The following is a 288,358-nucleotide window of genomic DNA, read 5'->3' as shown; positions in this document are numbered from 1 at the left end:
CGAAAGCTGTGAAACACAAACGGGCCGCACAGTTTGAGTAGAGCTGCAGCACTGTTACAGTATGATTAAACCTTTTCAGGTGTAAGATTGCAAATATGTGATTATAATGTTCTTAACTGAACATCTAACGCTGATGTGACAATCACTACAGGCAATTGGAATTCTGAAGAGAAAAAAAAATAAGAAAAAATTCCAGAAAATCTACTCTTCAAGGGGTTAAAAGCAGAACTTAACATGCATTGTTTCAGTACATATCGAAACAGTGTAAATAACTCTGAATCAGGGAATCGACTGAACTAATCAATAATATTCTGTAGCCCTGTTCAATTATAGTAGATCTAAAGAACTAAAGATAAATCTTTATTATTTAATATTCCATCCCCTCTTCCAGCTGAGTTGATACAATTTTGTTCTGGCTTGAAGAGACACCAGAAATGACAGTATTACCACCCTGCATGTAATTCCTGTATGCTCTACCAGTAAATGACTGGAATATCCCACACTGGAAGTTGACGAAATGTTCAGATCTTGCATTAGGTTAAAGACACAAGGGTTGTAATCTCCACCCCTGGATGAACTTTCGAAACGCTTTCTTTATTATTTTTTTTCTTAGTGGGGGGTGGAGACAGAGTGAAAGAGAGAGAGATGTTCTTCTGACCCTGTTGTTCTCTGTCGGACAACAAAGAAAACAAGCTGTATTTTTTCTTAATTAGTGAGGCTGGGTTCCCTTGTGTCACACGTTTGGGTTTAGTTTGCTTTTGTTTGCTTTTAGGCTACGTGCCTGAGGTGTCAGCCACCAGGGAACCAGACCTTCGTCATCACTCGCCACGACGGGCCAGAGTTCTGTGAACAAACAGGGTGCCGGATCACAGCAAACTAGTGCAGGGAAAAGGTTCTGAGGGACAATTATGGACTCCTAGAAGTTATGGAAAGCTGAGCATTTGAAAATCAGATTAACGTAAAAACAACAGACTTTTAGGACACGAAAGGCAAAGTCAAACTTTTAAAAACGAGTGAAACAGTTGACTTCCTCTTCTCCAGATCGTGTGAATGAACTTCTTCCTTGAGTTTAATTGAATCCTATTTAAATAGTTAGAAATATTAGGGAAATAATATCTTACCTTACTGCATGCCAGACAAGTTGCTAATGCTCTCAGATAATTTATATTCACTGTTGAACAATGTGTATTTGGGTTTTAAAAACTAAATAATATGTTCTTTTAATGCATGCCCACACTGATAATATTACTTTTATTAGCATGGAACTTCATACTCAATTTATTGGCCAAATTACACTGTCATTAGCTCATTTGTAAAATTCTTAACTTGCAACAAGATAATAAACAAATCATTTAGTATTTTTAGTAAGAAACTCACTGCTTAAAAACAACTCAATTTTAATTTATACTGACCACTTATTTATGCTTTTTAAGACAAATCTAAGAATGTTTAATTGTTTTTAGCCAATATAATTTATACAAAGCAGAGATGGAAAAAAATGTTGCTTAAATATGATAAATATACAGCATTAAAAAAGAATGTTCTTTTTGTATACAACATTGAATACATGATGAAATCAAATTTGATATTGGCTAACACCGTATCTAGCTTGGCACAAACACCTTGCTGGAACCACTTATTAAAATTGCTCTTGAATTTCTTGGTCTAGCCTGAAATTTCTGTTGCAGCTGACATCACCTCCAGCTTTCATGTAATGTTTATTTTACAAGCAGGCCAACTGACACGTGTGGAAACACCTAAAACTGACGCAAAGGCTCCGGCTAATTTCCTAAGATGCCAAAAAAAGGACTCTTGCGGACTGAGCCCCACACCCACCCTGGCCCCCCCTCCCTCCTCATGGTCATGAACTGTGTAAGTTGTATCGCACTGTATCTCAGCTCTGAGGGTTGAACCCTAACTTGGAGAGTTTGAAAGTAAGGGGGAGACTGATCCAAATCATAGTAAACAGGATGACAAGGACCAGCTGGTGGTCAGAGAGAACATCTGTTGCCCTTCCAGCATGGTAGGCCCAATCAACAGGTTCAAAAGCTCACTTAGCATAATAATCCTTCCACCTAAAGGAAAATCTTATTTTCTCTGGGTGTGTGTGTGTATGTCATTTGTTTTTTACACGATAAACAATGTTTCTCTGTTGGGGGTGAAAACGCCAGTTTGCAGAGCAACAGATGAGGTGAAAACTCAAGGCAAAGCAATAGGGTGCGTAGCAGAGTCATTCTGACAGACTGCATGACAAGAAAAAATTACCATCACATGGCTCTGGGTGGCAAAACTATCACACGATTCACGTTTCAGAATTCTACAAATTATAGCAATTTGAGTGTGTCATTTCCCATGTAGATTTAAAAACGACCTTCCTTGAAATGCGCTTTGCATACAATATGTTAAGTGCTTTTTAAAATATTTATCCATCAAACAACTGGCCATTTGTCCTCTAAAAGAGATTCTTACAGAAGATGTCTGGGCCGACCCAAAAAGATAACACTCGCTTATCAGTCTCTGCTCATTGTATTATATAGCCATGCATTTGGCCAGATTGTAAAAGTTGCTATTGTGAAGTGATTCATTATATGTTCACACACAGCCATCTCCTGCAGATATATCAGTTTAAATGGGCTATCTGCTTGAATATCAGTTCAGTGTCTACACTTAAACGCAATATTTTACGGTCTCAGTCGCCGGCCAAGTTTATGTTACCAATTGACCAATTCGATTGGATTAGAAGCTCGTAGTGACATACGGGTATCTCCGTTTCCTGTCTGGAGGCCCTCAGCCTTTGAGAAGACGGCAGTCAGGACGTTGGCGAGAAGGCCACAGCCTTCTCCTCCCGCCTGCAAGGATGTAATTTAGATCACGTGCTCATTTCCGCGATCGGAGGAAAGCAAAGTGCTGCAAGCGGACCGAAACAAAGCAGAGCACTGTGAGAAATCACAGGGAATTTAATGTAAAATAAATGGCTGAAAACCAAAATGGCAATATGAGATCTTGTATTTTCAAATGTGGAAACTGTAACAGCCACTTCAGACATGGTATCTGAGTCAACGAAATACTTATTTTTGTATGGGGGGAAAAAGAAAAGTGGGATGGAGGAAACTGTTGACATATCGTACTTAAATTAAGTGCAGTTAAGTCATTACAGATGTGATCACATAGCAGAATAAAATGATTTAAAATGACGTGTTGAAATGCATTAATGCATCTGGGACGCATGTGATAAGAGACACATCCACATCCAACATTTCAGTCTAACAGATAACATTTGAAAAGTAATGACAGTGGGTCTGTACATATATTTTATTGTCATTCAGGGATGGTGAACAGCATGTATTGATCACACATATACACAAAACTTGTAACTGACTGGTAGTTACCAAATAATTTAGGTAAATTGCTGAATTTAGAATACATTTCCCCTCCTAATACACGCACAAATGCATACCATTTAAACTAAAATGACAATCTGTAACAAATGTACAAATTTCTCAATATTATAAATGAATTATAAAAAGGCAGCTGAATTGGCTAACAGGATATAAAATGTGGTAGATCCTATAAATATGACAAAGTACGACGAGCATCCTCTAAAAAGTGGGTAAGGGGAAGAATTAAGGAATTGCTGAACATTTTTCTGTACAGAAGCGTTCGGAGACACTTGTGGCACGTAAAACATTCTGAAACACAAAATGTTGGAGTCAAAATGTTACATTGGCAAGAAGTTACTCAAAACATTATGAAATGCAATCAAAATGTTACATTGGCAAGAACTTACTCAAAACATTATGAAATGCAATCAAAATGTTACATTTGCAGGACGTTACGCAAAATATTCTAAAACAGTCAAAATGTTACATTTGTAGGATGTTACGCGAAACATTCTGAAACACAGTCAAAATGTTACATTTGCAGGAAGTTACGCAAAACATTCTGAAACACAGAGTCAAAATGAAGTGGCAACAGTTGAATTTTCGCCAGCAGTGCGGGCAAAGGGAGCTGGGTGGCGGTGGGCAGAGGTGTCAGACAGGGAGGGGACCTCTCCGACAGTTGGAAAGCATGATAGCGTCAGATGGGGACTTGTCAGGGACAGCTGTCGTGGCCACTGATTGATAGTGTTTGTCTTCCACCCAGTAGTGAAATGCCTCAGACTGTGGTGCGTTTGAGGGCGTTTCAAATTCAAAAGCAGCAACACCAACAACCATGACAGCAAAAAAGGATCTCAATCAAATTCTGGACATGACAAAAGGTCACATTCTGAGCAACTGTGCCAAAATTCTTCACAATGCTGTGCGCTTGCAGTTATATATTTAATGAGAAAATTCCTTATTTTTTTGTGGATATACAGCCTCAAGTTAATGTAAGGCATTTATTTGGACTTCATTATTTTTTATTTGTTCTATTCACAGTAAGACACTTAACAGCTATACCGAGCTTCCCCTACCTCGTTTCATGAAAAAACTATTCAATCACACAGCAGACTATCGACAGACAGTTCCAGCTAATTCCATTCAATGCCCAGAAGAACATGGGGATGATATTATCGGTTTTAAAAAAAAACAATCATAATTTTTAAAATCCATTTTTATTATCGACTGTTTTCAGGAATTCATTTTTAGATGTGAATAGCTTTATCATTCGTGCTCTGCAGCAACATGCACTTTGATGACCTGTCTTGCCTAAATATTGCTCCACTGGTGTTCTTTTACGATCCCCGCCCTCACACCCAAGCATGTACTGTAATGCTAGGTGCTTTTTGGTGCATGTGTTTCTTCTTTGTATAGTAGTTCAGAGCAAGACCATCGGCATTTGTAACAACATTTTTCAATACTCTTTTTCTTCATGTTTGTAAATGACATAAGGCTTAACACTACGTACTTGTAACACTAAAACATTCCCCCAAAATTACTGACACTCAACAGCCATGCTTTCCATTCAACTCACAGTATGCACCAATATTATATGCTTTGATATACAATGTTATGTACTCAGTAGCACTGTGCAATAGACTTACAAACTGCATACCTACAGTATTTATCAACATAACAAAGAGCCCATGAACGTCTCACATTTTAGTTCAGCCACGTTGTTTCACTAAAATGGCACAAGGGAAAACAAAACGTGTTTTTATGAGTGCAGAAGTTCGCAGAAGTTACATAACACTTAACACTTTTTTAGGAATGTCATTCATTTGGTTCTAGATGAAGTCGTGAGCTGCACTTGATATTTGCTTGTCCATAGAGAAGCAGCTTTTGCCGTTCTGTTTTTCTTGTTTGGTGAAGATGGCTTTAAGACAAAAATGCCCTCATCCATATAAATGCAACCAACGAAGAGAGCCAGCATTTATTTAATTGTAATTAGTCCAGACAGGGGGTGGGAGCGGGGGGTCAATGTTCTTTATTGTCCTTCAGGAGAATCACCTCATATCCGTCCCGGATCTGTCTCCTTCTCCTCTAGAAGGCCGATCAGCTGGCTGAAACTCTCCTTTACGGCGTCCATGTTGTCCACAGTGCTGCCTGCAAGAAGCCATATTTTACCCCGGGCCAGTGGCTCCAGCTCAAAATACTTTTTTATCTAGAAGACAAGAGAGAGAAAAAGCCCTGTAACAAATTCTGAATTTTATCTGCTCTTCCATCCTGGGGACCACAGACCTGTAAGGGTGGCAGTGTAGTATAATGCTTATCGAACTGACATATTGTGTTTTTGATTCTCAACTGTGGCACTACCATTGTACCCATATGCAAGGTTCTTAATTTCAATTGCTTCTGAACAATGTTCAGTTGTAGAAATTGATTGAATGTAAACATGTATTATGCATAAGTCACTGTGGATAAGAGCTTCTGCTAAATGCTGAAATATGACTTAAGTTTATATTTAATATGTGAATATATTTGCTTGCTCTAGGTCAGGGCTCCCTTGAATAAGAGAGGTCTCTTTGTATGGTAATCTACTCACATGGTTACACAAAATAAACACGGAGGCAGTAAGGTGTTGCGTTGTTTGGTGACCCAAATGAGGGACCTTTCTTGTTTTGGGGCTTTAGTAATGAGTGTCTTTAATGGGAAACTGAGTGAGATGGACAGCCCCCAGAGATTCAGGCTGCCTGTTGGAAAACTCAGCGCGCAGCAATCCGAGCAGCTGCTCAAAGCCACCAGACGCAAAATGCCAAAGCTAACAGGCCCAAGCAAAGACAAATGACAGAAGCCTCTGTGGCCGCAATGATGAAGAGATGACGGGGAAAAAAAATCTAACAGTTCAAATGCAGTTACAGTAATGAGAAAACGTGTTGCAGGAACTCCCGGCTTCGGGGACACTGTGGCGGAACAGCTGATTACAAGCTTCGCATTCCGACTTCATATTCCATGGCTCATTTATTTTAACGTGTTGGTGACGAGAGGGGAATAAAACCAGCTGTTAGGAAACATGTCTGACGACAAACACATTTCTGTCTGCTTGGGTTTGCAACACAAATGTTGCAGTTTACGACTATAAGATCCAAAATACAGCCATATGAGTGGCCGCACATTCGTAGTCTCACTTCCCTTCTGCAAAACAAACCATCCAAGGGATTCATACTATTATATCTTTAACCAACAACACCCCCCATTTCCAGTTTGTTACTGTGTACTCTGAGATAATGTCTGTGTGAAATGGCAGTTTGATCTTTCGGAAGGTATATGAATAGTTTTTATGACATCACAGACAGGGAGGCGTGGCTAATTGTCATGTGGCCTCTGAGGTCGCTGCCAAAGGCCACAAGGAGTCTCAAGACAACCTTGACATTGATATTACTTCATGTCTGTCTGACAACTGCACAGTGTTAAGGTCAACTGGACTACTGACAAGGCCCCTTTTCGTTTTCACGTCCTAAACGTTTGTTTTTTAAGAAAGCCCTTTATTTATCCATTATGTAATAATCTTTTTTTTATTATGGCATGTAATTGCAGCAGAAATATCCGTTTTCATTACTGATTTGCTTCCGATTTGTCAGATTGTGCAAACATACATGCCAAGTTGTGAACCCAGAACAGAAGTTCACAGTTTGGAGAAGGACCCAGCCATGCCCTAGCCAGTTCAAGGCGTCCACCTTTAAAATTCAGGAAGGGGTGTATTTATATCTGATTTATCTGGGATGAGCTACCGAATGGAGGGAGGGGAACCCACCAAATGGTGTATGTGTGGAGTGGGGGGTGGAGGGGGGAGCCTGATTTCTCCTCTCCTCCTCAGGAGCCAGAGTTATAGGAGTCTAATGACAGATTAAGCCACCTCGGCGGCGTTAGCCTGGAGGCCCGCGGAAAGCCGAGCGGACCCAAACAACGCTAACAAATCCGTCTGGGTAACACGAGCTGCCCCCCCCGGGCCCGCGCTCGCCTGTCTGTCCCCCCGGACCTCTTCTGGAGGACGAGGGCCCGCGCCGGCCACCAGTCAAAACAGGGAAACCACGACAACCGCCCACCCCCCGCCCCCTTGTCACCCTGGCGACCCCTCCCGCCCTCCCTCCCTCCCTCCGACTAGACGATCTGCTCATCCGGACACACAAATCACTCTGCCCTCTGGCACCTTTACAAACTGTGCAAGTACAATTTTAGAGGTGATACAGGAAACATGAGAGGGGGTCCGGGCAGGGGGGTGGGGGGGTGCAGGGACCCCCTTCCCCGCCCATCCCGTGGACACTCATAATGGTGAGCATGTGTGTTCTGCGATATTATTATCTGTTGCTTAGGTTCTGGGTATACATAACAATCATTCAGCCACACCCTTCTCTTCTTCATCGTGTAAAAGACACATCCCACACTAATAATAATCTATTCCAGGTTTCTAAATGTCACCAATTTCCCCTTAATGTTAATTGTCTCCTAATGTGTTTCAATTGCACTTTAACCCATTCATAATCATTGTCATCAAAAATAATATTTGTACATTAGAGTAATATTTTTCAACACTGTACAGAGCAAAGTCACACACACACACACACACATGCACACACACACACAATCCAGAAGAGACCAGTTTCTCTGGGATTAACTCTTAAGCGCAGTTCCACTGGCGTAAGGGCTGAGTGCGACAGTGGTACTGGTAAGCCCCACAGGGACTCTGCCAGATGGCTTCTCGGATGACCACTAGGTCAGCCAGTCTAGCCTTTTCTAGGTCATTTCGACCCCACGCCTGGATCTGTTTAGCCGAGAAAGCTGATTATGTCTGTGAAAGGTGTGTCTGTGTCAAAAAGTTACTCTCTCACCCACAACACGTTGGCTTCTGCCTAGCAACAGCTGTCCGACAAAGATCTCCGCTAACCCCCTTCAAGGGGTCTCCAGAGCCGGTGGCCAGACACAAAAAAAAGACAGACACCGCTATTGTTTCTCGCGTAGCCCGAGCCGCGCTGCGTTGGGGCCGAGGCTCCGCCCGGCGGGTGCGCGCTTGAATCCGGCCTTCGAAGGCGCGGAGACGCCGCTTGGTCTCTTTTCAGGAGAGGCCGCGTCACACCGAGAGCTGGCGCAAACAATGGCGCCTCCGGTTTGTGATGTAATAGCCATGACAGAGGGCCCATTGCGCTGGGGCCAGTAATCCTTATGGGAAAACGCGCGGGGGCCGTGGCCAGATGGACACCTGACTGGGCGCGGACTTGCCACCTACGCGGTGCCGGGCCACCATTGCAGTATTCATGCTTGTTCAAACATCCCCCCCCCCCCCAAAGCGCAGAGGAGGATTCTGGGACGGCTGTGCTTAAGCACAACCAATCAGGGGCACTTAAACTCAACATTCCCCCTGTGTCGCTTGTCAAGGCAAATTTTAGCCGCTGATGTCCTCAAAATAAATAAATAATTAAAACGATAACATAATAAGAAGAAATTGAACCAAGCGCACCCCCAAAATATTGTTGAAAAAAAAACAAAAAAACATTTGAATCCATAAATACGTAATCCCCAAATTTTCTTTGAGGGGCAGGGGGCCTTTTTTCCCCCCACAATTTTTAATTTTGAAAAAAAAAGAAATTTGTAGTCACCCTTAAATTGCACCATAAACATGTTCTGGAAATACCAATTAGTTCAGGAATCCCGCAAGTTAAACCCGAAAAAAGCAGCCATGTGAGGGCAGGGGCATAGAGAGAGGCCTGGCTTTACAAAGAAGCCCTGTTGAGGGCCGGTAGGGTGGTGGTGGTGGTGGTGGTGGTGGTGGTGGTGGTGGGGGGGGTTGGGTGATTACTGACGGCACAGACATGACTCGCTCCCTTCAGACGTCTCCCCAGCTGATGCAACAAAGCGCGGATCTGCCGGCCGTCTCGCGACGACGCTAATCTAAAGCCAGCCTGTGTGAGGCAGGGAGCGGGGAGCGGGGTCTGACTGCGTCCAGCTGCTCTTTGGCCTCCCAGATTACTATTACATCTGATGGTTTAGAGAGCAAGGCTCAAGGGGGTGGGGGGGTCAGCCGGGGTCAATTGGATGTATTTCAGACCCCCGCAAAGATAAATCTGATTCGGGAAGATTTGCCCCCTTCGTCTCTTTGAAATCTCGTAAAATTAGCCCGGGCTAATCTACGACAAGAGCGGCCCCGCCGCGCGCTCTCGGCCCTCGGATTACACGTGCCGAAAAAAAACGGATCGGTTTCACGAACGGCGACGGAGTTTCGCCCCCCCCAAACTCAGAATGCGGAAGCCCGCTCTTGTGGAGAGGTTTTGATAGCTTATTTGTCTTGGAAAAGCATGCAAATTATCTCTATAATTATCTCTATAACTATACACCAACACAGTCAAGGGTCATGCTAATCTATTGAATCATATTTGTTGAGGGGAGTTAAAGATTTGTTTACTTAAGTTTGGGGACGGATTCTCCCTATTCCAGTGAGGCTTTTAATAGCTCCTTAGGAGATTTAGAGATAACAGTGATGAACGGGTGAGTCCAATTAGGGTCCAAAAATGGTTAACTAGAATTGGACCTTTAAGCTTTTAAGTGTCAAAAATAAATAATATAGGATAGTATGGATATGTCAAGGAACACATGGCAATCACAAAAAATAACATTTGTATCACAGACACAGACAGACTTTCATTTTGGTAAACCTTAGATTAGCCCTCAGAACAGGATGGGGATTATTTAATAAAAATTATAATTCAAATATCTTTACCCGACAGTTTTTCAGATTATAAAATGGAAGAGGTAGACCAGCCAAAATCCTCAGTCTTGTCAGACTTGAGACTGTGAATCATCGGGTCTGACCAGGGCTAGATTTACTATTACAACTGATGATGTCCACAGGGTAAAGCCATGGATAAGACAACAACAACAACACAAAAAAGAAACCGTTTCTTTTTTTTTTTGTTGGTGTCATTGAGCGTAGACATAACATTTTAATGGACAACAGACTGCTTGAGCAAGAGTGATAGGCATGTGAGCCTCAGACAGACAGATAGGCAGACAGACAGGCCCTTGTCAAAGGAGTCTTCTCGGTATTCAGACTGAAGCAGACGTGTCGCATTAGCTGACCGAAACGCCAGCATGTCGTGCGTCCGTCTAACAAGGTCTACATAACATAAATTACATGAAATGTATTCCCGTTCAGACTCTTTCTATCTAATGAATTCCACCAAACTACGTCCAAAATGAGGTATGCCGTCTGATAGGCTGATTGTCTCCTCAGCAGACAGACCCAGTGTGTGTGCATCCTTCGGTGAAGAAGCAGCAGCACAGCCGTACCACTGCAGGTTTCCACCAAGGACTCGAACCTGCAGCTCCAGATTTCCTCAGAGCAGCTTTCAAGGTGCCCAATGCATCACATGACACATTTATGTTCACTCTCTCTCTCTCAATTGAGCCTGATCCCCCCTTTCCTGAAAACATCCTGGTCTGCCATCCTGTACACGCTATGCAGGGAATTTCCTGGGCTGTGGGACATTAATAAATGAATTGAATTAGAGGGAATTGAATTGGGCTCAATTGAATCTACGGGGCCATGTCTGCGAGTCTACGTTCCCAGCAAGCAAGCGGCACCCGGGTCAGCGAAAGAGCGGGGAGAACCTCGCTTTGGTATCCCAGACGACCAATTATCCCGTCTGACATCGGTCACATGAATCATGTTCCGATTCCCATCACAGTAAAAAGAACACGAACCCGAGTTTCAACAATGTGTAACGTTACACAGACGCCGTTTAAACATTAATTTTTCCTATTCCCAGTGCACGTGATGGACAGCAAAGCACTCTGGGTCTGCACTCCAAGCATTGTGATTGGCTGGAGATGGCACTCAGAATGGCACATATCAGCGCTGTTTCTCCAGCTTGACACTTTGTCATTGGCTGTTTTTCCCATTATTCTGTGGTTAAGCCCTTGCTCTTTAAGCTCTGGAAACATGCACATTACGTATCTCACTGTGGTGGCCTATCGTAAGTCTCCTGTGGATAAGGCCATCAGCGAAATGAATAAAAAACACCAATAATAACATTGCATAACAGCAATGAGTTACTTGGAAGTATAACAAGGATGTAGACACCTTTACAATGCATTTACAATCTCCAGCAATGTAGAATGTCCTGTTAATGCCACATGTACCTGCAGAATGTGAGCATTAAAAGCAAACTGCTTGTTGACAAACATACTTTATATGCACATCCAGGCATAGCGAGTGTAACTGTTTACATGCACGAATTGCACTGCATCACACTGAATTAAGCAGGCGACATCATGCACATTTTACACAGTTTCACTTCAAGCTGCATAATATCTGCAGAAATATAAAGCCAGGTTCAGCTGCTGAACAGCAAAGGAAAGGAACGGCAGGTTCAAGATTAAAGACCTGGACTCCTCTCCCCGGCTCCGCCCCACCGCTGCCAAAACGGTACGTTTGTTCCGAGCGCTCGCCGAGCGTCTGTCTGGACGCCCCTCTGCGTGGCCCCCGGGGCCCGGCGGTATTGAGCTTCCATAGCAGGTGGCCCCGTTCAGAAGAGAGCAGGTCTAGACGGGTCCTGAGGGGGGACCCACCGCGCTGCTAGGAAACCAAACAGCCCCAGCCAAGATCAATAACAGCAAAGCTGCCCTGGACCCCTGCCAGACCCCGGCCGGGGCTGCAAAATAAGACTTAAACCGATACTCCGCCGGCGGCTTAGATTTACTGTCCCGCGTTTTCGGTTGGGGAGAGGATCACCCCCCCCCACCCCACCCCACCCCACCCGCTACCCCCCACCCAGACCGCGGACCCCGGCAAGTTCAAAGCGACTCGGCGCGCTCTCTCTCTTTCTCTCTTTCTCTCTCTCTCCCCGAAGGCGGGGGCCCCGGGTCCCGAGGCCGGGTGCCGATTCCACATCAGAGCGGGCCCCCGAGGGTTCCATAAACCGGGCCCGGGACGCACAGGAGCACCGCGCGAACGCCGGGGACGCCGCGGCGGCACTTAAGGCCCTGCTGCGATAATGCACATTCCATACACCGGGAAACTTCAAATGGGCCCTGAAAAGGCCGAATATTCCCTGCTGGATGATGAGGAGGTTGACCTTTATTTCTTAACTTTTACGGCCTGCTGTTTTCGTTTCCCGAGCCGGGATGAGCAACGCAAACACGGGCCGCAGTCTGCCTTCGGCAAAACGGACGAGACCGCTCGCTCTGCGAACGGAACTGCAGCTGCAGACGCAGGCGAACGCAAACAAAAGCGTGTTAAAGAGTAAGTGTTGCTCCTTAGCGCTCATAATGCCCATTCAGGCTAAACCCTTTCAAGACTCTGACCCACTGCTACAGACACAGTGTACGTACATTCAGTAAATGCAAATACTGTACATACACACACATACATAAGAATGTATACACACACCCACATACACATACACATACCCAGACATAAAAGGTCACAGTGTCATGAAATTTTTAATTTCTTAATTTCTGTGTCATCCCAACTGAAAAGTCTTGACTCCAGACTTGAGGGCAGAGGCCCCCGTTCTTCTCAAATAGAAAAAAGGCAGCCACTGTCTTGACATTGGAGATGAAGAACAAACCCGCTGCAGATTTACAGTAGCCCGATTCATAAAGGGGAGTGGACGTTTAGCCTGGGGGACTACAGCGGACGGACGAGGAAGGTCTGGGGTCAGCGTTTCCCTCCAAAAACGGGCCTCAGTGAAGTCCCCCGTCCCCCCCTCCCCCCTCTGGGCTGACAGGTGACCCGCTGGCAGGCCCTCAGATCCCCACCCCAGAGCACGCAGCGCAGCGCTAACAAAGAGCCCATCTGAAAGAGATTTAGACCCGGCGCACGGCGTCTGTGTGCCCCCTCCTGGGACGCCCGCCTCAGTCTCAAGGTTCCTCATGTTTTCCCACTTGCTACCTTTCAATGGCTTTTCCTTCTTGCCAATTTGGCCATGTTTTCATATCGCTGGGGGTGGGGGGGGCGGGTTTGGGGATAACTGCCCAGGTTCTCTTCTGCAAACAGAACACAGGCACTAATGAGTAAATGTTATCATTATACCCCCCCCCCCACACACACACACACACGGTCCTATTTACTCAATTGCCTCTGCTACGCACATGCACGCATGCACACACACACTTCATAATATTCTGGTATTATCCAAATGTATGTGCCAGATTTTATAAAGTGTTATTCGTTCACAGAAGCGTGGGATAATGTTTTTTGACGACTACCAGGAAGGTTCCCAGCCATATCTGTATCCAGGCCTGAGGGGCACTCACGAACCCAGGTGCTTGAATCACCCCATTCCCAGGATTAAACCTGTCCGCCATGCCCGTCTGTTTTACTGCGGTCATGCATGAGCATGGCATGCACCGTACAGTACGTAGGTCACAGTCCAAAAGCACTGTCAAAACACCTGCTCTCCTGCATTTTTATGAACTTACTTGATGCAGTACAGTAGAGCCAGGATTCTCGCGATCACGGACAGAGTGCTCGGCAAAACAGAACTTTGCTGTCATTGTCTGCATTCATAAAATGGATTTACGGGTGAAGTTCGGGTTTTTTCCTCAGACTAATATGTAAGGATTTTTTGGTCTTTATTTTCTTTGGGTTCTCCCAAGAGTAAATCATTTGGAGAGAGACAGCTATTTTGTAATGCATGTCATACAATACCTTCCTTCGACTGTAAAGCATTCCAGTAAGCCATCCCTCTGTCTTACATCAACCGTAGCTGTACACATCTCCGCTACTGGTTTCTACCGTCACTGAAGGCGCTAAAATGTCACTAAATCACTGCTCTTCCCTATGAAATTACATCCTGAATAGCTTACACTGTTTCAGTGTAATGCACATTTCCAAATTTTACCCCTACATTACATCATTAAGTAAAATTTGATAGATTTGATTAATGGAGTTTAAAAAAATAACAGTGGCTTTGATTTCTGAAATGAAGATTCTGTTGATAGAACACACCCAAATGTTTGATCCTTCAAAACAGAACAAAATAACACTCTGCTAGAACATGAACACTGACCTGTGTCCCTGACAAGTCGTCCCCGCCCTCCCCCCCCCCAGCCAGCCGTCTAGCCACAGTCAATTTGTGCAGGTGGGCAGGGGGTCCCGACCCTGGGTCAGGCCTTTGTTCAGTGAGGTCACCCTGCTGCAGAAGTCTGGACTCTGCAGAGCCAGAAATGGAGCTGCCTTGGTAGAGACATGTGGGGAAGCTTGGCGTGATGCCCATACGGCTTCCCCCCCCCCCCACCCCCAAAAAACAAAAAAGCTTGCAAGTGTGTTAACAAGTTGTGCCTGACAGCCTACCGCATGTCTCTAGAGGATGGTCGGTTGTTTAACTGGATCTGCGCCCATTCACCTGTTTTTACTGCATTTTGTTTTGTTGAGGGATTATGCAAATCTAACCTGCGCCAAAAATGATGTATTTTCAATTAATTCATTTAAATACATTTTATTTATTTTTATTTAAATCTTGTATGACAAAAGCAGTTTATTTTGCTAAAATGTCTGATGTCATATTGGGTTATGGATACTGGACCAACAGATATCTGGAACGCAATTCACCCGGGAGGAAATGTGAGAAAATAGAAGTCAAGTATCACACTGGCACACGTACTCAAGCAAAAAGTGTCTGGGTTCTCATTCAAAGGGGAATGCAATCTCAATGCTGGCCTGTATTACACGAGTGGAGGTATGCTAGTGGCGTGCCCCTCTCATTTTACAGCGGTACTTTAAGTGCCCCTCTGCACCAGGGGCAGGTGGTACGCCTCTTAAAAAACACAGCTCCCTCCAATCAAGCACCTTTTATATGAAAGTTCACACTTTCAAATGTGCTACATCTCTCATAAACTGCAGGGGTATGCACTATCTGCAAATGAAAGCTCGTAAGTTTTTTCCATGCTTTTCGCACACATTTCCAAGTGTTTGCGATATTTCACTTGACTCGACTGTCTTTACGTGACGAATCAGTCATACCTACGGGCATTTAGAAACTCCAATTAACCTAACCTGCATGCCTTTGGACCGTGGGAGGAAACCAAAGTGTCCGGAGGACACGGTGAGAACTGTGAGGCAACAGTGCTCCACCGTGCCACCCCAGCAAGTTCCTCCTCCCAATCCATCATGTGCTGCCGTATCTCATGTGCGAGAGACTGCCGTTCGGGACCCTGACGCAGCGGCATGTCTGCTGATGTGACATCATTCTGGCCGTGCGGACCCTCGCGGATACGTCCAGCATAAATCAGGCTTTAAAAACCACTAATCAAAATGCTACATCAAAAGATTGCCAGCCATGCCGCCGTGTGGGCGGCTACCCTTGTACGAGCTCTTCTAGAGCACGCCGTATTTTTAAAAGGGGAAAGCCCTAGTACATAGCCTACTGCTGCAGCACTTCAGGGCACTGTTAAAGGGTTGCACAGATGCAACCAGGAGCAGACATTCGGTTGTGTGCTGAATTATGAACAGTAAACATGGTTTCAAGTAGCACCGCGCTTTGCACATTCTCTCCTCGGTCGGATCACTACAGAAACGACGTCTGCCTAAAATCGGACTTGCTTCCATTTCTCTAAGCCTCTGGCACCTGCCCAAAGTTATCCACAATGGGCTATTCATCATCATAAGTGAGACCATATCACTTTTGCATATAATTATTAATAAGAAAGAACAGGAAGAAGGGCGAAATTGTTTAAGTAACCGCAAAGCAATATTCAATGTAGGCTATCAAGTAGCTAAACGGTGAATAAAGAATATCTGACACCTCTACCGTTTCACCCTCTACTACTTGGAGGGGAGTGAGATATCCTTCAGCACAGTTGGACATACTTTAGAATTTCCATGGTAGATTAATAAAAAATGAACAGACAGAAAAATAAAATGAAATGTTTGATCCCTCAACGGAATGAATTATGAATTCATAAAATTATTATGCTGCATCACAAAACAAATCCGCAAATATACGAGCAGCATACATTTGAGCCAACAGTTACTGGCCTCATGTGAACTTGGGGAAACCTGGCCAAATAGACTGCGGAGCGTGAGCCAAACGAACTCTGCTATCACGGCGACACTGTCAATTTATTTACGTAATGGGGTTATTGAGCCGTCTTACTCCCCAAGTTCAATCGTGTCACCTTCTCCGTTTTCCATTGCAGCTCACGCTAATAGGGGCTCGTCTCAGTCTAGACAGTTCAATACGACGTTGTCTGTTAAATCTGGGTGTCTGGAAAAAAGCAGACATGAGGTAAATGCCTATCACCGTGCGTAGCGCGTAGCCGATGCAGGGTGTCACCGACGGTCTCAACAAAGCTGCTGCTGCTGCTGCATGTTGCCTGCTGTCAAAACTCACTAAGCCAAGGGACATGACGTGGGGGCTGGGTCGGCCTGGCTTTCACCACCACCTATTCCACCTGCTAGCCCCCTCATCTGTGCATTATGAACCCAAAAATAATAAGCATCACATTCTCAAGGTAGGGGAGAACCCAGAGTGGAGCTGATGTCATTGTCCCAAGCCAGAACCATATCAGCCCACTTTGAAATGTATCTGATTGCGTAGGAATAGTGTGCATTCTGCATTGTAAAGGATCACGCTGGCTGACCACTTACATAGTCTGCAGCATAATTAACTGTTTAAGGTGCAAGATCACAAATTTGTGATTAGATAGTCAATAATGGAACATTATAATGCTGATGTTACAATCACTACTGGTGACTGTAAACAATAGAGTTCCGGAACACTGACTTAGAATTTTGCAAAAAGAAAAAAAAAAGTAAAACATCCCAAAAAAATCTACTCTTCAAAAGGTTAAGGTTGGCTGGCTGGCTGGCTGGTTGGCTGGCTGGCTGAGCAACAGCCTTACATGACACCAGTGTTTTCACAGAACTAAATACACACAAGGTGACTGCAGAATGGGATTTAATGAGAACTTTCCCAGGAAAAGAGTTTTTGCCCTTCCAGCTATTGAAATAAACGAATACTGTGCCAAGATCTTAATGTGAAGGTGACTTTCCCCACTTGTCCTCACGGTAATGACAAGCATTCATTTAAAATGAAGAGAACATAATTGAAAATGCAGTGAGAAGGCAATCCTGATTAAACATGCAAAATGATTTGTGAAAACAGTGAAACAGTGAAAACAAATAAATGAAGAAAATAAATCTTGCTCTAGACTGGAAGGAACACCTTGTTTTATTTGGACAAAGAGTAAAGTTGTTTTGGCACAAAGGACTGTTTGATGATGACATCAGTAAAGTCTTCCTATAAATCAACATCACTTTATTTCATTAGGTGCATCTGCCTAAATGATAAGGAGTTTATACGTGAAAATGATCTCATTTTCCGAAACACCGCAGCGTCAATATTTCATTATGAAAACAAGTTAAAAAAGGACTAACTTTTAAAGCTGTGAAATTGTATCCGTAGCAACAATTCCCCCCATTACTCCAACACCCCCACCGCCACCCCACCTGACATCTTTCCTTGAAAACACACCAAAAAAACAATGCAGCAAAGACAGAATGGACCCAGTGCAGCCCACCCTGTGCCGCCGTTCCACGGTCAGTAAAAGAATGTGATGTCACGCTCAGCACACAGCCATTTCCCCTTCACCCGTCTCCTGGTTCGCTGGCTCCGCCCCCTTGCGATACCTCTCCATTCACCAGGAGATCGCGTGCTACCTGTAGACTGCATTTCCCTCGTGTTTTCAATTCTGGACCATTAATGTAAGAATCTCTGGTTTCCTTTACATCGGGTATTTGTGGCCAGACCAGTGACCCTCTTCAGTTTGACTTTGGAAGCTTTATTTTCCTCTGCAGATGTTTGTTTAGACTGTGGTTGGGGCAGAACGTTTCGTATTTATAATAACATTTAATTAGGTTTGTTTTGGACATGCGCTTTCCCATCGAATCCAACATGCAATACACAAAGCGGAAGTGCACCATCAAGTGTACAGCCAGGTTTTGTGATTAATTTGAACACTATTGCTCTCAGGTGAACATTTCACCCTACACAGCCTACCAAACAGCTTAGAACAATAACCTCAAAAAATAAGACACAGAAAATAAGACCAATTGCACGGCAACAGTATCCTGTTATTCTGCTACTATTGGGCTGGTCCTCGAGACTGATAAAGCACTGCTTGTAAACTGAGCAGACAGTCAACGTCATTTAGAATTAAGCTATTGCACATTTAAACCCAGTAATACAAATATATGGCTACACTGTCATTATATCAACTGAAGTCACGATAAACCATATATGTGTGGTTAACTTTTGCTTAACAAAATAGGAGGAAAGAACATTCTCAATTTCCACGTTATTAGAAACAATAATAAAATTACCTCCCCTTGCAGACAGGAAATCTACTTAAGACTTTGTGATGCATACCTTTTTAAGCTGTTGCATGGACAAGACCCAAAAAAAAAAAAAACGAGGACATTTTGGAGACTTTTGAAGAGTCAAAGCTCTAAAAGACTAATGTATGCTTCAACAAAAGTAGCCATTTGACATGCCTGTAGCAATTAAAATATATGGAGGTTTTTTTTTTTTTTTACTGGCTAATGATCATTAAAAAGGAATAATCTCAAACATGTTTAATGGCACATTTACCTACTTTATCACCAAACTTTATACTTTGTTTTTGACTAAAATAACATGACTAAATGCTGTGGGGTCTGATGTTTTACAGTCCAGTTAGACTCTAAAGTCCTGATCTCAGTGTGAATCCAGCCCCTCTGTAATTGCAGTCTCTCTCCTGTACCACTGCAAGTTCCTATCAGCAATGACAGCAGCAGAGACTGGCTACATAAATATCACAGTACTTATTCTACCAATGAGATACCCCCACCGCAAAAACAAAGTTCTCAAGTGTTGTTTTTGCTATATTAAGGATGAGAAAGGTATAGGCACTTTTCACCTTATCGAAAACATTTGCCATAACAGCATCTCTAAGTTTTCAAATGTATTTATTCCATGAAGAAACTTGTCAATAGAGGCAACTGAATTGTCTGCCCAAAGAACAAAGGAACACATAATAATTAAGAACATACTTTGTGGTCTGGGGTTGAAGGAAAGTAACATAAGTACACAGAGAGGGTGTGATTAAATAATTTTTTTTTTTTAAACATACCAGAAAATGTAAACAAAACAAGAAGTTATATACAACTCCAAGTCTAATGCACTGCCCACAAAATCAGTGGTATAAATATGATCCTTCCTCTAAAATGACCGACTGGCCTAAAAGTAATGGTAGAGGGTGTGGTCAATAAAATGACGGACAAAATCAAAGAAATATGCTGTAAACAAAAACATGTTTAATTTTGGCAAGCTGGGTTTCTGGATTTCAGGATTTCAAAGAACAAGAAAAACCAAAACAACAAAACTATCCTCAATACCTGTAAGGGGATTTCCCTCTCTCAACAGGCCAATAAAGCTGGCTGCCAGTGCAGGTGACCAAAATCATAAAGCAAAGGCAAAGACTCTCAAATGCAGATTCAAGTCACACAAGCCTGCCGTTCAAAACTGTTTGCTGCTCTCTCCACACTAACATTCCTCACAAAGATACTTTGCACAAGCTGAAGGGGATGGGCGTCTTAAGTACTCTTTCTAATTGCTGATGGCGTGCTTCAATTAGGGCTAGATAAAAACTGTGGACTGGCTCTCAACTTCCAGGGAATGGAGTCATCTGGAAGGAATACAATGCCCTTCCACCAGCACTCCTGTGGTTAGTCCAGGGGTCAGCAAAAGCCATGCCATGATTTTAACTCAGCCAGCTGATTTCACTAATTAGTTCTATCACCTGGCTGAAGAATTGTGTTAATGAGCAAATCCAGGTGATCAGAGCAAAATACTGGGGAGGACTTTTATTTTCTGAACCAGGATTTTCCAGCCGTGCCTGTGGTCCAATTGCAATGATGTCCTGTTTTATGACTGCTTGTTATTAACGATAATTTAACACCCAACTCACACTGCACACATAATAATATAAAAACATCCCCAGGCAAGCCAAAATCTTTTTCTTGAACACCTCTTTTATATGCATACAATTGTTGATATAATGTGCGTGTATGTATGATAATTGCAACTTAATAAGGGACAATATGGTGCAGAGGGGAAAAGATTTGAAGGCTGGGTGCGCGTCTCTGAAAATGTTCCCCTGCTGGGTGCATAAGAATGTCCCCGAATCTGGGAACAGGGACCTAAATGGGATTTAAACCCCCTCATGCAAATATTTCCAGCTTTAAGATTGTTTCGGGGGTTTTAATGGCCCTGGCATTCATCCTTTCAGTGACGAAATTTATTTTCATTGTCATCTTTCTCCTTTCTTTTCCACCCCCCCCCCCCTCCCCCACCGAAGTGGACTGTAACAACATGTTAATTTACCCTATGTAATATGTTATTTCCTCTCTTTCTGCCTTGGCTTGTTTCCTGAAATATGATTGGTGGTTTCACGTGTCATTTACCATGGCTACCATAACTGGGGCTTGTAAACTATTTTAAACAAGGAAATTCAATTAGGTGTACCCAGCACAAGCCGGCAGTCATTTTCTCATAAACTCACACAATGTGATATTTTATTCACAAATGACACTGTTCACATTTTCTATTTTTTTTGTTCAGGCCAAACGCACCTTTTTAGGCCAGTTCTTTTGCTTTGATATGACAAGTTATATACAGAGATGGATCAGTTACCTTAACATTTGAGCTGGATTCTTTTCTTCTGCTCTTAATTCTTAGTCAGACCCAAGTGGTGCTTAGTCACTTACAACACATAATAATTCTGAGAAGCTAACTATGAACGGCTTCCACATTTATCAGAACAAGGCTACTGCACCTCTTTCAGATTTCGCTAGGGAAGAAAGTTACCACGGACACCTGCGTATGAAACTAGATCCCGGCAATTGACCTAACTGTGCCAAACAAAGAACTGCAGTGTTGAGTTATTATTTCCAACAACAAGAGAACTGTTACACGTCAATGCCCATATCTGTGTGATTTCGCTTCTTTGAAGGTATTGTTACACAGGATATAATACAATATTTGTTGTGTTGCTTGAGGTGGAAAAAATGCACCTGAAGCATTAATTTATTAATATTTAGATAATGCTAACAGTGTAAGGTGACCATTTTTATTGAGATATATGAACATGTAGTGCCTTTAGGGTGAAACAGATTATAGTACTATCAATTACCACATAAAAGCCAGACCCCGTGACACTACTAGTTTGTGTTTTTCCATTCAAAACAATAAGAAAGACCAACAGATTAGAGTTCATTGACACACAAAAAAAAAAAATCAAAGTCTGAAGGACTTTCTTCAATATCTTTAAACACAATCAGGACAGATTAGGCCCCTGATATAACCTGCGTCTCAATAGCTGATTAATCGCAAGTCATTTCGCAGCTGACTTTCATAAAGCACAAACGGTCCGCACGCCTTGTGGGAGGAGGAAACGATCGTCCTGGAGAAACCTTACACGTATGAGAAAGGGATCGCGGTCGTGCGAGCGCGGCGCAGAACGGGCGATCCGAGGAGAGCGACGGGGCGCATTGTTGTCGAAGATTACCGCCCCGGCTCTGAGTGACGGGGGAGGCCGTGGGCAGGAAAGTGGAGCACCTGGCAGCGCATCAAAAGAGCGCATAAAGCGAAGAATCAAAATCGAATTAAGAAAAGACGATAAGAGGAGGATTTTGGGGTTTTTTGTTTCATTTTTTTTTTGCTTCATTTTTGGACAGAGCATCACCCCTTCCGTGTGGCGGCCGTCCCAAACGGAGACTTGGCATGCACGGTCGCTCGCTTGGTTCGGAGCCCAATTCCGGGGGCTCTCTCCACCTCCCCCTCCACATACACTCTCCCTCTCTCTCTCACTCCCTCTCTCTCTCTCTCTCTCTCTCCCACCCTCTCTCTCTCTGCCTCTCTCTCTCTCTCTCGCTCTGTCTGGGTTCCCGTGGCGGGCCGACGTGTTCAGACTCTTCTAATTGCAGAAGAGGATTAAATGCATTCGGATGTTCAGCTTTGACAATTGCGACAGGGGCGGGGGTGGGGGTGCATATTACATGCTACCTTTTTATCACGGAACCTGCTTAATTACCAAAGCCCCCCCCCCCATGAGTTCCCAACCATGACAGGACCATCCCCTGATGTGACAGGATAATACAATAAAGGCCATCAACACTCTTCCAAGAGGCCTACATTACAAGTCATTCATTATAAATGTTTCCACTCAAGCCTGTATCAGTGCCTATCACATTAAACTGTATAACACTTGCAACTGACAGGTACTCTTTAAACCCTTAAAGCCCAGTGGCCATGAAATTAGATGCCAACATCTTAAAGTATTGCTTTTACCTGTCACTGATTCAAAGTGCAACCCTATAACCTACATACTACTGAAAAACGTATACTCTTTGCATTTTGAAGCAAAAAACCACTAGATTAGGAAATTGGTAAAACAAACAAAAAAAGAAATAAGGCAAGCCCCAAAAGGAGGGCTGAAACTGACACCCCAGGTTGATAATTATAGTATTTCATATTCCAATAACTATGCGCAACAAGTCTAAAAACTGCAGTTTGACTACAGTGATGGTACTAACATCATCAAACTCGTATTGTAGAGAGCACTGCCTGTTCACATACATGTGTTTGATTTGGTCATTTGAACCATATATGTACTGTATATAGTTTTGAAGATAATGGGGTTTATTTAAGACAGGGGGGTTTCTAACAAAAAGCCCTGGGTTTAAAGTGGGTTTTAAGGGGTTAAGAACATATTTTTCTGTGCATTTCACACCAAAGATTAGCAAACAAATATGAGTATAAAATGGGGACTTGCCGACAGATTTATGCTAGACTTGTTAAAACTGGCAACAATAACGGATATATCAGTTTCTGAGAATTTTAACCAAGTGACACTCATTAATGGGCCAGCAAGTGTGAAATAGACACCATAGATTCTCCCGGAAAGTTCTCGCCAGCTCCACTACAGCAATCAAGTAAGTATTTCCCCATGTTGCCTAGGGATGAAATTTGGTAATATAAGAAAGAACTGTTCACCTTTGCCATAATCGGTTTTCTCACGATCGCCTGTTAGCCTGAATGTCCTTGAAGGACACTGAACAACCCCTAGGTAAAATGAAAAAGTATGTCCACAACGTAAAAAAAAAAGTGGTAAATATTAGTACTGCAAACGCAGAACATATATATGCAATTCATGACTACATATAACGTATAACATATAAACAAACTGTTCTGAGAGATGCCAGTGGTCTGCCAGGAAGGGTATCAGAGTATGACGAGTCCTGGAGATTAGCTACACTCACTGTTACGCAAGTTTAATCGTGAATCAGCAAAGCAGGGCCTAGCCTTGTCAAATCACATCACACAAGTCCTTTAATACATCTCTTTACCCTCATGGAGACTTTAAGGCTTCCTGCAAATCTTGCATATGTCCTTTCAGCCCAGAATATGATTTAAATTGTGACAGAAGGGATCACAAAAATGAGTATTTTGAGCTGTTTGGGCTACGTGTTTAATGAGACCTAAGGAAGATTTCTATGCATCCTTTCCACAATGTGGCAAATATACAAGCAACAAAATGAAAGAGAATAATAGGGGTGGGTATCATTTAGATTTTGCCAAAAAATACTTGGTAAAAGTGGTACTGATGGCTAAAAGGTGCCTAAACTGATCACTTCTTTTTATGGCAAAGGCTAATGAATTTAACAATTTAATAGTTTTATTTAATTGTTTAAACTCTATACTTACAATTTATACCATTTCACTTTTGGCATTTTGAACAAGTTTAACGATAAGTAGCTTGCTAAAAATAGTCGACAAAGCAAGTGCAACCTTAGCTCATGATGGCATGCAGCGGGGTCATGGGTGAGTATTGCTTCTATAGCCTGTAACTTCCATTTTGGATCACCAGAGGGAAATGGAAAACTAGATATTTCAATCAGCAGCTTAGGCATTGTATTTTAAAGTGGCACCAATTCTTTTGCGATTGCAATTCGGTCCAGTAGGTACCAGTCGTCCGGGAACTCGTGCCATAGTGGTAATGGGTTTCGGTACCCAACCCTAGTGAATAAGCAGGAACCAATCTATGGAACGACTTTGCCTAAATTGTCTTGCCAGTCTAGGAAAAAAAATCAGTATATCTACTTTTACTCTGTGATTGTTTGAGTAAATGCTTTCCTGGTGTCACATCATTTCACTTATGATACATATTCCTTTCAATTAAAATGGTATATAGGTATATAATATTTCACCATATTCAATTCCAATAAATTGTCAAATAACCTCTTTTCAATATTCAGCATGCGTATATGCAAGGACTGGTATACAAATAAATAACCACGTAGGGTATAAATGCATGAAAAAACATATGAGTGCTAAGAAACAAGCCAGTCTGGTGCAGCCATAGGAAGCTCCACTAACTTGCCAACCAAGGGCCTGATTTACGTAGACCTTTAGCACGTTAGCATGTGCAAAACTTTTTAGCACACACAGAAAAGTGATTGGTCACGGTATTTGTTTTGCACCAATCATTGGTTGTGTTATTAGTTTTGCATGTGCTAAAAGGTTCTGCACGTGCTAAAGGTCTTAGTAAATCAGGCCCCGAAAACACGAGGAACAGCTCAGAGTTGTATTCCTTCTACAAACCATCTCCTGTCTACGAGACCACCCATCCTGCACGTATCTGTACCCGCTGTAATATGACACAGCAGATTGCCTTTTATCACACAGGCACAGTGCACTGGAAACTGATCACAAGTCACGGACATGAAAGGAGAAGAAAAATGTGTAATAAAAGCATTATGGGAAAAATGCCTGTGGTGTGGAAACAATTACTTGCTCTGCCCACACTTTCATTTATGGGAAAATTGATAGAAATGATTAAACCTTTGGGGGGGGGGGGTGGCGGCTGATTTCATCTTATCCCCTTTTATGGAGAACAGCACGGGCTGTCTTAAGTTCTTCGGCGAGCGTCATGATGAAATGGCGTGCCGAGCAAAACAAAACCGCATGCCGCTGACCCCGTCGCACGGTCGGGAGGCGCAGAGAGAACGGCCCGGCCGCCGAGGAGCCCCCGCTCGAAACGGCAGGGTGACTTCACAGGGACCCCCGACTGCATCTGCGACATAGCTTTAGCTTTAGCCGCCGACCAGCAGACATTCTCCTCCAGAGAGACCCACTTACTTACACAGCTTACTTTATATTCAACGTGCATTCTGTTTACCCAGCTGGAGAGTCGCTTAGCGATTTTTTCGTTTCAAGGGTAGAACAGCGGCAAGCGGCCTGGGAATCAAACCCAGAACCTTGGAGTCGCAGTCCCAGTTCTCTAACCATTACGCAACGCTGCCTTGTGGGTATGTCAAAACTACAGGACCGCACACCATCTTCTGTCTGCAGATGAAAGAAAAACACCCTTTCAGCTGCTCAGCCTGCCTCCCTGTCTTTAGGCTAGCTCCTCAAGTCAATCAATTTAATTTACAAATACAATATAAAGCATGTGTAGCAACTCAAGGTATTGTCAGTCACCATGAGCATGGTGATATGAAGTAAGCCAACGTTCAAATATGGACTTTGGTGTAGTAACAATGCTGCAAAATAATGTGGATCTATGCGTCAGGCTCAATGCGCACTTCAGTGTTATTTTTTTTGAACAACGTTCATCTTGCAGCATCTTGAGTGTCAGACGTGACCCTTACTCAAATGGACAGGACACTGCAAAGAAAGCAACAATATGAACAGAAGGGAATTCACTGCCATGACACTATTCACTTGACAAAAGACAAGAATATGAATTAATATTGATTTTACAGGTGTTCATGTGTTCATATAAGCAGACAGTCCTACTGTATATAGGGCAGCTTCAGTGCAGGCAAAAAAAATTTGTGAACAATGGAGCAGATGCAGGGTTGTGTGTGTGTGCGCATGTGTGTGTGCAGCATCTCTGCAGTATGTGTTTGAGAAAGGGCTGCTTCAATTCTTGTCAAAGCTGGTCTAGCATATTTCCCTCATGCCACAGGGATGTTTGTGTTCACAAACTCTCTCTATATTCATTCAGGTGTAAGCCCTCCAGGCATTTTATTTTATTTATTTATACACAGTGGAGAGCTTGGTTCATTCAATTATGCAATTGTGTATTTGCCAGGAGACTAGTTCATAATTAATGGATGTTTACAGTTATGACTGCCATGAATTTGTGGCATGGTGAGATCATCACAGATTTACTGTGGTGCAGGTGGAGAAAGGCAATACTTGGCTCACATAGACAAGCCCTTTGAGATAACACCGCTGACTTCCCTCAGAGGGGGTGGCATTACAGCCCCCCCCTTCCCCCTCCTCCCCACAAATCCCAGTTGCTAATGATATTTTCATCATTGATAATTTTAACACTTTTAGCAGCCACACCTAGTTTGGCAAACACCATTTGTTCAGTGGCCAGAGGTATTTTGAGCGTTAAGACATACTGTGTTACACTGCTGTCCTTATCACATCCAGCATCTGGCACAGGGGCGAGTCAAACAACTTTGACTGAAGGCATCATTCACAAAATAGCTGGAAATTAGAGCTTAAGGGACAGGTCTTGTCAAATGGCAGGAGGCTGGCCCTCTCTTAAGTCACTGTTCAAATGCGAAGTTAAAAAAAATCAATGTGTGCTGTTGGTTCATTTGCTTCTCCAAATGTTTTTATATTAATACTATTGCATCGTCTAAGCTTTGTTTTATTTTACAATATGATCCCACACAACACTTGAAACACTCACATTTTAATGCTGATCTAACGTATACCACCAACCTAGCATAAAAACACACACCAACTGCACGCTGCACGCACACGTTCACTCATCAACTCATACACACACACACACACAGACAGGCTGCTCATAGACTTCATACACATAATCTTCCTAATTAAATCTACCCACGCTCTATATCAGAAAATATTCTCAACGTGCTCTGGCACACAGCGAATCAGCACAGCCATCACACAACATTAACGCTGAGGCATCCATCCTTTGTTCCCCCAATTAGACAAAATACCACAGATAGATAAACAGACTGAAGTCAGGCTTTACAGTGCATTTTTTTAGAGGATTGTCTGGATGCATTTATAGCACACCGCTTATCTTGCACGCTCACGAACCTGTTTCATCACGAAACGGAGACTCCTATTTCAAGTTTGGTCTTATCTTATTATTATTATTCATCAGCTCTCAGACCGATAGATTAAATCCATTTGCACTTGTCCACGCACGGCATGTTGTATTGTCATAGGTACTTCTTCACCCACAGAGTACATTTTGCACTTGTCTAGCACTTTCACTGACACTAAGCAGTGATTTCACGTACCGTTGATTGATGCTGTGTGTCTTACAATAGTACACATCAGTCCTCTGTCTGTTATCAAACACGTCTTGGAAGTTTTCTGTATTGTGTACAAAGAAAAGATGCTAACAATGGCGTTTACTGCTAAATATATAGCTTCTCCCAGCAATGCCTTTAGGCAGGAGGACATTGTGGAATTAAATGACATCCCCCCCGCCCCCACCCCGTCACCCACCCAAGCCCTCTTTCCAAAAAATAAATAAAAAGAAAAAGGATCATTACAAGATTATTTGCAATAATGTATATTACAAAACACAGGGGTTCCCCCAACCCCTGGATGTCCAAATATCCAGGCTCTGGCTATTTTTTGATTGAAAATGAAATAAAGTTTTACAGCCTGTAATTCATACTTTCAAGAGCTCACAAACAACAAAGTGTTTGTTTAGACACACATACAGGGAGATTGTAACTATGGCCAACTTTGCTATTTGTAGACAGCAAGCTCTTGCCTCCCTGGTGATAGAAGCAGACTTGTAATAAATATATTTAGCTGCTTTTTACGAATGCACTGGGGTAGCACACAAAACATGATTTCATATGATTTCTTCCAAAAAATGTTCAATAATAAAAGTACATGTATATCCTAGCAATTTCATGAATTTTAGCTTTATGAACATTTGATCTATCTTAAATAGTTCTTTACCATGTAATTAGAAAGTAAGAAATGGTCACTTGGGGTCTGAAGAGTTTCAATGGAAAGCTATCTCAAATATTTGTTTGGCTGGGTTATTTTATTTATTTGTCTTTAGAACCTTGAGCCAACCTTAATTTAAGAACACTTCTGAAAAAACAAGTTACAAACTAACATTTCAAGCAATATCAGGTTATTAAGACCATAAAGATTGTAAATCATATTTATATAGAACTATGACAACACCCACATAAAGCAACCCCTGTAATCTCACCTCCTGCTATGATTGGAAGTTCACTTAGTAACTGTCGTTAAGAATATAACCAGAATGGAATGAGAATTATTTCTTGGAAGAGGACTGTTTCCTTTCTTGAATTTCCACTGGACACAAAAACGATCCCTGTGGTCACGTAGGGGGTGGGGGGCAAGTCTGAACGTGTCCCACCCGCCCTGCCCTGCCCTGCCCTGCCCTGCCCACCCCTCGATGCGGAGCTGTCACATTCTAAAAGCGGGGAGGGAGTGCTTGGATCAAATGGCTGGTCCACCTCAACGTTCGAGGCCACAAAAAAGGAACTGTTCGGGTTAGTGAAAAGGTGATGCCCCGGGTTTGGTCTGACACCTCCATAAGCTTCAGACAACCAATAGGCCTCCGTCTAAGAGAACATTGACCCTCTGAAGAGTAGGATTTTTGGAACGTTTTTTTTTTTTGTCAAAATTCCAAGTATTTTAGAACTCCATTGCATTCAAATACCAGTAGTGATTGTTACATCAGCATTATGGTTCAGCTCAGTTAATTACATTATAATCACACATCCCTGGTCTTAAAGGGTTAATGGAGCCGATTCATATCAAGTACAGAGTGATCCTCAGGGTTTAAACTTCCAATTACCCACTTAAGCCAACACAACTAAACAAGTCCAGAACACAGCGAATTTGCCCAAGTTATGACAGAGGCATTTTTTCTGAGAACAAATTGAACTGTCAAGCAAACACTTTTCGTGTTTATGGGTCCTCTCCTCCGCCAGTTTTTTTTTTTTCTTTCTGTTGGTGAAGGAGGAAAGGAAACCACATTGATCATTAAAAATAAACAAGTTATACGGGGTAAGGAAGGGGAACTGCACTTGACTGCCTGTATAGTTATTCGATTAAGAGCTCTGTGTCACGAGAGGTGATACAAATCTGGTGGATATGGCTTCTACTATTTTCATTTCCTTTAACTTTTGTTTCTTTAATTTTTTTTGCATGTCAGCCCTGAAATATTGAGACCAGACTGAGTCACACTCTATCAGGAATAATCATAATCATCATTTTTTGAAATTCCTTCTTTTTGCCAAGTGTCGATCTTTCATAACACGCCACTCCACTGTTCTATATTGAGTTTCACATTCTTCAACTGCAACATACATCACTAAGCTAAAACCGATTCCTTTGGGACAAAAAAACATTTCTTACATAAAACTTCGCATCCGTTTTTTTTTTTTTTTTCATAATCACAAAAAAATTTACAGAATTAAACGGCACAATTGCCAACCTCCTCTGACAGAAAGAGACACTGATGACAGCCTTGGATCCTTTGACACCAAGGTTCTTTGTGAACTGAGTGCGCTTGCTTCCTCCTCAAAAAGACAAAAAAAAAAAAAAAAAACATGAAACGATGAAATGCAAGGTGCGGAAGGAGCAGGACGTTTCGCTGTGCGAGCGACTGACCGTACCGGCCTTTTGTGTCCAGGGTTCAGAGAGCATCCTCTATGAGCCTCCACACTCCCAGAGGTCTCATTCACGGGTAATGTACCACACAGAGCAGATTACTTACTTTTTAATGCTTTCTGGTCGTCAAAGAATGCATAGCTCCACCCCACCCCACCAACCCACCCCGCCCCCCTTCCCCTCTCCCAGTTACCATGAGTCTGTTTTTCAAGATTAAGGCAACCTCCTTTTGATGTCTTGTACCGTCCCCATCGACAAACAAGGGACGAGAATTTCCCTGCTGTCGGTATGGGAACCGGCCTGGTCAGCTCATCTGAGCTAGCGGCAGGCTTTCCTCAGGGAAAGACCAACTACTCTCTCTCTCTCTCTCTCTCTCTCTCTCTTAATAACTGTTCCATTCTCCTTCTACTTCACCAGGAGAAAACGACTCTTTCATCTCACATCTTTAATGTGCGGCTGTACGAAGCGATGGAGTAGCCTGGATTCAATCAACACTTTTCCCTCAACTTCGACTTCCCAAATATATCCAAGTGCCTTTTTTTTTCTTCGCATGCACAGTTTGGCAAGATCATCGAGTTCAAAACCTGTTTATGAAGGGGGGGGGGAAAGCAACACTTGTTTTTAACCTCAAAGTTAAAGACAAATGATTGAATCCAGACCTACTTTCCTTTCTCTGCTGACGTGAACTCAGCGATATCATTTTAGACCTTTATTAGACGCACAGGAACACCCAGCTTGAGGAACCCCCCTTCCTCTGCATGCATGGAGTTTGAGAGAATAGATTAGTAACACTCTTTTGATCGGGCAGTCTGGGGCTCAATCGCCTACTCAGGCACACTGTTGAGGGGTGCACTGAGACGTCTTGGGTCTGCCCGGTGAACACAGTCAGGGAGTATTTACATACAGTCCCTGTTCCGTCACGCCAAGACCAAAACAAGCCAATGATCTGTGGACAACCAGTCCATGGGCTATCTGCTTCTAATGAGCAGAGGCTACTTATATGCAAATATTTCTCTAAATATATCCGCTACATGCTGACGTGCTGAATCCACGCAAAGCAAGAAAAACAAAAAATCTTATTAGAGAGTCACATGGGTGCTATTTCAGCATCTCATGCGAACATCTTGAGGGCTTAAATGCTTGAAGGTTAAATTATGTGAATCACTACTTTGATCTACAGCAAACTGATTATTTTTGATGGTCACTGTACCCTAAAAATAGTCCCTGTATTACAAATGCCAAGGCAGACTGGTAGGCCCGTGTAGAAGTATGAATGAAAATATTGCAGAATTTCATTTTTTGAATAAAACCAGAGGATATTTTATGAGTGTCTTAGGGGGTAATAAAAGTAAAAACACTAACACATGAATGGGATATGGTCCTCAGTTCTGAGCTGGCTTCATTCAGGGCAGTCTTCTTTGAGAAAGCATCCGCTTCTCAATGATGACTGTGGGAAAGCAAGTAAAAAAAAAAATTAAAAAAAAGAAATCCACAAGGCTGCAAGGAGAGCTTTTTCATGACGTACATTTGCATATACATTCATGTCTGTTGAACTGGGGGGTCGGGGGGTGGGAGTTAAGTAACAATAATAAGCAGGGGTTAATTATTTTAAATAATTATCATGCAAAGGTTTTTTATAAATTTTACTGAAACAGAACCTGCAATCATGTAAGAATCAGAAAGGAAAATTAGCCTAACTGAACCCATTACGCAACGTTAAAGACAAAGCCACACAGTGATTAGATTGAAACCACTCTTTTTGAGTTGTTGACAAGCCTTTCCACACAACCAAACGTGAACAAAGCCTTAAACCAAAAACAGGAATGTGAGAAGATAAAAACCCAGATGAGAGAAACTACCCCATATTAGTGAACGCCTTCCACCATTTCCTTGCCTTCAAAACATATAAAGGTGCCTTTACTTGAATTAAGCGCTCAACAGAAGCAAAAAAGACAAGCATATGGGTGAGCTGCTGTTTGACATAAGCTTTTCCTTCTCTTCGGTTACAAGTACCTCTTTTAAAATGATTCTGGGACACATGACTCAAATCCCCAACATCTGACTTTATCAGTCATAACTCCATTGGAGGCAGATGTTCAAATTTTTGACCGCTTGTTTGGTGAAATATTAATGCAATTAACATGCATTACGACACAAAACGTGCATTCCCAAATTAAAACAGTGCTTCAATCAAAGAATAAAAGGTGGAGCCACTTGATGAGATGGCACCGGATTTGGGAGAAATGAGACATTCGCCCCCGCCATACCTCTGTGGGAGGCCCGGGGACCACCGGCAGGGACAATAAATTACTGATGGCACCGGATAGGATTTCAGCTGCAACAGTGTTTTCAGTTATGAGGAACTGTAAGGAATTACAAAGAGCACAAGGCCAGTGTATCACGCAAGTCCATTTCACAACAGAGTGAACAGGATTTTTAGGCATACACATGGCTTCTATGGTCTCTGTAAATGCACGTGAACAACCAAAAATAGGAAAAAAGAGAAGAAAAGCCGTGACGCCATTTTGTGAAATAAATGTCAGGACTGCGTTCATTCTGCCATCGCAGGGCCGTTTCGTAAACGCGGCTGCCGTACGGTCGCAGGTAGGCACGTTCCTGGCAGAAGGGGGCAGACGACCCCGGGGCCGTGCCAGGACACTGCGCGTCCCCGGAGGTTCCTGCTTTGGCTGGCACTGCGAGTGCCACGGGCTTGGCGCCGCTCCGAAGGGGTCCGGCTGCCAACGTCGGCTGAGCGAGCTCCCATGGCCCCGGCGAACAAACGGGCTTGTTTGGGTTCCCGAGCGCCCCCGGTTTGAGGAGAAGAGGGGACGTGCTGTCGGGGAACAGGGGGGGGCGCGTAAGGACACGGGAGTACAGGACGTACTCTGGGCTTCGCCGCGGCAGGCCGGGCTGAGTCGTGATTAGCAGCGCAATGAAAATTCAAGAATTAAAGCGGCGCAGTGAAATGTAAGAACACCGTCTAAACATAGCCAAAAGCTAAAATGAAGAGCTTGCTGTGACACAGCTTTTAGGCACAGAAGTGCTAAAGTAGTAGAGAAAGTGCTTTGCCGTCAATGCAATTGTACAATTGCAATATTATTATTATTATTATTATTATTATTATTATTTATTAATAATTTCTCACAAGGCATGAAAATGAACTCACTCTATTTTGCTTATTTTTGCACATACACTGAAAACTGTTCAGACTCCATTACATTCCTTCCATTTTCTCCTATCACAAATGTGGAAAAGAAATGAATGTTACTTAAAAACCATACAGTCATTATAGTTAAAACCACACAGGTATTCATCAGTTGAAATTTCACTGATTAATGTCTGATGTTATCAGTTGGTATGTGCCTCTTGAGGACAGAAAAATTACGCCTGTATCATGGATGAAGCTGATATATGTTAATATATAAAATGTGGTGGTAACGCTTTACTAGAACCCTTCAACATAAGGCTGACATAACACTATCATATGCATGACATAACAGTTGTCACAAGATGACATAACATGTCAGTTTATGCCAAATGACATAAAATTGTCATACTTTTATGGGTAAATGTTATGACAGATGTTACCGATGTGTCAAATGGTGAATTTACCAAATTATTAACAACACATTTTGCCATTAAAAAGTTGCATGCCCACGATGCATGCTCCCGTTGCCAAAAGTCAATTTTCCCATCATGAATGAACAAAGTCTGATTCACAGATCTGAAATTTCATATCCACAAGCAGCCTCCTATAAGCAGTTTAAGTGTCAGCTCGTTTCCCATAACCAGCTGTACCTTTCAGCTACTCGTATAAGACGAGCCCGCTAAACGTTGGTCTCCTGGGAAACAGTAACAGTAGCAGCACAGAGTAACGGGTGCAGCAGCCTCTCACAGCCCAGAGTGGCCTCGCCTTTCCGAGCGGCGGAAAGATCCGCCGCCGCCGCCGCGGGGAGGCGGCTTTCAAAGCCGTCAGGGCAGCTCGAGGGGCTAGTCTGTCATCACGCGCAATTAAAACCAAGTGTGCCGCAGTGACTACGAAACATCCCCGTGTAACACGGTCTGCAGACGGCAAATTCAAGCCACACTTCAAGGCGCTGGATTGGGCTCCGGGACTAGGCCCTTGGGACTCAAGGATTAATGGGGAAAAATGACAAATGACCACTGATATAAAGTGGGATATTCAGCTTAAGCAGATATCCATGCCACCCCGCCCAGTTCCAATGTAAGTGCACAGTTCTGTACAACAGTAGGCAGTTTAATTAATAAAGTGTACTCATGAAAAAGATGGTTGAAGGTGATTGGAAAGTAATAATGTCATTACTAAGCTGTAATACAAATCCAGACAAACAAAACAAAAAGTACGTAGTCCCAAAAAACAGGAATTCAAAAACTCTCTGTTCTCTACCTGTCTGAAAAAAGTTTAAAAAAAAACATTAAATGAGGGTGGACTGCCTGCTCTTCTTACAAAAAGGGAATATTTATATCAGAATTTTGCTCGTCCCATGCAGACAATCAAATTTTTCCAAGGTTCTTCACAGAAAGCCTATTGCTTCCTTTTTTACAGAAAGAGGGATAGCTTGGGCGACTGCCTTCTGAAAGATGACTGACAAATGCAAAAACAGGTCTCGGATATAGGTCAACCGTGTTACCATGAGAATCTGTGCCTTCACTCTTCAAATCTTAAGAAGGTGATGAAAACAGGTCAATATCAGCCAGGAACCCGCCCACTCGTGGAGAGACGCGCGTACCGTAACACAGTGTTCCTGTTTGTTTGTTTGGCCAGGAGTGTAATTGCGAAACCCGCTGGCCGCAGCCTCGTCCAAGAGTCGTCACGTACGTTCGAGGATCCGTCGAGCATGAAGTAGAGGCGGCGGAGGGTGTGATGAATGGAGAAACGTACAGGAATAAAAGTATCGAAACAAACGACAGGCAGCCTCCGCTCCACCACCACCACCGCAGCCACCCCAGCCTCCAACCCCACAACATACAGTTTTATTTTGGATAGAACACTGAACTCTAGATTCAATAGTGCTGAGTTAAGATTTCTGGTGTACCTTCAGCAAAGCTCTATGTCCAGCAGGCTACCGTCTTGTAGGTTTCACTCCAACCCTAACAAAGCACGCCAGTTGTTAGAGATCTTGTTGAGCTGCTAATTAATGGAATCAGGTATGCCAAATTAGGGTTGGAATGAAAACCTAAAGATTGGTAGATCGCCAGGAATAAGGTTGCAGAGCCCCTTATTCTATAAAAGATGAGTTCTAGAAATGCAACAGCATTTCACTGTACTGAGACTGTGTGAAGCCTCGTGTCTACTGTAGTCTACGCGTGATTAAGCTTGAATGGGTGAATCATTGTGGTTGTCCACATCCGAAACCTTGGCCACTAGAAGGTCGTTTTTCGGGAGACGGGATGGGGAGGGAGGGGGGAGGAAAAGTCACACTGAGACTGAGGGAATGCTTATAGATCATTCAAAATTTATGAGCCTCCACGCCTTTGCCGGAAATCTCTGGAGCTTCAGAAGTCTGCTGTGCACTTTCAGCTCAATCTGAGAGGATAGAAGATGCTCCCTTGTAGATCACACATTGCACATATTGCCATAATTATTTCCACCAGTAGGACTTACTGAGATATAGTACCTAGAGACCTTAAAATTTGGGCAAGAATTTCCTCGTTTGTAGCCTTGAAGGAATACAGCACACCTTTAATGTTAAATCTTTTGACAACCAATTGCCATGACAACACCACATGATGAGATGTGGACTTAAGCGAGCTGGACTCATGAAGCTATCGTGGAACTTTTAAAAATCTGTAATATTGCTTACAGGTAGGTGCGTGGTTAATCTCAAGCTTCACCACGATAAGATACGATTTTGATTCTTGAAGCAACAGTTCGATATTTGGAAATATCACAAATTTTGCCATGATACGAACCAAAACGATCCAATATAGTAACTATCAATGTTCCAGCTGACATGATCCTGTTATAATGCACACATACAACCAAACTGAGAGTGCTAAAATATATTGACATCACGTTTAAGAGAAGGAAAACTGGCACGTGATGGTCAAGTCAGAAACATAAATGATGTTGGCAGTGTTGCTAGAGAGCAAACCACAGTAAGATTATAGACATATTTCAATAAATATTTTCCCATGATTCATAAAGATACAGATCAATTTTTGCATGTTGCAAAATGTTATATCGATTGGATTGGATACATGGATTCGAATCGATGTGTCATTACTCCCCTACTTACAGGTAAGCCCTTTTTCTTTGACAGTTAATGAACGGCACTGTGGGAAAGCTAGACAAGGGGTCACCGGACGAGACCTGGACACTAGATTTGGCCGGGCTATTTTTACTCCCGTCAGACAGTGGGTTAAGATAACGCACCATCTGCTTGAGGTGATCTCCCTATACTAGTAGCTGCTCCAGTAAAACCGTCGGGTCACAGCATTACTGCCGTTACACAACTATATCAGATATAGTTTTCAAAAGCCTGCCCCTTGGGTTCACCGTTACATCACCTCTCCCAGTGGATCTCCCAAGTTTTCTAAGGTTTTAACGATAGAGCTATACTTCCATGCAGAATCAATGGGAAATAAAACAGATTAATATATGAATTTCATGATGAGATTTAAGTTTTTTTGTTCCCTTCAATAGCCAAATAATGTCTTTACTTTAATGGATATAGGCAAATGTGATGTAATTAACTACACCATTCAGTAGCTGAGATATAGCGCATGCATCCCACTACTGCATAATCTACAGAGAGAGGGAGAGAGAGAGGGAGAGAGATGCAAATCTCTGTCAGTACATATCAAACAGCATTGATTCCATATTGTGTTATTAAACAGTAGACCTTTATCGAATTATGACAGTAGTTTGATTTTCACATTTTTTATGTGTATGGCACATATACTATGCACTCGCATGCACTCATATTCATATAGACCTTTGTTCGTTAGATTCCAAAGCAACAAAGTCTTTTTACAAACAAAGAAATGGGATCATTTCAGGTAAACTACCAACAAGCACATAAGAAGGACAGTAATAAAAACTCCTGGATCAAAAGCTGTGTAATAAATTATATTGATATAACATCCAGCTGTTAAAGGCAGCCCCCCTTCTCTATAAAGTACACATTGTCCTTAATCACACACACGCATGCACGCACACATCACACACACACACACACACACGCACACGTACAAACATTCCTACACCCACACACAAGCACACAGAAACAACGCTCCCAGCCACTGTTTTTTTTTTTTTTTTAACCAGGTGATTTTTCCATTCCTCTCTCACCCAGAATCACAATTTCTACCTGGACGGCCTTCAAATATGTGACAAAAGGAAGTCTTAACAGGTCCATATCCTCTGCATGACAGTGTAATTCCTTAAGCCCTCAAGCCATGTCTGCAAAACTCAGACTTCACTTGTTCGTGTAGCCACATTTTACCACAAGCTCCAAGGCTGCCAAGTATTCTTACAGCTAGCTTATTAATGGCACTGCTACACTGCGGAATTAACCCCTTCAGAATCACATTGCTCTAGCCGTGACAATGGAATGTTTTACCATCCCAAGAAGCTTGTGAAATGATGGTAAAAAGTAGGAGACAGAAACGACCATTTACTGCGTGCTACTGCCTCAACAATGAACCCAACTTCTGAAGAAGATCACCTAGCGACAGAAGCAACGTGCGAGGAGGGAAAGTTAGATTCCAAGGGCCCTGACTGACCCTCAAAAAATATTAGGACATTTTTTACAGATCTCCTGGAGTGGATGGTGGGGCCCAATGTGAGATCATTTTCATGGGGCCCAAAATCCCTGGTGATGCCCCTGCCTAGCAATGACAACTGTCTAAATCACATTCATCTTTGCCACATTTTCTTCAAAGACAGTGGAGCTGTGAGCTCAGAGATGGAGGACATCCTCCTGCTAGTCTGGCTGCTGGTGTGGTAGAGATCTGAGCTGAGAGAAAGGGTGTGCATGGTTGCACCAACACCACTATAACATGCTGTCTGGGGAAGGGAATAGGCAAGTGTGTGTGCATGGCTAAGCTCATACGAGTTTGTGTGTGTGAATGTGTGTGTGTGTGCATGCGTGCATGCGGGACATGACCGTGCCTTTTGGGAGTCGAGTCTGGGAGAACAGGAACAGCCCTAACCTTAATCTACTATCAGATCATCTGCTACCTGATGGCTGAGTGGATACCAGCGTGCGACATTTCCATATCGCCCCCATGTATCGGTTACAAACAAAAGCAGTTCCATTTTCTCCCCTTCTTTATATTTCATATCTGACGTTATCTCGCATTTCCTTCCCATATGGCCCCGATTGCTTCGACTGACAGTCCTTCCATAGATTTCAAATTATGATTAAGCAGGGCGACATAACTTAATGGGTATATTCAAAGCAGGCACGATCTTTGAGATGTCCAGCTAATATTCCTTGATGGAAACACTGACAGCATGCTCCCCGGGACAAGAAACTGATCAAATGTTTCTGATAGTCAACTCATATGGTGACAGTTTGTATTCATGGCCAACATTAAATATGAACCATTTCAATAAATACTACAAGGCTCTGAATAAACAATCATTGCTAAGTGAATAGCATGGCATCGAGAATAGAAATGCTTAAAACAAAAAGTATATAATAATAAAAAATATGCATGCCTGCTTAATATGTTACATTACATTACATTACAGGCATTTGGCAGATACTCTTATCCAGAGCGACGTACAACAAAGTGTGTCACTCATGCTATGCTTAGTATGATTATGCTTAATATGGAGAGTATTATACGATTCCTTCACTGGCTTCGCAAATGGTCATATCCAGAGAAGCTTACAGGTAATTGCTTTAAAACCCATTAAGGTGTAAGATCACAAATGTGTGATTAGAATGTTCTTAACTTAACATTGCTAATGCTGATGTAACAATCACTGCTGGAAATTGAACACAATGGTTCTAGAGCACTGACATTCCAAGAAACCAACTTTTCAAAGGGTAAAAATTGTTTTTATATTGTGCATTTATACAGATGAATACCTTGTCTGAGGGTACAATGTCAGTGCTAACCCAGGGATTTGAATCTCTGGGCTGCAAGCCCAGTTTCTTACTCAACACTGCTGCCAATAATCCACCATAAATTGCAAGGGACCTAGGTGCGGATCAACTGCAGCACATGACCATATTTCTGCTCTGCTCTTTTTATGACCGGCCTCTTATTTTCTGGACTTTTTTTTGCATCACATTTTCATTCAGAATTTATACTTTTACTCAATTTATAATTTTATTCTCTGGGGCACAGTGATCTTTGGTCACACTTTGGACACCGGCCTGTGTCACATGGTCTCAGGCACCTGGACACTAACAGGCACACCATTCCGTGGCCGTCTGGCCTGCCTCTCCCTTCGGGGGTGGGGTAAGAGACGGTGGAGGTCGCCGCCTGGCACCGCCCCAGACGGGTTTTAACGCCCTCCCGGAAAACGTGACTGATGTGCGCCACCGCCGCGCCGCGCTGAGAGACGAGCTTACGCCTCCCACGCGCCTTTCCGGAACCGCCCGCTGAAGTGCGTGCGTCGACGGGGGCCGAGACAATTCCTGCATTATGCCCTCGATTGCGTCAGATCCCCCCCGGATTACGGGGAGGGTAAAAGAAAGGGAGGCGCCTTCATGGTGATGTCGATAAAGTTTGTCGAGGGATTTGAAGGAATGTCGCTAATGCTGCATATTAAAGGATTTTCGAGAATCTGCGGTCGTGGTGCACAGCAAGCTTGAAAAGGACTACGTTCGACCCCGGGGGCAAAGCGAGGCATATGTTCTGGTTCTCTAAACCGCATTTACATCCACAGCCGATACAAAGAGGACTCTTCAGTCTTTAAGCTAAAGCTATCAGGCTAATGCTATGACAGCAAAAACGCTTTGGGAGAAGCCAAAGCCCTCGTAAGTGTTCCTGTCTGGTGGCGCACGCTCCCAGCCTTCAAGCCGACGAGTAGAACTCGTCCTGACAACACGAAACACTGTTTTTTTCCCTCCTGTTACAGGTTAATAAAAATGTGCAGATCATTCACCGAGGATAAAGGAGCACTTGAGGGGAGAGGCAAAGCTGGTGTTGAAGGCAAAGTGTGGTATGAGACAAACATAGCTAATGAAGGTAATAATTTTGGGCATGAATCACATAGAAATGCATGGGTAAACAAATGCACATTAGCGCCCCCTTTCAGGAGCCCTGGGATGTCTTTAAATTCTTCGCTATGCAAAAAAAGTTAAGCAGAAAAAAAGTTGACTGTAGAATCGTTTAAAAAGTGGGTGCAGTGAGGTCATAACTGCCTCTGTAAAACATAAATGACTTCACGTCAGTAGAATGGATCTACAGACAGGACACGTGTGTCTGAAAACGCGTCGGTGGCCCAGGCCGGTCTGTGAACGGCCGCGTCGCAGATGGGGCCCTCAGCGTCCAAGGTCAGCCGGCTCGCCGATTACCCACGAGACCTTGTCAAAGAGCAAAGCCGGCCCCTCTCATCTGCGCCTGTGTCTTCCCTCAAAGCCTCGTTATAGGATTCACGCTCACCAATTAGCGCAGATCAGACTCGATTAGCTTATGGCAAGCTGGCCGATGCTTCACATGGCATCCGCTTTGCATCAATAATTGCCATGGTGCGGCTGCAGAGAGACCACTGTCCCTGTCAGCACCCTTCAGAAACAAGGCATGGACGGGTGCAGGGCAAGCCCTCCCAAAATGATGCTTCAAAACAGGTCCTCTTAAATGGACACTTAAGCCAGTTCTCTGAAAATGATTAGCAGTTTTCTATAAAATGATGATTTCGCATTGATTAGTTCACTAGTCAGCTTGAAACACATTTAATAAAGTTATTGGTCACACATAGGCAGAATTTGGCAGGATCAAGTGCCCTGTGTTAATTCAGCCAATGGGGATGCTCAGCCAAGTCTGAAAAAGCTATTCATTGGCCCTTTCCAAAGATCAGGAGTGAATGAAGAATACCACGAAAGACATTTTTTTCAGAGTACATATTCAACATCATTTAAGACCTTCTGAAGATGGCAACAAGTATGACATTTTTAAATCGGAAGTTTGTGGTTATCAGACTCGGATTTACCAATTTCCTTTGAGTCTTAGATTATTAGAAAGCAAATGGCAGCAAACTTCTCAACTATTACAATTGTTTGGACAATTAATCCTGAAACATAATTTGTTGAGAAAGATGTTAACTCAGATGAAACAAAAAGGCAATTATGAATAATTCCTTTTCGTACGACAGCAATCAGTAAAACCAGATATGGATAGTAAGGCATTGCGTAAGGAAAAAATTAAGGAATATGAGCAAAATCCAAGAACTGACAGAGCTGTTTTATTTCAAATCTTCAATTTATGTCGAGGAACATCTGCGACAGTTTGCCACCTGGCTGCTCGTCAAAAAACTATTTTGCGGCTAGCAACTTTTTAACACGCGGGGGATGGAATAATAAAAAAGATTGTTTGTATTATAATGTTTTATGCAGAAACTACTGACAGGAGCACAGTGCGTAAAACACATTTTAAACACTGGCAAATAAAGGCGTTTTTATTGAGGAAAACGCAACTCGAGCGTAGCTCCACTGGTTTCCTAGAAAAAGAACATATACTGTGGAAGCGACGTCAACATCTGGAGGGTGTTCTGGCATGAGGGAATCCAGAGACGCCGGACAGGCGAGGAGAAGATCCTTGCTTGGGGGATCCTGAAAATATTTGGGTAAAACAGGGTAACGGGGAGGCGAAGAGATAAACAAGCGTGACGCCGATGCCAGCACACGGTCCCCATAGCGTTTACAATGCTGCCAGGACACTCTCTCCCATGAGGCAATGCTCAAGATATAAAAATATGTTTTTGAAGACACATAAATTTTCCTTTTTCCACATGACCATGTGTCAGCAAGATTCGGGATAAGCAGGACTGTTTGCGTGTAACTTTCCTCGCAGTCAACAGGCACCATAACTCCATGTTGTTCCAGAACAGAACTTCTCCACCTCTGGAGGACTGTAATGCAGTTGCCTTTCACCCTTTAAGGTGTAAGATCACAACTACGTGATTAGAATGTTCTTAGCTTGACATTCTAATGCTGATGTAACAATCACTACTGGTAATAGAAAGTAATGGAGTTCTAGAACACTGACTTAGAATTTAGAATTCAAAAAATAAAATAAACAAATCTACTATTCAAAGGGATAAATATCTAGCATTCTCCAAATGGAAAAACGTGGCTCAATCCCAGAGATGGGCGTTAACACTTGTTAAGCCTTCCAATGCATAGTTACTTGAACCCAGTCCAAGTCTTAAACTGCTATGCATTGCAAGTGCGGCTTCCAGCATTGGTTCATGCCCTTGTATCAGACCCAATGCCCCCCCGCCCCTCACACCCAGATACTGCAACCCCACCAGAGGGCTTTCTGAATTACCCTTAATATACAGTACGCCTAATACAGCGCATCCACAAACGCAGAGGTCTGAAAACACACTCCTGGCCAGGCCTCCGAGAGACGAGAGGAGACTCAGGTACAGAGCTCAGTTTCCTGGGGCCCAGGTACAGCTGTGTGACGGCTTATTTTGCATAACAAAGCAAGAATAACAGTGGTGAAAGCGCAGTGTCCTCATAATCCCCACACCTGCGAACGGACAAGCTTTGACAATGCCGGATACCAATCAGGAAGTCTGGATCAGCCAACAAGAGACCGGGAAGCGTTCCGCCTGTCGTTATCGGAACTCGCCTCAAACGTCGCGGTTTTCCTGCTCACGTCAAACGCCTGCTTTATGGTTCTCTCCATTGTCTTTACATAAGCAGGCTTAAAAAAAATAATAATAATACGATTAAATAAATAAATTAAATAAATAACCACTCCAGCTCAGGGTTGTAAAGACCATGCAAAGGCCCCCAGTGAAAGAGAGAGAGAGGAACGTAGCCAATGCGTGGGAGAGCTCCTGGGGGCGAACGAAGCTCCGTCTGAAATGTAACTGCTTGGGTGAACAGCTATTGTTTGATGGCTTTGTTGATACAAAACACTCGGCTGTTTAGATGCTAGGCACAGACACAGCTGCATGTACAGACACCAGCAAATGAAGCAAGCACATCTGGATGGGCCTTAAAGACTGGAGACAGGTAGGAGAGATTTCACTATCAATCACAAACGATAATAGTCCACTTGGACGAAACGCTCATTCTCCTTCTCTTTATTTAGACCTGTAGCAGCCTCTTAGGCTTGTGGAAATCCACACAATGTAAACACGGTTTTCATTTTGTTTTTTGTTTCCCTTGACAGGAAAGAACCCAAAAGAAATACACACTGAAATATCCTATCACCACCTGGTTAATTGTTGCAGAAAAGCTATTGCTAAGAACTTTATAAAAAATGTGAAGCCTTTTATTCGGATCACCACTGTATCACAGAAGACCATTCAGTCCATGGGCTCAGGCCAAGTATCAGTCACATAGAATAAGCTAAAATGGATGCATATATTCTTAATTGATCACAGGGTGAAACATTAATAACACTTGACTACATGTATGTACATTACTTGGACTACAGTAAGCTTGCCCATAAATTGTATCCCCTAAACTCATAATGCCAGGATTCAGCCATCATCCTGTACTGGTGCAGACTGATATAAGTCCTCTCCAGAGAGTGACAGTTGTGTAGAAAGCCAATGTTCATACCTGTTACTGGCAGTACAGATATTAAGACGGTTTACAAGTTGAGTCATTCTTGCCATATCATCTCCGCTTTAAAAACTGTGAGTTATTCCCTCAGCTTAAATGCTTATGCCTCACATTTATCAACCGGATGACTTGGAAGCCGCAGTCCTGCTTGTTCACCTGAACGAGCTCTTTCATGAACGCACGAGAAGTGACCTGTGTCCAACCGCTTTCAGAGATGCAGTTCAAATGAAAACAAATTGCGCACCGGATCTCATATATCTCCAGCGAGCATCTCCCTGGCCCGTAAGACTGCATGAAGAATGACTCGCTTCGTCCAACACGACACGGGACATAAACAACGAGGACCCCAGAGGAGATGCGGGACGTTAATCCATCGCCACCTGCCCAAATTACTGCCAAATCAAGGTACGGCAGGTCCACAGGCTCGACCAGGGAATGTTCGCTCATTCGAGAGAAAGACCAAAAGCTCAGAGCGCTAAGCTAAAACATCAGTGCGGTGTAGTCTGCGCGGCGGCTGACTCTGAAGCTATACTGGGCGGCAGTGTAATATAATGACTAGGGAACTGAGTTAGTAGCCTTAAGTTCACAGGTTCGATTCCCAAGTAGGACATTGTCGTACCCTAGAACAAGGTACTTTACCTGAATTGCTTCAGTATATATCCAGCTTTATAAATGGATACTATGGAAAAATGCTAAATTTGTGTAAGTCGCTCTGAAATGCCTATATAAAAATTCCCCTGCATGGACAAAAGGTCAATCCCCGCCATGCAAAACAAATCCTATTATATGTTGGGAGGCCAAAAGGAATCATTAAATGAAATGCAAGCAAATACAATTCTGAACATATGCACACAGGAATATAGTCCCGAAACCAAAGGGCATATTCAATGTCACATTTGCCATAGGATACTATCCAGTACACATTCCTTTAAGATCTTGACTTCATTCCTTTGAAAAATTGTCTTCATTGTTATCTGATTGCGTGTAATTTATGTGGCTTAATCCACAACTGTCTTGTCAAAATTCATGTAAAATGAGAGGGTGTTCTGTCAACACTTAAATGTCGCTTTAAAATAATAACCTCCACTTGAATTTGGATCAGAAATACCTCTCCAGCTGAGCAAAAGATTAGATATTTTATACCATTACATTACATTTATTTGGCAGACGCTTTTATCCAAAGCGACATACAATAAGTGCATACCGAAAGTCATTGGAACAGCTACAGAACACAGGTCCGATGAGGGACAATACTCATTTCAGTTAAACGTGTTAGTTTGGCCAGAAATATGTACTCTTTAACAATATTATTAAGGCTCAGGTTTGAGGCCTAGCAACAAGCCAAACATCACTTTTTTTAAATTTTTTTTTTTAAGTCTGAGCAATTTCATTAGCCAACTATGTCTGGGAGTCACAGAGGTAGATCACAATGGTGTCCTTGCAGTTGGTGAAACTGTATGAGTTCTAAGAGTCTCTATGGACCCAAAGGGGGAAAAAAAGGCTGTGAAGTTCACCTGATCTCTGGATCAGAAGAATGGACAAGTATGATCTAAAGGTTCCGCTAAAAGAATTTCAGAGGTTTTGAAGAAACAGGTTGGACTTACGTATGTTAATTGGATGTACTATAAATCGAAGTGGATGAAGTGTTACAACAGAAGAATTCCATAATATTTACATTATCTGTTTGCATGTTTTCAACCAACCAAGTGAACCCTGAATCGAGGAACATAATAGTTTAATGGTGTTTTGAGGTGCTGCGATATGTTCTTTCAAAGATTGTTTGTCCTGAAAACAACAGGCCTGTGAAGCTAAACCACAAAGCAAAAACAACCTTACAAGAAACACATTAACACGACTGATGTCAAAAAACACATAGTGGTTGCTGCACTGGCTAACCACATGTCGACGGCTTGCCGCGGAAAGTCAGCAGCGATTAGCATGCCGTGAACGCTGTGGAAAGTTACCAGCAGGATGTGTCTGTGCTAACAGGCAGGCCTCTATCCTGCGGGACGAGCGGTGGGTAAATTTGGCGGTACGTCTGGCGCTCCTCCAGGGTGGGCTTGCTCCTACCTCTTCCCTGTGCCCCCTTTCTTCATGCCCGTTCACCCTCATCCCCGCATTACAACTCGTTACACCCTCTCTACTCAAGCGGAACAAGCACGGAACCCCCCCCCCCCCACCACCCGCCCCCAACCCCAACCCACCAGGAGGGTCCCACTTCCAAAATCTGTCTAGGTCAACTGAGATTTTTTTTTTTTTTTTAAAAGCTCACAAGGGGTCATTGGGGATCAGTGATCAAAAGAAAAAGCACTAGAAAGAGCTGGAGTTCCCTTCTCTTCATTCCAGGATACATGATAATGGAGACAAAGAACCAAAAGAGGAGGTTCTTGAGTGGCGGCATTGTCCGGCTGCCATTTTAAAGTCTAGTGGATGTAAAACGCTTAAATTAGAGTCAGACATGAATTGACATGAAGGGACTCTGATGTCAGCGGTAATGAAGATGCAGACAAGAAAAACAGTTCAAACGTACCAAAAGCGCAAGTTGTATTTTCCTGTACTTTCTCATCCCATGTGCACATACTTGAACATAAAAACTAAACTGCTATCAAGTCCAGCCTGCTGAAGACTGACATGAAGTTTATTGCTGTGACACCAAGGCCACTACAGGAAATTGCTTGTTGGCTTTAAAAGAATATCAAACTTTTGTCCCTGTAACATACACTGCTCAGACCAGGGTTTTACTGACAAGACAAAGAAAACATGTTTTTCCAATGGGAAATACTTGTGGTTGCCCCTCTTAATGAAAAGCAGCTGAATGCCAGCGTACAACAGATCAGCGCAACTGTGTCAGTGGTGCAATTTGCGAAGGATTTTCTCAGAACGGTCCACATTTCTGTCAGGGTGAAGCCACGGTACCTTTGTGGAGCCAGTTCAAGATGAGTCACCAATTGTGAGCAGGCCCATACTCAAAGGAGGCCTCTGATGAGACACATGGTCTAAAGCCCTGGAAGTGGTTCAACATTTTTTTCGAGGACTGAAACCCTTCGAAAAACACCTTTGGACATGAGAGGGTTGCTAAGGAAAATACAGGAAACCACTGCATGATTGGTAAACGCAGGCCAGCTCTATCAAAACTCTGTAATGACTGCACTTCCCAAGCTGCAGCTGCAAGGACTCAAGGCTCATACACGTTTCTTTTTGCCCAACCGCAGTCATCGTATTCGTATCACCTCTGTTTCGACAGTCTAATCTTGTCCAGTTCTTAAATTAGTCTGAAAATGGTCCTCATTAGCAACTGGAGAAGCGTTGGGGAAATAAATCAGTCTCTTACAGGGAACATGTGAAACAGTGGAGATGTTGGGGAGGAAATGGTTGAGTAAGTAATGTCAAGGACTAAGTACCGACACTTGAACTGCTGGCAATGCTGTTCCTCGCATTAATTTCAAATCTGGGTATGATTCAGGGCTGCATCGGCCAGGTGCAACTCCCTGTTAATCATACAACAAAATAAGTGCTTTATTCCATATTCTGCTCTAGCATATCCTACTATGCAACCCTGGTACCCATAATGCACAAGTTAAAATCACCATAAACAGATTTACAGGCTTTTAAAGAAAACAGCCTGATAGAGAACATCACGAACATTACCCATATTGCATTAAGCAGACCAGTACATACATTTAAATAAGCTGTTAACTCGGAAGAAATGGATTCTGATCAAAGCTCAGAACGAAGCATCAAGTACGCTGAAAGGATAAGAGGAATCCTTCAAGGACTCAACCAGCTCAACGTCTGATGCCCTCCCCCCCCGCCACTGCACCCTAGAGCCGAGCGCTTCACCTGCATCGCTTCGGCAAAACGTCCAGCTGCACGTTCGGATATTGCACAACACGCACGGTAAGTTACACATAATGCCTGGATAACGGCGTCCGCCAAGCACATAAATAAGCTTATAATGAATCAGAGTTGAGAGAAACATGGACGAAACGCAAAGGGTATTCGAAAGAAGGAAAATCCTCGGAAAAGATTGAACTTATAGCGCTCGCAGCCAAAGGTGACTTCATCCCTCGTTTGTTACGCGTGCAGAGATTCGCTACATAAATTTGTTGCTCGCTTTAGCGGAGAGGTCAGCCACAAAATAGATATACTGTACTGTACCACGGCTAGTACAGATAGTAGAAACCAACCATAACATTATGGCTGTTATGTGAGTTTTGTGGTAAATTGAAGTACTTATGTACAGTTTTCTTGTCTGTCACTGACTTATTTCCAGACGGGATCTTCCTTCCCCAAATGCAACAGCCTTAAAGATCAGAACACGGCCTAATTATTTTCAGCCGACAGAGGGCTCATGGTTTACCGTGGCAGGAAGAAAACGATGCATCAACGATGTCAAACGAAGCTAAGTGTTTATCTGCATTTTAACAACACATGAAGGGACGAGCTCTTTTCGGAATGTGATTGTGTCAACACTCGTCTGTGATTCCCTGTAGAAAAATAAAGAAATCTTTGTGGAAGAGAAACATCTCTGCCACAGATTTTCCACGACGGTCTACCAGGATTAGGCTAAGCACCTCTGAGTAAAAGGAAACAAACAGAAGAAAGAAACTTGGGTTTAATTCAGATGGGGGGAAAATAGTTAAAAGTCATTTTGCAGGAGATTAAAGTATTATTATTTTTTCTGGGTGAAAGGTTAAGCAGAATTACTCTTGTGTTTATGGAATAACATGGTGTTGTATATTACAGTAAATCTAGATTAAATTAGAAAAAAAAGCCTTATTTTCTTGAGGTGAAAAGATTCCATTAGGTAGGCTGTTCAAATGTTTTGTTGCCTGTGTGGCAAAGTGTCTCCACAAGAGATGCCAACATAAGTTTCAGCTTTGTCAATACAGAAAACAGATGCATAGCACCAACTCATAACAGGCTGCGTTCTCTTCTAATTGATCTGAAGCATAAAGCACTGCTAAAACACTTTCTGGAGGGGAGTGGGGTGGGGTGGGGGGGGGGGTGCATCCTTGCAGCAGTCTCCCCATCCCATCATCAGCAAGCTTTTAAGCGATGTCAACAAAGCCTTCCCCCGCCTTGTCGCTCGACCCGACGACGGCGGTTGGTCACGGTTCTGAGGCGAAAGGTTCGTCCTCTGTCCGAAACTGTCAGTTTCCCTTTTTGTCCCCCCCCCCCTTTTTGTTCACGGTCCCGTTCTGAGATAGCGGAGCGAGGCTGGACCCCGGGCCCCTGCTAAAGGAGGCGAGAAAAGCTAATGAAAGGAAAAACATCCTGGGAGTGGTCCATTAGACCACCGCCCAAACAGACCCGCTTTGTTGAGGTGTTATATCAACACGCGATTCCCCCTCTCTGCTCCGGCTTCCTTGGGCCCCAGTGGCGGAAGATGGATGTCAACAAGGAATTCCGTCCCGCGTTTCCCCCGAAAAACAAGTAACACGGAGGGGGCCAGTGAGGGATTTATTGCCCCGTTGTGCCATATTAAACCCACTCCACTGATGCCCAAACACCGAAAAAAGTGGCTGATATTATGCAATAAAAAAGTGCTAAACCACGCCAATAAATACTCAACCTGCTGGAGAGTTTGCGGAGAACGAGCGGGCGAGCGAGCCCGTTCTTCCGTCAACAAGCAGGACCAGCTGAGGGAGCGCAAAGCGACTAATTTGTCAAGGAAGGCCGCCAACAGCGGTAACAAAATCCGCTACGTGTCGACATCATATTAGAGGTTGTCACTTTGAGGTCTCGCAACGTGAATATTCATGAGCGCATGAGGAATCATATTTTAAAGGAGCTTTGAAAGGCAAAAAATAAAATAGGGACTTCAAACTTCAAGGATATAAATGTGGCAGGAAAGGACTCCACATTGACCACACGTGGTAAAAAAAAAAAACAAACTCAATACCGCTCCATTATAGAACACAGCATGCTCCTCACCATAACGCATTTTCATGCATATGTTAATCAAAGCCGTGTTTCTTTACAGCCCCATTCAAAAGGCTCTCAGGCACTGTGAGCTTGCAATTTCAGACGGAAAGCAAACCCAATGTAAATATTTGCTGTGGCCATTGGCCATCTGTGATAATTAGCCATCGGAGTGCTAATATTGCAACCCTATCCCAGCATGCTCCACCTGCGGTGCCCTTGTAGAGAGGCAAGTCTCCATGGCTTCCTCTGGCTGCACACACAGTACCTCCTTAGGTGAATTTTTGGGCTTTCCAACAGGGCAGTGTGGACCCGGGGGGGGGGGGGGGGGGTTTCCTCACAATCTCTGATTTCCCAGAGGAGGGGGGTTGAGTGAGTCAGGGCAGGGGCTCATCAGCGCTGCCCACTCTACCAGCATCCGAAATCTCTCCTCTGAGCATGTCCTGCTGGCTTGAAGCCTGGTCACCACGGCAATATGCTGAGCCACTCACTTGTCACACAGAACCTGCTCCCGCTGGTGCAGGAACGATTCCCTGTTCTGTCTTCAGGGCCAGTGTCACTCATCTGTGTTTGACTCCGTGGGAAACCCCCCCAACCCCCCCACCATGCACCCCTCAGGGCAATGGGGGCACCTGCCAGAGGCACCATGCCCCTGAGGGGGGGAGAGAGATTCAACTTCACAGCGCTGCATTGGGGTATCCTAATTTTTATTGCCATGAGTACTGAGTTACTGTAAAAGCCAGCCACAATAAGTTCTAACACCATTCATCACTGAGTTTTCACCCACAAAAAGAGGCTTCCTGGAATCATTTTCATTTCATTAGTCCACATTGAAATATTTCCAAGATGTAAATTATACACAAGAAAAAAAAACTTTTTACAGAAGGATAATCCTAGTTTTTTTAAGGTGGGGCTAAGGAGGTCATTAACCTCACTGCATATTTGCTAAATAAGGATTTATTGTGACAAATTACTGTAAAAAATGCCTGTTTTATTACTCTGCGATGTCTGGAGCTAACTGAAGCTAGCAGAAAGCAGAGGAAGGCAGAAGCGCGAGGGTGAGAGCGTTCAAAAGTTCACCGGCCTGGGTCTACTTTCAGGAGGGTTGAGAGGGTGCGAGTATGGAGGGAGACAGTCAGTTTTTCCCTACCGGAGATCAACACCGCTAATGTATAAATTCTTACATTCACCTTTGAACCCATAATGATATTCCACATCTGGTCTGCTGAGTCACACCTTCAAGCTATACGCATTTCAGAATCTCGCATACGCGGATGGTTACAGAACACACGTGCACACACACACACACACACATACAGAACACGGCCAAGCAGGAACTTTCCCTGTTAACCCTGTCTGGGAGGTTTTCGGGATCCGCGGCGCTATCGCACACATGCACACATGACTCACGCATGGCTCTGATTAGTCATGTGCCTCTCGTTCCCTCCTTCAAAAAAAGGAAACTAATGGGGAGAAGGGAATATTGGCCTCCCCCGGATGACTAAAAGGCTGAAGGCATTCCAGCTCTATGGCCATGTGTGTGAGGAAGAACAGTGAAACAGTCAGGCGTATGCCTTGGGTGGTAAACAAAGAGCACGCTCAAGTTTACGATTAAAAACGGGCTTTTGCTTATATAAATAACGGCCTGTGGCAAAATGTCTCACCCTCTTAAAGTTGACCTCACTTATCATCGTGTTTACAAATATATAAAATGAGTCAAAGCAAGATATGCATATAGTGTGTGTTTGTGTGTGTGTGTGTGTGTGTGTATATATATATATATATATATATATATAGAGAGAGAGAGAGAGAGAGAATGAGGACATACATACAGTAAGATATAAATAGATACACACAAACAGGCACATGTTCACAATGCATACCCAAACAATAATGAACTCAAGCTGGCACATGCACAGATAGACACCAACACATGCAGAAGCACATGTCCTTGCCCCGATGCCCTCAGACAGCAAAAGTCCAGCTTACCACAGGTGCCCTTTTTCATTTTGAGTACATGCCCTCCAAAAAGTCTGTGCTCGGTCATCAAGGGTCCACTTAACACACTCAATCAGCTGTGCAAATGAGGTTGTCAAAAGGTTAGTGTAGGGGGTTTGCGCCGGATGGGTGGAACTAACTGCAAATGAGCAGGGTATCCAGGACACCAACAGCAATCATGTGCTAACAGTTATGAACGGAAAACCATCAATCTAATTAGCACAATCCTTCAGCCAGGAGGTGGAACTAATTAGTGAAATCAGCTGGCTAAGTTCATAGTTGGAAGACACGCATGGCAAGACTTTTACTTTCTGAACCCTAGACTTCCCACCTCAGCACTGTACATGCCTCATATAAATCTTGTAAGGACCGCAGATTATAGGCATTCTCACAAAAAATAAAAACAATTTTGAATGTGCACACGCCTTCATATTAGTGGTTGGGAGGTCACTGAACAGCATCTGAGGATGGTTAACTCTCATGAATTATGATTATGTCTTACTAGAAATGGAATACATATTTCCTTTTATTGAGCGCATGCTTTTCTAAATTATGTTTCTTGTTTGTTCCCAGTTCAGTTATTAATAACTAACCACAGTACCTCCCGATCTAAGTTACACTAAATTTTCTATTTGAAACACAAGACTGTAATGGAAGGATGTAGCCAAAGCATCCGTTCATTCATACCAGATTGTAACCTTGGCAGGTGCCGCTCATGGAACCTCAGCGGTTTTCAGTTTTCTGTCACCGCCCGCGATTAATTCATATACGGCTGATACAGCGGTCCTCACTGCCAGAGGACGTCAGCGGCATCCGTTTCCCATGCGGAGGTGCGGTCAGCGCCTCCTACGGCGATTACTGAAGACATCAGTCTGTGGTTACCAGGGCGATAAGCGAAAACGTGCCCTCTGTCCTTATCTTCAGCATTCAGTGAGGCAGGCACAGGCCAGAATCCAACTTGGTTCCACAAACCACCCAAGAGGAATGTCAGCCCCTTGCAGAATCTAACGATGACCCTTCCTGAGGTTTTAAAAAAAGAGGACTATTTCCCTCAAAAGTCATATGTAAAGTTCATTTTGACACCTCACAATTTTCCAGAGAAATAATACAAGACTGTGGTCTATATTTTCTTGCTTTGTCAATAGCAGAGAGGATTAGTGTGGGCAAAACCTGCTTAGTGCAACCTAAGGTCTACAGGCCATACGCAAGCACTGGTTCACAAGCTGGGTTTCCTGTCAAGAGCAGGCAACAGCTAGCAACCCGGATAACAAGTGTGAAAAACAAAATATGACAAGTAAGGTACAACAGAATACAGTATACAAAAGTACAACAAGCAACAGAGGTCAAGGGGCAAGACGAATGGGTTTACAGCATTGTAATGCAGTGCACCTATCGTCTGATAAATACACAAAGTATCACACGCAGAGCTTCAGAATGTCAGCAGTACATGAGAGGTGAAGCCATTCGCACAAATACCCAAGCTTCTGTGCACCGTATCGTCTGCTATGGCTTACGCTGAATTTACGGTGAGGAGGCTCACACTTTGACCCTCCCTGAAACCCGCACAGAAACACTTTTACCCAGAACCGAAAAAAAAACCAAATGAACTCAGCTGCACAAACCACACAATGACTGCTGCAGGAAAAGTGAGGATCTAAAAGCAAGCCCAAATGCTTCACACATATACATCTGTTCTGACGGTACATAGTCAGAAACAGTTATAGTTTTAGCGTTGCGACATTTAAAAACAAATATTCTTCCAACATAATCAAATGGCACAGGTTGCCACCATGGTAACTATTCCAATAACTACCTTCCAAACTTCTCTGATACCTCTCCATATACCAAAATACACAGAAACATACATACATACATACAGTACATACATATACACTGTATGCCTTTACACGTACTTACGGACATGTCATTACAATCAGAGAGGCGAGCGATGCTCAAGAGCGCCCGTGTTTGACACGGTGCTTACACTCAGCCGCGGGGCACGCGGCCCTGTCCCCTCTCAGCGGCGACTCGCTCGTCCTGGGTTTCCTCAGCGCGCGGAAAGCGGCCATTACTCAAGCCCGCATTGCAGGGATGTTTACTCTTCCCCCCCGGCTCTCCTCGGCGGATCTCCCCAGCCACCGGTCGCCCCTTTGATGGAGAGCGACGCAGCCGAGACGCAGGCCAGAGGCGAGCGTAGCCCCGCTATCCGTGGGAACGTCGACGGCGACTGACAAAGGCTGCCACCCGTCACCCCCGCACGCTTTCCGCTCTCCGCACAAACACTCGACGGCGTGTGTACACGAGGCCAGTGACCTTGCGGGAGATCTTAAGCAGTCGATATCTATATTTGGTGTGGAAAGTTGACTCCTGAACGGAGAACGCTGTCAGCTACCAATGTAGGGAGGTGGTGCAAAGCTAAAGGTTTTTAGTTCCAGAGAGATTTTACAGTGCTCCACAGAAAAATACTAAGACTCCGCGATGGCCTCCATCACACCCAAATACATGAAAATGTAATGAAGCTAGGAGGCTTAGTTAATGACTGCAAGAAGAAAACACGCAATTTGAGTTTTTGCCTTTCACCACTGCCGAAATCTAATGTGCAAAGACATGAACAGCTTGCCGTGGGACGGTACCTCCTGGACCGAGCGTGCAGCCGGCTTGTCCTGGTGGTTGGCCAGTATTAGGAAGGGGAGCGTGCAGAGCTGGGGGTGCTGCAGGGCCGAGTGGAGTTCTGCACGGGCCACTTCTAGGTCCTCTTCCGAAGATGCACTGTCCAGGACGAAAACCACGCCCTGGGACCCCTGGTAGTAGCGGCTCCAGTATTTCTTGATGCTGTCGGCCCCTTGGAGAGAGAACCAAGGAGCGGGTCACGTTCCTCACCTATGATCTAATCCAATCAACATTAACTTCAAAGTCAGTGTACATTTTGACGCCATGGTTACCATGGCACTAGAAAAAAAACAAAGGTTTCTCATCAAAGCAATTCAAACAGTTGAAGAGTTTAAATTAACTGAACATGGCAGAGATGATATCAGTGGTTTACACATAGCTGAGACATTAGAAAGTTTTACATTTTTTTCCCCTAAATTAATTTATCTTACATTCACTCATGTAAGTTCTCTCCTTCAAACATCTGTTGTGCCTGAATACATATCAAGCTACACCTTCAGTTCCTTCTGAACATATGAGCTGGAACTGGCCAATAGCTGGCAGCCCAGAGTTCTGACCAATCTAAAGGTTTTCGACCTTTGTTTCGACATGGTTTGAATGATGTCACCCAGGCAAGGACATGACTCAAGTGATGACTGACATGGTTTCTCCACCCCCTCCCCCAAATAAATAAATAAATGCTGTCACATTAACACACAGACAGAATTGCAGATCCATCCCAAAACAGAAACCACACATTTAAAGTTACCAAAGATATAAAGCAAGCACAACGGTTTATAATTCTATTTATTTTTTATTACCAATATGCCAATCACTGGAAATACCATATGTTTTTGCCTTTGAATCAGTATTTTATTCCCGTGCACAGCCCTTCTAAAAAGATCAAAATGTCCAAACAGTCTCAGATTATTTATTTGGGAATTCAGGATTGTGGCATTTTTGCCAACAAAAACAGAACAACAAGCGGTTGTGCATTTCAAATGCAGTAACAAATTATTCATATTCCAGTGTAAAAAGTCTCTACCCTGATGTGAATATTTCACCATGAACACTAAAAGTTTTACCTCCTCCACAAACAATCCAACAGCTCAGCTCATTTTGGAACCCACATTATTTCCAGTTCCATCACCCAAAATGACCTCATGTAATCAATGGTTTCAAAACTAGCTTTCAAAAGTAGCTGGAAACATGAAAGCTATGACCACTTCAGGATTATATTTCTGCCACCTATTTGTCACTTAGGAATCTATTCTAAAATCTATTTTACCGCTAAATCTATTGAGCTGTGAAATACATTTTTACAGAATACATTTAAACATTTAAAATGTTGGTTTTAGAAAATGAAAAAAAAAAACCACCAAGCTGTGCTAACAATATTCACTCACAGTGTAAACTTTTTTCTTTTTTTACATAAACTCATAAAAGATGAAGCGTTACATATTTTATAAACATTTTGTTGCCAGCTTTCTTGTCCTGTTCAGCAAGACCACAGAGAAAAAAAGTGCAAGTTTACTACACGCAACAGAAGTATTTTCTTCTTCAAAGTTCACATTGGTACCTTGTGTGTTATTAAATCACCGGTTATTTTCAAGAGCGGATTCCACTGGTAACTCTACATCACAGCTCAAATGCCTCAGTTTATGGCAAACACATGGTTCCCGTTCTGCACAGTAATTTGGGTGCACAGATCCACTCACCAAGGTTCACTGCATCACGACTTTATTTGTTAGTGCAAATAATTTGAGGAAGAGACCTACATGCTCAAGAAAAAAAAAAAAAAAAAATGACTCACTCCCCGATGACTCCCCGACATTAATTTGACTGTCAGGGCAGTCCATGCCCACAGGCATGCATGTGTGTGGGGCTCAGGGAAGCAGTCACTCCCGTTAAGTGCATCCAGCAAAGCTAGGCTCATCACTTGATTCGCCCTGCACCGCATTAGCATCGCTCATCAGAGAGCATTTCCTGTGCATAGCGACGAACATCAAAATCCACGCGATGCCTCCAAAGTCCGACCCCCTCATTTAACGAGGATCTGCCATGTGCGAAGTTCTGCTCCATCACCCGAAATGACCTCATCTAATAAATACTTTCAAAACTAGCTTTCAGAAGTAGGTGGACAGATGAAAGTTATGACCACTTCAAGATCATACGTCTGCCATCTATTGGTCAGAGAGGAAGATTAGAGAGGAACAATTAAAAAATACCATGCAAACGCAATACTTTTTCTACATAAACAAAATTTCCTTGGTACGCATTGTGCCTATAAATTATGCCTATTTTGTGTGCAAGTTAACTGCTATGAGGTGAAGCTACAGAGAAATACTCCTACGAAAGGTCAGGTTATCGAAATGGATGCTGGGCATGACCCAGCTGGCGAGGTGTTAGCTGGTCTTGCAGCTTCACCTTTAGGGACCACGCGTTCCACCTATGCATGGTGGGCTTGGACACTTTTCTGCTGCGGGGGCGGAGCATACCTTATCCGCATACCTGTGGAGTCAGCTGGGCCAATGTCTGTGCACTTTATGGGACTTATCACGTATTCCACTCAGCGACGTCCTCTGGAGTCAAATCAGGGCCACACAAGAACATCAGCCTTGAAATCACATCACTATCAGCGAGGCTTCAGATACAGATCCATTCAATGCGGTTCACCAACGATCGGTGGCTAAAGAAGCGAGTAAGCAGCACACCATGAAATCTGTCCAGCAGCTGCGCTAAATGCTAAAACTGAAATTATTCCGTATAGGAACCAGGAATCCTCCCAGCCAATTAATGCTTCAGAGCTAGTTTCCCTGGGCACATCGTTTGATGCCTTTACCCCTACTCCCTTTTCAACCCTTTTTACTTCTTAAAATAAAAAATAACAATAAGTACAAACACCTGACTGTTCAGACACATGAAGCCATAAGAAAATGAAATTAATAATAATTTCAGTGTGGTTGTGCAGCTACACAAACACAGCTGTAGCTTGGTTTCTGTTAAAAATTACGATCTTTTACACATCTACAATACAGCTATATCAAATGTCATTTTTTCATGTTAGTCATACTTTCTACTATGACCGTGTTTATCACATTTTAATTGTTGTACATGCTGATCGAAGAGGACATTTCTGCCCTTATCCAAAGAAAGAGTGGTCACTATAAAGTCTCAATGCATCCCAGACAGGCATAGCCACTTTAAGAAGCACAGAATGGGCCATGACGCTATTTCAAAACCATACATATCAATGTGACCATAGGACAGATCTTGCAAAAGGTTCATTTCCATCACAATGCTTTTTGCAGTATATATTTCATACGTATATACTGCATACATTTTACCCAAAAGACCCTTGTAGTATTGCCTACTACTGATTGCAGTCCTCTGTATTATTTTTATTCATTTTCTTTTTTTTTTGAGCCTGCCACAGTAGTGAACATGCTTAGGAAACATGCTCTGATCTTCATGATCTTCTTCCTGCCATTAAAAGTCAGTTTACTTGCTGATTCGGGTTATAAATCAGTAGAACATCTGCAGTAAGTTTCACCACATGAGCTTTAAATAAAATTGGAATCCCAAACTGACTGGTGAACCCCCAGTGTTGATACTGGGAAAATGAATGCTGAAGGATGCAGTGAAAACTCCCTACGCCTGGACGGGAGAAGGACAGCCAGCTGAGCAAACCATGGCATATTTATGCAGTGAATTGGTTTGCCAGAGCGACTGAGTGGAACTGAAGGGGTGTTCTCTCTCTTACTGGAACTTAGAATTCAGTCTTTTCATCTATTAGGTTCAGATGTCTACCACTATTATCCTTCACAGCTATTGCCTTCTCTTTACCTTTCAAGTCCTGAAAGCCTTTTTATGGAATGACATGTTATCTTCAGATATAGGTTTTTTTCATTTTGTGGTGGGTTTTCACCACATGATAAAAACCTTTGATACCAATGACATCAATGCATTAGCATTCCATCCCACTTCAATTATTACAGTGGAACATTTAAACAAGACGTCCACTTCCTTCTTCCTCGATTTAATTTCCTGTGCTTCTATCTGGTATTAGACGACGCAAGCCATTCCTTCAGCGAAACACAAACACGTTGCTGATCCTAGTTTTACTTTCATTGTTGAACTCCAATCAGAGGAACCATCTTTGAAGTGCATTTAACAGAAAACAGACCTTTTCGGGCAGGGAACCAAACTGTAGCACTGGCTTCAAATGTACCCTCTCTTCACTACAGGAGAGGGGGGGTACCTGAATGCCAAGCCAAATGTTGACACATTTATCAGATCGCAGAGTCAACGATGTCCCCCTTAACCAAACACATCCTGGTTTGCCATGCACCACATGCTTTTACACGCTCCCAACCAGCACTCCAATGCATTCTGAACTGCTGACATCTGTAAAGTACAGAGCAGAGTGTCTATCATATACAGTAGCTGATGCAATTTTACTGTAAAAGGAATTGTTTGCCTAGACATCAACAAGACATTCTACAGTATTTTGCCACACGTATGATTTCAGCCAGAGACATTGTGACAAAATGAAAAAAAAAATAGCATATAGTTATTGATGTTATTGAAACTCTTATCGTAATGATTGTGTTGCTAAAAATGATTTGATGGCTTAGATTTACATTTGTTGTTATTATTATTATCATTATTATTACCACTATTTCTATTATTACAACTATTATTCCCTTGAAATATACAGAATTGAAAAATTGTTGCAAACTATACCCATCAGGTACACAGCACAGATTCTGGACTTAGGAAGCTGTGATTTCTGTGAAGTTATTGTTCCAGACTTGTCCACTACTTGAGTGGAGCCCCATGCATTGCTATCCCCACAAACAAATAAATAATAGCAAGCTGGCACATCTGAATTTCCAAATAAAGAAAATGAACAATAGGAAGTCCACTTAATTCTGGCAATGACAGCTAAGAGATGGACAGATTAGTTCTTTATATTTATTTAAACCCCATGTGTAGTCTGGACTCAATTGCTTAAACAATTAAAATCAACCACCCAAGGAGGAGGTTTTGTTATCATAACAAAATTACATGGTGTTCCTTTAAAAATTATAACAGGAACAATATTTCTTGGAGGAATACTGACATCATTTAATAATATATTCATAAGGCAAGTCTTCAAAGGATTAATCACTAGAATGACTGGCCGGATAACTGCTGTTTTCTTTTTTCTTTCATCATAAATTCAGTTTTCTGGAGTCATCATGAGTTAAGTATTCTGTGAATCTCAGACAACATATTGCCAACATTCCATCTCTTGAAACTGTGAGCTGTGTTCATTGGGTCAGCAGTGTTAAAATGAACAGTGAAGCCAAAGATGTTTAAAATTCTTTTTCAAAATCAAAGTCAAATTGACCTTGAAAAGCTGTTTATTTGTCCCTTGGTGCTATCAGAAAAAAGGACTCAAAGCACCAAGCTGCTAACATTTTTGGCCACGTTTATTACCACAGCTATGATTGCAACAACTATAGTGAAATTCTAATTACGATAATGAGGCTGTGCATTGAAACTTGGCACGACGTCACCGACTTGGCACAATAGCACACATTCACAGACACACTGTACTGTCTGTATCTCTATTGACACCAAGGATTCCTGCTGCCAACGAATGTTCAAATTCGTCACCTAACACAAATACCTGGCACTGACACAGCCAGGTTGGCAACGAAGGCTGTGTCAACATATCCTGGCAGTAGATCAGCCCTGGCATGTTGATGCCAAGCGGTTTATCACTGTAAATACTACAACAACAGGCTATGAACGCATAACTGAGGCACTACACCACTCTTGTCCATGTCTGCCACTGCCAGTGGGGCCTATTGTCAGTCAACCAGAATCAAAACTAAGCGTTCCAAATTTCCCTCAATACCTCATCGTGCTATTATTATTACTGACCAGGGAGCTATGGGTGGAAGCTTACAGCCCCTAATGGAGACATGAAGCTAGCTATTTATTTTCAATATTAATGAATAATGTCCCTTCATAAACCTTCAGCCAAGACCGTCCGCCCAAAATGGCCGACACCAACCGCTGCACACGGACTCATTCTTACTCTGGAGATCAGGCTCTACAAAAAAAATTATTCGCTCTAATAAAACTTTCAGCACAAATACTTCCTAACCTAATAATAAATTTCACTCTCAATGCTGCGAGATCAAACCTAATATGCACCACCGTGAACAATGCCTACGCACCAGAGACACTTAACGACAGAGATTTTAGAATATTTGAACATATCCAGGGGATTTTTTTAACCTTTTAAAAGTTGGGATTTATACACTTCCTCTTAGAACACATACCCCACACGGGAATGAGTGCGACAAAGGAGGTTTAAAGTTCACACAGTAGGAAATGAGGAGTCATCCCAATGAGTCAGTACCCTGAAGGAGGAAATTTGCCTTCCGATGTTAAACAGGCAATGTGTGATTTTCAGGGCGGGATGAAGACTTCCTGTTTGGCTCAAAGGAATATGTTAATAGCGAAAGCATTTGCAATCGTTTACTTATTTAACAGAAATGAAGTTGTTAAATATTGCCTTAGACATTTAACCAGAATGAGGGAGGAAGTGATGTTTTTTCCCCGAGTCTTTTAAGAGCTACTTAGTTAGCAAAAATAAAAATAAAAATAACTCATTAGTAAAATGAGATGCAACTTAAGGCCGAAACTGTTGCTATTAGGAGTCTTCCATGTGGCAAAAATCTAGAGCAGCCGCATATATATATATCTTATATTCACTTTTCTATGCAACGGCACAAAATAAATAGCCTTTGTGGATTTGGCATGTACTGAGAAATAAACAGTAATGCTGTCTGGCAGTTTGAGTTGCTTGCACAACTATACCTGCGCAACTATAAATTTAAACAGGGGATACACTATGTACGACTTTTGAAAGACAGGCATTTGATTACACATACAATAATTTATGTAGCAGACATGGCAGATGCCACAAATGCTGCAGGACTGAAGGTAACACAAGAATATCTGAAGGTTAGGAACTACAAATCCCATATCCCCACAATTACATTTATTACCGATTCACAATTAGCAAATACAGTACAGTCCTATCTATTGGTGTATAGAAACTGCAGACATAATTTGTGGAAAAAAAATTTAAGCAGGGAAAATGTCAGACTAGAGTGGTTATCCCATGCTTCCTGCATATTTCCTGATATCAAATCAGCATCTGTTTTCACCCAGAAAGAGCATTACAACATTCCTAGACCAGCAAATAAAGATGCATCATCACTAAAAAACTCAAGAAAGTTCAGTTCAGCTCAGATAACCAAAAACCAAAGTTCAAATTCAAAACACTTATAGACCACATAACAAGCCAAAAGATGAGAAACAACCAAACCATATGAATATAACATAAAACCATAAAGATACCATAACCCGAATCAGTACAAAAGATGGGTACAGTGGAGTAAAGATGAGGAATATGGTACCCCTCCCCTTGGACCTCATGTACCCCTTGTTCTTTCGAGGCCACTTGTCAGGCCGGGCAGTGCACCTGTCACGCTCCTGGTCCCTCATGGTGGACATAAATTATTATGCACTCCCCTTCTTCCTTCCCAAAACTCAGAAGCAGAGATGAGTGACCGTAGATGATTTATTTCAACCCCAAACCCCTGAATTGAACACCTCTGTATGTTCTCCCTGTCCGTTATTATTTTTTCAGCACTGTTTTTCCTTGTCATCATTGTAACCTCCGATGGTCATCCTCAAGGATAGTGACATAACCACACGGGGCTTCCAGGCAGAGGAGTGTCTGTTCTGTTTGAGATGCAGTATTCATTAAGACTTTTTTTTCAATTTAACTCCCCCCCCCTTCCCTCCCAAAAAAATGTTGATGGCTCAGACTACACCATCACCTCACAAAGTCAGAAAGACACTATCAACTTCTTCACTGACTTTGAAAGAGACCAAACTTGTGTGGCAAGACGGTGGTGCAAATCACTTTAAACCTTTGTGGATTTTGGTATTTAAAAAATAAAAATAAAATGTTGCAGCAGACAAAAGGTGAATCACCCAGACTGGCATCCATCAGGCTAAGGCAGCTCATGGGCAACGTGAGCGGCCGTTCCTTTCTGAAGCAGATGATCCCGTCTCAACAATCTGTTGTTTCTGGGCCTTCATAATTCTTCCATTGCCAAAGGAGAAGCACATGGCCAAAAATGACATGTTATTCTACCTCAAACCTTATCCAGGACGACTTAATGTACTCACTATTTTCCATTTTTTCATGACAAATTCAATCCTTTTTTTTTTTTTTTGGAGCAACTGAGATAAATCCGACGCCTGAACCAACATCCGATAACTCTCAGAGGAAAAGCTGGTGCACACTCCTACGCCAATGCAGGAAGCAGGCCCACAGTCTCAACTGGGCATTCCAAATTAATGATAAAAATCACAAAAAATAAATAAATAAAAATCACCATTTATCTTTTAACAGATTCTATTGTCTCTGTTCACTGCAAGGCTCCATTCGGTACTAACAGACACAATCCACACCATCCTCCACATTGAGTAACACTCAAAATTAGTGTGGTTAGACTGAGCAGAGGCATGCAGTTAAAACTTAAAAATTAAAAGCAAGTTCGTGTGTGGTCTGTATTCGAGCACTAATGTCTGCCGCACATCTCCCAGGTGGGTGCTAACTTTATTAGCGATTGAGGTGTGGTTGTTTACTCCTCTGCACTGTAAAGTGCTTTGAGATCCAAAATGGTGGTTCATAAATGCAACCCATCATCATAATCATCCGCATAAGTAAAGCTTTAACAGTGTTTGAACAGATTATTATAAGAAAGGGAAATAGAATGCTTAAAAAAATTATCTAAGGGTTAAAGAAAATGTACCTCCAAGTTCCTTTACATTCAGGATGGCATTCTGGAATGGTACAGCTTTGATGCTAAAACCTGAAAAATAAAAGAGATCAGTTTTAGCTTTAGCATTCACCATTAGCTTGTGCACAGGGTCGGCCACGTAAATGAGCTTGCACCTCTGTTGACGACTGTACAAATTAATTTGCATTTTGACATCCATTTCTGTTACAGTGAATTCACCCAAACAGGACACTAGAATTCTTTAGCATGCCTAAAGCGTAACTGTGGAGGGCTACAAATAACGTTCCGGAACATCAGGACGTCTCTGACCTCTGACCTCTGATTGTAGCCATTCCTGGCAGACACAGTGCCTTGCTCCATTACCCCATTCACAACGGTAACCCGCTTTAAAAGCTTTGTGGTTTCCCTTAATTATTTCCATCCTTAGCAACAACAACATCTAGCGCATAGCTTTGCAATGTGCTACGTGAAGTTGTCTCAAGCCATTACCGTTTCCATCTACCCCCTGAGTGCAGGCCTGTTATTTTTGCTGTTAACATTTATTCTACCTGCCATCGAGTTATTTACATTAACACATGCAGGTGTCAGTGGCTCCTTTGACTGTGTTTTCAGATGCTTTCTCATCATCACAGTTCAAACGCTACAGAGTGCTAAGAACCGTCTTTGCCCGTCCAAATGTGACAGACTGTGGTCTGCTTTATGCAAGCTGTGAAAGGAGAGATATTTTGGTCTCGTGCTTTTTCGTTGTTTTCAATTAGTGTCCTGCCTTTTGTGAGAAATTGTAGGCGAGGTATGGTTCGTCCGTGTTTGTAATAATACCAAAAATTCTATAAAGTATACCTTATCAAAACAAAGTGTACACCGGATCCATATGATTTGGTATTCGCATGCCATGTCATAAAATAAAATGTTTTAGCGTTGCTTAAATAAATTGTCGCGCATTGATTCTGCTATGAAAGAAACAATCGTCCCCCTATCAAATAGCCTTGATGAGCTGTTCATGTCTGTATCACACGTACATAGTTAAAGAAAATATTCACCCCCTTTTGCATATATAATTGCATATATTCTTATGTTCATTGTGGTGTTAATACATAAAAATATAGGTTGATTGATTAATAAGCTTTAAACTAAATTAAAAGTTAGTGGAACAAGTCTTTGAAATTTCAAAGATAATGACAAGTCACTGAGAGCATGAATTACCATTGCATTTAATATAAAGGCATGAATGCACATAAACTTCAATATGATGATTCAATACACTTCCTGGTTTGGTTATACATGCAGAGTTTTTGCCCAATACATTTGTAATTGATTAAAAAACACTAAAAACACGATTTCACATCTAAAGCTTCGTGATTGCAAATGCAGCTTTGTAAGTGTCCCAGCAGGTCAGCAAGAATGTGGGACACAATTCCAGATCATTCCGTCACACAGCCATTAGTGGAGAGCACCGGTGTTGACAAATTGATTTCATCCTATTTTCAGAAGGGGTGCCAGAACAGCTCTTTGGTGAGGTTGAAAATATTTATATTTAAATGTAATGGGGCATTGCACAGCACGAGACAGGTGTTCAGCCCTTAGACAAGGAGTGAAAGGTCTCATATTTCTTTTTTTATTTTTGTATTTGGAAGAGAAATGTGCCAAAACATAAATTAAGACCCACAATGGGACGTCTGGTAATGTGCAATACTGCAGGTTGCAAACAGGAAAGAGGTATGTTTTGTCTCTAGCGAGGAGGGGTTGGGAAGGATTTAAGTCCGTGATAAAGGTTTAATTACTGTGAAATAAAAGTATAAACCTTTCCATGCATTCACATTTTCACTCATAGAGGGAAGAGTAATTGTCTTCCCATCTTTCCCTTGGCAAACGTTAATGACAGCACAGGTTCCCTGCCAGAAACATTCTTCTCCTCAAATGCGTCCGCAAACATTGCCGTATAGGAGTGTCAGATCAGTGAGCCATCACCTTCCGTCAGGACTTTTTGGCTGCTTTTAATGGGGGGTAAGGGGGGGGGGACTTACAAAAAGTCCTGGGAACAGTGGGATCATGTTGTGGCTGTGCAGGTATCAGGGCATCCAGGAATCCAAACTGAACTAATGAGCTTCGAACCAGACAGATTGGCCCCCAGACTTGTCAACGGGGGCCAATCTTCTGCATCTGGATTTGTTGGGTTGGGGGGGTTGGGATTTGGGTTGGGTAATGCACAATCAATGTCATGTTTCATATATATATATATATGTATAATATATATATACATATATCTGAGATTTCCTGGGGTGGGGGGCGGCAGTATCAGAGCAGGGGACGGGGTGCGTACGGGCCCTACCTGTGGTGGGTATGACGCAGTTCGTGACTTCGCTGCACAGGCGGGAGAGGAGGCTGGTCTTGCCGGCGCCCGTCAGTCCGATGCACACCACGTCGTACTCCGGCCTCGGCGGGGGCGGTCCTTTGCAGCACAGCGTTCGGAAACACTGGGGGGGGGGCGGGGGGGCGGTCGTGGGGAAAGGGGGGAGAGGGCAACCATGAATATGCTACTTATATGCATTCCTTCTATCATAAGCTCTGAATCCATTCACACGTCCTCTACCGTTACTTCTGTGCCTGGTGACCCAGTTTGGTTGTGTTCACGTAACGGGCACAGGCAGGGAACTGTAAAGAACCACAATGTTCACTTAATGAACGGTTTGGAAGAAAGTGCTGCTGAGAGATTTTTTACCAGTGTAATGGCCTGTTGGGCTGTGGAGCATGGATTAGATATTTAGGCCTGGTGTGGTCAGAGCAATATGCAATGTGATCAGTTCCATGTTCTGAATCATAGTTAACTGTGGGTGAATATTTGTCTTTATCAGACTCCCTGACTAAAGTCACATACAGCTGTGACTGTATCCACTTCTAAAACAGACCCCCCTGTTAGCCTGGCTGAATTGGATGCCTCATAAGTTAGTAGTTTATGACCAAAAGCAGTGGTATAAAATCTAATGCAGATTGGAGGGCACTGGAAATGCAGAAAATCCTCCAACACTTCTCTCAAACAGAGATTACAACACCACCCCCTACTCCCCATGAAACCCCCAATTCCCCAACAACCACCCCCCCCCCCACACACACACACAACCACCAACCCCGCCCTCCCCTTGCCTGAAGGACCAATCAATAAAGTTCTCACTGCTAAGGAAACGGATAACAGAGAGCACAGCCACGCAATCTGAGGTACAAACCCCACTGATTGTGTTAACATTTAAACCACAACAGCTTCATCAAAGCCCTATCTCCATGAGCGTTATTTATTTTAATGATAGCTGGCTGGCACGATCGGAACATTGCAATGTAATGAATTAGGCCTTCAATAAAAGGAAAAAGAAAACAGCTGTTGGATTTCTTTCTTGTTCAGAAAATTTCGTTAAGCGACCAGTTTTGTTTCAAATCTCTCTTCCTTCAACTTTATTGTGACAAATAGGCCTAGTTTTCTGGTTCCTATCAAGACTGCAAAGCATAATACTTTATTACTAAATTCAATATTGACGTTTTACCCTGTTCTGGTCAAATGGTAGCGAGGTCCTTAAGGGGAGAAGTCAAACTGGAAGGTCTGCGGTTGGCAAACAGCGCACGTGCCACTGCTCTGACATCAGTGAAGCTCGGCCGAAGTGACCTGGACATATTTCTCCCTCTTCCTCATCCTCTCTCCCTCCCTCATCTCTCTCTCTCTCCTCCTCTCCTTCTCCCTCTACCCCTCTTCCTCTCTCTATCTCCCTCTCCCTCCCTCTCTCCCTCTCTCAGCAGCAGAAAGGCATTCTGAAGGGTTCCTGCCACCCGAGGTGCAATCGTTCCCATGATACCCCAGCCCCTCCAGCTTACGGTGCAAAAAAATAGGGACGCAAATTTCACAACGGCTGCCGAAGAGGCGACCAGACCATGACCCCGTGGCCCCCGGCACACAGGGTCCCCTGTGAGACCAGACGGCCCCGCCCCCGGGCCCTTGACAAGGTGATTGACGAGGACGCTCGGTCAAAAGGATCTAAGGGGAAAAATAAATATTTCCAAAGGCACACCCCCTCACCTCTTCCCATCCCGACGCTTTCAAGAAGCTCAGAGTCACCGTGTCCATGTCCCTCTGACGGGGGGAGGTTACCACAGACAAGCCGCACACAGTTACACTTCCTTTAAGTGCTTTTCCAGACACATAGATGCCGAATCTTTGTAGAAGCAGAAAAAAACACAGCCTTCTGTTTTGCAAAATGCTATTCATGGCTTTAGAAAGCTCAGTATCTCAGGAACCTCGTTTCATGCAATAATGCTGAAATATATACATTATGAATATAAAATCACTCAATAAATGCCGTGCTTTGGGTCAGAAATACAACTTTGAGGTAAGTTTTGCACCAATATCACCCCGTCCTCCAATACACTGCCTCAAAAATAAGTTCCTTTAAAGTTCCTTTAGAGCCATATACACACACCGCATCTGCATTATAAAGTCAGTTTTCCAAATCATAATTGAATCATTGTTTGTTATGAGACTGGATGTGTATTAATTGAGTTACCATAAAAGGCCTCAAGGCGAAGCTTGGATATTGGCGTTGTTGAGCGGCATTGTGGATGAAACGTTTCATAAAAAGGTGCGCTGTGTGTCCCACACCTCCGCGTTTAAAAAAAACAGCAAGACATCAAACGGCAGACGTAATTAAGGACCCTGGCGACTTGCCAGGCCTGGGCCCGGAACAAAAAGTTTGATGGCGGTACAGCCTGCTGCCGTGACAACAAGGCTTATCTGGGCCAGATCCACTCCGCGGTGCCACCAGATTGCATCTCCACGCGAGCTCCACCTAAGCTCCGCCCACTCGCGTGCAACCTTGCCCTTTCCCCTGATTTTCGGGAGCCCCTCCCCCCCCCCGCTCTCCAGCGTGGGGACTCGGCACCCAAACAGCCCCAAGACTTTCTGACTTTTCACCGATCGTCGAAACCTTTCTCCCCCTAATCCGTTTATTTCGATGCAATGCTATTTCAGATAGCCCTGTTTCATACGGCCCTGCTTCTAGCGGCACGCGTTTTCAAAGGAGGTTTTGATCTGGGCTCGTGCCCCGGCTCAAAGAGACCGAGCGGACGTCTTGCTGCGAGCTAAAAAGCGTCCGCCCAAAGGCCTAGTCCACCCGGCATCACCGACGGCAAACCCAACTCATCCGTCGATAACCAGGTCTGTTTTAAAGGCTGCCGCGTGCGTTCAGAATCAATGACGGTCGCAAGAGGAAACCTCCACACAACTTTTCGCTCTTGTCTTGGATATGAGTAAAGAGGACGATGGAGGACATTACAGCATGCCGGTCTGACAGTACTAGTGCTGAACGTTTCCATCATTTTCACACCAGGTTTCTGTGGTAGCCTCCGATATGCTAGCAATCTTCAGAATAGATTTCCATTGCAACTACACTGTTGAGTAGCTGTTTCATTTTCATATAGGTTACTGATTATGTTCTTAACAAGGAAAAGTAAACAATTTGCGAATTAACTCTTAAATGAGTTCCTCTGGAGGTGTGCGTCTCTCGCTGTTGCAGCCCATATGCAAACACTAACAATTCTGAACATCTTAGAAAGCTGACCAGACTAATACGGCCCGCGACATTCAAGTCTGCTGTTACACAGATGTGTGGAATACGAACGTTTCGAGAACCCGACGCGGGACCTGACACCGAGCAGCCAGGCCATTCCCTTCCCATCCCATCCACCCGTAATCAGAACCACTCGTGGCCGGTCGCTAATACGGCTGGACACGCGAAGCCAGCGGAGGCAGCGCAGAAAGGGGCTGCGATCGCCTCAGGTGCCTGCGGCGAGCTTCGCTTCGCATGCGAGCGAGCGAGGGAGGGCGGCTCGGAGAGACTCCGGCTTCGGAACACAGGGATACAGTGCCCACAGCGAAGAAAAGATGGCGAGATAATATTTGGAAACAATAACAGGTACGGGGGGAGATCAAAGCTGTCTGGGATACTGGAGCTGGGGCGGCCTCCTTCCAGCGGTGCCACGCTAAGCGACTGCAAACCCGACGGCACCTGACGTGAGAGGGAAGGGGGAGGTGCCAACGCACCCCGTCAGCTCCCCGAGAATTTGGCAGCGGGGACGGGACGATGTGGGGCTCTGGCCCTGGAGATGCAGAAGGACTGGAATCCCTCCACCTCACGCACGCACACAAGCACGCACACACACACATGCACGCACGCATGCACACACACACACACACATGCACACATACTCACACAACCCTCAGCCCGGCTTCTCTGCAGCACTCAACCCTGGACCTTTAAATAATACCGTAACGTGGGTCTCCAGTGGATGAAGGACTACGGACTACGAACAGATGTGTGCTCTAAATTTATAACACAGGACCTCCACACCCTACCCTTACCCGCCAGCTTCCCTTGAAGGTGAAGGGGGCATTTGTTCTCATCCCCCCAGAGTTTGTTGTCAGATTTACAGCATATTTACATTTAGGCATTTAGCAGACACCCTCGCACAGCTTTAATTCCGTTTACATACAGTCTGTTCACACAGCTGTGTACTTACTGAAGACATTCAGGTGAAATACCTCCCTAAATGACGCAACAGAACTCCCCCACCAGAGAGCTGATCCTCGTTCCTTGACCATTATACTGCATAGCTGCCCAGTTGTTGGCTTTTAATCTGTTGCAGCCTGGCTCTGACTTTCCCGGTGGCGGTGAGGGGTGGGGGGGTGGGGGGTGCAGACAGGGTGTGAGACAGCAGTACAGAGCAGCTTGACCCAGGTTAGCGAGAGGGTGCAGGAGGAACCCAGTCAACCGGATGACATCCAGCGCGAGGTTCAACACTCAAGGATCCACCGAAAGTCAAACAGCGCAAATTCCAGTCGCTGCATTACACTGTTTACGTTTTCCCGCTGTTATAATTATACCCCAAAACATTTCCTCTGTCTTCTGTGGGAAAAAAAAGAAAATAAATAATGAGGTTTTGAACGGAATGCCTGTTGTGACTGCTCACGGTGCCTGGCACCGACAGTCCGTAACTGCGTGACTAAGCGAGCGAAACGTTTGGCGGTTTGGAAGCAGCTGCGGACTCGGTGCTTCTCATACGCTCCGTGGGAGAAGAAATACGGTGGATTTGCCACACCTTGAAAATGACAGACACCTGAGGACACCCAGCTGGTGAAAATGAGCGCACGGAGATCACCTCTGGCCATGAATCAGAGCCACAGAGACTGAAGAACAGCAGGCATTGTCATTATTATAACAGTAACAGTAGTAGTGGCAACAGCAGCAGCATCAGCAGTTACTATGGTAGCAGCAAATGCATTTTTTATGCAACTGTTTATAGGCTGTTTGAAAAGAATGCTTGTTCTTAGCGCCTTCCATACAGGCAATTAACAAAATGAGGCATATATAATGCATACAGGTATGAGTAAACACAAACTGCTAACCAGCGCCATTCTGGAAAACAAACTTCACGACCCTCCTAAACTCCTAGTCTGGGCCCTCCAGACCTCTAGCCTACAACCCTCTTGTGGCTGACAGAGTCCAAGTGGGGAAACTACAGCACACAGCTTGTTCTCACTGGATCTCAGCTTGTTCTCACTGGATCTTCAGTGGAGACAGGAACACAGAAACACCGGCTGGGGAGCCCATACAGAACAAGAGTGTGACATTACACGTTTAAGGGCATCAGGGTTTACAGGAATGAAATAGGTAGAACCGCCATTTTCAATCCCACACTGGCAGTAAAACCAGTTTCGCTTTTCCTCCGGCTTCTGAACATCGGTCCCACAGGATGTTCGCATGGACTTTAACGGTTTTTTCCATTTTTAAAAAATATTTCTCAAATCTGCCATGTCAGCACCCATCTATGTTTTGCCCAGTAGCCTTACTGGAGTAAATATCACATCATTCAATTCACACCGATGTCATCGCAGATCAACCCTGGACAATAAAACTCGAAAAGAATAAACGCCCTCAAAAATCATTAGCTTCAAGCCACGCTGGAAAGCTTTGGTTTTTTCCCTCAGCATGAGGTCCGGTGTGTCAAAGCCACCATAATTCATGGTCTCTTTCAGCCTTTAACTGGGCCAGGGAGAGCAGCTGAAAGAGAGCATGAATTATTGATAGGCGGAGGAAGTTAACATTGCGCATTTACTGTTCATCCTAAATCACATCCAGGACTCATGTCCTCATGAAGGGGGGTTGCTGAGTGAAGCACGGTACTCGACATCTTCAAAAGGGAACTCGGCTGAATTTTACGACCAGTGTCAAGTAAGGGGGTCGCAGACAGAAGCCGTATGATTTGCTCGGTTTTAAGCCGTCTGTGGAACTCTCTCATATCCCGCCAGTTAAAACCTCCGCATCTCCCTTTCCGTCTCTGTAGCCTTTTTGTCCACTGTATGAAGAAAAATCCACATGGAACAGACAATCTCACAGAGACCCAGCTGCAGGTGATGGTGAAGGGTTGAGTTGATTTGCCCATTACCCAGAGGGGGAAAGTCCAGGGGTCAGAAAGCAAAATCCTGCCAGGTGTTTCTTCCACCCATGATCCATGAGCCAGCTGACTGCACTAATTAGTTTTACCTCCTGGCTGAGGAACTGTGCTAATTAGCAAATCTAGGAGCAAATTCTGGGGAGGACTTTTACTTTCTGAACCTGGACTTTCCACCAGTCCCTTTACCCATATTTGTGGCTGAATACCAAAAAGACAAGCCTACAGTCAACATCTGAGACTGTGAGGAACATGGGACGCATTTCTCCTCATACATTCCACATTCTCATGAATCACAACCATGACCGAATCCTACCACCAACCAAGCGTCTCAAAGTGCAGTTGGCCAGCCTCTCTCAGCTGAAAAATAACTTGAGTTTGACTTCAGCTGGTTTTCCAGGGCTTTCTGGTAAAGCATTCCCCAAAGGGCCTGCTTTTGATTAAGACATAATCCGCCAAACTGCGTCTGTCAACAGATCGCCGCATTCTCACACAGATGCTTGCAGCGAGGTTAGCATTTGTCGTGAAAAGCCAACATGATACGCTCTACTCGAAGTAACAGGTTAAATTCATACTACATCCTTTTTTTCTGTCACATCCAAAGTGCTATGATCAAAAATATTGTGCTAGTAGAGACTTCTGACTTCAAACGCACATGAGGGGCAAGTGAGAAATTCAGCTTCCGCTCTGTTTTCCATCTCATGAATGAGAAAGAAAGGAAAGGAAAAAAAGCCAAGGGTTCGGCGCTCTACCTTCCACGGCAACCAGAGATACCGGAAACAACCTGCCCACAGTGTGCCAAGCCACTGAGCATGCTCACTACCCTGGGACAGCTGGAAACAAGTCCAAAGCAAACTAACAAATGCTAAACAATGCCTTTCTCGCATGCCCGTTTTCAGGTGGGACGAGGTTGGGCAAAGGGCAGGGCGAGCCTCTTTCCCATTTTATGAGAAGCAGGGGGAAGAGGGGGCGAAAGGGAAGGCCTCAGACAGATTGGTTATCTAATAACTTTCCTTCTCTTTCACCTTGGAACAGTTACCAGTGCCAGCCTCCAGCCTAACATGGTAGCTGTGACCCCTGTGTCCGACAGACAGGGAGATCAAAGGCAGGGAACAGCCTTGGAAAAACATTCGGAATGGGAACGAGGGGGGGAGGCCCGGGGAAAGGCGATTCCCACCGAGAGGCGCGGCGGATCGGGTTACCGTCCGATCGCCCCCCCCCCCCCTCCCCCACCCAGACCGGGACGACGGAAAAGGACAACAGACGACACACATGGAACCGCGCTGTCCCCAACTGCCATTGCAACAGCCACACAGCCCTCTCCCTGCCCCAAACGCTTTCAATACAGAACATTACCAAAACACCAGTATTCCCCCCCTTTCTGAAGTACTGTGTGCCAGTCCGGCTGCCCGTTCGCCCGTTTTTCCTCTGTTCCTTTCGACGGGTGCCGCTTTTTCCCACTTGGCTAGACGCGGGAGTGAGGCAGAGTGAAGTGGGGAGAAGTGAAGAGGGTATGGGGTTGTGGGGGCTGTGGGGGCTGTGGGGGGCGGGTGGTCCCATAAATCATGATGTCACTGACAGGAAGGCTGTTGTGAACCATTACCATAAATGTGACAAACGCTCATTTGATGAGAGGCTGGATTTGTCTGGTCCCGGGCCAGTCTAGACGGCCTGTTGAGAAATCCTATGGTGGGGCCTGCTTGTTCCCTCCTAGCACCATCTGGATATGGCAATAAGAGGCAACTGGTTCACGCACCGATCAAAACGAGCGAATCCTATTGGCCGTGCAGATCACATGCACAACGGCCCCTCCCTCACATACACTCATCAAAACACGTCAGTGGTTAAACTTACAGGAAGCCTCACCAGTAAAGCAGCATGCCGTAATGCAATTGCGTGCGCTAGTGGAAATGCACCAGAAACCACTGAGACAAGCGTGCCAACTTTATTTCGGATATAAACAAGGGAAGGAACGCTGTTATCGGGGAGGGGGGGGGTTGTTGGGGGGCGGGGGGGGCGGGGGGTGTGCCGTCCCACAGAGCTCTCTCTGAGCTCAAAGCGCAGACTGGGCCGGATACAGCGCCGCTAAACGAGTTTAATTGGTCTTGAAATGAAGTGGAACTGGAGGGGGACCCGCACAAAAGGCCGGGCCCCAGAGAGTTCAGGCGAGGGGAGCCGGGGACGCGTCCAAAGGACACTGGCATCCGCGGCGGCCAGACGCGCCGCTCCTCCTCGCCGGCTCTATTCTTCCGCTCTGGATTTCTGTGGGGGGGGGGGGGACGGGGGGAGATGGGGGGGACGGGGGGTGGTTCCCGGATTCACAGCTCCAGCCACTTTCAAAAGAAGCCTCGCGCGAGTGGCGAATTCAGTCTGCCGCACTTCACACACTTTTACATGCACACACACACACACGCACACGCACACACACACACACGCAGAAAACCACTGAGCGCTTTTCCCTGTCAAACAAAGCTGACATAATAATTGCGAGAACGGCGCTCGCTAGGCTTCAGTTTTTGAGGTATCAGGGCACGCAACAGCTAGGAAACAAAAGAATGTTGTTGGTGGTAGCTTTCAAACAAAAGTCAATAAAGTTTTTTTTTGTGTGCATAATTTCCCGACAAAACCAAAGTGGGGGGGGGGGGGGGTGACACAGAAGGCAGAAGAAATATTATCTAAACAGCGGGCACTACTGACTCTAGCGTCTCCACATGGCTCACGGAAAGAGACGGGTTCTCTATAGCCTCCCCACCCACACACAATGAGTAAACAATTTATCTGTCTGTAGTCCACCCTGGAACCAATTAGAATGTCATGTGGATTATTAAAAATGGACCTCATTTACAAGGGGGGGGGGGGAGGAGTGGAAGGCGGTGGAAGCTTCTCTACGGGGCCCACCCACGGGAATGTTTTCATGTTTTTCGGGGTCTCTCCTCCCGCATTTGGAGGAACGGAGGCCCGTCGCATTCACACACACAGACAAGGAGGGTACCCCCACTTTACCATTCCCGGACGCAGGGGGGAGTTCTGGGGCAGAATGAGGGGGCCGCCGGGGCGGAAAGGAGGGCAGGTGGCACCAGGCAATTGTGAGGCATTTAGGAATATAAATCTGGTAATTGGGAAAAGGGTGATTAGTCTGAGCGCATTAGCATAACGCGGCAAGGAAAAAAAAAAGAAGAAGAATAAAACCTTCGGTTTCTCGAGCACAATGTAGCCGAGAAGATGTTTTCCGCACCGAGATAGAGGATCAAAGCTGGAGGGGCCCCCTTTTGAAGCCCCCGACCAATACAAATGTCTGAGGGCCGAGGGAGGGGGTGGGGGCACCTCGGAAACGCGGGGGGGCTTACATCAGTACATCAGTTATAACACGTTTTCACACAGCATCTATGTATCAGAGATGGGCTTAATTTTTAATAAAAACAAATCTTCGGGCCCCCTTTCTCTTCTCAAGTGTGGGAAAGTTTCTAAGACAAACACATTTCCATTGACCCCCCACTCCCCCCCACCACCACCACCACCAGTCATTTACAGACCTGATGTTACCAGAAAGAGGGGGACTGACTTTTTTTTTAAACGCCATGTGGGAACTGAGATGAATATATTTCATCTCTTCAATAGCTTTTCACATCCATGAGTCCACGGTTCCCCATTGGAGCTGGGAGCACGAAATTTCCCCATCTACATGTTAACAGGTTACAGTAACACCATTAGTCACTGCAAAACGTGCATTAATGTGGGAGAATAACCCCGCCACTAAACAAAATCGTCTGGTGAACAATGACAAGCGAAGTTAAATGACTTGAATGAAAAAGAAACATCGCCCTATAACGGTCTCTCAAACGAACAGCGCAGCATTCGTCTAGACAAAATCAATGCCTTATCGGGCTTATGAAAAGGACATTGTTAATAAGGACAGCTGACACTACAGTTGACCTCTCTGGGAAAATTTCAGGGGGGCATGGCTGCCCTTAAAACAGCTTCAAATACTAATCTATATTATTTATACTTCTCCAGGCTTTGATTTTGTGCTGCATCAGACATCTACAGCAACATGTCTGTCTGGGGGCCCGGGCAGCTGCCAGTTTATGACTGCTACAGTAAATACAATGTTAATTCCAGTACATCTAATAGGCCTTGCTGCTTTCGAGTAATAATTATCTGGCTTCAATGAAACACAGTACAGTGATTTGTTCCGAAATTACACAGGAAACCCTGCAATATGTTCTTTCTCAAAAGTTAAGCACTGTGAGTGTAAAGGAAATTTCCTCCCTTTCATTGAATTTCAGCCATAGGGATCAAAGATAATCTCATTTTGTATCCTTTCTACATGCTATTATTAAACACTTAGCTATTAACCTGTGAGATAGTGAGGGGTTGACCTCGTAGGACCCATCACTGCCTGCTCCTCGTTTTTCATAAAAATATGCAGAACGGGAAAATAATTTCATCTGTATTTCCTGAAAAGAAAAAAAAAAAAACATCAAGCCAACAAGACTGGCTAGAACATGAAAATCTGCGTACTGACTTCACAGTCCGTGCTGAGCATGCACGAGGGTCAAAGGCTAATTCCAATCAGACGAAGCACGTCACACACAGCACAGAGTGCTCTCAATGCGATTTCCCTGATGAGGTATGGGAGCACATATAAAGTCTACACTTAGACACAGTGTAGTTTAACCGTTTGAAAAGTAGGCTTTAAGGATTTCCTTTTTCAAAATTCTAAGTCAGTGTTCTAGAACTTCATTGCTTTCGGTTACCAGCAGTGATTGTTAATAGCATTAGAATGTTCAGTCAAAAACATTCTAAAAATATATTTATGATCTTATGCTTTAAAGGATTAATGATAGTAGTCTTTATAGAGATGGGGAAAGTTTGTATGACATTCCCGGTTACCCAGTCACTGGTCCGGAATTCTGCAATTGGATATTCCCACTGACCCAGTCACTTGTATGGAATTCCGCAACTGCACAGTAATGACATGGACGTACAATGAGAAAATCATGGCTATCATAACCTCAAGAAACACATGGTTTTGCGAGCAGTATCAGTTGTGTAATGTTCCCATTTGTTTGAAGACAGTCTCTCTGGAAACTCTATTGTTTGTAGTGTGTTTTTTTCTCCCTATCCTCACATGACCTCCTAAAAAAGTTTTTTTATACAAACTGAGCAAGCAAATATTTGTGCCTGTTGGAGGGAAGGTAATCTCTGGGACAACTCAGGCGAAGCAGATATTATCCTGATGCAAGCTCAATTCAATATTTATCTTCAACAGCCAAGTCTACTTTCCAAGTAATCTTCGACCGTGCTGTTGCCATTAGTGGAATATTCATCTAGTATATATATGCAGATGTGATTGGAATGGTGAAGATGTTTAGCTCCTTCCTAGAGTTCATTTTCAACACCGAACTGGCTTCAATATTGTCATATTTAACATGAATATTTTTGTAACAGCATAAATATATATGCAACTGACACTGTCTGACTTTCTTTTGACTCTCCGATGGATTTTTGATTTTATCCATTGACTATAATAGAGGCCTTTAACAGGCCTCCCTCAAGCTGGGCTAATGCTACCAGTTAATTATGCTAATGAGCATATCCCATTTATGGGGGAAAGTTCTGGGAATTCCCCTTCATCCTACAGCGCTGCTTCAAAAAATCTGCCACACAGAAGCTACAATCGGGATATTTAGCATATTTCAGCGTGTACAATTCCACAAAAAAAAAAACCGGGTCCATTTCCTGTCCTCTCCCCCCTTTTGGGGGTACCAGGGGGCGGGGGGCATAATGGAGACTATTGTGGGCTCCATCCCTCTCTTGCTTTGGCATCAAAGGGCGGCAGTGGTTCTCTCCGGCTGCCGCTGAATGTATGACCGAGGCACCTCCGGCGGTGGGCTGGGCCACTTTGCGTCTCTGCGCCAGTTACTTAAGCAAAAATGCATGACAAAGAACAAAAAACCTCCCCCCGTCTGTGCAACGATCATGTCCCCGTCCCCCCTCCGCCCGCCACCAGCCTCGCCCCCGTCGGCGCGGGCCCCGTCCGCAGCCCTGGGGTGGCGGGTGACAGGAGCGGGGAGCCGAGCGCGGCGCGGCGCTCCCCCGGTGTTGTTTACCCACCGCGTTTGTTTTTGGAGCCCTTCTGTTTGTTATTCTGTGTCCCCCCCCCCCCCCCCCCCCCCCCCCCAGTTCTGCTGGGGCCGACGTTCAAGGAACAACAACGTCTAAACACTTATGTAATTGCGAATTCGGAACAGATTGAGGGCTCCGACGGCCAAGCCCACCCATCTTAAGCAGGAACACCCCCCCCCCCCACCCCCTCCCCCAATCTGCCTCCGCTACAATGTCATTCATGTCAAAATGAGCTCCTTCTGAACGTGCAGATTTACACTGCAGAGTAAAATTCTTAAGAATTAGCCTGATGATGCACATGCTTGTTTGTGTCGGGGCCTCCGGGTGAAATTCCCATGCCCGGGACAAAACCTGTTCTGTGTGTATCATTCAATAACACTTACGACCAGTTTACAGACCCCTGGGCCCCTTCCCCCCCCCCCCCCCTTCTCCAGGGTCTGGGACAATGTGCCCAGTTGCCCACCTCTCCGATGGCGACCCTGGCTAATGCATCACCAAAGCTCTTTGAGACTTTATAAATATAAAGAGAGAGAAAATTTAAATGGAAAAAGTCTTAGGAACTTACATGAGAGGTCTTAGAAGAACCGCTGGACACCATTCCAGCAGGAGTTTATTTCCTTTATTACTTGAAAGTTGAATGACTTTCAAACACCCAGAAGGGTAGTGGGTGGATACAGTCAGTAATCGCTACTTCGCATTAATACAGCAGAAGGTCATTTTCCTCAGGTGCGTTTGTACTTCATATAAAGTTGAAGTTTCCCAATGCATCAGAGTAGAAAAATGCTTAAACATTTACCCTGCTGTGCGAGCATGAACCAAAACAACAACATCACTAAAAGACCGATCAGCAGCATGCTTCAATTACCAGCTTTGAAGCTGGGTACCTGTACAGTTTCCAAGGAAGAACGCAACAAGTTGAGCGCTTATGCAGAAATGTGTACGGTACACGGTTATACGTCATATCAAACAGGGTAAACAACAACAAACTTCTCTTTTTTCAAAACAGTAGTACCCAGTGTGTGTCCAGGCTAAATGCATTAAACTGAAATGTATTTTAAAAGGAACATACTGAGGAAGGGAAAGCACTGCAACCGTTTGGGTGACGGCAATTCACGTTAGTCCTGCTGTTTTTAATGGTGTAACACTGCCACTTGCTGGACGCAATCAAACATCACAACACATTTTCTCCCCGATCCGTATGGCCAGTATTGGTATTTTACTATTTACAGGATAAGAATCCGATCTCTGATTTGAATTCACTCTCACACCCTGCAAGATTGTGTAAGAACTGCAAGATTGTGTAAGAAGCAGCCAGTCTGTACTGAAACTGGAGTAGATAATCTGTTGAAAAGGCTACAGTACATGAAAAATGCTGTACATTTCTGGACGTGTTGGCAGGCTTAGGATTTGGAGTGGCATGGAATGATATCGATATAATTCTGCATGCCTCCGTGAAATCTTGACTAGCACAGCAAAGTGTCTAAGCTGAACTCAACATATAAACAGTTAAACCATGAACTGATGTAGATTTATTTTTTAAAAGACTTGAACACATTCCACATAGTGAGACAGAAATGTGTCGAACAGGCCCGGCCATAGTCCAAATAGGAAATGAAAAAGCGACCCCAAGTACTTGCCGGGAATGGGGAACCGAAAACAGAAGGGAGACGGGCCAAAGCCGAGGAGAAGAAGCGGAGAGGGGCGCAGGGAAACAGATGGGCAGCTTATGTTACCGTGAGGTTTCACAAGGGGGTTTTCAGGGTCAAACTCAAACGGACACATGCGCTCACTCAGACGCAGGAAGGGACTGTCACGGTTTTGGCAAAACAAACTTCTCAGTAACACATAAGTTACACATAACCACTTTATTTTTTCATTTTATTTTATTTTTTGTTTTAACAGGGGTGTTTTGTTATATCTCAAGTCAAAAGTGAGAAACAGACTTTTATGGAGGACTTCATCAATTCGGAGATGACTCATAATGATGACTTCATTTGTGGGAGGACCCACACGGGTGACTGGTAAATATTTTTGATGCATGCTCATCTTACAAATCTTGAAAAATCTGGCAGCAGCTGTTAGTGGTAACAACTTGAATTAGTCAGTGTGCTAATTTGAAAACTAATGCTTTAAATTCCTTGACCATCTATTACATATTTTTAATGGCATGCTCAATGGTACTAACCCTCTGATGAGCAATAGCCACCTCTAAACAGCCTTTACTAATAATTGCACTGACTTCAGTTCCCAAGTGGTTTAAATTTCCCATCTCTCTGATTTCACAACCGTATTTTCCCCTGGATTTCTCCTTAATATGTTATCCAATATTACAACCTCCTACACCTGTTTGAACATTAACATTTTACCCGTAAGCGTTCCTTTGGCCAAGAAATTATATCAATGACTTTCTTCAATGACACACACCATTCACACATATAATATTTCACCAGAAAGTTAACTATGCGGAAATGTTTCTCTGACTGTATATACGCCTTGCTTTTCGGATCAAACTAAAATAACCTTGGACAGTCAAGCCAATTTTTGATTTTGAAAATCCAGAATACCGTTCTGTACGGCAAATTATCCAAAGATCTTGGCAACCATAGAATTCTATCATTAACGTTATAATAATAGAAGCACAAACTCATTCTTCAGTCACAGCCAAACAGCCTACAGTTCAATCACAGTGGTGTTTGTACCAACAAGAGCAAATCAAGATAAAATCAATGCCACCACACCATGTTTCTGATGTATATATTTACAATATCAAGCATTAAAATATTGTTATCTTGATATATCTTGATCACATATTTCCTTTCAATACATTTTTGGTATATACCATGCCCATGACCGTAATCACTCACACACAGGATATACAGTTACGTACTCAACTGTACGTAACAGACTACAAGAACGTTCACAGGCCGCTGGTGTTCCTTATGCAGAGGGGGGGGGCAACACAGGCTATTCCTGGCTTTAAAAATATCCTCCTACTCAGACTGGAGGATATCCCTGTTTGTTAGATTGCTTCCCTTCCCGACCAGGTCAGAGCACACAAAATGTGCTAAAGAAAGGCTAATTTTACCTCACAGCGATCTGGGTTTCTGATAAATATGTCTCTCACGGTCCTGACGGTGTTGCTACCAATAACTGCCATAGTTTACCGATAATGATGCAAATGTCCAATTCAGCCACTCCAAACTGGAATAATCTGGAGTAAACAATGCTTCCTCTTGTTTTCCTGAACCACAAAAGAAATATTGGTAATTTTAATGATTTTGATATGTATTAGTAAATACATATGGTAAATATGTATTTAGTTTACATTTTTTAATTTTAGCATGTCACCTGGTATTTAATTTTCAGTTCCAGATTTAGAACAGACATAGACAGAGGTTTTTTATTCAGTCTTGTGAGGAAACAAAGGTAACATCTGGATTCACACTCCCGACTTGTTCAAAAGGTAAGGACAAAGGCTTAATGTCTCATCTGAAGGACGCCACCTTCTCCAGCACAGCACACTCTCTGTCAATGTGATGGATATCACCTGGATTCCTACCGGCCCACCAAAACCACTCTCAGCAATAACCTGGTTTTCCTAGGGTCTCTGAAATCCAAGTACTAATCAAGCCCAATCCTGCTAGGTTTCCATTGTTTCATAAGAGAAGCCTGCAGTGTTGTGTGTTAGCTAGCATGGGAAAATAGTGTGAAATTCCAAGTTGCCAACCATTGAATTCTACATGGAATGAGAAATGCAAAAATGCCCCAACATTTAGTTGGTATTTTCATCCACCTAAATAACGTTAATTGTTTTACTGCCGGAAAAGTAATGACCATTGCTGATAATTCGCAAATGAGATGTAGCCCTCTATCTTTACAATGGACACTCTTAAACAAGTGGACCACATGACTCAAAGACAGTGGTGCAGGGAGGGGCTATCCTTGGTAATGCACATATTCATAGTGTGCCCTCCACAAGCCCGGTCGCCAAGACGATACCCATCCCTGGCGCAGGCAGTGCACCCAGTTAATGGATGAGCAGGGAGAAGAATGGGAAACAGATGTGTTGTGATTGACGGCATATGGCAGGAATTTCAATGAGAAATGACAAATGAGGATGAGGGCAATGAAAGACAGGCAGTGGATTACACAGACATAATAACTCCCCGGAGAAAGAGGATTGGTTGCCTAAACCAAGTGCCTCTGAATCAATATAAACAGGACGGGAAGCCTCTGATTGACTCCACCTACACTCTAATCCACTGTGAATGCCTGCATAGAATGAAACATTCATTTGAGTGATTCATTGTGCGGGGTATTTGGTTGTGCCAGGACGGGTGACTTACCCTGTGAAAGATTCAATGGAACTAACACTGAGGTGTGAGATTCATGCTCTTATTCTGCAAAGGCAATCATAATGACCCTTTTCACATTTACAAATTAAGGAATGATATCCTACAATATGCTATAAAAGGCAGATGTGTGAAATTATTTTGTAATTAGCATGGGATTCCTTCATGTCTCTTGTCTCTCCTTTATGAACAGCTGAAACAAATCCTCATGGGAGACTAGAAGGAAACTCCCAAAAAACAAACTTAGATCACATAGACTGCAGTACATCATTCATTAGCAAGGTCAGCAGTTTACTAGAGTCACTGCCAGGAAAAACAATGACCCTGATCAGGGAGACTCCAGGGAAAGTGCTTTGCTAAACCAATGGTGGTGAGTTAACTATTCAGAATCTTCTAAACTCAGACACTCTAAACTCAAGACTGGCAGTTTACCATCTCAATGTGCTACAACATAGCAACAGTGGACACTGCTGTGAGTATTCTTAGGAACCCTGCTTGTTCTTTCTTGGTAATGCTGTGAATTTGAGTGGATAGCAACAGTGCTACAAACCAACAGCTGGCAGCTGAGCTGACTCTACTGATTTCATCCTTATTTCAGGGTTTCTTTTTCAGGTCACTGGATGTTTAGGCGCATGCTGTCGTGAATAGTGCTGGAAGTATTGCTTCCGTCGCTAGTGTTTAGGAACCGTATGCTAGAAAGGCACTGGTGGCCTCAGCTGGATTGTTGTGTAATCCTTTGGAGTCAGCCCAGAATTAATGAAAACAATCAGCTTATGCTCCACAATGTGGCTTGAATTCATTATAGAGGCATAAACTCAGTCTAGTAGCAATGAAAATATTGTCAGATTTAGCACATTTGTGACAGCATCCAACAGAAAACTGTCCATTCGGGAACACTGAGATACTAAAATTTGTCTAGACACCTCAGATATTTGGGAAACTGACAAAGAGCGAAGAACCCTGAAAGTTCAGGAGTGTTTACAGGGTTTTTCCTGCACACAGAAATCTTTGGTGTGCACCAAAGCAAAATTTGCAAGCAACAAATAAAGAAAGAAAACCAGAAAAAAAGGGAAAATGGGAAATGGTTCAATGCGAGCAATGTGGGATGACCCTCCATGTGACCAAACGCGCTAGCTCAATGATGGGGAGCACCAAAAACCCATTTCATGCCAGGCGAAAGCCCAGTTTAGACAACTGGCCCATGATTTCTAACAACACGCTGGGGTGGGTTTACCGCATCACGTGTCTGTGTGTCAAAAATGGCCATTGCTGATCCATTCCTTCAACAGACCTCAGGGAATAACACAGCACAGTAATGAGGCATTCATAACTCAAGACATGGGGGTCCCAAATTTACTATACCTGTGATCTTATCTTCACTACTCTACTACTCTAAGAGGTAACCTTGTGCATTAGTGTATCTGTCAGTAAGGGCAGATACCAGTGCAACTGATACTACTGATCCTATTGGGTCAGGGCAGCTGGGTGAAATGCAGAGGCCCAGGACAAAATATAATTAGGCTATATTATTCCTGGGAATGGGACAATAATATTTCCCACAAGTTCACAGGCCATTGCCCCACCAACATCCCCCCTCCTCCCGGCCCGAGACAAGGGCCCTGCTTTCGATGACAGTGGCTCCACCCCTAAGCTTACTGAACAGCACACAACACGGCAGTAATCTGATTACAGATCAACGGCCCCGCCTCTCAGCCACCACTACAGGAAGGCCGTGATTGGGCAGGACGTACGTATGATGGTACGCACGGCGCGGCTGGCGACAGGAAATGAGGACACCCACGCACAACCTGACCCCTCCCTGCTGCGACACTAAGGAGTAAACAACCGCCGCACATGTACACAACCGTGCTCCACATTTTACAGTCCGTGTCGGAACGCATAGCGCGAATCCAACGGCTGATCATACTTTTACAGCATAATACGCACACACACACACACACACACAGTATATATACATACATTTTAGGCCTTGATGCCATACCAAGATCATTTAAATTAATATTTTAATGTTATACATTCACTTTGCAGACATTCTTAGCCAGAGGGGTTACATGGGTGACCTAGAGCAACTGTTGATTGTGGTATTTCCTTTTTGAAGGAGCACTTGGGGATTTGGCAGATCGCACATTATTAGAGTTTATTAACCTGAGGATAAATAGAGTAAGAGCAGCCACTGCTAATCTGACCACAATGACTGAGTTCTCGGCAGAAGAGTTACTCTTTACGGTAAAGTAATTGCATGTGTCTTCCCTCTTTCATGCAACGCACTGACACAAAAGCCTCAAATAACAGTACTCTGATTCTTTATCACAGATAAATGTTTTTAGGCATGCAGGATACAGAAACAAATCCATTACCTAACTATTTGTACATTCCATTTATGATATAAAGCAAAAATGTGTCTTGGGATTCAAATGACAAATTAAGATTAAGTTAAACAGTGTATGTTCAGCCATCTCTGGCCCCATTGCTCATATTAATCAGGTAAATGCACTTATATTTCTCCTGTATCGTGAGTGGTTCTGGATTAGAGTGTCTGCTAAATTAATGTACATTAACTTAAATGTGTGGTGTGCATCCATAATCCAAACAAGCTGTTGATCATGTGGCCCACCGGTCTGTCTGCATTTCATCTCCATTTCCATCATAAATGAGAGACCTTGCATTGCAGAAATGCCCTCCGACAATTTGTGAAGGGGTCCACTAACACACGGCCAAATTCCTAATGTTAAATCAGCTCTAACAATGTTGAATGAACTCCAACAGACTTTATGCGTGTCTGATTGGAACAATATGTACTCAGAAGTACACGCTCAAGAGTTGATTTTGCACTGAATGTTCGGCTGTGCGTGTGTGCCCTCTGAAAAGCCTGCGGTAAATTCTTTTCGATCTACGGCACTAACTGGAAGCCCCACGGTTCTGCCTTCTTGATGAGGCTGCCCTGGTCTGAGAGAGACATTCGGACATTACATACATCATATCCATCTATCCCAGACTGCAGAAGGGCTAAGTGGGGAGTATCAGGGTAATAAGGGTTCAGTAAATGGAATCTTACAGGTTCAAATCACTCTCCTCCCCGTTAACAACTTCTCATCTCCTCTAGAGGGGGCAAAGAGACATATGCGAAGCAAAGGACGAGAATGAATTGTGTGTGTTGTGTGGTTACTAAAACCAGTGAGCAGTTCCTTTATGTAGTTTTCAAAATAATCTAAAAGAATATGCTGGATCATTAAAACATCCTGTACATGGGCTACTATTAATTTGCGTGGCTGTTCAAAATGTGATCCAAGTTCCAGAAAAACCCAACGGCAAGATGAAAGCACCTCACCAAAAGTTCACAAATACACACTTTACTTATCGGAAGCTGTGTCTTGCTTTGTGGGACTGATCTTGGACTCCCATACAAGCAGGAAAAAGACAGTTGTTTTGAATGACCCTTCTTCTAGGGCTGCTAAGGTTCAGGCCATGGGAAAATCTGCAAGCAAGCAGGGCATTTGCAAAATGTGGGGTAGTATGATGGAGGCAGCGTCCATTATGTCATTCAGTGGAAGTAAAGCGCAACATACAGGCTGTACCTCAGCACCCAGGTCCACTACATCTTTCAGCCATTCAAGAGGAGGTCATCTGTGTGTAGACCACACTGGCTCCAGAATGTTCCATGACACACTGGACAACTTTGGCCAACATCAGTTCTGGGTATGACAGTAATAATAGTTTCCACAAACTTGTGCAAACGAAAATGTAAAAGAAAAGGAGCTGAAGTCCTGTTCAAGATTTCCCCACCCGATCTAGAATGATTCTGTACTTGCACACGGCTGTGTTAAGTATTATTTTACACTTGTTTCATGATCACAGTATATGTATAATGCCATTCAAGGAAATCTTAATTTTAAATGCATCCCAGTGCTTTGGGCAGTGCTGAATGCCACTTACTGTAAACACATGCCCTTTAACTTAGTAACAAAGGCATGCAGTCGGACGATTTCCTGTATTTTATTAAACTGGTCGCTGTTAATGTTCACACACAAGGAACACCCAGCAAAGATATGCAGAGGGGCCGTTCCAGTCTAACAGATGAATAACACTGAAAAGCTCTACAAGTGGAAAACTGTAAACTCATATTTAACAGCCATTTTTAATGTCACATCACTTTAACCCTTGAAGGTGTAAAATCACACATGTGGTTAGAATGTATAACCACCCAAGAATGAATAACATTGGAATGCTGATGTAACAATCACTAATGGCAACTGAAAGCAATGTTATAAAACACTGACTTCCAAAAAAAACCTACTCTTCAAAGGGTTAAACAGGCATAATTAAGTTAAGCTTGGAAATAAAGTACAATAAAGCAACGATATAGTTGGATTAGTATTCCAAAACAGTGCCTTCCAGAAGATTCCACCTAAAGTGCTCTGGACACCCACAAAGCGCTGCTTGGCAGAGTGAAGCGGCTCCTCGCCATGGCTCGCAGTTCAGTGAAAAGGAGATATTTTTCCAGTGGCCCCAGCTTTTGAGCTGCTTTGCATCTCTCCTGGCGCCGGCTCGTTCGCCAAGGCACGTTCCGTACACCGCGCGTGTGAGGGCAGGCGCCATGTGCTGCGCTCAGCAGATCGCAGCTGTCACATTCTACCTGGTCCCCTGGAATTACCCAGCATGCACTGCAGCTCAAGAGTTAGTGAGACAGAAGCCATGTCCACACGAACAGGAACCGCAAACTACTCAGAATCCACTGGACTCTTAAATAGGTTTGTACACCATCAAGTAAAAAATAATAGTTATTCACATTTGGGGGGGGATAATTTTGTAATTTTGTAAATTTTTGGGAGCATTAAAAAAAATCATATTTTAAGTGGCATCATAATTTAATTTAATTGTTGTGGATTCCTATATTTAGGCAATTATAAAATAGCACAAAATAGTACAGCCCACTAAACATTCCAAATCGTCCTTACGTATTAATTTCAAACACAATTTGAGGCATTGTGTACACAAACACTTGCAAGCATCGGATTTAAAGGGTCGAACAAGTGAATGTTGAAGGCTCATAAGTGTAAACAAAAGGATAAGATAACATTTCCTACCAGGTCCAGGTCATGTTTAGGTGACTTTAGACCAGGTGAAAGAAAGACACACAGACTAGGTTGGGCATGCAGTCTTGAACTCAAGACAGCCTCTAGCCCAACCGCCCATACTTCAATATTTACGATGCATTAAATACATTTAGCATTTTGAAGGCAATGTTTGTTTGTTTTTCACATTCTCATTTCTAAAGGTCTGAAAAAGCAAAATGAGAAATCTAATTTCACAAGCCAAACAAAATTACACTGTATCAAGCAAGACAGAGAGATATTGTCGAGAGAGGCAGAGAATGAGATCATTTCAGCCGACAATCAAATACTGTTTGCGATCGCAGTGATCATCTAATAATAAATATGAAGGGCCATCCACTGGGCTATCCTATTCTCAAGGGTAGTACAGCTGAATTTAAAGCAGGGCTCTACCCGCCACTGAATATATACTATAACACAACTCATGTCCTCTGCATCTGACACCATGAAAAATCAAGGAAGCCAATACGAGAGGCTAATTTGACAGACAGACCATTTCCGCAAATGTCAGAGAGGAGAGGAGGAGGCGGAGCCTGCTGTGAGCACAGTGAGAGGCGTCACCTGTCTGTCAGGCAGTGGGACAGACAACTAACTCTCAGCCACAGGGACCATGGCCATAGAAGGAATGAGAAAGCTCCGTGGAGAACAATGACAAACAGCATCTTCCATTGTACAGCCATGTGCTGTAAAAAAAAAAAAAGTAAACTGTATAGTAAAATACTACCATCTGGGTTGACAGAACTTTACCGTATAATACCGTATGAATAATTATAACAATATGTTAAGCATTCAGTAGCAGGCTGTATATCTAAAAAATGTTAAATGCATAATATAATTTGTTATGTCAGCTGTTTACAGTTTTGTACGTTTGCTGTTTTACAGATTTTTTTAAAATTCACAGACATTTTTTAGTGTACCTCTGCTATCTTTTCTGCCAGCTCAATGCAGTAGCACAACAAACACAGTGTTCCATCTCTCAGTTAAACATGCTTAAAGCAGCTTTAAATATAATTAGAACAGTCACGCCATTTCATGTGCAAAGCCTGAATTTCTTCTATCTGCACAGATGTGATTTCCACAGGACCAAATGCAGCGGGTCAACAATTCCTTGGTCTAATACTTCCTATTCTAATCACACTGATGGCTAACGCTAATAAGCTGAACATCAACACAGAATAGCATTCAACAATATTTCAACTTTGCCTTTCAACACAAGTTTTTATGTAGATAATGACCAACATTTTTTGACCAACAACTTAACAACAGACTGCAGATTTGAAACATGCATAAGTCATAAGAACATTTTAAAAAATTACTGTTACAGTGTTAACATAAAATACACATCCTGAGGCACTGAATGAGATATTACTGCGAGGCTCTTCAATACAGATAAGTGTCAGCCAAAAAAAAAAAAGATACGACATCCGAGCAAAGCTTCTGGCCAGGAAATTGATGGAAACCCTGGGCAGCAATGTTACACCCCATTGATTCTACAATTAAGTGACCTCCTCAAGTCTAATGGTAGAGAACACAATGTCCTCACATCAACAGTCAAGATGTGTAACACCAAGCAGCAGCCAAAATGCAGAGAACTTAAAGAACCGTCCTGGTGCCCTCACGCTTGTTGCTTCCAGCATTAAGAACAAAAAACAGACCATATAACCCTATGTAATAATTACATACATAACATATCAGTGTTGTCATATATGAGCCATCTCACACGCAAGCTTCAAACCTACTGTACCTACCCAAAACCTGTGAAGCTCACCCTTAAGTCCAAACATATCCACACCTGACGGCATTGCTTTGGTGTGAAGCCGTAATGTAACTTTGGACTGGGGAGTGGGGGACTGGTTTACACTCTGACCTCCCTTTGCCTTTTCCAGGAAGTGCCATTCTTGCTGAAAACATAAAGGAGGGTGTGGATGTTCCCTATCCGATGTAAACACTGCAGTCATTACAGGCGGCACTGAAAAAACACCCTGAGAAATGTGGTGGCTTTCCTGTATTCCATGTAAAAGAGCGCCCAGAATTATTGAGTTTTCCAATGAAATGATCGAAGACAACTCTAGTTACTCTGTGATAATAATCACGCATAACTGATCAGTTTAATGCGATATGAATGAATGATATTTAGATTTACAACACTATAGAAAACTGAAGACCCATTACATTATTGGGAAGAAACAGAAATGAAAGAGCCGGGATATGCCTTTAAAGAACTACACAAGATGGCCCGGAACAGTCAGGTGGCAGTCGTACATGGATGACCTATGCCCCACAGGACACAGCAAGGGTAAGTTCAGTTATGTACAGGCACAGATCAACATTCAAAATGTGAATAGAGGAGCTAGTTTTCATCTGTAATATATCTCAGCCATAAAAAAAAATAATTTCCACTTATCAGTAGCTTTCAACAAAGATATGCAGCTGAGTCTAAGTCATCGTGGTTCATAAACAGAATTATATTTGCCATGTAAAATTGGCTACTGAAATATCACACAGAGAGGCACAAGTAGGTGATAGCAGCCTGCTAAGTAATCATTGATTGACCTATAGATTTTATGAATGCCACTGTGCTGCAAAACATGTTCAGGGAGGGTGGCAAGCAGGATGTTTACCTCTGCAACAGAAGGATGCAGCCCTTGAAACAGCAGCCTGTGTGGCTCCCAGTTCAACAAACAAAGTAACGGGAGAGAAAAACAATATGAACTCTAAAATGGTGGAGCTACTCTACCATGTGCATTCAGTGGCTGATTGAATCTGACCAATCACAGTGTTTTGTGGTGAAGAAAAGGTTCTCGGTCATACAAGTCTGACTTGTCGTGTATAGAAACCCCACCTATATAGTGTCCATTAAGCCTCAGTCTCCCCTCTCCCACCACTCCCAATTAATACACCTGCTGTAAGGCATCCTCCACAGGAAGAAAACTCACATTATGGTAAATTACGAATTGATTCTCCTCTCAAAATGGCTTTCTTTCCAGCCATCTGCACTGAAAATGTGTATGTTACAGGGCCTTTTTAATGGTGCAATGCATCATGGGATTGCTGGGATAGTTTCCCTTTCTGAAAAGGATGTGGACTGTTCAGTGTCCAGGGGTATGATATCAGTTCAGTTCAGTATCCATGCATTCAGCTGAATGGAACTACACAAATGGAAATTAATCCCCATTAAAATCACAAATCCTGGATATGTCTCCCTGATAAAAGAGAAGATTTTGAAGCCAGAGGACCAGCAGTCCTGTAGTGCGGTTTTCCACTGTTTGTAAACAAAGGCCTCAGGCTCTTAAAATGTGGATCACAAAGAAAATCAAGCCATTTTGGAATGGCACCAAGTGACAGACATTCATAATTTATCATTGACTGCATTTAGAGTATTTTTTTCCAATGGAGGTTCCCTTTAATGATGGGTTCTTGGGTGTTCAAAAGACAAGGACAGATGCCTTGCCCTCGCAGGACCTGTTCAGCGACAGAGACACTGCCTGAATTAGGTCTGTTTCCTTTCCATTCTGTCAACCATCATATTAACTGCCGTAAAAAGGTATCTAGGAAAGATTAACACCGTTTATTACATTGTAAATCAGATTAAATCCTGGGTTGTGCCAAGTCTTGCTCTGCTGGTTGCCAAACAGTAGCCTCAGTTAGGCCATTCCCTGCTGTTGTCCTGTTCTAAATATGACATCAATGATAAAAAGGTTTTTCCTTTCACGGGGGAACCTTATTTCATACCCTTATTAGACAGGGCATCGTTTTTGAGAAGAAAAGCCACTCCTCTAAAAAAATGCCTCTGTTCAGATATGATGTACATAAGCACAAACACCATGGTTAAGAATGCTGCTATGTGAATGTCTTCATTAATTCCCTTTACCTTTTACAATCACTATCCATCCATCCATTGACTATACCCGCTGATTCCTAGCGAGGGTCGTGGAGAGCTGGAGCCCATCCCAGTGTGCTTTGGACAAGAAGCAGGAATACACCCTGGACAGGGCACCAATCTATCACAGTCTAACCATTCACTCACACACACATACCTATGGGCAATTTAGAGTCTCGAATTAGCCTGCCTGAATGTCTTTGGACTGTGGGAGGAAACCCAATAACTAAAAAACATCAAATTTAATTGAGCTTTGCAAGACAATTTGTGGACACAATATACTAGAACCAGGCGGTGATTGCTGTAGAAAGCCATATTTTGATGGGTTAAAAAAATTAACGCACAAGCATGCAAATGGTACTTTTCTCTTGCAGGCCATGAATCCTACTTTAATTTGTATACTAAGGGTGTGACACTATATTCTGTGTAATGCACAGAGGGTGACTATCAGAGTAAAACACTTCTTCATTTTTGCTTTTGTCCCTTAAAATAAAAACAAGTTCCTGTCAGGACTGTGGGAAAGGAAAAAGTGTACCCACAGAACCTAAAGTTAAATTCTTTTCCTATTCTGTTGCTGTGATTTTTTTCCACCTGCATTTGAATTAAACGGAGTAAAGTAACTTAAGGCAACAACAGGCTGATGTTGTTTCTGTCTTAAGTTACATTTTAAATGTAATGACAAACTGATGCAACGGTTCAGACCTCCTTGAGTCATATGAGAACCGTGTGTTTAATGCAACACCGCTCCTGTCTAAAGTATCCAGCAGTATCCTACCGCTTAAGAATCTTACTAACCCTTATTAAAACATGCTGTCAGCCAACAGTGTCAACAGACAAATATTTGGCTTGCTGCAAAAGGTATCATGAAATGCACTAAATAAGCTCAACATTACTGTTTTTGATATACCTATATTGTTTAAATGGTGTTATACTGTTACCATGGTAAGGATAAAGCATTCGAACACACACCTATACACAAACTGCAGGCTGCCTATAGCATAAGGACAGTAATCGTGTCACCGATACTGTGTAGCTACTGTCAAATACACCTGCCAGCAGATTAAATGTTACTCCACCACCAGAAACCTAAACCTGAACCTGAAAACAAATACAGACTAGCCTTCAGAGGCGACATTGTACATTGATGTAGTTTCACAGCAGCAAAAAAAAAAACTGGGAATGAGTCGTTCTAAATGATTCCACCCTTTGTGCATTTCCAGTAGTCTGGCTAATAGATACTGACAGCATCTGACATAATCCTTTTTTTCAAACATAAAAAATGAAAAAATGAAGGTAAACTCCCCCCATCCCAGGTCCCCCCCCCCCCCCCAACTCTCCCAAACTCTCGTGGATATTTATCTCAGATTAAAGAAATCAGCTTTATTTATCCAATTGCAACCAGTCTCCCACACAGAAAAATGTTCAGTGTTAAATGAACCCGAACGGAGTACTGAGTAGTAACTTCAAGGTCTCCACACAAAAAATAAAAAGAAAATAATAATAATATTTGGTGCTTTGGTTCAAACATTTTAAAGTAATATTATTCCACATTATTCTGAAGCATAAATACAATTGTCAGCAAACCAAAGGAAAATAAACTAACAGACAATACCTTTAATAATATAGCCATCGCAACAGTCATTACACTGACAAATTTCCATTTTTAAGGATGTTTTCGGTGCAGGCTCCGAGATTCAAGCTACGGTAGTGATGTACCCAGCACAGTTCCACCTTAATAACATGTAAACATTTGCACTAGGTGAAGGAAGCCCGCTCCATTCACGCAAAGCGGATGCTATAGCAAAACTGTTATGCAATTTAAATGTATCTGTCATATGGTATCTAAATCACAATGACACATCCACCAGCTTTTTGGTATGCTAGCCGTTTCACACTTACCGTATAGAAGCCAATCCTACAGAGGGCTAGAGAGAGCTGCAAGCATTCGGCCATCGTCCTCGGCGAGAGTGTTACCCCCGACAACAAACAAGCCAGCCAAAGTAATCGAATGAGACAAGGAAAGGAAGTGGGAAGTGCGGATGGAAAAACGCACTCTAGCAGAGGGGAGACCCGGCGCGGCACGAGACGCACAGCAGCCCTACTCCAACTTCAGATAGGCGGCGGGGACAAGGAGAGAGAAATCTGTTCCCCGTTCATTGAGAGAGAGAGAGACAAAAACACTAGAGAGAACATCAAGTAGCAGAGCTTTCAGATTAGCGCCGGGATATCTCCATGGAGCTTATGGGATCAGTGACAGTCACGTTCCAAAATAAAACTGAATTGGATTAGACTCCAACACGATTGAACGGTACATGAAAACACTGCCGAGCACACGATAGAAAATAAAAGGCAAGTTCTCCAACTGATAGCTGCAATTTGCTGTCGGTGTACAGTAGATTCTGCAGGTAGAGGATTTGCAATGGCGAAACGGTTGCATAAAACCATCAACAATATGATTGATCCTCAACAATATGAATGAGAATTCGTTCACATATCCATTTATCATCTCTGTTTTCCATTATCCGGGCTGTCAGTTGCTAAATTGAGGGAACCAAACGAAAAAGAGCCATTTGTACTTCTATGGGTAATAACGATAGATATAGCCAGCACCCTGTCCCCACACAACGTTTTAATTTATGGAAGAGTTTTTTGCATCCCTTAATAAGGTAGGCCCATCACCACAATACTTTATCAACTATTAACAATAAGCTCAAATTTATATTTACCTTTTATATAGAGTAGTTGCTATAAAATAAAAACAGATTCAAGTGCTGCACACAGAAGTTTATCAAGGTTTTCAGTCAGGCTATAGTTTCTATGGTTGCACTTGACTGTATTAACAGAAAAAGAAATTACCTCATCTAAAGTACTCAGTGATATTTAAGTGTTTCTGAAGATACTAATTTTCTTAGAAGTTACAGGTTGAAGTAAACCTCCTGCACACTCTTTTCCAAAAAAAAACAAAAAACAAAAAAAAAATACCCATAACAGATCACACAGAGTTTTAATTCTGGTGAAAGATATTATCCACAATATAAATGCCACATTCACTCAAAATCCACAAAAGGCTCACAGTTGTTGCAGTAAAATGTAAATCTGGGTACTAATTCAATTTTTATCTTCAATGTACTAATTTATCAGAATTTATCTAATTTGAATTGTATACAAATACACAAATCTCTTAACTACAGGTGTCTGAAAAGGAATGGGCAATACTTTTAGGTTTACTTCCTTCAAGGTCAACTCAGGTGGCACTTAAACCTTATCACTACAGGACAGGACACATTCTCTGCCAGTAAACTACCATGGTGGGGGTGGGGGGTTTGGGGGGAGGACTTCCTTTCACCTCCCGCCAACACCATAAACTGTCTCACCTCAGAGGTGCAGGTGACAACCCTCAGGTATCATCATGTAAGAAAGTCTTGTCTATGACTTCATTCCTAGAACTCCACCCCTGCCATTTCTGTCAGGTGAAGAAAGTTTGCTAAGCCATGCAAACCTGTTAAGTGAATTTCCACCCAATCCATTTCCATACTTCCTGCTTTGTATAAGCTGTCGCGAGCCAGGCAGCCTTAAAGCTGGGATTACTGCTGGCTTCTTGTTAAAGAAAATCTGAACACAAAACAAGTGTTGTTTAGAACTGGTTTAGTCAAATCATTAGTTCATAAGTAACATTATAAGATGGACATGATCTATACAACTTGGTTTCATACATTTTAATTAGTGCTGTATAATGTCATTCATAAGCATCTCAGAATGAAGATGGAGAATTCAGTTCAAGAAAAGGAAAAAGTTCAAGCCCTCTTGGAGCAAGAGTGTTTGACACTTTAAGATTGAATCTCTGTTTCTCTACTGCATGGGGAATTCCAGTCCCAGTTATGTAGTCTATATAATAGGCAACTTATTTTATGAGAAATTATCTAGTTTTGTATGGTTGGCCAAGCATTTTCCATGTTCACCTGAGTACTGTGGATATAGTAGGAGAACTGACTGTCTCACATTCTATTCCAAGCAACTTGTGTTTCGTCCTGTTCGGCATAGTCTACCAATGATGCCTTTCCTGTTGGCTTTTCAAGTTTCAAAGCAAGAAACGTTGCCACAAGGGATGTCGTGCAGAATCAAAGCCACCATCCCAGATCAGCCAGGAAAACCACGGGCTTCCAGCCATTCTTCAGCTGGGCACAATAACAGACACCATTTCTGCTGACAGATACTGACAGCCTACCACTGCACACACTTACCAGCCTAACAGCCAGACAACTGACCACAAGTTTAAAATTCAAACCTCATCCCATCCCAGTAAGTCTAGAATGGATGTTGTAAAAAAAAAAAACTTCAAAAAACAGCAAACCAATCAAGCTTTGAAATTCTGAGAAAATATGTACACTATACCAAGGAAGAAGGGCCTCCAATATCTTGTTTGTCACAGGTAGTTCTAAATTCATTAGGCTGACATGCAATTGTTGGTTTCTTTCATTTATGCCAAGCATTTATGTAACCATTTGTTATTTACTTATGAGACACATAAAATTGAGAAGATCATAAAATAAATGGAATATGTAACTTTGCACTCTCAGGTATTCTTCTTGTGCGGAACACAACTGTGAGCGAGAAATCTTATTAACGCTGATATTACTCTCTCCCAGTGCAAGGCCAATGTCACATCTCTGAACACTTTCAGAGAATAAACCCAGTATGAGTCTTAATTAAAGCAAGTCATAACCTTCACACCTTTTAAATTATTCACACGTGTCAGTTTCCTCCATGTAATATGAATACTTACTGATTTCTTCCCAAAGTTCCCTGGCTGAAAACGTAAATATAGCCTAATTACACTACGTTTTAGCAAGCAATCTCATCCAGAGAAACTTACGTAAATGCCATTCCTTGCATACAGTCCATTTACACACATGGACATTAGACAACGCATCTTAAGCTGAAGGTAGAACAGCAGTGCCCCAGCCGGGAATCAAACATACAACCTTCAAGTTACAAACCCTTAGCCGTCACACTAAACTTCCATCTGCAGTTTGTTTTAGATAATGCCATTAAGTAGCCTACTTCTTCTAAATTGGAACTGTGTGCTGAAACATCCCTGTTTATCACTGAACTTCTTAAAAGGACCTCATTATCTTGGATGGTTAGTAAAACTAAAACAAACAAATACACCAGAACTTCTTGTGTGCAGGTTAAGTTGCCACTGTACAGTAAAACTAACACAAATATGTACAGCACCTAAAATTATAGATACACTGCAGTAGTGTGTCTGCAGAGCAAAACGTTCATGTCAGTAGCAGCTTGTGATACTTGTTACATACATTCAGCAACCCGTTACAGCTGGATCTACCACTGAAGCAATAGGCACCTTTCCCCAAATAGCATAACTAAGAGCATTTAAACATGCAATTTATAAACATGTGGTCCTTAGTCCAAAGCTGGAATGCACAGATAAATGATGCCATAATTTTCCAATGTTTAAAATGTGCTGTCAGGTGCTGTTTCACTGCTAGACATTATACAGTCTAGTCGAGGAGCCTCAACAGAATGTTATACAATTGATGCATGCTTCACATACTTGTGAATTTCTCATACAGCATCCTGCCTTTTCATTGGCTGATGCACACGGAATAACTCCTTGAACTGTGCAACCTCGCAGTCTCTGCAAAAAAGTCTGTTTCAGATTAGGGTCCACTACACCCTCTGTACCACGCTGTGTACTAAATATTTTGAAACGCCTCGCCATGGCAACTGCTAGCACGAAATGCCTACAAACCGAAGAGCACTCGTTTTAATGGTATGTCGGACACCTCTGTTCAAACGGTTTAAAACGAAACACGTTGTGCAATTGTGCCCGCTTCAGGTCTACTGTGGGCAGAGAATTAGCGTTAACAAAATCAATGGAGTAAGAGGTCTTGTTCGTTTCTTTCACAGAGAAAAATATTGATTGTTGCCAAGGGAGCAGATCCAAGGAAACAGGCCGTTCTGTGCTGCAGGGCCACGGTTTGACGCAGAGAAGCAGAACGCACCTCTGATTGAGTGACTGACCTTTCAATAAAAGACCAGCGCTCGGCTTCAGTAGGCCTCCACGTTGCCGATGCACTTTTCGCACGCGAGCAGAAAGTGTAGTTTCAAAGCCTTGCATCGCGTGTGACCGAGGCCACTTAAAAATTGATAGAATCGATATTTCCTTTAACTTGAGTTCCTCTTTAGTTACAATTTAGCAAAGGGGAACATTCCGAGCATTTCAGTTCAATATCCAAAGCAAGACTTCCACGTGCTCAACAATTTTCAGTGCTAAAATACTGAGTCAGAATCTGGATATTTCCTGCAGTTCAGCCAAAAGAAAAGTTCAAATTAAATTGTTCAAAAAATATTGCAGAACAGCAATAATTAATTTCCATGAGCACAGTCACAGTTATTTAAACAAGGAGTCAGGTCCACCGTGGGATAGACCTATGTTAGAAAGAAAAAAACATCAAGTCGCTAAAAAGCCCTCATGGAATTTGGCTTTATAACCCAGGAATTTATAACCCAGCGAGCAAGCTCATTCTCTCACACCACAGGCAATGACATGATTGAGTCACTGGCTCCCTACAACAGTCATTCAAACAAACATATCGCAAGCTCTGATTTACGCCAAAAAAGAAACACCCTGTGAAAACCCCATTATATATGATGACAGTCTCCTTAATGTAAAACCAGAGATGGTTCATCATGTTTTCCCTTGTGCTCAAGGGTACTGCAATGCAGCTTGCAATTGGGCTTTTCATATTGGAGCAAGAATAAGTTTTGGTGATAGTAACATCCGAATTATTGAGTTATTGGGCCTCATTCACAAAACGTACAACTTGCATAAATCCCAAAGTAGGCTACATCAAGTACAATAATGGGCTATTCCAATGCCTTTCTTGAGTTGGCCTTCAGTAAGCCCTGCTCTAGCACTGCCATTTCAGACTATGTATCTATTCTGTCACAGATCAACAGACATTAAGTATGGACATAAAACCACTTCACACAAATAAGCACTGCAATAGAGTATTTTCCAAAAGACCATCATCAAAATTCTGCAACAAATAATCTCCAATGGACTGTTATCTGAAGTTTAGGCCATGAGTGCTTGGTTATTTCAAGATTAAATTATATTAATTTTTAGACTAATCAAAGCTACTTCCTGTCCTTGACAGTGGGAACATTATAGTAATAACACGTTAATTATAACTGTTTTTTACGTGTTTATAGTAATAAAACATGTAGCCTAATAATAATAACAATGATTATGATAATAATAAATATCATTATAACTGTTAGTAGTAGTTAGTAGTAGTAGTAGTAGTAGTACACAGTAAAATGACCATTATCTCATCTGTAACAGAGTACATACGAGTCCAATTGAGACCATACGTACTCTGCAGGAGTTCATTTACCCTAACTAAATATTTTACTGTTAGTAATAGTAGCAGTCATATATTTGTCGTTCCGTTACAGTAGCGCTGCGTGCAGTTGCAGAAGCGAAGTATCCCCAGCAAATGAAAGCAAACCCCATTCTTTATTCTTATGTACCATGCAGCTGATGCACATTAATTTGGCTCCTGAAGAACCTTGTAAAAACAGGCTAGATTGTAGCATGCAGCATCATGACACTGTGCATGCGTCGTGTGTAACACGGGGCACTTACTAGCTAGTAAATGTTCACCTCAGCAGTAAATTCAAGCTAGCTGACTCTAGCTTCTTAGCCAAAGTGACATTAAATCAACTGACAATTAGTTTGTCAATATTGCAAGATAACAGAAGTCTACAATGGTTAGCTATAACAGAATGCTAACGTAGCTGTCATATTTAAATTGGGATGGCATATGCCATCCTCCAAGTTACGCCTTAGAGGGACATGTAAAGACCTACAAGAAGAGCATGGCTATTGCTACATGTACCAATGTATACCTACGCTAGCAAAAAGATTAAAATATAAACTGCAAAAATATACAGATTCATTCCATACCATATAATCCATGTATTGGGGTAGCCAATGTCCGTGTTCTTCCAAAGAAAAAAAATATTTACGGTAAAGTTGGCTTTTGCTTTTAAATGTAGCATATAACATGCTCAAAACAATGCAGCCAGATGTGACATGGTACTTTGCGTTGCATTCCCCGTCTCTCTATTGTAGACTACAAAACAGAATAAAGCTTGCCAGCTAAGTTCACTCAGATGCTTGCTTGGCACATAAGAATTTCCAAAATGCTTTGTAGCGCCGGGGAGTCTGCACGCTTGATTTGCCATTTCACATTTCCTTGACCCTGCCTGTTCACCAGTCTTTTAATTCTGCACACTCCACTTTCCACCGGCACCCTACTTCTACCACTTAAAACATCTGTGCTTTATTGGTGACCATAGTAACAAGCTATTAGTCTCAATGCAAACGTTAAGTTCATCAAACCAATGAACTGCTGATCAGACATACTATTTCCATTCTGCAAAGGAAAAACCTCTCGCAGAGTGAGGCGCGGATACGCCCCTGCCATGTGATAACGGTATTGGCAAGATAACGACGTTGAGTGAACCTAGTAAAGAGCCGAATGAACAAGCTTGCATTCATCTAAATGTCATGTTGTAGTTGTAAATTATCAGCGGTGAAGTCGACGTCTTACTTCATGTTCTTCGGTGAAGTGAAACTGCCCTGACACCTGTTGCTTGTGAAAATCTGGCAGCCGAAAACAGAAATGTGGGCTGGCAAAACCAGGTAGGCCTACACCCTGCAGACCTTTTTCTTTCTGTCTAGGTGCATGAAACACCATGATCATTCTAAAAACTTGTAAATTCCAAACAATATATGGGGTAATCCACTGATATAAGATTGCCTGATTTATTTGATCTAAAATTGATTAGCCAAGTTATAACAAATAAAGTGCCAGAACATAAAATGTACAATTTGATAGATGCTTGATATACAGCCTGGTATGGCTATCACGTGCAAGGAACCCTGGAGCTGGCATTAAATTATGGCATATATTAAGGTTTGTAGCCAGCTAGGGAGCACACTTAAATCACACGCTGTATCTCCAGAAGTCCCACTATGACACTTGCCATACTCCCCTGTATAATCAACACACTGGCACACAGCACAGCATCAATTTTTTATTTCCTTCCTGAATGTTTCCTTTTGTGGTTTGTATTTGGATAGGATGTTACGCAGATCCCCTTTATAGAGAATAATATTTATTCATAATTACTCATGTATAGTATTAATGTTACACAGATTTCTGTACATTATGATCCAGGTCAACTGTGCCCAATCATTGGCAATGTGTTAATTAATGTGACTTAGTTCTGTTCAATTAATGATGCTGGCACAGGGAGTGGAGCCTGTCTCTTCCTGCTTTTTCTGTCAGTAGCTCATAGAGAAACATGGATCCTGGCAGCATTGTTTTGAACAGAATAAAACATGCAGGTCCAGTTATTTATGATCTTCTTTCTAGATCCCTGTGCGCAGCGTAATGCAGAAAGAATTCAATCGTCCATTAACCCAACAGTTTAAATGTGTTAAATGTTTAAATCGGGTCTTTGCGACATTGGTTGAGTGTCAGCCGTCAGGGAAAATGTGCTGTACGTGTGAGGTCAGCTCGTCCTGAGCGCAGTTCTACTGTTGTCTGTGTTCCGTTTTCCGGTACCCTGTTATGTGACCTTTCTACTGCATTTCAACCTCAAGATATGTTTGAATTGGTTAATCCACTACTAAGCCCTGCACTGCTCTCAGGTTAACCACTGACAAGGATTTCCTCATTCAGAAAGATTGCTTCATGTGGAGACGGATAGTGTTTTTTGCGCAGTTAATTGCATTAGCTTCTCTGTAGTCACATAGCAGAGCTCTGCAAGTGGCATCAATTATTAAAATATGCCATTACAATAGCTTCCATTCTGGAAATATGTAATGGAAAATATACTGTGTTGCAAATGTAAATTACGTTTTATTAAATTACCACAAGATGGCAACATTGGCCAATAATTAATAACCTACTCAAATTTCTCACTTTCCAAATGCACTACACTCACATAATGCTGGTTTTGTCTGACTTATTTTCATTGTCTTACTTTTTTCAAGAGATTTGATATGGAGCCCAAAATATGGAAATTCCATAATTTTAGTCAAAATATTGGCGGTATTCATGAAATATGGCATTACTTAATTGTGCAATAATGTTCATATTTATTATAATTATTTTTTATACTTAAAATAATTCTGTATGGTGGTTTGATCTTTAATTTCAGGCTACAGTTTACCTAGGTAAATCAAGACTCAATACCAGAAACATTTTGTGAATTCATGGTGAGGCCTATGAACTCATGAAGTTCTATAGGTGAGGTGGGGGTCAGCATACACCATAAGTTAGCAATCCTGCTGAACGTGTTTGTTTCTTGTAGAGTTTGGATTTAGATAACACTGTTAACAATATCACTGGAAAAAGAACTATGACCGGGGAATACCTCCCAGCCGGCCCGAGTTTCATTCACAGACGCAAAAGGATCATGTGACAGAGTTCCAAGATGAACTCGCCACACCTCTGGCCTAGTAAACGTGCCTTTTATTTGCTTGGCTTTCTGACCCCAAGGGCATTTCCTTCAGATTCTTCGACAAAGCGGTTTATATCCCAAATGTAATCGCATTTTTGGTGAGTTAATATGCATAAGGATATTAATTTTGGGGCAGTAACTGTAAGAGTACCCAGGGACTCCCCGCACATAGTCTGCATGTCATGGTCTGAGCTCACACTTGCCAGGTCTAAAAAAGGATCCCCCCCCCCTCCCCCAACCCAACACACGCACACACATACACACGCACACACATGCCCTGGAAAAGAAACACTATCACAGGCTGACCTGTTTATAGACCTCGCTGATTTCATCGAGCTCTTTCCAGCGTCACGCCAGCAGAGACTCGGAAGCCTGACCAGGACAATGGCGGGAGTGACCATCACACACTGGGTGAAGTGCCCAGTGCGCTACCAGTCCCATTTCGAAGAGGGGCGCCTGGACGACTGCGCGGAGGACCACCGGCTGTTCGCTCTCCCCGGCTCCGCTAACCTGTGGGCGAGCGCTGAAACCGGAGAACCAGCGGCGGCGGCGTCTCAGAGTGACGGGCAGGGGAAGCGGACGGAGCCTGTCTTCCAGGTGCTGCTGGACGTCACCCAGTTCCGGCCCGAGGACATTTTAATCCAAGTGTTTGAGGGCTGGTTGCTGGTCAAGGCCCAGCACCCGTCCAGGATGGACGAGCATGGGTTTGTGTCACGGAGCTTCACTCGAAAGTACAAGCTACCGGAGAAGATCCAGGCAGGGGGTTTGAGGGCCATGCTGTGTCATGATGGGATATTAGTGGTGGAGGCTAATGAGCACATCCCTGGAGACCAGTAAACAGCAGCGGATTAAACTCCTTCATCAAGAACCAACAATAATGAATAGCAGGAAACCGGATAACAGATTCTGCGTGTGTAGTGCTTGCTGTACTTTTTTTGTCTTCATTGATTTATGGTAAAAACTTTTGTGTATGGCACCGAATCATGTTGTAATTAAATTTGAATGTTTTGACAGAAGTGATTTATTGAATACAAGGATGTCCACATTAATTTCATGCTTTACAGTTTTTTTAAAAAGTATATCACACCCAAAATATGAAATAAAAGTGCAATAAAGTTATGGAATTGTTCCAATTAAAGGCACATCTTAACATGTTTCAATTAGAATTTATGATTTGCTAAAAAAAAATTTATATATAATAATAATAATAATAATAATAATAATAATAATAATAATAATAATGAAATCTGGCATGAATTTGTATGTTTAAATGAGAAGTAGAATTTTCTGGAACACTATTATAGGCCTTACTATCCCCCCACTTACAGCAGTAGTTCTTATCAAAAATGTAAATACTGATAAACCTTAAACATTGCAACTGAAGAACGTTTGCATTGTCTGGGCCCAGGGAGTCTGACTTCAAGTCTATGAATAGCTATGGAATGTTGTGCAGAGGACACGTGGCGGTAGAATGCCTTTTGTCTGATACATCCTGGACATCATGTCTCACATAGGCTACTATTCTCTCATCAATATACCAGTGCAACAAGCGGTTAAGCATTAAGGAAATTAAATACTGGAGTTAATAATTCATAAGAGGGGACTAATGACGATATATTTCTCATAGGTTTGATAGGCAGAAACGGAAGCAGTACTGTATTTTGGAGAGTTAAGGCTGTCTGTCACGTCTGCAATCTGCGTGAAGCCGGTCTAACGTCCCGTTGTTTTAAGTAAGAGGTAGAAAATAAAACAAAAAACAGCAACAGAACGTTATGGAACAACGCAAGCAAAACCATTTGAATATATTGTAATCTATATTTTGTATTTTAAAACACAATTTTGAATATTAAATATATAAACATAATAAGGCTCATCGGGAGGTCACTGTGGTCGATTCATATTGTCTGATTGATTGTGCGGCCTTGCTTGGCTCCTCCTTCGATTATCCAGACTGATTACGTGTGGCGCTGTTGCCGTTCAGGAGGAGAGCGAGTATGAAGCTGCGTGACACAGAAGTCCGACTGGAACTTCAACTTTAAACGGTGGAACTACTGGATGCGTATAGAAATAAACTTTTACGGAAGCAAAGGACTTGATGCTTTTGAAAAGCTGTCGTCCTGACAACAGTGGGCAGTCTTGCAGACAGAGAATCACGGATCCGGAGTAAACATCAAAGAGGCGCTTTGCAAAGTCCACCATACAGTTTGCGTGAGTTTGGTTCGCTCTCTGGCTAAACCTGTCTACTGGAGGGAGTTAACTGTTATTCTGCTTGTGCTGCGCGCTCTCGTTGTTCCGAATTATGGCGCTGAGAGCGAAGGCGTTGTATGACTTTAATTCCGAAAATCCTGGGGAGATTTCAGTCAAGGAAAACGAAATCGTGAATTTATATAGCGAACAAGATATAGAGGGCTGGTTGGAGGGCGTGAATAGCAAAGGAGAGAGGGGGCTCTTCCCTGCTTCTTATGTTGAGATTCTCAGGAACGACCCAACCCCTCCGTACAGCAACAGCACATCTGGGGATGGGTACCAAGTACAAGGAACAAGGTATGCCAACATTCCCACTGGTGGCTTCGATGGTTCGTACAAAAGCCAGACTCAGGTCGATAACTTAACTAAAACGCCAGCTTCCAATTTTGCTACGTTTAATGCTCCGGCTCAGCAGCAGCAGAATTATCCAATCAGCCAAGGGAGTGACGACGATTGGGACGACGACTGGGATGACAGTTCAACAGTTGCGGACGAACCGGGGGTTGTTGGGGGAAGTTTACAAGACTATGATGGCAATGGACCATCCACTTACAGGGTTTCAACTTCTTCAATGGCGCGTGGTGGGAACGCGCAACATGCAAAAAGTTCGGCAACTGTCGGCAGAAACCTCAATAGGTTCTCTACTTTTGTGAAGTCTGGCGGGGAAGCGTTTGTTCTTGGGGAAGCGTCGGGCTTTGTGAAGGACGGGGACAAAATTTGCGTCGTAATGGGACTGTATGGGCCAGAGTGGCAGGAGAACCCCTACCCATTTTCGTGCACCATTGACGACCCCACCAAACAAACCAAATTCAAAGGAATGAAAAGTTACATTTCGTACAAGCTCACACCCACCCACACACAGAACCAAGTGAACAGGCGATACAAGCATTTTGACTGGCTATATGCTAGGCTGGTGGAGAAATTTCCCGTTATTTCGGTCCCGCACATCCCAGAGAAGCAGGCCACTGGAAGATTTGAAGAAGATTTCATTTCCAAGAGAAGAAAGGGTTTAATATGGTGGATGAACCATATGACAAGCCACCCGGTCTTGGCCAGGTGCGATGTATTCCAGCACTTCCTCTCGTGCTCGGACGAAAAGGCCTGGAAACAGGGGAAGAGAAAGGCGGAGAAGGACGAGATGGTCGGAGCGAATTTCTTCCTCACCATCAGCACCCCGGCTGCCCCACTTGACTTACAAGAAGTGGAGAGCAAAATCGACGGGTTCAAAGCTTTCACGAAAAAGATGGACGACAGTGTGCTGCATGTCAATGCCACCATCAACGAATTTGCCAGGAAACAGATAACGGGATTTAAGAAAGAGTACCAGAAAGTTGGACAGTCTTTTAAGGCTCTCGGTCAGGCTTTTGAGCTTGACCAGCAGGCATACTCTGTCGGTTTGAACCAGGCGATCGCATACACTGCTGAAGCTTATGATGCCATTGGAGACTATTTTGCAGAACAGCCAAGACAGGACCTGGATCCCGTGATGGATCTGTTAGCGCTTTACCAAGGGCATCTGGCTAACTATCCAGATATAATTCATGTTCAGAAAGGTAATTTCTTGTTCTTGCCCGACGTTGTACATTTAAGTGATTCAATACATTTTCAACTGCATGTTACTTTTCTGCATATAGGATCTATAATTCATGTTTTTGTTGCAATATTGCCCAGTTTTAAATGTTTGTGTCTTCATTGTTTAGAGAAGTAGCCTAGGCGACACTTTGGCCTCTTTGATGTGCGTGTGGAATCGGGTGCGTGGAAAGGATACACAATTGCCTAAAAACAGTGTATGCAACGGGCTATTGGATTTTTATTCAAAAGTTGTTGTTCTATTTACATATTAGGTTCCGTAAACATAATGGAGACTGCTTTATAAGTTACGAATATTAATGTAACCGTTACTTTTATTATCCCAGAATATGGAATTTTGCTACACGATATTTGAAATGGAGCAAGTTATACTGTTTTCCAAAAACGTTTCATAATGAAGTTCGTCTGGTTTTCAAGTAATTTAGCGCAGTAATTCCCATTGAGAGCAGACGTGATTTACAAGGAGTGCATGCAGCGTTATACAAGTGGGTGTAGCCTATTTGGTAGCAGATGTCTTACCACATGTGGCTTAATTGCTATACAGTACTTCGTTTCGATCTGTGCTGCAATGGAACATCTTAAGAAACACTTGTTGCATTGTGTGCTATGGATGAATGTTAAGAAGTTGTCGTAGTTTTTCCCCTTGGCATTTCAATTCGAATCACCATTTGGTTTGGGGTGGTGTCAGGATGAAACATTACTTTTTAAATTATTTTTTAAATCGAGGTAGGCCTACTATAAAGCATCATCAACGTTATTATTAATGGCAGAACAGGAATGAAAACATTTTTGTGGCCTTTGGCAGGCTAATATATGAATTGCACAATCTGCTTTTCTTTTGATTTGATATCCTGTCAGAACAGTTTTTTAGTGCATTGTAGTACCTTTTATAAACGTTAAAGTGCATTGAACAAGTAAATGTAAATATGCATGCCAATAGGCTGATTGTATTGCCTTCATCCATTAACAATGTAAGGTTAATACTGTTTCCAAACAAAGGGCAAACTTGTGTTGTGTTGTCCCGTTTACCTTTTTACCGTGTTGCGCAAGGCAAAATTGTACATTGCTGCTACAGGTAGGATACGGGTCAAACAGTTCTCATTTGAGGTTGGCATCAGTTACGAGTAAACAAATGATAGCCTAACGTAGCCTATCCTAATTTGGGGACTGTAAATGTAGCCTATGCCTATACTGCCGTTGATTGTTCTTGAGAAAAAGTGCCCAGCAGGAACGGCTAAGACGTATTCTCACAAATTAAACTGATTAGATTTCCCCCAAGTTCAGTTTGTGTCGCAGTCTTCATTGTGTTTGTATGACCTTTGCCGGTATGAACGCGTCAGCAGTCTCCAGCATTATCGCAGTGAGCTTTTTTGCATGCCAAACCGAAATGTTTGCATTGTAAAGTCGGGACACGGCGAGCTAACGCCACTGTTACAACACGGCCGCTGAGTCACGTGGGCCAAATCCGTTCTGCTGACGCGGTGTGTGTTTTTCCATTGCTGGTGACCCATTGCATTGTCAGGACGGTGGTAACAGAACGGTGTGTGTTTCTGCGGTGTGCACCATTTACCCCCTTCTTTCCAACAAGGAAGTAAAGTCTTGTTAAATTAAAACCTTGTGTAGAGATTTGGGAGTTTTCCACGTGTGCAATTAATGTAGAAACAGTGAAGTATGTTGCTAAGACAGACATGGGCAGCGTTTCTAGTGGGTGGATGACAGGTGACATTGCTGTCACTGATACATAGCTGACAGCTTTGTTTTGTGGGTATTGTTTTTTTTTTGTCAGAGAGCAGCTTTTTATTAAGGCAATCATTGCTGTGTGTGGATTAGCGTACATGTGCTCGTTGTAAAAGCCTTCATCAAAACGTTCTCCATACAGGACCATCCTGGAATGTCTACTTGAAAGATAAGACTTTCATGGCATCCTGCATTGTTTTAAGACTTTCTTTGGCTGCAATCTTGGTGTATTCATGTTATGTCAGGTGAGCTAATTCCAGTCAGGGGTCAGGCAGTTATTGAAATAAGCCAACAAAAAAACTACATTTTGTTATTGTTCAGATGAGATGTAGGAATTGAGGTATCATGTAGCTTTAAGGGACATATGCAAGTAATGCACTTATAGAAATATTTTTCCACCTGTTTGAATTAAAGTTGCCCCCTCAGCATGTCTCATGTGCAAACATACACAAAGCTCCCCTCCAGTGATTGACTGTGATTGTGGAATTAAGTTCCATGGCCAACAAAGAACAAAACTCGACATCCTCTGTCTCTATGTTTTAGGAGGGCTTTGCTGATGCATCATTGCCTTTTTTGTTGACGATCAAGCATTGCGCACTGTCCATAGTTCAGTACGACGAGACAAACATCCTTCAGCGCTTGTTTGTGGGAAGGCTGAATGAAACCAGTCATTGCGAAACAACTCTCTTCAAAAATGAGGCGCATGTGTTTGTCTCCAGCAGTCTGCATGAGCTTGCGAAGCTTTGTAGTGATTGCGTTGCTGATGCTGATCATGCCGCAACGGCCTGGAGCCACACCTCTTGCTAAATCTCACAGGATGTAGAAGCGTCCGCTAAGCCGTCCAGATCATAACGCGGCAAGATCCACGCGTTCCTCCAGCAGGGCGTCAGAAAAACTGCGAGGTTGTAATGATGAACTTATTTTATGTGCTGCAGTTTCACATATTTTAATCTGAGGCTGCACTACAGCAGGTACATGGGCCTTGACTTTTCATTGAGTCATAACCCAATTGCATTATCATTTAAAATACAGAATTATCAACTGAAGATGGGGTTTTGGCACCAAGTTTCCCTGGTACAAGGGAAAATAATGAAGTTTAACTGTAAGAATCTGAGAAACAAGTTCTGCATTTAAGAAGACATAGCCTATACCACAGTTAATCTCCCGGATCAGGATGGTTACAGAACAAAGTGGATCTGGTCTTTTTTTAACCATTGTTATATTTTGAGAAAGACAAACCTTGTGCATCTGTATTATTTCTGGCTTGCGTCTTGACAGAGTTTATTAGAAAACCACGGTATATGGGACTCATTAAGTTGCTTTTAATGATTAAAAATTCCTGGAATTCGGACATGTGCTGAGTCCAATTTGCCTGTATGATTCAGCTGTGCCACAGACCAGGGTAATCACAAAGACCCCAAATCAAGCGGATGTTTCAAAGCAAGCGTTTACTTCTGCCTCTGCCATAAAGGAACCAAGTGACTGGCAGTAAAGCAATTAATGAAGGTCTTGTTAATTGAATTTGTCAGCACACAATTTGAGCTGTTGTGTCAGTTACAGCTCAAAGGCCAGCGCCTCCCAGTGCCATTTTGAGTTCCCGTTTAACCCTTTTTTCCAAAGGGTGATTTTTAAAGAAAACACAAGCTTCTTCATAAGACGTTTTTTCGCCAATGCTATGAATGTATAAGGAAATACTGCTGCTTTTCAGGACCTTAGAAAACAGCCAATGAGTGGCCATTCACAGGCGTTTGCAGTAAAAACACAAAATGCTCGCTGTTGGTGGAACACACGTGCAGTCCCCGCAGCAAAATAATTAATAATGTGTGCTCTCAGCAGACTGTCAAGTAACGCAAACAGAGTTTCTATTTATCCCTTTGAAAAGAGAGCTTATTCATCGTGTGTCCAGCCAATTGCGCGCTACCAAGACAATTTGCAATGATATCGTCTTGATAATTACGATTAGGAACACCACACTTAAATGCCTATCAGTGTATATAACTACCCATGAATGAATGACATTGATATTTATATAGTGCTAAAAACACAAAACGCAAAGCTACCCTCCCCCCCACCCTGCCCGGTTTGCTGGGAAAGTGCCAACACAGCAACTGTAACTTGCCCTGTGTGGGAAAGAACCCTGTGCCATATCGCCCCTTTAAAATGTACAGGTTTAGCTTACATTTTTGCAGAATAGCCAAGTGTTTACATTCAGCTTGTTTTTACAATTTATGCAGTCTTTTCAACCTGAATGTTTTATTCTCCTTAGAGTTTCCTGTCATGTCCTAATCTGGTTTAATGGACAAAGTGGGCTCTTAGTGTTTAGGGCTTTATTGAATGTTGTTTGACATGGCATATAATTCAGGGATAAAAAAAAGCATGGACAAGGTTGTGTTACAGTAACACAGTAAAATACAAAAGTCTCTCTCTCTCTCTCACCTCTGCCTTTACACAGTAGATGTTTTAGCACAGCTGTGTTGATGCTGGTCCTAAATTCACCCTGTAAGCACCTACCAGTTTCATCAGTAAAGAATGTCCATTTGCTCCATTTTTGTCCATTGTTCCAGGTATTCTCATCTTTGACAAAACAGTGTTCTCCAAGGAATGATAGGCTATTTCTTGTCACCTGGCATTAAGCCCAACTAGTGTAATCCATGACCTCACCAATGTGGGCGGGCCTACATCATGCAGCCTAGAGACGGGAGAGCTTTGGCTCCACTTTCATGAGGCGGGGGTTGCCTTCGCTGGGCAAGATGTGAGAGGGTTTGGCTCACATGTAAGGTCATAAAATTGGGCTGCCGAGGAGAGATGACTGTACGGTTATTGTGTGAAGACAAAGATATGCTCTTGTGAACTGAAATGCTCGTGCTGAGCTTGCAAAGAGCTGACCGGAGAACAACGATCCCACGCCAAACTTAGTGTGCCAGACCCTCGGTTTTCTCTCTTCTTGCTGTTTCCTCACCCAAAACTGCATGCCATCTCAAACTATCTTCCTGTTTAAACAAGTAAATAAAGTATTTACTTTGCTTGGCAAACGCTGGTATCCTGGACAAGTTGCGTAACTCTTTAGACATTGTTCCTGGATATTTGGATAGTATTTAAGACCCTATCTCAAGGCAATTCCCAGATACAGGATTTGAACCTGTAACCTTTTCACCACATCTTAAGCCACTGGCCTTAAGCCAATATCCTGCTTAAGTTTGCCTGTCTGCTGTTTTCAGTCATATGTAGTAGACTGGTTGGATGTGTTTTGGTAATGTCAGCAGTCTTAGTTCCTGTAATTTATCAGTAATTCAATATTTGCCTTTGTTCCACTGCCCAATTTAGCCCGGAATTTATTTGTCACAAGCACTTTCTGTTTGAGTCATGGAAGCAAATAGTTCCGACTGGATTTGGCTGTCTGTGCTGATGAGCAGTGAAGTGTAAAGCCTGTTTTTCTTTAGCCATAGCATGTTGGTGCTTACTCCAAGACGGTTGTGGCCAGGGATTGGTCGAGAGGCTAAATTCTTTCACCCCTCGTCTTGTGATGTCACTGCTTCAGTGGAATGTGGCACCGCAGGGCTACTGTGCCAGATTCCAACCTTGTTCCTGGAATACCGCCCTCCTGGACCGAGTGAGACATTTTTTACATTACATTACAGGCATTTAGCAGACGCTCTTATCCAGAGCGACTTACACAACTTTTTACATAGCATTTACATTGTATCCATTTATACAGCTGGATATATATACTGAAGCAATGCAGGTTAAGTACCTTGCTCAAGGGTACAACGGCAGTGTCCTTACCCGGGAATCGAACCGGCGACCTTTCGGTTACAAGCCCAGTTCCTTACCCACTGTGCCACACTCCATCCCTTTAAGAACATTTTCCTTGCAAATGAAGCCTGGAAATTGGCATATTTAACTAATGACATATTTTAGGGCCAGTATTACAAAAATAAGTACTAGTACCTCAAGTCTGTTTTATGATTCCACACAAAATCATTCAATTATGGCTTTTAGATTGATTTACTCTTTTCTCCAGTAGTTATAAACAGGATTTAAAATGGCTGAATGTTTTGCTTCTAAATCCACATTAAAACAAGTAGTCATATTTCATATATGGTATGTCATATGCTCCATAGCCTGATATTAGCTCATATGCATGCTTATGTATTCAGCAGTCATGCATACCTCCATTTTGAACTTTTATACTTGTAAAGGTGTGAGAAGTTGCACACACATACCGGTCAGGGTAATGAGGCAAACGCATTCACACGGCTGACTCCAGCTCGGCCATGTTGTCATGACAGCAACCTATATGGACTCTTCTCCTTTTAACTGGAGATTTTTTTTCCACAGCTCTGGAAGAATGCAGAGTCTTTCTCTCTGTTTGCCCAAATTCCTGGGTGTTTTTCCAGGTTCATAGTTGCTAATACAGGAACATTGGGTTAAAATGTAGAGGCTGGAATCTTGGCTACGACTCATGCAGTATCTTTACTGCCAGTGTCACTCTCCCTCATGTCTTCTGCTCTTGGTTGGATAAGGCTGTGTTTTTCCATACTCTATCTCTCGGAAATTGGACGTATCCTTAAACTAACACCCCGTTTCAGATTACTTAATGTTTGAGTGAAATTAGATATGGTGTTACAGTGTGTTGGCCCTTACAGAATATTGCTTGGAACAGAGTGTGTTTTTGGTGCAATGCAAGATAAACTTTTACTTTTGGCACCATGTGAACCCCACAACGGCATAATTTAGGGCTCTGTGAATATATTTTTGACGAGAGCTTTAATCTGTAATCTGAATCAGTGTTTCCCACAGGTCTGAAATTTATTTGTGGCGGTAGTCTGTGGGGAGGGGCGGAGGGGTTTTAGAATTGGTAACCTTACCGGTGTGCTGCATTACTTCCAACACTGCACAGTTACAGATTTAATTAATAGAATTCCAAAGTCCAAAGAGAATAATTACACAATAAGCAGAAAAGGAGAACTGTTTACCCTGCTCGTTCTTGTAGAACAGTTGAGTTTTGCAATTGCAGACCGGCGAGGGGGTGATGGGTGGGGTCTCCAAGTGTATTTGGGTGACCTTCTCAAGTAAAACTGATGTGTGGGAAACACTGAGATTCCGCATAGCAAGCAATTACAGTTGACACACAAACCGTATTAGCTCATTTTTGGTAGCATTATATTGAATAAACTATTTAAGGTTAACCAGTAGCAATGTTTAGTATATTTTAGCATGGGGAAATATATTTTTGCATTCTGTAGCTAGGCCATGGGAAACACTTTAACTCTTGAAACTAATGGTACTTGGTAAATCACAAATCTCCATGCCAAAACCTAACCAGCTAGGATTCACCTTGTTAAAAAAAACCTACTCTTCAAAGAGTTAAGGAAGCCATGGAGAAGCTTTTGAAACTGTAGTGCTCTTGTGGCCCCCTTGTATGTTACCGCTCATGCATTCCTCTCACTCACAGTGTTGTGTTAAATTTCTCATTACACGGAAACTTTTTAACTTCTCATTATCGTCTACGTGAAGTCTTTACAACACAATGGGGAAAATGCAAATGAGAAAATGCAAATGAGGCATGACTGTACCGTGTATTCTGTTGTGCCACTGGTGTCATTATGTGCCTCAATCAAACGGTGTTATTTTCATACCTCCTCTGTTGTTTTCCTGTTCCTGTTGCTCCTGTGGTGTCTGTGACAGACAGCCCAACGGCACGAGGAAGGGGATTATTCCCACCGAAATCCGCGGGATGGCGGAAGGCCTGTCAGCTCTAAACGAGGCCACCGCTTCAAAGCGGCGTGGGACTAGCGCTAGCTGCGGTACCGTCAGGCTGTGGCACTGCGACATTCTGAGGAAGTAAAAGTCTCATTGGCCTGGAGAACGGAAAGATATCGAAGATGTACTCAGTCACTTTGATCCTGTGATGGACAGTGATCTTGAGTTAGCATATTATGGGTCTGTTTTATGTTAGCAGAAATATCTTTTATAATTTGGTATCACTTGTAATTGTGTATTATTTTTTATCAATTGATATTCTGGTTTAAAGTACAGCAAAGAACAGTGTAATGTAAGTCTAAAACAAGAGTAGCGATTGCTAGCCCCACAGAGAGGATCAGTGTAATACAAGACACCTCTTAAGAGGCTGATCTCAACAAAGTACTTTCTCCTTTGTGTGTTTCCAGACTGCAGGGATAGGATTTCCGTGGGTTTTGAGCAAGGGGCTGTAGGTATGCGGAGGCTGTAAGGGACCGCGTTTTTGTTCGCAGATGTTGATGTAGCGGGGCTTTTTACGTCAATGTCTGGAAAAAAAAGAAGAGAGAGAGAACACCAGTGTCTGGGTTTTCTTTGAAATGATGTAGGTCGTGGTTTCTTTGGTGGAGAGCTGAGAGCAACCTCCCCTGAATATTAGCCGCCCAGCTAACAAACTAAATCACTTTGCCTGACTTCTGTTGGATATAGGCTATAGTCTGCTAATAAGAAATGGTAGCCTCCACGTTAGCTCAAGCTACTGTATGTAGGCTTATGATATGAAAACAACCAGAAAAAAGGTAGTTGTATGTTGCTCACATTTATTTTATTGTTGAACCTGCTAACAACTGCCAACATTCCATGCACCAGGAGTAAGTCTGTTGCAAGAAAGCTGATGGGAATTCCTGAATTGAGATCCATATTGGCAGCTGAACAACTTGAAAATGAGCCTTACTTCCAGATCACTTGACTACACCAGCCAATCATAATATATATGTTTGCTTTTTTTTTCTTTTTTTGTGGCCACAAAAGTCCATTTTATTCACAAAATGCTGGTCAAGTATTGGGTTTTGTGCCACAAGATGCAAAGTGATACCTACATGAAATGCAAAGCACATTTTACTTTTTGTGCATGAAATGCAGTAAGTTGTTTTTTTTTCATTTTGTGGTACAAAAGACTTTTAGTAGCACAAAAATTTAACGTTAGCTACATTTGGCGCCTCACTGTGCGAGAGAGACTGAAGCTGTCCTTGAGACGTAGGTGGAAAATTGCGTGACTCATAAACCGTCTTCACCACACAAAAAGATGTTTTTATCAATGTTAACCAGCGACTGTGGGGGGCAAGTCTTCGAGCCTTTCCAACGCGAGGCGACCACGCGTTGGAAAGGAGCCTAGTTTCTACCCCGGCTCGTGGTCGCCCGCGTGGTCGCTGTGCTTAGTTGGGGGCTCTGAGCTGTACATCCCCGAATGACAGGGCGTGGTGGATTAGCAGCCAGGGGTGCGAAATTGGAAAGAATTTGTTTCCTTTAGTTCCTTCTTCCGGATCACATTATACACGTTCATGCATCAGACAGAGGCTCATTTTATAACCTCCCGGCACAAGAAAATACGGCACAAGAAATTTGAGCCTCGTGTCTCACGGTCACAGATTTAAAAAAAACTCCCTAATCGATCACGATCGCTGAGCCTTTTGGGTTTTAGCAGAAGGCTAGGGGCCTCCTGAATGGGTCAGGCTGTTGACGCACTTAGAGCAGTAGTCATGCCCTTAATTTCCTGGATCAGTCATGGGCTATGTCAGGGGTTACTGAGTGAGGCGTCCTGCGCACTGCAGCATGATTGGCGGCTGCGTTCATTTCGCACCAGCTGTGCTACTTGTTCAGTCTTCCGTCGTGGTAACCTCAGCAACCCGGCTTGCGGGTTTCTCCATGAAAGGAAGTGGTGTCGCTGACTGCTCAAAATGGAGTGGACAATGAGCGCTGATTACAGTGACCTATACTGCAACTGATTTGACCTACAAGCTTTCATTTTCAGTCTGGGCTGTGTTTCTTTAGTTCAAGTTTATTCTTTGTGTGTGTATTAATGCTGGTTGGTGTATTAATGCTAGACATGTAGGACTGGTACTGAAAAGGGATTCAATGGTTGATGTGCAGGAAACAAAGTGGTTATTTTCAGCGTGGCTGACTCAATATCCAGAGGATGTGTAAATTGCTTACGTTCTGTCCACCGAAGTACATCTGCTTTTGAGGCATACTTTAAAAATAAAACTGTCCTGAGAATATTATCTTTAGCATCACAATACCTGACCAGTTCCTATTGATGGCATATTTGAGGGCCGGTATGTTGTATCAAAGCAGAACTGGTGAGTTTTCTGCAGGGAAAAACCAGGGAAAGTTTGAACTTGTTGAATATTTTCAGAGAAGCTTGGAATTTAATTTATGCTTGCTTTTTCACTTCCATCATCAGTTGATGTGCAGGAAAAAAAGTGGTTATTTTCAGCGTGGCTGACTCAATATCCAGAGGATGTGTACATTGCTTACGTTCTGTCCACCGAAGTACATGTGCTTTTGAGGCATACTTTAAAAATATGTTGTATCAAAGCAGAACTGGTGAGTTTTCTGCAGGGAAAAACCAGGGAAAGTTTGAACTTGTTGAATATTTTCAGAGAAGCTTGGAATTTAATTTGTGCTTGCTTTTTCACTTCCATCATCAGTTTTTTTTTTCTGGAATTTCCAGCACACGCTCGACAGTTGAGATGAGATGATGTATGAAGTATGGAATTCATTAGAATGATTGAATGCTTTATCACTTGCAAATGCTCCACTCTGTTGGTTATACAGTAGGTTCGCTGCATCTCCTGCCGATACTGGCTTTGAAACACAATTACGTGGCATTACCAGATCAGCACTTTTTGACTGTAGGCTTTACTTGCCTTGAACGGAATGTTTGCAACTGGCTGGAAAATCTGTCCAGCTGTAGGTTATCTGAGAGTTCCCTCTTCACCTGTTGAACTAAGAATGGGTTCTGTCAGCCATCTTGAAATTGGCCCACTTCAACAGCAAAACCAGGGTGGGCTTCATGTATCTATGCTGGCGCAGTAGAATTTGGCTATGCCACTGGCCTGCTGGCTAGTTGTATACTGTTTAAAGAAGACCCTGTACAACAAGCGTGAGATTCATCAGGCTAATTGTCTCATTTTAAAGCGCACTATGGTTCTTACGCTCCAGGTTTGGTTAGCCTAATTATCACGGTATTACGTGTCACCGAGTTAATTGGTTGAACGCGTCTAAACTATTAGGCTGTTCCTTAATCTGACAATGTGTCACAAAGAGCTTGGCGAGACAGCAAGCGACGAGTCACATGGCAGCTGGGGAGCAGCGTTGCGTAATCCGAATTACGAAACCGATAAGGCAGCTATGAGGTCGCCGTTTCTCAGGCGCAAGTCTCCATGACTGAACAAGGCAACTTTTCCTCCGTCGTTGCCTGCGGAACCTCTTCAGTACTCCTGCTCTGGCTCTGCCAGCTTTGTACGGCACCTCAGGCAAATGCTGCTGGAGCTCTGACTGAATTAAAAACATGCTAACTATAAATTTGCATATTCTGCGAGTGCCTTGTATTTTATTTCCCCTTTACCTATATTACTGCCTTAGGCTGGTTCTTGTCTTTGCTGGGACTTGTTTTGACCATTTTGGATGGGACAGAATAGGGGCGCTGCTGATTCTGAAATCTTCCTGATATCACACTTTGTTCTTTGCATCACAGCGCAGCTTGTGAAATCATTTTGTGGGGTCCTGTCCTGTCCCATTCAAAAAGGATGTGAGACCGTTTAGCCTAGCTTTGACGCAAGCCAGCCTTTAAGGTGTGAGATCACATAGCCTATGTGATTAGAGTGTTCTTGACTGAACATTCTAATGCTGATGTAACAATAACTACTGGTAACTGAAAGCAATGGAGTTCTGGAATTCTAACAGAATAAAAACACATTCCAAAGGAACTGCTCTTCAAATGGTTCAAGGTGGGGGGGGGGGGGGCATATGACCAAACTTTCGCTGTGTAGACGCATCAGAGCTTCTGCATTATTAACAGCATCCCGAATGCACCTCGTTTATGTTTCTATGGGAACAGCATGTTCCTCCCTGTCTGTCAGGGCGTGACAGGGCTGCCAGCTGAGCATTCTGGGACGCGGATGGCTGCAGAGCAAGGTTACGGGTTGTTGGAGCTGATGTAGTGACTTCTCTTTTTCCATCTGTGAAGCAGGGCTTGGGCATATGCAGCTATACTAATGCATTTATTTAGTGTTACATACTGGCTTTAAAGACATCAAAGAAATATTAGGGTACCAGGTACAGCCTGCCAATCAGTTCACACTAGTGGCTACACCTTATCAGTGGGAGGTGCTCAATGAGATGAGATCTGTTTTAATTCCCATGGGGAAATTAGTTTACATACAACTGTTAACGCAACCAAAAATCTCAAACAAACAAGCAGTATAATAATATGATAGCAATAAGATGTATCAGCCATAAACAGACTTTTCCATTTATTCTTCTTGTTTATGATGCCGTCGACCTTTAAGACAGTCCAGGCGTGTGTACTGCGATATTAAATTTTCATTGTACAAATTTCCTTTGATGTCCTGAACTGAACTGCAAATGTGAGAAATTAATTGCAGCCAGATGAGAGTGCTTGGGTCCCAGGGTGCGATGTAATCGTTCATCTCTTATCAGCAGAAACTAAGCGTGAATGCAGTTTGAATGACGGCAGAACTGGCAGAGATTGTTGGTCCCCGGTGAGTGGGTGAGCCAATGAAAGTGCTTTCCTGAGCCGCGTCTGTGCGTGCACCAGCCTGAGCTCCGTCTTTGGCGGACTGTGACTGGCGGTCTGCGGCGTAGGGCGGGCGCCTTTTATCCCGCCTAGGTAAGGTGTGGTTCTGACAGCCTGCGGGTCCACAGGTTACCACGGCAACAGCTTCCCCAGGTGTTTACAGGTTAGCAGATGCCGCCACTGAAAGCAGCACTTTTCCAATCAGCGCTACACCCAAGACATGCAGTGTTAAATAAACTTTTACTGAGTGCATGTCATCCCCTATTGGACTCCTGTGTACTCCGTTAGAGTTGAATTAACACTGGACATTTTACTGTGTAGCTCTGTCTTCCTAGGGGTTGCAAATTACAATATATGGGAAAACTGACCCAGAGTTATATGTTGAAATATGAAAAGCATAATTAGAAAGCCTCATGAAATTTGAAAATGACAACTGTTCAGAACTAAGTTGAAGTCTCCAATTGTGTTTTCTCTCATGATGAGGATCAATATCAGAGTAAACCTGGGCACTGTGTAAAAAAGTAGGCCTATGTCATTCTCGATAGAGAATGTATGTAGTGCCGTATATCCTCCTCGTTTCCTGTCTGAGCTCCACGGTGCTCTTCCTGTCAGGAACTGTGTAAGGGGGCTCGGCTGAGTGTTTTTCACGGTGACTGCTGAAGCACTTGAAGAATTCCAGACCGTAGCGATTCAGGAAGCTGGGCTTAGAGCCCGAAGGGCGTGCGGGCGGGCACCGCCTTTAAAAGCAAACATGCCTGAGCTCATTAGGCCTCAGTGAAAACGCATACCTTAGAGCCTCTCACCGTCTGAAAAGGACTCTCCCCGTGAGGGAGTCCCACCGGTGCAAGAGGATCCGATGGGCTCACTTCATTATTACGGGAGGGGAATGTGACAGCGTCTGTCCAGGGGTTTGCTTCACAAACGCTTTGCTTTGCACTGTCACATCTAATCAGGACCTAAACTACATCATAGCTTTGATGTTCTCCTTCATCTTTTTTATTATTGTGAATATTGTTGCTATATTAGATACATTTTTTGTAATAAAATCTTAGTGCTTGCATATGCATGCAGACAAGTTCTCACACATTATAAAGGAACTGGCATAGAGGGAGAAGTTCTTTGCCTTGTGAAACCTAGGATGGTTAAAAAAGACTGTAGAGTTGAGCATTACTACAAAAGGTGGGGAATTTGGTCATTGTGTGGATGTCAGGGAAGTTTTATAATTTCAGGGAAATTAAATAGCAAAGAGAACAATGTTTTAATAGGATGACACTTACCAAACTGTATTCCTGTACAATGTAATTAAAGCTTGCAGTGTATTTCCTCTTTAACGGTCATTGTGTTCTTGTTCCTCATTCTTAAGAATGTATATTAGTGCAGCCAATAATTCCTAGGAAGGAAATTACGGGCAGCAGTTAAAAAAAGATGAGTGCAAATTGTTCTAATTTGATTGGGTATTGATGGCAATGATGTGACTTGGTTTAGTGCTATAATGTCATCCTGGAAACATCCCTCCCCCCAAACACGCACACACACACTCATGGCCTCCTGCTAACAAGCACCAAGCACATGATGTCTATACCGGCAAAGAAGCCCCGCCCCTTGCTTCTGAACTCAGTCGACCTGTAACTCATCATACGACGAGACATTGCCGGAGTGAGCTGGGATCAGTCCAACTGGCTTTGTTTGATGCAATGAGAATAGCTGGCACAATCAGAGTTCCTGTTTGGCTGTCGCAGGCTGTGTTTTATTGTTCTGCCGTACAGATGAAAGGCCTCAGCCGAGATTCGAGACATAACAATAAAGACTCTCTGTGCACAAGGCGGCGTCCAGGCCTGCTTGGGCCTCTTTGATAAGGGTCACTCTGAAGTGGACGTGACGGACGACCTTTGAAATTGCATCCGTTACCGTTTAGTATCCCGGTCTTGATCTCTCTTTAAAGCTGTGGGCATTGTATTTGCTGAAACTGGAGCTTCTCACTGTAACTGCACAAAACGATTCGCCGCGCTTAATTAACGCGGCGGCCAAGTTTGATCCAGCTGTTACAATTGGTCACACATTTTGTTTATTTACACAGCATGCCCGGTTAAGCGAAGAAGAGGCTGAAAATAGTGCTTCTTCGGAAACATGGATTATTTTAAATCTTTTATTTTCTTCTCCTATATAGATAGATAGCTATTTATAACACTTAGTCATCCAGTAATTTCCAGTGAGCAGTAGGGCATTCAAAAAGAGAACCTGGGCTAAATCATTTTTAAACTTTGTTTGCTGTTTTAGTGCTGTTGTACATGTTTACAGTAGTTCTAGTGTCATTAGAACGCTTTGTCTCCAGAGTTCCTAAAAATTACCTTTAAAGCCAAGTGCATTGTGATTTTGAAGCTGACTGTGATTGTTAGATGTTTTTTTTTGTTATGCTGTGTTGTACAGTAATTTGGGGTTGGAGGAGAGCACCCCTTAGCCAGTTGAAGTGAGATGCATCTGTGAATCCACCAGCAATGTTTCCTCTGGTTTTTCAAAAGTTGACATTCTTCACTAACCTACCATCCCTCTTGGCCCCACAGGAGCTCTGACGAAGGTCAAGGAAAGCCAGAAGCACGTGGAAGAGGGCAAGATGGAGGGGCCCCAGGCGGACGGCGTCCACGAGCGCTGCAACATCATCTCCTTCGCCACGCTGGCCGAGATCCAGCACTTCCACCAGACCCGCGTGCGCGACTTCAAGGCCCAGATGCAGCACTACCTGCAGCAGCAGATCGGATTCTTCCAGAAGATCACCGGCAAGCTTGAGGAAGCCCTGCACAAGTACGACGACGCTTAGGCCCCGCCCACCTCCCGCCCAGCCCACGCGAGCTCTTCCCAGACGTAAGAAAACGCAGGCGGATTTAGCGAGCACAGCTTCAGCGATGTAATCCAGAGGGAAGGGGAGGAAGTGCTTCCCTTACCCACCACGTTCATGGGAGTTCTCCTCCGGGAAACTTCAACTCCAGTTTTTTTTTTTCAGCCTCATTTTTAACCACTGATGTTCCGAAAGGCCAGCGAGTTCTTGAGACACACAATAAAACGGTGCCACATGAACCCTTTCCAAAAATGGGACAGAATACTTCTCTAGGGCAGGAGGGGGTCTTGGCCTTACTGGGGATTAACTTTCAGCTGCAGAGTCTGCAAAATATTCATTTTAAAGGGTGGGGTTAAAAAAAAAAAAAAAAACACCACCATATTTGGTAGGTGTAGACGAGGCAAGAGGGTGGGTATTAGGGTTTTTTTTATACAAAATCCTCTTTTATTGTGCAAGCAAATCATACCATTGCTTAGACTACCAATGTAATTAAGGACTGTATGTTTTAATCCTTTTGTGAAAAATGTTTTTAATATTGAGTACTACTCAAGCCTCCAGCGGGGTGCTGTTCTTTTCATTGCCTTTAACCTGAGTACAACCTGAGCCCTCAACGGCTGTACAAATCTAAGGCAGTATGTTTACAGTTTCCTAGCCAAGCAGCTATAGCCACTTCCTTGTGCCTTTACACCCTGTATGTATGGTATATTCTCCAACTAAAATAAGGTCAGTGATAGTTGATTCGTTTTCCAAAGTGAGGAATTCACTCCACTAATATCGCAGGAGAGTGACTTGACCGTGCGAGTTGTGCCGGTTTGGAATGGCGCTTGGCGGTCGGCGCTTGGCGGCCCGTGCTGTTCTTTGTGCTTGTCCGGTTACATTTCTTTCAGCCCTCTCGTCCCCGTGGAGACGAAGATAGAAGGTGTTCCCCGAAGGATCGCGTGTTCATTCCTCGGAATTCTGGAAAACTTGGACCGGAGCGACAAAAAAAGGAAAGAAATACGGGAGGAGGACAGGAAATCATCAGTGACATCAGTGGGGGAAGTGTCAACACTACGGCGTGCATTTCGTTCCCCACGGTGAACCTGCGATCACACTGGCCGTTGGATGCACGCGATACTGAATTTGCGCAAAGACGTCGATCGGGATTTTTTTAACGCAACGTAACGCCGAGGAACGGTACGGGCAGGGATCCGCGCTCGGGATCCAGGACAGGATCCGGTTCCCTTTGAGTGGTTCGTTCACATTTGGACATTGCAGCTCCTTGCTCAAGTGTTACCTTAGCCTGTTGTGCAGGGGACTTCAAGCCTGATCTAGTGTAGAGATGGGTAATTGATGGCCAAATAAACTCCTCCTTCACAAACTGGTTTTCCGATGTTTCTTCTGCAGCACTGCTGGTCTTTTTATCTGATGTCTGGTCTTCATAATTTCTTATTCATTATGCTGTGGCATTCCTGTGGTGATGGTTTTCTTCTTCAGACCTGGAGCCTGGAGCATATCCTAGATCCCGTAGATGGTGGATACTCAGTGGTTTACAGCTGTGACTCCTTCCAGTTTTTGACTCCACCCAACACTGCCTATTCATAAACCTCTGGCAGATTCATATATATATATTTTGTGTTCTTCGTAATCGGTAATTACAATGAAAAGGTATTTTGCATGATTTCTGTAGCTTTGCGAAAACCATTGACTGGCTTTTTTTTTTTTCTTTTCTTACAGCCGGTCATGTAGTTCCTCAATTGGCGAGCCAATTTAAGAATGTCTGAGAACCAGTGTGCATATATGTCTGTGTGCATCAGAAACTGCTGATTTCACAGTCCGTTTACACAACTCACAAAGGGGAGGGCCGGCATGGGGAAATGCCAAGTCTCTGACTGTGAGACTTGACGTTGCTTTTAGGAAATTGAGTCACATTCACTAGCTGTGGAGAGGCAGGAGGAGGAAGTGTCTTCATTGCAGCGCAAGGCAATTGGTGCATGACGAATGTGTGGGGTGAAGGGGTGGGGGCACGCTTGGCACTGGATCGCACAGTGGGGGGGTGGGGGGGAGCGAGCGGGCGGGCTTAGAGGATTCTGGTCCTGAATGGTGTCGCCATGGTAACTCCTGACGTGTCAGGAAAGCGGTGTTATTGCCACCCCATAACTGCCACCAGAGGATCCTGACACTTCATATGTCACTAGCCACTGGCTACAGCTGGCCTTCTCCCATTTTAAAAGTGCTGTTTGCAATGGTGCACGCCTGTAAGCTGGGATTGTCTCCCAACTGAAATTCATTTCCTTGGCTGGACTGTTAAATAAACACTGATCTCCCTTTAACAGCCTCTTGATGGTTAATTAGGTTTACCTTTGTGAATTTATGACTCTCCTTAGTAATATAAATGTCTTGTTATGCTTTTGTATTGCTTGATTTAATGCAGATGGTTATTGAATTCTTATTATTAGAGGATAAGACGGTGACTTGTTAAGCCCTTGCTGGGCTAGAATTCAAAAATGCTTGACACCTTTGCCATTCACTAATCTCAAATTGTAAGTATGTACATCCCAAGGAGAGTTGCAACTGTGGGTTGTGATTTTTGTTGATTAACATGATGGTCGTATTCTATTTCATTCTAGCAACAGTTGGTTATTTGTCCCATGAAAACTGGATCACTTCACATTTTCCCTGTCATCACAGGAAGCCAAATTTCCACATTTAAACACATTGAGAGCACAGCTGCCAAAATAAAAGTTGCCAAATTAATTCTGCAATTGGAGTAGGAGGGAACGTGGTATCAATTTGGCTTTCAAAATGATGAGCACCTGTTCAGGAAGATTTGATTTTAATTTAATTGTGCACATTCACACTGACAACAGAAGATTAACCTGACTTCCCTTTGCACACGCACCCCAGGTTTGCTTAGTGTTTATACCTGGTTTAGAACTGAACACTTTGTCACTCAAGGAGGAATGTCACTCCAGCTAAAAGGCTCGAGTGACTGTAAGGCTAACACAACACGTTAGGCTAACATACTCCATTTTCTTTGAGGTGACTATAGCCTTTTTGAGGATATTGAGCTTCTTATTTCTCATTTCTTCCTAATCAAGAGGAAAACTGTGTCCAGGAGTGATGACAGATGCTTTTTCTTTTACGTAATGCATTCTGGGAGCGTGGGAACTGGGCCCGCTCAGCAGACGGCGAGCTCTGCTTTTGGCAGCCCATCCCCCCGGTCCCTGCCTGCATTTTAGGCACAGAGACGCTGCCTACTGGGAGATGTAGTTCAGTACTCCCCTCCAGGACTGGCTTTGCCTTAAGAAATAGGCGCTCTCATTTTAGAATGTTTTTTTTTTCATAAAATGTGCCTGATAATTACCAACTGAATGGCTTTAGAATGAAGAGGACCAATGGTCAATAGCTCCATAGTGGTAAGTTGGATGTAAGTTGATAAGTTTTATGCAAGTAGTGCTTATTAGGTGAACTTATTGAAGGGACTTAGCCAGTGGGGTAGGTTTTGTTTGAACATTGGGGGGGGAACATTAAGCGGGTGGGTCTGGGAAATTTTGAGCGTCAACCACTTCATTTCCTACATTCTGGTGAATTTTATGCACCAATTTGTGCCTTATCGGCATCAATTTATGGTGGAAATGCTTCTTTCATGTTTTTTATTGGGGGGGAGGGGGGGGGCAAATGCACATGTTCTAAATATTGAGGGGGATGTATCCCCTGCTTCCCCCCCGAAAGCTATGCCTATGGACTTAGCCATGAAAGCCTTACATAGTACAATGAGAATTAGGCCTGACATTTCATGTTTAAAAAGAACTGGGAGGGGGTGGGGAATATTTCTATACCGGAAAAGGAATCAAGCATACATTCTGCTATTTTTGTTATGGCATAAGCCTGACCCTCCAGCCTTGAGTGACAGTTTTGTCTTATTAATGTAAATAGTTTGTAATATCCACTTATGTTTCTCCCTGTACTGTCCTGAATTTCCTTGGACTGCTTTCTGTTTACATTTGCGCATGCCACTTGGGGGAAGAATCTCCCCCAACCAGACCATCTGCTCAGCAGATAACTGAATGCATAAATAAACAGATCTCCCATATTCCCCTCCTGTACGTCTTACAATCAAACAGTGATTCTTGGTCAAAATGATTAACTAATTACTTAAGTTCATATTTTCCGTCCCAGCTTGGGGAGGGAAAATTATGTTGTATTTGTGTTACAGTTAATTATAGTTCAGAAAATACCAAAAAATGTACAAAGAGTAGACATTTATAAAAGCTAGGACTTTTAGACAGTTTGAATCCTTTTTGGATAGAATGTTCATTTTCTAGCACTGAAGGCTTACAAAACTGATTAAGAAATGTTTTTTGGATTGATTATATTTCAGAGAAAATAATCAGTCAATGGTACAAATATTTGTTAATATTACCAGCAACCTAACATTACAAACAATGGTGTACCATTTTCCTCATGATAATGAAATCACATTTTGAATGCATATTCTGATTCACTGGAAATGTGAGAATAAAGATGAAACATTACATCATCATGATAGTAGTAATTAGTAATGCAGTATTATCTGATATATAGTAATTTCAGAAAATGTTTCTTATTTTTAATAACAGAAAATTCCAATTTTGATGCGTAAGTCTTAGTACTGGAAAAACAAAATGTATGTTCCTAAGTAAATCATCTGAACTATGTTTAAATCTTTGCAGAGACTGGGCACACACCAGAGGTGGAAAATCCAGCGGTCAGAAAGTCCTGCCATGTGTTTCTTCCACTCATGAACTCAGCCAGCTGATTTCACTAATTGGTTCTACCTCCTGACTGAAGAATTGTGCCAACGAGTAAATCCAGGTGATTGGAACAAAATACTGGGGAGGACTTTTACTTTCTGAACCTGGATTTTCCTCCTCTGGCACACACCTTTACTGCTGCATGTGAGGCCAGAAAGCCTTCCAGCGGCAGGCCGCAGAACAGACAAATCCGACGGTCCTGTAGACAGGGGAAGTGGAGCTAACGTGGGTAAAAATGTTGGCCTAAACCGAATGCAGGAAATGCCTTCCAGATGCTGTGAAACAGCAGGAAAACAATTGCTTACAATGCTGTTTGAGTCTGGGAGGAGACTGCTTGGCTTCGAGAGACTGGTCAGGCAGAGGGATAAGAATGATTCATTGTCTTCAGAAATCCGACAACAAAAACGCACAGCGCCAGTGACAAGCAGTACTTTTGGTTTTAATGGACTGTGATATTCACGTTTGAGAAGAGCTCCAGGAAAACATGATCCTAGTTTCGAGGAAATTAGAACAAATCAACATTTTTGTATATTTCTTTAAATAATACATTTGGCATAAGAGGGAACCGACGACCTTTTGTAATTCTCCCTACTGCCTGCGTTTTGAAACGCGCATGACAGGCTTCCCCAGGACTTTGCCTAATGTTTTCCAGACTTCTTATTTTTTCACTGCCAATGTGCAGATGCCTCAAAATGTGACGCCCTACAGTTTTTTTTTTCTTTCGTTGAACCAATTTTTTCCAAATACCTAACCAAGTGAGAATGTGTTCTCGGAGGTCTACGATGCCTGAATTTTACTAACACCATGAACGTCTGAACCACAAAAAACAGACTCAGAAAGCAGCTGGGCATTTGATCCTGCAATAATATCAAGAATGGAATTAGTATGACACTGGTGACCACTGTCCAAAAGTATTCTGTCAACAGTATGTTCTGTCTTAATCTGCTCTGTTGCTACATCGCTGATTTCTTTGCACAGCACGTTCAGCATTAGCAGACATTAATGCAGCTCATGGAATGAAAACAGATAACAGTTGCCTTATTTTTGATATCCAGGCTTCAAAACAGTTCATAGTAGTAAACAGTTCTCAGAATTGCTGTTTTTTTTTTCTCACTGAAGAGAAAATATAGATAGTGAGTAGAGGAAATGATGAGGTTTGAAATTTAGCCACTTTTGTTATAAACTGATCTGGTACCAGAATTCCATTGCACATTGTCCAACCTTTTATTACTAATTTCAAGCTTGTTGTTGCTTGTTTGGAAAAAAAATATTTTGAAGGGAAAAGTTTTAAAACAAAACAGATTGTTACTGTGGGCTGATGAGTTTGGAATAACTCCAATGCCAAAGTTATGGTTTATAACCCTTATCTATGTTGTAATATCTAAAACAAGCATACACCCTCTGATCAGTTTTTCTTTAATGTATGATGAAATTTTTTTTTTTGATAAGTGTATCAAGGGCTTCGCCTTCTTGGCCTAGATTTGTCCCACAATGTTTGTACCCACAGGTCACCCGGTAACATCTGTATTTCTGAGCTCATGCCATGGTAATATCCTCCTTCTTGAACAATGTTCCCCTCAACACGTCATTCTGATGTCTTCCTCGTGTCCTGAGATTTCACTCATGACCAGGAATATATACAGTCTCCGGTATTTCATTCCATTCATGCCAGCGATTTCCTGTCACAAAGGGCAACTCCAGAACCAGGAAGTGTACAATGGAAGAGAATTAACATTTCATTCCACATATTTTCAGTTTTTTTTTTCTCAGATGGAAAGAGCAGGCTCCAGGCCAAGCAGACTTTTTCTTTAAAAGGAAATCTAGTGCCTTTTATAGACTGTGCACATTTTCACTGAGGTAGTCATCGTAGTCAATAATACCATATGGATGATTTGTTTTTGCTTCACAATGTACTCTCTACACTTTAAGACTGAAGTGAAAATAAAACCGTGGACACTGTTAGGATTCCACCAGCTGAGCTTTCCCATAAATCTTTGTCCAGATGCAGAAATCTACCTCAAGGATAGGCATCATTATTTCTCTATTAAATGACGAGTAATAGTATATCATAATAATGGAAGCACTACTGTTAAACGTAACAGAACTGGTATCATTCCACACAGTACTGTTCCAATAGACTGAAACAAGATATTAGTCTTGTCCCTGAAACATATATTTCATAATATATGCATCTAGCTTCAAATGCAGTGCTGGCTTCTGGCTTCACTATTCAAAAGAAGATTCAAGAGTTGTGTCGTGGTACCAGAGGAATGCTTACATTAATCTAATTGCATCATTTATTTAGTATAAATGGCTGTTATAGACATGAGAAGTCAAATGTAGTCAGGAATGTGCTGTGCTTTGTCATTATATATGGGCCAAAAATTAAAATTATTGCTTTTCCTGCACAACATTACAAGTTTCGGGTTCACAGAAACAAACAAGAACAGTCTGTGAGAAAGCAAAACACTGACACGACCGAAAGTGTTTTCCTTGAAATGAAGTCGAAGGAACATTCAGATAAGATTTTGAAATCGGACCCAGGTTTATGCAAAGCTCAGCCATAAATTCTTATATCTTGGACAACAAGTGGCGTCTGTACTCTGTAAGGTTTTTCTCCCCCTTGCTTATTTTCTCCAAATTCCTAAGGAGGATTTTCCTGCCTGGCCACCCCAAAAATCTCTGTTCTCTTATCAGTCCCATGATAGCCTTTGATCCGTGCCTTGTCTTTTCATGGAGAGCCCTGCAGCATCGCTCGGGGAATCTCACCAGCTGAGGCCTGAATTTTAGGGAGAATCTCTGAAGAATCCCAGGTCCTGCCTTCTTCTTAGATCAGGTTACAGGCACACAGCCTCTCCACAAGGGATTCTCCTTTCCCATTCACTGCCACACAGCAACATAATCATTGGGGGCTGCAGTGTAGTATGATGGGTGAGGAACTGGGCATGTAACCTAAAGGTCACGGGTTCAATTCCTGGGTAGGACGCTGCCGTTGTACCCTTGAGCAAGGTACTTAACCTGAATTGCTTTCGTATATATATCCAGCCATATAAATGGAGGTGACATAAAAAATTTTAAAAAAGTTGAGTAAATGGCTTTGGTCAAGAGCATATGCTAAATTCCTGTAATGTGATAAGCATGTGGGTCACATGTACACAATGTTCTTTGTCACACTTTCAGATCATTTCTGACCAAAAACGTTTGTTCTCTTTTTTTGTGTCAAATGTTTGGTCTTGTCACTCAGTAAGTGGGTGTAGCACAAATCACAAAAGTTCATTCATTTTTCAGTATCCAAAGAAAAGGACAAGAATCTTTGTATTCTTTGTGCAACTCAGTATAGACTGAACGTCAAATGTCAGAACTGATTGTACTTTAGAAATATATAAACATACATAAATCCATGTGTTATGAATTTAGTAAAATAAAGTATATTGGTGATTTGATCTACTGTCACTTCCATAGAGAACACCTCTTCATGTCAACACACCTCCTCACTTCAGAGCACCTCACTAAGATGGAGATATCATTATGTTCCATTTCTTGTGATTGCATTCACACTGCCAACAGTCCAGTCCCAATCAATGTTGCAGCACATGATCAGATATCCTCCCTGAGTGACGGGTGGTTATCTGTTGCAGACAGTGAGTAAACATTCCCACCTTAACCACCATTCTTTGAGTTCCCCATAGATTATCATTCCTGATCCAGGCAGAACACAGGGACTGCTAGTTTTTGTAGTTACTTAGTACTTAATTTATCAATTACAGTTATCTCACCTCACCTGGTTTCTTGGGTCTGAATTGGTTCCTGGCCTTAATGCAAAAACAAAACACAGCAGAACCTGCGGCCAGCCTGGACCAGGAATGAAGACAACAGCCCAAAGATTAGACTGTTGTAAACAACAACTAGTATCACACCACACTAGTGCCTGGGAGGGGGGCCTACACCAAATGTTTTAGTCATCATTAATGACCTGGCTCCATTGTTGATGAGCCCTCCATCCTGCCTGTAGCATAGTTGCTGGTGTGCTGGTGAGCACTAAGCATTGGCATGGTCGTCTGGTCTGCGAATGACCACCACGTAGCCATCTCCTTACAGCCAAATTCCTGGGGTGTGTAGTGCTGTGAGTCACCATTTACAGACTTTAATGTAATTTTCACTTGCCAGGCTAGAGGTTTCTGGCCATAAGCACCTCAGGCTGCTAGTAACAATACCCTGAATTTTGCTACCAGCTTATCACAAAGATTATTTTTTCTTGATAGGTGGAGCCTATAGGTACTTTTCTGTGGTTTATTTACATGTCTATAGCCAGGCTAGATTTGAACCACAGGCTACATAACCTTGCCATCTGTACCCATTTACCTGTGTGAACAAGGATCCCATATAGAACATCAGCAACAGTCAAAGAGACTGATGCAGTCAAACAGGCATCATTAAAAAGATGGGCAGCAGAATACACACGATCATATTGTTATACCTCTCCTGAAAACATACATCATTCAAACATGTAATTATGTAAAAGATAATATTTTGACTGGGAGTGCATTTTATTTATGTTCACACACTCTATCTTAGCCTTCATTTTGAACCATCAGAGTCACAGTCACAGAAGCACAGCTCATGTGAGGTTATTGTATGTCATTAAAAAGGGAACCAAACAGATTGTTTACAGCTGATATTTCCCGATCATCTGAAAGTCAAATGGGGACCAATACGCTTGTCGGCTGATGTTTATCACTGTGCAGTGACTTGCATTTGTCGTAAATGGCCTATTGTCTTGTTTCCAGTTAATCCTCAGCAGAAAAAAACTGGTCTGTAATCTTGCCTAAATGCAGATATCAGCAACCGATTCAAACCAAAGAAACCAGTTGAGGTGAGTTGACTGTGTGATCTTGCTTTAATAAATGCTTCAATTGATTAAATTACAAATAGTTCAACCAAAATTAGCAGACCCTGTGGCCTGCCAGGACTAGGAATGAAGATCACTGTTCCAGGGAGTAATGTGTAGAATAAAGATCTTAAAAAATAAGGTTTCATTCTGAATATTGAGGGTTCGGTTATTAAATGGATAAACTGAAATATCTGTCACTGGAACTCTTTTGATTCAATATTCCAAATCATTACCAGAAATCCTCTGCCAAACCGACCAGGGTGCATAGTTTTCCCTGTGATAAATGGTCTGTATCACTTTAATAGTTATTGCCTGGATTGTCAGTGCATTACATCAGACATGCCTTGTTGAATTGTAATACAAAGCCTGTTGAAAAGTTCACTTTCTGTCCAAAGTTGTCCAGGGAAACAGAGTTTTCGCTCTCAGTGAAGTAAAGTAATTTTCTTGTTTTTGTGTCAGACTTTCTGGAAATAAAGACCCACTGGTCATACAATTCCTTTACACTTGGTTGTTAATTATGTAACCGAAAGGCCAGGATTCAGGCCAGAGTGAAAGTTTACAAACTTGTATGGTTTGACAGAAGTACTACTTGAAATTTCTATTCTTAGAAATATAAACAGATTGTTCTAAAGATTTTGGTAATGAGGCAATAATGGTAATAAAGATAACATAAACCCTTTTATATTGTAACAGGGCGTAGGTTTCATGAAGCAGGAAGTTAGGAGAGCATTCAATTTCATGCACTGGAATCGCCAACACGCACAACAGGCTGTGTGAAAAACGATGAGGTCATACTTTCAGTCTGGGGGAGTGGCACCAGGCTTGGGGTGACCCAACCTACTCCCTGATGAATTAGATTATCTCAGATATGGTTCCAGCACCAAATTAACAATGTTAAATCACAGCATGTTCTAGCTGAAAATAACCAGACTTAAATAGTTCCGAAATAACAAATCCTTATATAACAAATCCTTATATAAAATATTATGGACTAATTATATTCATTTTAGTAGAGTACAACACAGGGAAAGCGGGAATTTATATACAACACACATAGTGACCAACAGCTATAAAAAATATGGTCTTCTGCACCATTATGACTGTTATGATCAGACTATATGAGTCTGTTTTTTGACTACGACATTGACATAACATTTTTTCGACAACGCCCAGCTGTTTTACCTCAGTTAATAACCATGTGACTTATTTTCAACACTGGGCGAAACTGAAAATAAATAATATGTTCTATTTTGTCAGCTTGATAAAAAAAAAAAAAAACTTCCACCTCACAAAAGGCCTTACTGGTGGTTTCATTATGAAATTACATCAGATTCAATTCAAGTCTTTCATCGAGTGGACAATATTGTTTTGAATAAACTTTATAAGTCACAAAGCCATGAAACAGCAACATCACATGATTGATGCTGGCTTTCTATTTACACGTCAAGCTCAAAAATGGAAAAATTGATATACAAGGATTCATATGGTGCTGACAATATACTTAAAAAAAAAATTCATTTGACTTCAATCCCAAACCTTTAAAACGTTCCTGCCGAATGCTCTCCAAGAAAACTCATGACTGACGCCAGTGAATTCCTGTGCCACTTTTAATTTGAGAAGAAGACAAACACTCCGCTTTACCTGACGGAAGGATCGGAATACATAATCAGTACTCCTCCAGTAGCAGCTTTGTTTATGCGCTCTGTGAACAGGAAGAACACCCAACCCCCTACACCCCCCCTCTACCACCACCACCCCCCACCCCTTCCCCTCTCCCTACCTCCCCTGAAGCCCTAATTCATGTTGTCTGAAAAATGCTGACTGCTTCCCTCTCCCTGGCTGTGCTCCAAGGGCCTAGTTTCACACACTCATTTTCTCCTCTTCTGCCGAAGTCTGTAAAACTCCTCCTGTAGAACTCCCTCCTTAAAATACTTTGTTTCTATCATTGATCACAAGTTAGTAAGTAAACTAATCAAGTAAAAAGGTAAACTGATAAATGGGTGAGGACAAGATCATTTTGTACAGTTTGTGCTAATACTTAATGTCATTAACAGTGCTCAAACTCTGTCTTTTTCCTTTCCTCTTCATTTATTTTCATTTTTTTGGTCATTTACAAGGCAGAAATTCAGTGCTCCATGTTTGCAAATTGGACCAATCACTGTTGTCCTGTTCACAAAGTTACACTGATGGGTGTGACTTCACACCATGAGGCAGATGGCCATTTTAAGCAATTTCCCAGCTTGAAAACAATATAGTTGTAAATTATCACCTCACGAGACATTTATTGAACTGAATATTATAAATGGTTCTGTAACCTTCCTGTATAGAATAATTTGAAACCCCCTGATGCAGGTCCTGCTTGACATGAAGAATGACATGCCCCTGTACAAGTGCTAAAGGTCATGTTTTTTCATTGGCTATTATTGTCTCCCAGCTAGACTGATTACACTCTCTCTCTTTTTAGCTGAGCTCAGCATGTACGTAGCCTCCAGCATGACTTTTCACTGAGCTGCTTTGGAACTTATGAAAAGAAAATGTGCCACTTAGCTACTTTATTTTTAATTACTGGGTTCGCAAATGTATGGACCTCTGTAACAGAAAGGTTTTGAGTGTCTTCCTGGGGATGGGATGAGATTGTGTGGACCTGGGGCAGTGGAGGGGGAGGGTCGGTTGGGGTGGGGTGGGGTAATGACTACCATGGACATGCTTTTTCTCTTCCACCTTCATTTGGTGCACATCCAGGTGGCGAGCATCCTAGGTAATCTTTTATGTTGTATATCCCAAGAACCGGCCCTGCTTAAATGTATGGTCAAGTGTTTTGGCTCATTCTGGCTTCTGATTTTCTCAACGGTATTCTGTTCAAAAACAGTCCAGCTGGAATTTACTGTGTACCCATTTCTTTAGTTAATTTCCTGATATTTACTGCTATAACAAAATCAACCTACAATGCTCATAAACCCATATCCAAAGACACTATTCTTCCTCACTTTTACCCTGCGCCTTAATACACTTGCACCTAAAAAAAACCTATTTACTGGAGCTTAGCTGGAACAAAAACTACCATACACATGTCCCCTGGTCTATAGTAGAGGTATACCGCTTTAGTGAACTTATCATTTTACGAAATGCCTTTGTAATAGGATAGAGGACAAAGGACTGTGAAAACTGCCGACTGTGCACGGTTTAAATTTCCACACCAGGGTACGGAAATGACACCCGGAGGTATTGCACATTAGCGATATTTGAAAGCGCCCACACGTGTCTGTCAGGACATTGCGATGGCGCTCAGCTTTGAACCGTGAAGAGCCGCCTCGATGCGTTCAGTCTTCTTGCTCCGTGAGTCACGTGACCAGCCATTGACCTCCAGCGTCTGGTACCTGATACAGCGAAACCTCTACACATTAACAGCACTTTGCTCTCCTCTGGGTTTCGTATTGTAACTTGTTTGGCAAAGGTAAAATTCTGCTGCTGAGCTGAGTCAGCTAAAGACATGAGAAATGCCCTGTCTTTGATCGTATGTGCATATAGATTCAGAAAGACGTTGGACAGAAGGCCAGGAAGATAAGGGAAAGAGTAGATGGATCTGAACATCCTGAATGATGTCTCCTCATGATGCAGCTGTGGCTTAATGGGATATTGCCTTGTTTGAGGTTGTGAGTCAAACTTGATTCCTAATGTATACTTATTGAACAGTGGACAGTTCTCCCTTTGATTCATACTGACTTGTCTGTGTCATGGAATCCCCCAAATACACAAATACTACAGGAGCTATTTTTTAATTGCTTTCTATAAAAACTCCAAAGGAACAGCAAAATGAATGTGAGAACATTGAACCTTCCACTTCTTATACAAAAATGGACCTAAAAAAAACCCAATTTGAACAAAACTGCAGCCATAAGGAAGATGACCTTTTCATTATTTGTTTACCTTTTCCATTGCTTATAAATATGTGAGAGTTTTAAATTTGGTTACAGTTCTGTTTTTCTCTGACAAAAATACATTTCAGCACTAAACTATTTTATTCACTTCGATACTCAAAACAATGGTGCAATGTCTCTCTGCTTAGTCTAGTTGTGATGTTCATCATCAATAGGTCAAAGATGAAAATCTTCAATGAATTTTATTTATTGGCTGTTGTAAGTATGTATGTATGTATGTATGTATGTATTTGTCTGACTGAAATATATTTGCAATGACAGATTGTATCCATTGTTTACTCAAGTTATCAGAAAATCTGCTAAGTGTAATAAAGCAAATACACTTATCATTTACTGCAGTAAAATTAAATAGAGGAGGTTTCCATATCTGAAGGGAGGATTCTGTATTTGGTGATTGACTGGTTAGTTCACACCATGAGAAATGTACACAGTTTCACCACTTAATTGTGAATCGGCTGACACAATTATGAACATTTTAAACCTTTTATTTCCTCTTTGGTTCAGAAGTTACTATTGTCAGACTTGTTTAGAAACGTTCTATTTTTCTGCCACCTTCCTCTGGACTGAACACTGTTATCAGATTCTGTCACGGTTGCGTGACATTCTGAAACAGGCGGGGGTGTTTCACAAATGCCCGCCTTCCTTTTTAGCTAGATCACACACTCGGACAATAACATTTGTAAAAGCCTTAATAAGTCCGGGAGACATGCCAAGATTTGTACTTTTGGATAATCACCAGTCACTTGTGTACTTAAATCCTGATACTGCCAAAAATTTCAAATGAAGTAGTAGCACTTGAGATTGTGTAAACTAGCTCTACTTTGATTAATTGATTTGTTTTTGTTTTTTTTTTTAATGTAATTGGGTGCGGTTATTTGTTTGATTGAAATCTGATTCATTGTACTTGGTTCCATAAAAAGCTGGATTAAGAGTGCGTGCTTGTCAACAAAGTTCCCTAAAACAGTTGCTGCGGGCATTTTATTGAAACCTGTTCTCACGGTATGTAAGGGATATCACTTTCTTTTCAGGCACTCTGATTTCTCAGTGTTTAAACAACATTTTTAAGGTTGCTGCACGACAGCAGTTTTACGCTGAGAATAACTTGCTTTAGGTTCCATTTTTCTTTTATTCTGCTTTCATGACCAGGCCCGAAAGGCTACAAATGACATTAGAAGCATTGCAACCTGGACATGACCCACTGCTGTGCAAACGTCATGTAAAAGTCCACCTTCTGCTACGACATAATGCGTGAGCTTACTGATTGGCATGGGTGTGAATGGGAGCAGTGGATGAGAATCAGTAAATCGTTATGAAGAAAAATGATGGTGGCGTTATTCAATTAGCCATCTGATGCCTGTGTGGAACCTCACTTAGCCAATTGATCTGGTTGTTTTTTTGTGTCAACTCATTCATCTCATGGGTTTAAACCTAATAACAGGGTAAGCACAGAAAGCTCTTATCACCCCTCCTCCTCTCTCTGTTTCTATCCATCTATGCCTTCCTTCCTCTTTAGCTCTTTCCCCCCCACTATGTTGGCAAAAACATAAGGTTATATGTTTTCCTCCCTTTAAAATCAATTAGTCAGTACTGTTATCAAAAGCTGTCCATTTTCCCTTTCCCACAGACCTCTGGGTAAAATAAGCATTGTACCAGCAGGCCGAGCACAAAGGCTGGATGCGTAGGTTAACGGAACTCAAGTGCCACATTCCAGACCCAAAACGTCATGACGTTATTGGGCAGACAGAACAGGGCAGGGAGTGGGACAAATCCAGCCAAAAAACAGCCAAATTTGGGAACTCATTCGGTGCCCTCCTCAGATTCTCTCTTCTCTCTCTCTCTCCCCCCCACATCCTCTTCTCGGTATGAAGACATGTTAAACATTCCGTTATATTGGTAGGTGCTATTTTTATGTTTTTTCCCATACCTTTCTATGAGCACAGGCACCTGTTTAAATACACGTTGTCTATACATTAATAGGGGTACACCATCCGTGTTGTGCAAAAACCTTGCTATTATAGATTGTGTGCATGCATGCATTTGAGCATGCATGCCTGCATGTGTGCGTGTATGTGGGTGTGTGTGTGTATGTGTGAAGGGCCTCTCAATGAGGCAGAAGCAGGAGAGCAAGGCACTGCAACGCTGGTCCGCAACACAGGAAACAAGAAGCACAATGTGAGAAGTGACATGAAGAGGCGCTTTCCTGAAAAAACTGTAGAAAGTACAAACATCTCAAATTCAAAGACAGTGTATATCAGCCTTCACGTTGTGAGCAAAGCATGCGCCTAACCATGTAATCATTCACAAAATAACAACTAGTGAGATCATTTGCAATTTGGGATTCAGCTGGGGCTTCCATTCAAATTGTGACAAACACACAAAGAGCAAAATTACACACAAACTGTGTCAGATCATGGTGTACTATAATTGTGACCTCATAGGCGGAGGAACTAAACCATTTAATACTCTTGCAACCATGGCATTTGGAAAATAAAGTATTTTTTCTGAACAAAGTATTATGACATACTTTCGAATCCAGTTTATGTAAACTGTTAGTTAGCACAATAAATAAAACACACAGGAAGTTGGGCAACTTAGTTTTTGGCTGTTCAGTAGTTGACTAATTACAATTCATTGAGACATAAATAAAGCGATGCCTGGGGCTTTCATTAAACCATCAACTGGCCTACTTAAGTATTCAAACAGTGGCTTTAGAGGTCATTGAACAAAACAGCAGAGCAACAGGGAGAGTCTACGCTCCGGTGCCAACACTCAACTGCACTAGGAACACAAACTTTAATTACGAGCTGGAATCTGCAAACATTAACAGGTTCTTTTAATGAACTCCTAAGTTAAGTCCACTACAGAACTGAAGCATATCACTATCATCACACAGTAATTGAATCAGAAATGCTATGGGTAGATTTTCTGAGATATGTTGTCCAATATTTTCTAATAAAATATGCTGTAAATAAAGATGATATGGGGATATTTTATTTCCACGAGAAAGCAATTGTTAACCCTTGGTGAGGGATTAGTGAACATTTGCACGTTTGGCCAAAGGCTTGGTGGAAATACAGATCTGTACAAACTTCTTGTTTGTTTGGAGTACTTCATCAAAGCCTATTTTAAGGCTTCTTGAAATATAAAATCAAATTAGGATCATGGAACGTAAAATAGAGATCTCCCTGTTTGCCCACAGGACTGCTCTTATTACATTACGTGTTCCCTCATGATAATCTGCATGGAGCAGAAAGAGGAATCCATTTGCGCGAGCCAAGGGTGATTTTTCTGTCACAAAACGTGCTACTATGAATTGTGCTCTGGAATATTCCGGAATGGAAGGATGTTGACTGAATTCCCGGTGTGTCTCTGTGACACTGGAATGTTCCTACGCCTCCCTTGTTTCCCGTGTTCCTTGCATTCAGCGAAAGAAACCCAATAAATCTGATGAGACGGGCACAAAACAAACCTTGAGCAATTGAGCAACTGCATTGTTCAGCATCTAAAGAATTCCTGCGGCTCTTTTAATAAAGAATCTACAGTTAAGTGCCTGAATTCCAGATTGCAGTTCCAGAAGCTCTTTTAATAAATAATCTACGGTTAAGTGTCTGAATTCCAGATCGCACAGTTTCTGTTATAGTTTTTAATATCAACCATTGCAGTCCTTTAAGAATGGCATGGTATGACCTTCTGTTCTGCTAACAGAATGATCTGAAATTAAAGTGAAGTTCTCCCAAATGAGAACAGCTATCTGATGTAATATTCAACAGATCTCTCATTTTCAAAGGGTGGCATATTGCAGTTGGGACCACGTCGCTGTTGTTTCATAAGCTTATGATAATGGCTCCTGCTCCTGAACCATTCTGAGGGGTACCAGCGGGATTACAATCATCTGCCATTGACTGCTGGATTTCAGGAAGCAGTCTTTTCCCTACTACAGTACTGGCATTTCCTCCACACAGAACAATTTTCAGTGTTAAATTGACTCTTACACACTACATGCGGTCCCTTTTGGACTCATATGTACTCTGTTAGAGCTGAATTAACACTGGACATTTTACTGCACATACTCACCGCTACACAACAGGGTAGCAACCTACACAAATAACGCACATGTGACTGCATGCACTGCAGTTGTCTTTTCAGAGTTCCTCCCTCAGGAACAGGCTCACATTGTGCTTAAAGATGTACTTATGTTCGCGACAAAAATAGACCACATGATAAAGCACTCATGTATAATGAATAACTTCCTTTTTCTTTTAAACAAGAGTGGCCATATCATATGCATATCATACTAGTATGATGCTGTTGTTAAGGCTTTCACAATACTTAATGTGTCAGGTCTTTATACATACTCCTTTGAGCTGAGAACTACTTGATAACATCTTGGAGAAGACGTTAATGAATATGTATTATAAAGGAAGGCTTCTGCACAAAAAAGTTTACAATATTATGGAGATACTGTACCCTGGGAATATCTTAAGAAACTACACGTCTCTCTAGTGGAAAGACAGGGCCCTGCATCAACCTTTGCCATGTTGTGAAAACAACATTTTTGTCACATTCTAAAAGGTTCAGTGGCAACCACAGTGATGCCAGGAGGTAGTCCTAGGAAATGTCAACGTGCAGTCTTGCAGCATTTCAGTAAACCATACAGAAATGAAGAAATGAAGAAGCTCATTTTCAAAGCAACACAGGAAGCTGCAGTCGCATCACGGACATGAGTGTGAGGCTTTTGTGAAACAAGAAGCCACAGGATGATCATTGACTTGACAAATTGGATGACATGTTAGCCTTGCAACATAAGTAACTATTTTATTGGTTCCACTAAATAATTGCAGCAGTAGGTATGTTCCTAGATACCTGTGATCCAGGCTGTCCCATTCTCTTTGTGACCACAAATTTATTTATTTTGAATGCAAATTTAAATTGCTCACTAAGGACAATGGTCTGGAGAAACTGGCTGAATGGTCTCACCATTCAGTACTGAATGGTGAGACGCCATTGCGAGAATTTGGATCGAAGCTCCACCCTCATGGGAACCAAAATGCTAACATGGGACAAAAATGCTATATTTAAACATTGATCTTGTCATTCCATAATAGATCGAAAAACACACAATGCAGCAGTATATTGTTTCTAAGACAGAGAAAGACTTTCCTACTCATAAAATCATTAAATCATTAAAAGAATCACATTATAAATTAATCTTACAATACACAGGCTGTGTGAAGCCAACATTTACTTCAAAATTACAACATAAAAACAGCTTTAAGTTCAGAGAATCAAGTTTTTAGCAAAGCAGGGTCCAAGTGTAGCACTTTACTGTAATGTTTATTCATTAGGAGTGTCTAATATTTACACTTGTACACATCCTGATTAAACAACATCCATTGTCACTTGGTGCGCTTCTGAATTTCCTCAGAGAATGCAGAAATGATTTTACAGCAAAAACAATTGGGTGGGGAAGCTCATGCTGAGCTTTTCCAATGAGGACGTCATGCTAAAGCACAGGCCTTGTTACAGATAGAGCTGCTCAGCTGTAAAAACAGCGCCCCCTGCTGCAGCATTGCATCATCAGTAGCCAGCAGATATATTATGTAACAAATGTTGATTGACAGAAACAAGCCAACCAAATTTCCCCCAAGAGACAATTTCTGGGAAATCTACATGCATAGATTATGATGCAGGCTGTGGATTACAGGTATACAGGTAGTGGATTACAGTGTAATGTATTCGTAGTGCTGTGTCCTGTATTAGAGATTATTTTCACCAACGTGTCGGCAAAAATATTTTTATTCAAATAACAAAATAGCACATTTATAAAAAAATGATTCTATGGCCCATGAAAAAACCTATGAATACCTATACAAGTAAATCATTCTTGCATGTATGCAATCTCAGTCAACTAAAACACAGTGGCTCCATGCACTGTGGTTTACTGCCTCTATTCCCACTGCTGCAGATGTCCTGGAAGAGCACGTGCTCTCTCACATCCAATTAATATCTAAAATCACAGTAATTAAAAGCCAGTAGAAGGGGAATCATGGTAATTAGTCCCATGGAGGGAAAAGCAGAGCAGGGCCCATTCTCCGACTGTCGTCTTTTTGGATGCAGAGCATCCATTTTGGTGTTACTTAAAAAGATGTGGATGCAGGTGAAAAGCACAGACACTTCCAACAGAACCTGCTCAAAGCTTGCCAGTAGGCTCTGGAAAGAGTCAAAATTTGTACGCACTTGCTACACTCAGCATTAGCATGCAAAACCACTATAGTGAGAAGGAATACAGAATGTGAAATGCAGAATTAAAAAATGGACACTTAAATAAAACGTGGAGACTTTTTTTTCATGCTGCACTCAGTTTTTAATACAAAAGCAAACATATTTGAGTAAAGTTAAATGAATTAATAAATACATGCACACATAACACTTTGAGCAACTCAGGAAGATGATGTACAGTAACTTTAGGCAAGTGTAACTCCCAGTCATGCTGACACTGGCATGAATATAATATTTAATGTAAGGACTTATGCTAGAATGCAGGCAGACACACTGAGGATTACATGGGTTTTGAAGAGGGTTCTGAGTCCCTGTCTGATCACTTTTACAAACACAACAGACAGGGATCTTCAAATATTGACACATATATTTCAGTATGATACTTCTACAAGAAAAACCATCTACAAGAATACTGGCTCATGACCAAAAAGCACTACTTTCCTATTTCTAAAGGGGGGCATATTTTGGATGCTATTCAGTAATCAGTGCATTAAAATACACAAATATACCTCATACATTTAATTGCGGCATATGTCCCATTTGTGCAACAGAGAAATAAGATCTTTCAGCAAAGCACAGCTATGAATTGTGTTATATTGTATACCTGTGCGAGTCTTTTACAAAAGTTTTATATGGGAAAATTCTGTTGCGTGAACAATTCTTTCAAATTATGAAAGCATCAAACCAGAGCAGACTGGTATATTTCATAATTCAAATAGAGTTTCATGAGAAAAATGAAAATGGATTAGAAAATTCATTTTTAGTTATATTCTCTTTCCTGAGTTTATAGTATGAACAAATACAAAAACTGTAGGTATAAAGAAGGCCCAATGTATACCCAATCTTAGCTTTCTCATTTACATTTTTGTCTCTAAAACTACTACCATTATAAATGCTAGTAAATATAAAATACATCAAATTAAATAATTCTAGGACCCACTAGATTTAATAAGCATCATTAATGCTTAATGCTCGGTTTTAGTGCTCAGTAAAATTAGGAGGATGTTATAAAAATATTTTGTTCAATGTCCAGTAATAATGACATACATATTCTATTATCTCACAACAATATTATAAATAGTTGGCATTATTAGGCTTTTTAAAATGCTACAATTGAACCTGAGCAAGCAAATGTTTCAAAAAACAAAATGAAGCAAAACAACACTCCAGTGGCCAGATAAGGTAAAGAGCCTAGGTTGAGCCAATGACAGCCAGCACAGCTTGTGTTGTAGGGTGAAACTGGCAGCCAATCAGAACCAGCACTGCTTGTGTTGTAGGGTGGAGCTGGCAGCCAATCACAGCTAGCACTACTTGTGTTGTAGGGCAAAGCTGGGTTGAGCCAATGAGAGCCAGTACTGCTTGTGTTGCAGGGTGGAGCTAGATTGAGCCAATCAGAGCCAGAACTGCTTGTGTTATAGGGTGGAGCTTGCAGCCAATCAGAGCCAGTACTGCTTGAGTTGCCGGGCAGAGCTGGCGGCCAGGCAGAGCTGGGCAGATTCATGGTCCAAGCCGCAGAGCAGCAGGGAGGGGTCCTTCAGATCAGCAATGGGATCCAGAGTGCCCCCACCTGGTCGGCCTAGAATGGGGCTGTCGGGGGAGCTGAGGGTCAGCGTAGGGCAGATGACGGAGGGGGGACCCACACTTGTCTCCGGCTGGCCTGGGTCAGAGCCACCAGGGCTCACATTGTTGGAGTGGTTTTGGCTAATGGCCGTCTGCTTCTTACTGTGGTAGCAGGAGACAAGGGTGAGCACCACCAGGGTGATCGTGAGGAGCAGGAAGGCCAGCACTGGCAGAACAATGATGAGGGTGTTGGAGGACTGTCTGGGAAAAGACTCTGCCCTTAGGGTGGTGTTGCTCTGGGTGACGTTCCGCATGCTCCAGGTGGCTCTCGGGATGTTGCGTAATAAGGCTACACTCCGATTATGACTGCCCCAGCGGTTTCGCTCATTCAGCCCATGAAATCTCTTAGGGGGTCTCCGTGGGTCTGATGTGTTGTGCAAGAGGCCCCCTTTGGTGTAATTGAGAACAGGGGACCTAAGAATCTGGACGGGGACGACCGTGGCCGCGGTTTTTGCTCTTGCAGAGTCATTTGGCACAACGGTGAACAGAAGCTCACCCCTAGCAGGTTGAACATTATCTGCTTTCAGGATGAATGGAATGGAGCCATTCAGTTCCTGGACCCCGGCCAAGTTTGTGGTCACTGTGATGGTGAGCCTTCCTTGCTCCACGTCCTTGAAAGAGAAAGACGTGATGGACCGAGACGCCCCATTCTTGGCGATCAAAGCGTGGACCACTTTGCTGCGCTTGGGAGGTGGGAGAATTTCAAATTGAGGATCGCTGCCACTTAACACTGCTAAAACAGTGGCATCGAGAAAGTCCTTCCCCAACTTCACAGCAATGCCATTTGGGATCCTCAGTCCTGCTCCTAGTCGGATTAGAGGTTTCACTTTGATGTTGACTGACTGCTCAGTCACGTTTTGCCCGGACATAAAGGCAGTGAACTCAAAGCTATCGTGGGGTGATGAGAGATCCACCATGTGATAGGACAACTTTCCCAACCACAGATCTTCTTGATCAAACAGGGTAGCTACTTTGTTGTCCATGAGAAGCTTGCCATAGCGTGGAGGCCTTGTCACCTGATAATGGATGTTTGCATCTTTCTCATTGGTCACTGCAGCCAGGAGCTCCCGGGTCAGAATCACAGAGGACTGCCCCTGCTCCAGTATCAACCCACGGTTGCTCACAGGAGAGCCACCCTCAGCCACCTGCAGATGCAGCAGAGTGTAGACTGGTAGGTGTTTGCCATCTGATACACTCAAGGAGGTCAGCCCGGAGAAAGGACTTCCATCTTGGACAAAGTACACCTTCCCACTGTTGATGCTGGCCTGGGTGAAGGCGAGTATGGGCTCGTCCAAGCGTCCCTCCAGGGCCAGGAACCCATTGCTGGGTTCCTGGACCACAGTGTATTTGATATCCTCTGGAGGGTTGTCCAGGTCCACCACGTTCAGGTTGTCTGGCCCCAAAGCTACCACATCTCCTCGAGGCACCCACAGACTAGGGGCCACAGTTTTGAGCAGCGGCGGCTGGTCGTTCACAGGTGTCACGGTGATGTAGAAGGAGGCCTCCACTTCCTCGCTGCCTTCCCGCCACCATTGCTCCAGTCCACCTTTCCGTTCCAGCCACACGCTGAAGGCAAAAGTGTCTTGTGCCACTTCAGAGTCGTCATGCAAGTAAGCGATCCCTTCCTCATTCAGGATAGACTGGGAGAAAGTTGGATTCTGATTTGTCAAGTTTTCCCAGCCCACCATAATGACACCATGTTTGGGCAGAGATGTGACCCGATACCAGATTTCATAGGCATGCTGCCATGCTTCAGGTAGTCTGTCCAGGAGGTTTGAAGCATCCAGCTTTGACTTGTCAATGACAACTCTTCCACCTTCAGTCACAACAGCACCTAATCAGCACAAAAGTAAGGGTTTTTTCCAGTCCTGTTTTGTCAGGATTCACAACTGAGAAGTTACCTCATTATCTCTAAGCTCACCAAATTACCATTACATTACAGTAAATATTGATGGAATTTACTATCTTAGGCCGACAGTTGAAACAGATCAAACTGAGTCTTGTTTGTTCACTCAAAGAGATCTGGAGAATACTGAGCTGACTATGTTAATGATTGATTAGTAAATTAGGTGTATCTAAGTATAAATGCTTATCTGTTAATTAAAAATTCTTCCCGTTGAAGGAAACATAGTCCTAGAGTGTAGGGCTGAAGGTACAGCCACCCCCCCCCCCCCAAAAAAAAAAAAATTATCTGATGCCTATTTCAATGATAAAATGGTATTAGCTAGAGGAAAGGAAGTGGCTACAATGACATATATCTGTGACAAATGATTGTGTTTAGTACCTTTACTAATCCATTACAGCATTACGTTGCTCACACTCATGGACACAGACCTGCTTTGGAAAGCCTTTTTCTGCCTGCCATTGTTACGCATTGCATTGAGTTGTTGCGATGAGTCTCACCGGTGTTGAGGTGGAGGAGGCCTTTTCCTTCAGGGCCAGTACTGGGGCTGATGTGGATGTGGAATACCAGAGCTTCGAGGGAGGCGGGTGGTGAAAAAAGGGCGAAAGTGAAGGCATCTGAAGCGGACCCTTCCACGTGCCTTTGGCGTTTGTGTTTATACGCGACCATGCCCTCGTTCACCTGAAACACACCACACGTTGCTGCCACATGGGATCGGTTTCAAGCCAAAATTCCCATGCAGTACTACCTGCGTCTCCTTACTGGAAGCAGTAGTCCAACCCTATTGTGGACCCCTTTAAGCATAACCTCTTTAATATCAGCCGTAACAAACTCCCCTTGCTATACTGTTGTGATTTAGCCACCACATTCCTAGTCAGGATATTTAACCCTTTCAAGAGTAGGTTTATTGGAATGAAAGTCAGTGTTAGAACTCCATTGCTTTCAATTACCAATGGTGATTATTTAGAACATCCTAATAACATATTTGTGATCTTACCCTCATGATCACTTTTCATCCAAAGAAAATCTTGTCTCGAGATGGTGTTTCAGAAAAAAGTAATACCCATAATTCTGTGCCTTGATGCCACCTGGTGAGGAGCAACATTAACACAACCGAACGCAGATTTGCCGCTCACCATTTTTTGAGTGAAGGAGGATATTTCTGCAGTGCTGTCGGAGCCCACATTCACAAGCTCTCCTAGCTTTGGTGGACTGGTCACATTGAAGAGAATAGTGCGGTTCTCTTTGGTGTCATTGTCATTGGTTACCGCCAGCAGGTCCTCCCTGTCTATGGGCGTTGTGGAGCCTTAGGTGACACAAACACAGAAGAGCGCGCAATAAGTTTTTCATTACCATAAAATCAAACCAATGAAAAATAGACCCTTCCTATGAATGCAGCTGCCTAACTTAACTATTATTGCATATTAAAAAAGTGGTCTGGCAGCCTTTCATCGCTTCAACTCAAACTATGTGGCTTAAAAACACATAGGAGAACTTGGTAGTGGGAACTGGTGAAACAAACCAGCTGCATTCCAGCTGTTTTATACTGAAATAAAAATGAATTCCAAAAATAATATTATGCTTTTTTACTCTGACTGTACACCCCCATTCTGTAGAACATAGTTAGACTGCAAAAACAGATATTGTGTTCATGAATGAAGGAAATCAAATGTGTGACTGTTCACTGAGAATCAGAATATAGCAGCGAAACACTTGGCAATGTCCAGGACATGATAACTATACAGTATTTCATGGTAGAAATGGACCTTGTATCCCAGTTGGTTTGCATGTTCAAGTGTGTGGGCTCGGAGTCTTTAATTAAGCGATGAATGTGCCGGAAATGATTTATGGCTTCTTCCCCTGTGAATGAGTCTTTCCACCACTATGCTAAAGCTGATCTATCATTTATGAGCACACATGAAAAATTCACTCATTGGTCCATCTTAGATTATTTTCTTAGTGCTTCTGTAATGTTCAGTGGGAGTTTCTATCCAAAGATGAACATCTTTCAAGCCTACTTCAACAGACAGCAGATACTGAAATGTTCATTTCTTCACTGTCCAACTGAAGTATGGCAGTAAAAACTGAGTTAATAAGAAACTGAATCATAGAGTCCATCAATTTCACCTCCTCTAAACTACTGGTTCTTAAACTTTTTATTATGGAGACCCAAATTAGAAATACTTTATACTATCAGGACCCAAATTATAAATGTAGTACCTTTCAGGGACCCATCAAATACACATACTAGCATAGCCCATTGGACTACAGACTCATTCTGGGACCCACCTCATGCACTCCCACAACCCATTTGGGTTCTGACCCATAGTTCAAGAAACACTGCTCTAAACCCATGGGAAAAAATACAAAAAAACCAAGCTCAAGGCACTAAAAAAAGATTAGAGAACAGTCCCACATACACTTTAAGGAAACAATATCCCTCCTGCTAGTGTGTCATATAGTTCACGAGGCACCAGGCTTTCAGCAAACATGCAACCTTTTACCAATAACCTTGAAGTGAAATAAACAGATTAAAATAAAACTCACAACTCACTGAACTCAAATAGAAACCACAGCAACGGTGTGGTTTGTACAACTCAGTGATAAAGATCAGTGATAACTGAAATGTGATAAATTCAAGACCTTAATGTATTTTCAACATCGCTTGCACTATAGAGACATGTTTTTATTGTTTGTGTCTATGAAGCATGTTGACTAGTTGCAGCGGTGGAAATTTTGAAGAGCTTGGGCCAGGACTTCAAGATAGTTGTGTTGATGTACCTAAACCTGGGGAATGCCCCGCTACCATATGAGGGTTAGTACTGGTCTGCTGGAGAGCGCAAGGTCCGGCAAACCCGTCTGCAGCTGAGAAAAAGGAAGGAACAAGGGCTAGTGATCCCTGTCTGGACCCGGCCTGAGAAAACTGCTGCTAGTGGAGAAAACTTTCACAGAGCCATCAAAGGCCATCAGACAGGCTTCACGCCAGACTGCCCACCAAAAAGCCTCTGCCCTGAGTACATGAGTACAAACCCTGGCCTTCTGGGAAACCTCCCCCTCACCACCTTCAAACAGAGCAGGACTAGTCCACACTATTCTTAGACTAAATGAATTATGACTCAGTCATGAGCTGTTCAAAAAAAAATAACTACAGCTATTATTGACTCCATAATCTAACAGTGTTTGAATGTACTGCTTACAGCTTCACATTGTAACTCTGAAGCCACTTGATATATTATGTTGCCTTCAGGACTACGTTGATTACGACAATAATTAAACCATGCTACTCGGCTGATTGGATTAGGGTCGGCTCGACTGAAAGCCACTCACAGGTACTGTTCTGGAGCTCAGCTGGACCTCTTGGAATTGCCATAGGCTGACACGCAGTAAAATATCATGCATGTCCTGTAAATTTACCCACTGTACAAACTCCTGGTGTTCACCTCAAGCTGCGATTGGTGGAATGCAGGACAAGGGGCGGGGACAGCGGTGAAGTAGCCTCCCAAGGCACTGCATTCACAGTTTGCACTATAAATACATGGCTGCACTTCTCATTAACTTGGGAACAGAAAGTACTACACAGGGCTTACAAAAAAGGGGTTTTAGGCCCGGGTGTGATCACAGTTAAAAGGCTAAATTAAGAGAGAGGACTGCAAACTCCTGGTACAGACTGTGCCACTAACTGCCTGCCTACTAAGGACAGAATATCAGAGCAAACCACCAACTTACTATTTGTATTATTTTTACATTCACATACAGTGCTTGTGCCTTAGAAAGTGTATAAAAAGTATAGAAAGTATATATTGTAAAGTATATATTGAATCTACTGTTAATACAGGTACAACAGTGACTGGGCCTGATTTACTAAGACCCTTAGCACATACAAAAGTTTAGCACAAGCAAAAAAAGCAAAAAAAAAAAACCCAATGATTGGTCCTGGAACTTGTTTTGTACCAATCCTTGGTTGTGTTATCAGTTTTCTGTGTGCTAAAAGATTTTTGACTTGCTAAATTCCTTCATGAACTAGGCCCACTAGTTTAAAAAATCCCTGAAAATACCTGTATATCATATTTTACAGTAAATTATATTTCCTCAGTTTAACTAATACATTCCTATTATTCCTATCACTAAACTCTCCCCTATAGAGGTGCTTTTTCATGAGGAAATAAACTACAGTATATTTTGCCAAAATGGTTCAAGGGGAATTGGCATTCAACAAATTTGAGCAATGCACACAGAATTCTGACTGGGTGACCTTTGGTGACAGGCCGACCCATGAGGACAGTACCTGGGATCACCCGGAGGGGCCGGTTCCTCTCCAACCTGACGACCAAAGGTGTGGCCACGACACTGAAGGTCTGCGGGGGGGCAAAGTTCACCCCGTCATTCACCTGAAAGTTAAACCCCCCTGCCATGACACCTGAGAAACAATAAAGATCATAGATGAAGTTGTTACCCTAGAACGACATGTCCTCATTATCGTGATTGCCATAGAGCACAGCAGACTCACTACACACTGAAAGGGATTTATGAGATTCATTCACAATGTAAATATAATTGTGTTTGTATATGAATTTATATTAAATTCTACGTGAAATTATAAAGCAGTCCATATGGCAGGAAATGGATACTCCAATGACCCAGAAAAAACAAAACAAAAATAGAAATATCTAAAAAAAAAAAAAAACTTGACGGCAATGTTACTCAGCCAGTCTATATTTTACATTTTACTGACATCACATACTTCTGCACACCACTTCTGTCTGAAGAAAACAAAAGCTATCACAATATCTAATATGTGGAATGTCTTGAAACCGTTTCTTTCTCTCTTCTTCACTTAAGCTCAAGTATTCAGGAATGTTCTATGAAAAAATTAAAAATGCAATAAAACACCCACAGCTTATGATCATGGGTGACTTCAGCATTGCAAAAACAGCATTTGATCGAACAGCCCACTGAAAATCGCTTCTGATCTATTGACTTGGAAAGTTAAAATAAGTTCACAAACCGTTGTGAACGAAGAGCAGCTGGCCCTGGTCAATGAGAGCCTGGGTGAAGTTGAAGATTTGCCTGGCGGGGGCGCTCTTGAGGGCCAGGTGGCCATTGGTGGGTGGGGTGATGGTGTAATACAGACCCTCAGGGGGCGTGTCTTTGTCCCAGGCGCAGAGATCACGGGGGCCAATCTCCCTGACAGAGCCCTCCCACACCTGGGTGACATCACACAGGCGTCATCTCCCAAACACAACATGGAGCCACATCTTTCCATTTCACCCAAGAAGACAGCAGCGGTTCATTTTGGCATTTTAGTAGATGCTCTTATTCAGAATGATATTTTATATTTTCTTGACCTTTTGATTTATCTGCTTCCCCTGTTTGATTGCGGCACCTCATGCTACCTGAAATCTATTCAAATTTAGTTTGTACATTTCAGTGGGACTAGTGTGGACTTCATGAGGAACACTGACGACCATGATCATTGGCTGTTCAACACACGGAGCACAGCCTAGGTGCTGTTCCACATCTTCATCCTCCACCCACTCTCTTATGCACCCCGCTCTCATTTTGCTGGTGATGAGTCATTGCACTTGCAGAATAAGGCTTTGTTTTCCCTGAGGGAGAGGTGGAGGGGGGGGGGTTTACAGACATTCCACACAGAGGCAGTGCACACTCTCTACGCGCACAGGCAATGCACAAGCACAATGCAGCCTTAAGGCCCTCTTCAGAAAAGTTGTGCAGACGTGTGAGTGAAACTGCGGTTAACCATGCAAGAAAACCCAAAACGACATCCTGCCTGCACCCTCTTCAGTGGGGGGAGGAAGGGGGCAGGGTTGAGTCATTTCGGGGGGTGGTTTAGTCATTGCGGCCCACGTGAGTCATTGTCAATTAACACCTAGAACAAGTTCATTAAATTTACCCCCTCCCAGCCCCCCAGACACCTCAAGAGCAGACTCCACAAGCTTCACAGGGTGTCACAGGAAGATGCCAGCGTGCAGTCTAAGAGACGTCTGAGTCATTATGTGGAGGCTCAAATCTACTTCTCTGCCACATTAAGATTTCCTTCCTCAATAAAGCATACTGCACCAGCACTTAAAACAGTATCCGTACAGTATCAGATGCTTTTATGCATGATGGCAATCGAAAAACTGCCTGACTTTCAGTTTCAAGTGCATGTCTTTTTGAGGGCTTTTTACAACCCCTGAGAAAGATTAAAAACTTTTTTTTTTTTTCAGGAAACTATAACATCCTGTTTGACCACAGACTCATTGTATGTAGATGATTCAATATTTTGGTATGTCAGTATGGGTCTGAAAATATTTAATGTCCGGCTGCAGTTGACACAAGCGAAATAATGAGCACAAGTTCTTCCATTCCCTTTTTTCAGTTCACTGCAAGGTCCATTCTTCCTGGACGGTTTTAAAATTCTTTGAGATTTCATTTCACAATTTATTGAAAACGCAGACTGTTTCAATTTCTGCAATTGTAAGTACAGTGTGCCACCTAGTGAAATAACAAGGTATTTATTTTGGGTGAGTGAGAGAACAGGAGTTATAATTTACCATCCAATTGTAAAATATCTCGCAAATTTCAAATATGACATGCACATATGTTGAAATGTACAAATGTTATAAGCATTTCGGCTAGGCATTTATTCCAAGGAAATGACTAACTATGAAACACTAAAAAATATGACCTCTGAATTTGATAATATATTTGTAATGAGCATTGCGCATGCAGTTTTATTGACTGAAATGTATTCCTTATTGCTGAATTAATATTCAGGACAAAACTTCTAAAATACTTGACAGGTTATAAACAATTTATAGTACAGCTGAAGGCTGTACATTTTTCTCCCTTAAACTACAGCTACAGTACCCAAGAGAGCAGGGCTTAATCTTTTTTGGAGAACTGATACATGCTGTTCCAAATGTTCCTGCACAAGAAGAATGTATAATTTTACCAGGGTTGGTCATGGAAGCAATTCAACACTTTGAAACTAGTTGTAAATAAACTTGACATAGAATGAGTAGCCTAATAGCCTGGTGGCATGATTACCCACCAAGAAATTTACATTCCTCTTATAAATCCCCAAAGGCATGGAACTATCACAGTTCATCAAAAAATTGTCATAAGTGTAGTAGAGATTTTCCAAATTTTTAAAATCATTAACTAATGAGTTAATATTTGGATGCACAGAATTACAGGGTTAATGCAGTAATATTGCACTGCTCCTCTGTGTCGATCCTCATAAGTAACTTGGCATTTCTGAATTAAGAATGACCCACATCAGATAATTAGTCAAAACTGTATTATATACTGTAGTTAAACAATATGAATGTAGATTTGTTTATTTGTATATATGGTTCTGATGGAACCATATTAAACATCGTATTAACACCCAATACAACCACAGAACAATGCAGACATATTTCTCATCCTGGAACAACATACCATATAGACTTTAACCTATCAGATCAGGTTGTCCAAAAGGCCTAACCTTACCGGACAATTCTGGAAGCTGGCTGCCTATAAAATACGCCTGACACTGCAGTTTGAAGCAACATTTCCTGCCACACCCTATTAAAGAAAGAACGGACTGAAACACAGAGAAGTCACCCGTAGGATCCTGTTGGCCGTGATGACCGGAGCATTACTCTTGCCAGCTGCCACCCAAACATGCACTGTCTGGGGCAGGCTCTCTTTTCGGAGCTCAACGTCACTGGCTATCACAGTGAAGCTGTCTTCAAGGGCGCCACTGCCCTCATGAACATAGCGTATTAACTCCTGCTCAACCTAAAGAAGTAAAAGAGGTTAGGGTCAATATCGAATACTGTACAACAGGATGACTCCACTGCAGTTACAGGTATAAATAGAAATCCTGCATACCATATGACTCTTTTGGACTCTTTTTTGACAAAAGAGAAAAGACAAATATTCTCTAGCTGATATGTTAATACACCTGGCATGTGAGAGAGTCTGATGCCACTGCTTCCCTCCAAGACTGGAGATAATTGGCCCTGACAGTCCACAGGGTGTGATAATAAAAGATGACAATTAACTGTCATCCCATTCTTCCCTCCTAATAAAGATCTAAAAATCAGGAAACGACATTCGCAATACCTGCTTCCTGGTGAAAGTGATAATGGGGATGCCGGGGAAGTAAGAGTGCTCGATGCGTCCCTGCTGAGGGGGACTGCTGACAGTGAAGAGTAGGTTGGGAGCAGAGAAGCGCCGGTCGGGGACTTTAATTACTTCCTCACTCAGAGTCTTCGAAGCCCCCTCCTGCACAGTTACACTGGAGACCCAAAGAGGGATGTAGCGAGGAACGATATCCACAAACATGTGTATGTCGCTGACTTGTGTGACCCCATTGGTGGCGTCCAGCTCGAACGCGTCCCACGCCTGCCCAGGCTCCATCTGCACGTACCGGATGATCCCAGAATTTACGTCGGTCTGGGAGAAGGACCTCACGGCAGTTTTCTCCGTGCCCGAGTCGCCTGACCCACCTTTGGCAAACCTCCAGAGATAGCCGTGAGCTGGGGGGTTCTTCACCGTGTACACAATCTCTAATGACAAACTGTCCTCATGGGCAACCTGAAAACAGATCTCTTTTCACTATGTGATACAGGGCAGGTTACTGGGAAAAATTGGAGATGCATCAACTGCCACTCAATTTTTTAATTCTACACATGCACAGAACGGTATTTGGCATGTCCAGGCATGGCTGGAAGTCATAATGTTCAGTGCACAGCCTCAATGTTACCCTCCCGCACCTCCCCTGCTATGGCTGCATGGTTTCGAATGCAGCACAGGCAGCAAATTTGCCATAAATTTGTGGAGGTAGGGATGTTAACCTAACACAAATGCAGAGATATGGGAACACATTTAATGCAATTCCAGGTTAAATTATGTTATCCCTCTAACTCTACAATTTCCCTGGAGAGGGGGAAAATTTTTTATTTGATACCTAAAGCAATGCATGTGCACCATAAAAACGTGAGTCGTTTTCAAAGTGGGGATGTGACTGAAAATCATTTTAATGGCATTGACTTTTAAAGTATTCTGCACTCTCAGTAACATGCACAGAATAGTGAACAGCATAATGTATATGTACCTTTCTTAATCCTGATGTTAATCACTTTCCTAGAAACCGCTTTGGTGGGGATTTATGTGAAGTGTGGAAGCTTAGCTGTAAGCACTGTACAATACAAAATGGGGCAGTATTCTTTACTTGTGGATGTCACTACACAGAAACATAAAGCAAAAGAACTGCTGAAGAACACTGAACTAACCTCCAGAGTTGTTTTATTGATCGTCACAGACTTGCCCTCCTCCACCAGTAAAGTTTCATTACGCATGACTTTGAGAGGTCCCTGCTGGCTCCTCAAGTACACTCTCACATTAACTCCTGCATTGAGGCGAATTTCTTTAACTCTTACAGTGAAACTGAAAGAGTCCTCCAGGTTGCTGCTACCGTCATGACGATAGAACAGATGGCCCATCTTCAGGTCCTGCTGAGTGAAGGAGTCCACTATCGTATTGCCACGGTAAAGACCACCGTGCTGTGGAGGGACAACCATCTTGTAAGACATCTCCCCGTCATCTCTGACGTCCATGTTGGTGTCTACGCTGAATTTGGACGAACTGAAGACGCTCGCCTGCCCCTTTTGGACCAGCAGGTCCGTCCTGTTGTCAATGTTAAGATAGGGGTCATGCGCTCTGACATCCAGCAGCGTGGAGGAATGGTGTTTCCCATCTGAGACAAAGAGCACGAAACGCCCAGAGCTTACCCCTCTATGGACAAAAAGGACCTGCTTCTGCTTCAGGTCTTTCTGCAGGAACATATACAGCTTGCGTGAGGTGTCGTTCACCATGACCAGTTCCCCCATTGGCACAACGCGGCGGGTGTAGACCAGTTGCTCATCATTGAAGTCTGAGTCTGGGTCATGGAAACACAGGTCGTCCAGCGTCAACAGCCTCTGTCCTTCTCGGACCACATGGAACACTTTATTGACCACTCGGACAGGTTTCTCATCATTGACCGGCTGGACAGAGATATTGAATGCACCCTCCACTGCTCTGCTGCTCCAGTTCAAAATGGGCTCTGATATCTGATTGACTGAGGTGACAAATGTAAACCGATCATGCATGGTTTCACTGCCATCATGGATATATATGATCCGCTCCTCTAGAATATCCTGGTTGGTGAAGGCTATGACACTGCTTTTGCCTAATGTAGAGTTAGAGAATACTAGTTTCCCATGTCTGGGACCATCCTTGATAGTGTAGTACACAGCTTTTGTTCCCAGAGTTTCTGAATAAAGAGCATCCTTAGTGACCCGTTTACTTCCCCCTTCTATTACGGACAGTCCATTATTATCTAAGAAAATGGTGTCCATGTCTACCTTAATGGCAATTCTGAAGTCATAATTCCCTGAACGTGCATGCTTAGAAAACACTTGGAAGGTGAACACATCCTGTGTGTCAATGCGTGGTTGATCTACCAGCTCATATTGAACCTTCAGATCAGTAACATTTCTTTGGCTGAATGATGAGTTTTTCTTCAGGATCATGTTGTTGAGTAGAAGGTTTCCTTTCTTTGGTGATGTCTTCAGCCTAAAGTGAATCTCACTCTCAGACAGCTGCACACCTTGGGTAATGACGTGAAGGTGCTGGGAGTCCAGTATGACTCTCCTCATTTTGTTGACTTCCAATATTTCCTTCCTTATTAGCTTGTACTGTATCCACCTAACTACGACTGGGAACACAAGCTCTTCAGTATCTCTTGGGCCCACCTTGACCTTACACTTGAAGTGATCTGTAATGTTGCCAGTCTGGATTTCATGAAAAGTGCTGAGATACTTGAGGCGTTCCTTCTCCAACAGTCTCTGGGAGAACGTACTGACAGGCTTCCATTCACCACTGCTGTGTAGTCTCTGGAGCTCCCCGTACTGGGGGGGCTCAATGACATCATAGCGGATTTCCACTGTCTGATTTATGGCATTTGTCTGCACTGCCAGGTGCCGTGAGCCTATCAGAGCCATAGAGCCCTGCGTGACTTCCAGGCCTGTGTTGTTGGCAATTTTGTACTCCAGTCGAATGGCCATTATCCTCAGGACCACAGTGTTGCTTTCTTTGTCTCCGTCACTGACCCTAAATGCCACCTTTGAGTTCCTGACCCCAGTGTGGACATATCTGACCTTCCCATCTTCCAAGTCAGAATGAGAGAATGCAGTTACCGCTTTGCCAGGGTTAACGTCAACCTCCAAAAACCCTGAATCAGCATCTGGGCGACCAACCACAGAAAAGACCAGGTCTGCAGAGTTGCTGTCTATGTCAGTAGCTTTTAACACATCAGGGGTCAGGAGCTTTTTGGAGTTCTCCAGCAGCACAAAGAGGTTCCCATCAGGGAGGCTCAATTCAGGAGCATCATTAGTTGGGGTGACAGTGATATTGTATCTGTATGTAATATTTTCATTCAGGTAATTGTAGACTTCCCTTTCACTGTTAGCAAAGACAGAGAACATAAAGAAGTCTAGTGGATCTTCAGAACCCCCGTGGATGTACAGAACCCTCTTTTGCTGCAAATCCAACAAGCTAAAGGTATTCTCTTCTTGATCTTGGTCTACATCTAGAATCAACCGACCATGAACTGGTTGCTCCTTGATTCTGAACTTTACCTGGCTAGCCTCTATATCCAGATAATCCAGGTTCACCTTGAAGTGCTTTAGTTCCAGGATCGCATAGCCACCCTCTGTAACCACAAGATCCGTGAGAATTAGGTTCTGTACATAACGCTTCTGAAGATCTTCGATGAGGATGGACGTGTGGACTGGTTGTGCCGGGCTGACAGAGGGAGTCAGAGCACCCTTTACAGTTCTTTGGGTCCTTGCAATATTAGTTTCTGTTTCTTTCTCAAGCTCACAGCCCGCAAAGATGTCTTTTGTCACCATAGCACTGGGAAGACCCATCCTAACAGCATTGACAGTGATGTTCTTCAAACAACCTTTGAAAGAGTCTCCTCTGGCATGTCTACTGGACCCAGAAACCAGCCCCATCTTTCTGACATCCATGTGGATGACATCATCAACTCCACCCACATAAAGGGGGCCACTTAAGTGAAGAGGTTGGGAGGAGGAGTCAATGCTGGCTTGTACAGTCTCCGTGTCCACCTTCAGGTTAATGCTCCTGGTGGTAAAGTGGAGCCTGACAGAATGCCATTGTCTGTCATTAAGTAAAGAAAGGGAGCGTAACTGGTTCTGGGTCTGGCCTTTGCCCACAATAGCGACCAACATACCCTCATGCATCTCCAAGGCCACAAAGCCCCCTTGATAGGCTGAGCTGTACAGGATGATACCCTCCTGTGTTGAAGTGTGCACCAGGCACTCAAACCGACCCTCTGGCTGAGTGTTCCAGGGTGGGAGGGCCATGTAAGCTCTGGAGCTCAAGAAGCCCACTGGATCTTCTGTGGCTGCAGAGAACTGCGTACTGCAGCCCGGGTGAACCTCATGGACATCTCTGAAGCCAGGGCATGGCCTCAGTGACGACAGGAGGCTGTGCTCGTTGAACAGCGCCTCGTCGATGCAGCCACGGAAGCCAGTCAGGTTGCGGAGGAGGTAGGGCTTCACCAGGCTGCCAGGTCCACCAAGGAAAAGCCCGTCCTCCACAATGAGCTCCTTCTCTGACCCTGGCATCGTCAGGCTGCTCTGAGACCGATTGTCCACAATCAGTGTGACATCATGGTGCTCATGGTGAAGTGTCACTGAATGCCAGGCCATGTCGTTCAGGGGCCCTCCTCTTTCTGAATGAAGCACCTGCTTTCCAGAGCCCAGTTCCAATGTCACCTGCAAAAAGTTGCAATGAAAGCCCTGTTAAAATGTTTCAGGGACTTTTAATGATACTTTGCTCCCCAATCTGAATAAGTTTAATTATTTATTCTAAAAACTTCCAAAGCCCAGCCATTATTGGCCAGGTCGTTATCAACACAGCAGACCAAATTAACTGAATTTTACCTTTTATTTTGAAGTTTATGCCCTGGTGCCTATCATACCAAGGCCTGATCTCAAGTAAGCCACAAATATAAAGGACACGCGTGGGCTTGGTTTGGAGCACTGACCTGCAGAAGGCCACAGAGCAGCTCCACCAGGAGGTAGTCAGTCTGTCCTGCAGCGAGGAACAGAAGTCCTTTGGAGCTGGGGGTGCGAAACTGGATGTGCAGGGATGTGTGGGTGGAAGATGTCATTGTCTTCAGGTGCACAAAACCATCACCATAGAAGGAGGCTACGATACAAAACAGGAATGGTTTTTAATGTTTCAATTCAGTCCTCTAATTTAATAAAAGAAGAAAAAAAACTCTTTGTAAAATATAACTTGAGATATGGCTCTGTATTTCTGTATGAAACAAAACAAAACTCATCATAAAGTATAACTTCAGATATGGTTCTGTATTGCTGTATGAAAGAAAAAAAAAGCATTGTATACCCAAATATGGACACAGATGAGAGGTGAGGCAGGTTAGATTCATAGATTAAAGTATAGTCAGTTGGTTATCAAATAAAATAAATGAATTAATAATAACTATGAATTCTGTTTTTCCCAACCCACGCATTAATCACTGTAAAGTGCAGAAGAGCAATGTGCTCACTTGGTTTTAATTGTGTGTTTAGTGTCATCTTATTATTTAGAGCCATTATGTAATTCAAATGTATCTGACAGTTCAACTATTTATACATTACAAGAATGGTCATTAGATTACCTTTTGTGACTGAATGCTAAATCAGCCATTATAAGGACAAATGTATGTATGATTATAATGCCATGCAAATGTATGCGTCATATAATCGAAGACAAGCCTCAGAGCACATTGAGTTTCACTCTCCAATAACACATATGGTGAAGAAGAGTCTGAATGATATGATTATATTCATTTTTAAATTTGCCCATAAGCTGTGTAGAACAGAACAGCATCCAACTGTAAAATGTTAAAGCCACCAAGCCATTGCCCAGCACAGTTACCACTATCTCCCCGACGAGCCAGTAAATAAAAATATCTCAATTTCAAAATAGGCTGAGAAACCCTGCTGCAGGATAGAAATGCATCGGAAAAGGGTATGTACTACAAAACAAATTCCTCCATGCACTTCTGACAAAATGAGAGAACAATTGATTGTCCAACATCCGCAGCAGACACACAAATGCCCCTATTTTCGTGCTGCCCCCCCGGGATCTGGATGAGTGACCCTGCTTTGTTTCGTATTTACTGTGTTCATTTTCTGCTGAACACCAACCATTTTGCGGTTGTTACAAATATAATGCAGAAATACATTGAATGTACTCCGCAATAAAACAAACCACAAGGTACTGTTCAGTTCTGTGCATTGTAGTTAAATAGACTTAATTGCCCACGGCAAGTTCTGAAGCATTAACCACATACTGTTGCGATTCGCCAGTCGCAGTGCTTTATCTGAATTCAATTAATGCATGCTAATGGATTTGGTTATTTTTAAAATCATTAACTGGCAGCTTGTTCATTTGTTCCAATGTAGTGCTGTCCAGAAAATTAAAGGCAGAACTGTGATCCAGAGGGTTACACGCTCAACTGTACAAATAAATGCACTCACAGCTACTGAACCTTCTACTGCAGAAACTGCTTAATGACTTTGGAAAGCAGAAGAGTTAAAAGAAAAGAAGAAAAAATGCTGCTGATTCCAAGATGCTTCCTTTAAAATGTAACGTTTAACATAAAATAGCATGTCACTGAACAGAAAAGATGATCATTTTCATTATCTGATTCATTTTTCTGTAAAAATACTGATGCGCAGGAAATATACTGGAAGCAAAGGGGAGTACAAGACTTCACTATGATTTAAAAATGATAAACTCCACGAGCCTATCAAAACAATTTTGAAACATACAGGTGGTGGTGGTGGGGGGTGATACTAGGATTTGATCCAAAATGGTTCCATTGTTCTTAACAAGAGCAGTAGATGTAAAATCACCTAATAGCATTAATGATCCACCACCATATATATATAAAGTCAGTATAAATGCCAGATTTTTTAAAAATTTGTGATTGGAGGTGCTCAAGGACCTAACTTACTATATTTATCCATCTTATTTCCATAAACAGAAGGGTGACCAATGTCATCAGGTATACTTAGATTCATATTTACGTATGCCAGCCTTCAGAAAAGAAAAGTATAATCAATAATTCAGTAACACCTTGACACCATTAAACCAGTTAATCCTGGATTTAATTATTAATTAGCATTTTTATAAGATTATGAATTCCATTTATCTAGGGGCACCAAACTCTTTTTATAACAGACACCAGCATTAACCTTTAATCACTGCAATTAAAAGCATCTTACATGCAGTTTCTTGTGAATTTCAGCAGCTTTACTTTTAAGCACAATTAGACAGCCACCAATTTCCTGAATGCTAAGTCAAACATGCATTTGCAACATGGAGCATGCAGCATTCTGCTGATCCCTAAAAATTGTGAGAGAACGGTGTTGTGCTCTGTTCATCCATCGAGTCATGTCAGGATTATCAAGGCAAATAAGTGCTGGTTGAAGACACTAGTGACAGACTCTGAAAAATTCAACCTTGTCCATAGGCTCTGAGATATGATATCCATCTAGCCGGTCTCCACAGATTTAGTTAGGGATAGGGTTAGGGATGTCACATCCATGGACACAACTTCATGCACATGATAGCCTTTTTTGGATGTCCTCCTTTCTGCAGCCAGAATGCTACCATCAGCGGCACGATTAATGTCCCATATAGTGTAATACACCTACAAATTACACTCACATTGCTGTATGCAAGACAATTGCTCGCTGGGCAAATCCATCACTGCTCAGGCATATGATGTATGTGCGAGCAAAGCACAGTTGACATATAAATGATTTCGGTCCTTAGCAAGCATCAATTTTTAAGTCTTTCTCTGCCATTTTTCAGGAATAATATTGTTTTAAAAAACGGACTGAATTTTATAGTTGTGTGATTAAAATAATGCATATGGTGTACTTTTCTGCTTTCAATCACAGTAGAAATACTTAAAAATAAAATAAAACGAATTAAAAGCTTGATCAAAGACGGGAAGTTACCACAAATGTTAATAGGTTGCCGTGCGTCTGGATAATTGCGGGAAATTCAAGAGGCATTCGGAAAAATAGTCACAAAATGTTTGCCCTGAGTAGATGCAATTGCATCTGGATGTGCAATGTGATTTAAAATAGGTTAGATATACTTAGCATGTGATTTTAATGGTTTTTACGTGTTATTCTGCAATGTTACGGAAATTAGAAATAACTAAAAACATACATATAATATGGTTCATATAAAGGCTACAGAAAGCCAAATTCAGCTAGATTTTCTGCAGTAAAATGTGCAGTGTTAAATCCCTAATTGGATTCTGTTAAATTAACGCTGGAAATTTTACTGTGTATCATTCGTCTCTTTGATCGTATGATCAGATGCGACAAATATTATAAACCGAACTAATTCATCTGTGACAAATAAAGAGGAACAATGCTTCCAAAATTTTAAAAATATATTTATATATAATGTTCGTCGGGACAGGTGATATTCCGCGCATCGTGCAATCGTTTTTGTTATATATATATATCTTACCTCCGAGTGTCAATCTGCTCAGGAGCAGCAGTGCCAGCCCGTTCCAAAATATCCATCGGATTCTTTTTAAGTACATCTCCATGTTTCCGTAACAGTGCAAGTATTTTTGCTTTTTGATAAAGTATTCACGATGCAATCAAATATATAAATACCATGGTTACCCTTTGGATGTGCAGTGTCTCCGCGCTCGATGACACTGTTCGCAAGTTTCCCAAACGCGCGACATCCTCAGAGACAAAACTCCGCCTTTGTGCACCCCTCCTCTCGTTACTGAATAAATAAATAAATAAATAAATAAATCGTATACCAGCCAGACTAAGAATAATACCTATAATGACTTCAAAGAAATGTATTTTTATCCGGTAATCATGACGGCTACATCAATCCCATACTCTTTCCCGTGTGCCACATGACATACATACGGAATACACGATCTTGTAGAAAATTAAAGCATTCTTTGCCACTGTAGTTATCTCTTATCATAAGATGTATGCCGGACTCTACATTAGAATGTCCAACCATGTGGGGGGAAAAAAAAACAAAAAAGAAAACACGGGAAACAGGTTCAGTTTTCTGTGCGTAAACTTTACTCAGTGACAACAATTACTGTACAGGGCGTGTGTTGCGCAATGGGCATTTTCCTGCATCGCATAGGGGCTTACTACCATGGAAACACACCTGAAACCTGTTTCGCAGCTGTCAGCCCCTAGGTGAAGCTAGTTTTCGCCTCACTTCTCAATAATCGATGGGGAACGCAGTCCCAACCATCGGTCACAACAAAGTACAAAGTGTCACCAAAAAAGCGTTCTAATTGGTCACCGAATAGCCATTGGTCGTTAGACCCCGGTGTCGAGCTGCGACGTTTTACCAATTATTTAATCAATACAAATAGGGTTTACGGAATGTTTCAGCAACTGCAAGTAAAGTGTGTTTTCTGTAGCCTATTTAAATGCAATATTTCACAATTTATTTGCATATGTTTGTAAACTCTGTGTAGCCTGACACCGATCCATGTAGGTTTAACAAAATAATTTATTAAAACCTATTTGACCGAACATGCGTGTGCCAGCATGATGGACAAAAAAAATGAGGTATATGTTATGTGTCTTTCTGAATTTTGGAAGACGGGAATTGAGTAATTTATGCAAATATCATCACTTTGTCCCTAATTCGACAGTGCATTGATGATTGGTCATTCCTGCTGTGGTCCAATCAAAACGCAACACAAGTCCGCTGAAAGTACCTATCAAAACCGGGTTTCCAAGGAGGTTCTTCGTGTGCGAATTGTGTCAAAGCACAAAATGCAATACCGGCTCTGTGTGGATCTCTGTAGTCTTTCTTTCTTTGAACAAAGAAGAATCTGAATTCCGTTTTCATTTCACAAACGCGGATGAAAGTACTTTTTTGAAAACAATATTATTCATTTAAGGAATGTAGCCTATTCCCTGGCGTTTCGTGACATTTGCTCATAAAAATCTGGAGGGAGACACTTACTGCATTGACTCCAATCCATAGCCTACGGATTTCAGCGAGGTTAATTTCCGATATTCTGCAATCTTTGATCTTGTACCAACTATAAACCGTATTGCGGACAGGGCATTTTACTCTTCTCCAATGCTGGTAAGCATTGCAAAGTTTATTCCGGAAGATGAAGAGTCGTAAGTTATGCAATGTTTTATTATAAACTGAGAGCATATAAACTAACAACACCGACAACTGGCTATACAGACGACAGAATGTAATATATTGGGCTACATAAGACATACTAGGCTATCAATCGCAAACCTGTAAGCTATTTTTTTTTCAAGTTTACTCGTAGATTTATCACTATCATTCTAAGCATAAAATGAGCGAAACTATCCGATGCAGTTTGTCTAAATAGTGGTTATATAAACTGCGACGTCCAGAGTCCCAGTTGTGAAGTAGTCATTGCAAAAATGGAGGAGGCAAACTTTTGTAGGATTTCAGAACACGTTATGAGCTATCTATCACCGAAGGTAGTTATGAACTCACATCGCGCGTTAGACGGTATAATTGCTGAGTGTTCCTCAATCATTCTTCCCTGCAGTTAAATTGGTCACGTTGGGCTGGTGCCTCAAATCCCTGGTCACGAAAATGTATGTAGGGCTCACCCTTAACTAATAAGCTTGCAGTAGGTCAAATTAAATCGTATAAACCACAATATATTTGACAGTACCTGTAGGGTCTCATGAAACTCATGTTATATTTCCAGGATGAGCTTAAAGGAACATGTTTCGTTGCCAGTGGCTACAGGAGTGCTGCTGTTTGGCATTCCGTACAGTATCTCCCTCTTAGTCCAGTGGATGTACGGCTGGCCAAATAAACCAAGTTACGAGAAGTATATAGAAGCTATAAGGCCCAGGTAAATAAATTCTCAAATATTTTCAAATATATCCACACACATACACCTACACGCACACGTGTACTTACCAGGTTGGTGGGACCTTTTTTGGTTGCTACTGTACTTGTGTCCAAAATGATTTTGAAATATGCACCACCTCTCTCTCCAGGCGGATATACCGTTTAACCAGAGCTGTGCTGGGAATGCTTAAATGTGTCCAGTACGGTAAACTGTATTTTCAGTGGAGATTATGGTACAAAAATGCTGATAACCATAAACATTTTAAAAAGGTAAGCTTATACAGTCGGTTTTAAAATGTACTTCAAACTAATGAGCTTAACAACATTTCTGTTAATGTATATATGTATAGAAAAACTCATATGATTAGTAATGCTTATTACAGCTTATAATGTATCAGTGACATTTGAAACTAATAAGGCAAATGACACAGTATTGGCTGATTATAATGTTTATTACTCACAAGTGATATTGTAATCTATTCTGAAACTTCTCATGTGTTCATACAGGGTATCTCTTTTGGTCGCCGTTCCAACAAACTGGACCTGTACTACTGTCCAAATATGGACCAATCACGTGCTGAACCTACACCTGTAGTTGTATTTGTGTATGGAGGTGCATGGGGATCAGGGGATAGAGGCATGTACTGCTTGCTGGCATCTCAGATGGCGAAGGAGCTCAATGCAATGGTGGTCTGCCCTGACTATTCAACCTATCCAAAGGTGCCATCTACTCATCTTAATTAATCACCAAAACTGAATATAAAAAAGAGAGCAGGTGTTATTGTAATGAAAGGGAATCAAAATCAATTTACTTTAAATATTATTACTTCAATTCCAGGGCAATGTTCTGGATATGGTTCAAGATATTGCTGACAGTCTGTTGTGGGTGAAAGAAAATGGTGACATGTTTAACATTGATAATGTAAGTGATGCATTCCTATCTGACACTGGCATAATTATCAGAATTTGCTGTATGTCTAAGCTCTTATTTTTCTGTCACTGTAAGGTGTTAGCATGACAACTAAAACTGGGATTCATTTACCTTACTGTGTCTCCAGCACTGGATGAAAAATGATCAGTGTATACTCTGCATTAATGCATAACACTGGTATAATGGTACTTTTTTGTTGTTTAGGTCAGCCTTGCATTGATTGGCCACTCAGCTGGTGCACACTTGTGTGCCCTGACTACACTCTTTCTGGTCAACGGTGCTAAGGAACTGGGAATAGAGGCTACCAAACAGAGAGAAATCACCGCTTTGATCAAAGGGGTAGCAGGTGAACACACAACATGCAAGCTAATATGTTGTAGAGAACATGCATCTGTCAGATCACAGTCTTGGCAATTATCTGTGATTTTAGAGGTAGCAATTTTAGTTTAAGAGATTAAGTCTATGAGCATGACTGTTTAAGCAGCTACTTCTTCAACTGCAACAATGTAGAGTAGTACGACCCTTGCAATGCCGGAGATTGCGTTGCTCGGGGGCATGGAAGAGTTTAAATTGGCTGGGATGAGAGCATCTAATTCACACCAGCGACCAGCACCCCTGCTGGTCAATTAGGCAACTGCAAGTTGAAGATTCTTCCTCCGGTTCTGTGCAATACCTGTGCGAGCCCAACCCACAAACTGCTTTGTGATGAGCAGCGCACGCTGGCGTCACGTGCTTCAGCACATGCTAATCTGTGCTCTCCTGAACTGCAATGTGCATAATTGGCCATTCCAAACTGGGGAGAAAATGAGGAAAAATACTTAAAGCAGCAAGAATACAAGTTTAAACCATGGAGTATTTACTTTATGTCATTATTTTGCTTTGTAGGGCTGAGCGGGGTTTACAATATCTTGGATCATTATCGGCACGAGAAAACTCGGGGTGTGGAATATGTTTCTCCAATGCACAAAGCAATGGGGGGAATTGAGAACTTTGATTACTATTCACCTACTTCCACGCTGAAGACACTCACAGATGACCAACTGAAGACGTAAGCCAGAGTTCTTGCATATTGCATACATTTTTATGTCTAGTATCTGCATTTTACTAGGTAGCTGTAGTATTGTCCCATGTTTTTGGTGCAGGCGTAGGTTTACGTAGGCCAAGGCAGTGTCATATGTTCTTATCCAAATGTGCATTAAAATATTTAAAGACAAAATGAAAAGCCACCTTTATAAAGCAAATCAGATATCCTCTCAAACAGTAATCCCAGCACAATCCCCCCCCCACCCAATTTCACTCAACAAGAAATAAGTCTGACTATGCATACAGCACATTTGCTGCAACAAGAGCACTCGAGCTGATTTGTGAAAGCCCTTGCCGTTTCTCGTGTTTCATTGTGTTCATTCTGCAGAGTGCCTCCGTTCTGTTTGATCCACGGAACTGGCGATGGAACCGTTCCCGTGGTATCATCCCTGAAGTTCTCAGACGCTCTCGCCGACCTCTCTGTGAAGGTGTCCCTCTACCTCCTGCCCCAAGTGGGCCACACAGAGATGGTCACGGACTTAATGGCCCCCGACAGCAATTGCTACCACACTGTCTACGGCTGCATTAAACAGGTATTCAATAAATACACAGGAAATTGTTGACCACAGCCATGCCTGTATATAATGTTCAGACATAGGACCACACCACACAGCAAATGAATGTAACTTCTTGGTGCGGTTTTCTGATTAAAAAAAAAAAATTTTTACTGTGAAAAATGTATGCAAAATTAAAATAAAAAATATTTTACCACTTCACTCTAATGTTTAAGGGTACTTTTCATTTCCAATATTTTATTTCACATTGTCATTGTTATTATTATTCATATTCAAAAGTGTTTGTTTCAGTAATATTACAAGTACATATTCATATAATTACAGTTAGCCATTCTAGTTTGGGAAGGGGAGAAAACTCTAGGCCTAGGCGCTGGAGTGGCTCAGTAAGGCTGTTTTCCATGAGGCCAGGCTGTACCCTATAACTTTGACTCAGGAAAATCAGAGTCCTGCGTGAGTGCCCAGCATCATAAACATGCTGAGTAGAAGCACTTCAGCTCAGGTGTGCATGCTCTAAAAGCATGTGTCAAAGCATGGGGTTGATGAGGGCAAATTGAACTGCTCAGGCTGTTTTCATTTAGCAGTGCTTTTACGTCCAGTCATGTTTATGAAGATGAGATGGTACACCTATTACATTAGAGAGTACTTATTAAAAAAAAAAAAAAAAAATCTGGTCATTGATTTAACCAAATCCGAAACATTTACTTTCGATGACTCATTAAAAATATTTGGCAAGCATGCTTGCAGTGTAACAGAACTAGAAGCTGAGTGTCTAGGGCAGAACAATAGGAGGTCAAAATGACAGCAAAATGACAGTTGCCCAGCATAGAACTGAGTGGTTTGATTGGTCGGGCCCATATGATAGCAGAAAGCCCTAGATGTATGTTTGTGGAGCCATGCTAATGACAATGATTGACTACCGCTATTTTTGAATCAACGGGAGTTTTTAAAATTTGTATTCATGCACATCTGAAAAGTATTTGTTTTCAAAATGTTTTTTTCTTTATTCTACCTACTATCCAATTCCTGTTTAAGAACCAAATATTTTAATCTTTCATGTTTCATTTTCAGCGTGGAGAAAATTTGCTTTCCTGCTTTTCCATAGTAATGTGATAACATGTTTGTTCCAGTTCATGTTAATACACTAACCATGCATGTCCAACTTCCACATATATGGAGATAATGTATGACTCATGCAGTTACAGCTGTGTGTGTTGAATGTTTTTCTTTGATAGGTATTACAGTTTTTAGGATAATTTTCATTCATTTTCTTCAGTTTATCAATGTCTAAATACTATGCCAAAAATAAATTTTAAAAATGTTAAAAGCATGTATTAAAGCATGCAATGTGGTTCCAAATCTGCTGGACCTTCATTGGTATGCCTGAAATATTTCATATGCAGATTCAAAACATTTTTTCTGAAAATTCACAAAGATTGGAGTTTGTAATTCTTTAGTCCAAGCATTTCCTCTCTTCTGTTAAGGTACTGTCATCTGTTTTACAACAATCTTTATAGTACTATTTATAAATAAACAGATGTTGATTAAACTTTCAATAAAATATTTCTGTTTGTGGATATTTTGTTTATAAGCATGTTTGTCTTCTCTGAGCAAAGCATTTGGGAATGGGCAGTCCTACAGTATACTTCAGATTTAGAGAGAGAGAGAGATAGAGAGCTCTGATATCAGACACCCAGACCCCTGATTGCTCTGTATGAACATACATTTACCATGTTCTTGAGTGTCCAGGTCAACGCCTGATAGTCTGTCTTTCTATCAAAACAAATGCAATTACGCAATTAAGATCTAACGCCTAACACAAACTAGAAAACACTGTCACTCTTCGGATAAAGCCAACTATTGCCCATTCCTCTCCAATTTCGAGGCTTTCGTCTGATTTTAGTCTTCGTCTACAATAGATGGCAGTATGTTCCACACATACAGTGTTCTGTTACACTACCCACAATTCAGTTTAGGAGCAGCGCTGGACCTCGAGGCTCGAACATCTCTGTGCTGTTTGGATGTTGAGGATTAAAGATGGCCACCAGCAGGAGGAGCAGGGATCGTAACCACTTTTGGATTACAGCATAATGTATCGTATATGGATAAAACTAGACGAAAGATACGTCATTAATACATGACAATTATATCGTCTTCACCTTGGATTTGGTCTTTTACGACATAAACAGTGATATACCGGTGAGTTGTCTAGTCTACTAGAATTACAGTACAGTGCGGCCACATAGGTTGCTGTGCAACTCGTATAACTAGCTAACGCTAGCTTGGTAGCTAGCCATCAGTGCAGAATATGTCAATATGACAGACACAGGAAGGGACGCCGAAATCCCAGTATCATCTCTCATTTCAAGAAGAAAATAGGAACAGGAAAACAGACAACACAGTGTCCGTTTAATTAAGGCTTTTGTATAATTAGTAATTATCCGTTTGTGCTAGTTAGTTATCATAACTTGACAACTAATGTATTTTGATGGGTGTAAACGTTATGTCATGTTGGTTAGCTAGTGGCAAAGATCATGAGTATCAGACACTGTAGCTGTCCAGCAGCCCAACATCATTCGGTTTATTCTGCAAAAAGGCCCACACTACAGTTTGGAATTGTTTTAAGAAAAAAGACTAAGACCAGCCCATTGTGACTAGCGATATTGTAGATTCTGTTGATTTGCTGACCAAGTCATTAATGTAATGGCTAATGTTCGTTGGTTGAAATTGTCACCTTTCTGCGGACGTCTCGTTAAAGTGGCCCGTTTACATTAGAATATGGCTAGGGCTAGTACAATGTCAGATGTGCGTAGATGATAATATAGATAGCACCACTACTGTATTTTGCTAGCTACTGTATGTATGTAGATCGACTAGCGTTAGCCAATCATATCACTATTAGAAGGCTAACAAATATAACGCGTTAATCTTGATTTTTGGATACTGAGTGATGCACACCCAGTCTTCCTGCTGATTGTTTTTGGTTTTTATTTATTTATTTATTTACTGTCCATCGACGCTGCAATACGCTATCGACAAATGCTTTGCAATCGTGCCATACATACAGTTCTTTCATTTTCAAGATAGTAACGTTAACATGCTAATTAATGCTTTGTGCTTCGGTTCGAGCTATACTATAGCCATGCCTATTTGATAGCGTTAATGTTCGCTGGATCAGAAAGTTCGTTCGCTACGGTAACCTGAACTGTTGCTAACGTTTTTTTTTTTTGTTACAGTTAACGTTACAGATTTTCTCCTTAAATCCCATGTCATAAACAGCTAATTAGCTATAGATACTCAGTCGATACGTTTCTAACGATCAGAACATGTAATCAGTTATTTATGTAAAAACAGTCTTCATTAGAGTTTCTTATGCCTTTGTGGGATCTTGCGTGAATTCTTAGACATGTCCCAACCATAGGCATTAAAATGTGGCAGATACCTGTATTAGTTGCGCATGTATTACATTTTAAACCAGTCAAAGTGGCGAACTGGTTACAGTGTTAATCCCTAACGTCACGCTTAATTGGCATGAAAACTGTTTTCCGCAAATCCCATTAAGTTACGTATCTATTTCCCCAAATATGTAATGTTAGGCCTATATGTAAGCATTGTACAGTCCTTGTTCATTGTTCAAAGTTGAGGTTCTATGTATAGTCAAGTGCCGTTTGATTGAACTGACATTTGTGAAAACCGTACTCTGATCACAATATTACCCCTCTCCCTTGACCAATTTCATCCACCTTAACAGTGCGTAAATGGATGGCCAACAATTATAAATGAATACAAAAAATGTCAGCATGTGGTTCGTTCCAATGAACTGTGCAATGGAATACACACTACGAATTCATATGTCATATGGCGTTGCATCTTGCGTGATACTGTAGGCGCTATCGTCTCCAGCGGTACAGCCTGTTGGGTTTAGGAAGCAAATAGGCTTCTCCACAGACCTGGAGCCCGTTGCAGTCTGTTAATTTCCGCAAGATTATCATAAAAAAGCGCACACCATTTAAATCTGGAATTCCTGTTTAATTTCGGGTCCTCATGCTTAAGGTGCACTTAAAGTATTAGGCCGAACGATAAGCTGCGTTTCAATTCCTGCTTTGTTTTTACTGCTTTGACGTAAGCGTAATTACAGTGTGTACAATCGGTAATTTTGTCTTGTGATTTTTAGACCAAAACAATCCTAACCGGGAATGCTAATTGACCTTATAGCCCTGACAGCCTAATGCGGCTAACCGGTGTTTTCGTTTGCCACCCTGCTTTTACGCTGTCATTTTCTTGGCAGCATCCAGGCTGTGGTAACATGTCTCCGGTACCTTTTGTCTTTCTGTATGTCTCTTCAAAGGCCAGTTCCTTCGCGATATCCTGTTTGTTTAACAAAGCAATGATGCTGCGAAAGAATGATGAATGTAATTGTAATATTATTTACTCTTATCCACGTGATTATGTATCAGAGAAATGCAACGTTGTCCTGTGAAACATAAAAATAATATCAACGGCCTTTGAAAAGGTAGCGTCTGGATAAAAAAAACCAAGAAAATGAAAAAAAAAAAAAAAAATGTCCCAGTTGCTAACATTCCTCAATCAGATGGTGGTGGGGACTTTTGCTGCAAGCGGAATAAATAACATGGAAAATGACAGGTACCTGTATTTTGAAGGCTGGCATGCATTTTTTATGTTTAAAAACTGGAGTTCAATAGATCGCTAATATGGTACTGGGAGATTTGTTCATACTTCACAAAATTAAAGGAGCCTGATAGCACTGCACCTACAAACCCTGACAATGTGAAATAATTAAAAATGGATGTAGGGCCTACATACACTTGCGTTCATTTTGACCGCATTACCGGAAGAAAGAATCACAGAGCTAAGTGAGACACAGGCTGAACCTTATATGGTAACATGGCGGTATTGAAATGTGGGTGGTTTTTGAAATGTGTTGCCAGTGCCACGCTCGGAGTCTGATGCTGGTGGACATAATGAATGCAAAACAGATTAGAAATGCTTTAGTGGAGCTGGCTCTAGTTTCCTGTCGACTAGAGCGGTCTTCTGTTTACACAGTGAGTTAATGCAAGGTCAGGTTTTAATCATACAATTGGCCATTTTTGGGAGATTCACATTACTTTAGAATTATCTGGACCATTCAGTCTGTTAAAGGTTACATTTGGTGCCTTGATGCTCATTGGATCATTAATGTTTATTTATTTCTAAAAACTGCTTGAACGCTTTTCCGATTTTGCACAGTCGGCTTCTTTTTAATGTGGCCTTATCACACAAAGATAAGACTTGAACTTTAAGTGTGATAATCTTGTTTGCCAGCTGTTGATTCATTTGGCTCAGCAATCAAGAGGTAGTTGAAAACACAGACACAAGCATTCTGCGGTCATCAAAGACCAGTTGTCAGTTTACTTAATTGTACTAATTAGGTTTCTTAGTAAATGGATGAGTCTTTTCCAGATGTTCTGCATACATGAAACAAGATGGATTGTTGATTTGGGAGGGGGGATGTGATTTTGGTGACACAGTAGCAGTGTTGCCAAATGCCAAAGTTCAAAGTTGCATCATATGTCTTCAGTTGACTCCCATACTGTTTCATGATGTTTGTTATAACCATTCCCCATAATGGTTTTAAAAGCCCAGTTTAGAACTCTCCTCATGCAATTAGACAAGTTGAATCGCCTGCAAACGGCAAGCTCTGGCATCAGACGTTTCTGAGACGGGTAGTTCACACCGCTGCGACTCATCTCTGCGACATTCTAAAAACAGTTCCATCGCATCGCAGACGTTTGGTCTGAACTGAGCTTCACATCCTTGTTCAGCCACTGGCTCTCACGCAGTTTCCTCTCTTAAGTCTGCTCGATAGATCATGCAGCCCCGCTTTTCGTCTAAGTTCCCTCTCTGTGGCAGCCCTGTGTAGAAAGGTTTTTGCTGTGGTGTTCTGCAGGGTTTGTGGGGAAGGGAAGTGTAGGAAAGTGAGTCCTTGCTCAAGGTTCTCTTCCTCTAGATGCTCGCCTGAAAAATTACCCACAATAATCTGTTACTCTAATAAACTTCAGTGCTGAAATGTCGCATGACAAACGCATAGCTAAACATTTGGGGATTCTCCTTCGTTGTGAATCAAGCTTACTGAGAATTTATAGCTCTTATAATTGGAGCGTTTATTTAATTCTGTAGAATAAAAATAATGAAATATGTAGCCTACATCTGTGTCAGTGCCTCAGGGGTAATTTTATAGAAACAGATGCACAGCTTTACTGCATTGCTGTTGTTTCATTGTTGTTTTTTCCCCCCCCTGCTTTGATTTTTTGTTCTCCTTTTTAGTGGGCACTTGTAAGAGGTTTTATGCAATCCTCATTGTTTCTAATGAATCCGATCTGTTTTTCCTCTGGCTTGTTGGACGGCATTTGCATTTGAACATGATATTAGATTTGTTTGCGCAATTACCTTTCCAGAAGTGTGAGCAAAAGCCCCTGGGGACATTTCAGTAGGATATAAATGCAAATGCGAAATGTTCAGGGAAGAAGACTACGTGTTCTTATTAGGTGATAGACAAACACAAATTAGGTATGGGCATTTCAAACAAAATGTCCACACGGTTAATATATTAAGGGACCTGGTCAGGAAACCTCTGTTTTTCCAGTGAGGCTCGAGCGCTTTTTGAGCTGTACTTGCGTAGGCTGCATCAAACACACATTCATTTACACTTCATTTTTCCAGGGTTCACTGTAGAGCACAGGCATGCTTATGTCTTTTGACTCCAACCTTATATTCCCAGGATTTTGATTTATCTGCAATTCATATTTGTACTATTATTTGATCTGTTGAGTATGTCCCAGTGGACAAGTCATACTGTAGCTCATGACTAGAATTAAATCAGTCGAGTCTGCCAAAACCATTTCATGCAGGGATAGTCTACATTAGCCTGTCCTTCAGTCTTTAAGCTTAATCTGGAAAGTGCATGGTAATAGCTTTTGTCCATCAGTCCTGTATTTGTAATAGACTTCGGATTGTGATAGCAGAAAGCAGCCATTGGGGTTCTTGCATTTTAAGTTCATTGTTTATTACAGTCACAAATAGATGTCAGAATTATGGGGGCGCTGTAAAACCTGGAGAGGCATGTTCTCTTACGTAATTGCTTTTCAGTTTACAAAACATAACCGGTTGTTCTATTTAGGATCGATGTTGACGTCACTTGGGGGGCTAGTGAATGAACTTGGCAACAGCCAGATTTTTGCGTGGACTAACTGAGTGGCATGGCTCGCCCCCTCCTCTTCAACCCAGATGGTATCTCCCACTCCCCGTGTGTGTGTGTGCGTGTGTGTGGAGCTGGTGACAGGCAGATCAGCTGTACCAGTCCCCACAGGCTCGCTCAGTACGCTGGCACAGTGGTCGCCTGGCACTCTCAGCAAAGAGCCGTGCTCGTCCGTACTCGCTCCGTGGCCTGGATGCCGCTTTAAACGCATCCCGCGTCTCCGAAACACTCCCGCGATCGAATTAACCGGTGCGAGCGGGCTGGTGGAAGGCGTAATTTTTCTGTTTTTTTTTTGTGACATCATCGAGATGCTGGCAGGGCAGCGGGAGAACGGCAGGTAGGCTACTGTATGCGATCGAAGCGGTTGGTTGCCGCGGTGATCTGGCTTTTGTTTACGACTTGAGCTGTGTGTGGCCGTTTTATTTGCTGCGATGCCTGTGTGAAATGGCCTCCCGTTATCTGAGAACGGAGGGATTGTGGAAGGAATAAAGTTAATTGGAGATTAAGATTAATGTATTATTTCTTTTGAAAACTATATGCTTAATGTCACGTTGTTAGTTCCCTTTCTAATCTGACATCTCACTGTATAAGCCTACTTTACTGTAAATCGAGTAGCACTGTGTTGGTGATGGACATGACTAATGGTTAAAGAGCAATGCAAACAAAACCATCGTTTTGTGTCTTTTGTCGCCCCGGAAATAGTCTGAAGTATTTTCTTTTTCATTCTTCAAAAATGTGCTTATGTGGTCTTTCTGCTTTCTGCATGTGGTTTGTGTGTTAGCTCAGGTGAAGGGAAGTGTAGGTAAACATTAAGCATTGTCATCTGATGTGGTGCATAATTAGTTTACAGCCTGTTGTAAGTAGTAGGGATGGAGGGAAGGCTGAATTTCAGTTAACTCAATTTTAAATGAACTCAAATTTATATTTAATTTCAATGAAACATCAGAGTCATACAGAAGGCAACAGGAGGATGCTGCTCTCATTGTAATCTGTTGATCAAATGACTGGAGGTGCAACGATACATTGATCTGGATGGATATATCGGTTCAAAGGGCAATGGTCCGATCCAGTCGATACAGCATGCAAAAATCTATTCATATTGTTATGAATTACAGCTAAATACTTCTATTAATGTCCACAATCTTACAGCCGTTTTCACTCTAGCAACACTGCCAAAATCACTGTTTACGTTTCCAACCCTGCTTCATCAGCACTCTTGCTAGTGTTGTTTTTCCTTCTGTTAAACGTGATGTCAGTAAGTTTTTGCACTCTCAACCTCATTTTGGTTGTATGTGTACGTTGTAACAGAATTGTGTTTGCTGGATCCATATAGCCTATATATAATTGCTTATATCGGATCATTTTGGATTGTATCCTAGCAAAATGTTTGATATTGGCAAAAATTAATATTGCCTCTAGAATCGACATCACATCCTATTGTACAAACCTACTGTATCTGAGGTTTAAACCCCTACAAATGACAGATTTCAGCAAGTGCGTTGAGGTGTACTGAACTTCGACCTACTTTCAGGTGTGGAAACTGATCACAGCTTTTGTGTGGGGTTGACAGGCTCAGATGCTACAGAAGTAGGCCCTGTTTGATTAAAGTTTGATTTTCACTGATGTCAGACTGTGTGAATCACTGCACTAAGAAATGTTGATTCAGTTGGAATTTAAAAGGGGAAGTTGTTTTTCTTTCGAATTTCTGACCAGATTGTGTTAGCTGATTTCCTGTTCAGGCCGTAAAAAGATGCCTTGTAAATGCAAAATATCTCACCGTCATCAGCTTTTTTGTTAACCTCGCGTCTAAGGGCAAAATGTTCCAGGTTAAAAACTGAAAAGCCACTTGATTTGCAGCTGTTTCAGCTTGATTTGCTGGCCTAATTCTTATATACTGAATAATCACTGTCTAGCCTATCCAGAGAAGGTATGTCAAGACTAACATCATTAGCTGATTGCAGCAGGAGGTGAGGAGGTGTGCTAATTGGAAAAATAATCTGCTAATTGGGATGCATTAGCATGCTCCTAAATTTTTCAATTTAGGAGCCTATGTGCCCTTTGGAAAAAATGCAGAGCCCTGTCATAATGTCTTTTTTATAGTATTGTATATTTTAATTCAATTATGTTCCATTTTCCCCCTCCGATAGTCATTGTACAGAACATGTTTATGTAATGTGAATTGCAGAAGTTTTTCTCATGTGCCATTGTGTACAGTGTTTCTCCCAGCTTCGGTTAGCCAACGTTGTCAGTGAAGAGACTTGTTCAAGCGAATAACATCATACAAAATCTCCAAAGGAATTTCCCGTCTTTGAACGGTTATATTTTTTTTCAAGCCCAGGCCTTGAATCTCTTTGAGTACTCCACCAGACATTTATTGGAGCTGACACCTGCTACCAAGAATGACCCTAATAGACCAAAGTGCAAAACTTTGCTTCCCAGCTAGCTACAACTTTGTGAACATTCCAACAGTTCTTTGTAGGATTTTACATTTGAACCTCCCATTATCAATGTACTGTTGTGTGGGAAATCAATATGGAAAATATGAGCTATTTCCTGGTGTTTCTGTGGCTGACAAAATACATTAATCCATGTACAGAGTGGATAAGTGGATATTCTTTTGTGCGAGTACAAGTAAATGCAGGGTAATGTTTTCTAGCTTTTCAGAACAATTTACAGTTATTTGCAGTCTAGGAGTATGGATGGCCCATATTTGCCATTAGTTGGAGTAGTTAATCTATTTTGGAAGTAGGCTTATTCAGATCAGCCAATTAGAGCTAAGGTACAAGGGTACAGCAGGAGGCTTATACATAAAGTTTACTGAGATGGTAAACTTTGCTGGATACAGGTAACGTTTGGAAATGCACAAACCCATGTACCTAGGCCTTTCTGCTTTAGCATTAGCTGGCCAAAGCGCTCGTATTCAGTTAGCATTTTAATAAAGTGCTTCATTAAACGACACTGCCAGTGTCACCAATAACGTTAAACACCTGGCCGTGTCTATTTGTCAGACATATTACTAGGTTGGACTCAAATTCAGAGAGAACTTGAGATGCCAGGTAAGTTAAAGAAAAGAAAAAAAAACTTCTACTTCAAAATTAAAGTAACAAACAGATTTGAAGCTCTGGAACATAGCACAGTAGAGTAGCACAAACTAACCCCCTAAACACAAAGACCAATCAAGGAATGACACAAACTCAGGAACTTAAATATCTAGACTAACAGGTGCAGACACTCAACTAAACGAGGACACACCTGAGAATGAAAACGAGAGCCAATAATGCAATAATGACACTAAGGGTCAACACAGGCCAAAATGGGGCAAAAACTAAGAACTACAGAGTCACGTTTGGTGGGACAACGAGGATTATAAATTTTCAATTGATTGAAAATTACTCTTGACTCCTGTTGGCTGGGAATTTTTGAGAGTTCACATGAAAAGTGAATTAATTTAGTCTGACTGGAACGGTCATCATGTTTTGTCTCTTCTCTTATCATCACGCGAGACTTTATTGTGAGACATTAACAGGTACAAACCAGCGGATTGTTCTGTTGTTAATAGGCTCCCATTAGGAATATCCCCAGACTCTTCTGAAATATGCATGATGTAGGCCTAGGTGGTGTGCTTGCCAGTCAGCCTCATTTATCCTCTTATCCAGATGAATGAATGTGGGTTTTATTGCAAGCTGAATGTTTCTGTTGACATGCTAGCCATGACAACGTGTTTAAGTCTTGGCTGTTGCAATTAACAGACAGAACATTAGCTAGAAAGGTTAATTTACCTCCGATTGTATCCGTGACAAAATGAGTTATTCCTACAAATATATGTTTTTTTGTATGGCATCCATTTCCTTGGGTTAGTCTTTGACTGGATAAATACAAGATTGACTATTGTGAGTTTGTGACTGTAGGCCTACCTTTTATCCCCCGAAAATGGGGGATAAAAAATGTTATTCTAACCTGTCCAACCTAAAAAAAGTGCCTTTTACATACATAAATGTAAAATGGTGAATAATGTTTTTTTTTTCTATTTATGGCAGTCTGCGATAGTTTATGAACACACGAGGAATGCATTACCCTTTTTTATTTCAGTCAGACAGCCTGTTCTGTGGCCCACATTTGCCTTTTGTGCGTTGGGGTTTATTTCAGGGAACACGACTCTTCTCTGACACTCACAGAAAAGGTCCTATTTTACACAGAAAAGGTGCCATTTTACACAGAAAAGGTGCCATTTTACACAGAAAAGGCTCCATTTAAGAGGCCCGGCCCTGTGGTGTGCTGGGTCAGACCCTGTTCCTCAGGCATATGGTCCACACAGCGGACACCGCACCTCACTGTGGCAAAGAGAGACTGGGGGGCTACCTCAGTGTCCATCCAATAGTGCTGCTTGCTTCTGTTTTTTTTTCACTTCATTTTTTAAACCCTTCAGTTACTCTTTTTTCTATTACAGAATAGTAAACTGAATGAGATGTTTTAGCACGGTCTGTGCAGACAAGGTCAGCTAATAGCTCATTCTGTCACGCTCCTAACATAGTTTCGTTTTTTCGTCAGTACAGTTGAACAGTGACGATGTTTTAGCCACACAAATGTATTTGTTCATTTTTGGAAGTTCTGTATCCTCTCAGAAATGCCCAGCTCTGTGTGGAGTTACGAGATTCCCATCCCAGATGTCGGCACACGCAAGGCCTTTGGTGAATCTGCGATGGTGGAAAATGGAGACTTTATGGAAAGGAACAGTTTATGCCTTTGCAGGGTTCAAAGAACTTAAGAGCTGTGTTAACCCTGCTCCCAGAGGACCGTAACCGCCTTTGACTTTTGTTTCTGGCCGTTTCCTGTCTGCGTTCGTGATCTTATCGATGAATCTTGTTTAAAATGTCAGATCTCGTAGGCTGAACGATTGGGCTCATGAAATTATAAAGAGAAGAAGTTTGCACGAAGATCCCGAAACTGATATGGCCCCCTAGGGACGGGTTCCCCGGGGTTAGAAGGAAAAGACTAAACCTGAACCCTGGTTCCAGAGACCCTCGTGGTCTGCTGCTTTACATGTTACACTGCACTTTGCTTATTCATTAAAGCAGTGTGATTACACACTTAAGTCACCTACCTTTGATCCTCGAGTCTTTGTTTAAATCGGTTGCTGATTTGAAAACCAGCAGGCCATGTGGATGTCAGGGCCTGGGGTTGAAGACGACCAGCGGATCGATTCAGACGGAGAGGCGCTGCCTCAAGGCGCGTTATTGTCTTCTTTTGTGCGTCCTTTTATTTTTCGAAGAAGGGGACGGCGTAGCCTAATCGCCTGGAAGAGGCGTAAGCCGATTGGCCGCGTCCCAGCATTATGCAAATCCGGCCGCCCGTTTGTTTTTCCGTTCGCTCTCATTAACTGGGCCCCTCCCACACACAGGCCGGCTTTAGGAAGTGAGATTTACTGAACCCGCCGGGGCTGAGCGAGCGGCTCACGCTCGTTCCCGGAGCTGCCCTCTGAGGCTGAACGGGAGAGCCAGTAAAATTACTCAGGATCCTCGCAAGGGGGGTGGGGATATTTTTAGTCAGCCAAATGCTGGTACCGGGCTTCACATTTTCCATCCCCAAAGTGCACTTGGGCTCCGCATCCTTTGGGGCCGGCAGCCTGTGATTCACGCTTGCGTAACTTCCTGCCCGAAGACGTCAGGCTTTCTGATGAGAGCGTTTATTCTGCGGTGCCGGCTTTTCTCCAGATATGTTCGATTTTTGTCACCTGTTGATTTGCGGCTCGCTCGTGGTAACGTTCCGGCTCGTCCTTGTTGATTTCATTTTCCCCCCACTGTTTTCCTGAGTCGTTATGTGACCTTTTGTGGTTCAGATGCCAAAGATGATAGCGTAATAGGAAAATTGTAGGCAAAGGAACACAGAGCCTTTTCAGTGGATGCTTCTGGGAAGACCTGTTGCTTAGCCTTTGTGATGACAGACCTACTATAACATTGCTTGAGAGCACAGTGAACTGACCATAGCTTTAGGATGGAAAATCACAAGGGTCCTGTTTTCAGAACTGTCTGACCACCATAGTTCCTCCTTAGGGCATTTGTGTAACCCTAACCTTAACCTAATCCTAACTTATTCCTAACCCTAACCCCTTGATTGAACCCTGAAAGGGAATGATCTTGAATATTAGCCTAGATTTTTCTATGAAAATTTTAAAACCAAAGCTATGCCACCGTAGTTCCTCTTTAGGGCATTAGTGTATTCGGGGTCCTGACCCCAAATTTAGCTTGCCACAGGGGTTGTGAAATTTCGATTCATGGCCCCGTTGACCATATCGATGTGCCTGCGATTGTTTGAGTTTTTCTCCCGTTTCCCAAATTACTATTCCTTTGTTTTTTCAGAGATAATTAGTATACATTGGTGTGTCAGTAAATAGTCAATGGTTTGCGTCTCAGACCCTGTTGGTTCTTGAGTGTACGTGGCCATGTGCGAGAGACCAATAAGATCAGAATAATTGATTACGGGCAGGAGTGGGCAGCATAGGCATGAGTGTGTGAGTGAATGGTGTGTGTGCCCTGCCGTAGATTGGCGGCCTGTCCAGTGTGTATTCCCGCCTCTCGCCCAATGCACACTGGGGTAGGCTCCAGCACTCCCCATGACCCTATCCAGGATAAGCGGATATGGATAATGGGTGGATGGATGGATGGATTATTGATTACAGGACTGGACCTCAAATAAACTTAGTCTCCTGTGAATAGCATCCTTTTTAAAAGGTAGTAGCTGCTGGAGACACAGAAAAGATTTCTTGATTGCCCCGAACTCAACTCTTGAAGGCAAGATCAATAAAGCTAGCCCATAATCTACCCCCCTACGTGTCAGAAAAGGCCCATTTATTTGGTTTGAAGGATGGTTTCTGGCTAAAGTCAGTTTGAGTTTCAGATTTAGGGTCTGGATGTGCATTTGCATACTGGAGAGGAATTCAAAATGAAATCTTTATTGCATTCCAGTGTCTTGTCTAGTGTATGTCCATAAGCCATGAAATATTAAAGACTTTGGCTGTTAGAGCCATTGTCTTTTCTCGTCATCTAATTCTTTTCCAGTCTCTTCCTCCTCAATAGTTTTTTTTTCTTTTTCATTTGTATGAATTGTCTTCCAAAATGATGCACAGCATTCTTGCTGTTCTGGTGTCCATCACCATAATCTGTGGCATGTATTTTTTTGGCATTGAAAATCCTGTTTTAGTCTGCATGAAAGCCCTCTGTTTTCCTTTTAAAAACACATCATTGTTATTCATCATCATATTATAAATCAAATAAAGTTATCTTCCTTGTGTTGTGGAGACAGATTTTGTGTGTGCGTGTGTGTGTGTGTGAGTGTATGTGTTTGAGAAGGACTGCTGCGCACAGACTGTTCTTCCTGCACCCACCATATGTGTGTGTTTTCTTCGCCTGGATTGAAATTTGTTTTCTTTGTAATTAGGACCATCTTTAATCGTTTATGTAATTTCTTTCTCTCCCATTCAAACCCTCACACACCCTCACATTAACACCTTCTGTCAGTACCTACTTGCACAGCTGGAGCAAGCTGACAAAATGTCTCTTAACGACTCCGTTCAGTCACTATTTTTAAATTGAAATGTTCATCGAGCCACAATAGCAAGATGTAGGCCTATTTAGTTATTCAAGTTTATAAATGGGAAAATATTAGCGAAACATACTAATGTCAAGTGTTTTGCATCTAAACATGAGCACTGGAGGTTCATTCTTTGTGGTTAGTCACTTCAAGTTCTCTTCTGATTGGCCGCCAAATCAAACCGCCTCACTGTTCATTGGTTAAAATGTAAGTGTTAATTATGCAATAAACCTCCAGATGTGCTTCAGATGTTCATCCCGAGATGAGAATAGTCTGACCCCAAAAAGCAGTCGCATTCCTGGAGGCTGTAGGCAAGAGTTAGCCTAAATTTAAAGTGGGTTCTTCTGAGGTAACCGTCTCCACAGTGAAATGCAGAATGTAGCTATGTCAATCAGAGCAGCAGTGAACCTGGGAAAGTTCACAGAGCCACAGAGCGCTTTATCTCCCTAGTTCAAGTTACTTATTTCATTTCAGGTGCGGTGTCCTTAAAGGGCATGCCTGTTTAATTTGTTTGTCACGTAGAGGGAACATTTATACCCACCTCAGAATGCCCTTTTAACATTTAATCAGCTACAGCACAGAACTGTGATGGGGTTTATCTGGGCTAAATGTGATGAACTATGGCAAACGGCACTCGGTTTCAAAATAATATGTTTATCCATCGTATAATTATTGAACACGGGGATCGAGTGTTTAGCGTCGTCTCCATCGGCGTGGCATTTTCAAAACGATGATCAAACACCTGCTATGAAAATTAATTATGTCGGATTACACTCCTAGCGGTAATTATGAATGGGGGATAAGCAATGGGAATTAATAACGCTGCTTTTTGTGGGCTAAGTAAAACTGAAATGAAAGTGGAGAACTTTAGCATTTGCATGATGCTAGCCATGCCGGGTAGAATATCTGTTACTTTAGCAGTTGTGTGGTGCTAGCCATGTCGGTTCCTCATTTCCAATGAATATCACTTCCCAGTCAACACTGTCAATGATCTCAGCTCACGAGACACCTGAAACACACTCCTTGGGTTCGTCGAGAGGGCAAGTTCACTATATTGAGAAAAAAAAGTCTTATGACTTAACCCAGTAGTTCCCAACCCTGTTCCTGGAGATCTACTATCCTGTTGGTTTTTATTTCAACTAATTTGTAGAATTATGCCTGATCTCTAGCTTTTGAATGAGGTGTGCTTTGCTAGGGTTGGACTGAAAACCTACAGGACGGTAGATCTCCAGGAATAGGGTTGGGAACCACTGACTTAAACTATAGTTTAATGTAGTTTGTACTATTTAGGTTGCGAACCAAGGCACTGCTGTTACTAGACTACATGTCCATTTTTATTTATTTTAAATGTCATCCAAACATGCTTGTAAAGGTGAACGAGCTGAATGAAATTTAATCGAAACGTTACCTAAGATTTATTTCACTCTCTTGTGGGATGATAATTCCACCTTTTGGATAATTTGTTTCAAGGCGTCAGTAAAAAGAAATTGTTTTGAGGGCATTGTAAAATGGTCATTCAAGTGCGCAGTGATGGAAAGCTAACACGTTCCCCCGCGCTTAAAATGCGCACTTTCTAATCCTGTCAAGTGGGAATAATTTGTTCTAAGGAGGCTACCCCCCCAGGGGAGAATGGTTTTGTAAGCTGCATGGTAGAGTGTCAGAACCTTTTACCATCACGGTGTGTTCCACGAGTGAATTCGACTACAAACTTTCCATGACACTCTCTTGACTTCCTGAAGCTCCCATCAGCCACTGCATTATTGCTTGCAGGGTCTAGGGTTCTAATGCCTTTAAAGAGTTTGGGCTAATGGATGTATCTGGCTTGCATTGACAACATACTTAATCCTGACTTGATTTGAGAACATTCTGAGTCTTGATTCTGTTCCATGTTGGAACTCTTTGGCTTGCGATGGGATGGGTTGGGATGGGTTACACCCTGAAAAGGAAACATTGTCATTGTGTTCTCCGTTTGCTTATGTTATGATGCAGTCAGTTTATAATCTTTGTCTGAGTAGTCCAGATAATACTATGCAATCGCATGACTCTTATTCAAAAGAAAACGTCTCATGAAAAACTGGGAGCTTAACCTTACCAAGCTATCTTTTTTTCCTACAACAGAGGCCAAGGTGTTTACATTTTCTAGTGACAGAAAATCCCCAAAGAACCCGGGCAGTTGAATCTTTCTAAATTACGGCTGAATGCTGGCTGTTTTTTTGAAAATATTAAAGATACTAATTGGAGAAAACAAGCATTTTTTCTTTTATTGTGTCCTTTTATTTAACAGACAAAGAGACTGTGGTTCTTCATCTTGGATTCTGGTTGCGTGGCCTTGTTAAGAAAGTGGAACGGGGAGAACACAGGCACAGTGTACAGAGGAAAACAGAAGCTGACAAATGCACAGCACCTGTGAGGGATAGCCTTCTGCCTCTCCAGACCAACATATCAGCTGGTGCAGAGAGCCTTTTGTTTAACTGACCGGTTTCTCTGATTTACTGATTTTCGGAGGTGGAAAGTCCAGGGCTCAGAAAGTAATGCATTTTTTCCATCCATTAACTCAGCAAGCTGATTTCACTAATTCGTTTTACCTCTTGGCTGAAGATTTATGCACATTAGTGAATCCAGGTGATTGGAACAAAATACTGAAGGGGACTTTTACTTTCTGAACCTGGAATTTCACTGATCTTTTGAGTCTGCTCTCTCCTTCCCCCTATCTTTTCTTTCCTTAAATCCCACCCCCTCATTCTGATTGGCTGCTCACTCATTTAATGTCTTGGTCTTGACTCCCTCTGTCTCCTTCATTGATTGTCATTTCATTCTTTGTTCTCTGTGTGTCCTTTTCTCTGTCCCCCAGGGCCGGCTTTGCCCGGAAGAAGCCGCTCAAGATGAACATGGTGAAGAGGATCATGGGAAGGCCCCGGGAGGAGGAGTGCAGCCCCCAGGACAACGCGCTGGGCCTCATGCACCTGCGGCGCCTCTTCTCCGAGCTGTGCCACCCGCCGCGTCACATGACCCAGAAGGAGCAGGAGGAGAAGCTCTACATGATGCTGCCCGTCTTCAACCGGGTGAGGGGCCGGGTGGGGAGGGGGGGTGATGGGGGCTACCGCATGTCAGTCTGTCAGCCCCAACAAACTGTATTGGGAAAACACAGCTGTTCTTAAGAAACACTCTGTCGCAAGATGTTCCTTTCCCCTTCTGAGCGGCAGTGTTAACAGGCGTGTGATGTTCAACAGGAAACAAGCTGTCGGTTCGATGATACCGTGTTCCTGTCGATCATTAGCAAATAAGACCAGACAAGCCGGGCTTGCCCTTTGGCCCTTAGCTTTCCCGTCCTGTGGAAGTGTGAATAATTTGTACCGAGTCCAGACTGGCTGTGTTTTGCATCAGGGTGTTCTATCGTGGTTAATGGAGTTACAGTTGCAAACGACCCAGAAATAATTACAGTAGGAAGCAGGCATAACTGGAGAGTCACTGTCTCAAATGTGTTTGCTGAATGTAAATACAAATAGGCATTAGCAAATCACCCTCAAGCTACTTCTCACAAATTTAGCAACTGAGTCACTCATACTTGTAGCTAGACACTGGATTTAGACGCATGCTTGGAACTGTTCTGGATAATTGTTCTTGCGATTTTTAATTGTTTTTGTGTGTGAAGTATTTGTGTTGTACTTGAAAAGAATGTTCATCTGGGTTATTATTTTAAGGTTTTATAAAAGTTGAAACCTGGTGTGAAGAAACCCAGAATTGTTTACTACATTTCTCAAACCAATGCAGTTCCTAAGACATTAAATTCAATTCAATTTTAGTTGTATGGCAGTTGTTACAGAGACACCCACACAAAGATACTACAGTGAGAGTACCATAAAGCGGGTCATGGTGACCCTTTTGAAGTTTTGCAATGCCATTCCTTTGATAGATTCTTTTCAAGCTAAAATGGTGGAACGAAGGCAGTGCGTGAGTCACCGCCGCTGTTCTTTTTCATATGGAAAACAGAGAGCTGCCTGTGCTTGCCTGAGCACCACTGGAGCTGGAGAGCCCTCAGTCGAGTGCCATGGCTTCCACAGGGACCCTCCATCAGATCATTAATCACTCAACACTCGCCATCTACTCGCGGTCTAGTGTCGGTTCAGACGCTGGACGAGAGCTTCTGCCGTTCCTACGTCTTCCCGTTTTTTCATCCGTCTGCAGATTTTCAGCCCAGCGGCTTAATAGCCCAGATTCGACGCCCGTGGTTGTCGAAGCCAAGCAGGGACATCTATTCCTGGGTGCTCACTGTAATTTGTGCCTGGCTTTGGGAGCGTTAGCAACTTTTTGAAATAGTCCCTGCAAGCTTAGCCAACTTGCAAAGAGCGTGGTCGGCTTAAAAAACAAATTAACCGGCATGTTTGCTCGTTTGCAAGATGTGATTTGGTTGTCAGTAGAAGGGTCAGCTCCGCAGTCCTCTCCTCGAATAACTCTGAAGCTGCTTTTGTACGTTTGGTTCTGTGCTGCACGGTTCGGCTGCATCAGCGAAGTGCTGTCTCAGCTCAATTTAAGACAGGTCTCCCAAGCTGAGCTTGTCCCGCTGTGATAACATTGTGTCCAGACGCTGTACCAGGATCTGAAAGCGTGCGCGAATTTTGAGGCAGGATGGGCTTTGAGGAAGTGATGGATTCCCTCTCTGTTACGCTATAAATCCCCTAGCGACATGCCAGAAATGGAAACAAGCTGGGTTGTTTGAAGGGAAGCCATTATAAGTCAATGGTAGGAGAGGTTTGGAAACTAGACAATAATGGGCTGAAGGATTATTTGGCATTTTAAACCCAGTGAATAATGTTTACTTGATGACACTAATATGTCCCCCCCCCCCCATCTGGCTCTCAGGTGTTTGGAAACGCCCCGTCCGGAACTATGACTGAGAAATTCTCCGACCTGCTGCAATTCACCACTCAGGTGTCCAGACTGATGGTCACAGAGATCAGAAGGAGAGCTTCTAATAAGTCCACAGGTAAGGCTCGGGGAGAGAGAGAGCACTGTTTGCAATATTAAACGTGACTCTTACACTTTCCTTCACTGTTTTCATCTGTCCAAAGCCTTAAATCAGCCCTGAAGTGATTTAGATGGTGGATTCTGATCTGTGGCCCTCCCTGTTAAAAGCTTTTTCAAAGGTGCTCTAGGGTCTGGTGAAAATCAGTTCTAATTTAGGTTCTCCAAGTACGTTTCACGTTGGTCCACTGACTGCTTCGCCACGTCCTCCCACCCGCAGAATCGAGCAGGCGTCTGAGCAGGGCAATTTATTTGTAGCTTTGAGGCTAAAATGTCAATTCGGTTTGTTCCCGTTTCCCCCCCCCCCCCCGATTCCTCTGAGAACAAAACCTAATCTCGTTTAGATGGAAATTTCCGAAGACCTTTGGCTGTGGACGAACGACCGAACGAATAAACGAACGAATAGGCTAGATATTCTTAAACGAAAAGAGGCCTGCTGCTTTAATATGTGGCGCTAGCTTGACGGAACAGTGCCTGTCTTTCGTTCGTTTTTTGGTGGTCCGTGCCGTCCACCTGAAAGAGTTAAAGACTGAAAGCAGGGCCTCTGGAGTATCTGCCCTGTAAGCCCGGTGTTCCCTCTGCGGGAAGGTCAGACCTTTTCCATCTGTGACGCATCGCTCCCCGGTTCCTTCTTAATTTTACTTAGTGTCAGCCTACCTCCACCTCTCCTTTATCATTCGGTTCCAGTACACAGCTTTAACCTGCAACGCATGCTTACATAAGACTGCAGTCCACTTCCTGCGTGGATTTGTCACCGCGAGTCAAGAGACAAGTTAAACTTAAATAAAATGGGGTCACCGATAGGTCGTTCTCCTCTAATTACCAACATATGTGGTGATGCTTCAGAGTAATGCACATCAGGATTACGAACGGAATAAATCCATTTCACTGATCAAAGCATGGTAATCTTTTAGCCTCTTTTTCATTTTTTAAAATGTCAAGTGTGATTTTATTTGTTAAATTCCTCCAGAGCTTAGACTGCTGCTGATTATTTTAGCGCAGACAAACCAACATAATAGGCTCTGAATTAATTCAGCCGCATTGACTATGAGCTTGATGTTCTTTATGAGAGATCATTTTTGGTTCCAGATTCTGCATATTTCTCATGTGCGCACTAGCCTGTTCTGCTTCGCTGGGTACTCGCTTAATTAAATTGGCAAATGAACCAAAATGTCTACCGAGGTGCACAGTCGGAGCCATTCTGGCTCTGTGTGCTGACGTCTTTTCTCCACAGGTGTCATGTGACTTGTTTTTGCAGAGAATCAGGCATTGATTTACTGATCAAATCTCAGGTCCTGTGCAGCAAAACCCTCGTCCATATGTGCTCCAGAGCTTTTGAACATCTGCTATAAGCTGTGAAAGATATCCACCCTTTCATGTCTTTGAATGCCACAAGGCATACACTTGCTATATAGACCTGGTGCACATTTTTCCCCTGACATTGTCAAGTTTAACGGCTCATTGAAATTGGATAGATTGCGAATTGTTACTCTGTGTAAGACAGAAATTGCTCTCCTGGATTCTACAATTTTGTTCTGCACCATTTCTAAAGATGAAAACTATGCCACAGTAACACATCATGTTACCGCAACATATATTTTATGTGTGTGAAGGGTATTTGGCATTCAGTGCATTGAGTACCTCATGTCATGTTGCCTGCTATGCCAAAGATCTAGGTGACAGAGAGACAGTGTGATTTCAGGATCTGTATTTTGCTCATTTCAAACTCAGGGGCTGGCGTCTTAAATTAATCCATCCCAGCATGCACCGCTGTACGGGTGCATTTCTGCCTTTGGTTTCTAGTGTAACTGAAATGTACTGGGTGTAATTTCTCTGCAGAGGCAGCCAGCAGAGCCATTGTCCAGTTCCTGGAGGTCAATCAGAGCGAAGAGGCCAGTCGGGGATGGATGCTGCTCACCACCATCAACCTCCTGGCTTCATCTGGACAGGTGTGTGAGGGTCACTACCTTCAGCTGGGGTCAAGGTTCAAGAGCAAATGGCTTACTGTCTTCGGCTGGGGTGAAGTGTCAAGGGTCAAGTGTGAATGGCTTACTGTCTTCAGCTGGGGTCAAGGGTCAAGTGCGAATGGCTTACTGTCTTCAGCTGGGGTCAAGGGTCAAGCGCGAATGGCTTACTCCAAGGTTGTCCAACCCTGTTCCTGTAGTTATACCGTCCTGTATGTTTTCATTTCAAGGCTAATTTGGCACACCTGATTCTACTAATTACCAGCTTGATGAGCTTTCTAGCTGTTGAATAAGGTGTGCTTTGATAGGTTTGGAATGAAAACCTGCAGGACGATAGAGTTCCAGGAACAGGGTTGGGCAGTCCTGGTTTATTGCCTTTGGCTGGGGCCAAGGGTAAAGTGTAAATGGCTTAGCATGCTGTGAACAATATGTATGGCTCTTATTCTTCCTTTATGTCTGGATTGCACTCACTGCCATTACAATTCATTCATTCATAATTTGGTTATTTACTCTGTTATGGGAGGATTTGCATTTGCATTGGCTCTGGCACATTGAAGCTGCAAATGTTTTTCTGAAGTGTTTTTATATCTGATTTATATTTTCCTCAGAGGGGCTGCTACTATTGCTTTCAAATGGAATTTCTTATTTCTGTTTTTGGGATGATAGACTGGGGTGGGACTTTGAGGGGTCTGATAACAACCATTTTTTGGAGCTGGTTTCTACAGCGTGACTTCAGGTTGGTGAGTCACCCTCATCTCCCCTGGCCCCTTGAGCCACTTTGTTGGCTGACTCCTTTCTCTCTTATTTGTGGGGGTGGAGCCTCCCAAAGGGGTGTGACCTCATTTCTTAAAGAAACATCTCAGGCTGTTTACCGCTCTCTTATGCTTCCTGTGTGAAGTGATGCTGACTCAACAGCAGATCTAGTGCAACAGCACTGCTTCAAGGCAGTCTTTCCTAAGTCCAGTTCCCTTTGTATGCGACGGAGGGGGGGCTGTGTATTTTGTATTATGGGCCCCGGTATGCAGACAAAAGGCCGCTCTGGATGCACCCCCCCCCCCCCTCCCGATAGCGTGGGCGGGACAAGAGCCGAGCGTACGCCCCAAAAAAAGGCTGGCCCTTTCAGCATCCGCCCTCGCTTCGTTACCTCGGACGATTTCTCTCTCTTTTTTATCTCCCCTCGCCTCGGAAAATGAAGACGCTCCCCCTCTCCCCCCCCGGCATGTCAGGTGTAATTTCTCCGCGGCTGACACCGTAATTGGGCGGCCCCGCCGCGGAGGGGAGAAGTAACCTTGACCCGCCGCTCCCCGGTTTGTTTAGCCGCGGCGTTGTTATTCCGTCTCTCCCCGGCAGTTAACCCCCTCCTGTCGGCCCGTCTCCTCCCGTAAGCGCGGATTTACCGCCAAACCCCCCCCGCGGCTCGTAACCTTGAGGGGAAAACTGGAACACGCTCGAGATGTGCGGTTTTGTATCAGCGTAGAGATCCATCGTTAAGCGAGTAGAAGATGAGCAAAACATGTGGTGCATTTTAGATTCATTCAGAAATCAAACTGTGCGTGACAGGATGATTTTGGCTTATTGATAATTAAAATTATATTATCTGACATAAAGCCTAATGTATACGGCAGGTGTTTTCACATTCCGTAAGTCTGTCCTGGCACACGTCCAGATAATCACCATTTACAGTGCTTTACGTTCTTTCACTGACAAGCAGAAAGAGCATTTTTGTGTTCCTCTGTGTTTACTGATCTGTGTGTCGAGAGCTACGATTGCGCCTTGTTATTTTTCTCAGCCGGGACCCGGTTCCGGATTAGATGCGCCGATGCGCTAGCTGCGTCGGTTTGGTAAGCTTCGAGAGATTCAGAAATGGCGATCAATCTTAAGGCTTTTTGTGTAAGAGGTGTGAGAGAACGGCGTCGCCGAGCCGTGAAGAAAAGCGAAAAAGCGCGACTCGTCTTCACGGATGAGCTCTTAAGCCGACGGCGCTGCGCTTTTCCCCCGGATCGGCAAACGGAGGCGAGCGGACGCCGCGCCGTGGGTTACCCGGGCTACGGCCGCGCCTCGCGTCTCGTTAGGATGACAGACGCCTCTGGGGAAGACGACATTTTGCCTCACGGTCAAGCTCGCGCGACTAGGAGTTGTGACATCTGTTCAATCTTCCCTAAGTGCACGGCTTAATATAATGATACTAATTAAATAAGCGGGATAGCAGGAACACTCTAATTTCCACAATGGTGTGCATTTTTAAGGGAGCCGTCTGAAACACTGGATGAGACGTTCTGAACTTAGAATCAGCGTAACACCAAGTAACAGGCCATTGGTAAGACATTACAAAACCAGATATAGTGGAAGTAACTTCACACACACATAAACGCATTACACACAACCACAGATAAAAGTGTAAGCAGTTTACATGCTACTCTATACTGCTCTGTATTAGGCTATGACCTAACAGACTGTGTATAGTGTCATATAATTCTGACCCACTCGTGGCCTGTGTTTCTGTGCAGAAAACGGTGGACTGTATGACCACCATGTCAGTGCCCTCCACGCTGGTGAAGTGTCTGTACCTCTTCTTCGACTTGCCGCACACGCCCGAGGCGGCGAGCGCCTCGCCCACCGAGCTGCCCCTGGCCGACCGCCGCGCCCTGCTGCAGAAGGTCTTCGTGCAGGTAAGACTGCGGTCGCGCCGACCGCGTGCCACGGTTAGGGCTCGACCCAGAGCTGAGGGGGAGAACTGGACCTCATTATGGGCATCATCTTAAACTGCAGGTCCCTGTTCCTTTGCGCTCACGATGGGTTATCTGGGATATCTGATACAGTTAACTCCATAATGTTTGGGACAAATGCATATTTTTAATTAATTTGTCTCTACTTTCATTTAGGTAATAATAATATTTTACAAACATTATCGTGCCCTGAAATGGTGGCGCTATGTTTAAAAACTGTTTGCTGTAATTTCTACATGGTGAAGCCAAAGTGTATAAAAATACCCTTAAATAGAAGCTGAGCATGTGTTCCTTTAAACCCGGTGTGAATTTGTTGAGATGTGTGTAGAACACAAGCTTCAGTAACACTTCAGACCCTGGGGGGGAGGTTGTTGAGTTGAGGAGTGGGCCATGTGAGACGTGACCCCGCCCCTCTCCCCATGTCAGATCCTGGTGAAGCTGTGCAGCTTCGTGTCCCCCGCGGAGGAGCTGGCCCAGAAGGACGACCTGCAGCTGCTGTTCAGCGCCATCACCTCCTGGTGCCCCCCCCACAACCTGCCCTGGAGGAGGAGCGCCGGGGAGGTGCTCATGACCATCTCCCGCCACGGCCTGAGCGTCAACGTGGTCAAGTACATCCACGGTGCGCTTCTGCGTTGGCGGTCATACTCGCCAAATTAAACACTGCGCCTGTTACACCCGCTGCAGCCAGTCGATCTGACATACTTTTTAAAGTTAATTTCATATTTTAACATATGTCAGGCTATGCTTTAGTAAGCAGTGTGTCAGCAGTAAATGCATTCATTAATTTGCGTAGACTCAGAACGTCTGGTACTCACTGCCATATGGTATTTTTTTTATGTACCTATGATTACAATTCAAACAGTTTCCTTTTGGATTCTGCATTGGAGACCGTGTTTGTTAGTGTAGTTAGACGATTCAGTTGGATAGGTGATTATCTGGAAAACACCTGCAGGTGTTGGATTGCGTTTAGCTGTGACAGTAATCTGCACGGGCAGCCAGTGTATCATGGTATCAATTCTAGTGGCTGTTACACACTGGGAAGGGAAAGAAAATTCCGGAAAAATGGATGTGCTCTCACAGAGGACAAAATGCAAGATTAAAATGACACTAGAGTTATGGACTTGGTGGATTACACTTGGGGCAGACACTCAAACATATATGGTTGTGTCGTTGCTCATTTGTTTCCCATTGTAAGAAATCAACTCTTTATAATACTGTGTGATGTCTCTAGGGAGCTCTTTCAACATGAAATAGTTCTGCAGTACATGCAGTCGATTATTGCCGGCACCTCAGGCTGTTACGTTTTCAAAGTAATATGCTACAGTACATTTCATCTCAACCGTTTTGCTATTACGCCATTTTGTTTTTTGTGTTACGACTGCATGAAAAATGTAACGCGGAGCGTTGTTTCCGCAGAGAAAGAGTGCCTGTCCACGTGCGTCCAGAACATGCAGCAGTCGGACGACCTCTCGCCCCTGGAGATCGTGGAGATGTTCGCCGGCCTCTCCTGCTTCCTGAAGGACTCCAGCGACGTGTCCCAGACCCTGCTGGACGATTTCCGCGTGTGCCAGGGATACGCCTTCCTCTGCGACCTGATGCTCAGGTGCGAGGGGGGCACTAAAGCGAAAAGGCTTCTGGAGTTGAACTTGTTCATTTACAAGCTTTTGTTTGTGTTCAGCCGTTCATATCCTGTTTCACTTCTCTAACTGTTATTTTTATTGGGGTCAGAGAATCCCCTATAAAAGGTGTCTCCACCTTCTTCGAGATGGAAAGTCCCTCTGAACTACATTCTAACTGTTTAGAGGGAGCTTTGTGTGAATGCAATTTTAGAAATTGACCATGGTCATGGTGAATATTTTTCTTTTGTGGAACAAACAGAATTGTGCTTTGGTTAGAGGTTAGAGTCAAGAAGAAGGACATGGATGTTTTAATTGTAGTGGTCGAGCCACAAAGGCTAAAGATATTCAGATCTTCCGTGTTGTACTTTCATGTATTTTTTTAGAAGAGGCAATGTCAGTGTGAACAGATGGCGGTTAGCGGGGTGGTGTTTTGCGGCCCTTGTGTGCCAGTGCGCGCGCTAATCCCACGCGTGGTCTCTGCAGGCTGGAGCAGGCCAAAGAGGACGACGCCAAAGACGCGCTGAAGGACCTGGTGAACCTGGTGACGGCCCTCACCACGTACGGCGTGAGCGACCTCAAACCGGGGGGCCTCACCACGGGGGCGCCCTTCCTCCTGCCCGGGTTCGTGGTCCCGCAGCCCTCCGGGAACGGTCAGTACCGGCCTTCAGAACCCACCGTGTGCCAACACACAGACCTTTGGTAGACAGAACCCACTGGGGTGTCAAAAGGTCTCATCGAATGTTGGCCTTGTTCAAAAATCCAGGACCTGAATTATGTAAGATGTCAATTTAGAATTTTATTCTGAATTCCAACCTGTTTGGTATTGAAAACAAGCCAATCTATTTTTCTGAAGAGTAGCGAGTTTCTAATAAGTACAGATTAACTGCAGAAGTTCAATTTTATATAGAATTTTATACGAGTGGAGGGTAAAGCTGTATCCCTTGTATACATGGCCATGTACCACATTTATTTAACTGCTGTTCTGAGAAGCAAGGATGCCTTTTGTTGTGTGTGTGTGTGTCTGTGTGTGTCTTTTTTGGGAAGCTAAACAAAGGTTTTATTTTTAACTTAAATTAACATTTATTTGATTCCCAATTCCAAAATTGTTGTTGTGCCTTGTCGTCTGTGGAATCGAGACAATTTTGGTGGAACGGAGCCCAGTCAGAAAAATAACATAATATATATATAATAACACATGTTGTAGCACTAGTGCTAGATATTTTATAAATAATCACGTTTGGTGATTCCACGCAGTAAACGGTCCTGCAGCCATTTTTTCTGAGCCATTTTCCAGCACGTGGGCGGTGGTGTGAAGTTTTAAAGAAGTGCATTTATCCAGGATTAACTCTGTGCCAGTAGCTGTTTAGGGTGTGGTGAACATTCCTTATTCTCTTGGTGTTTTTAGCCTTGGGGCACTCTGTAGAGTTACCCTCTATGTGTGTGACCTATTAGCTGCTATTTTGTTATCTAATAGTCTTTTTTGAACGACTTTAAGCCATCATTTAACAAGGTAGTTGAACCAGGTCCACCTTGGCTTCTGTGAATTGATTACTTTTCTTATCAGGAAGTGCTTGGAATCCCCAGGAGAAATAAAGAGGACAGGAGCTTAATTAAGAGGAAGGGACTTATTGGGTCTGATAAGGCGCAGGTGGCTTTGCGCGTCGGGCCAGAAGCACGAGCTCTCCGCTCTCCGCAGCGTTCAGGAGGGAGACGTGCCGCGGCGTTTCCGTGGGAGATTCGCACACCCACAAGCGGCGGATTAGTCTGTTTACACGCCCTGTCACTTCAGGTTCCCCTGGCACGGACTCCTTTGATGAAGACCTCAAAATGAACCACAGAGTGTGTCCACGCTCGTGTGCAGCGAAGCACATTAGAGCCTGAATGGCTCCTTTGCATGAGCGATGAATGACGGATTAATTTGCCTGTGGAAATGGCCGTTGGGAAGGATATCGGTAGATCAGCAAATTCAATGCTGCAGGGACTGATTGAGGACTTGCGGGTTTCTGACATAAGGTTTCTTTGTCCTTAAAGCTTTCATTTCTTTTATGATCCTTTTACAGTGTGGATGTTGGTTCAGATCTCAAAAGACACTTGACTGTAGTGCAGTAGTCCATATTACTGTGCTGTAGCATGTTTGTGAAGATTTTTGTTCTTGAACGGAGAGCATGTCTGATATTTTGACCCTTTTCTTGCCATGCGGAACCTCCAGGGCACGCGGTGAGGAACGTCCCGGCCTTCTCCGTGCTCCACAACGCCTTCCTGAAGGCCAAGAGCAGCCGGCTCACCCGCTCCATCCTGGAGGCCATCGGCAACATCTACATGGCCGACCGGGCCAACTACTTCATCCTGGAGGCCCAGCACACGCTGTCCCAGTTCGCCGACAAGATCTCCCGGCTCCCCGAGGCCCAGGCCAAGTACTTCGAGCTGCTGGAGTTCGTGGTCTTCAGCCTGAACTACGTCCCCTGCAAGGAGCTGTTCAGCGTTAGCGTGCTGCTCAAGTCCAGCACCTCGTACCAGTGCAGCATCACGGCCACGCGCACCCTGCTCAAGCTCACCCGCCACGACCCCGTCTTCAGCGAGGTCTTCCGCGAGGTGGGCCTCCTGGAGGTCCTGGTCAACCTGCTGCACAAGTACGCCGCCCTGATGAAGGACCCCGCCCAGGCCCACGTCGAGCAGGGTGAGGAGGAGCTTCCGGAAGGTTCCGCACTTCCATCTTGAGACAGGCTGACGTTGAAAAAACTCGATCTATTTAATGATACGAAAACCGAGAGTTATTTTTCTGGCAGTGGATTGACTGAGCTGTCAGTTACTTTTGCTGTTTTGTTTTCTTGCTGTAAATCACTAGGCGAGCGTTTGGGAATGAATGCAAATTTAGCTGTGTATTTTTGTGCACAGATGTGGAACAATTCTCCCAGGTCGTAGTGAAAGATGCTTGAGCGGGTTGTGGAAGTCATTGTGATTCAGGCCAGTAGTAACAGACTCACAGATGGTCCAGGGCAGTGGAGGGCTGTGCTGTCCATCACACGCTTGTGACTCTTTCCCTCCAGCCTCTGGCGGCACCAAGAACAGCAACCAGGCGGAGGAGCAGAAGCAGCTGGCCTGGCTGGTGATGGAGACGCTCACCGTCCTGCTCCAGGGCTCCAACACCAACGCAGGTGCGCTCTTCACCCCCCCCCCCACCAAATCCTCAGCCGCCAGGCTTCCTCAAAAACCGCCTCTTTGTGGCGCCTTGCGCGGATCCGCACCCCGGGATTAACGCGGGCCTTAATCCTGACGGAATCCCCTGATACCCCGCGGATGCGCCAGCCGCGTAATCCCCGAAGCCCGCCGGTGTCATCCGCGGGGCTCTTTGTCTGGCCGATAAAGGCGGAAAGTCGGGAGGGGGGAATGACAAAGGACTCGTCGGGCGGAGGTTACACCAATGGTGGCTTCCGCCGTTGAGCACCGCCGTCGATGCCTGCAGACAGCCCCGAGATATCGGCGTGACGCTCTCCCCTCCTCGCCCTCGTTTCCCGCCCTTTTCCTCGAGCTGAAGCCAGGGGCTAGCCGGCCTGTTCTGTTCTTCCAGGGAGAAAAAAACAGCATCCATCCCCCGGGGACCAGGCTCACACAGCGCTTTCCTTTGTGCTGTCACTCAACCCCCCCCACTCCCCCCTTCCCACAAACCCAAACGGGCTGCTTGGCGGTCAGACTGCAAACAAATGTTCCCACACAACCCCCACCCCTCTCCCCCCCCCCCCACAGTGGTGTTAAGATTCACTGCGGTATCGGGTTCAGCCAGTGGCCTGTCACTGCAGGTTAATCTCTCTTTCTTAGCTACTGCCTCTGAATCTGGCTGTAAACTGTGGCACATTAAATACTGCTGTGTCACATCGCCTGTTGTCCTTAAACTGGCAACCGTTAGCTTCTGCAGAGGTTCTAGCCGGCACCACATTTTGAACGCGGTGTAATCTCTAGATGAAACCCGAACACACCTGTAATTAGCGCTGTAATAAGTCTATTTTAACAGGAAGGCGAGCCCTCATTTACACCTACGCTGAATAACCGTCACACCTAAGCCTATGTATTTACATAATGACTGTGCTGATTATTTCAAAGTAGTCTTTCGCGTGCCGTACGCGGAGAAAGAATGTCTGCACTTCTGATATAACGAAATGAAAGAAATCGTTCTTTGAATCGTTCTTTGAAAAAGCTGTCCTTGCCTTTTGAAAGAAGGCATTTGTGTATTTTTGTTTTCACCAGACGGGATATCGAACACGTTTTCTACACCTAGGGCTCGGTTGTTGCGCGTGGAGCTTCTAGAATATTCCGGTTCATACTTTATCACGAGGCCTCTCTGTCTTCAGCTATGCGCTGACGTACTCCGTACCTGTCTGCGCAGGTGACAAAGTGGTTTTTCTGAAGCTGGCATACATATTTTAGGTCTAGTGTTGAGTAGCTCAGTAAAAACGCAGAGTGAACGCCCTCATACGCAGTTGCAATCTCCTGTGCCCAGACACCCACAGAATACATTAAAGATGCATAAATTAAACTTCTTCCAGGGCTAATTATTTTTGCTTTTTGGTTGTATGGAATAGAGTATCTTAGTAGAATTTTTTGTGAGAGTAATGCTTGTGTGTGCTGTTCTTGTGCCAGCTCTTATACTCGTCTGCATGAATGCATGTTCTTTTCTGAAATAATGCTGTCGTTGGCCTTTTCTTGTCTTTTCTTTTGTTTGCCTCCACTGTAATTTCATTTTGTAGTGGAGGCAAAAATGACTTTTTATTATCGTTATTTTTTTTATTTGGAAAACACAGTACAAGAAAAACTGTTGAATAAAATAACATCTTGTTCTTGTTCTTGCTCTTCTCCTTTCTGTGGCTTGTGTAATAGCATAGTGGCAGAATTAATGGGTTTCATCAGCACCTATTATATAGAAGCACTAATACTGAAGTAGCAGTGTGTGCTCCGTCCAGGTGTGTTGCATAGATTACCGCCATTTTCTTTGAAAACTGTGCGTTTTTTACATTTTATTTGCATTTTTTTGTGTGTGTTTGCTCGGCGTGCCGTGTCAGGCTGTGGAGAGCGCACCTCTGATTTTCTCTCTTCTGCTTCGTGCTGTCACGAATGCCTCCATTTCGAGAGTGAGATTTACGCTACCGAATTTAGCCTCCGGTTTGCCTCACGTCAGCTGACGGGGTTTTCTAAGAATCAAAATTACCCCTTTTTCACCTGAGTGATTTTACTGTTTTCTATTTTCCCACTTTCTCTCGATCTCCCTTTCCATAATAGCTTTTTTTCCCTCTCTTTAATATTTCTCTTCTGTGTATTGCCCTTTCGATCGCTCTTCCCCTAATTGCTTGTTTGTCTCTTTTCCTGTGTCGCTGTTTCTGTCTCTCTCTGGCAGGTCTGTTTCGGGAGTTTGGCGGCGCGCGGTGTGTCCATAACATTCTGAAGTACCGGCAGTGCCGCGAGCACGCTCTGATGATCATCCAGCAGCTGGTGCTGTCGCCGAGCGGCGACGACGACATGGGCACCCTGCTGGGCCTCATGCACTCTGCCCCGCCCACCGAACTGCAGCTCAAAACCGACATCCTGAGGGTGAGAGGCTGACCCGCCCCTGGCCCCGCCCCTGCACCTTGCCACACCCCCCTCTGTGCACACCCCTGACCCGTATGAGCACCTGTCCCGTGTAATCACTTGTCCAGTGTAAGCACCTGTCCCGTGTGGACACGATGTCTGTTTTCTTTAACCACTTGTCCTCTCTAGACAGATTTTGTATAGCCACCTGTCCCCTGTAGACACCTGTCCTGTTTCACACCTGTCTCTTTGTGAAAATATATTGAAAATCTATATTTTTTGTTTGATGATTACTGTTAATTGTGCTGCCAAAATCGTCTTCAGAAGACTTCTCACTCAAATGGAATTCATTAGCCTGAGAAAATGGAAATTTTCAAAAGCTACTGGCATAAAAAGATCCCTTGATGTGTGGCATTCTCCTGTAAATTCAGTTTTATTGTGCTATTCTACGCTTGTAAGGTCTCCTGAAACTGGAAAATAACGTGCAGACATACAGACACACACACACGTACACGCATGTTTATGCTGTAATGTTTCAGTAATTAAATAATGATTGTGAAAGGTAAAATGCTTCATTCTGTGACTACAGTGTGGGTCTTCTCTACTCAGTGTGAAGCTGCTTCTTTCAGGTGCAGCTCAGAGCGATTAAGCCTGTAATCACTCTGCTTTTCCTGCCATGAATCATCAAGGGAAAAGAATCAGTCTGCTACCTTCCTTCCAATTATTATTTATCACGTATGGGAGATTTTCCGGTAGCAGTCAATAACTGCCATTTTGTTTTTTTGTTTTTTTATATGAGAAAAGGTAGCCTGGCTGTTTCGCTCAAACGTCGCTTGTTCAGATCACAAGGGAGCAGCTTTAATATATAAAAAGGCTAACCGTGCTGGGAGCCAGGCTTGTGTGGAGGACGCAGGTGTCAATGCTGAGTCATGCTGCGGTCGACTGCGGTCGTGTTTGAGTATAGCAAACCCAACGGACCAAGCCATCTCATCCCTTAATCTTCACCCTCTCCCTCCTCCTCCTCCTCCTCCTCCTCCCCCCCCCCCCCCCGCCCCCCCCCCCCCCGCCGCTCCAGGCCCTCCTGGCGGTCCTGAGGGAGAGCCACCGTACTCGCACCGTCTTCCGCAAGGTGGGCGGCTTCGTCTACCTCACCTCCCTGCTGGTGGCCATGGAGACGTCGCTGTGCTCGCCGCCGCGCAACGGCTGGGAGAGGGCCAATCAGAACCAGGTGTTCGAGCTGCTGCACGCCGTCTTCCGCACGCTGACGGCCGCCATGCGCTACGAGCCGGCCAACTCGCACTTCTTCCGCACCGAGGTGCAGTACGACAAGCTGGCCGACGCCGTGCGGCTCCTGGGCTGCTTCTCGGACGGGCGGAAGGTGGCGGGCTCGGCCGGGGCGCTGCCCTCCAACGCCCGGCCCTTCCAGAGGCTCCTGGAGGACGAGCCGCTCCCCGCCGATGGGGTCTGCCCGCGCCTGCGCCACTGCAGCCGGCTCTTCGTCTACCTGTACAAGATGGCCACCGACTCCTTCGACAGGTAGGACCCCTCCAGAGAGCCTGCAGGCCAGTCAACGCTAGGTTTCCTTTTCTTAGTTTCGGTGGTGTTTTCTCAATTATATATTCATTAGGATTTCACAAGGTTACAGTAAGATCGCTGTGCACTAGTTCAGTGTGTAGCAGTTAAGGTCAGTCCCTCAGTACATACAGGAACGGGGCAAGGCAAGTTGGAGGAGAATAAAAAAATAAATAAATAAATAGAGTAAGTAAAAAAGAATTAAATTGGGACTGTATAAGATCTTTAAACCACACAATACATTAGGTTTACAGATAGCAATGACAGAAGGAAGGCAATATTTAAGGTATTCCATAGCACATATTACATGGTTCAAGAGCCTTTTCCAGATATAACCATAGATGTGAACAGAGCTTCCAAAATTGTGTGGATTTTCGGAGATCATATGTTAATGTCTCCAAGGGTAGCAGATTAGATACTTGCGTGAGTCACATCTGGGTGGAGGGTACATCTGGTTTGTATTCGGTCACGTTTTCATTCAGAATTTTATTTTGCTTATTTATTCGACAGGGACAGTGCACAATGTCAACAAACGGGCTGCTTTTCAGCTTTGAGCCTTGTTTTTGTACAAAAAGTCCAGGAAGTTTGGGATTTTGTTTGTACAAGAGTATTTGTGTCTAGTCTGTTTGGATAAGCTTTTAGATAGGATATAGCAGGGTTTTTTCTTCAGGAATTCTGTTTCACTTGTTAGACTGGTGTGTGGCTGCTGTGTTGATAAAGTTTTTGTTGACACACCCGTATTTCCTATCTTGTACTGATTGCACTTTTACACCTTTTGCTTTTCAAATGTGTTCGATAGTGAAACTGAATGTTTCACAAGGATTTTTTTTTTAGTTCCCCTTCGGTGAAACAACAAGCAGTATTTGCGTTTGATTTTGGTTGATTTGTGTATTTATTTGACAGGGACAATTTTTCCTTTTCTCTCTGGACTTCAGTGCGTCCTGTCTGTTGCACCACAGGTAGCTCTGAGGCAACTTTTCTTTTTAGTCCCTGTGGAGATTAGAAAAATACAGTAGACACCTTTAAAGATAAACGGGAGAAGTACTAGACACAAACTAGCACATGAGCACAAATTAATTAAGTTCTAGTTAAGTTTACTCAACCGAGCTTGTCTTGCGATTAAAGTCTCTTAAATAGAGATAGGCTCTCTCAACAACATCTCACACCTGAAGTGGGAAGTTAGAGGTTCTCCATCGATCGAAGGAAGTTCTTAATGAGGGCACCTGTGCTTGCCGCAGGTTCCTCTCTGAAAATGCAATCTCTGGGATATATTTAGTTTTACCCTCCGCTTCCTGTAAACCTCGTCGTTTTCGTGCCGTAACAGACAGAGGAGGTGAGGGTTAGTCACGGGAAGTCTTATCAGAGCCAGGGCTGGCGTAGGAACGCGGACAGAGAAGAAAGGGCTTCGCTCGCGGCTCGGCTGGCAAAATGGCGCGGTGACTCATGAAAAGGCCGCGCTGTATCGTCAGCCGAAAACCCGGCTCCTCTTCCTCCTCGCCCTTCGGGACTTTGTTGTGTCGCACGAAGCGTACGCCTGTCAGATAATTTCACTTTGTCCATGCAAATAAACTTGCGCTTTCGTTGTGGCAGCTTTTTCAATGGTGCTCAGTAATTCTGTTTCACTGGCCTTGGATTGAATGCGTTTGTCAATGTTTGTGGGTGAAACTGAATGTCTTCGCACCATTGTTTTATCTCCCTCTCGAAAGTAACGAGCAATAAAATGAAAAGTGTCTACATCTCAAGCTGGGGCAGTAAAATAATAATCGTAAAGAATGAATATTTGATGGATCTAGGTAATTCGTACTAAATGTAAGCTCTTCCATGGTCTGGTTAGAAATCCTGTGATGGTTTTAATGGGTGACATTAACATTGGCATTGTCTTAACCTATAAAGTGTTACATTTACAGATTACATTTGGAGTGTTTATTTCAATGGCATTTTGTGTCTCAAACAGAAGGTGCTCGGCTGAAGGCGGTATAGGTAGTATAAAAGCTCTTATAGAACCCTGTGACTCTCTGTCAGGTTTTCTAAATGATTATCGACTTCCTCTTTGGTTGCCTGGTTTGATTTCCTGTGCTCGGCTGGTTGCGGCTCTGCTGGAAGTGAAGATATTTCACCTGCAAGCACAAGTTCCCTGCAGAGCTCCCGGAGCCTCAGGCATTAAAGGAGAAAAATCAATTAGCCCTCGCATTTATTTCCGAGACACTGCCTGTGTTCGATAGGAAAAGAAAAACACAGACACACACACACACACACACACACACTGACGGTTATTCAGGTCCTGTGATTCCAGAACCGGTTGTTCTCTTGTTTAATGCGTGCCGTTGCGACGCCTGTCGGATTGTAAATCGTTTTCTGCGCCCTCCTTTGCGCTGTTGGGACCGGAGCAGGTCGCGGTTCCTCCATCATTAAGCAGGCTGGTGATGCATTGGTACGGCCTGCGCCACTTCCTGCATTTCTGGGTCAGGGGCCAGCCCCCTCCTGACTCTGGTGGTTGCCAGAGTCAGAGGGAAATCACCTCTTGTGAGGATTAATTGAAAGTCACTCTTGATTGATATGGAGGAACAAGCATCCGTTTTCATGTGTTATCTATGGAGTCTGTGCGGTAAAGACTTTGACTTGCACGTTGATTTTTTGGCTACGTGTGTGCCAATGTGTGTGTGCGTGAGGGTGTCTGTGTGTGTGAGAGACAGATGGACAGACAGACAGACAGACTTATGCATGTGCTTCTGCTGCAGTTCTCCTCTCTGCTTTGAGCTCTGGTTTCAACTGCGACTAACTGCCTCCCTCCCTCTTCTCTCTCTCCCTCCCTCTAACCTCCGCCACTGCCTGGCTGGCCTCTGCTGTGCGTGTGTGTGTGTGTGTGTGTGTGTGTGTGTGCGCGTGTGTGCGCATGTGTGTGCGCATGTGTGTGTGGTGTGTGTGTGGTGCATGCGTGTGTGTGCGGTGTGTGTGTGTGTGTGTGTGGTGCATGCGTGTCTGTCGTGTGCGTTTGTGGTGTGTGTGAGTAGCCGCGCTGAGCAGTTGCCCCCCTGCCTGACGCTGGAGACCTCTCTGCCCTCCCCCTGGGGCACACCAGCGCTCTCCAGGAAGAGGTACTGCGCTCTGCACTCACTTCCCTCCTTTCCACTTCTCTTTCTCTCTCTCCTCTGCCTTATCTCTCCTCCCTCTTCTCCCCACCTCTCTCCTTCCCTCTTTTCCCCTTCTCTTTGTCCTCTACCTTCTTCTCTGCTTCCCTCCCTCCTCTCCTCTCCTCTCCTTTCCCTGCCTCTCCCCTCCTCTCCTCTCCTCCCTCTGGCTGGGATCAGTGAGTTTAGTCTGATCGAGCTGCTTTCCATGCTGACGCCTGCCAGAACTCTTCCTCAGGAGCTTTAGCCGCTAACGCACATGGTATCCAAACCTCCCTTCTGCCCGTGAGAGTGCGCACCCCACAAAGCCCTGCACGCATCCACACGCCGCGTTAGCATCAGGCCGCATTAGCATCGGGCGCGGCCGGCTCGCTAGCTCAGAGGCGAGAGAGACGATCAGCGAAATTTCGCAGCGCGTGACGGGTTCGCATAGAGCCCACAGCGGGCGAAACCGCAGGAGTCCCGCTCCGTCCAATCAGGCGGCTCCTGCGGCCGCGTCGTCCGGCCCCCTTCCCCCGTTTCCGCGCCAAGAGAGGGGGCGACGCAAACCGGTTTTTCTGTGGAGCGTGGACTAATTTCACACCGTCGCTTTTCTCCGAAAAGTGCGTCTTCAAATAATTTCACAGTAATTTAAAATGTCTTCACTCTGTTTATTTCAGCCAAGTTATTTTTCTCAATTAGAAATGGCTGGTTGAAGTGGCATTTAAATCCAGAAAGGTAATGTAGGAGACTGAAAGGCTGAGTGTGTATGCTGTGTGAGCGTATTGCATTGCGTCTGAGGTCACTTCCTGTAAACGCTGAACCCTACGGCGTTTCCCCGCAGACACGGCTATCACGGATCGTCCGCCCCCCTGCCGTCGCTGCCCACCAAAGCCGCGGCGGAGGCGAAGGTCCACGCGGCGAACCCTTCCCAGCATGCCCCGGATTCCGTGGTCATCCACCCCGGGGCGGGGCTGGCCATGCTGGACCTGCTGGCCTCGGTCAGCTCCGAAACCCAGCCCGAGGTACGTCCTGCCACCCCCCCCCCCCCACCCCCACCTCTCATGTCCCGCGTTTGAAGCAAAGATCCGGCGCAGATGGCGAGCATTGTTTCCAGGACAACCTCCCGCCTAGTTTTTCCACAGCGTACAGCTTCAGACCTTAGGTCTATCCACAGTTAAACCTCAGTTCTGACATCCACCGACTGACCAACCCCCTACTCTAGTTAACACAGAATTCTACTAGAATAGTTATTTTTTTACTCAGTCTTGATGTTATGCTACACGAAGTGTACCGGCACTATAGTTAGTGGTCATTACTGATCACAACACATTGACAACAAACACATTGGGCCTGATTTATTAAGAACTTGAGCTTGTGCAAAAGCATTTAGCATTATTGTTTGTGTGTATAGTGTGTGTATTGTAATGGCCTCTAACACGGGTAAAGGATATTGCGCTGTGGTGGTGGTGGATGTTGTGGCTGTGAGATATTTGTTAGTGGCTGTGAGACTGACCACGCCTCCTGGCCACACTTTTCCCAGCATGCCCTAGACCTGCAGCTGGCGGTGGCCAACATCCTGCAGCTGCTGGTGCACTCGGAGCGGAACCAGCAGGTCCTGTGTGAGGCAGGCCTTCACTCCCGCCTCCTCCAGCGCTGTAGCTCCGCCCTCGGCGACGAGGACCACCCCCTGCACCCGCCCCTGCAGAGGACCTTCGAGAGGCTGGCCTCCCAGGCCCTGCAGCCAATGGTGCTCAGGTAAACCTCAGGCTCCGCCCCCTCCCCTGGCTAACCTGTGTAGGCCTTTTTTTTGGTGTTGTCATTTTTGTTGTTATGCTATTGCTCAGTTGTGTGTATTGTATTTTTATTACCTTTTATTTTGTTTTTAAATGTACAGTGTGTTGAGACCTTTGTGGAATGCACTTTAAATAAAGGGTGACTTGACTTGACTTGTCATAAAGTCAGACTTTGGCACCGACTGACTTCACCTTTCGCTTTCGCTCGGAGGTGGAAAATCCAGGTTCAGAAAGTTAATCTTCCCCAGGATTCGCTAATTAGCGCAGCGCTTCAGCCAGGAGGCAGACCCAATTAGCGATATTAGCTGGCCGAGTTCACGGGCGGAAGAAACCACACACCTCTGCTTTCACTTCTCGGGGATCCTCGGATTACTTTCTGGGGGGGGGGGTGGGTGGGAACTGACACCCCGCCAGGTCTCCTCCCTCTCTCCTGGAGGACGGTGAATTAGCGTTAGCGTCGCCTAAGACAGCATTGGAGGCTCTCCAGGCCGCAGACGTGAAGCAGGGCCCGGAGAAGCAGAACTGCCTCGTTCTCATTAAACTTTATGTGCCTGCGCCACGCAGCGCCGAGCTTCCCCTCAGCGCCGCGGTTGTGTAATTACCACCTGTCTGCTGAGATACTTCCTCTGTTCTCGACGTCGGGCCTTGTTACCGGTCTGAGGCAAACTCTCCTCCTGCGGCTAAATGGAAATCAATCACATTTTGATTTCAAATTCAGTTTCGCTCAAGTTCCCTTTGTGTGAGAGAACTGCTGAGGCTGACTCATCCGAGCGTCCGCGTTAGCCGGTTCCTTTTCCACGCGGCCAGTCGGACAGGGTGTTTGCTTTTTCCTGAAAGCCGTTTATTTTAATGGGAAACTAATCTCTCGGCGCACGCGTCGATGTTTCCTCGGTGGATTCCCTGCGGAACGGCGATATTTCAGTAGAACAGCCATAATTCCCTGTCCTCAGGTTACTGTGTAAGCTGATTGTCTTTTTCTCAGTGTTAAAAAAATTTTTACTCTAATGAATGTGTTACATTTTGTTGCTGCGCAGTTTTTGTTAAATGTGGTTATTGGATTCTTATTGATGTTTCACAGACACGGAGGGAAATGTATTCGATTGCTCAAAGCCCTACCTTCGAAAAAAATCAATAACAGACAACAATCATTTTACATCCCTTGCCAAATAAATAATAATCAGGTTTTTTTTTTTTTTTTTTTTTAAAGAGGTTGAGAAACCAGGAGTACACGTCGGGAACCAAGTCCAAATGCCTTTCAGGGATTTTAAAACCTGAAACCTGAAAATAAAATGCAAGCAGTCCGGTTTTCAGGGATATGTAAGATTGTGAGGGGAAAGAGGGTGATACTTCTTTTTTCCCCTCATGTAGAAAAATCCCTGTTAACGACTGAAATACATCCACACACTAAGCGGAGTTCCTGTAGTCGTACCGTTTAATAGCACTGGGGTTATATAGCGCCTTTTCCCTCCTCTTTCTCAGGGAGTTTCTGCGGCTGGGGAACCCCCTGAACTGCGGCGCCTGGGACAAGAAGCTCCTGAAGCAGTACCGCGTGCACAAGCCCAGCTCCCTCAGCTTCGACGCCGAGGCCCGGAGTGAGTGCGCTCGCTCCCCCGCCATTTCCTGTGTGTCCCGTCGCCACGGCAACCTTTCGCTCTCGCGGCCTGGTTTCGAAAGGGCGTCCTGCCCTCGGCCGATTTTACTTCCCGTTGTAGCTTCACTCTGTCTGTACGGTTTACGTAATGCACTGTTTTGTTGCTGGTTTGTGTTGCGAAATTGAATCTGATTGGTCAACTTATTGTCAGATTGGTGAGCTTACTCGGTTACTGCATTGGTTACTGCATTTTCTTTGTATTAATTTCCAGGAAAATGATGTTGACTAGGAAAAGAAATTGCCTGTAATGGCTCTGAAACCTTATTTAGCGATGCTGGTTTGGAAGTATACGGTTCTGTTACACGCATGCTAAGAGCCAGTCCGTTGAGCGAGGCCCAGTGGTTTTTTCTGAAACCGTTCTATTCGTTTGTTGCCTTAGGTTAATCATTTTTTTCAAGTGGCGTTGGGAAAGCAGGATAATGGTAAACAGACAAATTGCGTTTGGACAAAAGGCAGCTGAAAGGAAAGGCAGACATCTCTCTGTGGGGGGGGGTGGCGGGGGCAGGTCTAATCTGCCCCCAATTTCACAGTCCGAGGCGGCAGCCGGAACACGGCAGGAAGTCGCGATCGCGGCGCGGACAAAGGGCTGGATTGCCCCTGCGCGAAAGTGAGGGAGGCCTCGTTTGAACCCCGATTGAGTTCAGGGGTGGTTTTTTAACCTCTGCCACTGTCCCCCCCCCCCCCCCTGCAGACAGCATGACCATGTCCATGGAGGGCTTCGGGCCGGACAGCGCCTTCGCGGGCGAGGACAGCGGCCAGTACCGCATCAGCAGGAGCCTGGTCCGCTCGCCCGAGGGCAGCACCGTGCCCCTCACCCGCGTCAAGTGCCTGGTCTCCATGACGACGCCGCACGACATCAGGCCGCACGGCTCCTCGGTCGCCCCGGCCTTCGTGGAATTCGACACCTCGCTGGAGGGGTTCGGGTGAGACCCCGCCGTCCCCTGCGCCGCCCCCCCTTCCCCCTCCCCCTCCCACTTCTCTGTTCCCGGAACAGCCTAATCCCTCCCCCCCCTTCACCCTGTTTAAAAAAGCCTCTTCATGACTGTTCTTTGTCCCAAATGCCTGTTGGACTGGAAGGCTTCAGGCTCACTTGCACCCACACAAAACCTGTGCATTTAAGAAGCGCAAGCCTAGATAGGCCGGTGAGTCAGTCATAAGACTGGGGAGAGCTCTCTGCATTCACACGCACTGTGAAATTAACCCTGCATTATTTAAATGTGTTATTTAATATTCAGACACTTTCGTATATGTACAAGGCTTATGGCCTATAATGTGTGTTGATATATAAAATGCACAAACACAGTATAAATACACAGACTTGTGTGTGTGTGTGTGCGTGTGCGTGTGTGTGCACATGTGCGTGTGTGTGCATGTGCAAGTATGTGCGTGTGCATGCATGTGTGTATGTGTGCGCGCGTTGTGTGTGTGCATGTTTGTGTGTGTGTGCATGCTTGTGTGTGCGTGCGTGTGTGTATGCGGTGTGCCTGTGTGCGTGTGCACGAGTGTGTGTGCATGCTGTGTGTGGGTAATGCGCATATGTCTGCGTCTGTGTGTATATAATTTTAAGTGGTGTTTAGAAAGCCTGTCATTGTCTCTGAGAGGAGGATTATGGCTCTGCTGGGGAGGGAAGCGGCTCTGGAATGTGTTTGCATGTCATTATCCCCGCTGGCTGACGGCCGCGTGAAGGCTGCGCTCGGCCCGTAATGCAGCTTCCCCCGGCCACCGCCGCCGCCACCGCCGCCACCGCCGCCGCCACCGCACGTGTGATGTGAAAGATAATGCGGCCCATGGGGATCTGTGACACGCGCGCGCACGCACACACACACACACACACAAAAAGGGCCCCTCCCTGCGTGCTAAGTGTCCCAGCGCCGTCTCCGCGCCGCGTAAAGGGAAAACAATAACTCCCCGTCTGGAAGCGTGAAATATTAATGCGCCGCGCGGTCGTCCGATAGGTGGCTAACGGAGGGAGCCGTCTCAGTCAGCCGCAGCCGGTCTGAGCAGGAAACGCAGAGCACCAAGGGACCCCGTGTTTATTAACACGTCTGGGCCAGGGGGGGTTGGGGACACTGACGTGTGTCGGAGGGAGGGGTGGATGGGGGATGCGGGGCTTATCGGAGCAGGGAGGGGCTGCTGGTCCTGGACGCTGCGCAGGCTCAAGGTCGCGGCTGCTCCCGTACACCGCATCCCCCTGGTGGCCAGTAGAGGTGTGACGCCTGGGTGGCACAGGGAGCGTTTAACCCTTTAAGGTGTAAGATCAGGAATATGTGATTAGAATGTTCTCTGAACTGAACATCCTAATGCTGATGACACACTCACTACTAGTAACTGAAAGCGATGGACTTTGAGAACACTGGCTTAGAATAAATAAATAAAAACATTCCAACATTCTACTTTTCAAAGTGTAAACACCTCCCACTGCCATTGTTGCAACCGATGACCTTTCCCCAGTCTGTGGTGGCTGGAATTCACTGGCTAACTGTTTTTACTGTACATGCTCAGATTGTAATTTGACGCGAGTAATTTTTCCTGCTGGAGTTTAGATTTTGCAAAGGGAGAAAATACAATCTTTGGCAAAGGGTTTTGATGCCCCCATTATTTCAGTGTAATTACAGCAGCACCACTATTTGGGCTGTGTTTAGAAGCTTCTGTAAATATGGCTTTGTAAATAAACTGCTTCTTCTCTTCCCACAGCTGCCTGTTTCTGCCCAGCCTGGCTCCTCACAACGCTCCGTCCAACAACGTCAACGCGTCCGGGGTCAGCGACGGGGCGGTGGCCAGCGGCATGGGAAACGGTCAGTGCCGCGGCCCCTCCGCCGCGGTGGGGGCGGCGTCCGTCCGTCTCTGTCTCCCGAGCCTCGGCTTCCCGACGCGAGTGTTCGTTCAGCGCGGCCTTTCAGCACTAAAATAAACACGCTTTGTTACTGCAGCCTCCTCTCTCTCTCAGGCTCAGCTCCTCCTTAAAGAGAAGGAGGAGGAGGAGGAGGAGGAGGAGAGCAGCTGGCGGTGGCATCTTGTTGCCTAGCGCGGCGGCGGCGGCGGAACTCTCCGGAGCCGCCATGTAGTATTAATGGAGCCGCGCCGGTCTCTCTCTGCCTCTCTGGGCGGGCGAGGTAGCGCCGGAGATTCTGCGCTGCCGCGGCGCGCGTGGAGACGGGGGTATATATATATATAGACCGACGCCCACGTCCCCTGGCCTATATTTTATATTTAAACGTGACATCAGCAGCCCTGCTCGCACGCGCTCATTCACATTCCTGCCGCATTACCTGACAGAATCCTGTCCCGATTTCACGCCGTAACTCGGCTGGTTTTGGGGTGTACTGTTCAGGCAAGAAATATCTTTTAGCAGGATTTAACCTGGGAATAGCGCAGTTTATTTTTATCTGCTGTGTTTGTCTGTTTGCTTCCGCCGATTTTTTTATCATCGGTCTGTTTTGTACTTTATTGCTGCAGCTAGGTGTCGGTAGATATCAGAAATGAGGTTTCCATCCTGTTTTTATGCGAATTTTGAATTTTCATTTTAGTAAACCTGAGTGGAAACGCCTCCAATTTGAAAAGACGCAGAAATATTGCAAAAAAGAGACCTAAGTCACATGCATCCACTCACTCAGAAAGCCCAAAAAATGTATATTAAATATACCATTGCATTCCCTCTTTGACATGTATAACCATGATAGGGCTGTTATGATCACTCTTCTAAGAGCAAGTGTGTCTTATAGCTGGCACTCTTTTGATTACATAATCAGGTGTTGCCCTCTTCAGAATATTCGCATAACAGTAGTTGTTGGAAACACACGAAATTCGCTTAACGTTCACTTGGAGGGACACTTACCTAGAGTCTGTTTCCGGCGAGGCCCATTGTGAAGGATGCAGCTTTGATTTCCGCTGCTCTTTGTGCTGCAGTGCTTTTCAAATGGCCGCTCCACTCCTGAGACAAGAGCTCACATTTGATCTCGTCTCAGTTAACAAAGCTCACTCTGCCATGTTAGCTGCAGACGGTCTGCTGGAGAAGGTGGACGAATCCATTAGGGATTCTAATTCAATGGGAATCAATTACCTGGAAATCAGCATGCAGACATACTGGAACAAAAGCTTCATCAGCATCAGTATTCATGGTGAATTTGCTGCTTCATAATGATGAGTGTGACTGAATCAGGGCTTCGATGAAGCAAGGCTAAATCAGGAGTGCCTTCCCTCAAATCTTCGGACGGGACAAATGTTTTTTTTTTGTCTTTTCCTCCTCCAGGGGAGCGTCTGTTCCCCCCTCCCTCGGGCCTGAGCTACTCCTGCTGGTTCTGCGTGGAGCGCTTCGGGACGCCATCCCAGCACCACCCGGTGCGCCTGCTGACGGTGGTGCGGCGGGCCACCTCCTCGGAGCAGCACTACGTGTGCCTGGCCCTCGTCCTGTCCCCCAAGGACCGCTCGCTCACCGTCTCCACCAAGGAGGAGCTGCTGCAAAGCTACGGTGAGCGCCGGGACACGCCCTCACGGGCACGCCGACCAATCGGGATTCAGGAGTAACGGCAGGGGGCGGGGTCGCTTACATTTCAGGTGCAGAGCTGAAATTTCTGTTTTTTGACTGAAAATGGCACATAATGAGGATGAGGATTTCTCGGTGGTATTGGGCTTTCTCAATTAATGAAATGAATTCCAATGCATTGTGTGAACATGGAATTTTTCTCAAACCTGTTATCACCCAAGGCTGCATTTCCCCCACCCCCTCTCTCTCAGCTTTAAATAGCACCTGTTCTCTGTTCTGTAGCTTGTAATTATTAAGTGATCTATCAGCTTAGGAAGATACACAATACTCATTTTACTATTTGACCTTTAACCCCAACTCTTACCAATCCCTAAGGGAATTCTTTTGTTTGTGTTTTCCCATAAAACAGCCCTAGTTGTTAGCCCCTTGTGTAACTCTTACTGCTGGATATAGTGGCCTAATGGTAGCAAGGTCAGTTACACTTAATGGAAAATGTAACTGACGAGAAAAGGTCTGTGCTGAATTGGCGACCGCAGCGGTCGGCCCCCAGAACCGTGACCGCTCTCTCTCTCCCGCTCCCCGTCCCCGCAGTGGACGACTTCAGCGAGGAGTCCTCCTTCTACGAGATCCTGCCCTGCTGCGCCCGCTTCCGCTGCGGTGACATCATCAGCGAGGGACAGTGGCACCACCTGGTGTTGGTGATGAGCAAGGGCATGCTGAAGAACAGCACGGCCACGGTCTACATTGACGGCCAGCTGGTCAATACCGTCAAGGTATTTATCTTCTCCTGGGCGCTGACGCCTCTGTGTGTTGGTTTACTGTGTATCCACAAGCAGAAATGTCTGTGTAGACTCCTATGTGACTGATATCTTGAAGTGCACAATCTTTGATGTGGTGGGAAATACTTGGTGCGAACTATTAAACATGCTGATGCAAGAGCTGCTGATTTTTTCAACATTTGAATGACTGCTGATTGAATACTCACTTAATACACACTGATAAAACCATATGGAAGCAGGCAGAATTTGAGCCTGTGAGTGTGTGTGTGTGTGTGTATGTCTGTATGTGTTGAAGTACAAGCAATTACACCAGTAACCCCAGGGCAAGACTGTGTCCAATAAAGATTGACTGAATGACTCTAGTAAAAGTAATAGATAAGGAAAAGAGGGTAGCCTCGTATAGCAGCTCGCTCTAGCCCTTGTAAAAATGTGCTCTTGTCAGAGCTATTGTGTTGGCCTACAGCCCTGCCAGGTGGCGGGACACCTGTGCCCAATGAGCCCTGGGGCCTGGCAGAGGGCGGCGAGTGTGGGGTGGGGTGGGGGTGGGGGATTGACGATCCTTGACAGGATGTCCCATTGGGACAGCTGGGTCATCCTCTGACAGGGCCTGGCGGTTAGCATGTACAGTATATTCAGGCAGGCATCAGACTACAGCGGAAGACTCCAGGGGAGGCTCGCGTTTTCGGATCCTTTGATGTGGTTTCCGTTTGATCGCAGATAAACCTGGGGTGTGCTGACATCCGAATCAGCCACAACTGCAGCGGTGGAGCTGTGTTCGTCGCCATCTTAGCTGGATGTGAATGATTTAGCCGTGTTATCCACGCTGCAGTGATGAGCTGTGACTCACGTTGGCTAGGCCACTCAGTCTCATTGTGTCATAATAGTACAATTATCCCCATGAAGGGTGAGATCACAAATATGCGATTAGAATGTTCTTAACTGAGCATTCTAATGCTGATGTCACAATCACTACTGGTAATTGAAAGTAAAGGAGTTTTGGAACACTGACTTAGAATTTTAAAAAAAACATTAAAAAAAAAAAACTACTCTTCAAAAAGGGCTAATTTGATTTGATTGTGTGTAATTAAAGGTTATAATGATATTAATGAGCTGGCGCCTCTCTTGTCCCGCACGCAGCTTCACTACGTTCACAGCTCGCCGGGGGGGTCTGGCTCCACCAACCCCCCGGTGGTGAGCACAGTCTACAGCTACGTCGGCACGCCCCCCGCCCAGCGGCAGGTGTCCTCGCTGGCGTGGCGCCTGGGCCCCACCCACTTCCTGGAGGAAGTGCTGCCGGCCGCCAGCGTCTCTGCCATCTACGAGCTGGGTCCCAACTACGTGGGCAGCTTTCAGGCTGTTTACCTGCCCTGTGAGTACTGTGTGTGTGCATGTGTGTGTATGTGTGTGTGCGTGCATGCATGTATGCGCGCGTGTGTGTGTGTGCATGCATGTGTGTCTCCCTCTGTTTTATTAACATTTGTGTATTGTATGTGTATATGTGTGCATATGTATATGTGTGTGTGCCCACTTATGTCTGCGTTTGTCTGCTTCTCTCTTTTATCTGTATATGTGTATTGTGTTTGCTAGTGCTAGCGTTTATGTTTATACGTGTATGCATGTGATTTTCCATTTCTCTTGCTGTTCGTCCAGTAGATAGTTCCTCTCTGAATGGGGGGCTTTGTTCCTAATCTGGTTGGAGGCAGATACTTGAAAAACATATTGCCCTGCAGTTCAGGCAATTTGTTTTCTTCTGAATAAAGCAAAGGGCAGGAAATGACTCAGAATGACTCTTCCTGTGTGACTCTTCAAGCTATTGCTGTTTGAATCTATTCATGGGTCCCAGCGATTTCCTTCCAATACCTCAAACCAAACTACTGTACCGCCCTCTCACATTCAGGGCATTTACTGTACCATGTAAAGGGTAGTGTGCTTTAAACTGACCTCACCTGTCTCTCAGGTAAGGACTCGAAGGCGGAGGCCGTACCCCCGGCCCCTGTGGCCCTGGTGCCGGAGGAGAAGGTGTCCTTCAGCCTCTATGCCCTCTCCGTCTCCACCCTCACCGTGGCCAAGATCAGGAAGGTCTACAACAAGCTGGACAGCAAGGCTATCGCCAAACAGGTGAGCGCCGCCCTGCTGGAGGGAGGTGGTACCGTCATCCCCAGCGCACTGTGGCCTGGAGGAAGGAGAGTGAAGTCCTGACCCTGCTCTGACTGCTGTGTCCCTTTTGTCACCTGTGCACCAGTTGACCTTGTCCTCCCACGAAAATGCCACGCCGATCAAGCTGATCCACAACGCGGCGGGGCACCTCAACGGCCCGGCTCGCACGCTGGGCGCCGCGGTCGTCGGCTACCTGGGTAAGACCTGCGGTCGGGCCAACCGCAACGCTGACCGTCCCTGACCATCAGGACCTGCTTAAAACGGAGCTCCATTTCAGGGTGGTCAGGGGAACGTAATGTGACTGAGTGCGGAGATTGAGGAAACTTCCCCAACACGTTCCACACCCCGTCTCTTCCTCTAGCATGAGAACTTCTGTTGCCTCCTGCTCACTGATTCTCACAGTATGCATGTTAGCATTGGTGCCTTGTTCCAAGCCTTCTGACTGTATGAAAGATCTTTAAAAAATGCTGTTTCACTTGCGAAAATAAAAGGGTTGTATTTGTCCACAGTCAGATGTGTGCTGAACGTGTGTGGTGTTTATGGTTGGTTTTAAGAGTTGAAGAATGTTCCTCGTGCCCTCTCCAGGTGTGCATGCGTTCGTGCCCAGGCCAGTGGCCACAAACCTGCAGTACGTCGGAGGCGCCGCCGCCATTCTGGGCCTGGTCGCCATGGCGTCAGACGTGGAGGGGCTGTACGCAGCAGTGAAAGCTCTGGTGTGCGTCGTCAAGAGCAACGCGCTGGCCAGCAAGGAGATGGAGCGGATCAAAGGCTACCAAGTCAGTCCATGGCAAAGGGCTTGGGACAAATCATGGGAAATGTAGTTTTGGTTGCAAAGCCTGCTGTTCAAGGAAGCTGTTGCAGTGACTGTACACGGGACTGGTTCTCACCAGAACCATAGATTGATAGCGCTCTATCCTCTGGCACTGGTTATTACTGTACGAAGCCCCATGCTCATCACTGATGGTACATATTGTAAATGTTGTGGGTGTGAAGATTGCTCTGTAATGAACACTGGTATATGAAAAGAGTGAATGTACTGGTTGTGGTTCTGTAGCACAGTGGTAAGGGTTAATGTTCTAGTTCTGGTTCTGTAGCACAGCGATAAGGGAGCTGGTTCTGGTTCTGTAGGACAGACCTAAGGGTAAATGTTATATCTCCCAGTTGCTGGCCATGTTGCTGAAGAAGAAGCGCTCTCTGCTGAACAGTCACATCCTCCACCTCACCTTCTCCCTGGTGGGGACGGTGGACAGCGGCCACGAGACCTCCATCATCCCCAACTCCACCGCCTTCCAGGACCTGCTGTGCGACTTTGAGGTGAGGGCCACACCCGCCCTACCGTCCAGTGAGAGGGAGAGCTGAACTGAGTGGGCGGAGCAATCGGTGCTTCATACCATCTTCCTATAAATGTGAAAAATGTATTGTGAAGTTTCAGAGTGCAAAATGTCACAAACCCCTGTCACGCTGTGTGAAAAAGTCTATTTATCCACTTTGCCCTGTTATCCGAGGTGCCCTCAGTTAAGTGTGAAAGATGTCCTCCCTCAACCCTCTATACTGTCCTTATGAACCCTGCTTACCTGGCAATACTTTCTTTAAGCTGTGGAGTAGATTTTCTAGAATGTTTTTTCAAAATTCAGTGTTCTAGAACTCCATTGCTTTCAGTTACCAGCAGTGATTGTTACATCAGCATTAGAATGTTCAGTTCAGAACATTCTAATCACGTATTTGTGATCTCACACCTTAAAGGGTTGAATTTGTTTCTTCGGCGTGCAACACTGCGGGTACAGATCTGTTTGTTTCTTAAATGTGACTGTAAGTAGGACGTCCCACGGCAACCTCCTGTGGGAGACTGCGCTCTAATGCTGTTCACTTCCTGTTCCTGTCTCAGGTGTGGCTCCACGCCCCGTACGAGCTGCACCTGTCCCTGTTTGAGCACTTCATCGAGCTCCTGACTGAATCCAGGTGAGCAAGCGAGGCCCGGGCTGGGATTCTGTCAGTGTTTGTCCCTAGGTGCTGGCTGTGACTGTTTGCGTGAGTGAGTGAGTGAGTGAGCGAGTGAGTGAGTGAGTGCGTGAGTGAGTGAGTGAGTGCGTGAGTGAGTGACTGTTTGCGTGAGTGAGCGAGTGCGTGCGTGCATGCAGATGTCTCAGTCTGTTCTTTCCTCCTCCCTCAGCGAGGCCGCGAAGAACGCCAAGCTGCTCCGGGAGTTCCAGCTGATCCCCAAACTCCTGCTGACTCTGCGCGACACCTCCCTGTCCCAAACCACCATCACCGCCATCAGCAACGTCCTGAGCTTGCTGCTGCAGGGCTTCCCCAACAGCTACGACCTGCTCAGGTACCACACGCTAAAATATTACTACACACCTGAGACAGACAGCTACTGCTCAGGTACCACACGCATATATATTACACCTGAGATCGCTACGACCTGCTCAGGTACCACACACTAATACATTACACCTGAGACAGCTACAACCAGCTCAGGTACCACACGCTAATATATTACTACACACCTGAGACAGCTACCACCAGCTGAGGTACCGCACGCTAATGCATTACAAGTATATCCAGTACAGATGTATCTTGTTGTTTTGCAGGGTTGGCCAGTTCATTTCCTCCACCCTCCCCACGTTCGCGGTCTGTGAGAAATTTGTGGTCATGGAGGCCATCAGCGAGGAGAAAGTCGACGGAGGTAAAGCGCCAGCTGTCTCATGCGCGTGTGATCCTGTAGAATTTCATCTGTGCCTGTGTCACACTCTCACCTCGTTATACCACCTCTGTCAGCAAACAGGAAGGAAGTGTTCACGCCCGGCTGAATCGCGCCCTCGACTCGAACCGCGGTTAACCGCAAACGTTTTCTTTTTTTTCCGCGCCCAGCGAACGAAGACGATTTCGGCGGGCTGCTCTCAGCCAATCTGATCCTGCTGCGGAACAGGCTTCTGGACATCTTGCTCAAACTGCTGTTCACCTCCAGAGAGAAGTGCGTCGTAAATGCACAGTAAGTCTCAGCCCTTGCCACGGCACAGAACCTCATTAACTAGTAATACTTGCACTTCAAAGTTCATTATTTTTTGCTATTTAAACTGTGACCGTCCAGTACATTCCAGCCAGTTGCTGCATGTCCAGGTGTCAGGCCTGTCCAGAGGTTTTTGTGCGGATATGAATCAGCCGTCGTTGCTTCATAAGTCCATAATTATTCCAACATGTGCATTTAAATTTTTTTATAAATGCGTTTTGTCTATTTGTTATTTTAGTTTTTTCCATCGAGGACCGCTTAGGGAATAAGCGTGCTAATAACAATTTAATATGTCTGCTTTTTCACGTGTATAAATAAATAAATGAATAAATAAATAAACTGGCTGATTCACGAGAATGGTTTGACTGTGTCCCAGTCATGATTAGGTCCTGAGGGCTTTCAGTTAAATGAGATTACATTTTGTTGCTGATGCTCCACTGCCTGCATTGCTCATGTCTGCCCCCTGTAGGGCATGTGAGGAACTGGTGCGTACGCTGGGCTTCGACTGGCTGCTGATGCTCATGGAGGAGCACGTGCACTTCAGCACCGTGACGGCCGCCATGCGGGTGCTGGTGGTGTTGCTCAGCAACCAGCCCATCCTGGCCCGCTTCAGGGAGGGGCTCTGCGGCGGGGGCTGGCTGGACCACACCGACGCCGTGCTCACCAACAAGATCGGCACCGTCCTGGGTGAGCCTCGGGGGCCGCGTTTCGCGCTTTCCTTCTCATGGCGGGGGGGGGGGACGTCCCGTGGGTTTTGGGGGAATTCGCGCCTCTCTCACCGTCTCCCCCCCTCCCCCCACGCAGGCTTCAACGTGGGCCGCAATGCGGGGGGCAGGTCCACGGTGCGAGAGATCAACCGCGACGCCTGCCACTTCCCAGGGTTCCCTGTGCTCCAGACCTTCCTGCCCAAGCACACCAACGTGCCGGACCTCTACTTCCTGGTGATGGCCCTGTTCCTGCAGCAGCCTGTGTCCAAGCTGCCGGACAGCCTGCAGGTAAATGTTAGTATGACCTTTCCTTCTGCTAACCCCGCCTCCACACTCACTGTCCATGTGCCGTAAGTCACCTCTGCCAGTACCACAGAAAACATTTGAAATACATGTGAAATTTCTGATTCCTTATTTATTGTATTTTTTATTTTTTATTATTTTTTTCTGGATGCCTAATTTTTCAGTTGCCTAATTTGTCCGATTGCATTTTTAACAGTAGGCATCTTTAAACTGTATATGTTTTGGATAACAATCTGGTTCAGAATTTGAAATTGTGCACTTGCTCCTTGTGGTCAGTGCCTTATGCGTAACCGCATGCTGTAACTAAAGCTCTGCTCTCTGCAGTCAGCCGCTGAGCCCTGTGCATTGTGGGTAACAGCATGTGTTAACCGAATCGCTGCTCTCTGTGGTCAGTCTCTGAGCCCCGTGCATTGTGGGTAACATCATGTGTTAACCGAATCACTTCCCTCTGGTTAGTCTGTCAGCCCAGTGCATTGTGGGTAATAGCATGTGGTAACAACGCTTCCCCCGCGGTGTGTGGCCAGTGCCTCATGGGTACCAGCGTGTGGAAACGTTGCGCTCTCCTCCCCGCAGTTCGACCTGGACTCCATCTGGACGTTCATCTTCGGCGTTCCGGCGTCCAGCGGAGCGGTGGCGGGCTCCATCCACGGCGTGTGCTCAGAGGCGGCTCTGCTCCTGCTGGCCATGCTGCGCAGCCTGCTCAACCTGGTGAGGAGAGGAGCTCTGCCGTTTATTCACTCTCACTCGCATTCTATGCTCTCCTTTAACCACATGGGTTACAACCTGCCAGTTGTAGTTCACCGAAAACTACTGTGTATATCTCAATATGGAATATGTTTTTTTTCTTTGATTTGATATTGCTGTTAATGTGAAGGCTGGTGTCGTGTTCATTTGTTGATTTTGAAGTGTTGGAACTGACTTTGTGTTGGTGCTGGCTGCTTTGTTGCCTTTCCTGGTGACGTCATAGTGATTTTGGGTTAGACGTTGCGATGATGTCATAGCAACATGGGCTAGATGTGAGGTCATATTGATGTGATTTTTTGTTTGTTTTCGTGTTGCCGTCATAGCTCTGTGGGTTAGCTGTGATGATATCATAGCTCTGTGGGTCAGATGTGATAATGTCATAGCTCTATGGGTTTGGTGTGATGATGTCATAGCTGTGGGTTAGGCGTGATGATGTCATAGTGCTGTGATGTTTGTACGGTTCCCCAGCCCTGGCAGTCGGAGGAGGAGGGCTCCTGGCTCAGAGAGTACCCCATCACGCTGATGCAGTTCTTCCGCTACCTCTACCACAACGTGCCGGACCTGGCACCCATGTGGCTCAGCCCTGAGTTCCTGTGCGCCCTGGCAGCCACGGTCTTCCCCTTCAACATCAGGCCCTACTCCGAGATGGTACGGCCTTTACGCCTTACACTCAACCAATCACAGCCCACATTCAGCGTGGCTTCTTAGAGTAAAGAATGAAATACATTTTAAAAAACTCTCCATATTTTCAAAAGAAACCAGGTGGCTGAGTTTAACAAAAATAAAATTAGAGCATTGATTCATTTAACGAATCATAGTTTAGGATACCACTTTGTGATTTTACGGAATGTAAAAACGCTTGTAAGAGTTCTCTCTCACTAGGTTTAAAACGAAACACAGTATCCCCAGGAGGACTTAATAAATGCACTCCAACACAAGAGGGACAAAATTCTTCCTATCTAAAGGCTCCAGTCAGCTGAATGGCCAATGCCAAGAGAGATTATTTCCTAACCGGAACCCTAACCCTCCTCCTGCGTGCTGCAGGTTACGGACCTGGACGACGAGGCAGGCTCCTCGGAGTCAGAGGCCTTCACGGCAGACGCGGGGATGAACCGCAGCCAATCGGAGTACTGCAACGTGGGCACCAAGACCTCCCTGACCAGCCACCCCGCCAAGAAGTACGTCTTCGACTTCATGAGGGCGCTCATCATGGACAACCTGTGTGTGACCCCCGCCAGCAAGCAGACGCCGACCGTGGACCTGCTGCTGGAGGTACGAGCGCTGTTCTGCCCTTCCTCCACCTCAGATGGAGTGTGCTGCTTCCTTAGAAGTTATGCTACTTTACTGAATATGTAAGGTGCGAGTGGGTGTCGTTTTTGTTATTGTGTTTGGGAGGAAGCACCAAATCATTTTTTCTATGGTCAAAGGCCATTTTTAACCGCTTCCTCATTAATGGGAACAAAGCAAAGTGTGCTTTGAGTTCAAACAGGAAGGAGTTCAGATTTTCCCTCATATTGCAACACTCGCTGACAAACTCTTTCTTTTCTAGTTACTTGATTTATTGACTTGTGTCAAGGCATTAGCTCTTTTGTGAAGAGGCTGTGTAAGTGCGTCTGCTTTTCTTTCTGAAAAGGTTAATGTGTCGGTGTGGAATCTTCTTTAGAATTCAAGGATTTTGACTCACTCTTCCAGCTTACGTAAACAAACGGATTTCCTTCTGCGCTTCTATTTTTGGAAAACGGTGAATGAAACAGGCAGTTTGCCGGCCTCCTGTTTTAGAATGAGGACCCCTGGTGTACTCTATGGTGTTTTTGTAGAGTGAGCTCTTCCTGTGTGTCATGACTACAGGCTGCCCCCGAGCGCTCCACGAGGACCCAGCAGAAGGAGTTCCAGTCCTACATCTTGGACAGCGTGATGGAGCACCTGCTGGCTGCAGACGTCCTCCTGGGTGAGGCCACGTGACCAGTCTCCACGGAAACACTGAGATGAATGTGCTCATTGGTTGAAAGGGATCTTCACCACATGAGGCCCCATAACAAGGAGCTCTCCCATGCCGTCTACCCTATTGGCTTGCACCTTTCTGGGGTCTGGTTTAGCCGAGCTATGCGGTAGGATGCTAAATGGGGAAGTGTGTGCTTGGAAAATCACCAGTGAATCACCAGTGTGAAACCAGTGAACAATGTCCTGTAGTTACAGTAAGCTAAATTTAGATCTTTATTCAGGAACAACAGTCTATTTTCATTTTCGTTCGTTGACATATCCCTGGCTATATTGGGTGTTTAGGGTCTTTTTTTGGTGAGGGACTATTGCTTGTCCTTGTCAAATTCCAAGGTGCTTGAGCACTGGTCAGAGAAGACACGCACAATCCCTAATCCCAGTGTTTCTGGACCGGAATAATTCCCGAGTGTGAGCGGAAGCTGCTTTTAAGGCACGGAGGGGAAGCCTGTGACATGGAGCGAGTTTAAATGCCTTTACTTATTCATCAGAATATTCAGTGCGTGACTGGTGATCTGCCTCAGGGGATTCATTCCCCCGGTTTTGTTCTTCAGAGGGATTCGCCTGGCGCGCTTGCCCTGCGAGACTTTCAGAGCGTACGTTTTGTAAACGCTCTTCATTAAGACAGCGCGGTATTTCCTCGGGCTGTCTGCGAACCGGTGACATTTGCGTTACAAGCGCAGCGGCTGCTCCTGTTTGATCCCCTCTCTCGTGTGTGTGTGTGTGTGTGTGTATCAGGAGAGGACTCGTCCATGCCCGTCACCAGCGGGGGCAGCTATCAGATCCTGGTGCACAACGTCTTCTACTTCACCCAGCGTGTGGTGGACAAGCTGTGGCAGGGCATGTTCAACAAGGACTCCAAGCTGGTGGTCGAGTTCATCGTGCAGCTCATTGGACAGGTACAGCCCCTCCATAGCCCCTCATAGCCCCCCCACATCCCCCCCACACCCCACCACAGCCCCCCACATCCCCCCCACAGCCTCCCACAGCCCCACGTCCTTGTCCACTGTGTATTCCACTCACAGTGAATGAGTACACACATGGGTGTTCCCCCAAAGTGTTTATGTCTCTCCCTCACACGAGATTCAGCTGTATTCCCCTCATTCCTACAATGCCACCGAAGTCACCCGAGAACGTCCTCACTCACACAAGCTGTCTGCACCCAGCCTTCTTCAGGGATAGGCCGTCACTTCTTTCTCCGATGAAGCTGTGCGTCTGTTTCCAAGGGAAACGGCGGGTTGGGGGTGCTACTTTTATTCAGTCCCCCCCTCCTTCCGCCTCCCGCCAAGGCCACTCACTCAATTAAACCGGTTTAACTGCTTAATCGGAGATAATGTGGTTTAAACCTGAAAAGGGGATTGTCTGTTTCGAAACGTGGAGCTCAGTTGTCAATCATCGGCTATCTATTGAGTGCAGTAGAAAAGCTGGCAGAATTCCCAGCTTAATTTTTTATTCCCGTGCAATTATAGTAACGTAATTTTATATATCAGGAACATATTATTTTCCAGCTTCTCAAATCTGTTTTATTGACCAAATGTTTTTAATGGTACCATATGGTGCAATGGTGTCAACCTGCAAAAAATAGAATCATGGCTCATTTCAAATAAGCTCCCTCTCTCTCTCAGATAAGCAGTCTCTCTCTCTCTCTCTATCACTCTTTCTCACAAACACGTACACACAAACACGCACACACAAACTCACATTCATTGAAAACAGAAACTACAGTTTGGTTATTATTAAAGTACTGTATTGCTCTTAATACTTCCTTGCATTCCAATGTGGTTTAACCCTAATACGCATCACTCAACAAAGTCCCTCTGTGTGCAATCCCCCCCTCCCCCCCCCCCACGATCCAGTCCAAGAGGAGGTCGCAAGGCTTGTCCCTGGACTCCATCTACCACTCTCTGAACCGGACCGTCCTGTACCAGCTCTCCCGACCGCACAAGACCGTGGCGCAGCAGGTGGCCCTGCTGGACTCCCTGCGCGTGCTCACCATCAACCGCAACCTGGTCCTGGGCCCCGGCAACCACGACCAGGATTTCGCCGCCTGCCTGGCGCACTGCCTCGTACACCTGCACTCCGGGAGGTGAGCAGGGGGTGGGGGGGGGACATGACTCTCTGTATCCCCTGAGGAGCTGACTGACTGGGGAATATAACCTACATGGCTATTAACCAAATTTTTTATTTTTGAGTAGCCAGCCAGGTGAGAAAAGCAGCTGTGCTAGCCAGCTAGCTGTGCTTGTGGCATGGAGTCAAATTGTTTTGTTTTTATTAAATTAATTAGCAAACCTTAAATACGTGTGTAAAAGTATCCAGCGAGACAGAGGTCTGTAGTGGCAGAATGTTAAATAGGGGGAAAAATGTTAAAACGTTCTGAACCACAAAGTTTCTGTGAGCGTGGGGTCCGTCCAGTGCAGATGGCTGTGTTCGGAAACTGAATTTGTAATCTGAGAAAGTTAAAGAAGTAGCATTTTACCAGTGTGATCTATCAGTCCGGGAGGTGTGGACTGGAGAGCTTTACAGCGTTACATTTACTCAATCAACTGAGAGCTGCCAAGCCTCTCTTCTTGTCCATATTTAGCATATCTTTAAAGGATATTAAAAAGCGGACCATCGTCAGAGCTTCATTCAGCAAAGAAGCCTGAGGACTCCTGGTTCTGTGCAGTTTATTAACCATGTTCTCTGGTATCTGGTTAGCTCGCTTTGTAGTGTAGTAAAGAGTCTGGTATAAGATGGGTCCTGTGTCGCTTGAATCGTCATTTAGTCCCTGCACCCAGCCTGGAAGGGACTTGATTTGAAGTGCGGTAGGCTAAGTGCTTGGCATGACCCACACTGGCTTCTCAGTATGATGGACCCCGGTCATCCGAGACCCGCGCCTCGAGAGTACGCCTGCACAAGCCAGGAAACGGCGGCGTGATAATGGTTCGGGGGCGATGCTTCCGCTCGCTGCTCTCTCTCTCTCCCCCTGGTTCGTCTGACGATCGCTGCCCTGCACTCATGTCCGACAAACCAGTAGACCACCACACAACGAGGTAGTGGCTTGTACACTCCCAACACACCCTTCATTCCGCTTCCAGCATGGCTAGTTTATAGCGCAAATCTTATTATTTGGTTTTGATGTCGATTTGGGCGGCAGTGTAGTATAATGGTTAAGGAACTGGTCTTGTAACATGAAGGACACAGGTTCAATTCCTGGGTAGGACACTGCCGTTGTACCCTGGAGAAAGGTACTTACATATATACTGAAGCAATGCAGGTAAGTCACTCTGGAAAGAGCATCTGCTAAATGCCTGTAATGTAATGAAGTGTAATGACCTATGGAAACAGCTGCTTGGCTTTAATGCAGCAGTCTAAGTGGTAAATAGCATGATTTTACATGTGGGAGCACTGAGCCGTGTCTTTGTTTGTGAGTTTCTCTCGGGTTCTTTGTAACTTTCTCTCGGGTTCTTTGTTTGTGACTTTCCTTGTTTGGGTTCTCTGTCCTTCGCGCGCGTGCCCCCGCAGGCCGGCAGCTCCTGCTGAAGGCGGTGAACCGCGTCTGGACGGAGCTCCTCCACAGCAAGCGGCAGATGCTGGAGGACGTCTTCAAGGTGTCCCTGCCCGCCAACGACCGCGGCCACGTGGACATCGGCACCGCCCGCGGCCTCATCGAGGAGCCCGCCGCCAAGAGCTGGCACAACCACCTGGGTGAGCCGCCGTTACACACACGCGCACAAGCACACACACCAACAAAACAGCACACACATCACCCCACAACACACACACACAGAGTAAGGCACACACACACACACACCACATAGACGCACACATGCACTGACATAAACGCAGGCATGGACACACACACACACATATACATATGAACAGAAACCCACGCACACTAACCAGCACTCCCATATGCATGGACACAAAAAACAAAATCCCTATTCCCACCCACCCCACAATGATTATAATTTATTGCACATGCTGTGGAAAATAGCCCCATTTTTCCTTCTTTGTTAAGAATGCGCTCGCACACAGGCACACTCGAAATGGCGCAGAAACCGTAAGCCCTCGCGCTTTAAAGCCCCCGAGAAGGCTCTAATTCCAGCGATTTACAAGCTGTAAATGACGGAGGGCTTTTTCTCCTGCCTCGGCGCTGGCAGATTTACGCCCGGGAGAATGAGAAACGACCGCTGCGCTCTGGCATTCTGATGTGCCCCCCCCAGTCAGCGAACAGTATTTTGAGAGCCACGGTAGGCGCTGTATAAAATACTCACTGCAGTGCCCCTTCCCCCCCCCCCCCCTCCCTCCAGCCCACGAGAGGAAGTACGTCAGCAGGGGTGAGACGGCGGCCCCCGCCGCCCCGTTCAAGCTGCCCCGCGTCAGCAGCGGGTTCGGGCTGTCCAAGCTGACGGGGGCCAGGCGAAACAGGAAGGACAACAGCCAGAACAAGAGCAACATCTCCGCGCAGGTACGGACCGTCCCAATGGCAGTAACTCATTTATTTATGCGCTGCTTCCGTACGAGGCCCGTGGCTCTGAGTGCCTCGCGGTGGGGCTCTTCAGCCGTAAAAAGCTGGTAATGGACCTCATGCTCTCCCCCCCCCCCAAACCCTGTCCTCAGGAAACCTTCCAGTGGATGTTCACTCACATCGCTGTCGTTCGGGACCTGGTCACGCTGCAGTACAAAGAGTATCAGGAGGTACGGAGCCTAGGCCACTGTGCACCGCCGTACACCAAAACCGCCTTGCATGCACGGGAGGCAGGTCAGCGTCGGTCTCGAAAATGATTTATGTTAGTTGTGTACCTGACAGATATGATTTAACATGTTCGATTGCCGTTTGAAATGAATTTTGTTAAATGGAAAAGAAAATTTGTAATTAAGTAGCTTCCTATTGGTCAGATCGGGCAGTAACTGCAGTGCTGCCACCAATGTGTAACCCGGAGAACATTCCGGTGGTGCCTCTGACTTCTCACTGTTCATTGTCAGTACACGGGGGGGTCCAGTGATGGCATCCGTCCATGTGGGCCATCTGTGTGAATTTTGTGACCCCCCCCCCTCCTTGTTTGGGACAGAGGCAGCAGAACGCTCTGAAGTACGTGACGGAGGAGTGGGCGGCCATCGAGTACGAGCTCCTGAGGGAGAGGGGCCTGTGGGGCCCCCCGATCGGGTCCCACCTGGACAAGTTCCTGCTGGACATGACGGAGGGGCCCTGCCGCATGAGGAAGAAGATGGTGCGCAACGACATGTTCTACATCCACTACCCCTACGTTCCCGACTGCGAGCCCAACACCGCCTCCCAGGTACGGCACCGCCCCTTTCGTTTCACTCATTTGGCAGCTCCTATCCTGAGTGGCATAAAAACTGACAGGCACGAGCACGGACCAATAGGGAGTCAGTGAGCGTTTATATTTGAATCAGCATTCCCGACCTGCAAGTGATTGACTTAACCTGAAAATATAGGATGGTTTAAAATATATAAGGCTTAGAGCATTTTTGTTTTTGTTTCACTGATACGTAAGACTCAAAAATGAAAACTGAACTGAAAATGAATTAACCGTCCCAAAAGTAGTTAAACAATCAGGATGTGAGTAATTGTTTTTAGGAGGATTTCCTCTAATCTTATACAAACTTTTACCATCAGCCAGCTGAAATAAACTGATAGACGGAGGTAAAACAAACGAAACGAAATTGTATAAGAGCGACTGAGCCCTTGTGCCCCCCCGTCCAGTACCCCTGACCCACCACCCATCTGTCCCCTCCCCAGTACCCCTGTACACCACCCACCTCACCCAGCACAAGAGTGGCCCTAATCTCAAACCTCGATTAGCACCCGCTCACACTAATGCGTGAGGCCCTCGCAGTGGTGGCCAACGCTGGCTCGCTTCGAGCGTGTGCCAGGGTTACTGACCCCAGGATTAGCTTCCAGCTCGAGGCTTAGCTGGACTTCTCCCTTCTTGACAAAGTTTGAGCCGCGTTCAGTCGAAAGCAGGGCCTGTCAGCACAGAAATTCAATTAGTCATGCTCACATTCGAATGGCTCAAAACTATTTTACCTAGCAGCGAATTAGATTCTAAATGAACAGTACGTAAACCCTAACTAGCCTGTAGAACCTGTTCTGTAAGATCTCAGAAACTAGGCTATACTTGCCTGGGTCTGAGTTGTATTTTGGATTGGATTGAGACCCCAGGCCAGCCTGACAACGCCTGTGCCGCTCTTGCAGCTTAAATATACCCAAGTTCCTTTACACAGCAGATAAAACAATTTACTCAGGTTTAGTGCATGCAGCAAAGAAGAAAGATGCTGTTGACCTTGGGTCTTGACTTAACCCACAGCTAGGCCTTTTCTATCCAAACCCATCTTTAACCTCGCTTGTGGTTCTTCGGCTGCATAAAGACCTTGCAACCACAGTGTCTCTTCCCATTATCTCTGTGAAATAGAATGAGTTCTCTCTTGGCCTCCCTGATTGTGTCATGGTGAATAAAGATGGAATACTATCTGGAGTGGAGATTCATATCTTGTAAGAAGAGCTGAAGTGTTTACTGCATTGCATCACACAGATAATGCACCGTAGCCCTTGTGTTTGTGCACAGTGAGAATTCGGCTTTGTTCCAAACAGTAAAAATCGGACGGCAGACCAAGTCAAGTCAGATTTCTCTTCTCTTGCCATAATAAGCGAACCAAAAAGAATACAACAAATAAAAAAAAGAGGTATATCATCTCCCACAGGGCCCGGTGTGTCGGTAAGCGTCTTAGCCTGAAATTCTTGCGTTGCTTGATGCTTTTGCCAAAGGCTGTTCACAAGCCTTTCCTCCTAAAACAAGGACAGCCTCTCACGCGGCGGTACAGGCAATTACCGGTCTGCGCGGTAATCTCACGCAAGGTCAAGCACGCTCGGGTCGGGGATAAGCCCCGCTCCTGCGTAGTCAGTAGTTTTCCGTTTCATTTTCTTAAAACGACACATTTTCTCCACTGATAGCAGGCTAACAGAGCTGCTTGTCACGGATTTTGTTAGGGAGGGATCTCGTAAAGGGCTGTGCAGTGTTTTATTAGTGTTGTTGTGCGGTTTTTATGCGCAGGGCTGTTTCGTTTATCACCGTCTGCTGCGCCGGTGGACTGAAGGGTTTCTCAATTCTGTCGACTCTGCCTCTGTGTAATTAACTGCGATGTGGCGCCCGGAGGGGACGTCAGGGGATTGTTTTCCTGACTAAAACCTCCAAACAGGAGTCCCACAAAACTTTCCGCAAATGCTGAAAGACGGAAAAAGATACTGAAAATGCGTTCATAGGACACCTCAGTCCTTTATTTTGAGCTGTAAATGCGGCCCGATTGAATTTTCGGTATTTTTCCGGTAACGGTAATGTATTTACGTGTGTGTAAAACTCCCGGTGCGCGGCGGGTTGAAGTGCGCTCTGTGTTCCCGTCACCGAACGGTCCTCCCCTGCAGAAACCGCCGCGCTACCGCAGGGCCATCAGCTACGACAGCAAGGACTACTACATGCGGCTGCTGTCGGGGAACCCCGGCATGTACCAGCACTCGGTCCAGCAGAGCTCCGAGGGGGAGACCGCGCCGCACGAACCCGAGCCGGGGGAGGACACCATCGCCCGGGTCAAAGGTACGCGCCGGCCGGGTCGAGGGTCGGAGGTCAGAGGGGACGGCGGAAGGAGAAGGGCGGGTTTATTCGGTGGTGGGGGCGGAGCCTCTCGGGGCTGGAGCTGTGATGGACGTCACTGAATAATGTGGACCAATCAATCATTGCTCCCATAGAAAATTGCTAATTGGTTCATATCAGCATGTCACTATGCAGATTTGAAGCCTTATTCTCCGGTCATTGGTGTTTATCAGGCTCAAATGATATCATTTTGTGCAGTCAGACTTCTCAGAAGTTCAGTGATATCTGTTGTTATGTCTGGAAAAAAACATTTCTAGAGTTTAACCCTTGGTGTCAATCCCCGTAAAGAGAAAAGGTCTGAATGTGTGAAAATGTCAAGACCCCATTTTGCGAGAGGGTGACTGTCCCTCTCCTGCTGCGCCCCCAGGTCTGGTGAAGGCCCCCCTGAAGCGCTCGCGCTCCACGGCGGACGGGGGGGACGAGGACAGCCAGGACCCCCCTCAGGACCAGATTCTGGAGGCCGGGGGCGGGGATGAGGAGGAGAAGACAGACAACACGGCCCTACTGAGACTGCTGGAGGAGGGGGAGAAGGTGGGGTGGGGGGGTGTGGGTGGTAAATGTTAGGTTGTGGGGTGTGGGGTTAGGGTCGAGTGTGGATGGTGGCTGTTGGATGGTGGGGTGTTTGGTGTGGGTGGTGGAGTGTGGGTGGGGTGTACAGATGTGGGGTGTGGAATGACACAGCTGGGCAGCAGATACCACTCCCCTGAGAATTCACACTCATTCACTCATGTGGCAGTTTTTACTCTGTGCACTTTAAAAATAATTATCCGTTCAGTCATAATTTGTGAACTTCACATCCATAACTCGTCTGAGCTCATCAAAACATAGGAAAATCTGTATTTTATTAAAATTTGTTTTAAATTTATTACCTGTCTCCACTGCCATTTCCGTTTTAGTAATGTATCATCATATTTATCATTTTCTGTTTCAATGGAGTCTTTAAGCCAGAGACACATCTCAGTTTATTAAACAGTAAATCCTGAACTGAACCGAGCTGAACTGAGCTGAACCGTGCCGAGCTGAGCTGAGCTGAACCGAGCCGGTCTCGCTCTCTGCAGATCCAGCACATGTACCGCTGCGCTCGCGTCCAGGGCCTGGACACCAGCGAGGGCCTGCTGCTCTTCGGGAAAGAGCACTTCTACGTCATCGACGGCTTCACCATGACCGTCGCCCGCGAGATCCGTGACATCGACACGCTTCCTGCAAAGTGAGACTCACTTCCTCCTGTGGGCGCGGGGTTCCGATTAAAGTCACATGCAGTCAGACTGTATTTTTCTTCAAGAAAATCAAAGGAGTACTATGATAACTGCATTGTGTAACAGGCCAGTTTTGGTCGACATAAAGAGTTAGTTTATTCAATCAACCGAAACGCTCTTATTAGTATGGGTAAAATCGCACGTTGTCATTTAATAGATCCATACCGGATATTAAGAAAGCATTTGTATTTGTACAAATTAGTAGCCTAGTCTTCTTTCTGGATTGGAAGAACTGCGACACAGCCCTTGATCAAAACAACACCCACACAATGTGCTGTTACTGCTGAAGACGCGCGTGTGTATCTCCTGAAAATCTCTCGTTCCCATCTGTGGTTAAGTGTTCCGTTTGCCCCGCTGCAGTGAGAAACCTTGGATTTCATCAGCATTTCCCCTGAACTCTTAAGCTACAAATCTTATAATCTTGTATTTTTTAAAATGTCAAATATTTGGAGGGTTCATTTTTTGTTCACTGAACTGCACAAACTGCCTGGTGCAACATGTCCATTTATTTTTGAGTCACAGTTAACCCTTTAAGGTCTAAGATCACAGATCTGTGATTATAATGTTCTTAAGTGAACATTCTAATGCTGATGTCACAATCACTGCTGGTTATTGAAAGCAATGGAGTTCTAGAACACTGACTTAGAATTCTGAAAAAGAAAAAAAACATTCAAAAGACCTACTCTTGAAAGGGTTAAAGATCAGTGTTGGCTAAATCCAGTAGAGTGGCTTGAACACAGTGGTGGCATGTGTACTTCAGGCTGAGTTTGCCTGTATTGAATCTGACCGCATGACGAGGCCTGTGCTTGTCCGTATCCCAGCATGCACGAGGCCATCATCCCCAGGGGGGCGCGGCAGGGCCAGAGCCAGCTGAAGAGGACCTGCAGCATCTTCGCCTACGAGGACATCAAAGAGGTTCACAAGCGCCGCTACCTGCTGCAGGTGAGAATCCGCTCGTCTTTGGCCCCCATGGGAGCGCTATCCTGAGCTCAGTACCGCAGTCCTTTTCACACCCCGCCCCTACTCCTGTTTTCCAGCCCATGGCCGTGGAGGTGTTTTCTGGAGACGGGCGGAATTACCTGCTAGCATTCCAGAAAGGAGTCCGGAACAAAGTCTACCAGAGGTACAGAAAATGGTTGTCAATGCTATTTATTCAGTATTTCAGACTTGTAGCCTACAACCTAGAAAGCAAGCCTACAAGCTCTCTGTCTCTGTCTCTATAGAATGAGAGAGAGAGAGAGAGATAGCTGATAGAATAAAGGCAGAGGAACTGAATAGAATAGAATGTAACATCAGAGACAAAGCATTAAGCTAAAAAATATTGACAGCACAATCGGGACACAGCGTAGCCCTCCAGCACGAACTTCACCAGTAATTAACACATCTTAGTCTGTGTTAAGTGTAACGTGGGTCTCCTTGTGTGCAGGTTCCTGGCGGTGGTGCCCTCCCTCGCCGACAGCTCTGAGTCGGTGTCCGGACAGCGCCCCAACACCAGCGTGGAGCAGGGGTAGGTCCTCCAGCCAGTCAAAACGCAGGAACAAGCTGACATATGATCACATGATCATAGACTGACTCCTCCTCTCGTTCACTTAGGTCTGGTTTGCTGAGCACCCTTGTGGGCGAGAAGTCGGTCACGCAGAGATGGGAGGTGGGCAGGATGCTTCTTCTCTCTAGATGAGATTTATTTTATGATTGACACTGTATTCTGGCAGCAGTCCTTGGACGAGGCAAATGTTTAACACTGACACCTGTGCCTTTCCACACGCAGAGAGGGGAAATCAGTAACTTCCAGTACCTGATGCACCTCAACACCCTGGCCGGACGGTCCTACAACGACCTGATGCAGTACCCCGTCTTCCCCTGGATCCTGGCCGACTACCACTCAGAGGTAGCTGGACAAGGCCACACTGTTTTAAAGGGTTGCATTTTCATAGCTAGTGTCCTCCTGGTCTGGTGCACGCACAGCAGACATTTTGTGCTGAAACGCTCATGACTCCTCAGCTGAATGTTGCCAGTAGGTCTGCGCGAATGAACAGAGTCCTCCCAGACAAAGCCTTGCTTTATTGCTGTCCTCTCCCAGACCTTAAAAAAGACACGTATTCCCCACTATCATGTGTGAGGCCTTCCTTGTCCTCTGACAGTTGAACAGCAAGTCGTTTCTGGGCTTACGTAATCCAGCTGTGGATTAAAAGGGATGTGTCAGAATCGCATTAGACAAACCCCTCAAGGGGTCTTTGTCACCATTTTTCATGAAAATTAATAAACGTACGGTAATATGAATACATGAAGCTGTTCTGACAAGGAAGAGAAGGGATATCTGTCTTTATTTGTGTGACTGTTATACAGTCTGATAAATCTTATGCAGTAGATTTAGCTCTGTGTAAGTGAGCTTGGTTGCGTAGTGAGCTACTGCAGCAGTCAGATAGTGATATCATTGTTATTGATATTGATCAGTCACAGGAAGTGGACCACTGGTATTACAGCGATATAGCACTTCATTTTAAAGGGGAAAATTTTGAGACCAGCATTAGATTTTTTTGCAACAAAATGACTCAGCGACAAAATGGGATTTACGCCGTAGTTGACTAGAAGTCGGTTCACAGGAACTGGACCTCTGCAACCCCAAAACATTCCGGGACCTCTCCAAGCCCATGGGGGCCCAGACGGAGGACAGGCTGACCCAGTACAAGAAGAGGTTCAAAGACTGGGAGGACCCAAACGGTAGGTTCACCCTCTTCTTGAGTTCCTCTAATGCCAACCCTGCGCCAAAAAAAAAAAAAACCACCACGCTAACGTGGGCCGTCCTTTTCAGGTGAAACCCCGGCCTATCACTACGGCACGCACTACTCCTCGGCCATGATCGTGGCGTCGTACCTGCTCCGCATGGAGCCCTTCACGCAGATCTTCCTCCGGTTACAGGTGAGAAATATAGGCTTCCTCATGGCCATCAGTGTTCTGGATGTTTCTGTCATAGGAGCATCCATCTTCTGATGTCTCAGAAGATGGATGCTCCTATTTGAGATAGCATCTGCTAGCATTTCTCTCGTGCTCATTCCTGTCTGGACTGGCCGCAGGGAGGACACTTCGACTTGGCGGACAGGATGTTCCACAGCGTCCAGGAGGCCTGGCTCTCCGCCGCCAAGCACAACATGGCCGACGTCAAGGAACTCATCCCCGAATTCTTCTACCTCCCGGAGTTCCTGCTCAACTCCAACAACTTTGACCTTGGTGAAGACATCATTATTTCTGTTACATTCTTCAGTTTATTTTCCAGAAACTTCCATGCCTTATAGCTGACGTAAAATCTATTTTGAAGTCTGGATTTTACTTGAAACTGAACTATTAAATGCTTTGTTCAGGAGTGCAGAGACGGTGGTCTCACACGGAACTGTTTCTGGTTATGTTATCTCTCCTGTTTTGTTATTCTGCATTATTCATTGCGAGTTGTTTTTGACTGCTGCAGGGAGCAAACAGAACGGCACCAAGCTAGGTGACGTGATCCTGCCCCCGTGGGCAAAGGGTGACCCCAGAGAATTCATCAGAGTACATCGCGAGGTACGGCACGTTAACAATAAACTACTGTTTTTTTAGCTCCTGTTAACGTGTGGACCACGTCAGATTCAGCAGGGACAGCAAAACTCACGTCATCGTAACTGAAGTTCTCTTTTCAGATCAGGCTTTTAATGCATAAACACAAAATGTCATTTACACAGTCTGTTGTCTATTTTTAATAAGAAATGCATGTCCACAAAAATGAAGGTAGTCTACACAAATTGCATTAACAGCACATGTAGGTAATTCACCACATACTTGAACAGTTGTTAAAATGGCTGTTGATTTTTTTAGCTAACGCAGTTGTAAGACAGTGATTGCAATGTGCTGTTCCTCAGGCCCTGGAGTGCGACTACGTTAGCGCGCACCTGCACGAGTGGATAGACCTGATCTTCGGCTTCAAGCAGCAGGGGGCGCCGGCGGTGGAGGCGGTGAACGTTTTCCACCACCTCTTCTACGAGGGCCAGGTGGACATCTACAACATCAACGACCCGCTCAAGGAGACCGCCACCATCGGCTTCATCAACAACTTCGGCCAGATCCCCAAACAGGTAGCATTAACGTTTGCAAAGCTAAGAAAAGGTGGAACACTCAGCTCAGTGGCTACCGAAACTGCCAGTCATTTAATGTTGTGGGCGGGCCTCTGACCAGCGTCTGTCCCATCTTTGTGTCAGCTGTTCAAGAAGCCCCACCCCCCCAAGCGCGTGCGCAGCAGGTCTAACGGAGACGCCCCCGGCACACCCTCCTCCCTCGTCTCGGCCACCGACAAGATGTTCTTCCACCACCTGGACAACCTGCGTCCCTCGCTGGCCCCCGTCAAAGGTAGGGCCGGGCCAGAGCAGCCCGAGAACACGCAACACATTACATTACATTACAACACCCACAACTGTGGAGGCTTCTGGCGCTTTCCACAGCATTTAACAAACAAGGACTCGGTTTCATTGATGCGAAGCACCACTCTTACGTAGCAGCCTTTGGTACTTTGACTGCTAATAGCTCCCCCTTGTGGAGGACCTTCAGTCTGATAAATGTGAGTGAGTGAGTGAGTGAGCGTGACTGTCACCAGCGCTAAAAAACAAAGCGTACACTGCTAATGATCCGTTATTCACCCCTGCTGCCTGCGTGTGGTGCTGCAGAGCTGAAGGAGCCCGTGGGCCAGATCGTGTGCACGGATAAGGGCATCCTGGCCGTGGAGCAGAACAAGGTCCTGGTGCCCACCGCCTGGAACAAAACCTTCGCCTGGGGCTTCGCCGACCTCAGCTGCAGGCTGGCTAACTACGAGTCCGACAAGGTCAGTGAACCCAGTTTCCTTCTTTCTTTTTTAAATAACCTTTATAAGTCATGTGAAATGAGGCAGTACAAACAGCATATCAAACAATGCAGATAAAAGGAAGATAAATAACTTAGAATTTAATTGCTCTCCAAGGTATATCCCTTTTTTAAATATTTTTTCAAGAGTCTTTTTTTAGTTTAGCCTTTATCAGAGCCTATCGCTGCAGGATGTTTTCTTTCCTGAGGTATGTTTCAAAGATGTTGATAGTATGCTACTGCCCCCTGGTGTCCATTTAGTGTTAAAATGACATCTGCATTAGGTTTTATCTGGGTTGTTTGGTCATTTTCATGTCGAGCTCTGTGTTCTTCTTCTTTACCTTTAGGCGGTCATTGTGTACGAGTGCCTGTCCGAATGGGCTCAGATTCTGTGTGCCATCTGCCCGAACCCGAAGCTGGTCATCACGGGGGGCACGAGCACGGCCATCTGCGTGTGGGAGATGGGCACCTCCAAAGAGAGGGCCAAAACGCTCACTCTCAAACAGGTAAACTGCCTCATCCTCCTCTCTGTCAGTCCAGCGTGAATGTCTCCATGCATGAACGCGCGTACACGTCACGCACATGCCACAGCTGCCCCATAATCCCAGTTGCTGAGGTCCCGGTTATGAAACACAAGGGCTGTTTATGAGTGTGGTCATTTCGTGAATCATCCCAGGTTTTCTGAGACTGAATCAGGGCTTCATAGCTTCACTTTAAGCACAGCATTTGCTGTCACTAAGAGAAGCGTGATGACACGTGTGCGCTCATAGAGCCTGAACTCCCAGTGATTTGAATATCAGAAAGATCGCTTCGCTCGCATGCAGCTTGTTTGTAGCGTTGTCATTGGTGGCCTGTGTCGTTGGGCAGGCCTTGCTGGGTCACACGGACGCGGTGACGTGCCTGACGGCGTCCTCGGCGTACCACATCGTGGTGAGCGGCTCGCGGGACCGCACCTGCATCGTCTGGGACCTGAACAAGCTGGCCTTCGTCACCCAGCTGAGGGGACACCGCGCCCCCGTCTCCGCCCTCTGCATCAACGAGCTCACGGTGCGTGTCAGCTTACGCCCGCACTTCTACAGTTAAACACCTCAGCCGTGATAGTACACAGTAAACAGTATCAATACAACTCTTAACTGATGACATTTGGTCCCACATTCCAGAATGGGACCAAATGTAATCTGTTCAGGGTTGAATTAACACTGGACAGTTCACTCTGACAGAGTTTTGTGTGTGTTTTCTGTGCGGGTGTGTGTGCGTGTGGTTTGTATGTGTGTGCGCGTGTGTGTGTGCAGGGCGACATTGTGTCCTGTGCTGGGACCTACATCCACGTGTGGAGCATCAACGGTAGCCCCCTGGTCAGCGTTAACACCTTCACCGGCCGCAGCCAGCAGATCCTGTGCTGCTGCGTGTCCGAGATGAACGAGTGGGACACGCAGAACGTCATCGTCACCGGCCACTCGGACGGCGTCGTTCGGGTAAGCCCCACCCACCCCCTTTACTTAACCTTAACGCTCAATGATTCAATGCTTAATTTTGAGATAGTCCCTTAACTCTCAGTGATAGTATTCTGAATTATGAGATAGTCCCTTAACTGTCAAATATTCTGTGCTTAATTATGAAGTAGTCCCTTAACTCTCAGTGATTCTGTACTTAATTATGAGATGGTCCCTTAACTCTCAGTGATTCTATGCTTAATTATGAGTCTTATAATTGATGTTTGTGTTCCCTCAGTTCTGGAGGATGGAGTTCCTGCAGGTCCTGGAGACGCCCGCCCCAGAGCCCACTGAGCCGCCCGAAGCGCCCGACTGCTGCAGCGAGGACAAGATAGGTAAACTTTGCCCCCTGAGGCCGCCCCTAAAACACTAGCCATTACTGCTCACTGTCTCTCATACGGTAACCCCGCCCTCTCCAGATCCAGTTTCAATATGTCATCATTTCCTTTATCTCCGTCCACTGAACGTTATCAAATTTCATTTGGGTAAGAGCCACATCCCATTAAAATTATATTAGTGTAATCATATCGGCACAGTAAAAGAGGGATCTAAATACATTTAAAGTATTCCAGTCACGTCCAATATGTTTAGACAGTAAGTAGTGCGATTGTATGGCTTGGCTTCAGTCGGTACTGGTTTAGAATGGAAATTATGTTGTTGGTGTGTTTGGTGAATCGGCGGTACGCGGTAAACGGTGGGCTCCCGTGGGTGTGTCCGCAGAGGGCCGCGAGGCTCACGACGAGGACAGCAGCGAATCGGACGGCGAGGAGCAGAGCGCGCTCCAGGAGGCCGAGCCCGGGCCCGCCCACGGCCGGGCCTCCCGCCCCGACCGCGGCCCCAAGGGCTCCGCCGGCCGGCCCGGCGCCGCCTGGTCCGCCGACAGCGGCTCGGACGACTCGCGGCGCTGGTCCGACTCCCTCAGCCTGGACGAGAAGGACGGCTTCGTCTTCGTCACTACTGCTAACGCAGGACCCGCCGCCCAACCCCTCAGTGGAGGCCCGGCCGTACAGCCAGCTCAGACCCGGTAGGACACAGAGTTACTACAGCTGTGGACTAGGACACTGTCATAACACAGGGACCACAGAGTAACTACAGCTGTGGACTAGGATACTGCCCCAGCACAGGGACTACAGAGTAACTACAGCTGTGGACTAGGATACTGTCCTACCGCAGGGATTACAGAGTAACTACATCTGTGGACTAGGATACTGCCCCAGCACAGGGACTACAGAGTAGCTACAACTGTGGACTAGGATACTATTTGCTGGCCAGTGGGTGAAAAAAGCTAATTTCATGCCCTGCCTGGTTTTATCAGATAACCTTGAGTACAACTCAATATATAGCACATAAAATTGAGCGCATTTGGCTGTTAGGTGAACCTCTAGAATTTAATGTCTGCATTGATTCTCTGGAAATAAATCGCTTACAGGGCTTGTCATAAGCAAATATAATCTGCATTTGTGCTGAGCTGTGCTGTCTTTCTTTCTCTCTCTCCCTCTCCCCACTGAACAGGCTACAGATGGGAGCGTCAGCTGGTGTTCCGGAGCAAACTCACCATGCACACGGCGTTCGACCGCAAAGACAACGCCCACCCGGCAGAAATCAGCGCGCTTGCCATCTCAAAGTAGGCGGACCTTTTCCCTTTATTTCTCACGGCAGTCAAGGTTGCTTTGAATGACAGAGAGCTGAAGACTATGCTGGCTGCAGAGGTCTATGATTCAGCTCTTTAAAACTGTGTTATAGCCTCTGGTACTCTCTCTTAAAGGGCTAGATGATGAAAACCTTCAAAAGCCCTTTGCACAATGAGAGAACCTATGAGTAGTCGTTCTCTAAAAAGGAATTTTAAAAAAACAATTAGCCTGTGTCATGGATTTAGATCCCAAGGGGACGTCCCCTATCTTTGGCAGAAGAACAAATGTTCCCCCCAATATTATCATTGAGTAGTACCGTTAGTGCCCCACCCCCTCAGAATTTGTTTTTTTTTTTTTTTAATTTCCTGTTTGTTGTCCCCCATGTTAAACGTATTATAAATGGAGGACGGTCTGATAGTCGATACAAAGCATGTATAAGGGGAGGAGATATCTATGGTAGAACCTCTGTGATGTCACTGGGAAGTGATGTCACACGCCTCTGATTTGTTTTGCAGGGACCACAGTAAGATCCTGGTGGGCGACGGGCGTGGGCGGGTCTTCAGCTGGTCGGTGAGCGAGCAGCCGGGCCGCTCGGCTGCTGATCACTGGGTGAAGGACGAGGTGGTGGACAGCTGCTCCGGCTGCGCGGTCCGCTTCTCCCTGACCGAGCGCCGGCACCACTGCAGGAACTGCGGCCAGCTCTTCTGCCAGAAGTAAGAGCGCGTCACGCGCCCGCTTGTGATTGGTGGAGCCGCCATTTCCTGTCAGTCGATTAGAAGAAACAATCGGCCTGAACTGCAACCCATTCTGATTGGTTTAGAGTTGAGTGACAGAAAGAACAGGCTCATTATACCAATTATGTGCGTTTAGGAAACGTGACGGTACCACACACCGTACTGTGAGTGGTGAAATGGCTATACGCATGTGATGCGTAGGAGAGCGTGTTGACGAGTGTACCCAAACAATTTCACTTCCCTCCTTATGTACAAGAAAAATCCCAAGTCAAATAAAGACACAATCATGACAAAACAGAACAACAATGAATCCTGCTTGTGCCATCTCTGTAAGCATGTCACACTGGGTTAATCTTCATAGCTGAGACACCAACGTGTTGCCCATGACATTGGCATTCCAACAGTAAAATACAAGTTTTACATGATGCTTATCTTAATCGCACTTTCTGACTTCCTGTCAGCACAGTAAACAGTCTGTTTTCTTTTGATGTCTGATAAGAGGCATACTTCTGTGAACTGCCTCACACTTGTGAAAGCAATCACCATGCCAGACTGTCTCAGGCATTACAGAGTAGAATAGTTCCTTATGAAGAAGCAGCGTGTATGATGTCATCTCACTCCTCGGTTCTTCTTGTTCTACAGGTGCAGCCGGTTCCAGTCGGACATAAAGCGCCTGAAGATCTCCTCCCCGGTTCGGGTGTGCCAGAACTGCTACTACAACCTGCAGCACGAGCGCGGGTCCGAGGATGGATCTAGAAACTAGCCCACCCCGACTCCCCCGGCAGGCCACGCCTCCCTGGCCCCGAACCTGTCCGCTTGACTGACAGGCTCCGCCCTCCTGAAAGCTGGCCTGACCAACCCATCTTGAACACTTTCCTGTTACCACATGTAAAGCACTGACAAAGGAAAAAGGGATCACTCACTGAATAATGTTCACTGTTCCATATATGTATTGCAGTTAAGTATGACCTGAAAGAGGGGGAAGGGAATGGGGGGGAGGAAAAAAAAAAAACATTCTAATCTGGTGGTTTTTGATTAATTTTTTTCTTATCTTTTTTTGTTTCATTTTTGCAGTCCCTCCCCTTTAATAGCAACCAAGTTAGTCACCAGCTTTTTAGATCATAGAGCAACAGTGTAGGCCTCCAGTGAAATTTGTTTATATTGTAAATACGTTAAATAATGGCCTTTTTAACAAAAATTTACTGAAAGACAAATGTCGCCTGTATCATAGGAACTCAGTATCCGCCTCCTGGGTGTTAAAAAAGATGACTGGTCACAGGGACGCACGTAACGGGGACTATGAATGTCAACTAGTGTGTGTTAGCTGTGTAATTATTTTTTTTTATTTTCTTTTGTTTACAATCTGCATTTCGTTCATGTGGTTGCTCACAGTACCTTAAATGTTGCCATCAACTAACTTAACAAACTTAAAAAATATATGATTGCATTATATATACATCATATATGTATATATATATATATATATATATATACACACACACACATTTCATGCCTATGATATATCTGCTGTTGTTGACTGCAACATATCAAATCTGTTTATTTCAAATGTTTGTCATTTGTAGTTTACTCTTAAATTTAATTAAAAAAATTACTACATTATTGTAGAGGTCAGTGTCCTGGAGAAAGAGTAGTTGTTAAAAAGTATGATTTATTACTTACTAAATCATGACATTTTGTCTGCACAATGGAAGAACTACTATGTATCTTCCGCCAGAAAAATCCTCACAGAATCAGTCTAGAGCGTGGAAAAGCCATTTTGTCACTGCACATTTTATAAGTTATATAAAAGGAGCATTTTTCCCCTGATGGATAAGGGAATATTTACAGGTATCTTCATTAATGTCCACATTTGTCTGTTACATTCATTTAAACATCTTTCCCAGTAATTGTGATCATCTGTAAAATTGTTGTATTTATTGTAAGGTTGCGTAGACATGTTGCATGACATGTAATGCAGGTCATTAAAATCTTATCTCTTAAGACTTTAACATAGTAATATTTAATGGAGCAAGTTACATTAAATACATTCTGCAATGTTTTTTTTTAAATCTGCATATAACTGATAGACTCAACTTATATGCAGATATTGCTTTCTAATCATTGTCATTTGAATTTTGGTTGAAGAAAGGACTCTGAAAAAGCAACATAAACATATGAGACCAATTTGCATATTTATAAGAAGACAGCTATTTGTCACATGTAAAACTGGATTTGTTTGTGCACCGTGTAAAAATGTGACTTTTTTGTTTTGGTGGATATTTGAGAAATGGAGCTGGGGTTTTTCAGCGTCTTGAGTGCACACCATAAAATTTGAAAAAGTCACTGCCATTTTTTCCTTTCTGCATGTCAAAAGTCCGTGGTACTGTGGGCAATGTGTGTCTGTGCTGCTTCAACAGTAATAACCACTTTGATTTATGCAACATTTCGTAAATGTTTTCTTTTTTGTAACATAAGTGCAATAACCGGCTTATGATTTCAGCCGTAGAAAGTGTGTACCCTACCCTGCTAGCATGCAGTCATCATTATTATTATTGTTGTTGTCATTATTATTCTTTCTTCATGTACTGTATCTAGCATGCAATCACTATATTGAGCTAACAGAACATGCTAGCAAGAGGCAGATTCCAAAATCAGATTGGATAGGTCACCGAAGTTGTTTTGCACCTTCTTATGTACAAACTGCAAGGAACCATAATTTTATCGAATGCATTCTTATGTTGCGTGCTTATCACTTTAAAGGTGTAAAGGTTACAGTTAAACTGTATGAAATATTTATGCAATTATATTGGTTTTATTGTTTTTTTTTTTAACGATTGTAATTTCAGCAAGTTTTGTTACTTGTTGCATGTCTGATAACACGGCTGACTTTCTGTGTCAGTGAATTGTACATGTTTTACCTTGTTTTGATGTTTATTTGGTTTGTTTTTAAGGCATTAACTAATTAGTTATAAGCTCTGAAAGGCAAGATGTGTGTACAGTAATGACAAGAGCAGTGAAAATGTGTTCCCAAGTCTGGGTGGAATTTTGTACTATATATGAAAAAAATGGCAGGTCTAATCCTTGGACTATTTTTGGTGGTCTTGTGTTAGACTGCATTACTACAGTATCTAGTGTGCAATCTGTGATAGCTGAATGTTCACTGTATTATTGTGGTCAGTACAATTACAAAAAAGAGTAGAGTAATGCAACAGAAATATGTAACTATAATGCAATAGATCTGGTACTTAAATTCTTTTTTATTTCAATTAAATTCCTGCTGTTTACCACCAAGAGCCTGTTGTTTGTTATTATGCAGTATCCTTAGTTTGTGTTGTTTGATCTCTGCTCCTTAGTGAATGTCATTCTCGCTGAAATATGTTTGCTTTAGGTAATTTTGTTTTTTGGTGTGACTGATGATGTCACTCCATTCAGGTTAACCCTTATTAACATGCTTAATTTGATGTTATCAAAGAGTTTCCACGGTTTCTCACAACTAAAAAGCATTATTCATATAAAATGCTTAGAAGGATATTAAGTAGACAAATGAAATCCAGTAATTATTGCAATCAATTGTAACAAGAAAAGCTATTTAGAAAGAATTAGTTGATTGTACATACATTCATAGTTTATGTTTATATTGTATATTAGGAAACAAGGTAATTTCAAATGTTAATACAGATGCATTTAAGCAATGGTCAACTGTATTTCAATTTATGAATGTTAAAGTCCTTGATTATGCCGTTTAAAATAAAAAATAAAAAGTTCACTTTTCATTCAGAATGACAATTCAACAGTTCTGTCCAAACATTCTCATAACCAGCTGGTGAAAATCATCACTTTTTTCATTACTTTACTTCAGCTTCAAATTAAGTGGCATCCTTTACCAGATCATTGTACGTTAAAGTAGGCTTTGTTTGAAATACACACTGTCAATTAAGTCTGAAACAAATATCCATGAGGACAGGTAGGTGCCAAGCATATGAGAAGAAATTATTCTTTGTATTGAATGTATTCTGTCTTGCCGGCTCAGACCATATCAGAAGATTATTGTTGCTCAGGTAATTAAATTACAATGTAAAACGCCACAACAGGAAATGTGCTTTGTTGTGAAAAGCAGAATTGGTCAAACTGCTGACACAATCTGAATCCACGCTGTCCTGCTCACTGGAGTGTCGCTGTGGCGCCTGTCACCGCGCTACCCCTACAGCAGACCGAACTGGCTAGGCTGGCTAGCTAGACACAGTTATTAGTTGCCTGTCGGGTGAGTCCCGAGTCAGAGAGCGAAATAAGGGCAGGATAGATAGATCCACCCAAACAGAGTCATCTCTACCAAGCTACGGCTGCGGCTCTTACAACCTGTCAGGACCTTACTGGGAAAACAGGATTTTGACAGTTCATCTTTACAATCTGGATACTGCATTGCTTGGTTGCCTTCTCCAATTGTGCAGTAGCTTGCTAGCTGGCTCCCTACCTACACGTTAACCGGATTACTGGTGACAGTAATTTGCAATCACGTCTGCTGTTTGTGTATTTTGTGAAATTATTAGCTAGTTAGCTAGCCACAAAGAAATGACGGAGCTTAGAAAGCGAGGGGGAGGCGGTGACCATGACAGCACAGAAAACATCAGTGACAAGGTACGTTTAAACGCCGTCATCCAATGTTTTCCTTTCTAGCTAGCTAGTTAGCTAGAATATTAGCCTGTTCGCTGGACAAGTTATTTTAGCTAGCAAATTGTGCACACTAAAGACCTTCGTAGCGTTAGCTACTATAGCTGGAGAAGTAGCTAACGGTATTCACATTTGGCTGTTTCCAACCAACTACTGTTAATTTGCTAACGCTATTAAATTTGAATATCAGAACTGAATGTCTTTATACTTAGCATACCTTTCATCCAGTCAGTGGTAGTCTAACTGGCGATGGCATTGCTGGTTAGAATTGGATCAGCACAGCAGTGCTTCAGCTCAGTCTGTGTGTTATGTGCCCGCGTTCATAGCAGCTTAGTTGTTAGCGAGCTATAGCTGTTTGCTGGCTGTTTCACTTTGGTTAGCTTATCTGTTTCGGGTCATACACTTAAACATATATGTGATGAGCTACCGTAACAAATAGCACATCTACATTAGTTAACATCAGTGCACACTGTACCTGTACAGGTAACCTACAGGACCAGCTACCGGACCTCTCCAGGTAGCGCACAGTGGAAGAACGAACATGTCAAACGTGACCCCTAGTGCTGGGTGGGAAGCTATGTTAGCTACGTGTAGCAATGTCACACACTGTTGTTATAGACACAAGGATAGTCATGTAAGTTACATTAACTTGTTAGCAAATGTTGCAGTTGTTTGAAATATGCATTGTCTTATCTTGGCAAGTCTGTTAGTTGGTGAAAATTTAGCAACCCGAGTTGGCAAGCTAGGTTAAATTGTCTCAAAATAATACACTGTGGTAGTGTCTTCTTCGTCAGTGCAAATTAAATAGCTAACTGGTTAGGTAGGTTTATTTACAACTAGATAGCTTTTCAGCCTTCACATGGAAAGCGAATATTAGTATTCTCAGGTGGCGCAGCTAAATTACTACCCACAATATTTTACTGGCTTGTTTGTCAACGTGTGGTGGTAATTTTGGAAACAATTCCCCACAAACAGCATAATTTGTCTTTACGGAAGTTTAACGAGTCTGCATTGTTGCGGAGATTTAGACTGGATGAGATTGATTGCATTTCAACATTTTTTTTTTTTTCATCGTATTCAAAGAATTTGGAGAATAGAGTTGTTCATTCCACCTTGAGCCAACAGTGAACACACAGCACTAAAAGGTAGTCTACTGATAAGCAAAGCGCGCATGCATGGTTTCAATTCACAGGTTGGCTCCAGTATGTAATGAATGCTGTCGAGTCTAATGACAAGCCGCTGAGAGGGTATACATTATACAAGAGAGAAACCGCTTTTTTAACCTTGCTGAGGCCAGTCTGAAACTGGATACAGCCTGTCACATCAAATGTCTTTTAATGCAGTCTGAATTGCCGATCTTATCTTTTTGTGTACTGTTGTTAATTAAAAACACACCCCACGTGAAACTTTGATTTTCTTTTTTAAACTTTGGTGTGATCAGTCTCCATGGAAATGTTCCATCTAGGCCTACCGATAATGCTTGTCCCCGGGATACTTTGGAATTGGTACTGATGCCCTGTGTAGCCTACATGTTTCTGGAATGTGATTATTCTGTTCATAGTCGGGAAAAATGTGTAAACACTATCTTAGAAAAAACAAGTTTTATGGCCAAATTAACATGTTATTATATCCTGAATTTAATATTTTAGACATGTTTTTTTTTTTAATGTTGTTTTTGGCATGACAGAATAATGTTGGGCTCTATTAGAGGCTAGTTCCTTTTCTCAGAAAACATTTATTGCATCATATTCTTTTAGGACAAGAAAAAGAAATACATACTAAGCATAGCCAGACTAGGCCTACATGTCTTTGGTGATTATTTCAGCTTCTGAAATTTGTTAGCTAACTAGAGTGCCTGTGTAAGCCATCTACATGCAAGATCAGTGGTACCAATAGCAATCATTTCTTATTTTTTCCTAAAAGTGAAGCTCAAAGACAGAATGCAGTAGCCGTCAACCCAAATACAAATTCCCCTCGTGTGGCCAGGGGTACAGTTTTCCACCATGGGGCATTCTGCACTGAACCCCTCTCTTATTTCCCCCTGGCTGAATAAAGAGAACAAAATTCATGAGGAGGGCAAGCTGTCTGCTTTCCTCTTAGTCACAAGGACTATGTAATTTATCACTTGCGCGAAGCTCTTAATTTGCCAAGACGGATGTAGCCTATTTGGAAGGTTGCAGTTATTTATCTGTAAAAGAACTCTTTGAGAAGTTCAATGTGAGTTTAGGCTATATTGTATTTGTATATTGTATTGCTTTTGGAGTTCCTATCTGCACTGAATTACTCATACTGCATTTGTTTGAGAACATTGCAAGTGACATGAAACTCAAGATTGTAAAGGATGTTCAGACACCTACTACCAGAGCATATGGCTCTATGTCTACAGTATAATGCCCAGCTACATCAGCCTTATATAAAATGTCTTTTTTCAAATTGGATGATTATGGAATCTTTTTTTTCCCCACATTATATTGATCACAGGGTAAACTTGTTTTAGTATTAGACTTAACCATTTGCATTTTACTGTTAAAATTGTGATACAAGAATATCATTGGGCCTTATTGTACAGGAAATGCTGTTGTGTGCATTGCTGGCTACAGTTTTACTGTAATCTTGCATCTGTTTCTCAATAAGGGAAGGTGGAGCGAATATGTGAACTTGCAGTATTACAGTGGAGCCCTCTTCAGATTTCTTGGTATGGTATGCTAGCATATGGTATGCTAACATATGCAGTTCAGTTCCCTGGTCCTCGCACATGAGCCAGAATGGCAGAAGTAGGCCAGCTCTGATGGCTGCCTATGCGCCAAATAAACATTGTTCTGTATGAATGGGCCCCATGAGTAATCAAACCATTTACAGGTAATTATGATCATGAGGCCTGAGGTCTTTTATAAATAATAGACGTGGCTCTCGCTTATGGGTACCACTACAGGTGTGCAGGTGCTAATTCAGAAAAAGACACGCCTCCATATAAAAGTAGGCTAAATCGATGCTGAACATGTCAAACCATTCATTTATTAAAGCAAGGATGTGTGTGTGTGTGCGCCCATGTGTCTTCGGGTGTGTGTGTGTGTGTGCATGCATCCTGAGGGGTAGTTATGGACTGTTTCCACATGTTTCTAGCTATCAAGTCATTACAGGAAATGTTTTCACAATAGGCTCATAGTTCAGTACAGTGTAGCTCGTATTGCTCAATCCAATATTTTACCCGGCATATATTGTTTATTTGGTTCCCTCCCCTTCAGTTGTAGCCGATTTTGCTTTGAGCATGCGCTGTACTCACATGGGAAAGACTTAACTCGTGGTTCAAGGTCAAGGGAGAAGTTGCTACACATAAACCGCAGAATTTGGCTGAATTAGAGCTTTCGGCAGGTTTCAGGGTTGAAGAATGGGAAGAGAACGCAGAAGAGCACAGGCTAATCGCTGCAATCTCCAGTGAGTCACTGCGTGTGGTCGAGTCAGTTACAACAGCGTGCGCACTGTAGCGTGGGTAGCTATCTGCTTTTCCATCTGTCCTTTGGGCAATGCTGCCCAGAAACTGCCCTTGTTACTTTAAAATCAAAGTATAAAATATATAAAACTGAGAACATAGTTATTCTGTGACTAGGTAATATATTTTACTGCATATCTTATACTGCATTTACTTGTAATATAGTCTAGTTGTAATTTGACTGGATTTGATTCTTCAGTCTAGGCTACATCCACTGCATCACATGACCTTCTTAGATATATGAAGGTACATTCATTAAAAATCTTTGATTCTTATAGTGTGTGTACTTCTGTGATAACTCAGAAGGCAGAAAAAGTACATACTATACAGTGTGTTCAGTACAGGAAGCTGTGGACTGACAGGCATGGATCTGTGAACATGTGAGAGGATTAGTGGGAGGCTAGACTTAAAATAGCTAGGAGATATTTTATGTACCAGGAGAATGAATATCCACTCCCCTTACACACCCAGTCTCATGCAGGTGTTAAAGTTTTCACTGACAAGAACGCTTTTCTTTCTTACTAGCATTTCACACTGGAAACCCTATAAGTTTCCATTAACCACAAATCCTAAAAAGCCTCACTGTTTCACCAAACTGAATAGAAATCAATGTAAGCATGTTCACTGAAGACTGACTTTACCTATGCCCTCTTCTTTAATCCTCAATTAAGTGTCGAACAATTTCTTTTTTAAATCAGGTACCTATATATATATCATTGGGCGTACGTACGTTAACTTTCTCTTTGTTCTATAGGAAGTTAAGTTACTGCAGCTATCTTCGCTCACTACAGCACGTGTGGCTATTAGCGGGTTCATCCACTGCACAATGGATTTTGTTGCTTGGATCCACCAACTAGCTCTGAGCGTTTAAATTCCACGCTAAATAGGTTTCGTTGTCATCAGAGCCCGAGTTCAACCCTAATACGGCCTCCCTTTTGCCACCTCTGCAAAGCATTTAAAGGGACTGACGGGTTACAGCACAGTCAGAATTCTCTCTGAAAACTAAGCGAATCTCATGAATCCCGTTTATAATGAAGGTAATTAAAAGCCTTTGACCTCTTCTTTTGTCTCAGCCTGATTCCCAGTAGGTTTCGCAAGGCAAAGTTGTAAATACGCGAGGGAGAGCACAGTAGTGCGTGTGGGCGAGGCTTGTCGTGGAGTAGGACCGCGGCTTTTCCGCCTGCGGGGATTAACAGTCCCATTTTCGCAGAGCAGATTACCTGGCCTTATCGAAAATCCTCTCGCTCTGTGGACGGGACATTTTTAGCTAGGAGACCGCGCTAGTGTCTGGAATTTCTGAATGACTGTGCTGTTGTACGTCCCATTGAATCTCGGCCATGCCCACTAGAGCGTATTAGCTGAAATGAAATCGCCCTTTAGACAAATAGCAGCTGTGTCATGGTGTAGTGTACCACGCCCTGAATGTATCATCGTTACTGTTTTTTTTTTTTTTTTTTGTTTTGTTCTAGTGAGTTCCACCAGACATTATTCTCAAATGTTAGAGGTGGGCGGAATAGATAAATTAATAAAATAGCCAGTGTCCGTCAAAATATAACCCTAAATGATCTAGGGTCGCTAGTTATCTTTTCGAACAAGCGCTCACATTTTTTAAACTAGCCCAAAAAAACGCAACCCTTCAATGACAGATTTCTAGCAACTTCGGGTGGAAAAAAAACAGCCCCAAGTACCGTATTATAAGCGGACCAAGCAGCTGGATCATCCAAACTAAAGCTGCCGATTGTCAAGTGCTAAATGTAGGCTACGGCGGTGGGAGGGGCAACTTGATTGACACGTGGTGAAACTGATCTTGAATTGATGAGTCCTGCTAGAAGCTGTATCGAATTGATAAACACGGTAGTGAAAGCCGCTGTGAACTGGTGATTGGAATTGCAGTGCATTGAATTGATTAGTGCTGCTAGTGAATAAATGAAAATCAGGGTGATCAGATACAAAGATAAAACGTTATGTAATTTTATCACCGACGGATGGATTAATTTGACGTTAACGCGTCACTAATTAATTGAATTGTTTGATTCATTTAATTTGATTGCATTTTATTTGATTCGATATTGAATGTGATTACAATTTGAGTCACCATTTAGTTCGTTTTTTTTTTTTTTGTTCCTTCCACCCCTCGTTAGCAGGTAAGCAAGTCAGCCACACCAGAAAGAGAGTTAAATAGGGCACATCACTCAGCACAGGTGCGCCTCAATTAAAGACAGCTGTTCCCAGCTCCGCCCACCAGGCTCCTGTTCAGGAACCCAAGAGCAGCCAACAAAACAGGGCAAGCGGAGCAGGGGTACCGTCACAGTATTCAGCTGCTGGTTTTATGCAAGTGATACTGATTCCTCTGTTCAGAGGTGGAAAGTCTAGGGCAGTGGTGTCAAACTCGTGCCATGGAGGGCCGTGTGTATGCAGGTTTTCATTCCAGCCTCAGATCTTGATTATATAATTAGTTAAATTATTTGCTGAATTAGGATGCAGGTTTGTGCACAATGGTGACCCGACGTCTATGGTGACCCGCATTGTCTAAATAAAAATGTTCTTATATTCTGTGCTTCAATGCAGTTAAACGCATATGGCTGAATGAGTAATTGGACTCAATTAAGGCAGCATTAATTGGTTGGAATGAAAACCTGCATACACACGGCCCTCCATGGCACGAGTTTGACACCACTGGTCTAGGGGTTAGAAAGTAAAAGTCCTGCCATGTGTTTCTCTTACCCATGATCGCAGCCAGCTGATTTCACTAATTCGTTCTACCTCCTGGCTGAAGAATTGTGCTAATTAGCAAATCCAGATGATTGGAACAAAATACTGGAGAGGACTTTCACTTTGTGAATGTGGATTTTCCGCCTCTGCCTCTGTTGCAAAGAAAGCAATAGGCTTGACATCTAGGAGAGAGGTTCTGTGAACTCCACTAAGCTGGCTCCCAATTACTGAGGTATTCAGTGGTAATTATAGCTGGGGAGTGATGGCAGTAGCTGGCCTTTTTGCTAATTTTAAAGGTGTTCCCTCTCTTGATGCTGGCCTTATTTAGCATGCTTTTGGGGAAGAGAGCCGTGAAAGGAAAAATGTTCTGAAATGTCAGTTGCTGTTTAAAGTGTGGCTGAAATGTAATCTTCTGTGGAGTGCGCCCAGAAAGAATCTAATCGTGTTTCCAAAATATCCATGCGTGAACATCTCAAAACTGCCTTTCTGACTGGCAAAGACAGGTGTGCCCATAGTAGAGCAATGCACTTCTGACCTCATCTAAGGCCATTTAATTCTTTCTCAGATGCTCAGAAAGTACTTTGAAAGACTTTCCTTTAAATGGACTGAACGTGGGGATAGCTTTGCTATCAGCAGTTGCAGTCAGCCATATGTGTCTTATGTCATGATGTTCCAGCACATTCTGTGGCAATCAAACCATGCTCGATGAGGAGAATGTCTGTGGGTGACTTGCTGCTTTCTTTAATGAAATGATACAATGTCATCCAGTGACCTGGTTTTCAAGGTCTTTAGCATTTAGCTTATCGCTGCATGAATTAGGCTACCTTTTTTTTGCCTTTAACATTTGTTACAATGTGGCACTTGTTATGATGAAGATTATACATGTGATCAGCTGTGTATCTGTATCAGCTTGCAGATCATTAGGTGTTCACCCTGAGTTTTTAACACCCGGTTTTAAAATGAACGGAGGATCCTGTCCGTTGTTTTATGCCACCTGGTTGCTCTCCAGTAGTTGGTAGGCCGTGTAATGGCTCTACTGTACATGGTGTGTGCTGGGCTCTGTACAGTAGGCCATGTTCTGGCAGCTGCAGATGGAGTTGGCCTGCCAGCCGGCCGTGTTTTGAAAGATGATCTGCCCTGGCATTTCCACGGCTCTTATTTTTCGCCGTGTTTATGCCTCGTTAGCTGACGTCCGTTTCCTTCTTTTCAAACACTTAGCCTGCTCTTTTAAGGGGTTTTTCTAAAACTGTATGACAGGTCTTCCTCCCCAGAGACATTATTTGACACCAGATGAATTATTTTGTCAGCTTTCCCCTAAATGTTTTATTCAGTTTACAAGGTTTATTTATTATTTTAACGCAGCGATTGAATTGCTTATTTTAGAAGGGCACAAGGCTGTAATCGAAGCTTGGTCGAGGTGTGCCAAATAGGCTATTGCTCAGGCCAAGGAATCCAAATGCATGAAGTTATGGTATTCATTTGCATAAAGGGTAAACTAGGTTAGCCAATAGTTCTATTTTTGATGTAGCCTATTTGCAGTCTGTAGTTGTACTTGGCTGTTCATATATCAGCACACACGGCACATGGCTAATTAAGAGGCTACATTGTGAAATGTTCCTTACCACATGTTGTGTTTATTTTTCTGTTCAAAATAAAAATGAGAAATGGTAAGGGAAAGAAGTGTCTATAACAATTCACAATACGGATGAGAACTTGATATGCGACCAATTGTCATTAGTGTAAGTTATAATAAATAGGGCCTAGTTGAATCATGTAGCTAGATGGTGAAAACAAAACTGTGGTTTTTAGTCTGTCATCATGAGTCATATGGGCTTCGTATACACACCTTATTGGACCATGGTGACGCATACTGCTGTTTCTGAGTATTGTTGTTGGACATTTCTGTGCAAAAGAAGATTGGCACCAGATACAAAATGGTAGTTGCAGACCATGTTCAACTATTCAACTGTTTTCAGCTCTGTGTATAATGTCTATTATATTAGTATGATACACTCATTAAAATATGGATTTGAGGGTCATATGATATAATTCCTATAAATGTAATATGAGCAGGTTGATCCCTAAGTGACATACAGTATCATCTCACAAATTTCATAATAATCAGTCAGGCAGTAAATCAATGGCTGTGGTCTTTCACAATCAAAATCCTCAGCCTGCAATGCAACTAAGGACCAAATGACACAAGGAACCCGCAGTACCTCTTTACCCACATATGTTGGGAGTCAATCTCATTACGAGCACCCGCCCCCCCACATTTTTTTTGTCCCATCTTCCCCAAATAGTTACGAATGCGTTAGCCTACATTTATTAAATAGTACTATAGTTTGTAAACAAGAAATATATGAGAACATTTTTTCAGTAAACAATCCACTTAATATGGGGACCTTGCACTGCAGTGTTGAGTTAACTTGTGTTGCAATGGGCTGACTTCATGGTCCTGTTATTATTGCTGTTTCCTCATTGGCTGTGATCACTGTTTCCTCATTGGCTGTGATCGCCATTTCCTCATTGGCTGTGATCGCTGTTGCCTCATTGGCTGTAATTGCTGCTTCCTCATTGGCTATGCAGGAGGCTGATGGAGAGGACAGACTGGGCCTACCCGGGGAGGTGGAGGGAGACGGAGAGGGGGAGCCTAAAGCTGACACTCCAGAGGTCCCTCCTTCCGCAGATAACACTCCAGAATGTCTCAACAAAGCCCTGGAAGGGCTCTCCTCCAGGTACGCTCATCCCTTTAAGGAACCAGTGTGGAAAGGAAGTTCTGAGTCCTCATCCCTTTAAGGAACATTTATATGCCTGACCATCTGCTCAACCAGCTCTAAGTAATCCTTAATGTTTTTTAGTGCCTGAGTTTATAATTTCTCATGGTAACATTTATATTTACTCTTTTGTCAGACAAAAAACTGGTGGATCGAATGTTTTGTCACTGCGTATATTTCTGGCTTTTTCTATTTTACTTGGCCCATCATGAATACTGGTGGTAAGGTAATTTTGCCCCATTTTCTGCCCTAGTTAAATATTGAAGGAAGTGAACAAATGCCATTTAAAATGCAAGTTTGGAGTTGAGATGTGGCAAAATGCCATAAGTTTTCACAGTCGTACGTTATGAAGATTATGTGGAAGAACCCTAAGAATCCCCGCCATATGCATACACACACACAAACACACATGTACACTCTTTCCCTCACATGTACATACACACATTCTCTCTCATCCCTGTCCTTACCTGCTGTTTTCTCTCTGAGAATCAGTCTGATTCTCTATCTCTGTCTATCGCTATCTGTTTATCTCTTTCTGTCACGCACACGCACACACCCACCCACACGCACACACACACGCACGCGCGCACACACACACGCACACACACACACACACACACATACATACAGATTGCCTGCGATGGAGCCATTTCCCTTGCTCATAGCCCAGAGTCTAGTAGCCCTCCATCCCCTCTTCCCAGTCGTCTGGTGTCTGTCTCCGAGTGAGGGATATTTCTGAAGTGCCTTGTCACTGCTGAGGGGCGGATCCTGTTTCAGGCAATACTGCACCCTGGATGTCACTGGAGCCATTCGGCACCTTAGGATAGCACAGCCAGAAGCACGAGCACGCTTCTCACCGGCAGTGCAGCTTGACCTCAAACAATAAGTTCAGTGACCCCTTTTTTTTTTTTGATGTCAAAAAGACCTGGCAGGGCTCTGGACTTACTTGCTTTCCAGAAATAACACCATAACACCCTTTCATGAATTATAATAAAAAAACAACATTCATCATGTCAATTATACAATTGCAAATATTGCATTGACAGTATCTGCATGCAGACGATATTTGGAAAATTCATGGATTCATGTTTTTCTAATGAATTCCAGATTAGCATTTCCTTATGAATACTAGAGTGGTCTTAAAACTCTTTGCAAAACTATTTAAAGTAATCACAATTTCAGAATAAGCTGTTTATATAACCTTTTTACATTTGTAATTTTTTCAACAAGGTCTTGGAAGGGCTCTCCTCTAGGTACGCTCATCCCTTTAAGGAACCAGTGTGGAAAGAATGTTCTGAGTGCTCATCCCTTTAAGGAACCAGTGCAAATTTGAAATTTCATCATTGAAAAAGATCAACAAACCCTTGCGCTTTGCACGTCTGACGTACCTCGACCTTTGGGGGAAATTGAAAGTCTGCTTCCAACGCTGAACTCACGTGTTGAATGTTTTGGTTTTGATTTAGGTCATGTCCATTCAGATCAAGTGCTTCCAGGAGATAATAACGATCGGGTACAGAGTCTATCATTCCTACGAGCTCAAGTGGTTCCGGTCACTCAGCTGGTAAGCACTTACAGTGTGTGAGGTGAGACGACCGGGGAGCGTGTCTGTTGACCCGGTCTCCAACGCCGCTCTCACTTTTACCTGCCACATCACACCGCCAGCCAGAACCGTCTTCCCGATTTAGCGTGAAAAGAATCTAAATTAGTGTAGAATTGAGGAGTCAAGGGTTCCCTGTTTAATTGAGCTCAATGCTGAGGGCCTGACCCAAACCAAATGTGAAAATATACAGCCTCTGGCTAATGCTGAACTCAGATCCTCTCAGCCAATGAACTTCCGCATGGGCGTGGATTTTCTTCCAGCTTTGACCACCCATCTCAAACCGGGGCCAGCTGTGACCAATGTGAAATATGATTCTTATGCTTTGCCCTTCTTATATGAGGTCTAGTTATTTCTTTCAGGCCACCTTAATTATAATGTGTTTCTCACAATAAATCCCACAGTCTGCCCTTAACTTTCAATACCAGTTTTATATAAACTGAAAGATACTTGGAAACATTTTTTTTTTAAAGTAATGTTATTGTAACAGTTGTCAAATATCATTACTCATACCACAATGCCATGCTGTATGTATCGCAAAATTACCTGAAGATTTTGAGCTTTTGGTAAAGGACTGTGCAACAAACATAAGCTGAACCCCATATCCCAGACATTGCTAGACAAGCCTGCGCTATTTTGTTAGCTGCCTATGGCCAGGAGGAAACCCAGTAGCAGGTTGCCTGTGGTATGGGCCGTGATTGGGCCAATAAAATAAGGGAGAGAAAAGGTGTGGAACTCCAAGTGCGTTTCTATGAATTACAGGTACTTCTTGATTTGCGTGAATTACTTCTTCTACGGGGAGACGGTGGCAGACTATTTTGGCGCCTTTGTTCAGAGGGAGGAGCCTCTGCAGTTCCTTGTGCGCTATCATCGCTTCATCTCCTTTGCACTTTACCTGGGAGGTGAGTAGGCTCCTCCCACCCCCCACTCCCCCCCCCACCCCAGGATTAAAGGAGTTTGTAATGTTGCTATAGAGACCTGTGAATAATGCACTACCAGGTTCTAATGCTACAGCCCAATGCAGTGGATGATATGAAGCCTTATCACTACTTAGCTGACAGAATTGTGGAATTAGCCAATAGGATATGAGTCCTTTAGCCGTCAGCTTGGCAGAATTCCCATTGTTTGGCACAGATGAGCCACATTGCCCTTTGTAACAACGGAAACATGTTTTAGTGCCTCATAAAAATATAAGTACATGAAATGTGGAGGAATACATTGTTTGTTCCCACCCATCTAAAGCATAATGTTCTCACAATGTTACTGGAATGTTTTGACAGTGTTATAACATTTCCACTATATTGGAGCAACATTGAGAGAAAGTTTTGTGTTAGTTGGGAATTCACATTTCGCTGTCTTCCTTTGTATGGCAATGAAAAATCTTTGAAGCCAGAAAAGCTCAAATAGTTTTTGTACACGCTGCCATTTTTTACATATGCAGATATATAAAAGTAAAACATTGCAAGCCCTGTTCTTATGGTGAAGTTAACAATTCACTAATACATTATTTAAATTCATTTGGATTTCACAGAACCGAGCGGACTGCATATGAGGTTTTGGGTCAATTGAAAATTTCCCATTGTATTGCATGAATGCTGTACAATCTTTTTTTTGGGTTCACCTATTGTACAGCACTGGATTTGTTCTATATTTTGTTAATTAGAATCGTTCCACTTACATGTACATGTTTAATTGGAGTTTTGCACAAGGAAATGTCATTCAAGTGCAAAACCGTAGAATTGAAATTGTTTTGTTTCGTTCCCCTTGGAAGGAAACTGACTGCATGTTATTTACTCTTTGCAGGTTTCTGCATGTTTGTTCTGAGTTTAGTGAAGAGACATTACCGCCTGCAGTTTTATATGGTGTGTATCAGCGATGTAACCTCCAGTACTAACACAGCGGGGCTGACCTCATCGCAGGTCACGGCTATCGATGGACGTAGACCGCCTGATGCCCCCCCACACCCCCGCACCCCCCTAATACACGGTGCATTCCCACTGGGGTGCACCATGCGATCCTGAACATACCATCCACCACTCACGGCTTTGGGGGGGCGGGGGGGCGGGGGGCGGGGGTGGTCTATACTTGTCCTGACATCACTGCTGTTCGACCCAACAGGATCACATGGGCAGCAGAGATTGTCACATGTACAGTCTTGCAGTCTATGAATTCTATAAACATATGAAGCTATCATATGCCATGTGGATATTATATAGGCAGATGGTAAAATTTGGTATGCCATATTGTAAAACTACATGATACCTGCTATACGGCATATTTTCATGTTTTGGAATTTTGGATGTGTGTAGTGTATCAAATTCTAACTTCCGTACTGTTTTGAAATAGCATGCTTATAACCTTTAGCATGCTTAACTATTTAACCCAATAGCATAATATTCTTATGAATCACAATGTTGAGTTAGCCAGCTCCTGGCTATTATTGTTACGTATTTGCATTGTCTTCTGCATAGGCTGTTATAGCATAGCATTTGTCTCATCACTTGGTGTGCTGGTGTGAAGTGTCACTCAGCGTTGCAGTCCTGTGCACTGTGTTTATGTTCTTTTAATTTTTATTTTAGCGTAAGTGCTTTTCGGTTGGTCAGGAGGTGCATTCTGGCGTTGAAGGTGTGTGTTGTCTTTGCCATTTCAGTTTGCTTGGACCCATGTGACGCTGTTGATTGTGGTAACTCAGTCACACCTTGTCATTCAGAACCTGTTTGAGGGAATGATCTGGTAAGCAGGAATTGTGTTCATCGTAATAAGCCTGTCTCTGCCTTCCGCCTCTGTAAAGTATGTCAGTGCGATCCCTGAAAAGAGTTTTGATGTATTACTGGTCCTAAAGCATGGCGGCACTCCCAAACCGTGCCCAAACATGTCTTCTGAGTCCTGCCACTCATAAGCAAATTTATGAAATGAAAATTGTCATTTCAACACAGTTTGACAGATTATTCCAGTAATACCAGATGGTAGCACACAGGAGAATAACTGTGAGACATTCAGCAGAAGTAGCAATGCCTAACTGTCACATGGACTTGACATCTGTGCAGTGACTAAAATTAGTTTTCTGTTTGTTTGTAGGTTTATCGTTCCAATATCCATTGTCATCTGCAATGACATCATGGCTTACCTCTTTGGTTTCTTCTTTGGAAGAACGCCTTTGATTAAGGTAAGGGTGAATTACTACTCTGTTACTAGTTACACTGCATTAAACAGTAGTTTTTTGGTTGAACTCTTAAAAAAAAAAAAACAGGTAGGTAGAGCTCCATTTTTTGTGGCTGTGGGAAGAATTCTTTACTATGGCAATAAGAAACTGGCAGTATAACCTTAGATTGCGGCAACAGTGTCACAGACAGAGTGATAAAGACCAATTGAATAAAAGCTTGTCCTTCACTTCTGATTCTGAGTCAGATTTTCTTTGCAAACACAGTGAAAGCATAGTGAGCTTTGCTTTCACCCGAACAAACCAAACTGTATGTGAAGATGAAAACAAACTCTTTCATTTATTAAGCAGGTGAAAGACAGCCGTTGACTGAATCCTGTCTTAAGAGCTGGATTAAACTCTGTCGGTGTAGGTGTAATTATTCAATGTCTCCACAGCTCTCCCCAAAGAAGACCTGGGAAGGGTTTATTGGAGGCTTCTTCGCAACAGTAGTCTTTGCATTTATCGTGAGTAGACACTGTATATTCTCCAGTTTCATCGACTGCTACATTGTGATTCCTGTGAGGTCTGCCTCCTTTGCAGCATGTCATTAGCCTCTTTAATTTTACCTTTTATATTGGCTTTCACAACATTTTGTGTGTGGTGGTTGTGGAAGAGCTGTAACACCTTGTAACCAGGTAGTTGCCAGTTCAAATCCCAGGAAGTAAACTTGTTATACTCTTGCATAAAGGACTTGAATGGGTGTAGTAGATGGCTCAACTGTCACCCTAGATAAATTCCTGCCAAGAAAATACATAACTGAATGTAATTTAACAAAAAATGAATGGATTGTGATCATTTGATTTTGAGGATTAATCAGCCTCCTTGGTTCTGTGAAAAAGAGCACTTCCGGTTGAACACTTCCTGACTCATGCTCTGTGCTTCCAGTTTGCCTACCTCCTTGCGCAGTACCAGTACTTTGTCTGTCCTGTCGAGTACGACAGCGAGACGAACCGGTTTGCTGTGGAGTGCCAGCCTGCTGAGATCTTTGTGATGCACGAGTACACCCTACCGTCGGTGATTCAGAACACTCTGAGATGGGTAAGGATGCACCCATACACCCTATCGTCAGTGATTCAGAACACTCTGAGATGGGTAAGGATGCACCCATACACCCTACCGTCGGTGATTCAGAACACTCTGAGATGGGTAAGGATGCACCAGTACACCCTCCCATAAGTGATTCTGAACACTCTGAGATGGGTAAGGATGCGCCCACACACCCTACCGTTGGTGATTCAGAACACTCTGAGATGGGTAAGGATGCACCAGTACACCCTCCCATAAGTGATTCAGAACACTCTGAGATGGGTAAGGATGACCACACCCCTAGTGGATTCAGAACACTCTGAGATGGGTAAGGATGCACCTGTACACCCTCCCATAAGTGATTCAGAACACTCTGAGATAGGGTAGCACAGAGATAAGGATAGCTCAGTGAATCAGCTATAACGGTAGCATAGTCACCTTTCCTGAGGAAGTGATACTAGCTATGAAAAAAGTTCAGTTAGAAGGAGGCTCACAGTACTTTTGCTAATTACATTGCTGCTTTCTCCACACTGAGAGATTCTGTTTTGCTTGTTGGATCTCATATGCAGCAGTAGACTTGAAGTAGTCTCTGTGCACAGAAAAATGTTTAGTGTTAATTCTGTGTGTGTCCAAATGCGATCAACTGTACTCTGTCAGAGTAAAATTCACTCTATCAGCAGATTTAACATCTTACATTGAACATTGTCTTGTGTATTAGCTCAGGCCTTATTGAGCATTTCATGCCTTTTAACTGACTGTTGTGTCCATACGTTGTTGTGATTTGAATTTTTACCAAGTGCTCATGACTAGTCATTGGCAGTTAGGATGCTTTTCATTTTAGCTGTAGTGCTCAAACACACAACCTAATCCACTGATAGAGATTTTACCATGGTTTTGCCAGTGTTAGCGGATGGTGTTCCTTCCATGGGCATAAGCACGGTTCTGTTAGGCCCTGCTGTAGCAGAGCAGCGCTGGGCTGTGGTTTATGGTGTTGCTCAGTCTTATCATGGCTGTTTATTACTGGCTGTGCCCGAGAGCTTCTGCTCCGTGCTGATCAAAAGTGCCACTCGGGGTCATAATTCATTCGTAAGGGGCCAGGGGAGACGGCGTCATAAATCCAGAGACCGCAGGAACAGGAAAGAGTCCTGAGCGTTCCCTCTCTCTCTCTCCCTCCGCAGAAAACGGTGACCCTGTACCCGTTCCAGATCCACAGCGTCGCCCTGTCCTCCTTCGGCTCCCTGATCGGCCCGTTCGGCGGCTTCTTCGCCAGCGGCTTCAAAAGGGCCTTCAAAATAAAAGTGAGCGCCCCGGGGTCGCCGTGGCAACGCCTCCGAGACTCCGCCCTGCGCCGTGCCCAAAGCCCAGCTGACGCTTTCTCACTTTCTCGCTTACCCGCAGGATTTCGCCGACACCATTCCGGGGCACGGGGGCATCATGGACCGCTTCGATTGCCAGTACCTGATGGCCACGTTCGTTCATGTCTACATAGCCAGTTTTATCAGGTAACTCGGTGTGAGCACAGCACGCTGCATGCATGGGAGGCAGTTAGGGGAGAGCACTTGGTATGAGTGAGTGAAACACTGTTACAATCCATGTTTACTAGCAGGTTTCTGTTCTTATCTTGTATTCGGCATGTAGGGTCAGAACATACAGTGAAAGACTTCTGGGGGGGGGGTGGTTCTAACAATTCTGCATTACCAGTTAAGACTTATTGCAGCTCTGACACTAATCAATGTTGCTTTGTGTAGAATCGTCAAAACACTCAATCATTCTGAAGGCCTGGCTGCTCATGAATATTTATAGAATATATGGACTGTTTTAAATGATGGGGTGATTGGTGATCTTTTGTGATTGGTTGGTTTAATTCAGCCTGCAGTTCAGTGTGGTGGCTGAGTAAATCACTGTGTGCCCTGCTTGTCTTCCAGGGGTCCAAACCCCAGCAAGGTCTTACAGCAGCTGCTGGCACTGCAGCCAGAGCAGCAGCTCACCATCTTCAACACACTGCGCTCCCACCTCAGAGAGACTGGCATACTGCCCCCTACTGGAGTGGAGGGCCAGTGAAGAACACAGACACCACTCCCTCCTTCCCCTGCCCAGCATTTATTTATTTATCCTGACTGAACATGAATGCACTGTAGCGTCTGATGTCAGGGGCCGCCCAGACAACGCAACTGGAATACACCCAACCCTGGGTCCTGCATGAAAAACACAAAAATCCCAGAAGTCCATTGGGGAGAGGCAGAGGGGTCCACCATCCTTCAAAATCCATTACCCAGAAGTACACATGGGAGAGGGAGAAGGGGTCTGTCATCCTTCAGAAAGCATTACCCAGAAGTCCATGAGGGAGTGGGAGAGAGATCCACCACCTTTTGGAAAAAATGATCCACAAGGCTTTTCAGCACCACATAAACACGGCGTCTTCCAGATATACGGACCCCAGCTCACACTGAATGGATGTAGAGGACGATGTAGCGGGAATCCCTGTCAAAGAGCTACATCCGTGCACTAACGATGCACTGACTCTACTCAAAGCTGCGAGGACATGCTTACTGAAAGTTGTGTGGATTAAACTGATGTGTGGACTGCTGAGCCGCAGTAGGGACGTTGCACTGTTGTGTAACCCTGTCTGTTCCAACAACAGACACTGAGGACCCGGGTTTCGAGATTTTACACACGCTAGGCTAGGTGCATAGAGCATCTCGTGCCGTAGTAATAACGGTCTTAACTTCGAAACTCAGCGGGGAAAAAAGGATCAAAACCTGAAGATGTACATAGGCAATGATGTCATTGCTGCTGATGTACGTCGTTTCCCCCTTTCCTTTGTGCATTACAGAAAGTGGTGTACTTTTAGAGTAGAGATCGATTGAGTTTGGCTATCCAAAGCATGGTGATAGCTACTGTAAATGCAAAACTAAAGATGCAGCACACTGATGCAACTTTTACACTGTGTGTGTATTATACGTGTTTAACGTTACACACTCACATATAAACGTACATCTGTAGTGTATACATTAGCATATAACCTATAATGCATTACTGTACATATTTATATATATATATATATAAAAGAATATATATAATATAAAGAATACTTATGGGACTTGTTGCATATAACTGCATTTTAAAACTATAGAAATATGCAAAAAAGCAGGATCTTTCATGTGATTTTATCGTAGGTAGCATGAAGAGGCATCCGTAGGCTTGAGTAGTGGAGCTGGGAAAGGATATTCATGGTGTTGTGGTGTGAGGCAGCTTTTGAGAGTGCACGGAATAACTTGTACTCTGCACCTAAAGGAAGTTTGAAATGGCTGTGCTTTGACCTGTCAGATGAATTCATTTTTTATTTTGTTTTAGTTGCACTGTAATCGGGTTAGAGAATGTCTTCAGCGGCAACCGTCTTAGCTTTTTAATTGTCGCTGTCTGTTTTTAGACTTGTTTTTTGCATTTTCTTGAAATCACATTTTCAGTTGCAGAACAGGAGAGTTTTACATACAGTGAATTACTAAAGCAATGTTTTACATTTATCGTTACATGACATCATGTAATCAGATAAAAACTTGAGATTTCCGGTTCTCTGTTGAAAATAATGCAGTCACATCACTAAAATAAAGTACTGTATTTTGATGCAAGTGCTGCATTATTCTGAAAAATGGAAACAGATTTCCATTCTATTAGCAAAGGTTTACCAAAGTGATGTATTTTACTGTTCTTTTTCTTCTGTTTTTTATTTTTTATTTTATTTTTATAAGCATAGTGGGTGGACTGTTCTTTAACAAATTTCAACAGTTTCTACAGTTTCACCATGAGTTCCAGCCAGGCCATGGACAAATGAATATTGTGGAAGAATACAAAATAATTATTTGCTCAAATGCGTTAACTGGTGATAATTTCTATAATGGTTACATAAATAAATACATGTGTTCATTCCCCTCCTCTTAGAGGGGAAAAATACCTTTTTTGGGCCAGTTTTGGGCACTAAGGGACAAACTTGATTGTTTTATTTTGTGACTAACTGGTTGATGCACGACAGTTTCTCTGTATTAATATTTTAGCACTTATCCAGTTTTTAACAACATTTCATTTTGATTTCAGATTGTTTTTGTAGTTCAGTCCATAGGTTAAACAGGTGAAAATTAAACAGGTGTTCTCCCTAAGACAAAAGAATGCCCACACCGAGGGGGGGGGGGGGGGTTGTGGATTTTGGGACCAGTATTTTTTACTTCGTTTGTGTAAGATTTTTCTTAAGCCCCCCTCCCCGATTAGATTCCACAATTTACAGATAACACCTGTACATATGAATTTTTCTGTGGCCATAGGCCCTATCTTTAAAAGATTCTGCCCACAACTGTCACACGAACAATGGAAGCAACTCCCTAACCAAACTAAATAATAAGATATCTATATAATGAGTAGGTGAAGTTGCTAAGTGAATTATTATGACTTAAGTAAAAAGATGAACAAATGTGGTCTATTTATTAAGTTGTTTACATGAATTAAATTTTATTTGTATTATCCTCACTGTCAAATATTATGTGCTGGGAAAGATATTATTTAATGTATTTTATTATTTTTGACTGTTTTCAGTTTTGATTTGCAGAAAGACTAAATATTCAGGATTTTATAATATCTAGCATTTGGAATGGGTCAGACTGAGATTAGTACAAGAACACCACATAATGGAAAACATTATTATTATTATTATTCCATATTGTGATACACTGAATAAATAATATTTTTTCTTTACCATCTATATTTCTCATTTAATTTTGTGAACGAAGTGTTAAAATGGAAAAATAATTCAGAGTTTAGAAACATGTGTACACAATGTTGAATGTACCATACAGAATAACCATGGCCCTAAATGTTCAGCATTACCACCAAAATCAAGTTCAAGGGTTTGTTGCAAAGAACAAATGCAGATTATGCAGTTTCCTAACGAAGAAAAAAGCGGAATTAGGAAGTCGTAACACTGAAGCCATAGAGCACATGGGACAGATAGAACCCCTTTACTTTTGAATGTGGAATGCTACATGAGTTGCTACATTATTTTTAATATGCTCTACCATAGCCCTTTGAAGAAGGGGTTTTTGGGAATGTTTTTTCTTCTTCAAAATTCTAGAACACCCTTGCTTTCAATTACCAGTAGTGATTGTTTCAACAGCATTAGAATGTTCAGTTAAGTACATTCTAATCACATATTTGTGATCTTACACCTTAAAGGGTTAATAGACCACAGTGATTTGAGAGTCTGAATGTGGGATACTGATCTCAGTAAGCAGAGAACAGCTGGTGTGTACTTGTGAGCTTTGACTGAAACAGAACTGGAACAGGGCCACACAAAATACAGGCCCATTCCTCTTATCGCTTGTCATTTTGATATGCCGCAATAAACACTGGTTCATATGAACCAGTAAGAGAGTACTTTTTTTTCTTAATAGCAGAACGCTACAGTTCAATCATATGGCACTCATACTGAACGATAGCGTAACCCATTTGGGGGTTCATTTTCAGAGGCAGCTTTGCATTATTACTGTCAGTTCGCATATCACATTACATACAGAAACATCTGATCAGTTGCCTCTGCGAATCAGCTATTCTGGATGCTAAGTGTCAAGCGTGGCCCAGAGTGACTGTTGCCTTCAACTGGTTGCCAGGTAGCCTGACAAAGTGAACTTGGTTCCCCTGAGCTGATCATTTAAAGCAGACCTGAGTACAAGCTCAACTATGTCTGCCTTCCATAATGGCCACAGGGCTCAGTACAGTCAAAGGTCCTCATCAGTACATTCCTGTACACTGAGAAAATGTATTCAGATTCATGGTTCATTCCTAGTTCATCAGATTGCACCAATGTTACATTTGTTTATGTCATGTAGACATGCTCATGCATGGAAGAAACATTAATCAAACGAGGTGAAAATCCATAAACCACAAAACAAGAATGCATGCTATGTAAGCACAAGCTCAAGCAGCTTTGTGGAGTTTATTCAAAAGTACATATATTTTCAGTTTGACTTAGTGATTATTCTACCCTTTCTTCCCTTATAGACTGAAGCACATGTAACATCAAGTGTAAAAAAATATATATTAGAAAATAACCTTTGTAAAAAAAAAATAAAAAAAAACTAATGGTCCAAAACTCCTTTTTGCAACACACATACAAAAATAAACATGTCAAATGACAGTGAAATTAAGTGCCTTAAAACAAGGACATTTACAGAAATAAAATATTACATGATAGACCCTAATGGGATAAATGAATTCTGTTACCCAAATACAACTGACAGATACACGACAACGTCCCTTTGTGGATAGACTTCTACTGAAGGTATCCAGAAGTCAATAATCTGTCATTACACTTACGAACCTACTTACAGCTAATGGCATCAGTAATTTAAATGGAATTGCTTCTCTGTTAATATCTTTATTTAAGAAATATAAGTATTAGCCTGAAACTTTGACATTTTATCAAATCATTATGGCATTCAAACAATGTACTTTTACTATCAAACTTGTAAAGTGCAACATACCCTCCTCCATTTCATACAAAAGAAGTGCAATTATTTGACCGTTCCCCACTTGACTTACAATACAGATACATTCCAGTCCACACTTTCTTACTGTAGTTTCCCCACACCTCACTCCATTTAACTAAGCACATATTGGTCACTTCCGAAACTTTACCTAGGAGAAAAAAAATATCCCAGTAACCTCAGGCACTTACATATCTGTTCAAATGATAAATTGGTGAAATATTCCCCTTGGATATTTTTTCCTCTTTCAACTGAGAATGTACCTTCTCATTCAAGTACTCAGAAATACATTCATGTCTTAGCAAGCCGATACCTATGACTGCTTGTTTCATCTCCTGTTTTAATGTCAGAATGGACCTTCAGGGTACAATACATTAGAAGTGATGTACTGAAAAAATGGTGCTCTACACCTTCTGTGCACACCCCAAAAATAAACATGGGGCTTAAAAAAAAAAAAGTGAAAGCTAATCATAAAAAGTGACATAATTCATCAATGTCAACACCAACACTTTCATTTTCATCTATAAGAAGGCATCAAAAAGCAAGACACTTGAAAGCAGAAGCGTTTTATGGAGGTCTCAGCCAATGATGGGGGACTGAAGCTTCATTGACCCTATGATGGGTGGAGCCACCATGTACACTCAATGACTCGGTGACTAGAACCAGTCAATGTGTGTTTTGTCATGGAGTGCAAAGCGTTTGGATTGGTCCACCCAAGTTTTGACTGACAACACACAGAATCTCCGCCCCATTAGAGTCCATCTTTGCTTTCAACCAATGCTAGGTCTCCACCTCGCTGAGAGGCTGACGGGGGTCCTCGTCTTCCGGGGGGCTGCGCATCGCCCGCCTGATCGACGAGAGGAGTCGCCGGAGCAGCGACAGCCCCGCACTCACCAGCAGGCGGAGCAGCAGGAAGACGAAGGGCACCGTGATCTCCATCAGGTGGAAGATGGGGGCGCTGAAGCGGCTTAGGACGCACGTGAGGACGAAGGTGCCCAGCGCCACGCACGGGTAGAGCGCCAGCTTGGCGAACATGAAGGCGTGGTCGCGCCCGGCGAAGCGCACGTAGGGGTGGAGCGCCGACCTCTCGCCGAAGAGCGCCGTCACCCAGATGGCCAGCTGGAAGAGGCCGGCGAAGAAGATGATGACGCAGCTGATCTGGATGGCCTCCAGCTCGTTGCGAGAGTTGCGGGCGAACTCGTGGGTCAGCTGGTAGGCCAGCGGGAGGCCGCCCACGAAGGCCAGGGAGAAGGTGTTGAACAGGCCCATGAGGTGGGTGGCCCTGGTCACGTGCAGGAAGAGCGAGTGGTGCACGAACCACAGCAGGCCCACGGTGGCGAAGGAGCCGAAGTAGGCTAGGAACTCAGGGCCAAATTCCTTCAGGGCGTCCACCAGGCTCCCACTGAACTTCTCCTGAACCACCTTGGGGTCTGGAACATTGTCTTCACTGCGCACAAACACCACAAGGATCAATGAGATCTATAAAAGCAGTTCCACCACCACAGGGTCAGTCCCAAACCTATGCATCCCTGACTTAACACCATCACAACTCAATAATGTGGGCTGACCGAGGCTTCGAAACAGAAAAATCTGGGACAGGGCACATTCACAGAGCTTGTGTGACTGTCAGGAAAAACATTCAAGAATGACTTAATGCCATTAAGAATAATTCATATAGTGTTTTTTGCACTCATCTCTGGAGTAAACTCCATCAGTGGTTTCATTTGACTCAACTTTCTAACACACCCATTTTGTGACATTACAAAGGACCCTGATTCCACAGAGTTTCTCTCTCTTTCTACGCACATCTATAGTGTCAGCTGTAGCCCTTCTGATGCACACGTGGCAACAGGCAACCCACCATATGTCTAAAATGAGGAGCGTGGCCACTATGGCGTACACCCCATCACTGAACGCTTCCACTCGTTCTTTGCTGAGCGGTTCGTCAGGGTGGTAGGTGTAGAAGGCCATAGAGTCAGTCGGTTCCTCAAGTCGACCTCAAAAACACACACGTGATATAACATTTTCAGTACTTCATTTCCTCCACACCACACAACTCATTTGGTACTCTGTCATCTTAGAATATATGTATGTTGTGCTATATATAGTATAACTAAAACAATTCAAGCCCCACCAAGTCTAGGTTCTCATGGCAAATAAGAAAACTTTCTTAACCTATGGAAAAATAGTTAAGAAATTTTAATTTTAAGATGAAAGATGAGATTTCAGCCTTCTGGTTCTTACCAGTTGCCTTGCCATAACACCATCTCGCAGACAGAGAGATGTAGCGAAGGAATATCACAATGGCTAACAGGACATATGACTGCAAGGCAAACAAAAGACAATAGTTTCAGCACAGATAAAAGAAAGAGCAAATCAAAACTTAGCACTTACAGAACATTGTGGGCTCTATTTTGGAATGGGCAATGCAAACAACTTTCTCCTTGGCTATTATTTTGTCTCGGCAGATTGGATGACCCACATATTTGAACTTTATATTCAGGCTACCTCCAGACAAAACATGGCTTGGTGTTTATCAGTCTCTTTGATATTGAGCGCTTCCTGATAACTAATGTAGTTCACGCATGTACAGATAGCCATTTGCCTATAAATAAGCCTTTTTCATTTTCCTTTTAAAACAAAACCTTAATAATGAGTGTGAATGCATACTTCAAAAAATAAAAACAAAAAAATCTGTCAACGACCACTTACCACAGGGGAAAAGATGAAGGAAAAGATGACAGCCAGCATGCACAGGACCGGCACCTTCGAAATAACCTTCAAAATGTGCCACTTGTAAAAGGTTGGATTCTCAGACATCTGTATCTGTTCATTGAGGAGGAAGGGACGGCTGAATCCATACACCACGATAATAGCCTGTGAGAAGAGAGGAGAGCCACGGTCAGAGCAGCCTCCTGGATTTCGGCAGCCCTAAACAACCATGAACCTAGGGGAACCAATGGCGGACCACGGGGCAGGGGAAGATGGGGTTGTTGTAACGGTAGTGAGTCAGTCCTTGATTTGGAAATTGCAAAACTGGAAATAATCGAAAATGCTATTGTCACCCTGTGAATACCCTGTCTTTCAAAAAAAATTTTTTTTAATTATTTAGAACCTGAATTGTGGGGCCCACAGATGCTTGTGGCCCTTAACGATCACATGGAGCGTTTATGCCAGCAGCTAGACTCCAGCTGCTGTGATGCTAATGTGGCAGTGAAAGGCATGCTGGAGCGTCACCGTGGAAACGCCGCCAAACGGCACCTTACCTGTATCATTCCGATTACAATGACGCAAGTGCAGAAAAGCAGGATCCCCAGGGTGTTTTCTGGGAAGGTGGCCATCAAGGAGAACTGCAGCGGAGAAAATTCAAAAACACAGGCATCGGCCTTCGACCGGCTCACTGTTCCTCTAAGGTGTGCCCTGCATGTGCAGCTAATTTTCCTCTATTGCAGCAGTAATTCAGGTGCAGGTACTTGACTGAGGCATGAACCTGCGGTGCTGGAAATATGCACTGCAAAATTACAGGAAGCCTGGTTTGGTTACATTCCAATACCACTGAAAACAGCAGCTTGTTGTAAATTGGGCTACAGCTGCGTTTATACAGACACTTCCAGGGAGAATCTTGAAGGAGCATTCAATGGCCGAGGCTAAAGGAAGACACAGCTGCACCCAATCATAGAGAAAAAAAATCTATTTATTCATTTACTTCACAGATTCACTGAATCTCACCGTCACCCTTCTTCTTCATCTGTAGTATTGTAATTATTATTATTATTTTTTTTTGTAATTATTAAATCTGAGGGTGGCTCCACTGCCAAAATATTTTAAGTTGCGTGTTCGACTATCTCACGGTTCATACTCTACTCACACTCTGGTCACACTGTAAGACGATTATTTTCTATCTGCCCATGTCATATCCAATGAATGCTTTCCCTTTAAATAAAAAAATCAGTTCTGGCATTAAATTTAAATATCCACTGTACCATGTACAGTAAGCCAATCAGAAACAGGCCCATAAGCCACCACTCATTATTCTGTTTTTTCAGTCTCTCCATTTTAACTTAATTTTGAAGGAACTGTATCTCAGTTCTTGGTTTTGTGCAGGACTTCAAAAAGCATTCATGCTCTTGTTAAAGATAGTTGTACTCAGCTATGAAGATGAGAAGGTACTGTGCGCATAAAACTTGTGCCAGGGGAATGAAGTAGTCGACAGGACACTATTTTATCTCCTCATATGTTCTTAAATTCTTAAAGTTAAATTTTCTTAAACTTTAAGTTTAAGAATTATCGTTGAACCATTAAACTTTAAGTTTAAACTTAAAGTTTAATGGTCTAGCAATGCTTCTACCAGCAAAGGTTGCCAGTGAGCATAGGTGTGGCAGGTAAAAAATGTCTCATCACCATACTTAGATTAATTAATTCATATTTGTAATGAAGACAGACAAATGAAACCATAAATTAAACTGGTGACATATTCCGAAGGGCCTTGGTATCATACAGATCAGAGAATTAAAGTATTTTTAGATTTTTGCTTCAAGCAGAAATAAATCCTCTGGTTCATATAGCAAAGGTCAGGTTCCCTTATTTACCCCCCACCCCCTTCTTTATTAGTCATACTCACAGTGTATGGAAGAAAGGTTATTAGCATCATGCATGCCTAGAGAGAGAGAGACAGAGAGAGCGAGAAAGATACAGAGAGAGACTCAGTGTCACTGTACAGGCAGCAAATGCCTTTGAGTCAAGCAATCAGGCCAGTGTGTCACTGTCAATGGAAATAAAATGATGCAATCTCCTCCAGACCAAGTGTTCTTAAGCACTAGGCAACTACTGCACATCAAGAGTTGCTGAGTTGAAAGTATGCGTCTAAAAAAGGTACTGTATGCTTGAGTAATGGTGCATAAGGGTCAAGTCTGTGACAGGCTTGCAAGAGTGACAATGTACAAGGAGTCAATAACGATGCCATTTAAACACCTTCAGTAGGTTTATCTGAAGTATAAGATCACACTCTTTCTTTATTATGTATTAATCTTTTATAGAAAACATACATATATTGTTATCATTTTGGTCAGTCACATTGTGCAGGTGTATACTTCATGAAGCATGCATGTAGCTGTTTATTTATGAAACCCAAGTGTCCACTTGGGTTTCGAACCTGAAGCCTTAAACTCCCATGCCCAGTTCAATTGATACTTACTCATGAGCTTATCCAAACCACTTACTGCATGTGTTTTATGTATTTTAGATTATTTTATATATCACCCACTTCATACAGCTAGATGTTTACTGAGGCAATTCAGGCCATGTCCTAGTTAAAGGGTAGAGCAGCTGTGCCCCACCTAAAATGTAAACCTGCAAGCCCTGTATTACAAGCCCAGATCCTTATAACCTATCCCGGGCAACTGCCCATAAACTAATCCATGACCACTGTTCCTCCTAGTATGAAAGGACTTCCATGCCTACGAACAGGCCCTTTTGATCAGTCAATAACAAAATCATTTGAAAAGGTGTCCTGCTATCGCTGTTTTTTTCATCGAATCTTCACTGTATATAAGTTTGCTAAATGATGAGAAAATCTCTCTTCAATTGAACTTACTAGATTTAACAGCGCCAGGCAGTCGTCAATGTGCTCAATTACCTGAAACAATCTGAAAAAAGAAACAGTTCGTAAAGGAGATGGTTGTCTGTCTGCGGGACTCAAAATTAAAATGCGCATACTTGTGCATCTGCTGTAAATGCAGTGCGTGTCGAACCAAACTGATTTAATTCGGTGAATTATATCCACAATGTGCAAGATTAAGCATGAAAAGGGAACACATATTTAAATCTGATAAAAATCTGGCGGTCTTTTATCGCCATCCTAACTCCATCGTTCAGATTGCGTGTTGCCACGGTCAGCGTGTTTCATACCTGATATGCGCCGCCCATGCTACAGTGACAATCAAAAACGTCATCAGGTAAACAGCAACCTTTGTAGAAATTAGCTGTTGCAAACTCTCAGTCAATTCCTAATCCACAGAAAAAGATGAAAGAGAGAGATGGCAATATAATATAATGACATATAATAATGTAATATTGTTCTCAGGGACGCTTTTTCTTTGTAAAGCATAACTGATTAGTCCTACCTCGTCCTCTTGAATTTTAGTATGTGCAACAGGTAGTATCTGCAAAGGAACATAATATTGCAAGATAAGTTATTACTCTTTAAGAACGCAAAAATGTTGTTACTGTTGTAAAGGAATACAAGTGCACAGACCTACGAAGGGTGACTGTGACATAGTTTAAAGGATTGCGGTGTTACTGTAACCATCTAGGGTAAAAGCAGGGAACTGACTTGTCATTTTACAGAGGTGAACTAGTGCAACAGGTGTAACCGCCTCCATTTAAGCAGGGAATTTTCTTGCTACGTAGTTACAAGTGCGCCTTATACGTGCACAAAATATATCCAAATGGTTTTGCAAGCTGAACATTACGCGATGAGAAACGTTATTTTGTCGAGCAATCACATCGTTTACATATCAAATTGTTACTTCGATTCAATGCTCGTGGTTGTGGGGGAAATTTGGCAACTGTTATTCCCTACCATAACTGTTGCTATGATAGAAATCAGTGCATCACTGTAAGCAAGAAGGCGGTGTGACGACTGCGTGCTGCTATGTCCATCCCGGTCCGACGGCGTGAGACTCTCCAAGTACGAATGAGTACGGCTTGCGCAAGCCCTGGTCTTCTCCTTTTCGTCTTCTGCATGGCAATCCATTATTTCATTATTGTTCTCCGCCATGGCGTCCGCTCAGACAACTCTCGGCATCATGTAGCCTATACCAACAAGCACACTGCAGACCTTATCTGAACGGCTTTTGCTGATACAGAAACAGGGAAATGAGATTCTTGGAGGAAATGACACAAAGCCTCGTGATTTTTCCGCTTAAAGAGCCAGGTGAATCACTGGCGCATTGCAATGATCGGAGTGACGGTGTAATTAGAACTATAAAGCGCAGGGGGATATTGTGTACGTAGCCTACTGCACTTAGACCTGTTTCTGAATATTTGACACGATTTCAGTTCCAGCTTTCTTCCATAAAAAACAATTTAACCATGCAAATGTATTCATAGTTAGTGTTTTTTATTCTCATACAACGAAAAACACAAACTCAATTTGGTCGTGTTATTTGGCCTTTATTGGGGGCATGTACGGAACTTCTACAATGTCACAGATCAATGATTATCAAAGTAAATGTATGATTTAAGCATATGAAAGCACTAATTCCCATGGTACAGACTCAATGGCCACATTTTAAATAATGGTTTAGTCACTAGAAAGCAGCTTGTTTTCTTGTTTGATTATATTTTTCATTACATACCTAACCTTTAGAAAAAAATAACTACCCAACTCATGCACTACAAAGGATGCAGGCAGTCTGTCTAAGAAAATTGTATCACTCTGTTTCAGCAGGTGTTTCCAGACCTGTTGAATATTTAACATAATTTTTGGACAATTAGCAGGGATAAATTCAAATAAATAAAGAACAAAAACTAAAAACCTAACTAAAAACAAAAATGTTTGGCAGAATGCACAATCGGGGAATGGAAAGTGTTCAGGGATTACCAAGCACCACCGGAGGGTGCTGTTTTCAAAATAACGAGTCACACAGAGCTCTCACAAGATCTGCACATAGCAGTGTGGCAAAATAATTAACAAAAGAAACTTTAGGTGTTTTAAAAAGTCAAGAGCTTAATGTTGTGGTAACATCTTTCAGATGAAACTTTAAATAAAAACCATGACACCAAAATTTCATGACAGTTAATAAGACATTTAAATAAAAATGGTTTAGGATTAAATAAACCAAGGAAGAGTAGACAAAAATAATATTAGGTATTAAGAGACATTTATAAGAAATCAAGTTTAAGGCCAGACTACTGCATACAAAATACAGAAGACACAATATTTCATATCTGCCATTGGATTATTACATGAGGTTGCCCACTTCAACTAGAATAACACAACTGAATGAATAAATATATAAATAAAACGAGGAATAAATTACCACAAAATACTGTTTACACGCCTCAGTTAAGGAAACTAGGAATCCGCTGATGTAGGCCGAAGGATAATCAGGTGATTGGACTCTGCTCCCTAGAATGGAGAGGGGGAGCCCCGCAGAGAGGAGCAGATGGGGAGAGACGTCTCCCCCTTCTCCTGGAGTGACTGGTACGGTGGAAGGGGGGGGGGTTTTCTGAGCCCCCCAGAGGGACTGTGGCGTGTGAAGCCAGTGGGGGCGCAGTCCGGCACAGACATCGCCCCCGGCCATACCGTCGGCGGTACACTTAACCACATCTCCAGGCAAGGCCTTGGCTGATTAACGCTGTTAACAGGGAATTCTGGGTATTTAATTATTCAGGACAATGGTCACTATCAGACTCTTGTTACTGTCAGTACTGTTCCAAAAATATTAACAGGCATTTTTATGGGCTTTGAATGGAGGAATAGATAGATTGTGGATTATTTATGGTCAGAAAAAGCATTTTGTAGCTATGTTAGTTGCAGAGAACACAATATTCATAACCTGCTTATTTTAAAACAGAAAGAAACAGTTTATATCTCAATGTAAATTCCTAGCAAAACCATAAACAAAATCATGTACGCTATGTACATTTTACATTGCTGTAATCTAATCAAGGGCAACCACATCCCACCCATGCAAATACACATTTCACATCTGAAAACATAAATGTCCTTTTTTATTTTGTATGCTGTTAAGCCTACATAGTTACGCCAGAGCCTAACCTTTCAGATTCAATCAGAAAGGCTTTTTAATGCCCCTGTTATTCTCAGAATGCCCATTATTATAAGTCGCATTACAGCTGTGCCAACCAATCAAGACATGAAAGGGCAAACTATTATTTGCAAAGAGAGGCTCCGTAAGGGCTCCCTTTTTACAGTTTCTGAAGAGCTCTAATAAAAGAGGGGGCAATAAGAAAATGGGATTGTAGCCTAGCAACTAATAGCTGCCGATTCCCACCCTCCAAACCGGATTGCTACTCAACAAGGCAAATACGAGATATTGGAGACGGGCAAACCAACAATGTTTAAAAGTGGTCCCTTTTCCCAGTGGCCTGTGCAGCTGTCCCTGTTCAAACATTAAAAATGACCTGAACATCGCCTCATCTGTCACTGAAAAGCATTCAGACAACATGTTGGCAAAATGAGACGTCTTCAGTAACAATAGCTTTTCATGTATAGATGATGCAGTGCTACTGATGCGGTTAGCCAATAAACAGTCTGAAGACTCAGTCCTGTTCTGATGTAGCTCTACCACTTCTCAGAAAGCTGGACGGAATATAGCCCGTTCTTTCACTGGAATATTGTTTTTCTATGTTCCTTTGCACATCCCCGTATTCATAATTCTGTTCTGTATTTTATGTTCTTTCAATGAATTACAATCCCATATCCAAATGACTGTATATGAAAATGTTTATGATTTGCCTAATTTATTCTTTTAATATGTATTGCCTTGTGTGTGTTTCCTGCAATGCATATTAAAAAGTTATCCTTCTGTACAGTGAATTATGTATGCGAGATAAAATGTATTGCAGTTTCAAACAGCACAGGAATACAAATGAGCCCATTAAGATCATGTGATGTTTATCATCTTTGTACTTTAAGCTGGGATGCCTAATATGTAGGGAATGCGAAAATGCGATTTTGAGATGCACTCTCGTATCTCAGAAGATTAAGCTCCCAGTCTAGTGCTTTGGCTTTTAGTGCTTTTTCAGGAACTAATTCATGCAGGGGCTCTGATTTGTTCAGCCTTTTATTCTGAACTTGGATCAGTATCCTTGTTTTTCATACTTGGATTAGGGTGGGTAATCTGTTCTTAGACTGTGCTGTTGGGAGTGCTTTTCCTCCTCTGGACTGTCTATCCACCTGTGTGCATGCACACTTAAATTCTAGTACACACTATTCACATAAAGCTGTCTAATGAAAATGTATTAATATTGTTTTGAATGCACATTTGGATATTATTGCACTTATTCTGTATAATAAACTATTAATAAGCCTTTATGGCATCCATATTTCCTTTGCATAGGAAATGACATTTATTGTAATTGTAAATGCAGTGGCGTGGTGTAGAGGCTGCAGAGCCTGCAGAGCTAGGCTTGCTAATTGATAGCCTACATGCTTGATTCCCAGATTGGCACAGTTACCATACCCTTGAGTGGGGTAACAGTGCTTAACCTTCATTTCTATAGTAAAATATCCAGCTATGTTAATGGATAAGGGCATCTGCTTCACAAACAAAAAATATATGATGTACATCTGAATATTTAGAATAAGAGGAGAGTTTTGGGAACCACTAAAGTTAACTTGATTAGTCGCCTCAAGCGTGCTTGAGGTGGGACACATCAATTACCTGGATGTGACTGGGGGTACTGAGGAGAGGTTTGTGAGCCACTGCTTTACATTAAATGCAGTTTAAATATTCTCAGATATGTAGAATGCTTGGCTCTGTGAACACCGGGACTGGCTTTAACACAAGTCACTCGCCTCACTCTGGAACAGCTAGTCTCCCCCAAGCCTAAAACCTCTTCTCTCAACGGCATGCAGAGCCGCCGGTCTTTCAGTGGGGAGGGGGGAGGGGGTGGAAAGATCGACAGGCGAGCGTCCCTCAGGACGTTCGACCTTGATGCCATCCGGCTGATGGGTCCCAGGGGGATTTGGGAAGGCTGCCAGTCCCACCACAAGAGACTATTATTAAAACAGACAGCACCGCACGTCTCTCTCACACTGTTTCACATGAAACCGGAGAGCGTGTTTACTATCCCCTTTAAACCCCAGTGAAACTCGACCGGCGAAATTTCAAAATCCGAAAGAATTTGTAGGATCTCTGGCATGAAGCTGGAATGGAGGGAAGGTACTGTAGCTGTAAGATTGGGGGGCTTTGGCAGAAATCGTGTATATCCCGCAGGAGGAGAGGGGGGTTAGCGCAAGACATTTGGTGAATGCCCAGGTGGATTTCAGAGAGAGCTGCCTTGCACTAGAACGTGAATAAAGTTTTAAGAAGCGTCTGGCTTAACTTCAAGGAAGCTGCGGCATATACTGTTTTGAGGAAACTTTACTGGGAGACATGCTGTTAACCTCAAGGGAGTCTTCCTTACATACTAAGAGTGTTCTCAGTCTTTCATCTGATTGGATCAAAGGAGGCGTTTGCCTTTGTGTCTGCTGTAACCAACTGTTGCATTGCCAAACGAATAATTTTGAGCTTACTTGGAGACGATGTTTTACTGAGCAGCGTTCAGAATGAGAATTGGGGGAAGGACAATTCATAATGGCAGTAATAATGTTCATAATAGCATTATGTAGCCCATGATCTGGTGTTGAATCCTGATTATGCTGATGCCAACTACCGACATCAGTTCTACATAATTGGCCGCAACATTGTGGCGGGAGGGAGGGCTCCAGTTGGCAGGGTTAGACAGCTGGAAGCCATCCGTGATGGAACGAGTGTTCTATATTCCTGATGTACGGGGTTGGATGCAAGCCTGAGTTAGTTTCTGTGTCTGGCCAAATGGTGTCCCTCTGATTATTTGCTTCAATGGAGGGAATAAATTATTTTCCCATAAGAGAGGAATTTGAGGATACTCCAAAGGGGAAAAAATCGCAAAGGTGACACTGTTCAATAAAAAAATCTATTTGACCTCTCCAAAGGGACACATTTATCAAGGAATGCTGCACAACGTTAACATCCTCAGGGCCTGATTTTTCAAAGCTGCCATGCTCTGAAATGAGAAATATCTAACCCAAATGAACATGCAATAATGGAGACAAAATAATAAAACATGAATTTGACATTTGACTGCTAACTCTTGTTAACATTTCCATACACAGAGAGGGGCACAGCCCTGGTAAAAACAGAAGAGTATACAGGAATTAAATGGTTAAAAATGACAAAATAGTACTCCTGAGGAGATGGGTATATGAAGTACAGTCCTTTGATATTATGGATAATATTAGAACAAAGAGAGTCATGTGCATGCAGTCCTTTAAACAGAGAAAAAATACCTATTTATACTATGGCCAATTGTATCGTATGTAAACACATTTTTATCCATGAAACCACACATAATAGCCCACAATGAGAGGATCCACCCAGTGCAGTTTTAAATTAAATTAATCGCTATTTACTCTGTCTAGTCTGCTGTAGACACTGTCTAGTCTACGGTTGGCCCCACTACCACACAGTCTGGTATACAGGGTTTCATAACATTGCCATGCACATGAACCCATTTTTACCGTCAATCACTTTGTGTAAATGCTCAGTGGCTTCAAAGACTGCCCACCAGGGTTCCAAAATAAAGCTTGTGCTAAAGATACCACTATAAACAGAGCAGAATTACATGCCACTGAACACCGGAGCTTCAAAACACAGTGGTTGACTTCACTGTTTATTTTTGCAGCATGACTCAGTAAATGGCTTCCGATATTATTATATTGCTTCTGTGATACTGCACTGATAATGGTTCCTTGTTTTGGCAGGTGTCTGTTCACCCAATAGCGCTAATCAGAATACCTGTTTGTTCCCCACAGTCCTTTTCAAACTAGATATAAATATAAAAATCCAACCTGTACTACTACTGGGTACTGAAGGAGAAATTATCAGGCATGATCATGGAGTGTTATTGAAAATATTAATACCAAGTAGTGCAAGAAAAAGCCTTCCACAGGGGAATACACATACATTTTTGATGAAGTGATCATCATTAACATATTACACATTTTAATAGATTATTGACTTAATGATTTAGAAAACCAATTTATTAGGGTGTCTGAACTCAGTTCTGTCTCTAGCGCTCAACACTGCTTCCTGCAAGTGTCTTCATGAACATCGAGTTTGGCATTGGGACAGAGATATTTACTGTATGTAAAATCCAGGTGTCCTTTTGATGGAGCTCCAAGCTGTTGATAGGCACTATATTTATCTATGGCACTCCGAGACCATCTGTAACTGTCCTTGGGGATGTGATGCAGACATCAGGGGACTGTGATTTCCCTCATTATTTTTCAATGATGTCATGTTCCTGTCTTGTTCATACTTTGATGGTGTCAGGCACAATGTGGAAAAACTGAGCCCACTTTTTGCATCCATTCCGTTGTGCATGAGTGTGGAGCCGCATAAGATTTTAAAGTCCAATTATTTTCCAAATAATGGATCCCTTTTTGACCCCTGACATTCCCAAGATTCATTTTCTAAGGTTGGAATAGTTTGAATAGCATCCATCTGATGACTCAATTAAACCCTCCAGCATGCACAACAACCTCGCCCCATTCTGTTGTGTTTTGATCAAATTCATATGCTGCAATGTGTTATTTTGAGAAGTAACAGTGGTTACTGTAATTGTGCATAACGGACATTGACCTTAGTACACTGGAAAAATGTGAAAACAAGCTTTCAGATATACTTTGTTTAAACGTAATTCTTAAACATTTTCTTCAAAAGCATGCAACAAGAAACCCCAAAGTACTACTGTCTCTGAGCAACACATCTGGTTTCCATTCAAGTGAGTCATGAATGGATTTCAGATGCATCATCCATTGTATCTATGAAGGAATACATGAGAATGTGTTATGTGTATAGCTTGCAACAATACGGCTACATACAGCATAAATCATGCATCAATAAGCATGACACAACAGCATAACACCTCCCCTAATATATGTTGACCATCTTGGTTAATCGATTACCACAGGAGTATCAAAGTAAACTCACACTGGCCATTTTTAAGATTGAACACCCCAGGATTAGAGACATGCACCCTTTAGCCAACATGGGTGCATGTCTTGGTTGAGGCCAGTGTAGTCCTGGATCTGTCTGGAGAGAAGGGTCCATCAATGTCAACTGGGAGAGCCCCAGACATGGAAGTAGGAGGGAAAAAGCAGGAGGTAAGGAACACAACAGACAAGGAAACAATAACAAAAGATTATTATGTTTTTTTAAATATGTATCTACTGATTTTTATTGGCTTTGATTGACATGCATACAGTATTTCTTGCACTCCCATATTTTAGTTAACTTTAAAGAATAGCCCGATCTTCTCTGTTGATAAACATCGGTATATTACTGCTGAAATGTGCCCTCTTGTCAGTTATGGTGACGCATGCCACCTATGCACTAAATTCCACACTATATTTTGAGGCATGAAGAAGGCCAAAAGCCAAACATTGGGTCACCTGCCAACAAACCAAGCCAATGAGTTTCAAAGGGCGGAAGCCCAAAATATAAACTGCTAAACGTGCTGTCTTTGCCTTCTATTTATGATGAGTGGTTCAGTGTTTGGATTTTTGACTACACCCTTGGTATCCTTCCATTCTGTAGGCGTGTTCCCTTTTTTGGGCTCGTTCTCCATGGAAACCGCTTTGGAGACTGCGTCTGTTTGTGTGCAGCAACCGCATATGGAGATGAGCAAAAAGTGCTGACTTGCAGAACGTGGGCTCAGATTGGGTTATCTTTGATATGAAATATGACACAGGCTGCTTTCAATTACAACAAAAAGCTTATAATGTGTGGGGTGATAACAGTAAAACCTTTTGCATCACTACATCTTAGACTATTGAACTCTCTCCTCATGAAAAGATTTTAGCCATTTATGTTATTGGAGCATCCCAACTGTATTGTTGAAGCAAAGCACAAGTCCTTATATGACTAATTGTCTTTCCATACTTGATGTTTGAGAATAAAATGTGTGAGATAGCAGTTACCTTTAAAACTATGTGAGGGAACGATTTTGTGCACTGTTCATAGCAGAGTCTTGTAGCTATGCCTGAATTGTGTTCCAGTAAGAGAAGGGGATTTGAGTGGCACTGGGTGGAGGTTTTTGAACCGTAGCTGCACCGAGGTGGTACACATGCCAAGGGGAAGTGGGTGGAGGGTTCAACCCTGTCAGCAGTCTTGAATTTCTGTGTATTTGTCTTCCTCTTGGGCGTCTGCAGTGAAACTCCATCTGAACAGAAGGCCGCTCTGGTCCTTTGGTCTTGTGCAGTTCCAAGCTGTTTGGGAGAGGACTGTAACAGAGTGAATGTAATTGCTCTTGGTCTAAATGAACACTAAGTATGCCCTGTCATTACCAGCTGCACAAAATGAGTTGTCACTGGCTTGTGAAACATACTGTATCCCGACAGGGCAATACCAGTGACTTTAGAACGCAGTCCTGTCACCACAGTACCATGCAGTAATGTGAAAAAAATGTTCCTTAGCTGCGGAACATCCAGTCACAGCAGGACATGAATATATTATATATAATTTCAGTATATTTTGAGGATCTACTCAGTAAGCATTCTCAACCTGATATCACATGGTGATAGTTCAGTCACGGCTAGCGGGTCTTGGGTGGATTCTACCAGCCTTCAATCCTCCACAAGTCAGTTAACAGAAATCAACAGAAAATATACAGTATAAACGTATAATCACAAAATGAAAAGTATTAAGCACTGCACTCAGTTTACAATTACAGAATTATATGATTAATGAGCTTGTCAATGACCTGAGATTACATCCAATAGTCAATTTGGGTTATACAGTGTTAATTAGTACTCCTGTACAGCTTAAAACTAATGAACATTTCTTTTTTTTTCCTGTAATGCTGAAATGTAACCCTGAAAATATATGAAAATAATGTGGAAAAAAATGTAAACTAAAGACTACTATAGCACAGTCAACAACCACATTTGAATCGGAAGATTTAAATAATGCCATGCTATGCAATCAGTACTGTTAGCCATTTAATTTGTTCCGCAGAATGTACTTGATAAAAGACATTTCTGGCAATTTAACGCTTGCTATTTGAGTGTTTTGATGTTATTATAATTCTGAGTGCATACCATTCAACTCTTATCTGCAGCACAAATGAACCAACTTGCTTTTTCTCATTTGTATTCTGATGCAAAATAAATCTGACTAAAACATTTTCGAAAGATCATATTTTTGCCATTTTGCTCCTTTTGCATTGGAGATGAGGAGGGACGTTAATTGGCTTTTGTGATGAAAATGAAGACGTTTGGAATGTGAACTCATTCCACCTCTTTTCTACCCCTGGGTTAATCTCATTGGCCGCTGTGGGGCAGATGATATTTGTTTTGGCCCAATGGGGACATTTCCTTACCCGTGGGCCTGGGTCATCATTATCGTCAGTCTGGTGACATTCAGATTTGCCCGTCGTCACGGTTCCCTAATCAGTGTCGACAGGGGCAGTAAACGCACTGAGCGGAGGGGCCATCTCAATTTGTGCCTCATCAGCTTTGTTTAATGCCCCAAATCATTTGTAACAGGTTTTTTGGTGATAATGAGTCTTCCCTGAACTATCAGTTATAGCCGCAGCAGAAGCTCAGACGTGCTTTGCTGGAGCCAGGCTTTCTGTCCTTACTGGAGTATGTTTATCACACAGACTCGCTGGTAAACTGCTAACAGATGAAGCTCGTTAGAAAAGAGAGGGTTAGACCAGTGTCAGGAATCAAAAACATGTGGAATGCATTTCTAAGACTGTGGACTGGATGCAATCAACAGAACGAATACATCACATAAGCTTTATGATGTTTTTCCCTTACAGAGTTTGGCTCGTTCAACAAAACAGAAAACATCTCGCCAAACTGTGTGAAGATAGAACAAACACTTTTAGTTATGTGTAAGCCATAGTTAAAGGCAGATACTGAGTGTGGCATATCTAAACATCCACATGTCAAAAATCTCATGTTAAGGTCTGCTGGGGGCTCCTCCTGTTAATACCCTGTTGCAGGACAGAGCCATGCACAGACAGCATATGCCACCTGCCCTATCCTTGCATGTGTCAGTTCCAGTATGCGTATTCACCCAGTGGTGAGGTTGACAAACATTCAGTTCAGCTGTGACCAGCCTTCTCATTGAATGGTGCATAATTGCCCCGAGCATCATCCAGGGGAGAGTGACATCAGTCAGCAGCAGGGCTGTTAAACAATGGTTTGATATTCGAATGCTATTCAAATTGCTTTTAAAAAATGCCATTCGAGTGTGAAAATACACATTTGAATGTGGAAGGAAAACCTCTCCTCTGTTAAAACTTTCAACAAAGTAACTGTTGCAGAGATACAGCCACTGTACGGGTCATGTTAGGTCGTTATCAGAGACTCGCTGCTGTGAACCAATCCTGGCACTTTATTATAGAGATTCATTTGTCTTTAATTGGTTCGTACAAATCAGTGATGGACAGAGTGGCTCCACTGCATAACATGGTCTGTGAAGCCTCACTCTGCAATGGTTAGCACAAGGTGCTCATTATTTCACCACGCTGTGGGACTATGCAAATGCTCCTTCAAGGGACACCAGGAACTGCAGGGCCCCTCCCTGGAGATGTGGACAGAAGTAATGTTTCACTGTCACATGTTGCTACTGAAATGTCTTGTCTTTATGCCGGACTGTTTTTTTTTTTAAACCTCCCACCCTCCCCCCTTCCGCTCCACACCCTTCAATCAACTTTCAGTATTCATATCAAGGGCAAAAACTGCAGTACATAGCAATATTGTTGATGGCAGTAGAGCTTTCAATATGCGCTACAGTGTCAGAGCAGCCAGAATGGGATGCTAAACCCTTGTAGCGTTTCATCAGCAGAGGGGATTGAAAGAGGCTCAGAATGCGGTCCGGGTTTTTCCCCGACGGGACTTTCATCAGAGAGGAAAAATTCGAAAGCGGCGTTCAGAGCGTGCCTGAGCGTGCCCCGTGTCACCGCCATTCGTATTCGGAGGCGAAGACGGGTGCGGGGATGTCACCAGGTCTGGGGACTCCTGTGACCTTTACACACGGGCTGCTGAGTTTACAATCTGCAACTCTCTTCCCCCCACAGTACCGGTGATGCTATTGATGTACGTGTTAGCCGTGCGCACGGGAAATCGAACGAATCGAGGTCAGTTCAATCACGCGAGTCCATGTTGTGTCAACACAGATTTCATCTTGGCTGCCGTATCAAGGATGTGCCGAGAATGGCTTCATGTTGAAACAGGAGTCGCTCTCTCTATCTAGCTTCGGTCAGCAACTTCTATCTCTTAAGAGTGAACACTGATTTTATTTTCCTCCTGTTAATTTGAGGCAAGTTCATTTTGAGAATAAGACGTAGGCCTACGCAGGCAAATCACGTAAAGGCGTGGTGGCTTCATTCCTCACTGACATTGCAGAATTCTGGGAAATAACTGCATTTGTTTCATTCATCCGGTAGGATTCAGGTTCTATTTTGACTAAAATGCTGGAAATATTTAGCGACTGCAGCAATATGGAGTGGATGTGCCATATTTGAATTGCAGTCTTGTGATCATTGCGAGAGAAGAGAAAAACATAGCTGTGCTCCATATTGACAGCTCTTTCTCTGCCGTTTCATATTCATATTTTGTATGCCAAGTAAAACACGCCCTTCTTAAAACAACACTTTGACCTTTGATATTCAGCCAACCCCTACTGGCTTCAATGAACTCTTTCTGTGGTTAAAAGGAATTTTGTTGGTGAAATGAAATAGAAACTATATTTCAAAATGCAGTACGTGACACCAAACAAGGGGTTTTATAGTTGTAGACCTATTTCATCCTATCCTAAGAGGATCCTCCATGTTAATCCATATTCTCATCAAGTATGAATGGACTCGCACTGTTTACTGTATTTTGCAGGGACATTATAGCTTTCATATTTCATTTTCCATACTGTAAAACAACAAAAGCCTGTCACTTTAAACAACAGCTGCTCCACATTTAATGTCGATTTCACATTTGATATTTAATTACATAACCTTTACCCTGATTCTGAAACCAATATAACTCCTCCTCTCTGAATAATGCCAATATACAGTAATTATATTTTATAGTCAATCCATATTAGAGGTTACTTTTAAATAGCTTTTCAGTTTGATATAACAATTGGATATTATGGTTCCAATTGTTATATCAATTTACTTAGGTTGCATCCAGTAACAGACATCTGACAGAAATTCCAACTTAGAATGGTGAAATGATCATAACCAAAAAGAGCACTTGGTATCACAGAAGGCCATGTGGCATAAGGTAATAACATAAATAGTGTATGGCTACAATATGAAGGTGACACTGAGAACTCATATGTCTGGCGAATCTCAAACATTACAGCTCTGTATGAGAGGTGAAAATCCACAGCATATTCACTGGCACAGACCTCACATATAATTGCTTATGACTGCACCAAAAATGAGTTGTCTGCATTCGAAAAGACTGGAAACGTCGGAGCATGCAATGCACTACGGCTAATTTACTTTACATGAGAGGTCTAAATGACACAGTTGTCAGTCTCGACCAATTCTGCTGCCGGGTATTACACATGCATGCAAAGGCAATGGGACCAGTGTCCCTTGGCACCGCTGGAGAAGAGCTAGTCGTCAATGTCTTTGGTGCCGGAAAGCGCATTGGTGGTGACACTCTTTTTAACGCTATGCTTTCAGCTTGGTCAGGAGGTCATTTGTTTCAAGTTGCCATGATAGCTAAATCATGGTTAGTGTGCCACGACACAGAGATATCACTGTAATCAGCACTGTCTCACTGTCATACTAGCCGAGGCTTCCTCTCAATCATTCACTGCTTGTAAAACTGAGGACGACCTGCTCATCTGAGCTATAGACACTCATGACCTAGGAACATTTCACCTAGATCTAATAAAAGGGGAATGAGAGTAGATTTGATACAAGGATTAAAATGAAAAAAGACTAATAATGTTTTTGACAGAAGCTATTTCAAGTTTAAATCTCTCTCTGCAGGACTAGAAAACAGAGATGCAACTCAAACGTAACGCAAAAAGGAAATTTCACTGACAGGGGAAAAGATTTATTTGCACAAACATTATGTTTCAGTCATCAATGCATCATCAATGCACCGAATAAAATCGGGAGGGTGGGGGGGGGGGGTGTTTTTTCAAGACCACGCATTGTAATGAAATATTGGTGAATTGACTAGCCTACGGTTGGTGGATGACCCATTGTTTTCACTCTAACGGATTGTCATCATCACGTTTGTCTCCTGGTGAACTTTGGCCCCTTGCTTCAAACACAATTACCCACCTGTTAGACCTTTGCTATGATGTGTGGCCAGCTTTCAGCTGACTTGAGAAACATATACGCTTTTCCTGTTTGTTCCCAGTAGGGTTTGCAATGTACAGTAGGCATTTCCTAAAACCTTACAGAAATTATTTTTTGCTGCATGGTTTTAAAAAAGGGACAATTTTAATTAATTGTCCCTAATTCTTTTTCTCTGCATTGCAAATGGCTACCTTTGTTCATTGAAAATACAACAAGACTGTAATTTGCCTCTTTAGGAGAAAGTACCCTGGCATAGTGCTTCTAAAATGGATACATTTGTTCACAGCTTGTGTTTCTGATTACCTTGAACAGAACCTGAATGGAGCAAGAGCTAACCAAAAATTAAAGGTGCTACACTTATTGTTGTATTTCCCATTTGCAGTCAAGAAGGTACATGCAAAACCAGCGCTATCTGCCCTTACAGAAATTGAATATACTACAATATATTGTAAGTATATGGATTATTTTGAAAATATGATATGCATGTTGCACCGCAGTGCAGTCCGTAAGTATTTGGACAGTGACACCATTTTGTTGTTTTGGTTTGGTACTCCAGCACAATGGATTTGAAATGACACAATTTTCTGGAGAACCACAGGCTTACGATCAACACTTTCTTTAATACAACTGGATTTTTTTGCCCTCAATTTATATGACTTGTCCATTCAGTGCATGATGAATGCTTCTCTGAAATTCTGCCACTCATGGCAGTGATATTACTGACAGATAGGTTGTAGTTTACTGTGGTGGAAACTACATCCAATGCAAATGACTTACTTGCCAAGGCTGGTAACACGTTTTGAATACATATTCATTAAACCTATGGCTCAGTGTATTCAAATTCATACATATCTGACTGTTCTTTATAATACTGTTGGTTAGGCTATATTTGACAGTTTTTGTTTTACAGATATCAAAAGCTACAGTGGTCACGAAGGTAGGGTCAATTCAATTTACACATTGAATTGAGGATGGAATTATGTTGGCACAATGTAATATAACAATGTACTTCTTTTGATCATTGATGGATTAGATGATGTCACCTGGACTGGATTATGGAATTCAGCTGCATGTACTCATTCTATATTAATATCACGGGGCAGGAGAGCAAACAATCTTATTTCAAATCAAGTTGAATATTGATTTAAATAAAGTCGTCCATGCTGGGTTTAGATGGACATCTTGTCAGCCTGTAGCATGAAAATAACTTTATTATGGAGCCAGCACAAATAAGAAAATAAAATAAATAAATAAACAAAATCATCACTATATCAACAGATTTCAATTGAAACAAAGAGAACAGAAAATGACTGTTAATGATTATAAAACAGGGGGAAAGGTGTCTGGCTGCCATAGGAACCATCCATTAGTTTGGTCTTTAATTTCAATTGCTGTCATGAATTTTAATTTGTTTCAGTCAGTAGGCAACATAGGAAGGCCCGTGGGTTTTGAAGTGCCTGAAGGTGTTATGAATATGTATATCACTATGCACATAATGACCGTGCCGTGAGTGGTCTCTGTGGTGAAAGCCTTATGATAAGCACTTTATGTATTGTTGACTGATGGTGGCTGTTTGTGTTCCCCTCCCTCCCCAAAGATTCTTTGATAAGGCCGAATATTGATTATGGCAGGACTGTCCAGCTGCTCCTGCCTATTTGCTGTGTTTTATCTGTCAACACCCTCTCTGTCATCCCACCTATCAACGTCAGATACATAAGATATTGGGACAACAAGAAATAAATCATCCTTCTTTTCAGTTGGGACATGCAATTATGCTGAACGGCATTCATCGTCATCAAATTATTATTATTATTGTTAATTCATATTAAAAACATTTCATTATTAATAATCGGTAATAGTTTTGCAGTGACTCATCAGTAGAATCTACTCACTCACTACAATGTAACCTTACAAGTTTACATATATTTATTGATGAATGCAGGACTTATCAATGCAGCAGGTGGATCATTAAAATTCTCCTTTCTCTCCCAAAATGGCTACTTTAATTTCAAGGCTGGTGTAATATGTTACACACATGCAGGGTAGCGCAAAGTCGGTCACAATCACATTAGTATCCGACCTTAATCTGCAATTTGCGGAGCGGCTCTTAATTGCTCTTTAATCTTCACATGACATGAGTGGCGGAGTGAAGGGATGGGGAAGCGAGGAAAGCGTCTTTAAGAAGCGTGAGCGGAATTAGCGGAAAACAAATCCTTTCTGTGTTCAAGTGAGCAGCGACGGATTAGATCTGATTTGCAGCGTCCGCCCTATGAGGTGTCGGCGAACGAGTGTTTCTCCGACCGCACCGTGATGAGAACACGCTGCCGGGAGCGCTGATAGGATTAGAGTCGGAGCGTTATCTTTAAAAGCGATCAGAAGGTATTTGTGTAGCCCAATCGATTTGAGACAGCATGTTTAAGTGCTGACAGTGTCATCCCCTTCAGAGAAAATCAATGCAAGATCTACTGTAGGTTACTGATGTCTCTGTTCCGTCAAAGAACCTTGTCATGAACTTTAAGCAAGGGTTATGTTCATATACAATTTTTATTGAGTATGTTAACATACAAATCATAAAAATGCACAGGAGTAAAAATCGAAGGTGAAAACAAAATTTTCATATTACAGTCTGGCCTAAGGCCATCCCTATTTTTTTTTTCCAGGTTGTTTTCACTGAATTACCTTTGTGATGTTTTGCATTGCGGTTTGGAAACAATTTCCCATTCGTAATTCCAACCAATTGTGATTTTACCAGATTCCAACAGCAGTTTCATAAGCTAGCTCTGTGGGCTGTTTGCAGCGCTTTCATGCTACATGCATCCTTCCTGAAACCCCTGTGGCTTATGATGATTTTCCTTAGGTGTTTTGTGGGACGTTTATGGAAGGGCTGCAGGTGGCTAGTCCCCAGGGCTGCGTGTAAACAGGGGTGACAAACTGGTCAGCAGGCATCAGTCCTGTTGAGGGATGTCGGAGTGATTAACCCTTGGAAGAGTTCCCAGGGAAACGCTGGCTAAGGCCAAACAGTACAGCAGAGAGAGAGACCTCTCTCCTCACCTCGTGTAAGAGGGCTAATCTGGGTAAAAATGTCGCTTTTAAGCTTTTTCATTCTCAGTCTTGTCAGTTTATACCTCAAACCCATGCACACTGGTGACTGGGTCTTCTTTGAATAGGCCTACTCCCTATGGGTTTATTGAATGGGTTCTTCTGCTTTTAGTTTGACGGAACTGCATGGGGAAGGGGGGATGGAAAGGTGTGTGAAATTACTTTGTGTGGGTGATTGGTTTTAAGCCCAAGGTCACGGCTGGGCTCAGCTGTGTTTCCAGCACACACCGGGACGATTTTATTCCCCTCGTCGAACCGCGGAATGAACGCGAGCGCGAGGTACACACAGACAAAGGAGATCTCCATTTATCCGCCACATCTTCAGAGACACTCTACAAAACCTTAAGTGAAGACGTGAGAAAGGAGCGTACGCGACAAGCCCTTCCTACCAGTTTTTTGTGAGATGAAAGACTAATCTTGCAGGGGGCCAAATCCATTGCCCCGTCGACTTTTTTGGTGGTTGCCTGGGAAATCTTTTAATGAGGATGGTAAAAAAAGAAGAAGAAATAAATCAGGAAATTGCTCTGGGGCGGTTAGGAACCTGATTGGTTTGTTTATTTCCCAATTTCCCTCTTCTGAAAGAGTGACAACCAAATACAGGTAATATCATAACGTAATATTCAAAACAGATGGAAAGGGGGTATCTAATAAGGCCACAGATGGGACTCACCTAATCTATGCCATGATAATTACTCCCAGCAAAGGTAAGGTTCTGACTGATGATTCTCCCCTTTCTGCAGGACGCCAGATAGAGACTCCCATGAGCAAACATTCCCTGCCTATACATTATTAACTACTCCCTTGGGCCCTACAATCATGTGTCTGCTATTGACTACTTTGGCCTTCTTTATCTTAGTACATTGTTCAGCCAATTTGTTGCCGTTTGTACTGAAGAAAAAGGACGTGTGTACTAGTCTTCAGCTTTGAATGATTCTCAGCCACGTTCAGAACTACCTATGTCTTCATACCCCATATACTGGACGAAATATCCTTTAATCCTTTCATAATCCAATTATGAATTTACATTTGTGCCTGTCAATCCATCTGTCTGTATCCTGCTTCTGTGCAAAGAGCAGTAAAGTTGACTCACGTGGACCCTATTTTATTTATTTATTTATTTTTTAAGTGTTATGTTTTCCAGGGGTGGCACGGTGGTGCAGTGGGTAGCAAGAAGGTCTTAGGTTTGAATCTGGGCCTTTCTGTGTGGAGTTTGCATGTGTGTCTCCCCACACACTTGTGTCCACGTGGGTTTCCTCTGGGTACTCCTACAGTTTAATGACTAATTGGAGGCTAATTGGAGACTCTAAATTGCCCATAGGTATGAGTATGTGTGTGTGAATAGTGAATGTGCCCTGCAATAGATTGTCGAAGCATTCCCAATGCACGCTGAGATCCTGTCATCCCCGGGTTTAGATAAAGGATAGATGGATGGATGTTATGTTTTCCTAACATACAGAGGTTACTTTCTCACAGTCAGTCTTTCTTTTGGCCAGTTATTCATTCTTTTCTAATTCAAACTCTCTCAGCCTTTCTGGGGTAAAGTACCCTAAACATATGGTAATCCCCTAAATGTGCCAACATTATGCCATTTGAGGTAGCATTATTCCTCTACTTGTATTTTACTTGCTAATTCAGAGGCCTAGGTAATTGTGGTAACTTAATTAAATCAAACTGTTGTTTTGTTTTCCTGTTCTGTCTCTCCATCTGAAGCCTGATCACAT

General features: G+C 43.6%; 8 protein-coding genes across 14 annotated transcripts; 5 read left to right on the top strand and 3 right to left on the bottom strand.

The window, feature by feature from the left end:
- Positions 1-3,298: 3,298 nt before the first annotated feature.
- LOC135233291 (ADP-ribosylation factor-like protein 15) lies at positions 3,299-99,606 on the bottom strand. Of its 2 annotated transcripts, none has more exons than XM_064296682.1 (5): positions 99,288-99,606; positions 65,641-65,785; positions 63,324-63,383; positions 54,414-54,622; positions 3,299-5,583 (listed from the first exon to the last, which is right to left on the bottom strand). In XM_064296682.1, the coding sequence occupies exons 1-5, from the start codon at positions 99,387-99,389 to the stop codon at positions 5,431-5,433; spliced, it is 669 nt and encodes a 222-aa protein (XP_064152752.1). In that variant the 5' UTR covers positions 99,390-99,606; the 3' UTR covers positions 3,299-5,430. The 2 variants fall into 2 exon arrangements, with proteins under 2 accessions (XP_064152752.1, XP_064152753.1); XM_064296683.1 differs by lacking the exon at positions 99,288-99,606 and adding an exon at positions 93,191-93,573.
- A 127-nt stretch (positions 99,607-99,733) lies between these two features.
- hspb3 (heat shock protein, alpha-crystallin-related, b3) lies at positions 99,734-102,891 on the top strand. Its single transcript, XM_064296684.1, has 2 exons — positions 99,734-100,028; positions 102,204-102,891. The coding sequence occupies exon 2, from the start codon at positions 102,242-102,244 to the stop codon at positions 102,692-102,694; it is 453 nt and encodes a 150-aa protein (XP_064152754.1). The 5' UTR covers positions 99,734-100,028; positions 102,204-102,241; the 3' UTR covers positions 102,695-102,891.
- Positions 102,892-103,810: 919 nt separating this feature from the next.
- Positions 103,811-122,182, top strand: snx18a (sorting nexin 18a). The gene is made up of 2 exons (XM_064296681.1): positions 103,811-105,657; positions 120,551-122,182. Exons 1-2 carry the CDS (start codon positions 104,157-104,159, stop codon positions 120,802-120,804), a joined length of 1,755 nt encoding a protein of 584 aa, XP_064152751.1. The 5' UTR covers positions 103,811-104,156; the 3' UTR covers positions 120,805-122,182.
- Positions 122,183-140,773: 18,591 nt separating this feature from the next.
- On the bottom strand, positions 140,774-161,065 carry cspg4ba (chondroitin sulfate proteoglycan 4ba). The gene is made up of 10 exons (XM_064296673.1): positions 160,861-161,065; positions 157,340-157,503; positions 153,516-157,067; positions 152,344-152,817; positions 151,840-152,016; positions 149,234-149,432; positions 148,514-148,645; positions 145,365-145,534; positions 144,729-144,909; positions 140,774-144,159 (listed from the first exon to the last, which is right to left on the bottom strand). The coding sequence occupies exons 1-10, from the start codon at positions 160,940-160,942 to the stop codon at positions 142,142-142,144; spliced, it is 7,149 nt and encodes a 2,382-aa protein (XP_064152743.1). The 5' UTR covers positions 160,943-161,065; the 3' UTR covers positions 140,774-142,141.
- A 1,063-nt stretch (positions 161,066-162,128) lies between these two features.
- si:dkey-193c22.1 (uncharacterized protein LOC567837 homolog) lies at positions 162,129-165,972 on the top strand. 6 transcript variants are annotated; one of them, XM_064296678.1, is made up of 9 exons: positions 162,129-162,393; positions 162,929-162,977; positions 163,094-163,243; positions 163,392-163,512; positions 163,750-163,962; positions 164,081-164,164; positions 164,378-164,519; positions 165,059-165,221; positions 165,585-165,972. In XM_064296678.1, coding segments are annotated over exons 2-9 (1,110 nt in total). In that variant the 5' UTR covers positions 162,129-162,393; positions 162,929-162,975; the 3' UTR covers positions 165,820-165,972. The 6 variants fall into 6 exon arrangements, with proteins under 6 accessions (XP_064152748.1, XP_064152747.1, XP_064152744.1 ...); XM_064296677.1 differs by having other exon boundaries at positions 162,129-162,480; XM_064296674.1 differs by having other exon boundaries at positions 162,129-162,518.
- Positions 165,973-173,043: 7,071 nt separating this feature from the next.
- On the top strand, positions 173,044-240,724 carry wdfy3 (WD repeat and FYVE domain containing 3). The gene is given in 65 exon segments (XM_064353219.1): positions 173,044-173,360; positions 183,462-183,672; positions 185,471-185,594; positions 187,472-187,581; positions 190,104-190,265; positions 190,749-190,941; positions 191,739-191,925; positions 192,425-192,591; positions 194,151-194,618; positions 194,989-195,096; positions 197,328-197,521; positions 198,576-199,036; positions 202,084-202,167; positions 203,024-203,204; positions 203,723-203,937; positions 205,455-205,567; positions 206,318-206,549; positions 208,321-208,421; positions 209,876-210,094; positions 210,701-210,882; positions 212,026-212,257; positions 212,846-213,006; positions 213,131-213,242; positions 213,631-213,821; positions 214,207-214,359; positions 214,931-215,004; positions 215,216-215,377; positions 215,640-215,734; positions 215,920-216,040; positions 216,528-216,745; positions 216,863-217,059; positions 217,642-217,776; positions 218,281-218,460; positions 218,857-219,084; positions 219,661-219,760; positions 220,546-220,706; positions 221,664-221,893; positions 223,274-223,494; positions 224,100-224,257; positions 224,410-224,487; positions 224,862-225,089; positions 227,234-227,402; positions 227,827-227,990; positions 228,518-228,666; positions 229,537-229,657; positions 229,753-229,838; positions 230,142-230,222; positions 230,309-230,363; positions 230,484-230,603; positions 231,319-231,436; positions 231,528-231,634; positions 231,790-231,943; positions 232,179-232,270; positions 232,606-232,818; positions 232,942-233,089; positions 233,404-233,558; positions 233,923-234,081; positions 234,443-234,622; positions 234,868-235,050; positions 235,307-235,403; positions 235,789-236,032; positions 236,034-236,092; positions 236,581-236,692; positions 237,215-237,412; positions 238,076-240,724. Coding segments are annotated over 65 exon segments (10,740 nt in total). The 5' UTR covers positions 173,044-173,052; the 3' UTR covers positions 238,197-240,724.
- Positions 240,725-241,577: 853 nt separating this feature from the next.
- On the top strand, positions 241,578-261,648 carry cds1 (CDP-diacylglycerol synthase (phosphatidate cytidylyltransferase) 1). The gene is given in 13 exon segments (XM_064296672.1): positions 241,578-242,068; positions 250,893-251,045; positions 251,217-251,271; positions 252,506-252,641; positions 253,440-253,579; positions 254,481-254,539; positions 255,328-255,410; positions 255,756-255,843; positions 256,275-256,343; positions 256,765-256,917; positions 258,084-258,203; positions 258,304-258,407; positions 258,831-261,648. Coding segments are annotated over 13 exon segments (1,362 nt in total). The 5' UTR covers positions 241,578-242,002; the 3' UTR covers positions 258,967-261,648.
- A 1,200-nt stretch (positions 261,649-262,848) lies between these two features.
- On the bottom strand, positions 262,849-270,360 carry tmem175 (transmembrane protein 175). The gene is made up of 10 exons (XM_064296671.1): positions 270,016-270,360; positions 269,558-269,596; positions 269,343-269,440; positions 269,029-269,080; positions 268,057-268,092; positions 266,702-266,785; positions 266,148-266,312; positions 265,680-265,758; positions 265,297-265,432; positions 262,849-264,882 (listed from the first exon to the last, which is right to left on the bottom strand). The coding sequence occupies exons 1-10, from the start codon at positions 270,211-270,213 to the stop codon at positions 264,216-264,218; spliced, it is 1,554 nt and encodes a 517-aa protein (XP_064152741.1). The 5' UTR covers positions 270,214-270,360; the 3' UTR covers positions 262,849-264,215.
- Positions 270,361-288,358: the final 17,998 nt, after the last annotated feature.

Source organism: Anguilla rostrata, chromosome 10 (genome assembly GCF_018555375.3).
Source record: "Anguilla rostrata isolate EN2019 chromosome 10, ASM1855537v3, whole genome shotgun sequence".
Lineage (NCBI taxonomy): Eukaryota > Metazoa > Chordata > Actinopteri > Anguilliformes > Anguillidae > Anguilla > Anguilla rostrata.
Note: the sequence above shows the minus strand (reverse complement) of the source record. Positions and strands in the feature narration are given on the sequence as shown.

Bases quoted from the DNA above. Each gene is read 5' to 3' on its own strand.
- LOC135233291 (XM_064296682.1), bottom strand. From the start codon at position 99,389: ATGTTATATGCTACATTTAAAAGCAAAAGCCAACTTTACCGTAAATAT. The intron at 65,786-99,287 runs GTATGGAATGAA...CCCCCCCCCCAG, and splicing joins CCCAATACATGGATTATATG to TGTTTCCGAACGCTGTGCTG. The intron at 54,623-63,323 runs GTACATTTTCTT...TCTCTCTCCAAG, and splicing joins GAATGTAAAGGAACTTGGAG to GGGCCGACAGCATCAAGAAA.
- hspb3 (XM_064296684.1), top strand. From the start codon at position 102,242: ATGGCGGGAGTGACCATCACACACTGGGTGAAGTGCCCAGTGCGCTAC.
- snx18a (XM_064296681.1), top strand. From the start codon at position 104,157: ATGGCGCTGAGAGCGAAGGCGTTGTATGACTTTAATTCCGAAAATCCT. The intron at 105,658-120,550 runs GTAATTTCTTGT...TTGGCCCCACAG, and splicing joins TATAATTCATGTTCAGAAAG to GAGCTCTGACGAAGGTCAAG.
- cspg4ba (XM_064296673.1), bottom strand. From the start codon at position 160,942: ATGGAGATGTACTTAAAAAGAATCCGATGGATATTTTGGAACGGGCTG. The intron at 152,818-153,515 runs GTTAGTTCAGTG...ATCTGTTTTCAG, and splicing joins TCAATAAAACAACTCTGGAG to GTTGCCCATGAGGACAGTTT. The intron at 144,160-144,728 runs GTGAGACTCATC...TGTGCTGATTAG, and splicing joins CCTCCTCCACCTCAACACCG to GTGCTGTTGTGACTGAAGGT.
- si:dkey-193c22.1 (XM_064296674.1), top strand. The intron at 163,513-163,749 runs GTAAGCTTATAC...GTGTTCATACAG, and splicing joins ACCATAAACATTTTAAAAAG to GGTATCTCTTTTGGTCGCCG. The intron at 164,520-165,058 runs GTGAACACACAA...TTTGCTTTGTAG, and splicing joins TTTGATCAAAGGGGTAGCAG to GGCTGAGCGGGGTTTACAAT.
- tmem175 (XM_064296671.1), bottom strand. From the start codon at position 270,213: ATGGCGGAGAACAATAATGAAATAATGGATTGCCATGCAGAAGACGAA. The intron at 269,441-269,557 runs GTAGGACTAATC...TCTGTGGATTAG, and splicing joins CTAAAATTCAAGAGGACGAG to GAATTGACTGAGAGTTTGCA. The intron at 269,081-269,342 runs GTATGAAACACG...TTCTTTTTTCAG, and splicing joins GCATGGGCGGCGCATATCAG to ATTGTTTCAGGTAATTGAGC.